Raw genomic sequence first — 288,358 nt, forward strand, 5'->3', positions numbered from 1 at the left:
CTGTTAATAGTTATTCTAGATCAGTGCTGTCCAATAAAAATAAAATACAAGCCAAAAAATACAAACCACAAATGTAATTTAAAATATTCTGGTAGCCATATTAAAACAATGAAAAGAAACAGGCTTAAATTAATTTTAATATATTATTTAACGCCATATGTCCAAAAATACTGTTTCAATTTTTGGTGTGTGTGTTAAGTCTTCAAAATCCAGTGTGTATTTTACACCTGTACACCTCAATTTGGACTAGTCACATTTCAAGTGCATATGTGGCTAGTTAGTGCCTGTTCTTCTGACAACAGTGTTACAGCCTGTTGTTCAAGTGCTCTGTGGACCAGGAGCTTGTTAGAAATTCAAATCCTTGGAATCAGAATCTGCATCTTAACAAGTACTCCAGGTAATTTGTATGGACATTAAATTTGAGGAGGGAGTATACAAATTCTTTTTCCAGTGAAACTTTGTTTTGGCTATTTTTATAACTTTCTCTTTTCTTTTTTCGTTTTGGGCCACACCGTGTGGCATGAGGGATCTAGTTCCCCGAGCAGGGACCCATGCCCCTTGCAATGGAAGTGCGGCGTCTTCACTGCTGGACTGCCAGGGAAGTCCCCCACGTTTCTAATTTGTATAAATTTTTCATGTGTCATGCTTCCTGGGTTTCCCACTCCCCGTTTTTAAAATAACTCGTTTTTTATTCTAGTTATAAAAGCATAACCTGTTTATATAGAAAAATTAGAAATTAATTTTTCTATAAAATAAAATTTTTCTATAAAAAAAAATCACTTGTCATCCCACCAACCAGAGATAACGTCTATTGACATTTTGGGTGTTTATCCTGCCAGTCTATAAAATGTTGTTTATTTCTTAATTATATAATACACAAATAAATTCTTATCATTAAAACAATAACATGTAAAATGAGGTGCCCTCAACTACTTCCCCAAATGCAGTCCCCGCCTGATCCATTTACCAGGTGAAGGACATTTGGGTTGTTTCCAGTTTTTGGCAATTATAAAGTTGCTATAAACACTGGCTTTCAGGTTTTTGGGTAAATATGTGGGAATGAGATTGCAATTAGAAAACTTTTTTAAAGGCTGCATTGTACTTCAGAATTTGAAGGTATATGAATATATATTCACTTATTCATTCAATTAATGAATATTGAATACTTATGCTGTATTAGGCAATGAGGATATAGCGAACGTAGTGTTGGTCAGCATTGGTCCCAACCCTCATAGAATTTGTTTTTAATCAAATCCCTATTAATAGACATTTAAATTATTTCCAATTCCCCTATCATAAACAATGAGTTTTAAAATTTCAATTCAGTCATCTGCTGTCTACCCAAAATTTTCCTTGGAGTTTTCAAGGGAAAAAATGAGCAACTAGGCAGTTAGTCTTGGTTGAGGGAGTCACCCGACTCTAACCACAGCACTGGTTAGAGGTGGGTGGGAGGTGGGAGGGTAGAATCTAACCTCAGGTAGCTGTTGCAGATTAATTCTAGGTTAATGTGGAGAACCTGGGATCATCCTTCATCCTCCTAGGCCAGTGGTTTTCAAACCTTAGTGAATACCAGGATCACCTGGAGGGCTTGTTAAAACACAGATTCCTGGACCCCACTTTTGATTCAGTAAGTCTGAGATGGCTCATTAATTTGCATTTTTAACAAGTTCCCAGGAACATATTTTGAGACTGCCCTAGGCTATTTCTGGGAGTTTCTGAGCCTGATATCTTAAATTTGGACTCTCCATCAGTGGTTAGGAATTCAGAGATCTAGAAGTAGCTATCTTTGAAGTTACTGGAGAAGTTACTAATGCAGACGAAACGTCTGTGGGCCTAGAGGCTCCTTTGTAGGATCACCTGACAACTCCAGTTCCTTGAATTTTCTTTTCCTCTTGACTGCTATCTTCACGCAGATTTTCCCGCGTTACGCTGGTTGGCAGGGGAGCCTGTCCTCTGGCACTCTCAGCACCGTCAGTAGGCAGGGAGGCACTCCAGCGGAAGGGTTCTTCCGGAGCAGTGCCTTAATATCAAGCTCCAGAGTTTCCTAATCTGGGTTAGGGATGACTGGGTTTCTAGCTGCAGGAGCCTAGTGATAATGGCAAGGCATTTACCTGAGACTTCAGAAGGGCTGGGATGAGACATGCTTACCCTGGATTTGGGGGGATCTTGAGGATATGAGCTAGCTCTTGGAGCTGCAGGGCCCAGGTCCCCCAGGCAGAGGAACCACAGTTCTAAGAGTTGCTGGTAAGTGTAAAGCTAACTCAGAGAAGGCTTTTTGGTTTTCTTCCCTTAGCTGGTTTGGTGGGCAAGTTCAAATGAGGGATATGTGGGTTCATTCCCCTCATAGTGGTTTGAACCCAGTTTGAATCCAGCCACTCACTAACTCCACTGCTAACTAGTTCTTGGAAATTTTCCTCATCTGTAAAATGAGGACAGCACCCCCATCCCTCAGAGTTACTATGAGGACTAATACAGTAACATATGTAAAGCACCTTGTTAGCTCAGTACTCGACACACAGCAGGACCCTCTTTATCTTCTGGGAGCGTGGGTCGGAGTGAAGCTGTGGCACATCATGCTGTGGGACCTTCAGCGGACTCATCACAAAGGATGTTTGATTTTCTTTGTATATAAGGGTACTGGCATTACTACCTCTGGAAAATGAGGCTAGCTAGCATTGGGGGCCTGCTGTCAAGTCACTCACAAGCATACACGTTCCCTACAGAGGAGGTAAGACTGGAGCCTATAACAGCTGCCAGGATAAGAGCCTGAAAGAGTAGGAATGTAAGGTCAATTAGGAAGAATGAGCATATAGGTTAGCATGACAAAAGTGTGCTTTCATTTGTCATTCCCAGATACTCTAAAAGGTTAATACTACTTGTAAGTTCACTATATACATTATTCCAACAACCTGACTTATTTGCAGTATAGTAACTATGTTTATATTCCAATTTTACGTTTTACTAGTCAGGAATCTTTTCCTGTTGTCTTGGGCATATCTCAGCCAGTGAAAATAATTTCCCCCTGTGTCAGAAACTTACTCAAAGAAGAAAATAACCAGAAGCCTGCTTTTAAAAAAGTCTGTAAAATGAAAACTTTGGATACAACAGAGTATTTGTGAAGGTGTTTTTTTTTTAATAAAAAGTCCTTTAAAAAAAAAAAAGGATACAAACAAACTCCACTGTCAGAGGAAATAGTAAATCATTTCAGAATGGAATGTACAGAGTGCACTCCCATCCCCACACTCCTACTGTCCTCTCTGAGTTCCTGCTACTTTTGTTGAAGACGCATCATGGATGTGAATCTTCATTAGTCTTCTGACTCTGCTCCCGTAATCTCCCATACTTAGTGGAAGGGAAGATGGGTGGTGCTGTTCCCTAGGACTTCAAATGCTTCAAAGGAAGCATTTTCTCACTGAAATGTTAAAAATGGTGTTTGGGTTCCCTTAACTGTGAATTAGATAAATTACTGAGAGCTAGCCCGAAAAGCTAATAGCCATTTCAAGATTGTTTCTATGAGAAACACATTTGTAGGTCCAAAAATTGGCTAACGACCAACAAACATTTGAAATACAATCTGTTATAGATTGGGAAATGACTGAGTATTTGTAAAAATTTGATTTATACAACTTCTTTCAAGTGTGCAGTAAGCCACAAGCATTTCTTGAGTCCCTGAACATGCTGCATTAACAAATGTAGTGTAGTACCGGTACTAACATATCACTTAAAGTTCAGACATAACTTGGGGGTTTGTCATACTATTTGCTCTACTTTTGTGTATGTTTGACATTTTTCGTAATAAAAATAACATTTATTTGAAATTCTTTCAAATAAAAATACTGCATTTCATTAAAAAAAAACCTTTCAAACATAAATTTCAAAAATCCTCAGGGGATCAACCTAGGGCAAAACTGGGAGGCAATATAAGAACACCTAATAAGACGTAAAAACTTGAATTTTGAATTGCATCCATAATATAGATACAGCAAATCAGCTATCAAAATGTTGAAAACATTTGAAATAATGGACCGATTTTAAAGCCTCCAAAATCTCCTATCAATGTTGTTTATAATTACGAATCTTTCAAATGCCTAAGTAAAAAAAACAAAACATTGCAATTGATGTAAAAAAGGAAAATGAAATTCATCTTTCAGTATATTTATCTCTTTAAGATTTAGCTTGATAAAAGTCTACTAGACTTCCTAAAATATAATTTTATTAAATTCAGAGTTAAAACATTTACTCTTTAGATATTTACAGCCAACTAATAAATTTCCTATAACATCTTTAGTATCTTTTATAAACAAAATATTTTAAAAACCTACAATGTCATGATGTAAAAGAGAGCAATAATTATAATAAACAAAATAATAAATGAAATATGATATGCCTTCTGCTATGTACCTATGAGTTATACCGAATAATCATTACAACAGATGTCCTTAGAGAACAAAGGAGAATGAGAAAGTATAAAGGTAGAGGAAGGCATGGAAGATATTTTCTGTTATCATCTACTGTGTGGTCTTTCACTGCACTATTTTTTAAACAAAAAAAGGTTTCCGCCAGGGCAAGCCCCGCTTCAAATGTCCCCTTACCCTCCTGACTAGAGAATAATGTGTTTGTGTAGTATATGATTTCATCAGACAAGGCTGTGAACACATGTGATTTATTCAATGATCCTATTCCGCTTCCTTTTAAAGATAAAGAATGCATTTAAGTCGACTGTGTATGAGACTGTGGTCATTCCTTAGAAGGCTCCATTCAAACAGAGAATAACATTACCCTATTTTAAAACATTAAGAGTGTAGCCATTTCTTTGGTCTTCATTTTCTTTCCAGGCAATATGAATTAATACTTTCATTTATTTTAAAAGAGAAAAATATAAAACACAAGTAATTACTTTGAAATTGTTTTAATTTTCTTTGTATAAGCAAAACAGCCCCGTAAAACATTCACTCTTCAAAAATCTTTATATACAAACAACAGTGTAGGATGGAAGAAACAACTAAAAACAACACAGCCACCCACACAACAGCTCCTAATGGTAGGCCCCGTCAGGGTGCAGCTCTCATGAAAACAAGCTGCTCACGTTCCCAGAACCACAATCCCCAGGAAGGAATCTTGTCCTCTTTAACTTGCTGGGTGGTAGAGCCCAGAGGAATCACTCAAACTATGAAAATCCCAAAGCATGTTCACCTAGGGGGAAATGAGGAGACAGATATGACTTGAGCATGATAATTATTTTCTTGTAGTAACAGTAAAGAAAACCTTAAGTGGTAAAGGCTGCATGAGTTCCAACTTCAACAGGTAGCTAATTGTGTATGTATTTTCCAGACACAGCATTTGTTAGCTAAGGCAGAACACACAATGTATACTTGCCACTGTCTTTCAAATAATATTCTCTAAAGTATTCACATTTATTGATTATAGATACATGTAAGTGGTATTTAAAATAATAAAACATAGTAAACACCAGACATACTGTTCTAGGTACTTCATATAGTTTATTTCACTTAATCCTCACAGTAACTCTATGAGGTAAGAACCATTATCATTCATGTTTTACCAAAAAAAAAAATGTAAGTCATACAGAAATTTAATTATTTGACCAAGATCACATAGCTATAATGCAAAACTAGGTACCTTGTCTCCAGAGCTCTTGCTTTAAATTTAGCTCCAGTTCTGTCTCATGAAATTGGATTTTTAACCCCACTATCACAGAACTATTCTTCCAAGACTGTAAATTCTGTTTCTTCTCTGTGAACTTCCACCTCTTCCAATGAAAATGAATAATTGTTCATCTTCTGCCTCCCAATTCACCTTCTGGTTTCACCTGCTTCCGTGTACAATCTGGACCCCTAGTCATTTCAACTATGCCCCAAACTCCTCCCCAGGCGTCTCCTACGCAGTCAGACCAGGGTGGTGGCCTGCACTGGCTGTCTCTGTTCCTACCACTGCTTCCCAGCAGTCAAGCATTACTGCTGATCCAAGAAAAAGTCATGCTGCCTGTTGGTAAGTGGGCCTCACTACTGATCAGCAGTCCTTTCACTGACACTGCACAGCATCCATAGCAGCTGTTCCAAACTTCTCCCAGGATTAAATCCCCAAATGCACCCGTCTAGCCCTTTGTAGATTATCTTACCATGGCTTTATTTAAAATTCATCCAAAGTAGGGTTGTCAAAATACAGGTTGCCTGGTGATATTTGAATTTCAAATAAATAAGGAAACATATTTTAGGATAAATGTGTCCCAAGTACTGCATTATAGAAATATTTAAATGGTATTTAAACTAATAAAAATAGCAAACTGTGTACCGAGAGCCTACCAAATATTGCATAGAACATACTTAATACTCAGAAGTTATTCATTGTTTACCTGAAGTTAAAATTTTACTGGGCATCCTGTATTTTAATTTGTTAAATCTAATTCAACCGAATTCCCCTCTTTCCATTCCCAGAAGTACCCTTCCTTTTTTCAAAGGTTAATTCTCTGACCTATGGTATTGATCTTTCCTCCTTACTTCACTTTCTTCTTTATCCTACATATCCCTTCCTTTCTACTTTCAAGCATGCTCTGGTCATTCCTACCATGGTATTAATGGTCCCAATTCTCCACCCCTGTGTGAACTCATGCCCTTTGCCATGTCACTTTGCAGTTTCTCTAAAAGGTGAATTCTATCTCCCGCCCCCTTGAATCTGGGCTTGGTCACACAACCTGCTCTGTCCAATATGAGGCAGAAGTGCCAGTGTGCCAGTTTGGAGTCTAGGCCTCAAGAAGCCTTGTACGTTTCTGCTTGCCCTCTTAAAGCTCTTCTTCCAGATAAGAAAAAAACAAAAACATCTGAAAAAAACAAAAACACTAATTCGAAAAGATACATGTACCCCAATGTTCACAGCAGCATTATTTACAATTGCCAAGATATGGGAGCAACCTAAGTGTCCATCAACAAATGAATGGATAAAGAAGATGTGGTATATACATCCAATGGAATACTACTCAGCCATAAAAAAGAATGAAATTTTGCCATTTGCAGCAACATGGATGGACTTTAGCATTATGCCAAATGAAACGTCAGAGAAAGACAGATACTGTATATCTCTTATATGTGGAATCTAAAAAATACAACAAACTAGTGAACATAGTTTTAAAAAAAAAGCAGGCTGACAGATATAGAGAACAAACTAGTGGTTACCAGTGGGGAGAGGGAAGGGGGAGGGACAATATAGGGGTTGGGGATTAAGAGGTACAAACTATTATGTATAAAATAAGCTACAAGAATATACTGTACAACACAGGGAAAATAGCCAATACTGTATAATAACTATAAATGGAGTATAGCCTTTAAAAAATGTGAATCACTATAATGTTCACATGTAACTTACATATAATATTGTACACCAACTAACTTCAATTAAAAAAATGCTGCAATGAAAAAAAAACCAAAACCAAAACCAAACTCTTCTTCCGTCTCCATGAGAAAGGCATGCTCAGGGCAAGCCAAAGAGTCCCAGGAGGATGACAGATCTGTGAAACAGAACCCAGCCTAGAGGAAAGCCCACATTAGGCTTTCAGATATATGAGCAAGCCCAGCTGAGATCAGCCAACCTTCAGACACTTGAGCTATAATAATAATTACTGTCTTAAGCCATTGTGTTTGAGTGTTTGTTATGCAGTAAAAACTGAGACATCTACCCCAACTTTCTTTCTTGCACTCCCAACCTACTGCAAAAAAGTATCCTTTGTTTTTTTTTTTTGCCTTTGTTCTCTCACCACTTATTTTCATTATCTGTACCAATTCTCTCTTAATTGACACCAAAAACCTCTTAATGGTCAGTCCTATCGCTTGGCTCTCTCATCCACCTTGGCCTCTGTATAGCACCTGACACTGTAGATCACCTGACACCTCTGTTAAATTTCCCCCTCCTTGACTGTACAGCACTAGTCTCAATTTCTTTGATTATTTCATCTACTTCAGGGGCTTATCTTCTCTCTTCCACTCTTCTGGGAGGTTATTCATTCCCCCTAACAGCAACTGTCATTCATTTGACTCACACATCTTTATCTCCACCCCCCAATCTCTCTTCTAAGCTCTAGTTCAATTGGTTCTCAAACTATAGTGTGCATTAGAATCACCCAGAGGGCTTACTGATATTCAGATTGCTAGGGCCCCACTCCTCAAGTTTCATATTCAGTTAGTCTGGGGCGAGGCCTGAGAACTTACATTTCCAACAAGTTCTCAGGTAATGCTCATGCATCACTTTGAGAACCACTATTCTAGTTTCATATTTCTAACAGTCTCCACCTGGTTATCCACAGGTGCCTCAAAAATCACATACAGTGTCAATTAGAGGTTTTTTATTGTAAGCCCTAGGAACCAACTTGGGCTAACTAAAGCAAAACAAGAATTTATCAGGGAGTTCACAGAATCAATGTGAAGGCTGGTAAACCATGTTCCAAATAAGAAAGGAACAAGAAGAGAGACTGCTTGACAGTAGGAGCCTTACCTCTAAGTCTGCAGAAGTGAACAAGTGTTTCTTGTGTTCTTGAGTCCCTCTGTTCAAGATCAATTCTAAATGAGAGTCCTTTACCCACCCCCGAGCTGTACCAGGGCAGTGACAGAAAGGACTGTGGTGGAAGTAACCACCAAGGACTCCTCCTCTTTCATACTTAGTTCAGACCCGCATAATCAAGCAGGTGGATTACTACAACAACCTCTTAACTGGTTTTCTTGCCCCTAATCTAACCTCCAGTTCATTCTCCTCATCATCTTCAGTTCTCTCTTTAAAACGTGTCATTTTCTTCTTTGCCTTGTATGGTGTCGTGTTCCTGTCTTATCTTGTTTTATGTAATAAATTGCTTTTCTTTATGTGCAAGTGGTTGGGATACTTTTGCCTTAGCAGACTGATAAAACGGAAAAGTAATTTTAGAAGGTAGAGAATACATCCTATTATAAAATGAGGATCCATCTAATTAGCCTAGTAACCAGGAAACGATCAGAAGTGGTCCCAAAGTTTTGCATAGAGACCCCTCTAGGAGCCTTTAAGAGATCAGTATCTCGCTAGACTAAAAACTTCCTCCTCAAAAGGACCCAGTCCCCATTGTATCACCAGCACCAGCTCATCACAGGCACTTAAGAGATCGTCTCCAGGCCCTCCTTACTTTAGATTACTGTCTGTGTTAGCCTCCTGATTCCCTGGTCTGCAGTCTCTGCCTGCCTATCTCCTCACTACCAAATCCTTCCTGTACAGCACTGCTAAATCAAGCCAGTCATCATTTCCTGCTCAAAACTTTCTGACTCCCCAAAACATGCTTGCCAACTCTGAACTCCTCAGTATTCAAACCCTTCCATAATCTGGTTCCAACCAACTTTTCTAGGCTTTCTTCCACTCCTTACATATACTGTCAACCAGTCTAGACGAATAACATTTCTTTAACTTAACCTTTTCTGCTCTTGTTGGTTTGGTTCCACTTTTTGGAATGTGTTTGTTGCACGTGTCTACCCTACCCTACCTCCAAAGTCTTGTTAAACACCTGTCAGTGTTCCTAATCTTTTTTTTTTTTTTATAATTTTTTTTTAATAGCTACATTATTTATTTATTTATTTATTTATTTATTTTTAGCTGTGTTGGGTCTTCGTTTCGTGCGAGGGCTTTCTCTAGTTGCGGCAAGCGGGGGCCACTCTTCATCGTGGTGCAGGGACCACTCTTCATCGCGGTGCACGGGCCTCTCACTATCGCGGCCCCTCCCGTTGCGGGGCACAGGCTCCAGACGCGCAGGCTCAGCAGTTGTGGATCACGGGCCCAGTTGCTCCGCGGCATGTGGGATCTTCCCAGACCAGGGCTCGAACCCGTGTCCCCTGCATTAGCAGGCAGATTCTCAACCACTGCGCCACCAGGGAAGCCCCCTAATCTTTTTTAATCCATGAATCACACCCCAGGTTCTTTTGGTCATGTCTTCTTGTACCCCATACCCCTTAGTTCCAGGTTAAGGATTTTCTATTTGAAGCTATTTAAAATTAATGTCTTGTTTGTATAAATACTTCATAACAGTTGAACATATACTATCTTAAACTATCATTATATACTTGTATTATTTGTTTTACCAGATTTTAAGAGCATTAAGGAGCTTTCTACTACTAACTAATTTTCTGTATTTCCCAGAAACTACTCTAGTGCCTTACACATAGTAGTGATGAGTATAATCTGTTGAACAAATGAAAAAATGGATGTTTATAATATAGGGCTAGTGTTTGAAGTAGATCCCCTTTAGATAGCAGCCAGTGGCTGTGCCGGGAATTCCTGAACTGCTGGAATCAGGGGGTATAAATCTTGGTAGCTTGGAACTAGAAGGTGAGTCTAAACCAAAGATGATCAGGTTGTAGTCAGATGCCAGGAGGCCAGACACATGCATCAAGTAAAAAGATCCTAAGGTCAAACCTGAGATGAAGTGTAGAGCAGAGGGTATGGAATCAGGCAAAGACACAGTAGAAGCAACAACAGTTTAAAACAGGTTGATGGGGATCTGGGATAGTGGACTTCATGGCACTTACCAAATCAAAATGAGTGGTTTGTTGGTAAAATGGAGTTGCCTAAGAATCAGAAGTTGGGCTGGCAGCTATTTATCATTTCTAGCAAAGAAACACATACATGGAAATAAATTTATAATAGCAAACATAGGAAAATATAAACAGGCCTGCTTTGAGGGGTAGATTTAATTTGAGCTCCATTTTCTTGCTTCTGCCCTGTCATCTTAATTTATTTCACACCTTTGCACAAGTTCACATCCAAGTTCTAATGTATTTTTTGATTCCTTTATATTATGGATAAAGAAAAACATATTTTAAGAGATATAGTATCATAGTACTCAATACCAAATAGAAAAATTCAGAAAAAAATTTTTGCTATATTTTTTAGACTTTCAATCTACCAATCAGTAAAGCTACAATAAGAAAACTATACCTAATAACCACTGATTTTCCTACGTTGACTGTTCATAGACTGGAAAATTCCAAGAATATTTCACAAAGGTTTTTAAAAAAAATTTTAATGCAAAACAAAAAAAATCCTAATTATAAGAAATGCGTATTTTATTATTGAGGGCTCTGAAGAATTTAATTCCTACAACCTACCTTGCCCTATAAACCATTTGTTTTGTTTGCCTGTCAATCTGTGAGGTTGGGTTGAGGAGCAAAAATGCACAGTGTTTCCTTGTACTAATTAGCATCAAGCATTGTGGCAAAAACTAATGTCCACATGAAAAGCACAGCAAAATTCACTTTAAATCCTACTGTAAATATGCAAAAGTCCTCTGCATGAAGTCCTCTACAAAAGTCCTCTGCATTTATTTTTATTGTAAAATAAATTTTATTTTGAATTAAATGTTGAATAAATTATACTTTTAAAACCTATATTATTCTTCCTGATATTACTGAGAGAATGATAAACTCCCATATTAATTTCTTTAAAAATTAATATTTGGCAAGCAACATAGAAGAGTAGGAAGATCACTTACCAAGGAGCTACATTACCTGGGTCCCACTTACACTTGGGGTCTTAGGCGAGTTATTTATTCTAAGTCTCAATTTCCTCATCATAAAATCTAAAGACTTGAATTAGTTCGGTGGTTCTTGCAAGGAAGATGCATTGGAACTGCCTGTGGACATTTCTGACTTGGTAGATGTGAGAAGGGAGGGCCTGGGTAACTGTGACTTTATAATATTTCATAAGGGATTCTGATGCATATTACTGGCTAAGAACCAATGGTCTAAATAATTTCTTGGGTCCTTTGCGATTCTGAAACTCTACTTTTTACATCCAATCAATGGACTTTTAACAGCTCCTAACTTTCATCATTATTCTCTTCTTAATGAATAAGTGTATTTTAGGAAATAGAGAAGCTGTAATTATTATAATAATAATTTATTCTAAATTATGAATAATAGCTTACAGTTACTGAGTGCTTACCAGTTCTAAGGTATTAACTCATTTAAAATATGTAATTTAATCTTCACAATCACACCGTGAGGTAGGAACTAGTATTATCATCTGTATATTACAGATGGGAGAACTGAGGTACAGAAAGTAATTTGCCCAAAATCACAGAGCAGGTAACTAGGGAAATTGGGCCGTAGAGCCTGCACTCTTAACCAGTATGCTACGCTGCCATTCAATAAATGAACTATGCGTACAAACATACCCATCCCTGCTCCCCATACACATAGCACTGCTTTCCCTGCTACTTCTGGGGGAAAAAAAGTGTGGGTTTTTAGAAATTTGTGGGATCAGAAATGATGGAAAGGGGAAGCTGGGGAAGGCAAGAATGAAATGACTTAAGTGAGCTGAGCCTAAGACCCCTGTCCTGAGCGACAACAACTAGAGACCACTTGGATTCACAAAGGCCTCTAAAAAAGGTAATTACGTGTAGGAATGATTTCCCTTCCATTATCATTTCATTCCATAATGTCTAAGACATGTTCTTTTTGACTGATCAAATATTAATTTTAAAAAAATTAGAAATTTACCTTATTGGATGGACTAGACCCAAAACCATAAAGTAAAACAGGAAAGTAAGTACAAAAGCCAAGTTAGAGTGTCAGAGAGAGGGTAATAATTGAAATGATCCAGCCTAATACTAATTTTGGGTATACAAAGAATTTATAACACTATACCTTGGCTTATGAAGTATGAGGTTCAGATGGTAGAGACTAATACATTATAAGGATAACCTTCTCTTCCCAACAGTATAGATAAAGAATAATCTAGCCGAGGTTGGTGGTCCTGAATTTACAGTGTTAAATGCCAATCTGCACAGCAGTTATTTTTTCTGTCTGGGTGCACTCAGCAATCTGGGAGCAGACACCCAGTTAGAGCTGTTGTTTTGTCAGGTAAGTGATATCAGGGTAACAGGGCAAAGGAGATGTGGTTCCTGGCAAGAGAGTGGTAATTTAAAATAGAACGCAGCAGGAGATGAAAGAAGTGAAGGCAGGAGAAGGCTGATAGGGAGAAAGAAGAGAAGTCTATGGACTGGAGGTCCCAAGTCAGAGAAACCTGAGAAGGGTGAGAGGCTGCAGTGGAGTGAGGAAGAGGACTGGAAATGAGATGTCAGGGAACTGAGAATGGCTGTACTGGGAGTAACTGAGTGACAGAGCTAGGATGAAAGTTCTGGCCAGACAAAGTCAAGTCTGCATTTATGAGGTTAGAGGTGAAACAGATTGGGTGTATGACAAATCCAGGATGTGGCAATACAAGCGAGTGGCTGAAGATCACATCAAGGAACTTTGAGGCTGGTGCTGGGTGAGCTGTCTCCTTGAGTGATGAATTCACTCAGGATGACGGGAGGAATGCAGGTAAAGAGGAAGACGTAAGCCACGTGTCACAGTCATTAGTAAATTAAGTCTTCAAAGGCTCTGGATATGCTTAGTACAGGGGACTGTGTATTCTAAAAAGGTATCCTTCCCCCTTATCTATGAGTTTTCTTAAAACTAATCTTTGCTCTACTTTTTAGATTTGGCAAGAACCTCTGCTTCACATTTTCATCTTAAGGAGAGGTCTTCTCTGCTAAAGTCGAATGGAAAATGAAATTACCTGCTAATTCAGGCAAGAAAAACCTCAGCTCCCTACTCTCAAAAATTTCTGAAAATAAATGTTTTAAAAACAAATTACAACTCAATTGCCCTAGTTCTGGTTTGAAAACATCTGGTGAGACCACTGGGTACAGTTTCCCACTACCCTTTTTTTTTTTTTTTCTTCTTTAGGTATAAAAACACACATACAAAGGTTTCTTATAATCTTGAAAGAACAGGGTGGCATGCTATTTACTGACAGGCTGACCTTTACACAAAGAACCCCAACCTTCAACAAGCTAAAATTACTGTTACTGATGCCTTCAGAATATTGTCTTCTTCAGAAAGCATCATGTTTTGTCCAAGTCATACAGAAGTGGCTATATTATGGATACCATTTGGTCACCAAATGGTGCAAGGCAGAGGGCAGGGGAAAATTATTTCTGCAGTATCAACTGTAAGTCTGATACTGTGCAAGGAAAAATAGGAAATGCCAAATATGATTCCTAATGTCAAGAAACTTACAATTTACTTGTCAGTTACATAATACTTTAGCCCAGAGCTATGTCTTACATTTTTTTGAATCACCCACAGCATCTAACACAGGACTTTATAGATATCAACAAGAAGTTAATAAAAAGTTAAAACAGCAATACAAAATGTTTAGAATTAAGTAATAAAATACATGTTTAATATAAATGACCAAGAGAAAACAGTTGACCTTGTGTCATTGCAATCTATGAAAAATCTTGCTCCTATTCTAATTTTATATTTTTAGTTTGAACATGTACTGACACAGGAAGGTCCCTATTCCTACTCATTGAAATCTTCAGGGAAGAAAAGAGCCAGGTCAGCTTTCCTTAGAGGAAGGAATTGGAGGTCAGGCTTATACTGCACTAGGGAATCAAAAGTAACTGAGTCCTTACCCGCAACCTTTCTCAGATAGTCAAGGAAACTAGCCTTGAGCAATAGCTCTTTTAAGCATGCAAAACTGTAGGTCAACCTGTTACTGAAACCCTTTCCCTCTTGGGTGCTTTGATTTTACATTATACTGTTATCCTTCCATTCACTTATCAAAAAATTATTGAGCACCTACTATATACCAGTGATGTGTTCCTACTATTTCTGATTCCTTCACTACCTCTTCATTTTCTACCCTACCATTCACACTTTGTCGGTCCTCAGGTCTATTCTTTTATATCTATCTATCTAGTCCTTCAGAACGTGTACCAGTTCTCAGAGGTTCCCAGCCTTTAGGCTGGTATCTCCCAACTTACATATCCAACACACAAGATGGAAGGTCTTTTCTTTTTATACAAACTATTCACCTTTTATTTATTTTTAAATTTTTATTGTAGTATAGTTGCTTTACAATGTTGTGTTAGTTTCTACTGCACAGCAAAGTGAATCAGCTGTACATATACATATATCCCCTCTTTTCTGGATTTCCTTCCCATTTAGGTCACAAGATGGAAGGTCTTAAATGTCCTGCTACTGCTACACCTCACTGATCATTCCTTCTGAGTCTTTCCTGCTGGCATCTCTTCCTCTAGGGAAGTACTAGGTTCTGAAATTTTTTCAACACTCTTAGTTTGCCTTTTCACTCTGTACTCTATCCTTACACAATTTCATCTCCCTCTCCGTATCAATCGCCAAGTTTAAGAATGAATTTATTTCTATTCTCGCTCTTTCCATGCTTTAGATCTTCATCAAGCCTGTTGCCCTTACTTTTATCCGGGTAACTCCTCTTCCTCTTTAAATATTAGCTTAAAGTCATATTCTTCAAGAAAGTCTTTATTCTTCTCTCTAGACTAAGTTGGACAGCTCTGCCATGTGACTTTATGTCACCCTGTCCTTTTCTTTGGAAGTATCTGTCATCTCAAATGATCTGTTTAATGGCTGTCTTGTCCACTAGACCAGGGGTCAGTAAACAATAGTCCATGGATCAAACCCAGTCCCCCCGCCTGTTTTTTAAATAACGTTTTATTGGAACCCAGACACGCTTTCCTGTATGTATTGTTGATGACTGCTTTTGTGTTTCAATGGCAAAGTTGAGTAGTTGTGAGAGAGACCATATGGCCTGATAAGCCTAAAATTTATCTGTCCCTTCACAGGAAATGTTTGCCAAACCCTGCACTAGACTATTAGCATGAAGGCTGAAATCATGCCTGTCATTCTCACTTCTATATTCCCAGCACCTAGCATAGTACCTGGTACATAAGTATTTTTGGACTAATTGTATTTCAGCCTCAAGCTTTAACCCATCTTGTCAGTGATATGAATGAGATCACGTTAACTGGCCTGTGTTTATAACAGCATTATAATCACTGCTTATTCAGATAATGATTGCAGTATTCTAGCCCAAGGCAGGTAGAGAAATTAATCAAATAAAACACAAATGAATGGATTATTGCAACCACAGGTAAGTGCTCTGGAAAAAAAGAAACATAGTACAATTAGAGTGTGTAACAGAGAACCATAATCAAATATATAGCTTGGAAAGGCTTCCCTGAGGAAGTGACCTTTGACCTGAAATTTATTTATTTATTTATTTTAAAAAGATCTTTTTAAAAAATATTAATTAATTAATTAATTAATTATTTTATTTTTGGCTGCATCGGGCCTTTGTGGCATGCGGGATCTTTCTGCTGCGGCACACAGGCTTCTCTCTAGTTGTGGCACCCGGGCTCCAGAGAGCGTGGGCTCTGTAGTTTGCAGCACACAGGCTCTCTAGTTGAGGTGCGTGGGTTCAGTAGTTGTGGTGCATGGGCTTAGTTTCCCTGAGGCATGTAGGATCATAGTTCCCCAACCAGGGATCAAACCCACGTTCCCTGCATTGGAAGGCGGATTCTTTACCACTGGACCACCAGGAAAGTCCCAACCTGAAATTTAAAGAATGAACTAACTGTGCAAAAAGAGGTGGAGAGAGGAAGAGCAAACCAGGCAGAAAGAATATCACATACGATTCTCTCTTCTTTGGAGAGAAAGAACATGGCATGTACTGGAAACTGATATTCTTGTCAAATAATGAACAATAAAGTAAGTTCCTTCAAAGTTAAGAGTAGGATCCAAAATGGAGCTAATCGATGGGATATTTATAACAGTGTAAAATTTGAAACATTCTGTTATCGGCCAACAGTAGGAAAATGGAAAACTGTTGTATGTCCACGGCACAGCATATTATGTATCCATTAGAATAATTTATAGAAAAATTCTAATTTGCATGAGAAATGTTTCTGCTACAATGTAAAGTGAAAAATACCAGGGGATTACTTCCACTGTGTAATATATTTATAGAAAAATTTTCTAGGAAAAAAAGGACTAAAATGTTAATCATGACTGCCTTTGGGTGGGATTGAGTGTCCTATATTTTCTTTATGGTTTTCCATAATTTCTTTCCTATGTATTTCAAACCTTTAAGATTGGAAAAATACATTTTATTGAGAAAATAAGGAAATATAAGTGTTGGTCTGTGACCTACACATCTGACAGTAAATAGTCTTTCCTGGTCCCTGGAATGGGGATGTAAAATTAGGATCAAAACCCAGGAGAGTTCACTGTCAATAACAAAAATTATTAGTGGATGTTTTCCTGGAATGTGATTTAGGCTGTGAATATGTAAGTGCAGTGGGGACTCTGGGGCCAGGGAAAACCAGCCTGAGATATGCTGCTCTACAGACACACTGCTTCTGAGATTTTGAATCTTGATTATTTAAACTGAGAACTTAATCTAATCTTCCTCCATGGGTGTTTGGTTTCTTCCTGCCTCGTCATGATCCATCAGAAATGCCCCAATATCAGTTCTGGACATGTAATTTAAATGAGGGTCCTGGAAAGCTCAATCATCAATTCTAATATTACTTTATTCTGAAAGCTTCTTTTTTGTTTCTCAAACATCATCTTTAATTTATAGACTCAATGGTCTCTCCCTTAAAACTATTACTGCTAATTTATGGAAGTGGAAGAGTTGAGAGTTGTTTTTTCAAAGTTTTGCTTCTCCCTGTAACTGAGTAGATTAATTGGTTAAAAAGATAAGAACAGAGGGAAATTCAGCTCTCACCACAATGATTAATTTGACTTTCCTTTAGTTTCTTTTAAAAAGAGACATAAAACCCCATTCTTTTAGTCAAAAAATATTTTATCATTCAGGCAGTACATATTTATGTGTCTACCTTATACCCAGACAGCTGCTATGAATAAATTGGGGGAAACCTGCATGAAGTCTTTTGAGAGTGAGGAGAGCTGATGGCAATTGCCTCCAGAGTTTGCCATACTTAATTAGGTCTTCCAAATCCCTTCTGGGAGGAAATGAGTTTCTTTACCATCATGGTTTCATAGAGGCCAGACACTGTATGAAGGATTGGGTAAAAATTTCCCTTAGAAAAGATCAACTACCATTTATATGCATGTGACACCTAAAACCCACTGATCCCCTTTAAACTTTCATCCCAAATGTTTGTTTCATGACCAAGGTAGGTGGTATTATTTTTCTGACAATGGAAAAAAGGTCACCATAATTCTGCTCTCCCAGGTATGAGAATTTTGAAATCTTTTTAACTCAACTCTGTATTTTGCTCTGCTTGAGAATCCATAGCAAAAACTGCACATGACCTTTCCAGGATCTGCAATGATCATGGTTCCTAGCTGCAGACAGTGGAGTCCACTACAGGAGTTCAGTAGAGAGAAGTAACTCCTCTTTGGGGGGCACTTAGAAATGTATGAGGGCATTTTTATCACAGTGGCATGTAGTGCCCAGGGGCCAGGGATGTTAAATATCCTGCACAATAAAGGATTGTTTCATCCAAAATATCAGGAGAAGCCCCCTTGAGAAACACTGAGCTCAGGGTCAACTTCATGGGCATGCAAACTGTGCAGTCATACAGGGCCCACTGCTTGCTTTAATGCTCTGCAGTTACCATTCTGAAAATCTTAATACTTTTATGTTTGAATGTCTGTTTTATAAAAGAAGTGGTACAATGGATCATACCTGCAAGCAGAGGAGGCAATCTGTTTGTCTTCTTGCTTACTACCCAGTTTGCATACAGTCTGCATAATGCCTCACAAGCACAGGATGCTGGTGAACCTAAGCGTACAGGAACTCAGGGAGTTACAAAGTGACTACAAGGCAAACATGTTATATCTATGACTGATTTAGTGGAGGCGCTGACAGTTCCAAGAGGCTATGCTTTCCATTTCAACCAGAACTTGCTTCAGCTGCAGAAAGAAGGTAATGGCATCCTAAGAAATACAAGTGACCAAAGAACTCTATCGTAGCCTTACTTGTGTGTGTTACTTCCCTGTATGACCACTTACACTGAAAATGATGACACAGAAGGAAGGGGAAAGGCAGGGCAACCCACAGTTCCTTTCTGTTCAGTCCTTCCTTACTCAGGTTGGTAGGATGTGTGCATATCAAGAAGGGAAAGAAAAACAGCTGAGTTAGTTTTGTGCTGCATTTACACTGTTCTGATAAGCACAAAATACATCCTCGTGGCATGTACAAGCTACGAAATATGAATTGGGTCATTTTGGTGATTCCATATATGAGTTAAATGTTCTTATATTTGCATTTATAAATGGCACTGCACAATATAAAGACAAATGGTAAAATTCATTCTAATAATTGAAATTCTAATTTTTCTTAGAATGACATTAAAAAGCAAATTAAAAAACAGCATGACAAGTTGAGGGAGAGATGACGGAAGAAAGAAAAAGCTTTGTATTTTAGTACATATAATGGCACTTTTTTCCTGCTTTTTGAACAGGGGCCTTTCATTTTTCATTTTGCTCTGGGCTCAACAAATTGTGTAGCTGACTGTGACTGAGCTAGTTTAAGCAGAAAGGGATTAAAGGATAGTATTTAGCTCATAGATCTCTGAGAGGACCAGAGAACCAGGCTTGGATAATACACGGCTAGAAACAACATCCAGGAAAAACCAAACCAGGAAGAACACTTCATCCCACATCACATCCGCTATTCTAGCAGAAAGCCATCCTAGCACCACTTGCCAGTCAGCACCTATGGCTCTCAAAATGGATGCCAGAACTCCTCCCCAGCTACCCGGAAGAACCATACCTCCACCACGGTGTCTGCCAGAAAATCCCATCTCCCTGAGTGCAACTGAGGCAGATCTATGTCTTGAATGGGTGCATCTGATTGCTGGAAACTAGGTTACATGTAGTGAAACGCTGAAGCCAACATATAATTGTTAGCATCTTCTCCAACTAACTCCCCATTCAGTGAAGTCCCTTTGGTAGCTTGGGAGTATTCACACCATGAAAATGGGTCAATGCTACAAATCAGGGTCTTTCCCCTCCTCCAGCCATTGTTAATGATTTACCAGCACACCACGCATCCATTCCAGTACTCTAGTATTTTTTAATTTTCTAGCTTCTAAAGTACAGAAAAGCAAGCTAGAAGGGGGGTTGGATAAATGTTGAATAAGCCATCTTATAATATCTGCCAAAAAATTATGGTATCCATTGCCTTCTGTTCTAGATTATAAATTGCTAACAGACTTTGAACAGTATTGGTACAGAACGCTGAGCAGGCTTTTACTAAAGGCATGACATGGTGAGTACAGGTTAGTGAACTAGAAGGGATGATAAAATGTCACTTGATATGACTGAAATATATTTCTATGATGCTGGACTATTAACTCTCTCAGGGCAGGAACCATGTCTGTTTTGTTTCTCGCTGTATCTCAAATCACCTGGCAAATAGTCACTCAACATTAACAGCAATAACAAAAAGAGATGCTTTAAGTTTGTTAAGTATAGAGTTCAATTTTGGCATTTCTCATATTGTATGTAGATAACAGTTCCAAATGATTTTACTGTTTTCAAATGAGTTAAATTTCTGGATGTCAAAGTTTATTATGATACTTTCACATACATTATCTCATTTGATTAAGCCTTACAATATCCCTGAAAAGTTAAAACAGGAATTACTATCCATTTCATAGATGAGAAAAGAACCCCCCCAAAATACAGTTACCTTTCCAAACTCATTTACCTAGTAACTGATGGTTTAATTTTTCATTCTCTGACTCAAAACTCCAGAGCTCTTTCTTACCTCAGGAGAATATAATTATAAAACACATTTGATAATGATTAATTAGGGGAGTATTGTCAGGTTTTCAGTTTGAGCATTAACTTAAATTTGATTACATGCAATGGACACAATATCCTAATTTCATGCTGCAAATGTTTTTCTTCAAGAGTGAACATTCTTTCCTTGGAGTTCTAGAAGGATTTGAATGATGGTTGCAACTGCCTTTTTTTAGAGTAAATGAGTTGATTCAAGAGGTAGGAGGAAAGAAACCCTTTTCTAGAAATAGCTAATCTGTGAATCTCATACTTTTACGTTTTTCTAGTTAGGAATAATATAATTTAAATATTATGGATGTACTTGATTATAATATAGTACAGGGATTCTCGATTTTATATTACTTAAGAATCATGACAGAGGTGGGTGGTCCAGGCCCCATCCCCAAAAAATGTAATTTAGTAAGTGCCAAAATATTAAATTTTAAAGAACACACTAGTGCCATGAAATACTGTGAGAATCACTGGTACTGTGCATCTGATATTCAGCTTGTACAAAATATTTTACCAGAAAACGCATTTAGTATGGTAGTCCTATTTTTAAGTCACTTCTATAGCTTTCTAAAACTAAAATCAACTTAGATTTTGCCTCTTAAAATATTAGGTAAGGTCCTGTATATTAGTAGAAATCTTGCCACCTATGTTTACAATCATGCTCTCAGGTTGAAAACTGCAGGCTAATTTGCTGTGGTAATCAGTCTCGAATCCCTAAGAACATAAACTCTTATTAGCATTGCATGTTATGGGATTTATAGACAGCTGACCAGTGATCTGTCCCTCTAGGCCTTTTGATTTTCCTACTTTAAGAACCACAATGGTTCCAAATGAGGATCTCTCACACCACTTAAAATATACGGCAACCTACTAACCATTAAAATAACACCTGTATAATACACGTGTGAAAGAATGATCTCTAATTTGAGTAGACTGAAAATGACTGTCAAAAGTCCTAATTCTGTGGCATATTTCAAACTTGAAACCACGGTTTCTGCCTTCTACTGCTTCAATCTTTTTGCTGGGAAAAAACCCTAATGGATTTTCAAGTGAAACTCGTTGCACGGATGAGGAAACTGAGGCCCTAAGAAACCAAATTATTTGTCCAAGGTCATGCCCAATATTAGTGACCAAGTGAGACAAAAACCCAACGGTTCCAATATAATGGCCAAGCCAGCTGCATCTGTTACTACCCTTTTTTTGCTCTCCGTTTCACAACTGCACCCCTATTCCCCCCTCCCCCACCCCCGCTTTTGGATAAAGTTGTTTTGTCTAACGGTCTTTCCCCACCCCCTTTTGCTTTTATGCCTTAGGATAGTAAACCCTTACACAAACTGTTAATGAATAACACTTTAAGTCCACATCTGACGTGGTGACTTTCTTGGGCCTTTTTCTTCGGCCGAAAATTTCGCCGAAAGGCTCTTAATCCTACGTTCCGCAGGGAAGGGAGGGGAGGAAGGGGAGGAGGGAGGTCACTGGGAACTGACAAGTCCTTACATGTCCAGGAGCGCGGCCGGGACACAGCCTGTGGGCCCTAGGAGGAAACCAAGGAAGGACATACTAGGGCGAGAGGGGAGGAAAGGGGCAGGAGAAAGACACCGCGGTGGGAAATCCCTGTGCACTGCATCTGCCAAGCCCTGGCAAACCTAAGCAGAGCTGAGACTGAATAAAACTCATTAAGCAGCCGGGCGCACACACTGCGCAACAGCCGCGGAAGAGGGGGCGCGCCGGCTCGCGCCGCATGTAGGGGAACAAACGGCGGGGCGGCTCTTTTATAGGCCGAAGCCCGCGCTCGCGCGCCCCCGCCCCTCGCACCGCCCCTGGGCCACGCGCGAGGCCGCAGCGTTACCTGAGAAGGGCCGGCTGCGTCCGCCGCCCGCCCTCCCGCGAGGCTGCGGCGGCACGAGAGCTGCGCCTCGCCTCCCTGCGGGCGGGTTTTCTTACCTTGTAAAAAGCCGTTTCCGCGGCTGCCCCCGCCTTCTCTGCAGGATGTGAAATGGCGGTCGGCGAGGCGAGCGCGATCACCGGGGCTCCGGCCAATCCTGCCTAGCCACCAAAACAGCCCTGAACACTGGCGCCCCCCTCCCGCCAGGCCCTCCGAGCCCATCCATGACATCGGCGCTCCGCCGCCCCCTCCCTCCGCTGCCCCTCACCCAGGTGGCCGTGCCCACCGGCCGAGTCATCGATCCCCCGCGCCCGGCGCTGGCCGAGCTTTCCGGCAGCCTCCGCCCTCGCTGCGTGCCCGGGGGCGGGGGAGAAAACACCTACTCGGCCCCCGCCTGGATGTCCCGCTGGGGCGCCCGCCCGGTTCCCTCCCTTTCCCGCCGCTTCCCCTCCCCCAGCTACTCACAGCCCTCTCTTCGCCGCACACACAACCCCCCTTCTTCCCTCCCCCAGTGGTTGCGTCCGTGACATCATCATCATGGCAACAAGAGCTGCAGCCTGGGACGGAGGAGCCCGTGTGATTCCCGGCGGCGGCGGCGGCAGTGGCGGCAGCAGCAGTAGCAGCACCAGCACCGACGAAAGCGCGAGAGCTTCTCTCCTGTCGCCCCTCGCCGGGTGCTCCTGAGGAGGCGGCGGCAGCAGTGCCCACACCGCCCCGCCCGCCGCCGCTGCTCGCCGTGTCTGAGTGTGAGGGGAGGGGGCCGAGCCGCGGAGAGGAGGGGGCGCCGCCGCCACCGCGGCTGTGGGGCCGCCGCTGCGGAAGGAGCCGCCGCTGCTGCTGCCGCTGCCAGGTCTCTAGTGAAGAGGAGGTAGTGGCGGCGGCGGCGAACATGTTTTCAGTGAGGATAGTGACTGCCGACTACTACATGGCCAGCCCGCTGCAGGGGCTGGATATCTGCCAATCCCCCCTCACCCAGGTCCCTGTCAAGAAGGTGCCGGTGGTGCGAGTCTTCGGAGCGACCCCGGCAGGTAAGCGGGCGCAGGCGGAAGCGGCGGACGCCCGGGCAGCCCTCCCCGCCGCGCACTCGCGCGCACGCTGCCGGCCCTCTCCGCAGATCGCTGCCGCGTCTTCCCTCCCCTTGGCCCTCCTCGCTTTTCCTCCCGAGCCTGAGCCTGACGAGAGGCGCAAAAATGGGGGTCCGCGCGAGCGTTGCGCGCCGCCCCCCGCATCCCACCCCAGGCGGGGAGGCGGCGGGCGCCGAGTGTTTACACTGCGTGCGGCGGTCGGGAGCCGGGTCCGCACTCGGGGTCGCGGGCGGGCGGAGCGGGCACTGCTCTCGCCCCGGAGGACGGGTCAGGTGGCCGCGCCATGTCCTCCGTGAATGGGTGCGCGGGGCCCCGCTCTGAGGTCGGTCGCTGGTGGGACCGCGGACACCCTCTGCGTCTCCCAAGTTCCCCTTGCTGGAAATGGCTTTCTGAGGAGTGGGGAAGTGTCAGCTCTGTTGTCAGTCGCTCCTCGTCGCCTCTTCTCACTAGCGCTCTCCTCTGCCCCTTCTGGAGATGCTGTGGGCTGAAGAGTGGCGCCTGGGGCCAGATAATCTTTCTTGTTGAAGTGACCATGTGGTTCTGCTGTGAGTGCAGGTCGTAACTCCTTAGAGTTTAAAGTAAAGCCTCAGAGTCTGGGGCACAGGGCTGCGTCCCCAGGTGCATTGCTTTCAGGGAAATGTGTATCCACGGAAGTAGGAAATGCGTGTTTATGTTGCCCAACGTATAACATCCCACTTAATAGCGTGAAGTTCATAGGAACCACAGCTAAGCCCAGCAACGCAAACATTAAAAAAAAATGCCCCTGTGCTGGGGTGTAGCATTGCATTTTAAATACACGTACATTTAAGATAAAAACTATTTTGAAGAACCAGTGGGGTGGGGAGACAGAAGCTACGTTCTCAAAAGCTCTTGGAGATTTATGATAATGTAAGTAGGATAGTGGCCAAATTTACAAGGTTTTTAAATTGTTTTGCTTTTCTACATGCTTTGAACTGCCTACGTGAAATAATGGAGCTGCCTCCTAGAAAGAGATGCTCTTACCTCTAGCTATGTACTGCCCTTTGGGATTTTAGATAGCGTTTCCCACTTGATGCTCCTTGCCCTAATCACCATTCATCTTATTACTGCAGTCAGTTTTCCTGTGGGCTATCAAGATAATAGCACTTTCCCAAACACAAGCACTCATTCTAAGCAGTTATCTTTTTTTTTTTTAAAGCAGTTATCTTTTAATGTGAATTCTCTTTGTTAAAAATTTCAGTGTTGTTAGTGAGATTTGATAGAATGCTTCTTTTTAAAATAGTGAAAAAGATTTTGATGATATGGACTTTTTAAGATGGGACATTTGGGTGCTGTTAACAATTTGTTGAAAGTGTAACACCTGAAACTTTGGAGGCAATAAAGAGTTCTGAAGGATAGATTTTCTGCCCTTTTAAATATAGTGGTGCTGTCTTTGTTTCTAATTGGAATTTCAGTGTAATATACTGGTTTTTTTTTTTTTTTTTTCACTTCAGGTGCAGAGAAGGAATAAGATAGGGATGTTGATATAGCTCTGTTCAGCCAGATTGTGAAATTATAAAGGGACATGCTAATAGGATATACTGTGGCATTGCTGTGTATTACAGTTTGTATGGTTTGGGTTACTTTTCTACACATAGTTTTTTTTTTCTCTGCACAAGTCATGAAATATGTATCCCTGAGTGATTTGCAAGCTCTGTTTTATAGGGAAATTTTGTTTGTGGAAAAAAAGTGAATTTCAGAGTGAGCTAGGAGGAATTTTATTATGTGAAAAAATATTCTTTAAAAAATAAAGAGTATGGTGTACTTTTGTGTTTCTCAATATTAAAAAAATAGACATGTGAACTAGTCTATAAAAAGAAATACGTGTTTCTTCCTCTTGGACATCTTACAATAGATTACCAGCATCTCCCCCTCCCACCCCTTAAAAAAAAACTGGATTAAAAAATCACTTTGAAATGTATAATGTAAATCAATATAAAAGTTAGACTTTTTTGTACATACATTGAAAGATATAAAACCTGATACAGAGAAACCCAAACTACAAGTTGTTAAGGATAATTGAATTGAGTTTGCTATAAATATAGTTCACAAACATAAAAATTTTTGTGTTTCCCAAAAGGTGAAAAATTTTGACATCACTGGCACACGTTTAGAGTTTACAGCTTTCAGAATCAAGCCAGCATTTTTAGCATGTCAGAAACTCCCAGTAAAATTAATATTAATTGAATATAAACAAAAACTGTACAATTATCTGCTTCTGAATTCTCTCCCCAAAGAAAAGTAGTCCAGTCCACCTAGTAAAATAAATTTTGAAAATAATTAATATAAAAAAGAAGTCAATTTGGCTTAGTAAAAGTCTGAATGCTAGAATTTTTAATGAAGACAGATTTATTGTTTGAAAGCACAAACTATCTACTAATTAGTAAAATTAATGAAAAATTGTAACACATGATAAATCTATGTTAGAGTGTTATAAACTTGTCTTTCATACATAGGAAATTTTGGAAGTCCTCAATTCTTTACCTTGGTTTGGAGAAAATATGTTTTTAAACTGAATTTGCTTTTCAAATGAAGTTGTGAAAAATAGCAGCAGAAGAAATTTTCTCCCAAATAAAGTGACCATTTCAGATTTATATTATAAATTTTGAACCGATTGGTTTATTACATTTTTACTAGTTCAGTTTTCCTATTATTGCATGAAAAGTATTTTTCTGCTTTAGAAAACAGTCCAGTTGACTTCTGATTGTCCTGTGTTTTGAGGGCATATTTGAGTAATTTAAGAAATAAATTGTCTTAGGCTTAAAAGCTCTCATATCTTAAGTTGGTGAAATTTGAAAAGGTATTTTAAAAAGTTGTACATTCAAATTTGAATGATAAACCCTGACTGACTGATTTAATCCCTTGGTGGTTGAGGATATTGGTTCCTGAGAGAATCAATTAAATTTTCTATATATAAGTGATGGAATTATTTTTGAAAAACCAAAAACCTCTTCTGCTTTTCTTTCACTCATTTAAAAATGTCTTGAATATTGTTTTGACATACAATGCATTGAGCAATATAACAATTTTTTGGTAACTTGTTTTAGTGGTGGGAAGCAAGGTTATAAATAACTAAAGTACAGGACAGCGTTTTTTCACTTAGATTTGAATATGGGTATGAGTGCTCTGGGAATTCACTTCAAATAAAATCCTAAGGCTTTATTGTAAGGATCTGACTCAGGTGGATCTGGGAAGCTGCCCAGTTAGCACATACTAACTCTTGCTTATTAGTTGCCTGATGTAACTCATTTCATGTTGAGCTTAGACAGCTTTCTCAGTTTTCTCAGCATCAATTTAAACAGAATTATCCTTTCAAAAAGCTTCCCTGCTGAGATGCAGAGTAGGAGTAAATAGAAGAGTGTGAGTGAGATGTTCACAAAGCAAGTAATTAAACAAAGTAGGATAAACAGACTATAGAGGGAGCTGCTTGACTTTAAGATTACTGTAAGGAACTCTGCCATCTCCCCCCCTCTAAGTCTTTCTCCAGCTAGTGAAAATTTTAGTAGATTGTTCTAGATGCTATGAAATCAGGTTATTCAACATAAGAAATTGATAATTGTGAAATGCTATATAAAGTTATGTAGTTGCAAAATAACCTCACTTTTTTGGTATTTTGGTGGATTATTAAATAAATTTGAGATGAGTACAATTTTGAAAGCTAAAGCATTTATCAACAACTCAGATTATGAATAATTTCTCTAATAAAAGTCTTGTTCATAGGCTTTTTTTTTTTTTTTTTGCTAAACCATTTAAAAATATTTTAACATCACATAATGCCTATTTGATATAAATATTAGAAAGATTTTTCAGGAGCACTACTGAGATTTAGTGATTTACCACAAACAAAATTAGTCACTTTATTTAGTAGGTATTTGAAGCTTGAGTTGCAAATTTTATTAGTCTTCTGTATTGTGTTTGACTTAAAATAACCATCAGTTAATCAGAAGCTTATTAAGCAGGAGTCCTCTTAAATCTGTGGACACAGTGGAATCTTGTAATATGTGATTCAGTTCATTCAGTGAACACTTAATGAGAACCTGCTGCATATATATTGAGCTATTTTTTAAGTGCCGTCGTTATGAACAACTTTTACCCTCCAGAAGCTCACAATGTAGGAGGGATGATAGACATGTAAACATAAGTCAAACATAGTTTAATTGGAATATAAAAGAAATGTGTAAGACAAAGTGAGGACTCAAAGGAGGACATGTTCAGTGACCACCTAGCAGACAAAAAGGGGAGTCAGGGAAGGCTTCATGAAGGAAGTATGGATTAAGTCATTTTAAAGCAATTTCAAAAGAATATAAAAATTCTGATAGAGGAACAGATACAAGGTAATTCACAAATGGAGAGAAAACTGCTCTTGGCTGGGCAGCTTGGCAATGCATGTCAGAATCCTTGAAATGTTGTTTTTTGACCCAATAATTCCAGTTTTAGGGATTTTAATCTATGAATGTAAATCTTTTGGCAAAATCTGATTATCTTTTGAATCCATCTACTTCTTTCATTATCCATCACCACCCTAGTCTAAACTACTAGCATTTTTGGATGCATTTACAACAAATAGCCTGCTAATCTTGGCCTACCCCAATCTTTTCTGTTCCCTTCTAATCTGTTTTCTACACTGTAATCAGAGGGATCTTTTCAAAATGCAAACCTGATTATATCACCATACTACTTGGTATGCTTCAGTAGCTTTCCATTGCATTTAGGATAAGGACAAAGCTACATGTCTTATGTGGTGGCATCTACATGTCTTACAAGGTCTTGCACAGTCTGGTCCCTACCTCTCTATCCAGTCATGGCTTGAGCCATGTCCTTCTTGCCTTGCTCTTTATGTTCCAGCCATATTGACCTTATTTCAGTCCCTTATTCTTGCCGTGCTCCTCCCTCAATGAGGCCTTTGTACCTGCTGTTCCCTCTGCCTAGAATGTTTTTCCTTTTCCTTCACCTAAACTCCAATTTGTCATTCCTCAGGGAAGCCTTCCATAGACTCTCAAAGCTCCATAAACTCTCCTTCATAACACTTGTTATAGTTGTAATTTTTATATACATTGGAGATTAATGTTTGTCTTTCCCAGTAACCTCCATAAATGCTGGTAATGCGTTCATTTTTGCTCACCATTATACAGCCAATGCTGACCACAGTGCTTGAAACTCAAGCATTTGTTGCAAGAATTAATCAATAGATGATAGGCATAACAGGGAACAACCCCAAATGTTCAACAACTGAGAAATGGTTACATAAATTGGACATATTCATTTAGTAGAATTTATGTCATTAAAGTCATGTTTTCACGATTATAATATAAATATAATATAAAATAATATGGGAAAATGCTATCAGTATATTACATGAAAAAATCAGTTTGCAAAATAGTCATTTATGCAGGAAAAATGCACCAGAATATAAAGGTTGGTTATCTCTGGGAGGTGTATTTTGTATTTTTCAGATTTTCTTCAGAGAACATATATTGATTTTATAATTTGGAAAAAAAAACTATACAAGATTAAGGAAAAGCTATCAGAAATATGGGAAAAAGACTTGAGGTTGATATTGGGCTCCCAGATAAGTATCAACTAAAATGCATGATTGCATGATGATAGTGTTAAACTTGATTATATAAATTCAGTTTAGGAACTGCAAAATGATTCTTATATTAAAGGAAGCCAGTAATTTCTAGTTTTATTATACTCATTTATATGTAAACTGATTTTAATTTTAAAATGTTTTGCAGAGTAGGATGGCTTTGGCACATGACAGCAATGAAACAGAGCAGAGGTAGAAACAGAGCAGAAATTGACTCTAATATATGTAAGAACTTAGTGTATGATAATGGATGCTACCTTTCCTATCAGTAGTGAAAAGAATTCTTTAATAAAGTGTTGGCTTCCAGATAAGTCAGAAGATTGAAATGTGAAAACAAACAAAAAACGTAGGATAATTATTTTAATTTAATCTAGGAATGATGAAGGTCTTTCAAAGTATGAAACAACTGAAGCCAGATTGCTGAATTTTACACTGTAAAAATAAAATTCTGTATAACGACAAAAATCATAAAGTTAAAAGAGAAGTAGACTAGTAAAAATTATTTGTACACTTTTCACAAAGGACTAATTTCCTCTTAATATACAAAGAGCTCCTAGAAAACAATCCAGTAGAAAAAGTGAGCAAAGAGAATTCATATGAAAAGATGCGCAATTTTATTATAATGAAGATGTAAATTAAAGCTACAGCATACCATTTATCACGTATCTAATTAGGAAAGATTGATACATAGTATAACTTGGGGAGGGTGAGAGGAAGGGGAAATGGGCATTCTCATATATTGCTGGTGGGAGTATAAAATGTTCACTTTCTATGGAAAGCAATTTGGGAATCATTTTCAGAATTTAAAAGTGCATGTATATTTTAGTGGTGTTTTTTTTTTTTGGCCGTGTCGTGCAGCTTGTGGGAACTTACCCTACTAAGGATTGAACCCGGGCCCCTGGCAGTGGAAGCGCAGAGTCCTAACCACTGGATCGCCAGGGAATTCCCTTTTTTTTTTTTAGTTCTTTTTTTCCTTTTTCACGTATATTTTGATCTAGCAACTTCATTCAAGGATTTTATCCTCTGAAAGATTTTATATATGTGTCAAATGAGCATATAAGAATATTTGTGGCAGCATTGTTTGTCATTGCAAAAGGTTGGAAACAACCTAAACATAAACCAGTAGGGGAGTAGTTAAGTATTATTATGGCATATCTATTCAGTGGAATACTAGGCAGTCTTTAAAATAATGAGGCAACACTATGTGTACTGCTGTGGTGCCATGTCTGATATATTAAGAGGAAAAAAAGCAAGATGCAAGACTCCATGTGTCGTATGCTGCCATTTGTGTGGCTTAAAAAATATATATGTATGTATAAAATGTATAAATATAAATAAATATATGTAAATAAAAAAATATATTTATAAGTAAGTATATATATTGTACACATATATCTGGAAGGATACATGAGAGTTTTGTAACAGTGGTTGTTGCCTCCAGTGAGGGTAACTGGTGGCCTAGAGGACAAAAGTGGGAGTCTAATTTTTTTTATAGTGTACTGTTTGGTAACTTTGGGATGTTTTTTGCCATGTGCATGTGATACCTGTTCTAGGTTAATTTTTTTAGGTTATGTTGTGCTTGCAAGAATTGGTAAGGAAGAACAAAAATAAAAGGGCGTAGTAGTCCTAAATAGTTGTCAAATGATTACTGCAGTACTGTTTAATTTGAGGTCTTCTAATTCAGAGCTTCCAGTTGATGTTATGTGGCTCTGGGCCCTAGTGGAGTGGGGTCTGAAGGTAGGGTGTGGGGTTCCTGTAAGCAGAGAGCATGATGAGCATAACTAGCAGTTATTGCTGTGTTTGATATTTTAAGTACATTAAAGAAGGTGCTTTACTACTTGGAATCTACTTCAGCCAGCCAGAGTATGCAGCTGCCTCTTGTCAAGAAAGGATCGTGGAGCTGTTATTGGAGTTTGCATTCTGGGTGCTTGAGGAGCATGTCATCCAGTGCAAGGTGCAGCCACTGATGATGAGAGGACTGGGTAGCAGAGATGTTGCCCTGGGGGACCTAGCTCTACACCTGAATTTCGCCTGTATTGGATCCTCTTAGCTGTTTGATGTGCCATTTAGCTTACTGCAAGGTGACTGCCTAATAGTGCGTGTATGTTCTGCAAAAATAAATCATCATTGTTATTTTGAAATATTGTTCCTGATGTGAAAAAGGTTGGATTTGAAATTCATTCATATTGTTACAAATTTTATTTAAATTAAAATTTTTCTTCCATAATTATATAAAGAAAATGTGATAAATTTTTTTCGGCAAGCACCATGTCAATGCCTCCAAATGCCCTCTTGTTGGCCAGTGTGCTGAACAAATATTATTTACAGTGTGAAAGGGGTTGGAAAACACTGTTCTGGTGAAATTCTCTCATTTTATTTAAAGAAAACTGATATCTAGATAGATAAGCTCAGGGATTTGTCCACTTTACAGTTGGTTGGTGTGGGGCTGGGTCTGAAAACTGGGGATCTTGACTCGGCCCTTACTGCCTGCCTCACACTGGCTCCCCAGACCTGAGGGAAAATTGGAAAGGCATTGGTTATAATTGAAAGACTAACATACCGACGTTTAGAGGAAAAAAAATGCACGTACGCAATTTAGAAATCTTTGAGGGCCTGCGGTGTCCGATAGTGCTTAGACTCTTCCTGTAGACTAGGTTATAGTAGGATTTGTTTTGTGATGACTGTAGCTATCTTCTTTTAAAGAATAACATAAAGGTTAGACTATAACAAGAGGAATTTAGGACAGATATAAACAAAAATTGATACTAGAATTGTAGGTATATAGTTTTCCAAAGAAAAGGGGAATGAATCAGGAGACCTTTCAAGTTCCTCTGGTGCTGTAATTAAACTTTTTCTGGTCTTGCTTTTGATTGGATTAGAATTTGTTCAATTAAAAATGAGTGAAAAATGATTGGGGTTTAAGTAGGTTGGGGTTAAATAGGCTTCAAAGAATGTTGCCATTAGCCTTAGATATTTCAGAGAAATACTTAGAAACTTATTAAGGTATGGGATATGGGATGGTATATCTCACTTTGGTACCTGGCTGCCATTTTAACACCACAGTGATGCTAAATAAGAGAGGAAATAAATAATGGGAGTTAAGGTACAGTAAACTTTGGGTAAAATTGTGTTAACTTATAGTTTCCAGATAAGATACAGATAAGGCAGGAGTAGGTGTCTTAGGCAATTTAAAGAAAAACACTTCACTGTCTAGACATAAAGTAGATGCATTTTGAGACCAGAACAAATTATAAGTAAAACCCTCTTAATGACAGCTATGTAACCTTTTGGTGTGTGGTTGGGTGGGGTTTTTTTGTTTGTTTTTGGTTTTTATTTATTTTTTTGTCATTTCTTTTAAGTTTTCCAGATGATCTTCTGTGTTTCTTCCAGTTCTCTGTAGATTTTTAAGTATTTCACTTTTTTAAGTGAAAAATATTTTGTTGCTTAATTAGTATTGGCAAACTGGACTGTTTTCTGCAGCAGAAATTGAATATATGCCTAGGAAAGTAAATTTGGAGAAAAAAGGGCAGTAATTGTCTTCAGAAAACTTAGGGGTTTTTTTTTGTCCAATTCTGTTTTCTTTTTAGATGATAGCTGTGGGAAGTACTAAGATTTTGAGGTCAATTTCCTTGGGGACAGTTATTTAATTTTCTTTGGATTAAGAGAGCATTTACTATATATATGATTCAAAGAATAAAAGAAAGCATGTTACCTCAAAAATGCTTGTGTAGTATATAACAGTTTAACAAGAGTTTTCTATTTTTCTTCCATTTATTACAACTACCAAGGTCGTATAACAGGGATTAAAAGAAATATCTTATTTTGCATACATATTTATACTTCAAAGTAATTTATACATTAAATTAGGTTTTGTTTGAGATGGTGAAATGAAAGACTTTGTAAGTAAGAATACATGTTGATATGTGAAAAAATGTGAAGTTAAAACATGTTGGCATACTCCTAGTTTCTCAGAACAAGAAAATGACTAATCTAAATTTCATTTCAGAATAAAAACCAAGACAAGCCACATAAAAGCAACCTAAAAATTAAACTGTCATCATATTATTTGTTTTAAAACTATGGAATAATATATCTGAGGAAGATTTCTCTCAAAATTGTTTTTCTCAATTTCAAGTAAGTAATTTATTTTGGTTAATATATTGGGGATGAGGGGAGGTGGGGGTGAACCTTGGCATTGAAGTTGATAAATCTACTCATCCTTAAAGTAACAACTCAAATATTAACCACTTTAAAGCCTTCTGTGACTCCTTTGCCCATTCCCAAAAGATTATCTCTTTGGTCTTCCACAGTCCTAGCCTCTTTTCACATGGCTGATAAAGGACTGACTACACTGAGTGTTGTGTTTGTCTGTAGGAATAGTCATATGGCACTACCCTCGTGTGCCTCCTGCCCCTCACCCCTACCCCAGGACCCTCCACACTGCCTCTGCTGCTAAGAAACCCTGGATAAGTTATTTTATTTCTGTGAGCCTTAATTTCCTCCTCTGTAAAGTGAGTTTTAATAATTTCTACCTCACTGGATTATTATGATTAAACATGGTAAGCAGCAAATATCTGGCATATATAGTAACATAACTGTTACTTTCTTTCTAACCCTTCTAACTCCAGAATCTGCCACATTACTGCATATATACCAAGCACTCTTTAAAATGTTTGAGTTGAATTGAAATGAAAAATGGAATTTTTGTAGCATTTATTCATTCCTCAGAATAGGACAAACTAAAATACCTGTACATTGTGGTGTAAGGCTCTTTACAGTAGGTCACTGACTCATATGTCTAAAGTCTAGGTAATTACTGGTTTAAAACACTTTTAAAAAATTGGCTATTTTTTATAAGTACCCTACCCAGGCCTGATTTTTCTTTTTAAACTGTTGATGTGTGTGTGTATGTGTGCCTATACATATACATATATATACATATATGTGTGTGTGTGTGTATATATATAGAGAGAGAGAGAGAGAGAGAGAGACAAAACTATCCAAGCCTGATCTTGCCTTGAAAAAGGGCAGTGTTAAGCCATTGATCAAGGAGTAACTACAGTTTTCCAATACTGCCATTTAGGTTAAGTGTATTTCTTGTGAAAGAGCCTTATTTTCCAAAGCCATTAGTAGTGCCTTCTTTTTTTTAAATGATGGTAGAATGAGTTGGAAGTGTGTGTGCACCAGAGATCATAGTAGAGGTGACAGTGGGAACTATCGCTCTCTTCTTTTTTTGCCTTTTGTGAATTAGTAACACACACACAAAAATTGAAGCCTTTGGTTTTTAAACCCATTTAGTATTGTGCAATGTGGACCAAATGAATTCATTATTGCCTAGAGTTTCAATTTTCTTCACCATATTTTTTCTACATATATTCCCAGGTTTTGTTTTTTTTTTTTTTTTTTTTTTTTTTTTTTTTTTTTAAATTTTTTTTTTTTTAATATTAATTAATTTATTTTATTTATTTTGGTTGTGTTGGGTCTTAATTTCTGTGCGAGGGCTTTCTCTAGTTGTGGCAATCGGGGGCCACTCTTCATCGCGGTGCGCGGGCCTGTCACTATCGCGGCCTCTCTTGTTGCGGAGCACAGGCTCCAGACACGCAGGCTCAGCAATTGTGGCTCACGGGCCCAGTTGCTCCGCGGCATGTGGGATCTTCCCAGACCGGGGCACGAACCCGTGTCCTCCGCATTGGCAGGCAGACTCCCAACCACTGCGCCACCAGGGAAGCCCCCAGGTTTTGTTTTGTTTTGTTTTTTAATAGCATTGTCTTCTGGATTTTTCACGAAGTTATTAGAAAGATTTTCAAATTAATTTTGATGAATCACACTTTGGTTGATGTTGCTTAGTGATTATAAAATAGAAGCCAAGTTAGTCAAAAGACTTTAAGGTTACATCATTTTACTAACAGAGGTTATAGACCATTTATTGAGCCCTTACTGTGTGCCTTATTCTAAGTGTTTAATTTTCACAACTCTATAAAATAGTTACTACTATCCCCATTTTACAGTTGAGGAAATAAGGCATGAAGAGGTTAATTAACTTTTGCCTGAAGTTATTCAGCATATGTTTACCTCATAGCATGTGAGAATTAAAATGAGGGAACATGTATTAGGCCATTACCTGCCTAAACAGAAGAAGCAGAGAAGCAAAATCTGAGATGTATGTCTCCTAACACGTCCAGAATCTGATAATAGCCATTATTGAGACATGACAGTGACCATGAATGTATTCTTATTCATTAATTTTTTTTTGTAATAAATATACCCTGCTACTCTGTACTGACCCTTTTTTTCCTGAGCAATATTAATGTCTCCTCTCAAATTCATGTTCCCATTTGAACTGGATTATTTTGTTTTTATGTGTATGTGCTTATAAGGTGATGGTAGGGCTTTACTATAATATCAATCTTATATAAAATATTTTTATAAGTTAATTAAATAGTATATGGATATATTCTCATTGTGAAATTTTAAAAAGCAGAAACAGGTAAAACAAAAATTTTCCTTGGCCACTAATCCTATTCACCTCCCCACTGGTATCAATTTTTGTATAACAAACCTGCCCCAAAACTTAGTGTATAAAACAATAGCCATTTGTTAGCCCATGATTCTGGCATGGGCTCAGTTCAGCACTTCTGCTCCTGCTTCTGGCTGGGCTTGCTTATGCGGCTGCAATCAGCTGAGAGGTTGTCTGGAAGCCAATTGGCCTAGAATGGCTTCACTCCTATGTCTGGATATTGGTGCTGGGGTGGTGGAGAGCCATGTGTCTCCAGCAGGCTAGCCTTCATGTGGAGGCAGTAGTAGGATTTGTAGGAGCAGCAAGTGAAGGCAAGCCCATATATTTTGTCTTTTCTGATGGACCAAAGCAAATCACATGGCCAAGCCCAGAGTCTGTGTGGGAGGAATTTCCTAAAAGTGTGTGACTCATTAGGGAGCCATTACTGCAACGATCTGCTATACCTCTGTTGCTGGCCGACTCATTTTTCAGGAAACATTTGTCAGTGTACAGTGCCCTGCTCTTGAAAAAGTATAGTGTTTAAGCAATTTATTTACCATTTCAGATAAATTTAGTTAATTTCTTGTTCTCAGTTGTTTTATTCCATTCTCATCATCCTTTAGCATCATTCCTGGTCCCATTCACCCAGCAAATTTAATTGATCACCCACTAAGTGCACAAAAGGCCATCATGAGATGAGGAGCAGATGGAGCAATACTACTGTGTTCATCATCAAAGTTTCTTAAACTTGTCCACCTGTCTGCTTCATTATATGAACAATATTCTATAAAAGCAGACAATTACCAACAGATTTTTTTAAATGACCAACAGCTCACACCAGCCTGAATATATCTTATGTACTACATTTTTTAAATGTCTTACAAGGATTTCTTCCAGTAAGAAGAACTATAACACAGAGGTTGTTTCAATCTGTACTCCCACCAGCAGTAATGAGACTTGTTCCAGATTTTCACCAAGGTTATGATCTCAAATGTTTTGATCTTTACCAATCTAATAGATAAAAATTATGGATCTCAGTGTAGTTTTAATTTGCATTCTTTTATTATGAGTGAGATTGGATGTCCTTCCAGATACTTGAGAGCCATTTGTATTTCTTTTTCAGGATACTACTCGTTTATCTTTTACCCACTTTTCTGTTGTGAGTCTTGGTCTTTTGCTTACTGATTCCAAGGAGCTCTTCATATATTAGGAAAATTGGTCTCTATCTGTGAATTGAGTTACAAATATTTTTTCTAGTTTGTTTATTCTTATGGTAAATACATTTTATTTAAATAATTTTTTTTCATTTTATAACGAAGTTTGTATCTTAAATGACGCTTTTAGAACACATTTAGTTGAGGTTAGGTTTAAGTATTAGCTTTGAGAATGGAAGAACACTTATTTAGAGAACTTACCTTTCAAAACCCTGACTTAAAATGAAAAGTTTCAAAAGGATCCTATCTTTGATATACTTTTTTCTCTTCTAAGTTTGGTGCTATCATGAGACCACTCTTTTTGACAGACCAGTCCAAGAAGTAGGATCATCCTTTGGAGGGTAATTTTTAGATGATTGACTGTAGAACATAGGTGGAAAATACATTTGTGTTACTTAGAATAATATTGCTTTGAGTCTTGTCTAGTTCAGTGTGCATTGTGTGTATGTGTTTGTGTGTGTGTGTGTAATGTGTACAGTATATACACATATATATAGTGGTAGTGTTTCAAGCAATGCTCTCGTATAACCCTTTATCTCTTTAGCCAGCCTTTACGTAATCAACCATATAGCTAGATTAGTGTGGCTACATTTGGCTATTGTTTTTCCAGTGGGCCACAAAGAAGAAAGACAAGCAGACTGTGACCTTTTTTGAGAAAGCAATAATGCTACCCGAAACCCAAATAATATCCTACATTTTTAATAAGATTGTAACGAGGTAGGAAGAGGATAGCAGAGGCATCTATGATATATGCAGCATCTGACATTATGAAATACTTTGACTTCTTCCCTTGAGTTCTATATAAAAGTGGATTAGAAAACTGCAAGGCTAAAGAGATTAGCATGTTTTAAGTCATTTAATGTAGTTCTCAAAAGTTTTTAAAGTTGGCAAACCCTTTCTTCATAATAATTTTACCCAGCAGCATCAAAAAAAGCAAAACCAAACAGGAATCCTTAAGTGATTTATAGTGAGGAATAGTAGAAAACCCTTTTTTGCCATGCTTTACATGGTTTTTAATTTTTCAAAGTTGTCAGGGTATTGTTTAGGGTCTGTTATATCATCACTATCTTTATAAATGTTTCATTGACAATTAAATTTTTCTATTTATTTGATACCAAATTGTTGACATACTATTATTTCCTTGATTGATTCTTTTAAAAAAATTCTAATATTTCTGAGGTTGTAATACATCTCACAATGTGTACATTTAACACAGTAATTTTTTCTCCTAAAAAGCTAGTATTCAACTGATGGTACATCTTATAATGATGACTTCCTGAAGGAAATGTGACATTTCATAATTTGTTTTCTTTTTTTTTTTTTTTCCATCATTTGTTTTCATTCTCTACTTATTTTTAATCTAATCTGTCATGGAATGAGACTTTCCCACTTTATTTTGTTCTTCATTTTTGCTTTGCATCTCTAATTGTTTTAACTTTTGTATATTTTGATGTTGTGTTATTGGCATATAAAGCTTTATAACTGATAGGTCTTTTATAGCAGTACTTTTCAAACTAATTGTGGTGAAGAATCAATTTTTTCTGATACCTCTTTAAAATACATTAAAAATGAATTACTAGGGACTTCCCTGGTGGTGCAGTGGTTAAGAATCTGCCTGCCAGTGCAGGGGACACGGGTTTGATCCCTGGTCCCGGAGGATCCCACATGCTGCGGGGCAGCTAAGCCCGTGCACCACAACTACTGAGCCTGTGCTTTAGAGCCCGCAAGCCACAACTGCTGAGCCCACGTGCCACAACTACTGAAGCCCGCATGCCTAGAGCCTGTGCTCTGCAACAAGAGAAGCCACCACATTGAGAAGCCCACACACCGCAACGAAGAGTAGCCCCCGCTCGCCGCAACTAGAGAAAGCCCGCGTGCAGCAATGAAGACCCAACAGAGCCAAAAATAAATAATAAATAAATTTTAAAAAAATCCACCTCTTTAAAAAAAAAAGTGAATTACTAGAAAAATGAAATGAGAAAGAAAACCCAACAAGCTCCCTTTTTGTATTATTATATTATTAAACAGATATAGAATTCCTGTCAAATTGCTGTAAGAGTTTCTAGTTTGATACTTGTCTTGTTGCAAACCTATAACAAACAACTCCTTCATAGACTGCATTTGAGTAGCACTGTAGATATCTTTTTTTAATCAGTCTAAAGAGACCTTTTAATTTTCTTGAATCCTGTTTCTTGTTCCACATCAAAATTATTAACTATTTCCTTTTAGTTTGACTATTTCCATGTTGTATAATTGCCTGTCACTATTTTTAATTCTTAAGTCATTTCATTTTTTTAACCCCATCTGAGGATCTTTCCAGTAGAGGTTTTAAACTATAAAAATTTGCTATAATTGATGTATTTGATTTTTACTCCTATAATTTTATACTTTTTAATAATTCTGTTTTACTCTTTGCTTTCTGTTTTTTGCAGCATAAACTCTTTTATGTGCTTTGTTAAAAAGCATGATACAGTAATCACTTTTAAAAGCATATATACAGAAATGTAGTTTTTTTTTTTTTAATGCATTATAAATTTATTTATTTGTTTTGGCTGTGTTGGGTCTTCGTTTCTGTGCGAGGGTTTTCTCTAGTTGCAGTGAGTGGGGGCCACTCTTCATCGCGGTGCGCGGGCCTCTCACTGTCGTGACCTCTCTTGTTGTGGAGCACAAGCTCCAGATGTGCAGGCTCAGTAGTTGTGGCTCACGGGCCTAGTTGCTCCGCAGCATGTGGGATCTTCCCAGACCAGGGCTCGAACCCGTGTCCCCTGCATTAGCAGGCAGACTCTCAACCACTGCGCCACCAGGGAAGCCCAGAAATGTAGTTTTAATGATAAAATTCGGGAACAAATAAAAAATATTTTCTTTTATGTGATACAAGGAATTTAGCTTATTTTAATTTTTATACTCTCAGCTTCTGAGTCTTTAACTTACAAATGTTGAGTGTTTTAAACAGTATATCTTCTCTTTAAAAAAATTTTTAGCTTATGTGTTAAATTTCAGTAGAACAGTTTAGACTTACCTCTATGTATTAATTTTGTATGGAGCACCACCACTCATCTATTTATACCACACCGTTTATACCCATTCTTGAGTTCCAGGTTTAATTTTTTTTTTTTTTTTGGTTGCCTCAAATACATTTCCAGGTACTATTTTTCAGGAGATATCCAGGTGGTTTACTTTTCTGAACCCTTGAATATCTGAAAATGGCTTTTTTTGTGTGTACATGTTAATGAGAGCATGGCTCAAAATGGTATTCTTGTGTCCCAGGCTTTTCCTTTAAAATTCTCTAAACATTATTCTGGTGTCTTTGAATTTTGACTGAGATAAGAAAGTCCTTTTGATGTAGAGATGCTGGTGTTTTTTTATTTTGGGATAGTTCTTCCATTATGCCTTTGATTACTGCTTTCATTCCATTTGTTATGCTGTTTTTGTTTTTAAATTAATGAAATACCTGTTATTTGTGGATTGGTTCACATTTCTTTTCTATACCTGTCTTCCCTCTTATTTTTAACTTTGTCCTTTCACATTCTTGGTGATCCTTTTTGTTTTCATCTTCTTACATTACTGATCTATTTTCCTGTAACACAGATTCTATTCTTTCTTACCTCCAGTATGGATTTTAATTTTGTTGTTTATATTTCTTTCCTTTTCCTTATCTCTTAGCATTCCATTTATATCTTAGTCTATGTATGTCTATTGTGTTTTTATTCCTTCCTTTTTTAACTTATCATCTTTCCTTATAAAAGATGTTTCACAGAAACTGTATTTTCTTGTATCTTATCGAGAACACAGCAGATACTGTCTACATTTCTTCTGTTTCCTAATGTAAATTATCACAGATTCTTTTCTTTGGCATCTTAAGAAGGTGTGCTGAATGTTTGTATAGGTCCCAAGTTTATCCTTCTATGAACAAGAGGCTATTTATCCACTCCTGGTGTTTGCAAGTAGGCAGAGTATGGAAAGTCCAATTGATTATCTTCATTTTTGCTTATAAACTGATAGAATTGCCTTCCCAGATATACAGAGCTAATAATTGAGCACAGCCCACTTAGATGAAAACATTCATTTAGTATGCCCCTACTGGATTGAGGTTTAAGAGTTTTCCCCCGTTCTGACTGCACAGTCTCTGTCATGTGGGAGCAAACTTATACCCAGATAACCTGAGGATCTTTCTTTCTGTCTGTTTTTCTGTCTTCTCTTTCTGTCTGTCTGTCTTTCTATCTTTCTTTTCTCCAGAGCATTACATGAAAGTCTCCAGGTTGTAAAGGCCCTTAGGACTTCTGGTGGTTTTTATCAGTGAGGGAAGCTCATTTAACATCCAGAATGGAGAGATCTATGCTCCATCAGTTTTGTTGATACTAGGAGTTGTGTTTTTAGAATAGATGAAGAAAGAGAGGTATTGAGTGAGAAAATATAACCTTGGTATTGAGTGAGAAAATACAATCTTACATATTTTAGAAAGATTTTAGTAGGGAACTGGTTTCTGTTGGAGCAGATTATATCTCCAAGGTAGAGAATAGTGCTGTATATCTTAAATATTTTAGTGAAAAATTGGAAGAGTTATTTTGTATTTCACTGATCCTAAGATGTTTATCCTCCCCTGCCGCCATTTTTACATCTCAGTAATTGGGATGGGTCTTACAATCAGTGATGCACCATATTTAATTGGAAGCATATTCTTTCTTAGTAGTACAAAAAATGATGTCTTATAATCATTGGCATTTTACATTCAGTGAAATATATAAATAGATGTTTAGCTTAGTGCCATTCTAAATTTAATCTCCTCACTTCTTGTGGGTAAAAAATTAATAGCTTTTTTCCCCCTGACTATTTTGGTCTTGGGTTAACTCTCTAGCTTTATTCACCTGGAAACCTGATAGAGATAGAATGTCAGTTGTGTAACCAAGCACCATTGCTTTTGGTAATAATGAATCATGATTAGTAAAGTACATGTGGACTGGGAGGACTGTGAATAAACTGTAGAGACCAGTGTGAGGCAACAGCTTTGGGCTTTCCTGGGTGTGATAACTCTTATAGTTGAGTGAGTCTATTGTGAGACTGGGAATCTATGTCTTTAGGACTGGAATTGGTGGTTACTATTTGGTACTTCCAAGCTAGGGTAGTTACTGCACTGGTCCTTGTGATTGCGTTCTCTTTTACCTGACCTGCCACCTGGGGGCCAAAGAGAATACTCCCTGAATTGCTGTGAAGACTCCTACTGAAGAATAACTACCTGACACTGCCTTGCTGGCATGTTGTTTCATGTTTTATATCTTGCTAAGTATAACCAGTATCTAGTGTGGCCTCTTTGGGTCATGTACGTCTCAGTGTCTACTAACAACAGTGGTGGTGTTCTTGTGTTTGGTGATTTTATTTAACATTTTTTTTTGTTTTCAGTATTTGCTGAGTGAAGCTGTATTTATTACTTATTCTTAGTAAGAATTTTAAATTATAAATATATAATATGAGAATATCTGTAATATGTATAGGGTAAGGGATATAAAAAACATCTATTTACTACCCAGAATAAACATTACAAATATCTTTGAAGTCTCTGATTGCCTCTTCCTCTCTTATCTAATTTTGGTTAATCGTTTCCTTGTTTTTCTTTATAGTTTTACCTCGTTTGTAAATATCCCTAAACAATATATTATTTGGTTTTATCTCTTTAGAGTTATTTATGTGTGTCTGTTCTTCTGTGATTTCCCCCTGCCCCAGCCCAACATTATGTTTTAGGGAATCACCTATGTTGAATTATATAGCTGTAGTTCATTCCTTTTTACTGCTGTATAGTATTGTGTTATATGAGTATATCACAATTTTATTTATTCATTCTCCTATCTGTGAACATCTGAGTTGTTTCCTGGTCTTTTTTTTTTTTTTAATCCCCAATTACTAACAATGCTGTTATGAAAACTGTTGTACGTGTCTTCTAGAGCATGTGTATAAGAATTTATCATGGCTGTACTAGGGGTGGAATTGCTGTGGTATGATGTGTACATCTCTATTTTATTGGGTAATGCCAAATTGTTTTCCAGAGTGGTTCTATCAAATTATATGCCCACCAGCAGTGTATGAGAGTTTTTGATGTTCCCCATCTTCACCAACACTTAGATTTGTCAAACTTAAGTTTTAAATGAATTCTTATAGGCGTAAATGATCTCCCTCATTGTGAGTTTGTATATTTTCTCTCACTAGTAAGGTTGAATTTTTCCGTATGTTTATCATCTGCTTATCCTATCAAATATTGAGAGGAATGTTAAAGTCTCCAACTTGTGGATTTGCTGGTTTCTCTTTCAGTTTTATCAGTTTTTGCTTCAAGTATTTTGAAGCTTTAGTTGGGTTCTTACATATTTAGGATTATTATATCTTCTTGGTGACATGGCTTCTTAATCCCTGGTAATATTCCTTATTCTGAAAGTCTTCCTTGTCCGTTAATAATATAGCCACTCCAGCTTTCTTTTAATTAGCTTTTAACATGGTATATCATGTCAAGACTTGTGAAGGGTCTGAGAGTTTTACATTCTTGCAAGCTAACAAGTTAACTTGCCACAAATTTCATAGATTAGACAGTAGATTCCTGACTTTCCAATTTATTGACTACTAATAAGGAGGAATTGCAGTTGGGAGATAGTTGCAAGTCAAGTACTGAGAAGTAGATTCAAAGACAACTACCACAGTACAGACCCATGGAGAATTGTCTCCTAACATACCTTTTCCCATCCTTTTACTTTCAACCTACTTCTGGTTTTATATTTAAAATGGGTTTTTTGTAGATAGTATATAGTTGGGCTTATTTGTTTACCTAGTCTGACAGTCTCTGTCTTTTAATTGATGTGTTTAGGTTTTTTACATTTAATGTAATTAATAATATGGTTGGACTAAACTCTATCACTGTGCCAGCTGTTTTCTTTTTTTTTTTAATTCTTATTAGTCATCCATTTTATACACATCAGTGTATACATGTCAATCCCAATGTCCCAAATCATCACACCATCACCCACACCCCCCGCCACTTTCCCCCCTTGGTGTCCATACGTTTGTTCTCTATATCTGTGTCTCAAGTTTCTGCCCTGCAAACCGGTTCATCTGTACCATTTTTCTAGGTTCCACGTATATGCGTTAATATATGATATTTGTTTTTCTCTTTCTGACTTACTTCACTCTGTATGACAGTCTCTAGATCCATCCACGTCTCTACAAATGACCCAATTTTGTTCCTTTTTATGGCGGAGTAATATTCCATTGTATATATGTACAACATCTTCTTTATCCATTCGTCTGTCAGTGGGCATTTAGGTTGCTTCCATGACCTGGCTATTGTAAATAGTGCTGCAATGAACACTGGGTGCATGTGTCTTTTTGAACTGTGGTTTTCTCTGGGTATATGCCCAGTAGTGGGATTGCTGGGTCATATGGTAATTCTATTTTTAGTTTTTTAAGGAACCTCCATACTGTTCTCCATAGTGGCTGTATCAATTTACATTCCTACCAACAATGCAAGAGGGTTCCCTTTTCTCCACACCCTCTCCAGCATTTGTTGTTTGTGGATTTTCTGATGATGCCCATTCTAACTGGTGTGAGGTGATACCTCATTGTAGTTTTCATTTGCATTTCTCTAATAATTCGTGACGTTGAGCAGTGTTTCATGTGCTTCTTGGCCATCTGTATGTCTTCTTTAGAGAAATGTCTATATAGGTCTTCTGCCCATTTTTGGATTGGGTTGTTTTTTTTTTTTAATATTGAGCTGAATGAGCTGTTTATATATTTTGGAGATTAATCCTTTGTCCGTTGATTCGTTTGCAAATATGTTCTCCTATTCTGAGGGTTGTCTTTTCATCTTGTTTATGGTTTCCTTTGCTGTGCAAAAGCTTTTCAGTTTCATTAGATCCCATTTGTTTATTTTTGTTTTTATTTCCATTATTGTAGGAGGTGGATCAAAAAAGATCTTGCTGTGATTTATGTCAAAGAGTGTTCTTCCTATGTTTTCCTCTAAGAGTTTTATAGTGTCTGGTCTTACATTTAGGTCTCGAATCCATTTTGAATTTATTTTTGTGTATGGTGTTAGGGAGTGTTCTAATTTCATTCTTTTACACGTAGCTGTCCAGTTTTCCCAGCATCACTTATTGAAGAGACTGTCTTTTCTCCATTGTGTATCCTTGCCTCCTTTACCATGGATTAGTTGACCATAGGTGCGTGGGTTTGTCTCTGGGCTTTCTATCTTGTTCCATTGATCTATATTTCTGTTTTTGTGCCAGTACCATATTGTCTTGATTACTGTAGCTTTGTAATAGTCTGAAGTCAGGGAATCTGATTCCTCCAGCTCCAGTTTTTCCCTCAAGACTGCTTTGGCTATTCAGGGTCTTTTGTGTCTCCATACAAATTTTAAGATTTTTTGTTCTAGTTCTGTAAAAAATGCCATTGGTTATTTGATAGGGATTGCATTGAATCTGTATATTGCTTTGGGTAGTATAGTCATTTTCACAATATTGATTCTTCCAATCCAAGGGCATGGTATATATCTCCATCTGTTGGTATCATCTTTAATTTCTTTCATCATTGTCTTATAGTTTTCTGCATACAGGTCTTTTGTCTCCCTAGGTAGGTTTATTCCTAGGTATTTTATTCTTTTTGTTGCAGTGGTAAATGGGAGTGTTTCTTTAATTTCTCTTTCAGATTTTTCATCATTAGTGTATAGGAACGCAATAGATTTCTGTGCATTAATTTTGTACCCTGCAACTTTACCAAATTCATTGATTAGCTCCAGTAGTTTTCTTCTGGCATCTTTAGGATTCTCTATGTATAGTATCATGTCATCTGCAAACAGTGACACTTTTATTTCTTCTTTTCCAGTTTGTATTCCTTTTATTTCTTTTTCCTCTCTGATTGCCGTGGCTAGGACTTCCAAAACTATGTTGAATAATAGTGGTGAGAGTGGACATCCTTGTCTTGTTCCTGATCTTAGAGGAAATGCTTTCAGTTTTTCACCATTGAGAATGATGTTTGCTGTGGGTTTGTCATATATGGCCTTTATTATGTTGAGGTAGGTTCCCTCTGTGCCCACTTTCTGGAGCGTTTTTATCATAAATGGGTGTTGAATTTTGTCAAAAGCTTTTTCTGCATCTATTGAGATGATCATATGGTTTTTATTCTTCAATTTGTTAATATGGTGTATCACATTGATTGATTTGCGTATATTGAAGAATCCTTGCATCCCTGGGATAAATCCCACTTGATTATGGTGTATGATCCTTTTAATGTGTTGTTGGATTCTGTTTGCTAGTATTTTGTTGAGGATTTTTGCATCTATATTCATCAGTGATATTGGGCTGTAATTTTTTTTTGTAGTATCTTTATCTGGTTTTGGTATCAGGGTGATGGTGGCCTCATAGAATGTGTTTGGGAGTGTTCCTTCCTCTGCAATTTTTTGGAAGAGTTTGAGAAGGATGGGTGTTAGCTCTTCTCTAAATGTTTGATAGAATTGGTAGAATTCACCTGTGAAGCCATCTGGTCCTGGACTTTTGTTTGTTGGAAGATTTTTAATCACAGTTTCAATTCATTACTTGTGATTGGTCTGTTCATATTTTCTGTTTCTTCCTGTTTCAGTCTTGGAAGGTTATACATTTCTAAGAATTTGTCCATTTCTTCCAGGTTGTCCACTTTATTGGCATAGAGTTGCTTGTAGTAGTCTCTTAGGATGCTTTGTATTTCTGCAGTGTCTGTTGTAACTTCTCCTTTTTCATCTCTAATTTTATTGATTTGAGTCCTCTCCCTCTATTTCTTGATGAGTCTGGCTAATGGTTTATCAATTTTGTTTATCTTCTCAAAGAACCAGCTTTTAGTTTTATTGATCTTTGCTGTTGTTTTCTTTGTTTCTATTTCATTTATTTCTGCCCTGATCTTTATGATTTCTTTCCTTCTGCTAACTTTGGGTTTTTTTTGTTCTTTCTCTAGTTCCTTTAGGTGTAAGGTTAGATTGTTTATTTGAGATGTTTCTTGTTTCTTGAGGTAGGCTTGTATTGCTATAAACTTCCCTTTTACAACTGCTTTTGCTGCATCCCATAGGTTTTGGATTGTCGTGTTTTCATTGTCATCTGTCTCTAGGTATTTTTTGATTTCCTCTTTGATTTCTTCAGTGATCTCTTGGTTATTCAGTAACGTATTGTTTAGCCTCCATGTGTTTTGTGTTTTTTACATTTTTTTCCCTGTAATTGATTTCTAACCTCATAGCATTGTGGTCAGAAAAGATGCTTGATATGATTTCAGTTTTTTAAAATTTACTGAGGCTTGATTTGTGACCCAAGATGTGATCTGTCCTGGAGAATGTTCTGTGCGCACTTGAGAAGAAAGTGTAATCTGCTGTTTTTGGATGGAATGTCCCATAAATATCAATTAAATCTATTTGGTCTATTGTGTCATTTAAAGCTTGTGTTTCCTTATTAATTTTCTGTTTAGATGATCTGTCCTTTGGTTTAAGTGAGGTGTTAAGGTCCCCCACTATTACTGTGTTACTGTCGATTTCCTCTTTTATAGCTGTTGGCAGTTGCCTTATGTATGAGATGCTCCTATGTTGGGTGCATATATATTTATAATTGTTATATGTTCTTCTTGGATTGATCCCTTGATCATTATGTAGTGTCCTTCCTTGTCTCTTGTAACATTCTTCATTTTAAAGTCTATTTTATCTGATATGAGTATAGCTACTCCAGCTTTCTTTTGATTTCCATTTGCATGGAATATCTTTTTCCATCCCCTCACTTTCAGTCTGTATGTGTCCCTAGGTCTGAAGTGGGTCTCTTGTAGACAGCAGATATATGGGTCTTGTTTTTGTATCCATTCAGCGAGCCTGTGTCTTTTGGTTGGAGCATTTAATCCATTCACGTTTAAGGTAATTATCGATACGTATGTTCCTGTGACCATTTTCTTAATTGTTTTGTTTTTGTTTTTGTAGGTCCTTTTTTTCTCTTGTTTTCCACTTAGAGAAGTTCCTTTAGCATTTGTTGTAGAGCTGGTTTGGTGGTGCTGAATTCTCTTAGCTTTTGCTTGTGTATAAAGCGTTTGATTTCTCCATGGAATCTGAATGAGATCCTTGCTGGGTAGAGTAATCTTGGTTGTAGGTTCTTCCCTTTCATCATTTCAAATATGTCATGCCACTCCCTTCTGGCTTGTAGAGTTTCTGCTGAGAAATCAGCTGTTAACCTTATGGGAGTTCCCTTGTTGTTATTTGTTGTTTTTCCCTTGCTGCTTTCAGTAATTTTTCTTTGTTTTTAATTTTTGCCAGTTTGATTACTGTGTGTCTCGGTGTGTTTCTCCTCGGGTTTATCTTGTATGGGACTCTCTGCACTTCCTGGACTTGGGTGGCTATTCCCTTTCCTATGTTAGGGAAGTTTTTGACTATAATCTCTTCAGATATTTTCTCGGGTCCTTTCTCTCTCTCTTCTCCTTCTGGGACCCCTATAATGCAAATGTTGTTGTGTTTCATGTTGTCCCAGAGGTCTCTTAGGTTGTCTTCATTTCTTTTCATTCCTTTTTTCTGTTCCACAGCAGTGAATTCCACCATTGTGTCTTCCAGGTCACTTATCTGTTCTTCTGCCTCAGTTATTCTGCTACTGATTCATTCTAGTGTAGTTTTTATTTCAGTTATTGTATTGTTCGTCACTGTTTGTTTGTTCTTTAATTCTTCTAGGTCCTTGTTAAACATTTCTTGCATCTTTTTGATCCTTGCTTCCACTCTTTTTCCAAGGTCCTGCATCATCTTCGCTATCATTATTTTGAATTCTTTTTCTGGAAGGTTGCCTATCTCCACTTCATTTAGCTGTTTTTCTGGGTTTTTTTCTTGTTCCTTCATCTGGTACATAGACTTCTGCCTTTTCATCTTGTCTGTCTTTCTGTGAATGTGGTTTTTGTTCCACAGGCTGCAGGGTTGTAGTTCTTCTTGCTTCTCGTGCTAGCTGTTTTCTGTTATTCTATCTGTTCTTTGCTTTTTTCCTCTTTTGGATTACCTGGATATTTTTTATTATTCCCTTTCTCTCTACTATCTGCTCATTTATTTATATCTCTTTTTGAAATTAATTAAGTGGTAGTCTTAGGGTTTGTAATATATATTTGTAACTAATCAAGTCTTCCATTATATACTAGTACCTAATTCCATATATACTATAACAACTTTATAGCTGTTTCCTCCAAATTCTTCCTGCTCATCCTTTGTGCATTTGTTGTCATGCATTTCACTTTTATATGTGCTATTAGCACACAATAGATTACTTCTATTTTTGCTTTAGACAGTCATCTTTTAGAGAAATTACAAATAAGATGTAAATGAGGTTTTATATTTACTTTCATTTATGTCATTTCTAGTGCTGTTGATTTCTTTATGGATCCAAGTTTCTGTCTGCTATCATATTCCATCTGCCTGAAGAACTTCCTTTATTATTTATTGTAGGACAAGTCTGGCGGTAATGAATTACTCAGTTTTTTTATTTTCTGAAAGACTTTATTTTTCCTTCATTTTTATAGAATACTTTTGCTGAGTATAGAATTTTAGATTGCCATTTTCTTTTCTTTTATCACTTAAATGATGTCACTCTAGGGAATTCCCTGGCATTCAAGTGGATAGGACTTGGCACTTTCACTGCCAGGGCCTGGGTTCGATCCCCGGTCGGGGAATTAAAATCCCCGCAAGCCTCATGGTGCAGCAAAAAACAACATAAAAAGATGTCACTCTGTTGTCTGGCTTGTGTGGTTTTGCTGTAATTCTTTGATTCTCTGTATAATAAATGTCTTCTTTTTTCTTTTTCTTGGTCTGTCTTTAAGATTTTCTCTGTCTTTGGATATGGTGTGTCTTTACCTTTGAACATGATGTGTCTTGTTTTGTTTGGTGTTCTCTGAACTTCTTGGTTCTGTGGTTTTCTATCTTTTATTTAATTTGGAAGAATCTCAGCCATTATCTTTTTTGTTTTTTTTTTTTTTGACCTGTTCTCTGTCTCCTTTTTGTGTGTGATTTCAATTATATGTACGTTAGATCATAAGATACTGTCTCATAGCTCTTGTGTGATTTGTTCTGGGTTTTTTCTGTTTTTTTCCCACTCTGCCCTGCCCCCCCCCCCCCAGTATGGTGAGATTTATCTTTAGGGAGATTTTCTTGATGATAATAGTTGTTGTTGATATTCCTTAAGTATTGTTATGTCAGAATGTGAAGTTACACTATAGAGGCATATACTTTTTGTCATGTCCTGAGATCTTTCACATTATTAGTAAAATATAAATTTGTAATAATTTTTGTTCCAACTAAAACCAGTCTGATTAGATTTGTGTACTATGAGATATGGCCCAGAATTGTTGTTATTGTGAAGATAGAATATAATGTAATAATTCCAGTAACTTATGAAGTAAGGTATGTTTTAGTTTTATATGCTGAAACATATTCTTATTTTTCTATGTTAATCACTTGAAATTCGTTGGATTTTCATTCTGAATTATGAAACAACTGAAAGTTGTTATTATAACTTTACATATTTAATTTGGAATAAGAAAATAATATTACATATTACCAAGTAGCTAGACCCAGATATGTTTATTTTACTCTCCTAGGACTGTATAGAATTACATAGACATTAGTTACAGTGTAAGTAAGAATTTAGCATTATTTTGTTTTGTTTTTTTTTAACCTGTTATTTGAGAAAGTGTTTTGGAGGTATAAATGGGATACCTTTTAAAGGAGAGATTTTTCAAGATCATTAAAAATTAATAAAACAATTAGTATAAATAAAACAAATTTAAAGCTTGGAAATTTCAAAGAGTAAAAAAAAGTTTTTTTGAGTAGATCAAGATGCTTTGAATTATCAAAAGTAATAAATGAGACTTATCTAGTTTCTTTTTATATTATAAGGTAGATGAATAAAAAGGAATACTATCTTAGAAGAAAGGAAGAGATGCTTCTAATTTTTTCCTTTACATCCACTGAGGTGTGTCAGACTTACAAAAAGAAAAAAAAAAAAAAGGAGTCTTTGGATATGTCTGTTTCAAGTGTCTAAAAGTTTAATCATAAAAAAACCTTACATTTGAAATCTGGAGCTTAAGAGTGTGGAATGGGTATTAGTATCTTTACAAAAGTTGTTTGAGGGGAATGAACTAGTTCATTGTAAGCATTTTTGTGTGGTCTCAGCTTTACCTAATAAAATATCTTGTCATTGATGAATTTTACTTTTTCACAGAGAGGAAAAGTGGTTTTTTTGACCCATGTCCCAGTAGCTGGCAGATTTTGAAATGAGGATATCTCTAAGTTGATACTGGAGAATAGTCACATAAAAGGACAAGGAGCCAAATGCAGGAAGAATTTTCTTTTTTGGCCGAAAAACCCAGTATATACAGATTCTTTTAAAAAATTGAAGTAAACTTGATCATGGGCAGTTTCTTGTTTAGTATGTTAAATTCCCACTATAGCCGCACCATAGACTCAATAACAGAGGGTTAGGCTTTTGCTGACAACTGTGATATTTTCTGGCTCTCTTTTTGCAGTTGTAGAACTGGAACACGGAATTGTTTTTCCTCTGAAAAAAAGGAATACTCTGAATTACTTAAATGCAATTGGAAACCTGATCCTACGCATATTGATATATGTACACACACAGAAAAGAAAAGTGAAACGTGTATGGTGATTTTTTTTTAATCCTAATACGTTTTTTTTCCCATAATTATTCTTTGATACATTATAGGGCTTTGGTAAATATTTATTGAAGAAAAGAAGAATTCTTTGCATATTATCTTAAACAGGTGACAAACCCTTACATGTATTATAGATTATGGACTTTCAAATCCATTCTCTGTCCATTTCTATTGTTACTTCTTTAATTGAGGTCTCATTATTTTTGCTTGGACCATCATAATAGCCTCTCACCTTGCCTTTAACTTCACCTTTATTTATTTATTTATTTTAATTTTTTGGCTGCATTGGGTCTGTGTTGCTGTGTGTGGGCTTTCTCTAGTTGCGGTGAGCAGGGGCTTCTCTTCATTGAGGTTCGCGGGCTTCTCATTGCAGTGGCTTCTCTTGTTGCAGAGCACGGGCTCTAGGTGCGTGGGCTTCAGTGGTTGCGGCACACAGGCCCTAGAGTGCATGGGCTCCAGTAGTTAGTTGCAGCATGCCGGCTCAGTAGTTGTGGCTCACGGACTCTAGAGCGCAGGCTCAGTAGTTGTGGTGCACGGGCTTAGTTGCTCCGCAGCATGTGGGATCTTCCTGGACCAGGGATCCAACCTGTGTCCCCTGCATTGGCAGGTGGATTCTTAACCACTGTGCCACCAGGGAAGTCCCCTAACTTCACCTTTTTTCACATCTAGCCCTTATAAGGTCACTAACGTGATCTTTTTTAAACCCAGATACCATCCAAATGTTGACATTGACAATGATACAGGAAAATAGGCGAAAAACAGCTAATAACCTAAATGTTTAAAAGTAAGGGATAATTACACCTATATGGTACCTATGGTCTGCTATGCAGTCATCAAAAATCTTACTAAGAAAGAATAGAAGGGAGAAATGTCCACTTGCATGACTAAGTGAAGAAAATAGGCTTCTTCAGAGTAGTTTGTACAGTATGATCCTTCTGTTTAAAAATGTATATAATGTAGGGACTTTCCTGGCAGTCAAGTGATTAAGACTTTGCCTTCCAATGCAGGGGGTGTGGGTTCAATCCTGGGTCAGGGAGCTAAGATTCCACGTGCCTCATGGCCAAAAAACCAAAACATGAAACAGAAGCGATATTGTAACAAATTCAATAAAGTCTTAAAAAATGTATATACTGTAAACACAGAGAAAAACAAATACACCAGAGTATGAACTGTTTATCTCCAGGTGGTAGAATTGAGTAATGTTTTTCTTTTTTGTGTTTTTTTCTATGTTTTGAATAAAAGCACTTTATAGTTAGGGAGAAAATTAATAAACCCAAACATATAAGCTATTCACATTATTCTGCTGTTTGAAGCCATCACTAGCTTCCCATATTCTACAGAGGTATTTCCCCAAAAGTAGTCCATGGATATAACTGCTTTAGAATCACCTGGTGTACTTATTAAAAGTAAATTTCTGGAGTCCACCCCAGGCATATGAAATAAAAACCTTTGGGGTTATCCTAGGAATGTGTACTAGCAAGAGCCACCTCTGATCGTTACATATTCTGAAGTTGTCAAATTGGCCTGCAGTATTCAGTAAAACTCTGGATGACATAAAACTTCTCCATGATCTGACACCTGAGTGCCTTTGCAGCCTCATCTTCCTCCCCAAGCACTTTGCTCTTCAGTTTGAACTGCTGGCCCTTGCTCAGATGCATATTTCATGGCTCTGCATTTGCTTTTACCTTAAGGAAAGCACGAACTCTGGCTGTTCTGGGTGTGGAGTACCTGGCATAATTTTGTCCCTCATAGAATGTTTGATGACTGGAATGACCATGTCCATTCAGTGAATTCTTCATATTTCAAAACTGTCCTGAGATATCACCTCTATTGTGAAGCTCTCCTGACTTCAGTCAACTCAGAGTTGATTGCTCCTTTGTGCTGTCATTGTACTTGTATCTCTGTTAGAGCAGTTATCATATTGACTTGTCTGGCTTCCCTATTTAGAGTGTAAGTTTCATGAGGGTACAGCAGTATGCTGCCAGTCTTTGTGTCCTTAGTGCTTGTTGCCTAGACATGCAGTAAAAATTAGTAGAAAAAACTCATAGTGGAAGGACAAATATTGTATGATTCCACTTATATGGGGTATCTAGAATAGTCAAATTCATAGAGAAAGAAAGTAGATGAGTGGTTACCAGGGGCTGGGGGAAAATGGGAAATGGGAATTTGTTGTTTAATGGGTGCAGAGTTTCAGTTTGGGTTGATGGAAAGAAATATTCTAGAGATGGATGGTGGTAATGGTTACACAACAGTGTGAATGTACTTCATACCATTGAATTGTATACTCAGAAAGGATTAAGATGGTAAATTTTGTATATGTTGTGGCACCAAAAACAAAAAAAAAACAAAACCACCTCATGAAGGTAAAGGCCTTGACCTATTACTCAACTTTCTTCTCTGCTGTTCCTAATGTTGTTTAGTTTTGTTGTTAATTGTTTTCTTTTGACGTGGTAGTACTTGATTATAAAGATGTTTGAAATTGATGTACAGAGAAGGCCCATAGGAAAATCTATAACAAATCAACATAATTTATAAAGTAAAGGGGAGAAACATAGTATCTACCTTTAAAAAGTCACATATTTAAAGAAAATATTATTATGATATTACAAATAGTAATTAAAATTGAAGTGGCTGTCACCTGCTACTAACCAGTGTATATTGGTGAAACAGAAGCAGTATTGCATTGTGGAATTTCAGACTTGGTAAGGTCAAAGGATCTTTTTTCCTCTACTTGGAATTGTTTTCCTGCTCAAGTCCAGGATGATTGTCAAGTGACACATTGAGTACCTTGGCAGTATCCTAAGTGGTTTTTATAGAGGATCTCATTTGAGCCCCTTGTAGCTCCATGAAGTAGAGACAATTCTATGCTCCTGTAAGAAAAGCATATGTGCTGTTAAATACTATTGACCTGGAACCATTGCAAACCCAGTTGTATGCGTGTGTGCATGCATATGTGTACATTCCTTCCAATACAGTGGTTCTCTCAGACTCAGTTTGCAAAATTATTTCTTTGGGAGCAGTTCAAAAGGTAGATTTGGGGACTTTTCACCTAGAATGTCTGATGGAGAAGGTCTGAGATGCTTCTGATTTAGGTAGCCCTTAGAACATTATATAAGAAATACTGTTTTGATGAAACATGACATTTTGGACTGGTCAGGGTCTCTTTTAGTAGCAAATTATTCTCATTATTGGAATGGTTAAAATGTAATAAGAAAGGCATATTATTATTTCTCCTTATGACTATATCATTCCTATCAACTCCCTGTTCTTGTCAATGATCTTTACATCTCTACTTTTCTTACCTTTTGCCATTGTCTGTCAGGTGTTGATAAATCCTGGTGAGTGACAGGCATGATGAAGGGAAGATATGTTCATTTCTCTGTTCTTTTTCTTTAATCAGTTTTATTGAGGTATAATTTACATACAACAAAATTGACCAATTTTAAGTATACAGTTAGGTAAGTTTCGACAAATGTGTGTGGTCATGTAACAGCCATCACCAGAATCATGATATTTAGGACATTTCTATCACCCTAAAAAGTTCCCTTCTGCTCCTTCAGTCAAACCCCCCTCCCCACCTCCAGCAACCACTGGTCTAATTACTATAGTTTTGCCTTTTCTAGAGTTTCGTATAAATGCAGTCATACAGTATGTAGCCATTTGTGTCTTCATCCACATTGTTCCATGTATCAGTAGTGTGTTCCTTTATATTGCTGGGTCATATTCCATTATATGGATATACCATTCACTGGGAGCTGGACATGTGGAGGTTGTTTCCAGGTTGGTCTATTATGAATAAAGATGCTGTGAACACTCATGTACAAGTCTTTGTATGAATATATATTTTCATTTCTCTTATAAATACTTAGAAGTGGGATTGCTGGGTCATAAGTTTACTGCATAAGAAACCACCAAACTCTTTTCCAAAGTAGCTGTATCGTTTTGCATTACCTCCAGCAGTGTTTGGGAGGTCCATTTTCTCCATACTCTCATCAACATTTGGTTCCAGTTTAGTCTTTTTAAAATTGAGTTCTTTCTAGTGGGAGTATAATGATATCTCAGTGTCATTTCAGTTTTCATTTCTAAGGACTAAGGGTACTGAACATCTTTTAATGTGCTTATTTGCCCTTGACATATCTTCTTTGATGAAGTATCTATTCAAATCCTTTGCCCATTAAAAATATTGTTTTCCTTCTGCTCTGGTCCCCCTGCCCCATTATTCCATTACTTGGCCCTGCTCCCCTTTTCTCTGTGTCCTTTGGAGAATGGTTTCTTACACTTAGAACTTCCCAGACTCCCAGCTCAGGCCCAAGGCATTTCCGTACTCTTCATGTAGAGTTGTGAATCTATATTATTTTATATGGGAACTCTTCATGATTCTATCTCCTTTCTGAAGTTCTCCTGTAACCCATGTGGGATAAATTTAATGAACAAATCACTTTTCTGGCTCTTTCTCTTGTGAGATGACTAGGATGTTTAATACCTCATTCCACTCTTGAGTACTCTTTTAAGATTTACAGAACCAATACTATCCTTTCCCCCTTTTTATACTTAGTCATTCCACTCAGGAGGTGGTATCTTAGGTTTCTTGGGTGTATTGCTTCCACATAACACAGACTGGTTGGTTGTCTTTCCCAGCCAAAACAGCATAAGCAACAGATTGAGCAGAAGCAGATATGAGAACCCAGCATTCTCTTAGTAAGCCAGACATTAGAGAGATTTACAAAAATGTAAAGCAATTTGTCTTTGCACTAATTTTTTTCTTTTGGAAAACAAAATGAAATGTTACTCGTGTTAATGTGTAATAGGTTTATTATTTTTAATGGATGAAAATGTCAATACTTTATGTATTTCTCAATTTTAATATGGTTTCTAATATGGTTAGTATTGGTATAACCCACATAAACAAAATTCTGTGGGGTCCTCCATAACTTTCAAGAGTGAAAAGCAGTCCTGAGACCAAAAGTTTTCAGAACTGCAATAGCTAGGGTTTATTGAGGACTTATTACATGTTTTTACTTATTTAATTCTTAAAACAGTACTATTACCTAGGTATTATTATCTCCAGTTTACTAATGAGGAAATTGAGGCAGAGGGGGATTAAGTAACCTCTCCTAGTTCATATAGTTAGTAAGTAGAGAAGCTGGGATTCAAACTCAGTTGGTCCTTTTCAAAATTTTAACCTCTTGCATTCTTCTTCCCAGTATACAGTTAATCACTAGTTCCTATTATTTCTTCATTTAAAATATTTTCATTTCTCTCTTTTCCTGTTGTCACATTCTAGTCCGGGTCCTTATTGCTTCATTCTTAGAGGCAACAACTTCTATTTGTGCTCCTTCTCTGTTATTGTCAAATTAATTGTCCAGATGTACAGATTTTCTCATTTTTCCCCTCCTATCCATAATCTATAATAGCTTGCTCTTGTGTACTACTTTAAGTCTATATTTTCCTATCTTTTTTTTTTTTTTTTTGTAGTTGTGTATAGCACTTATCCTCCACTTTGGGGACTCAAATTCCATGTATATGAGTCTGTGTAAAGTAGTCACATAGGTTACTGATGTTCATTTTTTTTTTTCAGACTTATTTCTTTGTGCTTTATTTTGGACAGTTTCTATTGCTGTGCCTTCACGTTTATTAATTTTTAATTCTGGCATTTATAATGTGCTATTAATTCATCCATTGTATTTTTCATCTCAAACATTTATTTTTCATCTTTGATGAGATGAAAATTTTGATTTGTGTTCTTTTTATATTGTCCATGTCTCTGCTTAACATGTTTAAGCATTCTTCTACTTTCCTTAACATATGGATTACAGTTATAATAACTGTCTTGATATCTTTGCTAATTAATATCTGTCATTTCTTGGCCTATTTCTATTGCTGCTTTTTCTTCTCATTATAGGTCATATTTTCCTGTTTCTTTTCATGCCTGATACTTTTTTATTCGATGCCAGACATTATGAATTTTACCTTGTTGTGTTCTGGATATTTTTGTATTTCTAGAAATATTCTTGAGTTTTATTCTGGGACACTGTTGAGTGATTTGGAAGTAGTTTGACACTTTCAGTGCTTATTTGTATGCTTGGTTAGGTGGGACCAGAGCAAAATTTATCTAGGGCTCATTTTGCTCCACTACTGAGGCAATAACTTATGATTATTCCACCTGATGTCCTGTGAGGTATGAGATTTATTCCCTTTCTGAATGAAACACAGATTATTCCTGCCACTGTCTGAGCCCCTGAAATTGTTGCCTCCGCTCCTTTTAGTTCTTTTCCTGCTTGGGGTAGATTCCTCACAAGAATGTGGTGATATTGCTCTAGAAAGACTTGAGGGGGACCCTCTGCAGATCAACCCCACTCTCTCTCTGCAACTTTCTCCTCTCTGATACTCTACCAGACAAATCCTAGCAATTTCCTCAACTGAGGGATATTGCTGGGCTCCACCTAGGTTCCTTCTCCCTCTGCTGCCTGGAAACTCTTAAGCAGGGAGCTATTGGAAGGAGCTCACTTTGTTTCCCTTCTCTCAGACTTACTCTCATGTACTAGCCTTTGTCCAGTGTCTGAAAACCATTGTTTCATATATTTTTCTGTTTTTTTCATTGTTTCAGGTAGGAGGGTAAATCTGTTCCCTATTACTCCATCTAGACTTGGAAGTCCTGTCTATTCATTTGTTATAAATGCAACTCAAGTATTAGCGCTCCTCCAAAATGTTGCATAATCCGTTTTTTAGTCAGGAATCATTTAGTTGCAAAGAACAGAAGCCCTTTCAAAGAAGCTCTAACAAAAAGATTTATTATAATACGGAGAAATCTTTCAGATCTTCATTGCATGGTCTTTTTTTCCATTCTCTTCTTTGCACACCAGTTTCCTCGGCAGAGTTCTTTCCATTTACCTTTGACTCTCCTTTGCCAGGGTATTAACTCTGGCTTTAACTTAATATGACCTTTCAGCTCTAGTCCTTATACTATGTAATCAGATTACCTATTTATGAGAATAGCCCTTAGGAGCCAGAAAATTAATATTAATCTTGGATTAGCAGGGTTCAGTAGTGACATGACCATGATTAATATTAAATAAAAGTAAAATTTTTTAATTAATAAGCATTTTAAAACAAGTATCTTGCATGAGAAATATCAACCTGTAAATACCAACTGGGAAGTTAAAGTCTCAAATAATACTCAATAAACACAATGTTTGTACCAAGGTAGCTCAGACATTTTGCTGATTTTTTTTGTTTTTTTTAATAAATTGATTGATTGACTTATTTTTGCCTGCGTTGGGTGTTCGTTGCTTCGCATGGGCTTTCTCCAGTTGTGGCGAGCGGGTGCTACTCTTCGTTGTGATGTGCGGGCTTCTCACTGCGGTGGCTTCTCTTGTTGCAGAGCACGGGCTCTAGGCGTTTGGGCTTCAGTAGTTGTGGCACATGGGCTCAGTAGTTGTGGCGCGCAGGCTCTAGAGTGCAGGCTCAGTAGCTGTGGCACACGGGCTTAGTTGCTCCGCGCCCTGTGGGATCTTCCTGGACCAGGGCTCGAACCCATGTCCCCTGCTTTGGCAGGTGGATTCTCAACCACTACACCACCAGGGAAGCCCTGCTGATGTTTTTTGATTAATAAATACCATGGTTCTTCAGAAAACATTCACCGAGCATATATTATATACCAGACACTGTCCAAGGCACTAGTGATTCAAACAAGTTTATACTCTAGAAAAGGGGTTGGCAAACTACAGCCCTGAGATCCAAATCCAGCCCCACCACCTATTTTTATAAGTAAAGTTTTATTGGATCACAGCCCCTCTCATTCATTTTTGTGTTATCTGTGGCCGTTTTCATGCTTCAATAGGATCTGAGTAGTTGCAACAGAGACTATGACCCACAAAGCCTAAAATTTTACTATTTGTCCTGTTATGGAAGTTGCCGACCCTTGGCATAGGGTGATTATATACATTTTTTTAAATATAAAAAGTTTGACTTCTTTTTGCAGTGTTAGGACCTTCTTTAATCAGGTCTTAGACTTTGACCAAAATGAATATTTATAAAGAGGTTAAATTTCTTTCCTAAAGTCCTGACATTAGATTAGAAGTTCTCGGTTTCATTAATTAAGACCATAGGATTGTTTTGTCTCTTAGTTAATTTCTGGTTGGATTTGAGATATCTCACATGAGGGCATCTGGGTTTACTGGTGATTCAGAACACATGTGGTGTGGTATTTGGCAAGAGGCTAAAGGCCAAGTGTTGCAACCACCCACATAACAGTCTTTTGCAAACCATCAAATGCTTTCTGTAATTTTAGAAATAAAACCAGATTTTTTTCCCCTGCAGTATGTTAAAACAAAAAAGTAATATGCTTTGAGATGGTAAGTATAGTTGAAAATTAACTTGTTTTCAAATGTAAAAATTAAACACAGAACCTCAGGAAATACCATCTATGTCTAAATGTGCTTGTGAGTTTAGTATGTAGTTCCTTTCTGTTCACAGTATCATTAGTTAAGGTAAAGAAGTCTTATACAGATTTGCATGAAGTTATTCACCCTTCAAGTCTCTGCTACTATGAAAAGAATAGATGTTATTCATTTTTAAAAATTTTTATTTATTTATTTTTATTTTTATTTTGGCTGTGTTGGGTCTTTGTTTCTGTACGAGGGCCCTCTCCAGCTGCGGCAAGCGGGGGCCACCCCCCATCGCGGTGCGCAGGCTCCCCACCATCGCGGTCCCCCCCCTCCGTTGCGGAGCACAGGCTCCAGACGCGCAGGCTCAGTAGTTGTGGCTCACGGGCCTAGTTGCTCCGCGGCATGTGGGATCTTCCCAGACCAGGGCTCGAACCCGTGTCCCCCGCACTAGCAGGCAGATTCCCAACCACTGCGCCACCAGGGAAGCCTGATGTTATTCATTTTTAATATGTGCTTATCTCTTTTAAATGCGATAGCCACTAATCTCAGTATCAGATGCTAGATTCTCCTCCTGCTCCACAGGAGAGTCCCGCTGTAGAGAATCTAAGAAAGAAAAAGTAAAGAGTCCCTGTGATTGGGGGAGTTTTTATAACTAAGATAACCATACATCCCAGTTTCCTTGGGATGTTCCTAATTAACCCTAACGTAGTTATTAATAGTGCCCCCCTTTATTGTCAAAAATCCTAGTTTGGGTGACATTATATGGTTATCCTCTTGATCTATAATCACGTTGACCACTGAGCAGCTGAACCTGCTTTAAGCTTTAGCATTTAACCAGCCTCAGCATTTATTCTGATCCTAATTCTCACAGGAGAGTTGGTAGATTGATGGCTGCAAGACAATACAGTTGTTAAAGTGAAACTTAACTCATACATAGGCTCATCTGATAGCAAGAACCTAGATTTTGTGGGTTTCTACAGCTCAAAATCCTTTGAATCCCCTTTGAATCACTGCTAACAGTGAACTTTTTTTGTAGTGTCTTAAGGACTTTCTCAGTCTCTCTCCAATCTTCTTTTCTAGGCTTTTCTTTTCCTATTTTTCTTTCCCTTTCCCATGAACCCATATTTCAGCCCCACTCATATAGTTGGATTTTCCTGAATATATTCTATGCCTTTTCTAATTTTCATACCTTTCTTATATTGTTCCTTTTAATTTTTTCCTGCTCTACGTTTTCCAGTCTCCTCCTATCTATGTCTGTTAAATTCCTACCCATCTTTTAAAGTGCAACGCAGACATTACTTCCACAAAGCCTTTTTTGCCACACCCCCATTCTAATTAAATTCTCTTTTCTCTAGGTTCCCTAAGCACTTTGTTTCTATCTCTGTTATGTCTTACCATGTAACTTGGTGCCCCAACTCTGTCCCTAGCTCTTTAAAGGCAAGAGACTGTATTTAATTCATTTTAAAATCTACAATGCATATACAAAGCCTTTTAGATACTAGGTGTTCAGAAAAAATGTATGGTCAATTGTTTGTGTATTCCTCTAATTTCTTTAGAACAGCTAGGCTAGAAAATATTTTAAAAAAATTTTTTAGTAGATTTATGCCTAAATTTATTAATAAATACATTAAATGTAAATGAGGTAAATACTCCAGTGAAGACACAGAGATTGCTAGCATGTATACAACAAAACAAAATCCATATATATACTCCTTACATGATACAAAGTTTAAATATAAAGCACAGGTAAAAATATGGAAAAAATGTATCATGCAACACTAACCAAAAGAAAGCTTACTATTCCAATATAAGACAAAGTAAATTTTAAGGCAATAGCATTACTAGAGATAAAGAGATATTTTAAGAGATACAGGAAATATTTTAAAAAGAGATTTTCTTTGTGAGCTTTGTAAGGGTAACTTTAATATGCCAATTTCTAAATTTATTTAATACCTTTAATTATTGTTTCTTTGTTCTACTTGCATTCTTTTTTTTTAATTGGAGTATAGTTGATTTACAATGTTGTGTTAATTTCTGCTGTACAGCAAAGTGATTCATATATATATATACACATACATTTTTTATATTCTTTTCCGTTATGGTTTATCACAGGATATTAAATATAGTTCCCTGTGCTATACAGTAGGACCTTGTTGTTTATCCATTCTATATATATTAGTTTGCATCTGCTAACCCCAAACTCCCACTCCATCCCTTCCCCACCCCCCTCCCCCTTGGCAACCACAAGTCTGTTCTCTATGTCTGCGAGTCTGTTTCTGTTTCGTAGATAAGTTCATTTGTGTCATATTTTAGATTCCATGTATTAGTGATATCATATGGTATTTGTCTTTTTCTGACTTTCTTCACTTAATGTGATAATCTCTAGGTCCATCCATGTTGCTGCAAATGGCATTACTTCATTCTTTTTTTATGGCCAACTAGTATTCCATTGTATGTGTGTGTGTTTGTGTGTGTGACACACACAATATCTCCTATCCATTCAACTGTTGATGGACATTTATGTTGTTTCTATGTCTTGGCTTTTGTGAATAGTGCTGCTGTGAACATAGGGGTGTGTGTATCTTTTTGAATTATAGTTTAGTCTGGATATATGCCCAGGAGTGGGATTGCTGGATCATATGGCAACTCTATTTTTTAGTTTCTTGAGGAACCTCCCTACTGTTTTCCATAGTGGCTGCACCAACTTACATTCCCACCAACCATGTAGGAGGGTTCTTTTTCTCCAGCATTTGTTATTTGTAGGCTTTTTAATGATGGCCATTCTGACTGGTGTGAGGTTGTATCTCATTGTAGTTTTTTTTTTTTTTTTTTAAAGTTAATTTATTTATTTTTATATTTATTTTTGGCTGTGTTGGGTCTTCGTTTCTGTGCGAGGGCTTTCTCTAGTTGTGGCAAGCGGGGGCCACTCTTCATTGCGGTGCGCGGGCCTCTCACTGTCGCAGCCTCTCTTGTTGCGGAGCACAGGCTCCAGACGCGCAGGCTCAGTAGTTGTGGCTCACGGGCCTAGTTGCTCCGTGGCATGTGGGATCTTCCCAGACCAGGGCTTGAACCCGTGCCCCCTGCATTGGCAGGCAGATTCTCAACCACTGCGCCACCAGGGAAGCCCTCATTGTAGTTTTGATTTGCATTTCTCTAATAATTAGCGATGTTGAGCATCTTTTCATGTGCCTGTTGGCCATCTGTGTGTCTTTGGAGAAATGTCTATTTAGGTCTTCTGCCCGTTTTTTGATTGGGTTATTTTTTGGTTGTTGAGTTGTGTGAGCTGTTTGTATATTTTGGAAATTTAAGCCCTTGTCCGTTGCATTGTTTGCATATATTTTCTCCCATTCCATAGGTTGTCTTTTTGTTTATGGTTTCCTTTGCTGTACAAAAGCTTGTAAGTTCGATTAGATCCCATTTGGTTTTTTTGCTTTTATTTCTGTTGCCTTGAGAGACTGACCTAAGAAAACATTGCGACAGTTACATCAGAGAATGTTTTGCTTATGTTCTCTTCTAGGAGTTTTATGATGTCTTGTCTTATATTTAAGTCTTTAAGCCATTTTGAGTTTATTTTTGTGTATGGTGTGAGGGTGTGTTCTAGCTTCATTGGTTTACATGCGGCTGTCCAACTCTCCCAGCACCACTTGCTGAAGAAACTGTCTTTTTCCCATTGTATATTCTTGCCTCCTTTGATGAAGATTAATTGACAGTAGTGTGTGTCTATTTCTGGGCTCTCTATCCTGTTCCATTGATCCATATGTCTGTTTTTGTGCCATAACTGTTAATAATCAAGCCATCATTTGTCCTTGATCTAGTGAATGTCAGTTGGGAAGTTTTGTTATAGAATTCTAATCAGTACTCTGATCGTATCTTAAACTTTTCATTTTCTTCACTCAGATTAATAATTAGCTTTTTATCTCGCATAACTTATGAACTGAGGATTGTGGCTTATAAGTGAAATAGGATAAGTCAGTTGATCTCATCTACCTCATTTGTGTTATAGACTCCGTTCTTGGGTCATCATGTATGTGATAGATAAATTAAGTCTAAAGTTAATCTTTTCTCATGTTAGGAGAATTAGGATTATAACACCACTGACTTGTTGGAGCATTTCAAATTAATATAGTATCTTCAGCTGCTCAGCACTTAAAGGTACACTTTATATTTCACCATGTTCTTGTGAGGTGGATGTTGGTTTGAAATACGTGAGAGCTTTGGAAACCTATTAGGGGGAACCTTACAGTGGGGTTTACATCAGATATAATGGACCAATAGATTCTTTCATAGACTTTAAGGAAGAGACATCAAATTCTTCCAGTTACTTCCACTTCTGGAAATTCATCTAGATTGGGCCAAGAGGCAGGTTATGTATGTTTGGGGCAGTGGGGGAGGTGGTGGGACAGTCCAACCAAATTGCAATCTCAGTCTCAGTGTTTGGCCCTTCAGTCTGCGGTGATGACTTAGGGTCACCTTGAATTGTGTCACCATAGACCTTCATCAAGAGGGGAAAGTAGTAGCATTTGATAGTGCAGAAAAATTCTCATCCTTAAATCAGAATAACAAAGTTAATTGTGGTCTGAGAAGGAGCTTAAAGATTATGGGTTGAAGAACTGTCTTTTATGATATGTTTTATTTATTTATTTATTTAAATGAGCATTTTTTTGTTTTGTTTTCTAGAGGTTGGATTTTTATTTTAATTTTTATGTACCTTATTTTATTTTTGGCTGTGTCGGGTCTTAGTTGCGGCATGCTAGATCTTCATTGCAGCATGTGGGATCTTTAGTTGAGGCGCACGGACTCTTCATTGCAGCGCGTGGGCTTCTCTCTAGTTGCAGCGTGCGGGCTCTCTAGTTGAGGTGCGCGGACTCCAGAGCGTGTGGGCTCTGCAGTTTGTGGCACTGGGCTCTCTATTTGAGGTGCGCGGGCTCAGTAGTTGTGACGCGCGGGTTTAATTGCCCTGCAGCATGTGGAATCTTAGTTCCCTGACCAGAGATTGAACCCACGTCCCCTGCATTGGAAGGCGGATTCTTAACCACTGGACCACCAGGGAAGTCCCTATGATATGTTTTAAAGAGAGACAGATTGGTACATTTTCTAAATAGGAGATTAGAAATGGATGATTTGACAGATTTGAGAAGAGACTCGGAAGGCTAAAAATTGTCTAGGAATGCTAGAATTAGGAGAGTACTCCTCTTGGCAATTGATAAAATTAAATAGGAGAAATTGGTGAACATATAAATTATTTTCATTTAGGACAGAATATAGGTTAATAATATAGGAGATATTATTTGACAAACGCCAGATAAATTTGCAGTCAGCATTGGCAGAAGTAAAGATTAGGATGGAGTATGGATTATGGAAGAAACATCAATGTTGTTAACTGTGAATAGGTACTTCCTTTTAATCACTAATTTCATTTGATAAAAAATATGTCCCTGGAGTTTTTGTTTTTATTTTTTTTAACTTGTTTGAAGTGGTGCCTTGGTAAAGTGAAAAGAACACTAGACTAAGAATCAGGAGCTTAGAGTTCTTCGGGTTCTGAGGTCCTTGAACTTCTTCTCAGTCAGTTAAATGTGTGACTTTAGGCACTCTGAATCTCTTGTTTCATATATTAAATGGGTAAACAAACTGAGATATACCCATACAAGGAGTTACTATGGAGCAATTAAAAGGAATGAACTACTGATACATGTGATGTCATGGGTGAACATCAAAATCACTGTGCTGGACAAGAGAAGTCAGGCACAAAAGGGATATGTACAGTGTGATTTCATTTTTATGAAGTGCTGGACAAAACTGTTGTGAAAAATCAGAACAGTGATTGCCTCAGAGGAGGTAGGGATTGACTGAAAAGCAGCACAAGGGAATTTTGGGGGTGATGAAAATGGGAAATGTTCCATAACTTGATGAAGATACACATATTTGTCAAAATTAATCAAGGCACAGTGCCTGTGCATTTCACCAAATGGAAATGTTATGACTCGTCCCCCATTCCTCCCAGAAAAGAACACTAAACAAATACTGAATTCTAGTTAGTAGATATGCCTTTCTCAGTGGAAGTGGCTAGTAATTCTAAAACTACTTTTTATGTTTTCTAAGTTTATGCAGACAAGTAAACATATTTAGGAAAATGGTAGCCAGGTTTCACACTGTTGGACAAGAGAGAAACATGGAAATGGGAACAACTATAATGTCTCTGGGGTATTAGGTTGGAATTGGAGGTACCAGTATGAACTCAGTTTTTACTATATAGAGAGAAAGATAGATAAGTAGGTTGGTAGATTGGGTGGGAGAGAAACAGAGAGAGAGAGAAAGAAATGAGGGAAGGAAGAAAGAGAAATCAATATAGCGGTGTGTATATGTATATAAATATATAAATTTCCTAGCTCTGTTTGCTTAGAGGTTCTGGAATTATTGACACCCCCATAGCAATAGCAATGAACACACTTTACATCCAGATCTTGATTTCTAAATAACGTTCTCACTAAATGTACCTTTGAGAGAGAGCTGATTGCATGGCTGGGGCAGAGAATGTGCAAGATGAGCCTGGAACATCTTATTGTTCCAGAAGATAAGAATGTGTTCAGGTAGTGATGGGAACATATCAAAAGGACACAAGAATTCTGGTTTCCACTCAGACATGAAAAAATTAGAAGTTGTCACTCTTGTCCTCACAAGAACAAAGTTGAACGATCTAAAAATCAATAACTCTGCTTAGATCCATAAGAGAATTGAGGTCACACAGCAAACCAATATCCTGGAAACTAGAGAGACAAATACAGAGAATCACAGCTTACCAGGAGCAGAAGCTGATGGAGCCAGGAACTGGTAGGAAAACTTAAACTGTAACTGATGAACTTCCAGAAGGTGAGTGTGGATTAGCTTGAGAGTTAAAAATTCCTGGGTGCTCAGTTTTAGGGAAGGGGTCCCACACTTCTATGAGTTTTTCTTCTACGAGCTCTACCAGGTTCTCACAGCAAAGATTGGGGGGGAAATCCCTTTATGCTTCCAGCAGAGGGAGTGGAATAGTAACCATTTTGAAATATGCTCAGAGCATTCTGTTCTCCCCCTGCCCAAAGGGAGAAACTACCAGAGCCTAACCAACTTGGGGAAAGGGAAATACCCAGCTCCAGCTCTCTCTAGCCTTGTTGCCTCATCTAAGAGGGGAGAAAAGGCCGAGAGGCACTTGCGAAGGCCACAGCCAGGAACACAGGGCCACTGAAAGACTCAGACCTAACCATAAGATTACAGAACATTTTTCCTTCCCCTTATATCTTACCACCACGTCAACGGGGCTCCTGTATAGTAACAGAGGATTACAGATGGAAAAACTACAAGGCTTGCACTTTATTTAAGGAGTTTCTTGGGAAACTCAAAGACAACAGGAGAGACAAAGATAAGGACATTAGAGGAAATTTTAGCCTCTGATACCTGTAGCTACAGTAAATACAGGCTAACTCCTAGTCAAATATGGCAGGGATTTTAGAATTGTCAGACTGGGAATTTAAAATTAAACTGATTAATATACTAAGAGCTCTAATTGGAAAAGTGGATAACACAAAAACAGATTGGTAATGCAAGCAGAGAGATGGAAACTCTAAGAAAGCATCAAAGGGAAATACTAGAAATCAAAAGCACTGTAATAGAAATGAAGAATGCCTTTGATGGACTCATCAGAAGGAAAATGGAGGAAGGAACAAAAGAAATATTTGAAGTAATGGGCTGAGAATTTTCCAGAATTAATGACAGACACCAAACCACCAATCTAGGAAGCTCAGAAGACACCAAATATGATAAATACCAAATTTACACTTAGGCATATCATTTTCAAATTGTGAAGAATTACACTGGACTTCTTCACAAACCATGCAAGCAAGAAGAGAGTAGAGTAAAATGTTTAGAAAGGAAGAGCATTAGAGAAGACCACGTGAAGGTAAAATAAGACCTTTGTTTTCTTATTCTTAATTGACATAATAGATAACTGTTCAAAATAATAATAGAAGCAACGTATTGAGTAATTATAGGTTTTGGAGAAGTGAAATGAATGATAGCAATGTTATAAGGGAAAAGAGGGAAGAATCTGGAATACTATTATTAAAAACTTGGAATACTGTTATAAAGTACTTGTACTACCTGTGAAGTGCAGTCCATATAGTGTTATTTGACAGTGGATGTAGATTAGATTTAAATGTATGCTGCAAACTCTAAAGCAACCACAAAATTCAGTTTTTCCTTTTAATACTTTGAAGATGTCACTCCACTGACTCTGGTTTGCATTGTTTTAGATAGGTTTGGCAATATGTTTCTGCCCCAAATTTTGGACTCCCGATTTTCATGATTTATAACTCTGCTTAATTTAAACTCTGCCCCCATGTGACCAGTTGTATGCTTAGTAGCACTGACTGGCCATATCAGTTCGGTACTCTTAAATAACTAAACATAGTCCTAAGAAAACTTCCCTTTAATTCATATAAAAAAGTTGTAGGGTATTCGGGGGAGGAGGGGTTGAGGAGCGGGAGAAGGCTTTGCTGCTTCTGCCTTTTGAGAGAGCAAGTATTAAATACAGTGTAGTGCCAGAAAACTACTAGAGCTAATCAATGAATTTGGTAAAGTAGCAGGGTACAAAATTAATGCACAGAAATCTCTTGCATTCCTATACGCTAATGATGAAAAATCTGAAAGAGAAATTAAGGAAACACTCCCATTTACCATTGCAACAAAAAGAATAAAATACCCAGGAATAAGCCTACCTAAGGAGACAAAAGACCTGTATGCAGAAAACTATAAGACACTGATGAAAGAAATTAAAGATGATACCAACAGATGGAGAGATATACCATGTTCTTGGATTGGAAGAATCAACATTGTGAAAATGACTCTACTACCCAAAGCAATCTACAGATTCAATGCAATCCCTATCAAACTACCACTGGCATTCTTCACAGAACTAGAACAAAATATTTCACAATTTGTATGGAAACACAAAAGACCCCAAATAGCCAAAGCAATCTTGAGAAAGAAAAACGGAGCTGGAGGAATCAGGCTCCCGGACTTCAGACTATACTACAAAGCTACAGTAATCAAGACAGTATGGTACTGGCACAAAAACAGAAATATAGATCAATGGAACAAGATAGAAAGCGCAGAGATAAACCCACGCACATATGGTCACCTTATGTTTGATAAAGGAGGCAAGAATATACAATGGAGAAAAGACAGCCTCTTCAATAGTGGTGCTGGGAAAACTGGACAGCTACATGTAAAAGAATGGAATTAGAACACTCCCTAACACCATACACAAAAATAAACTCAAAATGGATTAAAGACCTAAATGTAAGACCAGACACTATAAAACTCTTAGAGGAAAACATAGGCAGAACACTCTATGACATAACTCACAGCAAGATCCTTTTTGACCCACCTCCTAGAGAAATGGAAATAAAAACAAAAATAAACAAATGAGACCTAATGAAACTTAAAAGCTTTTGCACAGCAAAGGAAACCATAAACAAGACGAAAAGACAGCCCTCAGAATGGGAGAAAATATTTACAAATGAAGCAACTGGCAAAGGATTAATCTGCAAAATTTACAAGCAGCTCATGCAGCTCAATATCAAAAAAACAAACAACCCAATCCAAAAATGGGTAGAAGACCTAAATAGACATTTCTCCAAAGAAGATATACAGATTGCCAACAAACACATGAAAGAGTGCTCAACATCATTAATCATTAGAGAAATGCAAATGAAAACTACAATGAGGTATCACCTCACACCAGTGAGAATGGCCACCATCAAAAAATCTACAAACAGTAAATGCTGGAGAGGGTGTGGAGAAAAGGGAACCCTCTTGCACTGTTGGTGGGAATGTAAATTGATACAGCCACTATGGAGAACAGTATGGAGGTTCCTTTAAAAACTAAAAATAGAACTACTATATGACCCAGCAATCCCACTACTGGGCATATACCCTGAGAAAACCATAATTCAAAAAGAGTCATGTACCACAATGTTCACTGCATCTCTATTTACAATATCCAGGACATGGAAGCAACCTAAGTGTCCATCGACAGATGAATGGATAAAGAAGATGTGGCACATATATACAGTGGGATATTACTCAGCCATAAAACGAAACGAAATTGAGTTATTTGTAATGAGGTGGATGGACCTAGAGTCTGTCATACAGAGTGAAGTAAGTCAGAAAGAGAAAAACAAATACCATATGCTAACACATATATATGGAATCTTAAAAAAAAATGGTTCTGAAGAACCTAGGGGCAGGACAGGAATAAAGACACGGACTTAGAGAATGGACTAGAGGATATGGAGAGGGGGAGGGGTAAGCTGGGATGAAGTGAGAGAGTGGCATGGACATACATACACTACCAAATGTAAAATAGATAGCTAGTGGGAAGCAGCCGCATAGCACCAGGAGATCAGCTCGGTGCTTTATGACCACCTAGAGGGGTGGGATAGAGAGGGTGGGAGGGAGACGCAAGAGGGAGGATATGGGGATATATGTATATGTATAGCTGATTCACTTTGTTATAAAGCAGAAACTAACACACCATTGTAAAACAATTATACTCCAATAAAGATGAAAAAGAAAAAAAAATACAGTGTAGTAGTTCAGTTTTGTTGTCATTTAGTTTTTATTGTCTGAAAAAAAAACTTTCTTACATTGACAGCTCTTTCTTGATCCTTAATTTCTTTATCTGTTTTGGTAATGATCAGTTTAAGTGGAACATCTCTCTATAATTTGACAAAATATCTTAATGTGATTCAGGATTCAGTACTATACTTAGTGCATCATTATATGGAGATAAAGATGTATAAGTGGTTTTAGTGGCTAATGTTTGTATTTCTTATTTTATTCATAATTTATTTCTGTGATACAAATCCACTAATTCATTTTAATGAATGCATTGACTCTAATGGTATATTAAAAATTAAGTCTTCTCATTAGAGACCTCTAAAGAAAACAATGAGTATGGATAGGTTAAAAAATATACGTAACACAATATTGTAAATCAACTATACTTCAATTATATATATAATTATATATATATAAACTTTATTCAGATGTAGTTCACATACCATACAGTTTACCTGTTTAAAGTGTACAATTCAATGTTTTTGAGTATATTCACAGAGTTGTGTAACCATCACCACAGTTTTAGAACATTTCTGTCACTCTAAAAAGAAACACCATATCCAGTAGCAGTCACTACTCACTCCACCCAGCACCATCAGTCCTTAAAATCTCTAATAACCTTTCTGTTCCTGTAAGTTTGTGTATTTTAGACATTTCATGTAAACGGAATCATACAGTGTGTGATTTTTTGTGTGTCTGGCTTCTTTAACTTAGTATAAGGTTTTTAAGGTTCATCCATGTTGTAGCATTTATCAGTTCATTCGTTTTTATAGCTGAATAAATATTCCATTGTATGGATGCCACACTATATTTATCCATTCATCAATTGATGAACATTTGGGTTATTACTACCTTTTGGCTGTTACGAATAATGCTGCTATGAGCATTTATGTGCAGGTTTTTGTGTGGATGTATATTTTCATTTATCTTGGGCATATATATAGGAGTGGAATTGCTGGTCATATGATAACTCTTTGTTTAACCTTTTGAAGAACTGCCAGTCCACTTTCCAAACCAACCACAGCATTTAACATTTCCACCAGCAGTGTATGAGGTTTCCAATTTCTCCATAACACTTTTTATAGTCTGACTTTTTGATTATAGCCATCCTAGTGGGTGTAAAGTCATATTTAATTGTGGTTTTGATTTGCATTTCACTGATGGCTACTGATGTTGAGCATCTTTTATGTACTTATTGGCCATTTTTATGTTTTCTTGTAGAAATATCAATTCAGATCCTTTGCCCATTTAAAAACTGGGTTATTTGTCTTTTTTCTTGTTAAGTTGTAAGAGTGTTTATTCTAGTTACAAGTCCCTTATAAAATATGATTTCCAAATACTTTCTTTTATTTCTTAAGTTGTCTTTTTACTTTCTTTTAGATGGGTAAACTTTTAAGGTCCTTGATTGTTTAGCTACCATAAAGTATGGTTGAGCAACTTACTAGATTTGCATAATTTAATTATTTGTAACATTTTATTGATGTGCCTTTGAAAGAAAATTCAGGCATTTATATACAAATTTGACTGAATGGTTTAAGTTTATTTTGATTAGCTATTAATATTGCTTTAAATCATATGAGTTGAATTTTCAAATTGTAATCAGATTATTAGTTTTACTGCAAGACCTTGGATTACTTAACCTTTTAGTCAAAATACCACAAAGATTAATATGTGTGACCATTCTGGCTAAAACGTCGGAAACTAAAACAACATTTGTTTTACAAGTCAGAATTTTATTTTTAGCAAAGGTTAATAAGCACTAGTTTTTTTAATGAAATTTAGTCTGAAGGGTACACATTTTCTTGGAGATTCTAGCTTGAAACCACTGTTAGCAGTTTAATTTTTTAAGGCTAAAAGTTTGATGGTATACCATGGTGTGTGAAATAGTATCCAAACTGAGGCTCACAATCACAGTGAAAGTAAAGGTAATTACTCATTTCCTTTCTATAATAATAATTGCAAACTAAATTACATATGAACTTTGGGCAAGTCATTTCATCAGTTTTTTGACATGTTAATCATAAAAGAATTTGTATGTTATATTTTGCTGTTGGTTATTTTACTGCTGTTTAATATGGAAAGGTCGTCCTTAATTTAGTCCCTTCTAGTCCCTTGCAAATAGGGGGAGATAGGAGGACATTATGAATATCTTCATTAGCATTTGAAAAGCAGTATTTATAAGGAGAAAAAATAAAAGCAGTCAAATTTTCTACTAGACTCAATTTTTGAAAGCCCTATTAGGAGTTACCCAGTATGAAAAAAATCCTGTTGTTTCAGTTTTCTAACCATAAATTCTCAATTCTCTGACATCAACTTTGGAGGTTCTACAGTTCAATTCAGTTGTGACACTAACTACCTGAAGTTTGTGCAGACCCCACAAGGTAAGGGATCAGCCCCATAAGATTGTCCCCATTGTCCCCAGCCACAAATGGGGTCCCCGGGGCCACCTGCACTTCTGTTCATCCAACTACAGTTTAGTTGGATGAACTAATCCCACAACCCCTCCCTCAGCTCCCTGTCAGGTTCAATAAATTGCTATAACTTACAGAATTCAGAAAAGTGCTATACTTAATACAGTTTATTTAAAAAGATACAAATGAGCAGCCTGATGAAGAGATACATAGGGCAAGTTTCAGAAGGCTCCTGAGCGCAGATGCCTCTGTCTCCATGGAGCTGAGATGGCATCACTAATCAGGAAACTCCCCAAAGCCTCATTGTTCAAGTTTTTACTGAAGTTTCCTTACAGAGGCATGATTGATTAAGTCATTGACCATTGGTGATTGAACCTGAAGATGAGATGGGGGGAATGGTGTTGAAAGCTGCAACCCTCTGATGATATGGTTGATTCCTGGGTAACCAGCCCCCATTCTGAAGCTATCTAAAGACCCCACCAAGAGTCACTTTATTAGCGTAAACTCAGGTATGGTCAAAAGGGGTTCGTTATGAATAACAAAAGATACTCCTGTCACTCAGGAAATACCAGCGGTTATAGGAGCTCTGTATCAGGAATAAGACACAAAGATCAAATATATACATATTTTTAAAATTATACCACACATGCTTATCTAACATATATCAAACACCTGCTATATTTCAGGCTCTCTGCTAGACATTAAGAATAGGAAGAATAAGAAGACATGATGTGTGTGTTGAAGGAACTCACACTGTAGGTGTGAAGACAGAGACAGTGAAGTTGTATATTACAGGGGGTTAGGGTCTGAAGCTAAAGGTGTAAGATTAAAACCTCATAGGGAGAATTTCTCCAACAGTCTTTTAAATTGCATGAAATCTATCACACTACCTTTCAATGAGTCCAACAGCTTAGTTTTCCTCAGTTTTGACAGTAATCATGGTCTCCTCAGTTGAGCTCTAGTTAAGATAGTTGGTCTGCAATCAGGGCCATGTTTTATGAACACTATTAACTGTATCTTTTAAACAATAGGATCATACTTAGTTGCCTCTCTCAATAAGAGCTGCTTCCACTGTTAGAGGCACGTAGGAACTGAGAGACTATCTAAGGAACAGCAGATTTATATATCTCATAGTGCTGGAGGATAAATTTATTGACTGGACATACTGGTACCATTTAATTGTGTTCTCATATTATTCATTTGGTCTCCTTCTCTGTGTCTCTTCCCATCTCCCTCGATCCCTTCCTACCCAGTAAATAAGACACTTACATCATGTGATTCCACTGTGTATAAGCATATGTATAACATAATAAGTGTCATAATAGATTTATACAGGTGCTCTGAGGACATAAATGAGAAAACAAGTTTTAAACTTACTTTTGTAGGTAAAGGAAGATGTTCATAGTTGAATTAGCAAGTGAGCTCGTGCTTCAAGAATGAGATGCAGTTAGTGTTTTCCGTCCAAATACTAATTATACACTTTATTTTCTTCAAAAAATTCTCTTTAAAAAGGTACTCTTTATGTCAGTCTCTTTCCTATTTTCTCAGTGATTCTTCTGGTTATAGAGTATGTTAATTAATTCAAGGGAATGTACTGAGCACATCTGAGACATGGCTGAGGCAAAGGAGTCTAATCTCCAGAGTTTCTTTGGCTTGTGGTACTTCTGTAACTTCTTCTTATTTTGCATAGTACCCCAAATTGTACTGGTGAATGTAAAAGTGAGAAAACTGGTCTTCCCCAATGAGTAGAGAACTGCAGGTCGAGATATTATGTGTCCTTTGGCCACCTACACAGTTATGTTATAGTTTAACATCTGCTATTTTGCTCTTTGTTTTCTCTGTGTATAAGAGCAGGAAGCTTTTTTGTTGCTCTGCTCCTCCATTACAACCTTATTTTATGCTGAATAGATATTTTCTAGTATACTATTTTAATTCTGTTATTGTTGCTTGTGTATATATGTGTTTGTGTATATTTAAGTTATTTTCCTTGTGGTGCCATGGCGATTACAGTTGACATCTTAATTTAAAACAGTCTAGTTTGGATTAATCTCAATTTAATTTTAATATACAAAAACTTTGCTCCAGTGTAACACTATTTATACACATTACATCTTTATACATTATAAGCCCATCAGCACAATTTTATAATAATTATTTTATGCACCTGTCCTTTAAATGAGTTAGGAGAAGAAAAGAGTTACAAATATACATTTTTATTATCTTTTGTGTTTACTTATATAGCTACCTTTATTCCTGATCTTTATTGCTTAGTGTGGATTTAAGTTACTGTCTGTTCCTTTCGTTTCAGCCTGAAATGAAATACCCTTTAGTATTTCTTGTAGGGCAGGTCTGCTAGTGATGAATTCTCTCAGTTTTCATTTATCTAGGAATGTCTTAATTTCTTTTTTCCCCACCTCACCTAGCTCTCCTTCACTTTTGAAGGGTACTTTTGCTAGATATAGAATTCTTGGATGACAGTCTTTTTCTTTCATCCTTTGACCATGTCATCCTACTGCCCACTGGTCTCCATGGTTTCTAATGAGAAGTCAGCTATTTATTAATCTTCTTGAGGAAACTTTGTATCTGAGAATTGTTTTGTTTTGTTTTTGCTGCTTTCATGATTCTCTTTCTGTCTTTTGACAGTTTGGCTATGAAACATCTAGATGTGGATCTCTTCAACTTTGTCCTACTTGGCGTTTATTGAACTTTTTAGGTATACATACTAATGTTTTCCATCAAATTTGGGAAGTTTTTTGTCATAATTTTTTCAAATATTCTTTCCACTCCTTTCTCTCTCTCCTCTCCTTCAGAAACTCACATTGTGTATATGTTGGTATACTTGATGGAGAACCACAGATCTCTGAGGCTCTGTTCATTTTTCTTTACTCTTTTTGTTCCTCAGATTGGGGAGAATCTCAGCTGACCTGTCTGAAGTTCACTGGTTCTTCTGCCAGTTCAAATGTGCTGTTTACCCCCTCTAGTAAATTTTTCATTTCTGTTATTGCTCTTTTCAACTTGAAAATGTCTGTTTGAGTCTTCTTATTATTGTTTTAATTGCACTGGGTGGAAATACCCTTTTCATATTTAAATGCCAGCTTTCTATTTGATTCATTTTTATAATTTCTGTTTCTTCATTTATATTCTCCATTAGGTAAAACATGACTCTCAAACTCCTTTAATTCTTTAGACATAATTTGCTTTATTTCTTTGAAATATTTATAATAGCTGGTTTAAGGTTTTGTCTAGTAAGACCAACATCTGGGCTTCTTCAGAGACAGTTTCTGTTGACTTTTTTTCCTATGTATGGGCCATACTTCCCTATTTCTTTGTATGTCATAATTTTTTTGTTGGAAACTAGACATTTTAAATATAATAAAACTGTCACAGTTTAAATAATGTGACAGTTAAGAAAATCATATTTCTTCCTACTCCCAGGATTTGTTTTGCTCTGTTATTGGTGTTGCTGTTTGTTTCTTTAGTGATTTTCCTGAGCTAATTCTGTTCAGTCTTTGTTCTTTGAAGTCTGCTCAGCTAGCTCAGTGGTCAGTTACTGATTAGCCAGAGATTTCTTTAAATGACTTGAACCAATAGGTCTCTATTCAGCTTTTGCTGAGGGGCTTTGTTTGTGTGCATGTGTTGGAGCAGAGCTTGAAGGTCAACCAGAAGTGAAAGATTAGGGCCTTCTCAGGTCTTCCTGCACATTCACACAGCTCCTCACATGTGCATAGCCTTCTAAATTCCCAGGACTATTGCAGAGATTTTCAAAGCCCCTTATGGACATTTCATTCCTCAATTTTTTCTTTTAAATATTTTGGTCAGCCTCTTATTAGCTGCAACTAGTAAAAATCACTCAGGCAACTGCAGTGTTAAACAGTTGTTGTTGACTGTTTTCAACAAATATGCTGCAGATAGGACTATACACATAGAATGAGCTCTTGAGTCTTATCAAACAAAGACAAGCCCTGAGAATGGCGTATTTTAGCAAGCTGCCAGGCACGTCAAATAGTAACAGTTTTCTGAGGCTTTGGGAGAACTTCAAATCTATTCTGGTCTCTCCAGTATCTGCTTGGCTTTGGGGTTTTGCAGCTACCATATTGGCAAGATTTTGGTTTTCAAGGCTGATCTGGAGCTGGGGATGAGAGATTGAATTCGGTCAAATTAAGACACTAGAAAGCTTGCTCTTCTTGCTAAGAGTCAACTGGTTTTCTTGAATAAACATTCCTTAGATTGTCACAAGCCTTTAATTTAATGTCACAAGCTAAAAAAAAGTTGATTTTGACAGTGTTTTGCAGTATTCTTTAAAAATTTTTTTTCTTGAAGTATAGTTGATGTACAATATTATATGTTACAGGTGTACAATAATGGTTAATAATGGTTTAAAATTTTCAAATATTATACTCCATTTATAGTTATTATAAAATATTGGCTATATTCCCTGTGTTGTAAAATATATCCTTGTAGCTTATTTTATACATAATAGTTTGTATCTCTTAATCCTCTACCCCTATATTGCCCCTCCTCCCTTCCCTCTCCCTACTGGTAACTACTGGTTTGTTCTCTACATCTGTGAGTCTTTCTTTTTTGTCGTATTCACTAGTTTGTTGTATTTTTTTAGATTCCACATATAAGTGATAATCATAAAATATTTGTCTTTCTCTGTCTGATTTATTTCACTTAGCATAATAACCCTCCAAGTCCATCCCTGTTGTTGCAAATGGCAAAATTTCATTCTTTTTTATGGCTGAGTAGTATTCCGTGTGTGTGTGTGTGTGTGTGTGTGTGTGTGTGTGTGTGTGCATATTGCACAGCTTCTTTATCCATTCATCTGTTGATGAACACTTAGGATGCTTCTGTATCTTGGCAATTATAAATAATGCTGCTCTGAACATTGGGGTGCATATATCTTTTTGAATCAGTGTTTTCATTTTCTTTGGATATATACCCAGGAGTGGAATTGCTGGGTCATATGGTAGTTCTGTTTTCAGTTTTTTTGAGAAACTTCCATACTGTTTTCCACAGTGGCTGCACCAATTTACATTTCCACTGACAGTGTATGAGGGTTTCCTTTTCTCCACATCCTTACCAACATTTGTTATTTGTGTTCTTTTTATGATAGCCATTCTGACAGGTGTGAATGATTAACAGTGTTGAGCTAAAAGATGCAGTGTTGAGCATCTTTTCATGTGCCTGTTGGCCATCTGCATTTCCTCTTTGGAAAAATGTTTAGGTCTACTGCCCATTTTTAAATTGGGTTGTGTTTTTGATGTTGAGTTGTATGAGCTGTTTATATATTTTGGACATTAACCCCTTATCCGTCATATCATTTGCAAATATTTTCTCCCGTTGAGTAGGTTGTCTTTTCCTTTGACAGTATTTGCCAGTATTCTTGTTGCTTTTATGGAGGAGCAGGTTTTTCAAGGTCCTTCCTCTGCCATTCTGGAAGTGCCTCTTCCCATTCTTGTATATTTTTATCAGCATTCTGCTTCCAGTCTCTGATCCAGCCTCTCATTGCTTGCCTTTCTCTTATACATTTCTACTGGACCTTTGGAACTCTGGTTCCACGGCTAACATACTTATATTCTCAATTATTCACTGACTATTACCTCCCTTTCTTGCCAGGCAGCCCTTTCAGGGGCTGATTCTCTCACATCCCACATAAATCAAAATCCTCTATTCCTCCCTTAAATAGTAATATTCCTCAAGTTTCTGGCTTACAACCCTTCTCTTGTCTATTTTCCCTGAACATTCTTACCCAGTTGTTGCTCATACTCTCAAATCTGTCTTCTTCTCTAGCCTAGATCTCTGTCTTAAGCTCCTCATCTGTATCTAATTTTGCTTAACATAAATCTTCATTTGGAATTTCTACAGACATGTAAAATTCCTCAAAGTTCAAAACAGAAATCAGCCTATTCTTCTTTCTCAGTTTTCTTAGAATGACATTCCCATTTATCTAGTTGCCTAAACCAAAAATATGGGTCATTTTTTATTATTTCTCCTTTACCCTACCTTCAAATTACAGTAAGTTACCTTTCAGTTCTGTGCCCTAAATCTTTCGGTTTAGGTTTTCTTTATCTCTACTGATATCTCCTGCCTGAATTATTCCAACAGCCTCCAAAACAGATCTTCCCATTATAGTTCTGTCCCCAGCTCCTCCACAGTGTGTCCACAAGGGAACTTTATAAAATGCAAATCCAAATAGGTCACAGAGTCCATGCAGACACACACACACACACACACACACACACACACACACTTTGCCCTTCTCTCCATTGCATTCCTTGCTCCATCCTAATTGCCTTTTTCCTATTTCCAGACCATGTCATGTTCTTGTTTGCTTTCAGGTATCTATACATACTGCAGTATTCTTTCTCACTTTGCTTTTTTATTGCTTCCTCAGGGAAGCCTTCTTATATTCTCACAAACTGAGTTAGATACTTCTGGATATAGAATTACCATACTGTAATGGCCTATTTACTCATCTTTATCTCCAAGTAGAATGTCAAGTCCATGAGATCCAGGGCTGTGATTATGAGCAGCCTGTGGCCTAGCGCCGAACATTGGGCTTCCACAAATTATTTGATGAATAGAGAATTTATGCCTACATGTATGAACGACAGAACCAACCATGTTCAGCACTGAGAATACAAAGATATATTAGGCAAACGTATAAATAAAATAGGCCTTTGAAACATCTGGTGTTTGAGGGATATAGCTGTTAGTAATGTAGGATTAGTAACTTAAAGCCAATGATTCTAAATAAAGTCCTGTATACCTTAGTTGAAGAAATAAAATGGCATGAATATATGAGACTCCAAAGCGTTATTTATAAATGAAAGGAGAAAATGAAGAGAAACTATTCAACAGGAAGTTATATACATATGCCCTTTATAAAGTTAGTGTTTATACTTAGTTTTTGTTTTATTTTGTTTTTAATTTCTGGGTCATTGAGAAGTAGGTGACTTCTTCCTTCCTGCCTTTCTTTTACACAAATTGTATAATATTTAGAAAATATGTATAAGCAACAACAACAAAAATGAAATCACCCATTATCTGATTTAATGTATTATATATAGTTTCATAACTGAATTAAATCTGAACATCACCAGAAATAGATATGTCATAAACATCTCTTTATGCTAGGAAATATACATCAATACCACCTATTGCTAAGGTTAGCAGACTTTTCTTTATAGGGCCACATAGTACAGTTTTGAAGCTTTGAGGGGCTAGAAGGTCTCTGTCACAGCTATTCAACTCTTCCTGTAGCAAAAGCAGCCATAGACCATTCCAAATGGGTGTATTCCAATAAAACTTTATTTACAAAAGCAAGTGGCAAGCAGGATTTGGTGTGAGAGCCATAGATCTGTTCTGTGATACAGATGCGCCATAATTAGTCTTGGGGAAGTTTATTATCTTCAATTTTTTACTATTATTAGTTATACTCTCTTAGCATTTTAATATCTAAATCTCTATGTACATTCTTAATTTTTTCCTTAGCATAAATTCTGAAAAAATGTAATTTCTAGGGCTAAGAGTACATCTTTAAGACTTTTCTTTTTTAAACGAGAATAGGTGATATAACACTTGCTTTCAAACTGTGACTATGAGGAGTTTTGCTTGATTAGTTTTGTGGGTTTTGTGGGGATGGAAAAAGAAAGACTGGAGGGAAACATTGAGTTAACGATAGTAATATAAAACTTAAAAAGAGATGTTCCATGAAGAAGAAAATATGAAAAATTTCATAAGTACAGATTTTCCTGTTCATATAACCAAGTGTTTTTGTTTGTTTGTTTGTTTGTTTGATAGCTCTGTAGAGTTTTGTTTAAAATCTTGTGTAGATTGAGATTTGGGAGATGGGGTTTGCAAATTACAAAATGAGCATTTCTTTTTCAGTCTCCTAAGATACTCTTAGGTCAGCATAATTTTGATTGTGATTACCAATCAGCTTGTTTTTTTAAAAAAAGAAAGAAAAAAGAAGACGCCATTAAATTTTCCTGTTCTGGTTGACAAGGAAGTCTAATCAGTTAGATCAGGGATTGGCAAATTACTATCCATGGACAAAATCCCTCCTGTTGCCTGTTTTTGTAAGTGAAATTTTATTGGAACACAGCCATGCCCGTTCACTTAAGTACTGTCTATGATTGCTTTTAGACTACAACAACAGAGTTAAGTAGTTGTCAGAGACAGTATAGTCCAGAAAGCCTAAAGTATTTACTATCTGCCACTTTACAGAAGAAAATTTGCAGACCCTAGAATTAGAGGAATGGCACATGTTAGTCTTTCTATTTATTGAAAATGGATCCACAAAAGCAAAAGTAATTTTGCTACAGATAAACTAACAAGGTTTTAGAAGCACAATTAATTCAGAGCCCAAATCTGGGCTCTTAAAATGTAGAAGAACATGTGAGAAAACAATATAAGAAATGTTGGAATACAGAGGACTTAATGTGTAGTGTAATTCTAAGTTATGTGAAAGATTAGATTTAGAGCACCCAAGTACTGGCTGTTACAGAGGCACCTACCTTAGTTATAAAAGCCCTCTTACACACAGTTGGAAAATAGCCAGTTCCACAAAGTTTTGCTATAGTGTCTTTAAAAGCGAGCAAGTTATACTGTGACAAGTTCCGTGGCACTTTTCGTGAAACAACCTTGTTGCAGTTGCTGAATGAGACGACATCAGTCAAATTGGAAAATTCACACTCTTAAAAATTTTTTGAAACCTGTGTACATAGGCTTATTCCCCCAATGACAGTCTTTATCCCTACTGGATTTGTTGCCTTAATTCAGTTTCACATGACAATAACAGGGGGCATTCAGAAAGTAGGGATATTTTCTTTCTTTGGATCCACGTTACCTGGAAATAGCTAATATCCAGGATCCCAAATCATTTAGTAAGGTTTCGAAACAGCATAGCTTTTATTAATTTTATAAAAAGTTTCTTAAAAGAATCCTGTGTGTGGAACTCTTTGGAGTATAGTAGAAAAGCCTCTAGGCTGAAGTCAAGCGTTCCTCTTCACTAGGCCGCTAAATAGATGTTGAAAAAACCTGAATCCGTAACCAGCTACCTGGACTTCTTTTATGAGAGAGAAGCCACTAATTTAATGCTTACAAGCACTGATTTTAGGGTGTTTTCTCACAGCCGAAAATAATCGTAAGTGAGGGGGGTCAGGGTAGACTAGTTTATTTCTGAGGGACTTTACATCTGTATGGCTCCACATATTTGTGTGGGATAGAGCTGATGGAGGGGAAAAAATAAAAGTGGTCTGTATCTTGTCCAGATAAAGCAATGCTCTGACAGAACCACAAATTTTATAACGATAAAAGACATACTGTTGCCAAAAAGAAATTGACTCTCGTTCATTTTTACACATTTCTCTTTCTTTGTTTAACTTTTGAGTTTCCTTTTTTTATCTTGTTTCTCATAATTTCTGTGACACTTATTCTGTATTAGAGCTGTTATGGTTCTGCCAAGAATTCCTTAGGCTGTGGTTGTTCTTCAGGAGATTGTTCTTGAGGAAGGGTGATGAGTAAAGCACTGAGCTATCCCAGCTGCTGGAGAACTAGATGGAGGTGCATCTGTCTTGATTTAGTGACTACAGCTTTGCATGGGACGTCAGCTCATTCAGGGTAGGAAAGTGCAATAAGCTGGAGATCCTTAATGTCCTTCTGTAACCCTGATGGTGGTGCCTTAGTTGTATCAGAGTCCCTCTGTTTTCATAGATTTGTTTTTTCAGATATTCTAGGCTTTCACACCATTCCTTCTCCTTAAGCAACTATTCTGTTTTGCTGGTGGTTCGTTCATTCGTTTAATAAATATCTGTTAAACACATATTAATGTGTCTTGTGCTGGATCCTGGGGATATTACTATCATTCAAACACAACACCGGCTCCCAAGAATTTGCAGTCAAATGGGAGAGTCAGATAAGGAAACAGGTGTTTACAGTACAAAATAAGAACTGAGGAATTAAGGATTAAGGAAGCCAATATTTACTTTCTTAAAAACATTGAACCAGAATGGTTAAATGGAAAGAGCATTGGTTTTAGATTTTGTTGATCTGCTTTTAAATCCTGATTCAATTACTTAATAGGTATGTGACTTTGGGAAAGTTAACCTTTGTGATACTTGCAAAGTTGTTCTAAGTTTTAGAAATAAATATATATAAAGCACTTAATCCAGTGCCTGCTGAATAAATGATGTCTGCTTTTTTTTTTTCTAAATCATACACTGCAAATTATTGTTCCAAAGCCTATAAATAGAAAGATCATTTCTCTGGCCCCTACTTCATAGGAGATGTGAAAAGAGGATATTGTAAAATTTTTATGAACTTTGTGAACATCCTGCCTATAAAGAAACTATCAAAAATCAAATTTTATAATTATTTCTTATAAAGTTTACCCAGATTTCCATTACTAAGATATGGACTGTAAAATTCATATCTTAAGAACTTACAATATTGCTTGTGAAATATGCTAGTAATTTTGTAATCACCGGTCTTATATTTTATTTGTCAACTTAAAAAGGGGATACTTTTCTGTCTCCTCACCTCCCTCACCCTGTAGTTTAGCATGCCAGTTACTTTTAACCAAATAGTGGTTTATATCTAGAAGTGTAATGGTTATAACCTTTTTTCATGAGATGTTTAAAAAGCATTCAAATAGATCATCAATAAATTGATAAAATAGCAATATATTTTCTTAAGACTCACTCATCATTACAATTTGAATTTTTTCTATTTGAAGAATTGAAAGCTGCAATATTTAGGAAATAGTATCATGCCGTATTTAGAAATAGAATAGTTAAAGAATTTGCTTTTAACTGAAAATATTTTTTTCATTCCTTTGAAATTAAGTAACATAAAATTAGAAACTGAAATTGGTCTGACAGCAACACAATTTGTAATTCTTCAAAAACGTCAAAGTTGGTAGCTCAAATCAGAATACTGTACTCGGGAGGGCATAGATCTTATTCCATTATGTGACCTTTCCAGTTTTGCTATACTTTATGTAATAACTATTCCAGATTTATTTGTTAATTCTGTTATAGCTGTACCTTAAAAATAAGACAAGGTGATGTTATTTACTATAAAAAGTGTAAATACAAGTATCAACAGAACATAGAACTATTTTCTATGTATTTTATATAAATCACCCTAAATTATAAATAGGAAATAGTGATCAAACAAATACTTTTCTACCAAAAGAAAAAGCCAGTGGAACAGAGTGGGATGAGGTGGGAGAGAAGCCCTAGGATTGTGTTGGCAGGGCAGTAGTAAGTGACAGCATGAGAAAAATGCATGTGTTCTTCCATCACTGCTGTTCTCCTCTCTGTTTGAATTAGACAAATGGCATGTGCCCAAGGGGAACGAGGGACAATGTTCAGAGGAAAGGAACCACTTTTATACAGCCCTGCCAGATTCATGAGAATAATGATGCATCTGCTTTTTGTTGCTGCTGTTGTTACTTAACCTTGTCATGGATACATTACTGTTTCTGTAGCACTTCTTTTATGGGTTCTTACTCATATTACTTTCTCTATCATTGGCTATACGGGATTGTCTGTTGGCAAATCAGCACCATTTACCCCTTCTACACCTTGCCTGATGTAATGGCTTCCTGGAAAGTGTGCATGCTGGTTTTTTTCCCTCTTTGTATCTCCCCTGTCCCACTCCATCAAATGTGCAATTTAAATATCCAGAAGTCCATTACAGACAATTGATTTGTAGGGGTTTTCTTTTGATTTGTTTTTGTCTGTTTTGATTTTTTTTCCCTAATAACAAAATTTCATTTTTACCCTTCCCAACCCACGCCCCCCCCCATAGCAAAACTCCACACACTGGAATGCCAAGACAGACACGTTGATTGATTTATTTAGTAAACTTTCAGTGAACTTTTGTAAGCTTCATAACACTGAGTTAAGTGGTATTATAGGGCAAGGGTCCCCAACCCCTGGGCTGTGGACCGGTTACCAGTCAGTGGCCTGTTAGGAACCCGGCCGCATAGCAGGAGGTGAGTGGCAGGCGAGCAAGCAAAGCTTAATCTGCTGCTCCCCATCGCTCAAATTACTGCCTGAACCATCCCCCCCGCCCCATTCCGTGGAAAAATTGTCTTCCTTGAAACTGGTCCCTCATGCCAAAAAGATTGGGGACCGCTGTTATAAGGCAGTTCAGTGAAGTACATAAAAGTAGTTAGATTGTGAGGGTGAAATATTCAAACGTATTTTCACCAAAACTACTATTTAAATCAAACTATAATGCTTATATTTATAAAATGCTTCTAAATGTTCTGTTGTAAAATATAGTCAATACAGGTGGCTTTAACTATGGGTTAGTTTCTTCAACCCTTCCCTCAGATAAGCTGTGTTGTCATTAGACCATTTAAATGACTTGTATTCTGAGCTTTGTAATGTTAAGGTTTTAAAATGCATCTCAAGTCTAAACTTTACAATGTGTTACATTTTAGGTCAGAAGACGTGTCTTCATCTACATGGCGTCTTTCCTTACCTCTATGTGCCATATGATGGCTATGGACAGCAGCCAGAAAGCTATCTTTCTCAGATGGCATTCAGTATCGACAGAGCACTTAATGTGGCTTTAGGCAATCCATCTTCCACTGCTCAGCACGTGTTCAAAGTGTCATTAGTATCAGGAATGTGAGTATATGATAACATCTTTTAAAATTTCTATTTATCTGTATTTATATTACTGTTCTAGTTAAAAGAAAACATATCCAATTCAAATATACTCTGTTCATTTTTCTTTTATTTCTAATCTGATGGAACCAGGGTGAATTTCTTACTGTAACTTTTTAAAGTCACTTTTTATTGCAATGAAAGATTGATGGTTAACAGTAATTTTTGTTTTAACTTTTTCCATTTCTCTGCTTCCTAGAACTGTAGAAAGTCATGTAATTTATTCATCAAGTATTTATTGAGCACCTTGTATATTGGTGAACAAAACAAAGATCCCTGCCCCCATGGAGGTTACATTCTAGTAATGGAAAACAGAAAATAACCAATAGATAGAACATGAAATAAATTTATTTATTACATGATAATTAATACTATAGAACAAAATATGTAGAACAGGTAAGAAGGATCAGTAGTATGGGGTGGGGAAGTAAACTGGTGGCAGTTTTATATAGGGTAATCAGGGAAGGTGTCATTGACATGGTAAATGACATTTGAGCAAAGACTTGAAGGTGAGGGAGTGGGAACAAAATGGAGGCCAGGTGTCTGGAGTGGAGGGAAAGGAGAGTGGGCAAAATGAGGTTAGAGAGATATGAGAGAATGGAGATCATGTTGGCCAGTGGATCGCCAAAACCACTTTTACCTGGTTTGACAGCCATGAGAATGCACCTCTCAGATCTCCAAATACAAAGAACATAATTGAACAGTGGTTCCAGCTACTGCACTAAAATCCATCTATCATTCTGTGTAAACTGAAGCTGCTTTCCATAGGCTACTCCCAGCCAGCGGCTAAGCAGAGCAAGGCTACTAAGGCAGGCCTGTTTCTGGGAGACACTTGGGAACTCTGGGGCAGCCTTTCTGAACTTTCACTAGAATCACACTGCAATAAAAGACACTTCCACTCATCTTCCCTATGTCCCTCTCTCCTTCACTTAGATCAGACCTGTATCTAAGTCTTGTGGCTGTCCCACCCTCTCCTGAGTTCATCCTCATATTCTCTCACATGTGTTTCCACTAACAAATTTCTTACACATTTTGACATCTACTTCTTGGAGGACTCAGACTAACACACTTGAGAACTTAGTCAAAATACATTCTTTGGTCTCACCCCACATCTAATGAAGCAGATACTCTGGTGGTGGGACCCAGAAATTTGTGAGCCTTTCTGCTGATTCTGATGCATACTCAAGTTTGAGAAACCACCGCAGTAGGCTATTCTAAGGACTTTGGCTTTTACTGAGCTATTGCATGATTTTGAGCAGCCAGGATCTAACATATACTTGAAAGGGTTCCTTTAGCAACTGTGGGAAGAATAGATCATAGGGGCATAAGAGTTGAAACATTAATCTGGGTGAGAAAATATGGTGGCTTGAACTAGGGTAGTAGCAGGGGACTAGTGAGAAGTGGTCAGCTTCTAGATCTATTCTGAGGGTTGAGTCCCCAAGATTTGCTGTCTGATTGGATGAGGTTTGTGAGAGGAGTCAGGGATGACTACAAAATTTTGAGTCTGTGCAGATAGAGCAGGCTGGCAGGAAAGATTTAGAGCTCGTACTGGAACATATGAGTTGAATACATCTGTATGAAATCCATCGTAAATCTGTCTACTTCTTCCACCTTAATCCAAGTTTTCTCCTGGACCACCACAGTATCCTTTTAATTGAATTTCCTTCTTCTGTTCTCATCTCACTCCAGAGCTGCAGAAGTACCTGTCTTGTAATGTAAACTGGACCCTTTTAAAATCATTTAAAATCCTTGAGTGGCTTCATACTGTTTATAGAATAAAATTTAAGCTTCTGACCACAGCCTATGAGATCTGACCCCTGCCTGCCTCTGTAACTTTGCTCACTGTGTTCCATCCAGAAACACTGGTCTTCTTTCAGTTCCTCTGATGTGCTGAGCTCTTTCCCACCTTTGTACCTGCAGTTTCCTTTCCTTGAGTGCTCTACCCCTCTCCAGTCCTTCAAATCCTTCACCTCTCCAGAGAAGTTTTCTCTGACTTCCCTCCTTAAAATAGGTTGTTATTATTATTATTCTGTATCTTAGCCCATTCTTTGTTTCCTTTAGTACTTTACTATAGTTTGCAGTTATTTTAATTTTTTGTTTATTAGTTCTTATGTGTTTCTCCCACTAGCATGTAAGTTCCATGAGAAAAAAGACCATGTTTGTCTGTGCATCATTATATCCCTTGCACCTTGTATGGTGTTGGGCACTTAGTAGACAAGGCTCAATAACTATTTGTTTGAATAAATGAATGAGGTAAAGTTCACACCCATCCTATGATAGCAACAGTTAGGTTAAAGATAATTATCAGCTTTATATTCTAATTTTTTTATGTTTAATGATTCCTCAGAACTTTCCTATGTATATTATCATTTCAAAGTTGAATCTCCAAACAGCCTAGTGGAATGAATAATGAGTCACCAGTCTTTCTATATTTTTGGTGGGCATTTGTTAAAAGCATAGCCATACTTTTAAGTTAGTTGAGTTACAAATCTGGAGACCTGGAAGCAAAAGATGAGCTGTTCAGTCTAATTTATGGCTGCCATTCTCTTTTTTTCTCCCATTCTCATGTTTTCTATGTTTTTTTCTTATATAGGTCCCCTTTTCCCTTACCATGCATTGTAACTTCTATGATTCCTTTACTCCTTCAGTATTGCCTACTTCTTTAAGTAGGCAAGTTGCATCTAGCTATCAAATTAAAACTTGAACAAATTTAATTCCAGTCTTCCTAGACTGTATACTATACTGAAGCTGGGTTAAGAGAGAGGACCATGATCTTAGGCTCATTTCAGGGGTTCCTTGCCACTTAGCTATCATGATTCTAGAAAATATTCTATGAAAAGATTCTTAATCCATCTAAATTAATTAAATGAGGTTTTTTTTTTCACTATCTGTGCTCATTTTTATTCTCATTGTTATATTAAAAAACTAACTCCAATTATGAGATATAATTTTTTAAATATAAAAATATCTACTCTTGAACTCTGCTGCATTCTACTTTCTTTCTCCCAGAGAGTCTCCCTGTGGAGAAATTCTTTTGGCAAAATCAACTAAAGTCAACAGCAGAAAGTAAGGATTGCAGGTTAAATTATACAGAGACTTTCTTGGCCAGAAGAAGCAGAAAACTGAATTTATAGAATTTCCAGGCTATATTTTGGGGCAATAGATACAAAAGCAGAATCCTAGATTTACAAAGAATTGTAGGGATTTGATAGTCTTGTATTCAGTTTTTGAAATTTATAAGATTCTAATTGTAAAAACCTAAAGATTTTTAGCAAAAACAAAGCAAAGATAATGTGGACCACACCAGTGCAGATTTAATTCTCTTTTTTTTCCATTTATCTGGCTAAAGGTATAACTCCTATCTTTAGACAGAGAGCTATATTTATGTATATGAAAAATACCAAAGCAGGAGGAATAAAGAATTGAATTTTGCTGGTGAGAGAGAATGAGATCAGTCATATAATGTGTGTTTCACCCCTTCCTTCATGGCAACAAAAATGGGGTGAACAGCATCAAACTAGACAGGAAAGGGTAAGTGTTATTTTAAAACTAGAAAAAAAAAGGGTAAAGGGTAGGGGATAGGGAGTGATGGTCAGAGTAGGCCTTTCTGAGGAGGTGAGTTTAAGCAGAGACCTGAATGAAGACTGAAAGTAAGCCATACAAAGGTGCAGGGCAGAACTTTCTAGGCAGAGGAAATGGCAGATTACTTGAGAGTGGATCAAGTTAGAAGGTGCTGAAATGTTTAGAATGGCTGGAGGAAAAAGGAAGCGGGGGTGTGAGATAAGATTGGAGTGAGCGGTAAGGATGAGACAAAGAACGTTTTAGACCTTTTTATTTATTTATTTATTTTTGGCTGTGTTGGGTCTTCGTTTCTGTGCGAGGGCTTTCTCTAGTTGTGGCAAGCGAGGGCCACTCTTCATCGCGGTGCGCGGGCCTCTCACTATCGCGGCCTTTCTTGTTGCGGAGCACAGGCTCCAGACGCGCAGGCTCAGTAGTTGTGGCTCACAGGCCTAGTTGCTCGGCGGCATGTGGGATCTTCCCAGACCAGGGCTCGAACCCGTGTCCCCTGCATTGGCAGGCAGATTCTCAACCACTGCGCCACCAGGGAAGCCCCCCCCCCCTCCTTTTTTTTTTTTTAATAGAAATTGCTTTACAGCAATCATACAGATGGTTCTGACCTAAAGGCTTGAAATAGCTTATATAAAAAAAAAGTTGTTTAAATATACCTCAAATAATGACTCTGTTGCCAGCTTACTCCTGTATTTAAGGTCTACTACACTGTCAGACATGACAGAGAGAAATGGTGTCCTAATGAGGGTAAGTTCTATCTAGTGCCCATCATAAGGGGAAAATATTTTTTTAATGAAAAGAAATTGAGTTTATCCACCTAAAGATTTAACCAGCCACTATTTACAGACAAACTCTAGGCAAATACTTTTTATTTTGTCTATAAATTCAGACCTATTTATATATTGTTTCTAATTATATCATCTTTGAAAATGGTAGTCTGTATATCAGAGTTTCAGATCCTCCTGAAATGATATAACATGATAGCCCAACTTATTCCTTCTTGCATTGAGGACTTGTTTCTCTCCCTATCACATAGATTTTTGCTTCTCCCTTTCCCCCCTCTAGCTGATACCCTGAGAAGAACCGAGCCTCAACATAAATAGGGTCCTTAGTAAAGCCGTCGTCTTTTCAATCTCTTAAGTTCCTGTCTACATAGTTTTCACAGGTTTCCTTTGATTTGAGTGTGTGTTTTATATACACATATGCATATGTACATATGTATAACAGGTAAATTGTCTCTGCTTAGTGAACTTGTAAAATTAATAACAGAGACAAATAAAAGTGATACAAATTCTGTCAATTAAAGGACTTTGTTGATGAACAGCTTTAGTTTTTGACAGAAAAAGTGGGAAATGGGAAAAGGTATCAGAAAGGTCTCTGTTCTTCTCATACATGGTCTGAGTAAAGAGTCACTTTTTAATAGAGCCATGATGATTGAAATTAAGGTATAAATAGTTTGCTGCTCCTTTTTGTCCCTAGTTTTTTTTAAGTGGTATTTTTAAACTTTTTTAAAAGAAGTAACAAGAGTTTATCATGTCATATGTTAACCTTGTGGTAGGTTTAATTGAAAAGTCTTGGAGGTTCTTTTGTTTTGTGGGGGGGGGGTTGGTAATATTCAATGTAAGTAAGACTGAATTAGGCCAGCTGAGTCCATTTAGGGCAATAAGTTGCATTATTTCATCTCTGATGAAAATAAATTGAAATATCTTTTTCTTTTATTTCAGGCCTTTTTATGGTTATCATGAGAAGGAAAGACACTTTATGAAGATCTATCTTTACAACCCTGCAATGGTGAAAAGGTACAAAGATAAATGAAATAAAAAATGAATAACTATCACTTAAGTATTTTAATAATAAAAAGAAAAATCTAGAAGAAAGGCCTGTATAGTTTGTAGCATTATTAAAGAAAGAGACCATAATATGTACATACATGTGTAAAGAGAGAGAGTCATGGCTTGGACTCTAGGAAGGATATTTTAAGGGTAAGGGACCTTGTTTTACACCCAACTGCTTCTTTTCTGTTTTAGATTTAGAGAGTTTGTAGAAGTATATAAAGAGAGATGGTTGGCTGCCTTGTATAATAATCCTACTGCCCTGCTAGCCAGACCAAATGTTCAATACCAAGAGAAATTCATTCTTCAGTTTCAAAGCAAGGAGAAATATGTGAGAGTGAGGCCAGAGTGGGAGAGCTTTCTACTGTGAACTTAACCACTTTTCAGTACTTAAAAGATTTTTCTGATGAGATAGGTGATGTTATTAACATTTTTTTCCATATTGTTTAATGAAATGTATCACCATTTAGAAGATTTATATAACTTAGTGGATCTATATTTTCCAAACGACCAGTGCATGACGTTAGAAAATTATGCATGGGTAAAAATACTCCCAAGTGTTAGGTAGACCAATAGATTTTAATATAACAGAGTACAAAAAGTTCATTGATATGGTTTCAAATTCCACATTATTGCTGACCTTTAAGAAACTACCACTCCATTGCATTTCCGTGTAGTAGAAACAAAGATCAACGTTTACCTGAAAAGACTATTCAGTTACTCTTCCTTTTTCCAATTATTTATCTGTGTAAGGCTGGATTTTCTTCATATGCTTCAACCAAACAATATATCAGAACAGACTGGGCTGAAGCAGATGTGTGAATCCAACTGTCTTCTATTAAAACAGAGGTTTGCAAAGATGTAAAACAATTCCTCTTTTCACTAAATTGTTTTTGTTTTGGAAAACATAGGATTTTGTAATATATAAAACACTGTTATTTATGTTAACATATAATGGGTTTATTGTTGTTATTTTAAAATTAGTAAATAAGTTTCTTAAAATTTTCTGTTTTAACTTGATTTGGTAAGTGTCAATGGATATAAGCCACATAAACAAAAGCTCTTTGATGCTGTCAATAATTTTTAAGAATGAAAAGGGGTCCTGGGGCCAAAAGTTTGAGAACCATAAAAATAAAGCTCTCTTAATTTTCTGTCACAGATTCTTAAAATCTGTTCACAGCCATTCTGTCCTTCTCACTGCCTATTACAGTGGAAGAGATTTACCCCCTTACCTCTAAAGCTCATATTCCACCCTCTTTGACCTTTTCTTCCATCTATCAGTTATCCCCATCTCCCTTTCCACACCATTTAAATATTAATAAGACTCTGTTAATTTTACACATACACACATTCATACTCAAAGACATTCATACTTACAGCTATTCTCCCAGAAGATTTTTTTTTTTTTTGCCTGTGTTGGGTCTTTGTTGCTGCGCATGGGCTTTTCTCTAGTTGTAGCGAGCGGGGGCTACTCTTCCTTGCAGTGCACGGGCTTCTCATTGTGGTGGCTTCTCTTGTTGCAGAGCACGAGCTCTAGGTGCGCAGGCTTCAGTAGTTGTGGCGTGCAGGCTCAGTAGTTGTGGCACATGGGCTTAGTTGCTCCGCAGCATGTGGGATCTTCCCAGACCAGGGATCGAACCCGTGTCCCCTGCATTGGCAGACGGATTCTCAACCACTGCGCCACCAGGGAAGTCCCTTCCCGGAAGAATTTATCTATATTTTGTGTGTTCAGTATCTTACCTCCCATTCACTCTTTAACTTACTCCAATATAGGCTCTACTTCAACCATTTCACTCAAATTACCTTCATTAGTGACCTCAGTGTTGTTAAACCCAATTAACACCTCTTTGTCCTTACCTTTTGACTGCTTGTCAGTGCTTAGGTACCTTAAAATAAAGCTGCTTTGATGTAAACCTTTTCTGGTTTTCCTCATACCTTTCTGGTCATTCATGTTTACAACACTTTGTCGATTCCTCTTTTAACATTGTGGTTGTTTCTTGGACTTTTGTCTTAGGCATTGATTTTTTTCTCTCTATATGTGCCCTTCACTTTACAGTCTTATATACTCCCATTTTTTAAAATGTTTATGCATTTGGCTTCCAAATGTATATCAGCAGCTTGAATTTTCCTCCAGAGCTCCTGACCAGTATATCAAACCATCTACTGGATAAATAGAATAGCACTATAGTTAAGAGTGAGGGGTCAAGTCAGAGAAAATTTGGGTTGAATTTTAGCTCTTCCACTTTTTATTTGTGTGATTTTGGACAACATTTTGATCTAAGACCCAGTTTCTCTGTTTATAAAATGGAGATAGTAGTACCATAGGTAGTAAGAATTACTTGAGATTAAGCATTTAGAGCACCTAATACAGTGTCCAGTACATAGTGCCCCAAAATATGTTTGCTTCCTCTACTCTGTTAATAAAATTATCCTTATCCTCATCTTTATTATCATTTATTTCTAATATTTTTATAGAAATCTCCCTGAATGCTCCAGTATACCTAAACTCCAGTATGTCTAAAACTGAGTTTGTCTTTATTTCCTCTCCAAATAAAATCCCCAAACAAACCTGTTTTCTTCCAGTAATGTAGCACCACCAACTAGCTGCTTAACCAAGATATCTAGGCATTATCCTCAACTCATATTGTCTCACCCTCCATATCTAGTTAGTCATCAAGGCCTGACCATTTTATTTCTTATATGTCTCCTGAATCAACACATTTCCATGATCCTTGTTAAAGCCACCATCATCTTATTTTTTCCACAGTAATCTCTCACTCTCTGTCTCTAGTGTTCTGCATTCTCTAGCTAACCTGGTCATTTCATTTTCCTGCTCTTCACTTCACAGGCACATTCCACCACCTTTTCAGATGTCTTTAATAGGCTCTGCATGATATGACTTCTCATTACCTCTCTACCCTTCCCCCACCACCACCATAGCCTCTGTCTCTAAGCCTCACTCAGTGGTTTCAGTTCTTGAATAAACCACATTTTCTTGTGACCCTTTACATGTGCAATTTTATTCGCATGAAATACTCTTCTCCTCTCTGAGAAAAAGTATTTCCAGTTCATTGTTTAGTCTCCTGCTTTAGAGACTTCTCTTCAAGAAGGCTTTGCAGAAGCTAGTCTGGTTAATATCCCTTCTAGATGTTTCATATACTTCCCCTGCATAGCACTTGCACTATTTATAATTGCCTATTGTTTGTATTCCCCATCATGAAGGAAAAATAGCTCAGAGAATAAAAATATCAAAAGTGGTAACATCTCTGTGTGGTTGATTGAGTCATATGTCCTTTTTTAGAATTTTTGTATAACCTTTTCAATTTTTTTTCTGAACTTTTTTAAAAAGCTCATATTTAAAAAATCCTTTTGACATTTTAGGTTTTTCAGTATAGTTAGCATTAAATTAGTTTTAGAAGTCAAAATATTCTTCATTCAAGGCATTTTTTGTCATTTTCTTTCAGAGCATGCAGCTTACTTTAAAACTTGATTTTAAACTTTCAATTTCCAACAAAATACAAATTTCCAGTATAATTGAAATCAAAATTTTGTGTGCTAGTATAATGTGTTTTATTCTCTATATTTGTATAATCACCATTTCACTTAACATTTTAGGAAACATAATTTTATGATATAACTTTTTTTTTCTAATTTAGGATATGTGAACTTTTGCAAAGTGGAGCCATAATGAATAAATTTTATCAGCCTCATGAAGCGCATATTCCCTACCTCCTACAGCTCTTCATTGACTACAATCTGTATGGAATGAATTTAATAAATCTGGCTGCTGTCAAGTTCCGAAAAGCAAGGAGGAAAAGTAAGGTTAATTTTGCAAGTTCAAATTAAAGCTTTGAACAAGTATTATGTAATTTATGATTTATAAAATAATATATATTTAGAAAATAAATGCTGAGTGGATAAAGAATAAAAAGAAATATGCAAAAATGTCTTAGAGTGTATCAGGAAAAGAATCTCAAAGTAAATTTTTTTGGTAATAGCTTTATTGAGATATAATTCACATGCCTTACAATTCACTCATTTAAAATGGACACCTCTGTGGTTTTTAATATATTCACAGAGCTGTGCATCCATCACCACAATCAAATTTAGAACATTTTCAACACCTCTAAAGGAAATCCTATAGTCTTTATCAATCACCCCCAATCCTCCCATGCCTCCACCCCTTAGCAACCATGAATCTTCTTTCTGTCTCTCTGTTTGCCCATTCTGCACATCTCATATAAATGGAATCATATGTTTGTTTGTTTTCACTTAGCCTAATGTTTTCATGGTTCATCCATGTTGTGGCATGTATCAGTATTTCATTCCTTTTTATGGCCAGGTAATATTCTGCTATGAATATGCTACATCGTTTATTGATTCATCAATTGACGGATGTTTGGGTTTCCTCCTTTTGGCTCTTATGAACAGTGCTGCTGTGAACATTCATGTACAAGTATTCGTGTAGCCGTATGTTTTCATTTCTCTTGGGCATATACCTAGGAATAGAATTTCTGGTTAAAATGCTGTAACATCTTTTGCATTTTATTGTTGGATTCCTTCTCCTCTACTTAAAACAAAGTGAAACCAACATTTTTCCTCCAACCCTGCTGTCCTTTCTGTTATAATTATTTTCTTCTCTTTCACTGACAAACTTTTAAAACCAAAAGTTAGCCTTTTTTTCTCTTGTTGTTTACCAGCTATTCTTTTTTGGTTTAACTCCTTGGGTTTCTTCTACCATACCCAAACTGTGCTCTGAAAAGTAACCAGGGAGGACTTTTTCCCCCTGAATGGTGGGTTAGGTTATTGGGATCCACCCTCCTACTAAAACCAATTTAAGAACTAGGTAAGATTTTTTTTTTTTTAATCTTAATCTATCGCAGAGACTATAAACAATAAAGAAGTACTGGCCGAAAGAGGAGATAGAGTGCTGAAAACAGCCTTTGCCCTGAGGGGTTTGCTAATCCTGGCTGCCTCCATTGAGACAGCCTTACTAGGTGAGGGAGCCAGAAACAACAACTCAGGGCCTGCTGGACAGGTTGGAACCCTCCAGAGTAAGGTAGGGTTTCAAAGAGATAGACCCAAACTAGGAAGTGGAACAACTTTGAGGCATTTCAGCCCAGTTTGAATCTCCTGGGACTAAAAGAGATTCCCAAATCTAGAACTTCATCTTAGGTGGTGGAATCATTGGGTATCCATATGCCAGAAAATAAAAATAAGAGACCAGACAGATACTTCATACCTTGTATAAAAATTAACTCAAAATGGATCAGAGACTTAAATGTAAAATATAAATCTATCAGACTTCTAGAAGAAAACAATGAGAAAATCTCCTGACAAGTTGATTTCGTCAAAGTTAAAAACTTTTTCTCTGTAAAAAATAATATTAAGAGAATAAAAAGATAAGTCACAGACTGGGAGAGAATATTTTCAAATTACATAGCTGATAAAGTACTTATATCTTGAATATATAAAGAATTCCTAAAACTCGATAATAGGAAAGCAAACAACCCCATTAAAAATGGTCAAAAGACCTGAACAGACACTTCAACAAAGAAGAAGATATAAGGATGGCAAACAGGAATAGATGATTCTCAACAGTATATATCATTAGGGAAATGCATTTTATTTTATTTATTTATTTATTTATTTATTAAGAGCTCCTGAATTATTTATTTATTTATTTATTTATTTGACCGTGTTGGGTCTTCGTTTCTGTGCGAGGGCTTTCTCTAGTTGCGGCGAGCAGGGACCACTCTTCATCGCGGTGCGCGGGCCTCTCACTATCACGGCCTCTCTTGTTGCGGAGCACAGGCTCCAGACGCGCAGGCTCAGTAGTTGTGGCTCATGGGCCTAGTCGCTCCGCGGCATGTGGGATCTTCCCAGACCAGGGCTCGAACCCGTGTCCCCTGCATTAGCAGGCAGATTCTCAACCATTGCGCCACCAGGGAAGCCCGGGAAATGCATTTTAAAACCACAAAGAGCAACCATTACACGCCTATTAGAATGGTTAAAATCCAAAAAAAACTAGGCATAAACAAATGCTGGTAAGGATGGGAACAGCATCAACTCTCATTCATTGCTTGTGGGAAGGCAAAATGGTGTAGTCACTTTGGAAGACAGTTTGGCAGTTTCTTGTAATGTTAAATATAGACTTACCATATGACCCAGCAGTTACACTCCTGTATGTTTACCAAGTGATTTAAAACTCATGTCCACCTAAAAACCTGTATGCAAATGTATATAGCAACTTTATTTCATAATTGCTAAAAATCTAAAGTAACCAAGATGTCCACTCAATGGGGCAATGGATAAACTGTTAATATACCAATACAGTGGAATGTTATTTATCAGTAAAACACATCAAGCTCTTGATTCATACAACATCGATGAATCTTTAATGCATTTTACTAAGTGAAAGAAGCCAGACCCAGAGGACTACAAGTTGTTTGATTTTATTCATACAACATTCTGGTAAAGGCAAAACTGTAGAAATGTAAAACATATTAATGGTTGCCAGGAGTTGGAGAAGAGGAGAATGTTGACTACAAAGCCAATATATAGGGGAAATTTTAGGATGAAGGAATTATTCTGTATGTTACTGGCATGGTGGTATGATTCTGTGCATTCTTGAAACCCATGAAATTGTACCTTAACCAAGTATTGGTGGTTAACATCTCCAGTGATGGCATGTGGATATCGTGTCCCCTCTCATACGATATGATGAGGCTGCTTCACATCTGTGGTATTCTTCATGGAAACCCATAATAACAATCTAATCATGAGGAAAACATCAACGAACCCAGATTGGAGGACGTCCTATAGGTGAACTGACCAGTACTGATGACTGTCAAGGTCATGAAAAACAAGGAAAGACTGAGAAATAGACCAGAGGAGACTAGGGAGACATGATAACTAACTACAATGTGGTACCCTACATTGGATCCTGAAACAGAAAATGGAGAGTAGTGGATAAACTGCTGAAATTCAAATAAAGTGTATAGTGTAGCTAATACGAAGGTATCTGTGTCAGTTTTTTTGTTTTGACAGATGTGCTATAATGTAAAATGTTAACAATGGGAGGCGTGTGGTAAGCAGATTCAGAAACTGTACCATCCTTGTAACTTTCCTGTATTTAAAATTATTCCAAAATAAAAAGGTTATTGGGGGAAAAAAGAATAACAGTTTGGTTATCAGTGTCAAATATAGCTGGGAGTTCAAGAAGAATTGACGAATGGAAAAGGTTCTAGAGAATGTACGGGAGGTATTTATAGGAAAAGGAGGTCAGTTTTACAAAAGTTTGTTTCCAGTAGGTGAAAAAGCATGAGAAAAGTTTGAATTAGCAAATATATGTAAGCCATTTATTTTAGTTATAAAAGTTAGATGAGTATTGGAAGGGATTTTTTTTCAAAATATGGAAAACTTTTACAATTTGAAGGCAGAAATAAATGAAATTTCGTTGGGGGAAATTAAAAGCAGGGAAATTTCAAGTATGGTGAAATAAAATGTTTATTTTAGGTTTTTGTTTTGTAAAAAAAAATAGATAAAAGATTATAATGAAATCATGAAAAGAATAGGTGAATTTTTTTTGTATTTTGTCACGTAATATCAGACTCATAATTAAATGGACAGTAAACTTCTTATTGTAAATATGTTACATATATATGCACAACTTAACATTTTAATCTTGTAAGACAAGTTAATTTAGTACATAATGTAGTCTTTTGAAAGTAAATTCAAAAGTGAAAAATATTTAGAAATTTTAATATTACATATGCATATACCATTTTGTCTTATTATTCAGTTATATACTCAGTTGCCAAATGAAACGGAGATGTTGCTAATTACTGTTGTTAAGGTGAAGTATATAGAAGTAATTAAATAGAGTAAATATCTTTAGCATCACAGAGGGATTTTTTTACAGTTCTCCATAGTGGCTTTATATTACATTTTTAACATCCAGAGTTGAAAAGAATTATATATGTATTTATAAAAGAAAATAATACATAAAGTAGAGGTAAAGTGTGAATTCTTATACTGTGATAGATAACTTTGAATTAGTAAACTTGTATAGATTTTTCACTCATATAAATTTCTTAGAAAATAATATTTGTGTTTTAATTTACAACTTGCAAAGTAATTTCATATAAATGCCCTAGCCACATAACAGCAAAGCCTTCAAAAACTTCTGAAGGTATATAGAATCAGTTACATGGTTTGTTATGTGTTTTGTTAAAATAGCAAAGATGGTAAGTCTAATTAATTACATAATTTTGTGATCAAGCTAACCAAATAAGAAAAAGTATCAAATTTAGTGGAGAGGATTGCAAATTTAATATCTTTCTTAATGTTAGGATTCCTTCTTTGCCACTCACTCAAGCTTTCTTTATCTGAAAATTTAAATTCCCCATAAGAGGTCACAAAAAAATTGCTAAAATTTAGAGACTACTTCCAAAGCATGGCCCCAGGACTCAGTTTCTGCAGCTGGGACAACTAAGCAAATGCATAGTTCCCTCCAACTGCTCGTCAAATTGTATTTGCATTTGCCCCAGGTTTCCACTCACTGTTACTGCCATTACTTTCGAAATGCATTGTGTATTTTCTTTTTATTCAGGGATTAGCATTAAAGTATGTTTTGAGTTTTATCTGGAATCTGATTTCCACTAGAATTTTAGTTGAGGCTCATATAGAATACCCTAGGAATTTAAAGTCTACAAAAATTCTTAGTTCTTTATTTTTAAAATGAGATTTGAAGCATACCTATCACAATAGCGCATTTAAATGTATCATACTTTTATTCTAGTATGAAGGTATTGTGGCCATTTCTCTTTCATATCCATATATTGCAAATACTTTTCCCCATCTCAGTTTGGAATTGTTATTCTCCGCTGTGCATATGCATTCTGGTATGTTTATGAATTTTTAGGATACAATTTTAGGAACTGGTCATATGGGTTTTGTATACTAATATACTTAAAGGGTAATTATATGTAAGTTAAAAGTGGAACTTACCCCTTTTACCTTTTTATTCCTAGGTGATCCATTACGTGCGAGTGGATCTTGCAAGAATCAGCTACCAGGAAGAAATTCTCTTACTGGTACTTTATTTCGGTGGGAAGAAGACGAAATACCAAGGTTAGTTTATGTTGTAAAGGAAAGGAAAAGTTATTTACATATATCCTACTCTATTCAGAAATCAGTGGTTAGCATAATTTAATTTTAACCTTTATTATAATTGTTTTTTATCTATAAGTTTATCAAAAAAGCAAATCTCAACATTAGTGTATTACATGGATCATAGATTTCAAGAACAGACCGTGAAAATAGCATGAAAATATACCTAGTTATTACCTAATTAATAAAAGAAATCTGGATGTGTTTATACTTCTCTCCAACATCCATCTTCTTTGTACATTCTAAATTGACATCCTATAACTTGTCAAGTAAAAATCGCATAATAAAATAACAATTTAAAACCTAAATGGCGGGACTTCCCTGGTGGCGTAGTGGTTAAGAATCCATCTGCCAGTGCAGGGGACACGGGTTCGATCCGTGGTCTGGGAAGATCCCACATGCCGCGTAGCAACTAAGCCCCTGTGCCACAACTACTGAGCCTGTGCTCTAGAGCCCGTGAGCCACGACTTCTGAGCCCACGTACCTAGAGCCTGTGCTCTGCAAGAAGAGAAGACACCGCAGTGAGAAGCCCACACACCGCAGTGAAGAGTAGCCTCCACTCGCTGCAAATAGAGAAAGCCCACGCATAGCAAAAGAGACCCAACACAGCCAAAAAAACCCTAAATGGCGAATATTTTTAATAAAAATAACCCCCAATTATTTCCAAATATTAAATATTTGTGGGGAAAAAAGTGGGTTGACATAGTGTATATGAATAATACAACTTATAATTTCTTTTGACTTTTATTATTTATTAGACTTTCTTAGAGACGGTAACATATTCCAAATGTTTAGATTTCCCTACCATAAAGCAGATATATAATCAGTACCTATCTAAATTATCAGTAATAGCTTAATCTACATAGAACTCATAGGATTTCTGTTTTATGCCACAAAGTTGTTGCCCAAGCTTTCTTGATCCTTTTATTGATCATTTGGATATTGATAGGGTGGTATGGTTTCCTCTTTTCACTACACATATGTCACCTGATACTTTTTTTTAAATTTTATTTATTTATGTATGTATGTATGTATTTATTTATTTATGGCTGTGTTGGGTCTTTGTTTCTGTGCGAGGGCTTTCTCCAGTTGCGGCAAGCGGGGGCCACTCTTCATCGCGGCGCGCGGGCCTCTCACTATCGCGGCCTCTCTTCTTGCGGAGCACAGGCTCCAGACACGCAGGCTCAGCAATTGTGGCTCACGGGCCTAGTCGCTCCGCGGCATGTGGGATCTTCCCAGACCAGGGCTCGAACCCGTGTTCCCTGCATTGGCAGGCAGATTCTCAACCACTGCGCCACCAGGGAAGCCCTCCTGATACGTTTTTAAGCAGATATTTTTTATGTAAAGTGCAAAGTAGAAAAAGTGTTTAGTTAAATGACTTTATTTTTTATTTCAAAGTAAGAAAGTGTGAATTTATTAATCAGTTGAAGATAAACTGTCAAAATATTTGTTCAGAGCTTAATTTATATAGTTTAAGATCTTAATATGTTCTTCACAGAATTTCCATATTATAGAATTACTTGGGCTTTTTAAGACCTAAAATTAAGAGAGAATCTCATTAAATAATGATTGAAATACATTGTTTCATGACTGGAATATTATACCAGAATGAGACTTCAAAGACTTCAAATGGACAGTGACTTGCTTTACCTCTGGATTCAGTCAACATGTATCAGGACTTTTTGGTAAAAGTTGTATATGTACACATACACATGTACTTCTAGGTTCCTTCTCAGATACAGCAGAATTGTTTTTATAATTGTGTTGAAGTGGTATCAACTTTAGAGAGAGCATTATTTACCACATCAAATTCAATTTCTAATCAGTCCAGAGCAAAGTGACTGACAAACTATTTACTGTCTCATTTTTATGCCTGTGATACAGTTCCTCTATGTCTCTAAAATTGGAGCAAATCAGCTTAACCCAAGGATTTTACCTACTCACTAGATCCCGTGGTTTTCAAAGTTCTACACTGAGTAACTTGTTTTTTGCATGATCAATTCAAGTTCAGGTTTATTTTTATTTGAAGCCTTTTTGAACAAACATCTTTCTGGTTAGGTCATAAGACTATAGTAAAGCTTCACTGCTTATGACTTAGTTTGGAGAAGCTCTCTGTATTATAATGAAAAGTTTGAATCATTACTTTTAAGAGCAAAGGTATGAAAAGGCAAACTAGTGAAACTAGACAAGGTATTCAGAATTAGAATTTATAATAAATGTAGGCTAGCTATATATTTTTGTCCCAAGTTTTTAGGATTCTTATATTAAATATGAAAATCCATAATTTCATCAAATACAGATAACATAATGTCAAACATTTTTGCCAAATCAGTGCTCTTAAATTTTATTAGTCTCATTTTTATCCCCAGTACTAGCACCTTCCTCTGGGTACCTTTTTTTGTTTGGTTTTTTTTTTTAACCCAAAAGTATTTTATATCCCTTCACAAATATTATTTCAAGGGCCATAACAAATAGAGAGCAACAAACTCATAATAAGAGTGCTGAGTTAGCAGCTGTACTAACCTTACCTGCTAGCTTGTTGTAAATTACCACATATCCTGGACCTTCAGGGTCATTTGCCAGAGTGTTGAATTCACAGAAGTTGAGTCTACTGCAGTAATATCAACCTGGCTGTCCATCAGAATGATCTGAAGAGATTTTTTAAATTGTAGATGTCTGAGCTCCACCCTCAGTGATTGTAATTACTGACTGTAATTGTCTGTTGTGTTAAGCTATGAACAGAATGTTCAGAGAGGCATGGTTGTCTAAATACCATTGTATTGCTTATCTACCTTTCATGACTAAAGTGAATGGTCTACATGTATTTGCTGACTCAATTTTTTTACTCACTTTTTCTGTTTACTGGAAACAAATTTTTAATTCTGAAAACTACTTCCTTTCCCTAGGAACTCCTCCTATACTGAATGTCTGAAGTAGGCAAGAAATAGTTGTAAATTCCTACTATGAGATTGCATTTTTTAATGTTATTGTTTCCCTCCTTTGTCACAAATGTTCTACTCCTGGAAAATTCACCCTTGAAATGTATAATACAACGCTTCCAAAAGTGTGAAACTTTTTAGTATAAAGGAGAAAACTGTTGGCCAAAAACTATTTTATCTGGTACTTTAATTCATGGCATAACTGATGTTGGTAAATTATATGGGTAAAGAAGACACGCTATATTGAGAATTACTTTTTCTGAAAGTTAAAGGGATGGATATATTGTGATAGGTTGACTAATATGTCCCTTCTCTATCAATGGTAAAAAGATATATGTGTGTGTTGTGTCTATGCATATATATAAATAGTAAAAGTTCTGTGGTTTAACAAATTAATCTCTAATATTCCATCAAAATTTCTATTCAAACACCCATTCCTTAGGTATAGACAATGGAAAATGAGGTTTTATTAATGTTTCTCATAAAACATTTTAAAATGTTTCAAATATTAATGAAATCTTCTATCACCCACTTTCTAGTAAAAGTTCTCTCCTTTTCATTTGGTGTCCCTATTGGTAGGAGATCTGAATTTTGGAATGGATAAACTGGGATCCATACTAGTTGTCCTATGTTTATTCTGTCAAGCAGGGACATGTATATGGTGTCATCTTAAATCTTTCATGTGGCTCTGATGAAAAACAAAAATGCTTTTGAGTCAAAGAGCATTAGTGGGAAATAGTTCTCTGTAGTTCTCATAAAAAGTAATGACCTCATGGTGTCACCTCTTTTCCTAGCTGTGATCCCACTATTGGACTCATGTGGTTTCTCAATTCTATAGTTATGGAAAATTTTTAAACATTCCCCAGCTCAGCAGTAGTTGAGGGCAGGGAGAACAGTATCATTTGCCCACTTTTCAGTATGTTCACCTCCCCTCATCTCTTGTTATATATATATTCCCTCCTCATTTTTAAAAACCATCTATGATTGCGGAGATAGATGCCTCTGGGCAAATAATTGCATATGTGTATGGTTTTTGATGCATCCCCTCTGTTGTCCCTCTGTTATTTTATCCCATCCTGCCCTGGATGTGACCCACATGCTGAAACATTGTACATTCCTTTTCTATAAAATATAATGAACCAAAATATGTAAAATAGACTCCAAAAGTATCTCAATGGAGTTGTGAATTTTGTGTTTCTCTTCCTGTTTTTCATTTCTTTGTATATACACACAAAGTATCAATTATGTCATGAATAATTGTGAATTAATATAGGGTCACTGGCTTTCCTGGTTACCACGTAAACATGAAAAATTTTTAAGTAATAAAAATCTTAAGAAAATTTTCTCTTACATAATTATTGTCTTTTGATACTTCTTTAATACAGCTCTTTAATACTGGAAGGTGTTGAACCACAGAGTACTTGTGAATTAGAAGTGGATGCTGTAGCTGCTGATATCTTAAATCGGTTGGACATTGAAGGTATATACACAGTTATTCTTAATATATGTTTTTATTTTTAAAAATCCGTGACCAAAGGATGGAAAAAGTAGGGAAGAAAACATTACTAGGGTAGTGAAATTATTTAAAGAAGGAGGATGTAAAATGTTATGAAGATTTTTTTCTGTACCTCTGATGGAATAGTCATTATTTTTTCATTTATGCTTTCATTCATATGAGTTTGTTTGCATAGACATGAACCTAAAGTAAGTGTGACACTAAATAAATTAGCCATTATAAAAGAATTTACTATGCTCTGCCTTTTAATTTTTTTATTTTCAGGTTATATACCAGGGAGGAGACTTTCAGGTCTGTTGGCTATCATCAAATGTTTGAATCTTATTCACTTGCTGTGTTTTTGGGAACTAGTAGGAAAACTAAAAAAGGAGTAATATAGTAAATATAGGTTGGGATAATTTGTCTGTTTTATTACACAAAGTAGGTAATTGTTTTTCTTAAAAGACAGAATTTTTTTTTAAGTATGGATTTTTTTAAGCAAGTATTTTTCACTTTGACCCTTGTAGTATTGAAGTATTATTATGATTACAGCTCAAATTGGTGGAAACCCTGGTCTACAGGCCATATGGGAAGATGAAAAGCAACGGCGAAGAAACAAAAATGAAACTTCTCAAATTAGTCAACCCGAATCACAAGGTATAAATGATTTTCTTTTAACTGGATATTTTAATGGAAAAGTTTAAGCCATTGAATTTTTACCTTGACATTAGATTTTGCTTTTCAAACTACCTTTAAATTTTCTATATATATTTTCCCTATTCTCATTGCTCTGAACCATAATTCTGTACCTCCAAAGTGTCACTCATTGTCTCTGTTCGTATGAGAAATTGACATCTTCATTGGCCTTGGTTTTCACTGATAGTACCTTTTTCTCCTTTTTCATTCTGTGGTATGTTTTAACCTCTTGTATTTCCAAATGAGCTATAGAATACTTACAGAAGAGCATGAATCCCAACTTAGAAATACTTCGTTTAGTTCATTACGCTTTGAAAATGTCACCCATGAAATTCTGCCCCCATGTTATTTTCTGGGTATGTCATATAAATTCTGACTTTGATTACCTTGTGTATCTCTGAAGAAAATACTCTAAAAATAGTAAATAGTAAAAAAAATTTTATTTTTTACTAAACCCTGCTATATTCAAAAAGAATTTGAAGGGGCTTAAGTAATGCCATGGATACAACAAAAATTTTTAAATAAAGATAAAAGAATAGAAGACATAATTCAAAAGGCAAATGTATCTGAAATACAGTAGTAAGCCTGTACTGAAGTCCAATTAAAATTTATATTATAATCTCTTGGACACTAAAAATCCTTTGATAAGTTTTGAATGCCTTTAATGCCTTTTAAAATAGAAATATTTTATAAAGGGAAAATTTCTAGGTTCAGGTTGTATGATACATTTATAGGTAGAAAGTAATGTTTTTCTCTTTTAGATTTAAGTTATAGAACTTAATCTTAGACTGACTTTAAGTGCTTAATTTCATAGCTTCAGTAACAACCATTTCTCTTTTGTTTGATTTATAATAGGACTACTTTTAGGTGGTGTTATATGTGTCAAGGATAGGAAATTGCTACCATTTTAAAAGCTCTTCTAGGAAAAAGGAAAATATTTCATCCATTTGCTATCTACATTTTTTAATGCACTTTTAAAATTCAAAGATCGCAGGTTTGTGCCAGCAACAGAAAGTGAAAAAAATTTTCAGAAGAGACTCCAGGAAATTCTCAAACAGAATGATTTCTCTGTGTAAGTGGTTATTTATTATAGATCTCAGAACTAATTTTATTGCTTTGATATATAGTTTGTTATAAAGGATATTTTTTAATTAAGCAGAACATTATCAGGATCTGTGGACTACAGCGATGGATCCCAGGAGTTCTCTGCTGAATTAACATTGCACTCTGAGGTTCTGTCTCCTGAAATTCCTCACTGTACACCGGCTAATATGGTAGAAGTCCACAAAGACACAGAGTTGAGCAAAGGTGAGGTTTTCTTTCAAGTGTACAGAAAATACCATAACAGACATCCTGTGTATCTAGCACTGAGATATTAGTATTTGGTTGAGTTAGCTAAATTTTTTTTTTCCTAAGAAGTAAACATCATTGATGTAGCAGAAACCTCTCTCCCATTCTTTTACCTTTTCTTCATCTCTAGAGGTAAGCACTAGTTTGAAGTTGGTACAAACTGTTACCATATATGATTTTATATTTTCTTATATATGTATGTCCAAAACATATACTATTATTTTAGGTTTTAGATTTTACATAAATGGTGTCCTACTTGGCGCAGATTAAGCAACTTGCTTTTTTCATTCAGCATTATGTTTTTTAACAACTTAATTGGGGTATAATTTATGTAACATAAAATTCACTCATTTTAGTGTATAATTCAGTGATTTATAGTAAGTTTACAGAGTTGTACTAACATCTCCATAATTCAATTTTAGAATAGTTCCTTCTCAAAAGATTCTTTTTGTCCATTTGCAGTCATACCTCCAACCCCAAGTAACCACTCATCTACTTTCTTGTCTCTTAAGATTTGCCTTTTCTGGATATGTCATGTAAATGAAATCATACAAAATGTGATCTTTTGTGCCTTGCTTCTTTCACTTAGCATAATGTTTTCAGGCTCATCCATATTGGAGTATCTCTATCAGTATTTCATTCCATTTTATTGCCTAGTAGTATTGCATTCTACTGATATATTTTATTGACTAATTCATTAGTTGATGAAAATTTGAGTTGTTTTCACTTTTTGGCCCTTAAGAATAATGCTGCTCTGAACATTTATGTCTTTGTATGGGTATATATTTTCATTTTTCTTGAGTAGATACCAAGGAAGAGAATTGCTGGATCATTTGATAAATTTGTGTTTAATTTTTAATAAATTGCCAAACTGTTTTCCAAAGTGACTGCACTGTTTTACATTCCCACCAGCAGTATATGAGGGTTTCAGAAACCCCACGTTCTCACTAACACTTGTTATTATCTGTCTTTTTTTATATAGCCATCCTAGTATGTGTGAAATGGCATCTCATTATGGTTTAATCATCATATCCCTCATGAATAATGATGTTGAGTATCTTTTGTGTCAGCAATAATAACTTTGAAATCTATCCTTGTTCTTACATGTTTCTAGGTCATTCATTTTAGCTGCTGATTAGCATTCTTTTGTAAGACTAAACAAGTGTTTCTGTTCTCTACAACTATCAGATGGTTTTCACTTTTGCACTGTTGTTAACAGTGTTACGTCTGTCACCTTGTGGCCATGTGCAAGAGTTTCTCTACAGAAGACATACAGAAGTGTAATTTGCCAGGTCTTAGGGTGTATGTATTATACTCTACCTAGATAGCATCTATTCTAACAGGGTTTTTGTAATACAGTTAGCTTACACATGATTGGTAAATAAGAGAATAATGAAAGTTTTACTTAGAAGTCATGTTGTTTCGCATAAAATTTTTCTAGGCATGGGGAGCCAGAATAGGAGGAGTAGAATTGCAGCCTTCAGAAGGAAAGGAAAAGCCCTCTTTTCAGTGCTGCATTGGCAGCAGGGGCTCTTTTGACTGTATTAAACAACAGCTAGAAATGAGCACCTACACCCACCCAGGGCTTCCTCCTTCCCTAGAGTTGCATCCTAGCATTGTGCCCTCGGTGACTCATGGCAGGTTTCACCCTCTCCTCAGTACTTTAATGGCAGCCTTCTGGCTCAGAGCTCTACTTCCATTTGCTTTGTCTTAGCATCTGCCAGCCCCATCCTAATCAAAATGTACCCAGAATTTCCATGCTATTATTTTCTGTGCATTTTTAATATCTGCTATGACAGCCTCCAGCCACACTGAGCTGCCTGCCTGACTGAGCAGTTTATTTCCTCGGGTACCAATTATTGATTTTGTTAGTGTTCTCATTACAGAGTTGCATAAGTTTTGTCTTAGCCTTTTATTTTCCTTATAAGCTCAATTTTAGTGCTTAATTTTTCAGATTTTGAGGTATGTTAACAATAAAACTATCACATTTGGTAGTAAAGCCAGTATTTCAAAGTTGCTCTATAGAATGTACCTAAGTTTATATTCCCACGATGTGTTAGAGCTTATACTTCCCTACATCCTCAACAATATTTCATAGTGTAAGATGTAAAAATTTTTTGCCATTCTCATTCTTTGAAATCTAAATCTCCTTAGTTTAATCTGCATTTCCTGATTACTAATAAGTTTGAGCATTTGGATCTCTTTATCTGAGAATTGCTTATTCATGTTTTTTGCTCATTTTCTATTGGATCTGTACTCTTTTTCTTACTAATTTGTAGGAATTCCTCATATTTTCTGGATATCAAGCCTTTCTCAGTTATATTTATTATAGAGATATTTTCTCCTCATGTAGAATTACACTTTAAAGTCTCCACAAAATTTTTGTTAGCTTTTTTTTTTTCAATTTTCTTCCCTTTTTTTTAAAAGTGTTTTACGTGTCTTCAATTTTAACCTTAAATTTAACAATTTTTTTCCTTTACTGTTTGGTTTTTGAACCTGGTTTACAATTCCTTCCCTATCCAGATGTAATGAAAGTTTTCATCCTTAAGGTTTATGTGTGCTTACAGATTGGATTTTCACATATAGGTCTTCAATTCATCTGACATTTTACTTGTGTATATAGTAAGGATCTTATTGTTATTTATTTTTCTAGATATAAAGAGCTAGTGGTTCCAACATATTTATTGAAAAGTTTTTTTTCCACTGAATTTCCCAACCTCGGTTTTGTTCTCCCATGTTAATATCATACTGTTGTAATTACTGTTGCTTTGTAAGTAATGATATATATCAGGAGCAGATCTGCCCTATTTAGCTTCAGAATTATCTTATTTACTCTTTTTTTTTAATACATCTTTATTGGAGTCTAATTGCTTTACCATGTTGTGTTAGTTTCTGCTGTACAACAAAGTGAATCAGTTATATGTATACAAACATCCCCATAACCCCTCCCTCTTAAGCCTCCCTCCCACCCTCCCTATCCCACCCTCCCTATCCCACCCTCCCTATCCCACCCCTCTAGGTCGTCACAAAGCACCAAGATGATCTCCCTGTGCTATGCAGCAGCTTCCCGCTAGCCATCTACAAAATTGTCGTATTTACTCTTGATCTTTAAAAAAAGTTTTCCCATGTTAATTTTAAGATCAGATTGTTTTGTTTCTGGGAAGAACCCTGTTGAGATTTTATTGGAAATTTATTGAATTTATAGACCAATTTAGAAACATTTTAAGTCTTTCTATATACCAAATTAGCTCATTTATGCACATGATATATTTCTCTTTATTTGGTCTTCTTTCATGTCTTTCAATAAAGTTCTGCAATTTTTCTGGTAAAATTATTTTATATCTTTTATTAGATATACTCCAGGTGCCTTATAAATGTTGCAGTTTTAAGTTTATCTTTCAAAAATTAACATCATCTGGTATTAGGAACTTCACTGACCTTGTGTGTCAGTCTTATATCCAGCAACTTTTACTAGTGCTTAGTGCTAATAGTTTGTCTTTTTGATTGGATTTTCTGTGGATAGAGTCATCGTCAGAAAATAATAATTGTATTACTTCCCTTCCCATCCTTATACTTTTTCTTTTTTAATGTTTTAATGCAGTGCTTAAGAACTTAACAGTAATATTAAGTAGATATGAAAAAAACATTTTTCTTCGCTTTAAAGTGAATGCTTTTATATTTCATCATTAAGTATGAAATTTACTACAGGATATTGGTAGATAAACTTTAATCAGTTTATTATCTCTTCTATTTCTTGCTTGTTAAGAAGTTTGGGTTTTTTTAAATCATGAATGGATATTAAATTTTACCAAATGTGTTTTTTTTTTTATTCTAATGTTTTTTTTTTTTAATTTTTTATTTACTTATTTATTTTTGGCTGTGTTGGGTCTTTATTTCTGTGCGAGGGCTTTCTCCAGTTGCGGCAAGCGGGGGCCACTCTTCATCGCGGTGCACGGGCCTCTCACTATCGCGGCCTCTCTTGTTGCGGAGCACAGGCTCCAGACGCGCAGGCTCAGTAGTTGTGGCTCACGGGCCCATTTGCTCCGCGGCATGTGGGATCTTCCCAGACCAGGGCTCGAACCCATGTCCCCTGCATTGGCAGGCAGATTCCCAACCACTGCGCCACCAGGGAAGCCCTCCACTTGTATTTCTAACATTGTTTATGCCTTCTCTCTATTTTGTTGTGATCATTCTTGCCAGTCTTGTCTATTTTGTTATTAGTTTGAGAACCAGCTTTTGTTTTCACTGATCTCTTTATTTTGTTGTTTTGGGATGACCTGTTTTCTGTGGTTTTTTTTGTTTGTTCTTTCATTTTGACTAAACACTATTAGGCTAGCTATGTGTGTTAAAATATTTCTAGGATGTGTTAAAAATATTTCTTCCTGAAGCTTTTAACTCTCTTTTAAAAACTGTTGAAAAACACTTAGTTTTAAGTCTGAATATCAGAGGCAGAAAAATAGAACTGTTTCCAATTAGCTTTCTTATAACTGCTTGCCATATTTTGCTATATAGTCTTTTTTTTAAGATTATTGGTTTTTTTTTTTTAATTAATTAATTTATTTTTAGCTGCATTGGGTCTTTGTTGCTGCACGCAGGCTTTCTCTAGTTGTGTTGAGCGGGGGCTACTCTTCGTTGCGGTGCGCGGGTTTCTCATTGCCGTGGCTTCTCTTATTGTGGAGCACGGGCTCTAGGTGCGCGGGCTTCAGTAGTTGTGGCACATGGGCTCAGTAGTTGTGGCCTGTGGGCTCTAGAGCACAGCTCAGTAGTTGTGGTGCATGGGCTTAGTTGCTCCACGGCATGTGGCATCTTCCCAGACCAGGGCTCAAACCCATGTCCTCTGCATTGGCAGGCAGATTCTTCACCACTGTGCCACCAGGGAAGTCCTATATAGTCTTTTTTTCCCCTACTATTATGTGCTTTTTATTCTCCCTCTCCCTTTGATTAGATTATGAGATTCATTTTATCTTCTAAAAATTATTTAATCCCTCTGTACATTAGACCTTCTATAAAAATCACATGGCAAAAGACTTACATTTTAAAATCATGAATTAAAAGACATTGAGAAATATAAAGTTAATGTAAAATGAATTATTTGAAATTTTTAAACTATAGAGAATTTTATTATTCAAATTGGACAACTTGTCTTTTCTGTTCATTTTATAAATTTTATTTTATTTTTTGTAAGTGGTGAAATTTTTATATTTTAAAAAAAATTTTTTGAAGTATCGTTGATTCACTGTTGTGTACAATAATTTCTGCTGTACAGCAAAGTGACTCCGTTATACATATATGTATATATTCTTTTTCATATTCTTTTCCATTATGGTTTATTACAGGATATTGAATATAGTTCCCTGTGCCATATAGTTGGACCTTGTTGTTTATCTATCCTATATATAATAGTTTGCATTTGCTAATCCCAAACTCTCAATCCTTCCCCTCTTCACTCCCCTCCCCTTTGGCAACCACAAGTCTCTGTGAGTCTGTTTCTGTTTCGTAGAGAAGTTCGTTTGTGTCATATTTTAGATTCCACATAGAAATGATAACATATGGTATTTGTCTTTCTCTTTCTGACTTACTTTGCTCAGTATGATAATCTCTACGTCCATCCATGTTGCTGAAAATGGCCTTATTTCATTCTTTCTAATGGCTGAGTAATATTCCATTGTATAAATATACCACATCTTCTTTATCCATTCATCTATCAGTGGACATTTAGGTTGTTTCCATGTCTTGTCTGTTGTGAATAGTGCTTCTATGAACATAGGGGTGCATGTATCTTTTTGAATTATAGTTTTGTCTGGGTATATGCCCAAGAATGGCATTGCTGGATCATAGGGCAACTCTGTTTTTAGTTTTTTGAGGACCTTCATACTGTTTTCTATAGTGGCTGTACCAATTTACATTCCCACCAACAGTGTAGGAGGGTTCCCTTTTCTATGCACCCTCTCCAGCATTTGTTATTTGTAGTCTTTTTAATGATGGCCATTCTCACTGGTGTGAGGTTATACCTCATTGTAGTTTTGATTTGCATTTCTCTAATAATTAGCAATGATGAGCATCTTTCATGTGCCTAATGGCCATCTATATGTAGTCTTTGGAGAAATGTCTGTTTAGGTCTTCTGCCCATTTTTCAATTGGGATGTTTGCTTTTTTGTTATTGAATTGTAGGAGCTGTTTGTATATTTTGGAAATTAAGCCCTTGTCAGTCACATGATTTGCAAATATTTTCTCCCATTCTGTGGGTTTGTTTACAGTTTCCTTTGCTGTGCAAAAGCTTATACATTTGATTAGGACCCATTTGTTTATTTTTGTTTTTATTTCTGTTGCCTTGGGAGGCTGTCCTAAGAAAACACTGGTACAGTTTATGTCAGAGAATGTTTTACCTATGTTCTCTTCTAGGAGTTTTATGATGTCTTGTCTTATATTTAAGTCTTTAGGCCATTTTGAGTTTATTTTTGTGCATGGTATGAGGGTGTGTTCTAGTTTCATTGATTTACATGCAGCTGTCCAACTTTCCCAACACCACTTGCTGAAGAGACTTTTTTCCCCATTGTATATTCTTGCCTCCTTTGTTGAAGAGTAATTGTCAGTACATGTGTGGGTTTATTTCTGGGCTCTCTATTCTGTTCCATTGATCTATATGTCTGTTTTTGTGCCAATACTATGCTGTTTTGATTACTGTAATTTTGTAGTATTGTCAGAAGTCTGGAAGGGTTATGCCTCCTGCTTTGTTCTTTTTCCTCAGGATTGTTTAGACAATTCTGGGTCTCTTATGATTCCATATAAATTTTAGGAATATTTATTCTAGTTCTGTGAAAAATGTCATGGGTATTTTGATGGGTATTGCCTTAAATCTGTATATTGCTTTGGGTAGTATAGCCATTTTAACAATATTAATTTTTCCAATCCAGGAGCATGGGATATCTTTACATTTCTTTGAGTCATCTTCAGTTTCCTTTATTAATGTTTTGTATCAATAGTTCTCAGCATATAAGTCTTTTACCTCCTTGGTGAGGTTTATTCCTAAGTATTTTAATTTTTTTTGATGTGATTTTAAAGGGGATTGTTTGTTTACATTCCCTTTCTGGTATTTCATTTAGTGTAAAGAAATGCAGCCAATTTCTATATGTTAATCTTGTATCCTGCTACCTTGTATTCATTTATCAGTTCTAGTAGTTTTTGTGTGGAGTCTTTAGGGTTTTCTATATATACTATCATGTCATCTGCATATAATGACAGTTTTACCTCTTCCCTACCAATTTGAATACCTTTTATTTCTTTTTCTTGTATGATTGCTGTTGCTAGGGCTTCCAATACTATGTTGAAGAGAAATGTTGAGAGTGGGCATCCTTGTCTTGTTCCAGATTTTAGCAGGAAGGCTTTCAGCTTTTCATCATTGAGTATTATATTGGCTGTGGGTTTGTCATAAATAGCTTGTGTTATGTTGAGGTATGTTCCCTCTATACTCACTTTTGTAAGGGTTTTTATCATGAATGGATGTTGAATTTTATCAGATACTTTTTCTGCATCTATTGAGATGATTATGTGGTTTTTGTCTTTTCTTTTGTTGATGTGGTGTATCACATTGATTGATTTGCACATGTTGAACCATCCTTTTGACCCTGGGATGAATCCAACTTGGTCATGGTGTATGATCTTTTTTACATGTTGTTGGATGCAGTTTGCTAATATTTTATTGAGAATTTTTGCATCTATATTTATCAAAGATATTGGCCTGTAATTTTCTTTTTTGGGTAGTGTCTTTGTCTAGTTTTGGTATCAGGGTGATGGTGGCTTCATAGAATGTCTTTGGGAGTATTCCTTCCTCTTCAGTCTTTTGGAAGAGTTTGAGAAGGATCGGTATAAGTTCTTCTTTGTGCGTTTGGTAGAATTCACCTGTGAAACATCTGATTCTGGACTTTTGTTTGCAGGGAGTTTTTTTTTATTACAGATTCTGTTTCACTTCTAGTGATCAGATGATCTGTTCTAGTTATCTATTTCTTCTTGTTTCAGTTTTGGAGGGCTGTATGTTCCTAGAAAGTTGTCCATTTCTTCTAGGTTGTGTAATTGTTCATAGTATTGTCTTATGGTTTTTTGTATTTCTGCAGTATCAGTTGTGATTTCTCCTCTTTGATTTCTTATTTTGTTTATTTGGGTCTTCTCTCTTTTTTCTTGGTAAGCCTGGCCAGAGGTTTGTCAATTTTGTTTACGCTTTCGAAGAATCAGCTCTTGGTTTTATTGATTTTTTTCTATTTTTTTAAATCTCTATTTTATTTATTTCCTCTCTGATCTTTATTATCTCCTTCCTTCTGCTGACTTTAGGTTTTGTTTGTTCTTCTTTTTCTAATTCTTCTAGGTGATGTGTTAGATTGTTTATTTGAGCTTTTTCTTTTTTCTTAAAGAAGGCCTGCATCACTATGAACTTCCCTCTAAGAACTCGTTTTACAAATTTTAATGTACATTGATTTTTATCAGAGTAATATAACTGTCTGTACATACCAGGTAGGATTTAGAGGCTAAAGAGATTGTAAATATTTAGTGATTCACAGTTTCAGGGTTTTTTTTGTTTGTTTTTGTTTTTGTTTTTATTTTTTTATTTTTCACACACACACACTGTATTTTATTTTTACAAGAGATAAATAGACTGACACCAAGCATTGTACATGGATGACCACAACAAAAGCAACAATGATTGCAATTACCAAACATGAAACACACTCATACTATGTCATAATATTGACATTCAGTCCAGTAATCCTCCACTGTAACAGCTCCTTTACTTTGCAGTGAAAATTGATTTGTATATTCTTTGCCTCTGAGTCCTTGTGGGATTTTTTTTTTTTAATTCAGACAGAAAGTCACAAAAATTATACTCATCCTCATCAGTTCACTCAGTCCCATGTAATTAATTTTTTTTTTCATCTTGATCTTTTGTTAGCACTTTTATGAGTTCATCAGTTTTTCATTAGAGTTCTGAAAATGCTTATTCATTCAGTTCAGCAGTACAGTCAGTTACTAGAAACCTGTACTTGTCAGGGTCTTTTCCATGAATTTCTTGAAGATGAAAGCCTTTTATAGGAACATATTTGCAAAAGCATCAGAGTACACCCAGAACTGTCTGTAAATGACAAAAGACTTAAAAATGACCACTGCTAAAGATTTGATGAAAGTTCATAATAATGCAGTTGACAAGAAAATTAGTTATTTCTGAGATATACATTTTAAAGTAATAACTAGGATTATTACTTATAACATTATACCAGAACATATAAGATTTTTAGAAATTTCATGTAATGTCTGAAACATTTATATTAACATATTTCCATACATATTTCCATACAAATATAAGATTTTTAGAAATTTCATGTAATGTCTGAAACATTTAACATATTTCCATACTAATAACCCAATGAAAGTTTAGTATTAGTTGTTTTGTTTGTTTTTTTATACTGCAGGTTCTTATTAGGCATCAATTTTATACACATCAGTGTATACATGTCAATCCCAGTCACCCAATTCAGCACACCACCATCCCCACCCCACCGCAGCTTTCCCCCCTTGGTGTCCATATGTCCATTCTCTACATCTGTGTCTCAACTTCTGCCCTGCGAACCGGCTCATCTGTACCATTTTTCTAGGTTCCACATACATGCATTAATATACGATATTTGTTTTTCTCTTTCTGACTTACTTCACTCTGTATGACAGTCTCTAGATCCATCCACGTCTCAACAAATGACTCAATTTCGTTCCTTTTTATGGCTGAGTAATATTCCATTGTATATATGTACCACAACTTCTTTATCCATTCGTCTGTTGATGGGCATTTAGGTTGCTTCCATGACCTGGCTATTGTAAATAGTGCTGCAATGAACATTCGGGTGCATGTGTCTTTTTGAATTACGGTTTTCTCTGGGTATATGCCCAGTAGTGGGATTGCTGGGTCATATGGTAATTCTATTTTTAGTTTTTTAAGGAACCTCCATATTGTTCTCCATAGTGGCTGTATCAATTTACATTCCCACCAACAGTGCAAGAGGGTTCCCTTTTCTCCACACCCTCTCCAGCATTTTTTGTTTGTATATTTTCTGATGATGCCCATTCTAACAGGAGTGAGGTGATACCTCATTGTAGTTTTGATTTGCATTTCTCTAATAATTAGTGATGTTGAGCAGCTTTTCATGTGCTTCGTGGCCGTCTGTATGTCTTCTTTGGAGAAATGTCTATTTAGGTCTTCTGCCCATTTTTGGATTGGGGTGTTTGTTTCTTTAATATTGAGCTGAATGAGCTGTTTATATATTTTGGAGATTAATCCTTTGTCCGTTGATTCGTTTGCAAATATTTTCTCCCATTCTGAGGGTTGTCTTTTTGTCTTGTTTATGGTTTCCTTTGCTGTGCAAAAGCTTTGAAGTTTCATTAGGTCCCATTTGTTTATTTTCGTTTTTATTTCCATTACTCTAGGAGGTGGATCAAAAAAGATCTTGCTGTGATTTATGTCATAGAGTGTTCTTCCTATGTTTTCCTCTAAGAGTTTTATAGTGTCCAGTCTTATATTTAGGTCTCTAATCCATTTTGAGTTTATTTTTGTGTATGGTGTTAGGGAGTATTCTAATTTCATTCTTTTACATGTAGCTGTCCAGTTTTCCCAGCACCACTTATTGAAGAGACTGTCTTTTCTCCATTGTATATCTTTGCCTCCTTTGTCATAGATTAGTTGACCATAGGTGCGTGGGTTAATCTCTGGGCTTTCTATCTTGTTCCATTGATCTATGTTTCTGTTTTTGTGCCAGTACCATATTGTCTTGATTACTGTAGCTTTGTAGTATAGTCTGAAGTCAGGGAGTCTGATTCCTCCAGGTCCATTTTTTTGCCTCAAGACTGCTTTGGCTATTCGGGGTCTTTTGTGTCTCCATACAAATTTTAAGATGATTTGTTCTAGCTCCGTAAAAAATGCCATTGGTAATTTGATAGGGATTGCATTGAATCTGTAGATTGCTTTGGGTAGTATACTCATTTTCACAATGTTGATTCTTCCAATCCAAGAACATGGTATATATCTCCATCTGTTGGTATCATCTTTAATTTCTTTCATCAGTGTCTTATAGTTTTCTGCATACAGGTCTTTTGTCTCCCTAGGTAGGTTTATTCCTAGGTATTTTATTCTTTTTGTTGCAATGGTAAATGGGAGTGTTTCCACAATTTCTCTTTCAGATTTTTCATCATTAGGGTTTTTTGTTTATGTTTTTTTAATTACTCTGTGTGACTGGTTAGATATTCCTGTGGCTTTCATTAAGTTTTATTATGTTTTTATTTAACATACGTCAGTAACACTTCAAAATTTTAAATAGGTTTACATTGTAATGTTTCCTAATTTACACAAATTCTAAACAGTAAGTTTCAGATTTAGGTCATTTACTTTAATGTTTTTGTATTCTTTGTCCTCTTAAGGTCATATTAGACACAAAGTGGAGGAAGCTGTTATTAATGAAGAAGCAATTTTGAACCTCATGGAAAACAGTCAGACTTTTCAGCCTTTGACCCAAAGACTGAGTGAGTCACCAGCTTTCTGTAAGTAACAATTGTGCCATAAATTTTCAGTGTCTTATATCAACAAAAGTGCGTATGTCAGGCAGTATTTTTTTCTTTGATTTGAAGAGGTTAATATTGCATGTTTGATAAATTCTTGCTCAGTATAAAAATGAAATCTTGAATTATAAGATGTAGTAGCTTCCTTTTTGTTTTCTGCACAGCTTTTTCTGAAAAATAGTTGTGAAAGAAAATAATTCTTTTTTTTTTTAACTTGACTTTGTTTGGAAGAGAACCATATTGCTTTAAGGGGAAATATGCTTATTTTGAATTAAAATTCTCCAAAGTTAAGAACATTAATAAAATACCATAATTGATTCTTTCTTGGTAAGTATCAGGAACTTCCCTGGACAATTCCTTTCGAGCTGTTAATTTTTGACTAGCATGTAGAACATGACAGTTATTTCTGAGTATCTTTGCATCTCCATAAATGCATTTTCATTAATATGATAAACCATTTGCTAGATATCATTTCAATAATTTAGTCTAAATTACTGACATTTTTCAGAAATTTATTTAAATTTTCTTTGCAAAAAGTGAGATATCATTGAACTTCATGCCTCTTGCTTTGCCTGGTATAGTGATTTTATGTTTCTTGCTCACTTTCTGTTTTTCCATTCTTACTGTATCAAATGAGGTATAGCATCAAATGTTATCCTACCTCTCTACAGTGTCCTCTCTCTGTTATTTGCATTTTCATTTGAGTGGAAGATTAATTGAATGACTAGGGACAGTACCAAAATTATTGTACACAGTCATATTTCAAGAACATTTTCTATGGAGGTAGGTAGCTTTTTTCTTTTTTAAATGAATGACATGACATACGTAGAAAGAAATGATCCAAAGACCACATTTAAAAATTAATTTGAAGTTTATAATCTAAAATGTTTTATTTCTCTGAGTAAATAAATATGTATATACCTAAATTATATTTTAGTTATAAAAAAACAGAGAAATTGAAAAAGAGGAGAGACATATCCTTATTTCATTATATTAGGCAAATATAATGTATCACCAGCTGATATAATTCCACCTTGCATAAGGTTACAAAGAATGCAGTCTCAGTGTTAGAGATCTGAGAGTCAAATATCTGTACATTATTTGCCAATATTAACCATTTTTAAAGTATGAGGCAGGAAAAATTAACTGCAATTCTAGGTTTAAGAAATGGATTTTTGCCAAAATGGCTCTTATAAGCAAATATCTTCAGTTTTGCCTTACAGTTGGTAGCCTTACAGTTGGTAGCATGATTGAACCAGTTTCTTTAATGTCAACAAAGAAAACCTGGAACTTAATAGTTTAGTAAATGGGGAATCTATGATCTCATTTTACAGAGAAAAAGGTTGTGTACTAGATTAGAACAAACCTCCATCTTTATGATCTTTTTAAAAAAAATAATAGCTTTTATTGGGATATAATTCACATATTGTAAAACTCACCTTCTAACATGTACAGTTCAGTGGTTTTTAGCATTTCAGGTATTTATGCAACCATTTCCACTATCTAATTCCAGGACATTTTTATCACCCTAAAAAGAAACCCAATACCCATTTGTAGTCACTTCCCATTTTTCCCTCCTCTCAGCCTCTGGCAACCTCTAATCTATTTTCTCTTTTGCTGGATTTACTTATTTTGGGCATTTCATATAAACAGAATCATATAACCTTTTGTTTCTGTATTTCACTTAGCATAATGTTTTCAAGATTCATTCATGTTGAGGTATATATCAGTATTGCATTCCTTTTTACTATTGAATATTGTTGCATCATGTGGATATATACCATATTTCATTTTTCCATCTTTCTGTTGATGGATATTTGTGTTGATTCCACTTTTTTGGCCATTGGGGTAATGCTGCTATGATTATTCATGTATAGGTTTTCGTGTGGACATATGTTTTCACTTCTCTTGGATACATACCTAGGAATGGAATTACTGCCTTATCTGGTAACTCTGTGTTTAACATTTTGAGGAACTGCCAAACTTTTTTTCCCCAAAACAACTGCACCATTGTACAATTCGACCAGCAGTGTATGAGGGCTCCAATTTCTTCACATCCTTGTCAACACTTGTTATTATCTGTCTTTGATGTTAGCAACCCTACTGCATATGATGGTGATATTTCAGTGGTGGTCTTCAAGGTTTTTAAGTAATGTTATTAATCACTTTTAAAGCTCTCTCGTGTTTTTCAACTACAGGTTTTGACTGTCCTGTGAGCTAAATACAGCTTAAGAGAGGGATAAGTTGTTCACATTATCATTTTTAAGGCACTTTCTTAGCATTAATTCATATATTTATTATATATTTTATACTTAGTTTGATCAGTTGTGATTATATTTGGTTTAGTGCTCCTCAACCTTGCTTGTGCAGTAAGAGATTGGGCAGCTTGTTAACATGCAAATTCCTGAGCCCTACCTCAGAAATTCTAATTCAGTAGGTGTGAGATGGTGTCCGGGAATTTTCTTTTTAAGGACACAAAATCATTTCTAATGCAGGTGGTCCAAAGATTACACTTTAATGGAAGAACTGCATCAATACATAAATCTTTGTACCAGCTGTATCCTTTCAGCATGTGCCAGCATCTGTGATTCTTGTTGTTGTTTTATATATAATTGATCTGAATTATTGAATTATTCAGAAAATTTAAGTTGTTTGTTGGTGATGCTTCACTTGTTTTATAGTGGACAGTAGTCCTGATGAGGCTCTGGTACATCTTCTTGCTGGTTTGGAAAATGACGGATATCAGGGGGGAAGAAATAGGATGCCATCATCATGTCGTTCCTTTGGAAACAGTAAAAATCCTCAAAATAGTGATGATGAAGAAAATGAACCACAGATTGAAAAAGAAGAAATGGAGCTTAGTTTAGTAATGTCTCAGAGATGGGACAGCAATATTGAAGAACATTGTGCCAAAAAGAGGTAACTTTTTAGTTATTTCAGTTGCTTTAATAACTTCCTTTGGTCATTATCATTGATCTTTAATCAGAAATTATTTCTTACTATTATTCATAATAAAAAATACCTAATAAACTAAATTGACTTCTTTGAAATCTCTTTTAAATAGTGTGTAAACTTTATATTCCAAGCAAAATAAAATTTTGGTACATTTAAAAAGATTAAACCTAACTTTATTTTTTTCCATTATTAACAAGATATAATTGATATACACCACTGTATGAATTTTCGATGTACAGCGTAAAGGTTTGATTTACAATATATTATGAAGTGATTACCACAACAGATTTAGTTAACATCCATCATCTCATATAATTACAATAAAAAGAAATGGGGGAAATTTTTTGTCTCCTTGTAATGAGAACTTTCATATATATCATACATACAGCATATATGTACATATGTATTATACAGCAGTGGTAACTATCGTCACCGTGTTGTACATTATATCCCTAGTACTTATTTGTCTTATAACAAAGTTTGTGTCTTTTGACTACCTTGCTCCAATTTGTGCTCTCCTCATAAACCTAACTTAGAAATCATCTGTCTGTATATACAGTAGTAATATGTGGGTCATAAATGGGGCAAAATAGAAGTGCCTCCTTATCTCAGAACTTGAGGAAAAAAGAATGCCCTTTGAGAGTTAAACTCTTATGGGTTGGAGCAACAAATATAGAGTCAGCTTGAAGACAAGGAATGGCTTCTATGTCTGATTAGATCGAAGGAGTTAAATATTAATGAATGAATGAATGTCAGAAGCAGTCACTGATATTCTGTTCCATTTCTCAAAGAAAATGAGTAAGATGGCAGTGTGGTTTTCTTTTTGTTCTTTTTTTTTCCCTTCTTTTTACATTTTAAACTTTTTTTTAAAGTATAGTTAATTTACAATGTTGTGTTAGTTTCAGGTGTATAGCAAAGTGATTTGGTTTTTTATATATATATTCTTTTTCAGATTCTTTTCCATTATAGATTATTACAAGATATTGAATATAGTTCCCTGTGCTATACAGTAGGCCCTTATTGTTTATCTATTTTACATAAAGTAGTATGTATATGTTAATCCCAAATTCCTAATTTATCTCCCCTCCCCCCCCCCACTGTCCCCTTTGGTAACCATAAGTTTGTTTTCTGTGTCTGTGAGTCTTTCTGCTTTGTAAATAAATTCATTCGTATCATATTTTTAAAAATATTTATTTATTTATTTTGGCTGTGCTGGGTCTTAGTTGCGGCACACAGGATCTTTGTTGTGGCATGCAGGATCTTTAGTTGCGGCATGCAGGGTCTTAGTTGTGGCATGCAGACTTCTTAGTTACGGCATGCGGGATCTAGCTCCCTGACCAGGGATCAAACCCGGGCCCCCTGCATTTGGAGTGTGGTGTCTTACCCACTGGACCCCCAGGGAAGTCCCCATTTGTATCATATTTTAGATTCCACATATAAGTGATATTATATGATATTTGTCTTTCTCTGTCTGACTTAGTTCCCTTAATATGATAAGCTCTTGGTCCATCCATGCTGCTGCAAATGGCATTATTTCATTCTTTTTTATGGCTGAGTAATATTCATATATATATATATATATATATATATATATACACGTGTGTGTGTATATATATATCCATATATATATATATATATATCCCACATCTTCTTTCTCGATTCATCTGTCGATTGACATTTAGGTGGCTTCCATGTCTTGGCTATTCCGAATAGTGCTGCTGTGAACATCGGGGTGCATGTATCTTTTTGAAGTAGAGTTTTCTCCAGATATATGTCCAGGAGTGGGATTGCAGAATCATATGGTAGCTCTATTTTTAGCATTTTAAACCACCTCCATACTGTTCTCCATAGTGGCTGCACCAATCTGCATTCCCACCAACAGTGTAGGAGGGTTCCTTTTTCTCCACACCCTCTTCAGCATTTGTTATTTGTAGACTTTTTAATGATGGAAGTTCTGACTGCTGTGAAGTGATACCTCATTGTAGTTTCAATTTGGATTTCTCTAACAATTAGTGATATTGAGCATCTTTTCATCTGCCTGTTGGCCATCTGTATGTCTTCTTTGGAGAAATGTCTGTTTAGGTCTTCTGCCAGTTGTTTGATTGGATTGTTTGTTTTTTTAAAATTTCTTTTAAAGTGTTTATTCCTTTTATTTTATTTTAAATTTATTTATTTATGGCTGCGTTGGGTCTTCGTTGCTGCCTGTGGGCTTTCTGTAGTTGCGGTGAGTGAGGGCTACTGTTTGTTGTGGTGCGTAGGCTTCTCATTGCGGTGGCTTTTCTTGTTGCAGAGCATGGGCTCTAGGCGCGCAGGCTTCAGTAGTTGTGGCTCGCGGGCTCTTGAGTGCAGGCTCAGTAGTTGTGGCTCGCGGGCTCTAGAGTGCAGGCTCAGTAGCTGTGACGTGGGCTTAGTTGCTCCATGGCATGTGGGATATTCCTGGACCAGGGCTCAAACCTGTGTCCCCTGCATTGGCCGGCGGATTCTTAACCCACTGCACCACCAGGGAAGCCTTGTTTTTTTTTTTTTATATTAAGCTGCATGAGCTGTTTGTATATTTTGGAAATTAAGCCCTTGGTCACATCATTTGCAAATATTTTCTCCCATTCCATAGGTTGTCTTTTCATTTTGTTTGTGTTTTCCTTTGCTGTGCAAAAGCTTTTAAGTTTAGTTAGGTCCCATTTGTTTATTTTTGATTTTATTTCCATTAATCTAGGAGATGGATCCAAAAAAATGTTGCTGCAATTTATGTCAAAGACTGTGCTGTCTATGTTTTCCTCTAGGAGTTTTATAGTATCCAGTCTCACATTCAGGTCTTTGATCCATTTTGAGTTTATTTTTGTAAATGGTGTAGAGAATGTCCTAATTTCATTCTTTTGCATGTAGCTGTCCAGTTTTCCCAGCACCACTTGTTGAAGAGACTGTCTTTTCTCTGTTGTATATTCTTGCCTCCTGTGTTGTAGATTAATTGACCTTAAGTGCATGAGTTTATTTCTGGACTTTCTGTCCAGTTCCATTGATCTGTGTGTGTGTTTTTGTGCCAGTACCATACTGTTTTGATTACTGTAGTTTTGTAGTATACTCTGAAGTCAGGGAGCCTGATTCCTCCAGCTCTGTTCTTCCTTCTCAAGATTGTTTGGTTATTTGGGGTCCTTTGTGTTTCCATACAAATTTTAAAATTTTTTGTTCCAGTTCTGTGAAAAATGTTATTGGTAATTTGGTAGGGATTGTATTGAATCTGTAGATTGCTTTGGGTAGTATGGTCATTTTTAACAACATGGATTCTGTCAATCCAAGAACACAGTGTATTTTTCCAGCTGTTTGTGTCATCTTCAATTTCTTCATCAGCATCATAGTTTTTGGAGTACAGGTCTTTTGCCTTCTTAGGTAGGTTTATTCCTAGGTATTTTATTCTTTTTGCTGTGATGGTAAATGGAGTTGTTTCTTTAATTTCTCTTTCTGATCTTTTTTTTTTAAATATAAATTTCTTTATTTTATTTATTTATTTTTGGGTCTTTTTTGCTGTGAGTGGGCTTTCTCTAGTTGTGGCAAGTGGGGGCTACTCTTTGTTGCATTGTGCAGGCTTCTCATTGCGGTGGCTTCTCTTGTTATGCAGACTCTAGGCATGCAGGCTTCAGTAGTTGTGGCTCACGGGCTCTAGAGCACAGGCTCAGTAGTTGTGGTGCATGGGCTTAGTTGCTCCGCAGCATGTGGGATCTTCCCAGACCAGGGATCAAACCCGTGTCCCCTGCATTGGCAGGCGGATTCTTAACCACTGCGCCACCAGGGAAGTCCTCTCTTTCTGATCTTTCATTGTAAGCGTATAGAAATGCAACAGATTTCTGGTATTAATTTTGTATCCTGCAACTTTACCAAATTCATTGTTGAGCTCTAGTAGTTTTTTGGTGGCGTCTTTTGGATTTTCTATGTATAGCATCGTGTCATCTGCAAACAGTGACAGTTTTACTTCTTTCCAATTTGAATCCCTTTTATTTTTTTTTCTCTGATTGCTGTGGCTGGGACTTCCAAAACTATGTTGAATACAAGTGGCAAGAGTGAGTATCCTTGTCTTATTCCTGATCTTAGAGGAAATGCTTTCAGCTTTTAACCATTTAGTGTGATGTTAGGTGTGGGTTTGTGATATATGGCCTTTATTTTGTTGAGATGTGTTCCCTCTATGCCAACTTTCTGGAGAGTTTTTATCATAAATGGATGTTGAATTTTATCAAAAGCTTTTTCTGCATCTATTGAGATGATCATATGATTTTTATTCTTCAGTTGGTTGATGTGTTGTATTACATTGATTGATTTGCATGTATTGAAAATTCCTTGCATCCCTGGGGTAAATCCCACTTGATCATGGTGTATGGTATTTAATGTATTGTTGGAGTCAGCTTGCAACTATTTTATTGAGGATTTTTGCACCTATGTTCATCAGTAATATTGGCCTGTAATTTTCTTTTTATGTGATATCTTTGTCTGGTTTTTGTATCAGGGTGATGGTGGCCTCATAGAACAAGTGTGAAAGCATTCCTTCCTCTGCAGTTTTTTGGAGTAGTTTCAGAAGGGTAGGTGTTAACTCTTCTTTAAATGTTAGGTAGAATTCACCAGTGAAGCCATCTGGTCCTGGACTTTTGTTTCTTGGGAGTTTTTAAATTACTGACTCAATTTCAATACTGGTAATTGGTCTGCTCATATTTTCTATTTCCATTTCTTTTTTTTTTCTTTTTTAATATTTATTTATTTATTTTGCTGCGTCAGGTCTTAGTTGCGGCATGCGGGATCTAGTTCCATGACCAGGGATTGAACCTGGGCCCCCTGCATTGGGAGCGTGGAGTCCCAGCCACTGGACCACCAGGGAAGTCCTTCCATTTCTTTTAAGTTGTCCATTTTATTGGCGTGTAGTTCCTTGTAGTAGTCTCTTATGATCCTTTGTATTTCTGTGGTGTCAGTTGTACCTTCTCCTTTTTCATTTCTGATTTTATTGATTTGGGCCCTGTCCCTTTTTCTCTTGATGAATCTGGCTAAAGGTTTATCAATTTTGTTTATCTTTTCAGAGAACCAGCTTCTTAGTTTCATTGATCTTTTGTATTTTTTTTTTTAGTCTCTATTTCCTTTATTTCTGCTCTGATCTTTATGATTTCTTTCCCTCTACTAACTTTGGGTTTTGTTTGTTCTTCTTTCTCTAGTTACTTTAGGTGTAAGATTAGGTTGTTTATTCGAGATTTTTCTTGTTTCCTGGGGTAAGCTTGTATCGTTATTGTTATAAACTTCCCTCTTAGAACTGCTTTTGCTGCATCCCATATGTTTTGGATCGTAGTATTTTCATTTGACTCTAGATATTTTTAGATTTCCTCTTTGACTTATTCAGTGATTCATTAGTTGTTTAGTAACATATTGTTTAGCCTCTGTATGTTTGTGGTTTTTGCAGTTTTTTTCTTGTAGTTGATTTCTAGCCTCATAGTGTTGTGGTTGGGAAAGATGCTTGATATGATTTCAGTTTTCTCAGATTTACTGAGGCTTACTTTGTGGCCCAGTATGTGATATATCCTTGAAAATGTTCTCTGTGCACTTGAGAAGAATGTGTATTCTGTTGCTTTTGGATGGAGTGCCCTATATATATCAATTTAGTCCATCTGGTCTAATATGTCATTTAAGGCCTGTGTTTCCTTACTGGTTTTCTGTCTGGATGATCTGTCCATTGATGAAAGTGGGGTGTTAAAGTCCCCCACTATTATTCTGTTACTGTCAATTTCTCCTTTTATGCCTGTTAACATTTTGAGGTGCTCTTATGTTGGGTGCATATATATTTGCAATTGTTGTATCTTCTTGGATTGATCCTTTGATCATTATGTAGTGTCCTTCTTTTTTTTTTTTTTTTTTTAATTTTTATTTATTTATTTATTTATTTATGGCGGTGCTGGGTCTTCGTTTCTGTGCGAGGGCCCCCTCCAGTTGCGGCAAGCGGGGGCCACCCTTCATCGCGGTGCGCGGGCCTCTCACCATTGCGGCCTCTCCTGTTGGGGAGCACAGGCTCCAGACGTGCAGGCTCAGCAACCGTGGCTCACGGGCCCAGCCGCTCCGCGGCACGTGGGATCCTCCCAGACCAGGGCTCGAACCCGTGTCCCCTGCATTGGCAGGCAGACTCCCAACCACTGCACCACCAGGGAAGCCCCTGTAGTGTCCTTCTTTGTCTCTTATAACATCTTTATTTTAAAGTCTATTTTGTCTGATGTAAGTCTTGCGACTCTGGCTTTCTTTTGATTTCCATTTGTGTGGAATACCTTTTTCCATACCCTCACTTTCAGTCTGTATGTGTCTCTGGATCTGAAGTGAGTCTCTTGTAGGCATCATATATACAGGTCCCGTTTTTGTATCCATTCAGTCAGTCTGTGTCTTTTGGTTAGAGCATTTAGTCTGTTTTCATTTAAGGTATTCATTGATATATGTTCTTATTGCCATTTTGTTAATTGTTTTGGATTTGTTTTTGTAGGTCTTTTTTTCCTCTTTCTTTTGTTCTCCTGTGATTTGATGACTGTCTTTAGTGTTACGTTTGGATTCCTTTTTCTTTTTTGTGTATATATTATAGATTTTTTGTTTTGGGGTTACCATGAGGTTTTTGTATAGCAGTCTATATACATACGTGCTTATTTTGAGTTGCTGAGCTCTTAATTTCAAATGCATTTTAGATACACTCTATTTGTACTCTCCTCCTGTCGTGATTACTATTTTTGATATTATATTTTACATATAATTGCTTTATGTATACCTTAACTGCTTATTGTGGATACAGATGATTTTACTGCTTTTGTCTTTTAAACTCCCTACTAGCTTTGTGTATGGATGATTTCCTACCTTTATTGTATGTTTGCCTTTACCAGTGAGCTTTTCCATTTTGTCATTTTCTTTTTTCCAGTTGTGGCCTTTTCTGCCTAGAGAAGTTCCTTTAGCATTTGTTGTAAAGCTGGTTTGGTGGTGCTGAGTTCTTCTGGCTTTTGCTTGTCTATAAAGCTTTTGATTTCTCCATCAAATCAAGGAACTTTGCTGGGTAGAGTATTCTTGGGTGTAGGTTTTTCTCTTTCATCATGTTTAAGTATATTGTGCCACTCCATCTGGCCTGCAGAGTTTCTGCTGAAAAATCAGCTGATAGCCTTATGGGAGTACCCTTGTATGTTATTTGTTGCTTTTCCCTTGTTGTTTTTAATATTCTCTCTTTATCTTTAATTTTTGTCAATTTGATTTCTGTGTATCTCAGTGTGTTCCTCCTTAGGTTAATCCTCTATGGGACTGTCTTTGCTTCCTGGACTTGGGTGACTTTCCCAAGTTAGGGAAGTTTTCAGCTATTATCTCTTCAAATATTTTCTCATGCTCTTGCTCTCTGTCTTCTCCTTCTGGACCCCTGTAATGCAGAAGTTAGCACTCTTGATGTTGTCCTAGAGGTCTCTTAAACTGTCCTCATGTCTTTTTTTTTTCTTCTTTTTTCTTTTTTCTGTTCAGCAGCAGTGATTTCCAGTACTTTGTCTTCCAGTTCAGTGATCCATTTTTCTTCCTCATTTAGTCCACTGTTGATTCCTTCTTTTGTTTTTTTCTTTTCATTTATTATATTCTTCAGTTCTGTTTGATTGTTCTTTATATTTTCTAATTCTTTTTTAAAAACTTCTGATTTCTCATTATCTGCATCCATTTTTCTCCTGAGTTCTTTGATCATCTTTACAATCATTACTCTGAACTCTTCCTCAGGTAGATTGCCTATCTTCACATCACTTAGTTCTTCTTCTGGGGTTTTATCTTTTTCCTTCATGTGAAACATATTCCTCTGTCTTCTCATTTTGTCTAAATTGCTGTTTGTAGTTTTATGTATGTGGTAGGTTAGTTATGTTTCTCGACCTTGGAGAAGTGGCCCATTGTAGGAGATGTTGTATGCGTCCCAGCAGTGCACTCCCCTCTCATCACTCAAGGGCCCAAGTCCAGGTGGTCCCAGGGTAGCGTCTAGTCTGCATTTGCGGACTTGGTCTTGCTTGAAGTGTTCTTGCTTCTGGTGTCTGCCCCCTGGTGTGTGAGGCTGGTCTAGAGGCTTGTACAGGCTTCCTGTTGGGAAGGGCCAGTGCCTGCCCACTGGTGGTTGGAGCTGGATCTTGACCCTCTGGTGGGCAGGGCTGTGTTTAGCAGCTCGTCTAGAGGTGGCTGTGGGCTCAGGAAGTCCTTATGCAGCCTGTCTGCTGATGGATGGGGCTATGTCCCCACCCAGTTTGTTGTTCGGCCTGAGGCGTCCCAGCACTGGAACCTAAAGGCTATTGGGTGGGCCTAGGTCTTGGTGCCAAGATGTCAACCTCCAGGAGAGTTCACACAGATGAATGCTCCCCGATATGTCTGCCACCAGTGCCTGTGTCCCCAGGGTGAGCCACAGCCACCCCCTGCTTCCCCAGGAGACCCTCCCAGACCAGCAGGTAGGTCTGGCCCAGGCTCCTATCAAATTACTGTTTTTGCTCTTGGTCCCAGTGTGTGTGAGATTTTGTGTGCACTGTTTAAGACTGAAGTCTCTATTTCCCCCAATCCTGCGGAGTTTCTGCAATCAAGCCCTGCTGGCCTTCAAAACCAAATGCTCTGGTGGCTCCTGTTTCCAATTGCAGACCTCTGGGCTGGGGGAGCTGACATGGTGCTCAAACCTCTCACTCTAATATAATTATTCTCCAGTTTGTGGGTCCCCCACCCAAGGGGTATGGAATTTGATTATACTGCAAGTCTGCCACTCATACCCAACTCACTGTGGTTCCTTCTTTATGTCTTTAGTTGTAGAAGATCTTTTCTGGTGGCTTCCTGTCTTTTTCATCAATGATTGTTCTGCAGTTAGTTGTGATTTTGGTATGCTCGTGAGAGGAGGTGAGCTTAGTGTCCTTCTACTCTGCCATCTTGGCCACTCTCCTTGGCAGTGTGTTTTTCTAAATCAGTTTCTTGTGAGGTTGATTGGTTTGAGTCTGCCCCTGAGCTGTATGCTCTGTGTGTGGAAAAAGCTGGGCCTCTGAGCTTAAAACACTGAGTGTGCCTCTACTTCAAACTTGTGTAGGCAGTACTAAAACTTCTAAAGTCTGTTTTTGAAAGATGAATGAGATTAACCTATATATCATATTTACACACATATATATTACATATATACATATATAGTATTATAAATATATATGTAATGTAGCTCTAGTTTCTCAACATTATCTAATATAAAAAAATAAAATTTCTGATACCATCTCCTGTTATCTGAGTATATATCAGAACCCTCTCTTCTATATTTTCACAGTACGCTCCTACAAAGAATTCCATTTTTATTCTGCGAGTAGGAAATTCCAAACCTGTGAAATAATTATTTCATACTTCCTTCCTAGTTTCACATACTCGGTTCCCTTTGCTGTCACAGTGTTAAATCGGTCAAAGACTCAGCTCCTTGACCTTTGAAGACCTAATTTTACCTGAGCCAGACAGAATCAATGTTCTATTTCCTGATAGATTTGACCCTCAACAGTGTCATAAAAGTGCCTTTTGCTGATATTTCCTAATCTGTTAAAAAAAAGGGGGGGTGAAAGACATACAATTTCTTGTAGCTATTCTATAAATTTTTTTGTCAATTTTTTTCTGTATAAACTTTATAAATCTTTTAATGAAATATCCTGTTCAGAAATGCCTCAACCACATCAACATCTTTTGGAGCGTAAGCAATCCTAAATGATAATAGGCAGTGGTATAAAATGGCTTTGTTCTTGTGTCTCTGGTTCTTATTTCTGTAATGACACCACTTTGCCTTCAACTTCTGGAAGTTTGTAACTTCAGTGTCATATTTAATTTGCTCTCCTTTACACCTCTATTTGTTGTTAAGCCTATCTAGTTTAAGCCTTCATTATTATTTATCTGGAATACTATGAAATCACTTTTTAACTGGTCTGCTTGCTTCTAGTTCTGCTCCCCTATAATAGGGGTGATAACTTACGATTATTAAATAAACACTTTGTGGGCACTTAGAGAAGCAGAGACTATCAAGACCTTTCATGAGTGCAAGTCGTGCTCTACTGCCTTTATATCCATTTTAAATATGGTTACTTAGAGAAATGTAATAATCATATTGAGTCTTAATTTCAGCCAGATATTAAACAAAGTCTTACATAGCATCCTTGTGGATAAGGAGTATACATGGTAATAGTGACTGATTAGGTGGGTTCACAGAGCACTTGCATGATTTTGCATTCAAAAACCACTTAAATGCTGCTGTGTGCCAAGTTTCATGCTAGATTGAATTCAGATTGTCAGAAACATTGGAGATTGGTAATTCATTGAATGACAAAATATAGATTCAAAAATATCTTGAAACTAAAAAGATGATGCCTAATAAAGTGTAGAGTCATAGGTTTTATGTTCAATCAGTCAGCTTCACAAATATAGACTAGATAGACCTACGATTCATTCTGGGCTTAACAATTTCTGTGGGAAGGTCATAAATTTTACTTTATTAAGAGCACAATAAATCTGTAGTGTTGTATGGTTGCCAAAATAGTGAATTTAATTATTGTCTACCAGCTGTACCTGGGGTAACATTTATTATTCTGACAGATTTTGGATTTTATTAGTAAAATAATTATAGTATTTATCTGATGTATTTAAATCTTGCTGTAATAAATAGGATTGCTTCTTTGATATTTTAGCTAAATTTGTTGACTGATATTTTTATTTGATCATGTGGCATTTCATGATGCATTTTCCTTACTTCCATTTGTTTTTCTTTTTCTTCATCTTTCATTGTTTTATTTTGATATTGTCCATTTGATTTTTACCTTCAACCTATTATTAGCATTTCTTCTACGGTTTCTTAGATTATACCTGGTTTAGCTATTTATACTTTCATGCCCATATTAAGTAGATACACATTCAAATATGTAACATTCTTATAAAATCACCATCTCCTTGTTCCCAGTGGTGCCAACATGTTTAAAATAATAGACCTGGTTTATCCCATGATTAATTAATGCTTGTGTGTTCATTGACTGGACCAATTCTGTGAAAACCACCCCCAGGTTAACCTTGAAAAAACAATCCTGAACATTTTATAAATGTATGTTAAAGAGAGATTGAATAATAGAAGTATATTGTCTAGAAAAGGAGTCATTTAATTCTATTGATACTTGTACATTTAATATTATATTCCTCCTGAGTACCATATTTTAAGAATACTGAAAAAGGAAAGGAAAGGGAAAGAAGAGGAAGAAAGCTAGAAGGATTTGTTAACGCTGTCACTTTTAAAGAACAGTAGAAAGAATAGATAATGTTTGGTCTAATTAAAGAGGAATTATGGAACAAATGATAATGCCTTCAAATGTTTTAAAGGTTATCATGTGGAACGTGGCACAGACCTGCTACATATGGCTACACAGGACAAAGGCAGGAATGAAAGATTTTTGTGTAATATAGGAAGAAAATTACTAACAATTAGAGCCATTAATAACAGAAAAGATTACCCTGTGAGACAGCAAGCCCTTTATACTGAGAATATAAAAGTGGAGATTGTAGGGTCTGTTAAAGATAAGATTTTCGCATTGGGTAGAAAGCTAGACTAGGTGACCTCTAATAACTCTTTCATCTCTTAAGAGTGATTTTAGGACAAATTGTGATTTGGGGAAGGCTTAATGGAAAAACTGTTCCATGTATAATAAAGCAATATTTTCAAATTTTCAGGACAAGTGAAAGAAAAAATTAAGGTATTGATAGAAAGTAAGTTTGCCCATCCAGATAGAAGGGAAAGTATCAAGCTAGGATCTAGTGAAAAATTTAAATCAATATGAGATGAAACTTAAGGAGAGTATCCATCTGGGTTTCACAGTCCATCTGCATTCCTCAGCAACCCTACTTTATAGCCACTGCTGGGATTGACTCAACACCTGTACTGCTTCCTTTCCTGTTTCTGATCCCTTTTATTTCCTCTTTCAGCCCGGACCTGAATACCCACTTGCCTACCTTTTTGTTTATTTTTTCCAATTAATAATGTAGTGATTGTGTATTTATGGAGACTTCTTAAAATATGCTAGGATGCCACCTTTTTAGAAATTACCAGGTTCTCACCCAAGCTGTTATGTGTATATCTAATGATAAGCCGAGGGGGAGAATATAAGGAAGAACATAATTAGATATGGTAATCCAGGATATTGTGGACCTATGAATACAGGAATGATGGTGTCTTCTAGCTCACATGAAATGGATTATAAAGTCTATTTACAATAACTTTTGGTAGGGCATGATACCAAAGCAAAGTAAATCTGCTTTTCTTTTTAAAGTTATAATTTTCAGATCCTGTTTATTCAGTTTTACTATTATAGGATCAAATTAGGCAAATTGAGTCGGACGTGCTTTTTTCTAATGCTCATACTCACTGGTGAATCTTAATATTCTCTAGATCACTGTGCAGAAATACCCATAGAAGCTCAACAGAAGAAGATGATTCATCTTCAGAAGAAGAAATGGAATGGAGTAATAACAGTTTGCTTCTAGCCAATCTTTCTATACCTCAGTTAGATGGAACTGCAGATGAAAATAGTGGTAAGTAAAGTACTCTACTTTGAGTATTTCATTATTTAGGGGCAGAAAATATATTTGATTTTGAAAAATATAATCACACTGTCTGCATAGTTGGCTAAGTGAGGGCTATGACAATACTGTTAGATTTTGTCCTTCTGCAGGATGATTTCTTTTGAGAGAATGTAGATATATGATTTTTTCTCATTTCTAAGAGTATAGCATTTATTAATCACTGATTTAGAGCTTTATAAACTTTAATCAGTTTATCATCATAACATTTAAGTAGCATAGGAAACTATAAGAAATATGCTCAGCTTATTTGAAGTGATAATGCAAAGACATGTTATTTTATGGAAAATTTTGAAGGTGACAGTATTTTTCCCCTTATTCTCCCAAAAGGCATGAATATTGATATCATCTATTTCTGATCAAAGAAATATGTGTTTAAAATAATGACTACTAATCAAATGTAACTGACTCTTGATTATTTAGATTGTGGTGTTATCCTAATGATAGGAATGATCTTTTTGTTGGGATAACTGTTTTAAACATACGAATTTAATTTCATATAATTTCTTTCATGGTGATAGTATCATGGTATGGGAAAATATTTTAAAAATTAAGAGTGGAAGTGAAGTAAATTCTTTTTTCCCCCATTTCAGACAATCCACTGAACAATGAAAATTCTAGAACCCACTCTTCTGTGATTGCAACAAGCAAGCTATCAGTAAAACCTTCCATCTTTCACAAAGATGCTGCTACATTAGAACCCCCATCTTCCGCTAAGATTACCTTTCAGTGTAAACACACAAGTGCCCTTTCTTCCCATGTTTTGAACAAGGAAGATTTAATTGAAGACCTTTCACAGCCAAACAACCTAGAGAAAAGTCTAGATCATTCAGTTGCTTCTTTTACAAATGAAAGCACTTACTCTGTGAAATACCCTGGGTCTTTAAGCAGTACTGTCCATTCAGAAAACTCTCATAAAGAGAGTAGTAAGACAGATGTCCTCCCAGTATCTTCCTGTGAAAGTAGTATTTTTGATTATGAAGAAGATATTCCATCTGTTACAAGACAAGTACCAAGTAGAAAGTACACAAACATTAGAAAAATTGATAAGGATGCCCCTTTTATACATATGAACCGTCACACTAACGAAAATACATTGGGCAAAAATTCTTTCAACTTTTCTGACTTAAATCATTCAAAAAGTAAATTATCCTCTGAAGGAAATGAAAAAGGAAACAGCACAGCTCTGAATAGTTTATTCCCTTCATCATTAACTGAAAATTGTGAATTGCTATCATGCTCAGGGGAGAATAGAACTATGGTGCATTCTCTTGATAGCATTGCTGATGAAAGTGGACTAAATAAACTTAAAATTAGATATGAAGAATTTCAAGAACATAAAACAGAAAAACCAAGCCTCAGCCAGCAAGCAGCACATTATATGTTTTTTCCCAGTGTTGTTCTTTCTAATTGTCTCAGCAGGCCACAAAAACTCTCTCCTGTCACATATAAACTACATCCTGGCAGTAAACAGTCCCGGTTAAAAATGAATAAAAAGAAGCTTGTAGGTCATCGAGAGAATTCTGCCGGAACTACTGAGACTGGATCCTCAAAAGATAATTGTATACAAAATAATCCTTGTAATAGTAATTCTGAGAAGGATAACATATTGGCCAGTGATTTAATTAAGGCCACCCGTGGAGCTTTTGAAAATAAAACATCTACAGACAGTTTTGTAGACTGTCACTTTGGAGAAGGAGCCTTAGAAACTGAGCAGTCCTTTGGATTGTATGGCAATAAATACACACTTAGAGCCAAACGCAAGGTAAATTATGAGAATGAAGATAGTGAGTCAAGTTTTATAACACACAACTCAAAAATTAGCCTACCTCATCCCATGGAAATTGGTGAAAGTTTAGATGGAACTCTCAAATCTCGAAAACGCAGAAAAATGTCTAAAAAGCTGCCCCCTGTCATCATAAAGTATATTATCATTAATAGATTTAGAGGGAGGAAAAATATGCTTGTAAAGCTAGGAAAAATAGACTCTAAAGAAAAACAAGTAATATTAACAGAGGAAAAAATGGAACTGTATAAAAAGCTTGCACCTTTGAAGGATTTTTGGCCAAAAGTTCCTGACTCCCCTGCAACCAAATATCCTATTTATCCACTAACACCAAAGAAAAGCCACAGAAGAAAATCAAAACATAAGTCTGCTAAGAAAAAAACTGGTAAGCAACAAAGGACAAATAGTGAAAATATTAAAAGAACTTTGTCTTTCAGGAAAAAACGGTCACATGTTATTCTTTCTCCTCCCTCACCATCTTATAATGCTGAAACCGAAGACTGTGACTTAAATTATAGTGATGTTATGTCTAAACTAGGTTTTCTTTCTGAGAGAAGCACAAGTCCCATAAACTCTTCTCCGCCTCGCTGCTGGTCTCCCACAGATCCAAGAGCTGAAGAAATTATGGCTGCTGCCAATAAAGAAGCAATGCTTTTTAAGGGTCCTAATGCACATAATAGCAAGACTGTTAATTCCCGTATAGGAAAAAATAGTCGAGCAAGAACGCAGGTTAAGAAATCAAAAACAAAGCTTGTTAATCCCTCTGTAGTTACTAAGAAAAGGAACAAACGAAATCAGACAAATAAACTAGTAGATGATGGAAAAAAGAAACCAAGAGCAAAACAGAAACAAAAAGCAAATGAGAAAACTACACCAAGAAAGCACATAACACTAAAAGATGAAAAACTAAAATCTCAAGCTGGTGCTGAAGTTAAGTTTGCGCTGAAACATCAGAATGTGTCTGAGACCTCAAATAGTTCTGGAGGCTCTCAACTACTTTTTAAACAGAAAGATGTGTCACTAATGGGCTCTGCTATAGATCATCCCCTTTCTGCTCCTCTCCCCACTGGAATTCATGCACAACAGAATTTATCTGGCTGCTTTTCTTCTTTCCTAGAAAGCAAGAAGCCTGTAGATTTGCAAGCATTCCCCAGTCCACAGGATGATTTGCATTCATCAGTTGTTTGTAGTTCTTTGGGACCTGGAATCTCAAAAATTAATGTTCAGCGGTCTCATAATCAAAATGCTATGTTTACTCTAAAAGAATCAACTTTGATTCAAAAAAATATATTTGACCTTTCAAACCATTTGTCTCAGGTAGCACAGAATACACAGATGTCTTCTGGTATCATGTCTCCAAAGATAGAAGAGAATGCAAATGTACAAAAAAACTATTTGTCGTCTCTTGGAAAGTTAAATGAATATCGTAATTCCGTAGAATCAAAGCCAGACCAGACGTATGCCCCTAATTTTTTGCATTGCAAAGACAGTCAGCAGCAGATTGTGTGCATGGCAGAACAGTCAAAGCACAGTGAAATTTGTTCTCCAGGAAAAGCAGCTTCAGAGGAAAGTCAGATGCCTAATAATTGCTTTGTAACTTCCTTGAGAAGCCCAATCAAACAAATAACATGGGAGCAAAAACAAAGGGGCTTTATTTTAGATATGTCAAATTTTAAACCTGAAAGGGTAAAGCAAAGGTCATTGTCAGAAGCAATTTCACAAACCAAAGCACTTTCTCAGTGTAGAAATCGAAATGTGTCAACACCTTCAACATTTGGTGAAGGACAGTCTGGACTGGCAGTTCTAAAAGAATTGTTACAGAAAAGACAGCAGAAAGCACAGAATGCAAATAGTATGCAAGACCCATTACCTAATAAACAGCAGCCAAACAAAACTATCTCTCGTTCCCTTGAGCATAACAAATCAATTAAACGAACACGATCAGTAACATCTCCAAGAAAACCTCGAACTCCCAGAAGTACAAAACCTAAAGAAAAAATTCCCAAACTTCTTAAAGTAGACTCTCTAAATTTACCAACCTCTGGCCAGTTGGATAACTCCCTATCGGATGATAGTCCCATCTTTTTTTCAGATCCAGGATTTGAAAGTTGTTATTCACTTGAAGATAGCTTGTCTCCTGAACATAATTATAATTTTGATATTAATACAATAGGTCAGACTGGATTTTGTAGCTTTTATTCTGGAAGTCAGTTTGTCCCAGCTGATCAGAATTTGCCTCAAAAGTTCCTAAGTGATGCAGTTCAGGATCTTTTCCCAGGACAAACTGTAGAAAAAACTGAATTTTTAAGTCATGATAACCAGAAGTGTGATGAAGACAAACATCATGCCTCAGATTCAACCTCATGGATTAGATCTGGTACTCTAAGTCCTGAATTATTTGAGAAATCATCCATAGATAGCAATGAGAATCATCGCCACAATCAATGGAAAAATACCTTTCATCCTCTAACAACTCGGCCTAATTCAATAATGGAGTCTTTCTGTGTCCAGCAGTCAGAGGACTGTCTAAATGAAAAATCTAGATTGAATAGGAGTTCAGTAAGCAAAGAAGTGTTTCTTAGCCTCTCACAGCCAGGCAAGTCAGACTGGATTCAAAGTCATACCAGAAAAGAAATGGGACAGTCTCTTGATGCAGTCAATACCTCTTTTACTACAATACTATCCTCCCCTGACGGTGAACTTGTAGATGCAGCCTCTGAAGATTTAGAATTGTATGTTTCAAGAAACAATGATATGTTGACACCAACTCCTGATAGTTCACCAAGGTCTACCAGCTCTCCCTCACAATCTAAAAATGGCAGTTTCACCCCTCGAACTGCTCACATTCTGAAACCACTTATGTCCCCACCAAGTAGGGAAGAAATTATGGCAACTTTGTTGGATCATGACCTTTCAGAAACTATTTATCAGGAACCATTTTGCAGTAATCCTTCTGATGTACCAGAAAAGCCCAGGTAATCAGAATTATTTTTTCCCCTTGGGTCACTCTGAATAATTATAATGTATGTAACAACATTTGGTACCTGACTACTACTTTTTTGGCTGTGATACTGTATTTGTAAGTATATCATTGTGAAAACAATTTATAATTATGGACATATTAAGAAAATCCACAAACTAGCTGGACGGTTGCACCTAGAGAAATTTATTTAAGTTGATCAGTGTTGGTCTTGGATCTACTATTATTTTGCACTGCGTCAACATTAAGGATTAGAGGCTCACTGTGACATGATGCCAAATTAAGGATGTCATAATACTTAATACATAATACTTATAAGAGTATTATAATTATCATTTTAAAGATAGTATTTATTTCTAAAATGGTAAACTTTCATAATTTTAAAAACTTCATTTTTTAAGTGTTTGAAAATAAGCATACATATGTTTTAAATACTCTTATGATATATCTCTAAATGAAGATTATTTTAAGTTGTTTCTATTACATACCACTCTCTTTTCATGTTGCCAACATCTTCAATCATATTGTTACTATTGTTAGTTTGTATAGTTATTAGGGGTGCAATATGGATTTTGGTTCCCCTTATCTCTTCTTTCTTTCAAGAATCTTTTCAGAGAAGTGGTAAACAGAGAGACAGATGCGCGTGCGCGCGCGCGCGCACACACACACACACACACACACACGGCCAATAGCAAAATCTGAAGGAATCACAGCACTGGCCTATTTGTAAACCAGTAGTTAAGTAGGTATCCTGTCCTGCCTGCTTCATCAAGATAGAACATATCTGATAAGAGTTAAGTTGGGGAACATGGCTTAATCCAGGAAGTTTAAGTGATGGCTTTTGGTCCTGCCCCTGTGTCTTTCATCCCTTTTCCTAATCAGTTGCAGAGAGAGGCAGTTCATTTCACACATCCAGTCAGAAGCAGAGAAGAATGGCTAGGACTGCTGAGGCAGACCCTGCTTAGTCTAAATGATGGAAAGAGATATGAAGTGCCAACTAAGGCAAGAGGCCACCCTGCATGTATGCACTGACCTTGAGCACCACAATGCTCCTGACCCTAGTGAAAGAGACAGTGAGTGCTGGGCTTTTTACCCGAAGATTAGCAATAATTTCTGCAGGAGTCCATTTAAGAAAGGGGTGAGAAAAAGTCATCAGAAATATAGAGTTGAAGAAGTTCCCTCCTCTAAGGACTTGAAGTGAAGGGCAGAAAATCCCTCCCCCTACCTTACCCCCGCACTTCCTAAAACACAGTTTTGCTGTTCTGTTTTGCCCAGTACCCACATGTGGCCTTTTAACATGAATGGAACTCTTTCTTTTTATTTCACTGCCAGAATATATGAATGTATAATCCTTAGACATTAGTTTCCATTATTTTGGAGGCTTTGACTTTACCAGTAGTGATTATGGTATATTTTTTCATTGATCTATATTTTCTTCCTCAGCCTTACACATCTTTTTAATTCCCAGTTAATTAATCATGTGCTAGTCATTTACTCTGTGTTGCTGTTAGTTGTTGTCCAACTTTGACACTTGTTCTGCGGCTGAAATAAAAGGATGATAGTCATGATATTTGAAAAACAAATTTTTTTTAATTAAAAACTGTGTATTCACTGTAGAAAATTTAGGAAGTATAAAAGAAGTAAAAATTGCACCATTTCTCTACCTAGTAACAACCACTATTAATATTTTAATGTGTTTTCTTACTTTTTTAAAGTATAGCTTTTATTTTGTTTTATGAAATGTTCTTACTGTAGTCACAATATTGCATTGAAATTGATTCACTTACCATTATAATGTAAACATTTTCTAAATTTGAGTCTGTTGAAGCATCATTTTAATGGCTGCATAATATTCTATCATGTGATTATTACTGGACAGAAAGGTTGTTCTCTGTTTTGCTACTATACATAATTATGTGATTAGTATCTTCTTCATAAAGCATTTCTTCTATTTTGGAATTTTTACTTACAGCTCTCGAAGTAGGATTACTGAAAAATTTCAGGCTCTTCATATATATTAATTACAACATGAGCTGTAGCAATTAGCATGCTGCTGACAGTATTCAAGAAAGCTGAACTTACCACACCTCAGCAGTTTTTGCTATTTTTTACTTCATTATGATCTCTGTATTATTAATATTAGAGTTGGGTATAGTCACATGACATGTGTACTCACTTCCTTCAATAGCAGTAATCCTTCTAATTTTTCATAAAGCTGCAAGGTGGGTGTTGGGAAGGTATTAGATCCTGATTATGGAGTTAAATAGTAGGGGCCAAAATCTTTCCATGTAAAGGGGAAAAGGAAATGTGGTAACTCTGGTGCTGCTCCTTCAGCTTCAATCAGAAAACAAGAATTCAGTTCATTGAGTTTTATCTAGAGAATGACCAGGTCATTTGAGAAATCATGCCCTATGAGAAGTAACTGAAGAAACTAAGAACTATCTTCATATCCATGAAAGAGATACCATGAAGAAGAAAAAGAGTTATTTTATGTCGCTGCAGAAGGCAGAAATAGTACCAATGGATATGTTGGAGAAGGAGAGAGGTTTAGCTTAATATTTATAATAACTGTTGGAAACTAAACCAGGTTACCTTTTAATTAGTGATTCCTCACATACACATACATTAGTAGCACTTAAATTGTGTGGGCTCTGCCAACTCCTAAGTTCTTATGTTAGTATTAAACCTTGTCATGTAAAAGGAAGAAAGAATTATGGTAGTTTACCTCAACTGTATGTAATTTTTTGTAATATTTAAGGGAATTTGGTAGGGTACGAAGATTTGTTTGAACTGACTGGCTTTGCTGAACTACTATGTACAGAGAGTAGAGAATGTAGAAAGAGGCTATAGATAAAATCCAGGGATATAGTCTCAGATGATAAACTCTTCCATTGTTTTTATCCTTATGTGGTGACAGTGGAAAATTATTTAAGATCAGAGGAAGGGAATCTGATGAGTTTGTACTATCTCCTTGAAGAAAAGAAGACTTCATTGGACACTTCAGACAAAAAAAATACCTTCTTTCCCTGGTATTGATGATACCTTCTGAAGGAAGTTAATTTAGTAGTCATATACCTGTGAGGAAAAGCATATTGAGACTAAAGATAGAGTGTACCTGCCTGCATAAAATGTGTGTGTTGGAGGGGGTGGGTAGGGTGTGGAAAAGGAAGAAAGAGGTGGGCATTTTTAAGACTACAAAAGGAACTTTTAAAAATTTCTAGGTTAAGGAGCTAAATATTTTGGTAATTGCTCTTTGAGGCAAAACAGTCGTTCTAAATTATGTTGTTTATAGGGAGATCGGTGGACGGCTTCTCATGGTAGAAACACGACTTCCAAATGATCTGGCTGAGTTTGAGGGAGACTTTTCCTTGGAAGGACTTCGTCTATGGAAAACAGCATTCTCAGCAATGACTCAAAATCCAAGATCTGGGTCACCCCCTCACAATGGCCAAGCAATGGTCAATAAAGGGTCAAGTAATAGCCATAAAATGGTTGAAGATAAAAAAATTGTGATTATGCCTTGCAAATGTGCCCCAAGTCGACAACTGGTTCAAGCATGGCTTCAAGCCAAAGAAGAATACGAACGTTCCAAGAAACTGTCTAAAACGGAGCCAACTGGAGTTGTAAAATCTGATGAGAACTTCAGCTCCTCAGTTAATCCAGATGACAAACCTGTAGTGCCTCCAAAAATGGATACAACTGCACACATACTCCCCACTACAGCACATACCAAGGAAGATGTTGATAATTCTCAGATTGCTTTACAAGCACCAACCACAGAATGCAGTCGAACTGCAAGTGAAAGTCACACGCTGCCACCAGTTGCTTCTGCAGATGATGCTGAGAAAGAAGAGGATGATGATGATGACTATTGTGTTGGTTATAGCTCCCCTGATTCTCCAGTGATTCCCCCTTGGCAAGAAGCAACATCACCAGATTCCAAAACATTAAATGGAGGTGACAGACCCTCATCACTAGTAGAGGACCTACATTCTCTGACTATTGAGAACTTCTTAAAGCCTGTAAAAGATGGTATACAGAAAAGCCCCTGCAGTGAGCCTCAGGAACCTCTAGTGATATCCCCAATTAATGTTAGGAAAAGAACTGGGATATGTGGATCACTTTGCCTTCATAGTACACCAATCATACAGAGAAAACTTGTGGAAAGGCTTCCTGAGGCAACTGGCCTTAGCCCTTTGTCAACAGGTAAGTTTACAAGTAACAAAGCCTCCGTAAAGCTTTTCAAATATTAGAAATGAAAGCAGCATTAGACTATGTAATGAAAATCAGAGCTTTTTAAATGAAATTTTAGCTCAGCTAATGAGATTATTATTTTATCATGTCTTGGAAAGACATCACATGGAGACTTTTTTATCTTTCTGCTGTGAAATATACTTAACATCTACTTCCATCCTATCTTCTTGCCTTCTCGGTAAAATATAAGAGCCCTTTCAGAAACCTTACCTTCTTCTCAACTTGATTTTTCCCATTGGCTTTGATATATACCCAAATCTCTCCCACCCTTTGAAACAGAAAAAAAACCAAACACCTGCCTTGACCTTACATCTTCTGGCTTCTGCTCTTTTTTCTCTGCTTCTCTCCTTTAAAGCCAAATTTCTTAAAAGATTTGTCCAATTTGACAACTCTATGTCTTTACCTTCTACTCATTTCTCAACCCACTCCAAACTGGATTGTGCCCCCATCATCCCACCAGTATGGCTCTTGTAAAGATTCTTTATAACCTTTATGTAGCTAAAGCTAATGGATGTTTTTCAGTCTCCCTATCACATACCCTCTAAGCAGCCATTGTCCTGCTGACCACACCTTCCTTCTTTGAGCTTCTCCCCTTAGCTTTTCCCCTACTCCTCTGTTTCTTCCTACTTGCTTTCCTTTGAAGCTTATCTCACATTCTCAGTTATTATCTGAATGTTGGAGTTTATTAAGGCTTAGCCTTAAGCTTTCTCTCTCTATGTTCTCTCCCTCAATGACCTAATTCCCGCCCACAGGATTACTATAGATAACACAAATTTAAATTTCCAGTTCAGAACTCTCTTTTAAGCTCCAGAACACTATATCCAGCTGCCTTTGGCATTTCTACTTGAATGCTCAAAGCCACCACAAGGTCAGTATTTTTTAAACTTAATTTATGATCTCACTGCATTCATTCACCACCAACCACATGGCACACTTTATGCACACACATGCCTGCACATTGAAAACCATTGGTCCTCTTTCATTTTTCCTTATTTCAATGAATAGTACCACGATTTCTCTGTCACTGAGTTACACAGGTCAGAAACAAGGGATTTATTTATAATACTCACCTGATTGCCTCACTGCCTATCCTGTGGTTTCCACACTTCTTTGTTTCCTAAATTACCCAGATCTCTCTACCTCTGTCTCTGCCACTACCAAGCCCTCATCTCTCACCTGGGCTTCTACCCTAGCCTTCTTATTCACCCTTACCAATCTCCAGTTTTTTTTTGCTCAGTAATCAGGGAAAATCCACGCTCTGTTCCTAGTTAATTCCTACTCTTTCTTCTGATTTTAGCTCAAAAAAGCCTTCCTGATCTCCCCGGCTAAAAATTCCCAATTATATTCCCCTTTGTTGTACTTACCCCAGTTATAATTTTATTTTTCTGTGTGTATTGATATTTGATGAACGTCTGATTTTCTCTCTAGACCCCACAAAGGTAGATACTGTCTTTTCCTCGTCATCATAAATACTTGATAAATCAGTGAATAAATGGATTAAGTGATTCCCTAGGATCATAACTTAGGTATAAAGATCAATAATTAAAATCTAAATGTTTTTATTTAATAATACAAATTTTAAAAGTTAGTGTGGGGAACACAGGTTTGAATTAGTTTCATTTTTAAATTATGAGGTCTTTGTGAGGAATTTATAGGACAATACTCATGAATGGTACCTAAGAGTTTGGAACAACAACAACAAAAAAACAACAAAAAAACCCCACAGAAGCAGGCAACTTTGATATGCATGTTAAATATAAAATTTCTTTCTACAGAACCAAAAACCCAGAAATTGAGTCATAAGAAAGGAAGTAACACTGACGCTTTTAGAAGAGTACTCTTAACACAAGCAAAGGTAACTATGCTAAACATATTTAAAAATCAGTGGATAAGATCCATTCTTATTCTTAGATTTCAGTTAGATAATTGATAACTTTGTGTCTCAATTTTTTAATAATTTTATTATATTTTTGCATCATTTTATTTACATATCTTTGAGACAACAAGAAATTGCCTAATTTTTTTAAAGTTTTTTTTGTTGTTGGGATCTAAAAGATTCTTATATGTAAATACAAATATTACAGAGAAAGTGAATATGATAGCCAAAATGTGGATTATGAGGATACAAATACATTAACTGATTACTGGCAAAATCAGAACAATCCAATGACAGCAGAGCTCAAGTAAGTGATTTTTGATCCCACCAAAAATATATCCTTTTTCTGGGTTTATTACTTTTTTCTCAAATATAACATTATTGATTTTTCAGTCCATTTTACTAAGTAGCAAAGGAAAGCAACATTATTTACTACTGAAACTCTGAAAAATCATAAATGCCTTTATTCAAATACTAAAAATTGTGGTAATACTTAACCTAGAAATATATGGTTATGTGAAAAAAGTATACATTAGACATGTATCCTTAGAAATATATGATAGTGATCACTTCTATATTGGTCACTTCTCATAAATATCATTAACTACATAAAATATATTTTAGTATTTTTATTTTGAGATTACAAATGCTTTTTAAAACTTTCATTTTTAAATCAGTATTATTGAATTACAAGTCATATATATTAAAAACAAGTACGAGTGTATTGTGAACATAAATCAACACTTTGGGGAAAATCGTTAATGGATGTGGAAATCAGAAAAAAATATTTTTTTAAAAAATAGATTCTGTTCTTTCTAACCCCTTGAAAATTATTTATGCTTTAGTTTATCTTTCAGATACATGTTGTATTAGGGTAAAATAAAAACCCACAATTTCAAATCTTCTTTAAACTTTAGCCAATCTAGTTGCAAATACATTGCTTGCTTGCTTGCTTGCTTGCTTGCTTGTCATACTTCCAAGAAAGGTCAAGATAAACGTCCATGGGGTAAAATGTCAACTCTCTACAAGACTATTATTTTCAGTATTTGGGGTTTGTAAACTCAAAAATCAATTTATGGTTGGCTTACAGATTATATCAGATATTTCTACATATATACAGGTTCTAGTATCTTGAATTACTAGCCTGAAAAAAAATGCTAATAAAATACTTAAGTTCCTTCTTGAATCTAAAGAGATGATACTAGTTTATCGTATATTACTAAGTACATAAAGTATGTTGTCTAAGCAGAAATAAGTAATCAAAAGAAAGGAAATAATTGCTCATTTATCTTTTTCTGGCTCTGTGTTTTTTTTAATAGAATCAATGTGCAGCAGTAAATACTCCAAAGAAAGACACTTCCCAGATTGATGGACCATCTTTAAACAATACTTATGGTTTCAAAGTCAGCATACAAAACTTACAGGAGGCAAAAGCTTTACATGAGGTAAAACGGTAACAGTAAGGACACATGCACTTTAACTCTTACGTTTTATTCTATGGTACAAGTACAGAAATTTTTTACTGATGGAGGAATACATTGAATTCTATACCTGTTAATCTTTATTTTGTTCTTATTATCCTTTCTATTTTGTATATTTATATAAAACAGAGAAACGTTAAAACTAGTCATCAGTTATTGAGACTGCTTTGTGGTTTCACAATTTTCACAAAACTTATACCTGAAATTTAAAAAGAAGCTAAAATTACGAAAGGTTTTTTAGCTATTGGAAACTCTGTATGTTACTCTGGGATTATATTATATCCTATCCCAAATGTGGTGTCTACTTGTATTTTCTATTTGGTTGGCTCAGTGGATTAGTGCTTGCTACAGTTCATTTGTTCACATAATCTTTATAACCCAGTTACTTTCACAGCACAGACTGTATGCAAAGACTAGGAAGCTGTCTTGAAAAAATGTACATTCTCACTGGAGAATATGTATGAATGGTTCACTGTAAATTTATCTGTATTAAAGAAAACACAACAGTAACATTTGACTGGCAATGAGGTGAAAATTAGAATATATTTTCATTGTTTATACCTGAGCTGTCAGTACGGTAGCCACTAGCTATGTGGCTATTGAGAATTTTTAATTTGGCTTATACATCTAGGAATGGAATTTTAAATTTCGTTTAATTTTAACTAATTGTTTCCATTAAAAATTTTGCAACCTCATTGAGATGTGCTATAAATGTAAAATGCACACTGCTTTCAAAGACTTAATAGGAAAATAGAATATAAAATACCTTATCAGTAATTTTTTATATTGATTACATGTTGTAAGGGTAGTTTTTGATGTATTGGATTAAATGAAAATATTTTAAAATTGACCTATTTTTACCTTTTTTTAATATGACAGCTAGAAAATTTTAAATTATGTATGTGACTTTCATGATATTTCTTTTGGTTAGTGCTGGTTTATACAGTCGTTTTATGTTTTTGCCCTTATAGCAGAGAATTTGATTCTTTTGTTGGTTTTTTGGTCTCAAGTCAGTTCTGTCTTCTAAGAATTGGATGAGTAGACTAAGAGGAAAATTTAAATATTGTCCTCATTTTTACCCTAAATTTGAACTAAGAATTGTACTTTTGAGAATTAGATTGGAACATAGTCTTAACTCCCTCATTGTTTATTTGTACATTTTTTCATTGAACAGCATTCATTTAGTTCCTGTTTTATACCTGGCCTTGTACTCTCCCCTGAAGCCCAGATAAATTAAGTAACAAACTCAGGAATATTTATCTTATCAAGTACACACCCGAAATTCAAAATTTAAAATACTTTGTTAAAAAATATTTATTAAAGCAAATTTGATAGAGCTTAACAAAAAGACTTGTTACAGTTGATTTTTCTGTTATTATTTGAAAAACATATTTTTCTTCTAATACTGTTATTTTATTCTATGTAACCCTGTTTCAGAATCCTGGGCCTTCTTGAACTTAAAATCACTTTGGGGGTCCGGCAGGTTGCTCATAGCTTCCCATCACATGCTTCCTTCATCTCAAGGCACACTCCAAATAGCCACCTGGTGGTCAAATAGGGAATGAACGAAACAAATATCTACTATATTCTATTCCGTTTTCTACAAAGTTGTGCTCACAGCATTTTTTCCTGTTTCCCGTTACCCTGGGCTAATCTCTCTCTCTCTTCTGCATGTAAATACTCAATTCAGAAGAGAAAATTTGCAATCGTTGCCCTTTCTTTTTTTAACATCTTTATTGGAGTATAATTGCTTTACAATGTTTAGTTTCTGCTGTATAACAAAGTGAATCAGCTATAGGCATACGTATATCCCCATATCCCCTCCCTCTTGCGTCTCCCTCCCACCCTCCTTATCCCACCCCTCTATGTGGTCACAAAGCATGAGCTGATCTCCCTATGCTATGCAACTGCTTCCCACTAGCTATCTATTTTACATTTGGTAGTGTATATGTGTCTTTGTTACTCTCTCACTTTGCCCCAGCTTACCCTTCCCCCTCCCCGTGTCCTGAAGTCCATTCTGTACGTCTGTGTCTTTATTCCTGTCCTGCCCCTAGGTTCTTCAGAACCTTTTTTTTTTTTTTTAGATTCCATATATATATGTTAGCATACGGTATTTGTTTTTCTCTTTCTGACTTGCTTCACTCTGTATGACAGACTCTAGGTCCATCCACCTCATTACAGATAACTCAGTTTTGTTTCTTTTTATGGCTGAGTAATATTCCATGGTATATATGTGCTACATCTTCTTTATCCATTCATCTGTCGATGGACACATAGGTTGCTTCCATGTCCTGGCTATTGTAAATACTGCTGCAGTGAACATTGTGGTACATGACTCTTTTTGAATTATGGTTTTCTTAGCGTATATGCTCAATAGTGGGATTGCTGGGTCATATGGTAGTTCTATTTTTAGTTTTTTTTTTTTTATTAATTTAATTTATTTTTGGCTGTGTTGGGTCTTCGTTTCTGTGCAAGGGCTTTCTCTAGTTGTGGCAAGCAGGGGCCACTCTTCATTGCAGTGCGCGGGCCTCTTACTATCACAGCCTCTCTTGTTGCGGAGCACAGGCTCCAGACGCGCAGGCTCAGTAGGTGTGGCTCACGGGCCTAGTCGCTCCGCGGCATGTGGGATCTTCCCAGACCAGGGCTCGAACCCACGTCCCCTGCATTGGCAGGCAGGCAGACTCTCAACCACTGCGCCACCAGGGAAGCCCCTAGTTTTAGTTTTTTAAGGAACCTCCATACTGTTCTCCATAGTGGCTGTATCAATTTACATTCCCACCAACAGTGCAAGAGGGTTCCCTTTTCTCCACACCCTCTCCAGCATTTATTGTTTGTAGATTTTTTGATGATGGCCATTCTGACCTGTGTGTGGTGATACCTCATTGTAGTTTTGATTTGCATTTCTCTAATGATTAATGATGTTGAGCATTCTTTCATGTGTTTGTTGGCAATCTGTATATCTTCTTTGGAGAAATGTCTGTTTAGGTCTTCTGCCCATTTTTGGATTGGGTTGTTTGTTTCTTTGATATTGAGCTGCATAAGCTGCTTGTATGCTTTGGAGATTAATCCTTTGTCCGTTGCTTCATTTGCAAATATTTTCTCCCATTCTGAGCATTGTCTTTTTGTCTTTTATGGTTTCCTTTGCTATGCAAAAGCTTTTAGTTTCATTAGGTCCCATTTGTTTATTTTTATTTCCATTTCTCTACAAGGTGGGTCAAAAAGGATCTTGCTGTGATTTATGTCATAGAGTGTTCTGCCTGTGTTCTCCTCTAAGAGTTTTATAGTGTCTGGCCTTACATTTAGGTCTTTAATCCATTTTGAGTTTATTTTTGTGTATGGTGTTATTAGGAAGTGTTCTAATTTCATTCTTTTACATGTAGCTGTCCAGTTTTCCCAGCAGCACTTACTGAAGAGGCTGTCTTTTCTCCATTGTATATCCTTGCCTCCTTTGTCATAGATGAGTTGACCATAGGTGCATGGGTTTATCTCTGGGCTTGCTATCCTGTTCCATTAATATATATTTCTGTTTTTGTGCCAGTACCATACTGTCTTGATTACTGTAGCTTTGTAGTATAGTCTGAAGTCCAGGAGCCTGATTCCTCCAGCTCCGTTTTTCTTTCTCAAGATTGCTTTGGCTATTTGGGGTCTTTTGTGTTTCCATGCAAATTGTGCAATTTTGGGGTCTAATTCTGTGAAAAATACCATTGGTAGTTTGATAGGGATTGCACTGAATCTATAGATTGCTTTGGGTAGTATAGTCATTTTCACAATATTGATTCTTCCAATCCAAGAACACAGTATATCTCTCCATCTGTTTGTATCATCTTTAATTTCTTTCATCAGTGTCTTATAGTTTTCTGCATACAGGTCTTTTTTCTCCCTAGGTAGGTTTATTCCTAGGTATTTTGTTCTTTTTGTTGCAGTGGTAAATGGGAGTGTTTCCTTAATTTCTCTTTCAGATTTTTCATCATTAGTGTATAGGAATGCAAGAGATTTCTGTGCATTAATTTTGTATCCTGCTCTTCTACCAAATTCATTGATTAGCTCTAGTAGTTTTCTGGTAGCATCTTTGGGATTCTCTATGTATAGTATCATGTCATCTGCAAACAGTGACAGTTTTACTTCTTCTTTTCTGATTTGGATTCCTTTTATTTCTTTTTCTTCTCTGACTGCCGTGGCTAAAACTTCCAAAACTATGTTGAATAATAGTCATGAGAGTGAGCAACCTTGTCTTGTTCCTGATCTTAGAGGAAATGGTTTCAGTTTTTCAGCATTGAGAACGATGTTGGCTGTGGGTTTGTCATATATGGCCTTTATTATGTTGTGGTAGGTTCCCTCTATGCCTACTTTCTGGAGAGTTTTTATCATAAATGGGTGTTGAATTTTGTCAACCTAGGGACACATACAGACTGAAAGTGAGGGGACGGAAAAAGATATTCCAGCTTTTTCTGCATCTGTTGAGATGATCATATGGTTTTTCTCCTTCAATTTGTTAATATGGTGTATCACATTGATTGCATACATTGAAGAATCCTTCATTCCTGGGATAAACCCCATTGATCATGGTGTATGATCCTTTTAATGTGTTGTTGGATTCTGCTCGCTAGTATTTTGTTGAGGATTTTTGCATCTATGTTCATCAGAGATATTGGCCTGTAGTTTTCTTTTTCTGTGACATCTTTGTCTGATTTTGGTATCAGGGTGATGGTGGCCTCATAGAATGAGTCTGGGAGTGTTCCTCCCTTTGCTATATTTTGGAAGAGTTTGAGAAGGATGGGTGTTAGCTCTTCTCTAAATGTTTGATAGAATTCGCCTGTGAAGCCATCTGGTCCTGGGCTTTTGTTTGTTGGGAGATTTTTAATCACAGTTTCAATTTCAGTGCTTGTCATTTGTCTGTTTATATTTTCTATTTCTTCCCGGTTCAGTCTCGGCAGGTTGTGCTTTTCTAAGAATTTGTCCATTTCTTCCAGGTTGTCCGTTTTATTGGCATATACATAGTTGCTTGTAGAAGTCTCTCATGATCCTTTGTATTTCTGCAGTGTAATTTGTTACTTCTCCTTTTTCATTTCTAATTCTATTGATTTGAGTCTTCTCCCTTTTTTTCTGGATGAGTCTGGCTAATGGTTTATCAACTTTATCTTCTCAAAGAACCAGCTTTTAGTTTTATTGATCTTTGCTATTGTTTCCTTCATTTCTTTTTCATTTATTTCTTATTTCTGATCTGATCTTTATGATTTCTTTCCTTCTGCTAACTTTGGGGGTTTTTTGTTCTTCTTTCTCTAATTGCTCTAGGTGTAAGTTTAGATTGTTTATTTGAGATTTTTCTTGTTTCTTGAGGTAGGATTGTATTGCTATAAACTTCCCTCTTAGAACTGCTTTTGCTTCATCCCATAGGTTTTGGGTCATGTGCTTTCATTGTCATTTGTTTCTAGGTGTTTTTTGATTTCCTCTTTGATTTCTTCCGTGATCACTTGGTTACTTAGTAGTGTATTGTTTAGCCTCCATGTGTTTGTATTTTTTTACAGTTTTTTTCCTGTAATTGATATCTAGTTTCATAGCGTTGTGGTCGGAAAAGATACTTGATACAATTTCAATTTTCTTAAATTTACCTAGGCTTGATTTGTGACCCAAGATATGGTCTATCCTGGAGAATGTTCCATGAGCACTTGAGAAGAAAGTGTATTCTCTTGTTTTTGGATGGAATGCCCTATAAATATCAATTAAGTCCATCTTAATGTGTCATTTAAAGCTTGTGTTTCCTTATTTATTTTCATTTTGGATGATCTGTCCATTGGTGAAAGTGGGGTGTTAAAGTCCCCTACTATTACTATGTTACTGTCGATTTCCCCTTTTATGGCTGTTAGCATTTGCCTTATGTCCTGAGGTGCTCCTATGTTGGGTGCATAAATATTTACAATTGTTATATCTTCTTCTTGGATTGATCCCTTGATCATTATGTAGTATCCTTCTTTTTCTCTTGTAATAGTCTTTATTTTAAAGTCTATTTTGTCTGATATGAGAATTGCTACTCCAGCTTTCTTTTGATTTCCATTTGCGTGGAATATCTTTTTCCGTCCCCTCACTTTCAGTCTGTATGTGTCCCTAGGTCTGAAGTGGGTCTCTTGTAGACAGCATATGTACAGGTCTTGTTTCTGTATCTATTCAGCCAGTCTATATCTTTTGATTGTAGCATTTAATTCATTTACATTTAAGGTGATTATTGATATGTATGTTCCTATTACCATTTTCTTAATTGTTTTGGGTTTGTTTTTTGTAGGTCTTTTCCTTTTCTTGTGTTTCCTGCCTAGTGAAGTTCCTTTAGCATTTGTTGTAAAGCTGGTTTGGTGGTGAATTCTCTTAACTTTTGCTTTATCTTTGAAGGTTTTAATTTCTCCATCAAATCTGAATGAGATCCTTGCTGGGTAGAGTAATCTTGGTTGTAGGTTCTTCCCTTTCATCACTTTAAATATGTCCTGCCAGTCCCTTCTGGCTTGCAGTGTTTTTGTTGAAAAATCAGCTGTTAACCTTATGGGGAGTCCCTTGTATGTTATTTGTTGCTTTTCCCTTGCTGCTTTTAATATTTTTTCTTTGTATTTAATTTTTGATAGTTTGATTAATATGTGTCTTGGCATGTTTCTCTTTGGGTTTATCCTGTATGGTACTCTCTGTGCTCCCTGGACTTGACTATTTCCTTTCCCATGTTAGGGAAGTTTTTGACTATAATCTCTTCAAATATTTTCTCAGTCTCTTTCTTTTTCTCTTCTTTTTCTGGGACCCCTATAATTCGAATGTTGGTGCTTTTAATGTTGTCCCAGAGGTCTCTGAGATTGTCCTCAATTCTTTTCATCCTTTTTTCTTTATTCTGCTCTGTGGTAGTTATTTCCACTACTTTATCTTCCAGGTCATTTATCCATTCTTCTGCCTCAGTTATTCTGCTGTTGATTCCTTCTAGAGTATTTTTAATTTCAGTAATTGTGTTGTTCATTACTCTTTGTTTGCTCTTTAGTTCTTCTAGATCCTTGTTAAATGTTTCTTGTATTTCCTCTATTCTGTTTCCAAGATTTTGGATCATCTTTACTATCATTACTCTGAAGTCTTTTTCAGGTAGGTTGCCTATTTCCTCTTCATTTATTTGGTCTTGTGGGTTTTACCTTGCTCCTTTGTCTGTAACGTATTGTTTTGTAGTTTCTTTTTTTTTTTTTTTGATGGGTTGTGCTGTATTTCTGTCTCACTGGTTATTTGACCTGAGACGTCCAGCACTGGAGTTTGCAGGCAGTTAGATAGAGCTGGGTTTTGGTGCTGAGATGAGGACCTCTGGGAGGCCTCACTCCGATTGATATTCCCTGGGGTCTGAGGTCCTCTGTTAGTCCAGCAGTTTGGACTTGGAGTGTCCACCACAGGAACTCGGGCCCGACTTCTGGCCTGGGAACCAAGATCCTGCAAGCTTCGTGGCACGGTTAAAAAAAAAAAGAGAGAAAAAGGAGCAGTACAATATCAAAGAATAAAAATATAAAATTAGAAAGATAAAAAATATATTAGGAAAAATAAAACTATAATTGAAACAACTGCAACAAGGTAAAACCACAAGAGAAAAAAGAAAGGGTGGGGGGGACAAGCCAAAAGGAGAGAACAATAACAAAGTATAAAGAATAAAATAAAATTAGAAAAATAAAGATTTATTAGGAAAAAATAAAAATATAAAAGAATCAACAACATTGAATCAACAAAGCAAACAGAACCCCAGTCTAAAGAGGAAAAAAGAAGAAAGGAAAAAAAAAAAAGCCTTGGCTATGGGGGTGGAGTTTAAGTGGGGGGTGGAACTTAGGCAGGGGCGGGGTTTAGGGTGGGGCATGACCTAGGCGGGTGGTGGGGGGGTGATGTTCAAGCGTGGGACGGGGCCTCTCCTTAGGACCTGCGCGGAAGGAGAGAGGCAGCAGGTGGAAAGGAGGGCCTCTGGAGTGTGGGGTTCTGGAGTTTGGAGGTGGGGCCCTGAGTGAGGCTGTGTGGGTGGGGTTTAGGTCCAGCTCATTGGAGGGGGTCTCGGAGTGTAGAGGTAGGGCCCTGGGTGGGGGTGTAGGGGCGGGGCTTGGGTTCTGCGGGGCAGGAGGGAGGCTCCGAGGGCACAGGATTAGGCCCGGGAGCCCAACAGCCTTCCCGGTGCCTAAGTGGACAGGGAAAGCACTGGCCCTGTTCCCTTCCATTCCCTCGCACCCCTCCTGCACCGTATCCCCCAGGGTCTCCCCTGTCGCCGCTGGACCCCTAACCGTGGGTGGGTCCCACTGGGTGTAGGAACTCCTCCCCTCCCCCAGCAGCCCCTCAGGGGTGCCGGTCCCAGAGGTCCAGCCTTTTACTTTTGCTCCCCCTTTCCTCCCTCCCATTCCTTCAGGACCCACGTGGCTGGAGGGCACCTAGGTGGGCAGAGGATCAGGCCCGGGATCTCAGCAGGTTCCTGGGGGTCCATGTGGGCAGGGGAAGCCTGGCCATGCTCCCTTTTGATCCTCTGCCCTCCCAATGGCCCCCCAATTTCCCCCTTCAGTCATGGGATCCCTTCCCCTCCCACAGCCGCCCCTCAGGGGTGGCAGTCCCAGGCCACCTCCACTTCTCCTCCCCCTTCACTCCCCCCATGCCCCACATCCTACCCAGTCGCTGGGGGTTCCTCCCATCCCCTTAGGTGTCTATGGTCCCCCACTGGTGTCTGGTAGGTGCCCTAGTTTTGAGGAGATGTGAATCCACGTTCTCCTATTATGCCATCTTGACTCTGCCCCTCTTGTCCCTTTCTTACCCACCTCTTTACTGATAACACTCAGTAAATCTCTCTCTCCATCTCTTCATTCCATATGTTGGCTTAAGAAAAAAATGCCCGTAAGAACACTAATGCATTTTATGTCGAGGAATAAAAAGGCAAAATTTGAGTGTGCAATTTGGCCTGGTATATAAATAAGTCAACCTCCAAGACTCTTTTTGACCTGAAATTGTCTTTAGTCTTCTCCATAGTCTTTCCATGTGCTCATTGTTTTCTAATTAAAGTGGGTTTTTTTTTTGTTTTGTTTGGGTTTGGAGAGAGGTTTTCCATTTCACATTTTTGTACATGCTTATTGTTTAAAAGAATAAATCCTGAAGAGTATATATTTAAAGGTAAAAGTTCTTTTCATTAGCTCCCCATTTTACTTGGTTTGATTTTTTTTTTAATATTACTTGTTTTTAAAAAAAATAGAAACAGCAATATATATTTCTTAAGGAAAGTGGTGGATTTTTTGGAAATTTGTTTTATTATTCTATATGCCTTATACATGCATAATTAATGTTCTTATATTTTAAAAAGTACTTAATAACAAATTTACTAATGAATGCATGCACTATTACATACACGTACATGGTAAATAATTTCACATCATGACAAAAAGATTACCACAATGTTCATTGCAGCTCTATTTACAATAGCCAGGACACGGAAGCAACCTGTGTGTCTATCAACAGATGAATGGATAAAGAAGATGTGGCACATATATACAATGTAATATTACTCAGCCATAAAAAGAAACAAAATTGAGTTATTTGTAGTGAGGTGGATGGACCTAGAGTCTGTCATACAGAGTGAAGTAAGTCAGAAAGAGAAAAACAAATACTGTATGCTAACATATATATGGAATCTAAAAAAAAAAAAGGAAAAATTGTTCTGAAGAACCTAGGGGCAGGACAGGAATAAAGACGCAGACGTAGAGAATGGACTTGAGGACACGGGGAGGGGGAAGGGTAAGCCGGGACAAAGTGAGAGAGTGGCATGGACATATATACACTACCAATTGTAAAATAGATAGCTAGTGGGAAGCAGCCGCATAGCACAGGGAGATCAGCTCGGTGCTTTGTGACCACCTAGAGGGGTGGGATAGGGAGGGTGGGAGGGAGACACAAGAGGGAGGAGATATGGTGATATATGTATATGTATAGCTGATTCACTTTGTTATAAAGCAGAAACTAACACACCATTGTAAAGCAATTATACTCCAATACAGATGTTAAAAAAAGAAAAAAGAAAAAAAGATTTCCATTGAAAAGTAAGCTTCTCTCCCACCTGACTAAGCAGTCCACTTCCCCAAAGGCAATAAACAGTTTTATGTTTTTTGTCTCTTTTCAGACATTTTCTATGCATGTACTTAACATTTTTTACATACATGGAAGCATACTATACTCATTCCATTTATCAATGTATTATGGTGGCCTTTCCATTTTAGGACATGTAGATCTGGCTCATTCTTTTGAAAATTTTAAAGGCTACAGAGTTTTCCATTCTGTAGTTTTTATGGAAGCCACATAATTTATGTAACCAGTTCCCAACTGATAGACATTTAGGTTTTTAGTCTTTTTAACTTACAAAAAACTGAAAATATTATCATCTTTAGTGAACATCTTTGTGCATAAATATTGGCTACATATATGAATATATCTACAGGCTTATTCTCAAGAGTAGAAATGCTAGATCAAAGGATATGTCTTTTTTTTTTAATTGAAGTATAGTTGATTTACAACATTATATAGTTTTAGGTGTACAACATAGTGATTCAATATTTTTATAGATGATAATCCATTTAAAGTTATTATAAAATAATGGCTGTATTTCCCTGTACTGTACAAAATATCCTTGTTGCTTATTTATTTTATACATAGTGTTTTTTATCTCTTAATCCCCTGCCCCTATCTTGACCTTCTCCGCTTCTCTCTTCCCACTGGTAACCCCTAATTTGTTCTGTCCTTTTAAAATTTTGGTAGATATTTCTAAGTTGTCCTCCAAAGATATCTACCAAATTCTACTCCCATCACTAAGGAGAGCCTTGCATTTACATTTCTTCAACAGATGGCATGCAAGATAAATACAAAATATAAATTCTTTATTAAATTTATATGATCTGAGTAATTACCAGTAGTCTACTAATTTTTCATTGCCAGGTATATGTATATTACTGGTACAGTGATGGCTATAATTCTAGCTGTAATCATTAATCATCCAACATATATCTTGTTTTTCTTACCCAGAGTTTATTCTTACTCTGTCTTAGAAAGAGAACAAAGGATTACAGTTAAGAAGAATTTTTATTAACATAGGAAAATAAGTGTAAAAAGCAAAATATTATATTTTTTGCATTATATGTCAAAGAGAAAATGTGCATGGGCAAAAATCTGGCTATTGTGTAGTTGACACCATACAATTCTTACGATTTTTTTTTTCAGGAAAAACTAATTAAAAATCTGCCTATTATGTACAAAAGTCTAAATTTAAGTAGCCCTCAGAGGATTAATAGGTAGGAGTTTCAAACTAAAAAATATATGTCTTTTCAGTTTAAACTATAGGTAAAACTGTAATTTAACTGGGTAGAAAGTAAAAGCAACAGACTTTGGTTTGAATGTACAACCACCTGGACTAGTCATTCTCTTTCTCAAACAGAAATTGCGAAAATTGAGAGGCACTGCATGTACTCTAGACAGATAGTTTTAAGTATGTGTTGTTATTAAGAAATTACAGCGTAAGCAGATTTTCTAAAAGAAAAACGTGAATTGATTTAACCTAATCTTAGAAGTAAAAATCTAGTTTTAATTTGTGGAGTGTTAAATTGTGAATGTGTCTTTTATAACCATTTTTTTCTGTAATTTTACACATGTATTTCCTTAGAGTCTTAGTGAAACAGACTTCTTTCGGCATGTCTCAAAAAAAATGTTTAAAAGCGTGATTTTTATTTCCTTTTATAGATACAAAATCTTACTCTAATCAGTGTGGAATTACATGCTCGAACTAGACGAGACTTAGAACCAGATCCTGAATTTGACCCAATCTGTGCTCTGTTCTACTGCATCTCATCTGACACTCCACTACTGGATACAGACAAAACAGAACTCACAGGTGTAATAGTGATTGATAAAAACAAGACAATCTCTAGCCAAGGTATTGTTCATTTTTATTAATTTTATACCTACCTAAACTAGGATGAACCTTTTAATGGGGCAGTTTCTGTGCTCAAGATCTAAACCAAGCAAGCATAAGGAACTCCTCTCTAAAATGTTTGCTGAGGTGGGAGTAGAAGTGTTGTCTATAGCTTTGTCCTAAATTCATTATTCTTGAATTATTGTTAGAAGTCAGAAACTATACAATATAAAGAGCTTAATAAAATTTCCAATTAGCATATCTAATTTGATCTAAATATTATCATATAAAATACTAATTGTTAATACTGAAGTCAAATGATTGTGTATCTCTAGGTTGGGTGGACAGTCTTCCTTATATATGCATGCTGGTATTTTGCTGCTAATACAGAGTTTCTCTTTACTTTAAGAAGTTAAGTTACTACTGTAAGTTAATGGTTTATAAAAGACTTAAGATATATTCTAATTTTGTTGATATCTCTTCCTAAATACATACACTTTTGGTTCAGAGGTTCTTCATATAGGATACCACATAAGGCACTTTATAAAATACCAAGTGTTCCTCTGCAATTTTAAATAGTAATTTGTGAATTCAGTCAATTGAGGAGGAAGTCTTAACCTATAACAAAACTGTACAGGAATTTGCAGTTTAATCGGTGATGTGCTTGAGCTGGCTTGTACCAGTTCACAAGCCAATTGCTAAATTTTCATGAATTATTTGAACTAGTTGATGTCACATTGGTAGTTTCAAATTAGCCATGGTGGGTTTTCACATCTTGGATATAGGCAAGCAGTACAAATCAGGGTTTTTTTTTTGTTTTTTTTTTTTTTTTTCTTGGAGAGGTGCTTATAAGCATTCTCCAGCATACCACTGAGTAAAATATTCTCCACTAAGCAAGCCTCTTCCTGTAGGAAGAAACAAAGTAATAATATTTCTTTTTGGGTGACACGTTATCTGGGGAATTTTGTGAATGTAGACTTTTCTGGAAAATAATTGAAAATATGAAGTTTGAATTTTCAGTTACATGTTGTACTAGAAAACCTTTAAGAAAATGTTCAAGAAACTGAGCTAATTATGTATTTACTTTGGGGAATGCTATCTCATTTTAAAGTATTTTAGTTGCATAGTCTTACTCAAAAGTAAGGGATAATATTACTTAAACAATTATATATAATAAATATTTTGTTTATTCTTAGATATCAGATATCAGACCCCATTACTTATTAGATCTGGAGTTACAGGACTAGAAGTTACCTATGCTGCTGATGAGAAGGCACTTTTTCAAGAAATTGCACATATAATAAAGAGGTATTGTTTTGTATTTTCTGATTTTTTTTTCCAGTCTTTGTTCAGAGTCCTTTTGTGCTACTGTTGATTAATATAGGTGAAAGTTAAAAATAGGAAGTGATGGGCTTCCCTGGTGGTGTGGTGGTTAGGAATCTGCCTGCCAGTGCAGGGGACACGGGTTCAAGCCCTGGTCTGGGAAGATCCCACATAATGCCGTGGAGCAACTAAGCCCGTGCTCCACAACTACTGAGCCTGCACTCTAGAACCTGCGAGCCACAACTACTAAAGCCCGTGTGCTACAACTACTGAAGCCCACGCACCTAGAGCCTGTGCTCTGCAACGAGAAGCCACCTCAAGGAGAAGCCCACGCACTGCGACGAAGAGTAGCCCCCACTCCCCGCAACTAGAGAAAGCCCACATGCAGCAACAAAGACCCAACTCAGCCAAAAATAAATAAATAAAAAAGAAAAAAAAATTTTTTTAATTTTTAAAAATAGGAAGTGAATCCCTTCCTATGGCCCTTGAAAGAAAAGTTAGCCCGGAAAGGATTTTGCCCTCACCTCCAACCACCATCACCATTTCCAGCAGATTAGGGATAAGAAAAAGAGTATTCTAGTCTCAGGATTTGGGGCCAGTGAAAGAGAAATATTAGCTTAGTCTCTAGCTTTCCCAGTTGGATCTTAGCATTTTTCTATGGTGATGAAATAATGGGGAACTGTACTAAAGTTAAATTGTATTATTCATTAAATAGTCTTCTACCTTGGGAGCCAGCCACCATTTCAGTACCTTTTTTCTTTTTCTTTGTTTTTTTAAAGAAAATGTTTTCTGAGTTTTAAACAAATCAGTATTTCCAAAAAACTTTGGAATGTAATTTGTTCATAAATTTAGGACTATCTGGTACATACTCTTTTGTGCACATAGTTTCTTAAAAATCTCTTTTGACCATTTGATAGTTGGCTTTGATGCTTGATAGTAGAATCTTGTCAAAATTTATGAAAAAGATATTTTAACCAAAAAAATTTTAATTTAAAAATTAAACAATTAAGTGGATCTCTTTTGCATTTTCTCAAGAGTATAACTCTTAGCAGCCATTGCCCATTGCTAGATTTAGGTTTTTAAATGCCTAAAGCAGGCTGGAAAATACTCTTTGGATCCTGATGTATGGATAAAAGCTGTCCTTGAGCGTGTTGTTACACTCAAGCCTTTCTGTTCTGTTTTTGTAGTCGAACTTTTTCCTATAAAACTGAGACGATATCCTGCATTAAAGATCAAGGTGATGTTTTACTGACTCAACATCTGATTGCATCCCAGATGGGTTAACATAAACCATTTTGAAAATTAGAAAAGCAGAAAACGTTTTCAGTGAAACAGAATTAGATTAAGTGTCAAAGCATAAAAAAAATGATATGCTGCTACCCACCACTCTAGGGAGGAAAAAAGAGGAATGTATTTTTACTATTTATAGCACTGGTGACTGGATGGGTTCCCATCCATTTGAGTCTTGCCATTGTCAGTCCTATCTTTTATCTTCTCTTAGAGATGTCAACATGTCAGGTACTTTCAGTGCCCCCACTGCAAGCAACTTAGCAAAAGGAACATGTAAGAGTTTTAGGCAGATGCCATTCTATGGACCAGCACATATCCAGTAATGTCCCTGGGCTTTGTATGCTTGTCTTCTCCTTGTTAGGTTTATTCCCAGCAATAGGATTACCTGCGAAAATTGAGAATCTTGTCAATCATTTGCAAGTGTAGGAACTTTCTTAAATGTCCATAACATAACTTACACTAGTTGTTAAGAAAAATGCAGTAAACAAAATAAAGCTAACTTCTGGTTCTTACTCAAAAGATCATATGGCTATTAGAAAAAGAAGAAAAATGCTTAAATATCAACATTTCAATTCTGTAATGTCCTTTATATATTAGTCCAAACAACTCCCTAAAAGATTATTTCCTTCTTACACCTCATTTGTTGAGTACCTACTCTACACAGGTTTTGCTAAGAGCGTAGGCTTGGGAGTCAGCCAGCTCTGTCTTTTTGTCTTGAGCAAGTTACTTATCTTTTTAAACTTTGGTTTCCTCATCTGTAAAAGGGGTAATAGATATGAGAATTAAGTGAGATAAAGCACATAAAACTCTTAGCCTGGTCAGTACTTAAATGTTAACTCTGTGTGTAAGATACAGTTCTTAAGTGCTGAATATAAGATTGAATAAGATATAGATGCATATTCTCAAAGAGTTTTATTGTCCTTATTTTTCTATTAATATTTACCTGCTCAGGTGGCAAACACATAAAATAGTGTAAAGCGATATTACACAAGTAAAACCAAATCCATTATCTTCTTGTCACAAACATTTTTCTCTTTCTGTATTTCCTTGAACTATTAATTTCACATTTCCCCAGACTCCCTAACTTAAATAATTTAAGTTTTGAGTCCTTCCTTTTTTTCTTCTCTAATCCATGCATTACATCTTATCCATTTAACCTCAGAATTATCTTTCAAGATCATTCCTTCTCCCCTCCCCATGCCCATTGCCACTCCCCTAGTTAGAGCCCCCTCACCTCTCATCTGTACAGATGTTATTGGGTTATCTAAAATATTAATTGTAAAGCAGCTTTTTTCTGCCTAAGCAAATAAAATTATTTTCATATTTGCTGCTTTTTCTGATGCTTTATCAGAAGCACAGTTTTGTTCTTCACTACTAATCCTATCTACCCAACCTTGTTCTTTCTATAACTTTTAGAAACCTGGTAGAGTGAATAAAATTTACAGAAATTGCAGAACAAGTCACCAAGATTTTGTTATTGTCACTGAATGTTTTCACAGAAGAAATATGGAATCCTTGGGACTTTGAACTTGAAAAAGATGTTTTATCAGCTTTGAGAGTCTTGTAAAAACTAAACAGCCTCTAGGTCAAAAAATAAATATACATAATCTGAAAAATAATGAAATGACAGTTTTTCTAAAAACAAAATCTATTTAATAAATCCATTAAGAGAAGCATTAAGGGTGGCTTTTTGTTTTTTCAGCGGTCATCTCTGAGCAGTAGTAGTTTATAAAATAGGTACTTGTTAATTGAGAAAAAAATACTTTCAAAACATTATCAGAAAATAAGTGTACTTAATCACTCTATTAGTCATTTACCACAACAGAGCAAGTAGCTGATTGGAATAATAATTCTTAATAAGTAGATGTTTTATGAATCAAAAAAATTCAGATGAAGAAGGTGGAAGAACTATGTAAGAGTTATAACATAAGGGCTCTGTAATCATCTGGCATCTTCTTCATGTTGTACCCATGTTTAGAAATGTATGTGATAGGTACTCCAGCAATCTTCCAAAGTCTTCTCTTAAGATCAAGGTTAACTGTGACCAAATTGTAATGCCTGTTCTAAATATTCTTAGTATTAATGCAGTCAGCTGCATGGGTTCTTTCGTGTGTGTATGGGAATCCTTCAAATCTCCTTTCCCTGACGATCCTTAGAGTCACTTAACACTTCTGCCCCAGTTTCTCACATTTAGACATTACATAGTTAGTTTTATAGGGAGATGCACTTGTCATGCAGATCATCTTTGACTGCTCTGAGAAGAGTTTAACTTGAATGGAAGAGTTGATGAAGTTGCTATCAACAAAGATGTGTTGAGATATTGGATGTTATTTTAGAAGACTAATGAGCAGGAGGGGTGTTGGGGGACTTCTCTTTTCTTGAAGCCCTAGGACTTTTCTGGACTTCCTTTTTAAGAATTAATCTACCCTTTTAACCTCTGATCTCTGAGACTGAGCCTTTGCCTCATTGTTGCACATTGCCTTACTTTCTTTGGCTTCTCCCTGCTCTCTCGTGTTATAATCCTGCTCTTTGTTCCAAAATTACCAGCCACGTGGCACTTTCTACCAAGAAAACACTTTTATAGGTCGGTGAAAAGATCCATTTGGCTGTTCTATTAAATTAATCAGTTTTATTAAATTAAGTGGTTTTCTCAGAAATTTCAGTCCTTTTTATATAGAGGAAAGCACATGGATATATGTTATCTTTTTCTCCTGACAAGTTTGAAGGCTACTTTGTAAGTCTGTAGTATAACAATGGATCACAAGCAGATCACCAGATATTGAAATTTACGTTAGGGAATGTATTTTATAGGGCCTTTAAGGAATAGGAAAAATGAAAAGAATATTATTGCAGAAGTTTGAGCCTAGTTCTTTTGACATTAGCCACTTAAGTAAGGAGACATTTTTGTGACATTCTTATTTTTGTTATCTAAGTAAAAACTAATGTCATTCAATACCCATTTAAAGAAATTAGCGATGGAAGTATGATAAAATATTAGCAAACCAGTTCTAAAAATAGATCTGGTCTGCCCATGATCCATTGTTACACCACAGACTTGCAGAGTAGCCATATATTGCTTACATTAGTAAATTGGGGTAATCTATAACTGCAGACATTGGATGAAACTTAAAGTGTTAAGTGATGTAATCTGGACAGGCTGCACATCCCATAATTCAGAGTGACTTTATAAGCAGTTATGTAAAACCCAACTTTATAAATTTTTGTGATCTTTTCACTCTGCTTTTTTGGCTTTTATGAATAATGGTACAATAATCAGAGTAACTTGGAACTTCTAATTTGATAGCATTACAGTAGTTTTCACTCTCAAAAGTTTTTGTTCTCCACTTAAGACTGTAATCAGTTCTTCTCTTGCCCACACAATTTTCCCATTGAAGTAAATCTTCATGCTTATTTTCCTTTGTACTATAATCAAACATTTTTTTATGGTGGTCACTGTGGAAGTCCTCAGAAGAAGCACAAAACAGCTCCTTCTAAGGTGGATGCAGATTGTCAGTTCAGTTCTACCAGTGCAACTGTGTGACCCCAGTAAGCATATTTTTCACCTAGTTTCTGATGTTTAGCTTCCCCACATTAATCTCACCCCTATTAATATTTAATTCTTCCATTAAACTGAGTCACCTTCCTCTTAAGTTTAGAGGACAAACTTATCATTACGGAGGCCTTACTTTATGTGAGGACCAAGTCTTTACTAAGAGGGAAAAGGAAGAAATTTTCATTTTCTTTCTCAGCATTACAACTGTTTAAGGACAGTAGAGGGTAGAGGGGTAGAGAAGTGACAACAAACAGGGATCATTTTCAAAATACAGTATCCACACGTGCCTTCATACTTCACCCCACCCCTACCCACATTATATCTCAATTATTCCCTCACTTATACACTTTACTGGTAATGCCTGCCTCCCACGCCAATTTTTAGCAGCCTCTTTAGCAGCCTCTTTGCCAAGTCATATCAAGTAAATACGTAATCTAAGTAAAAACTACTTTTGCTTTACAAAGTAGCTTTGAACTAAGAACTCTAACCACCCCATCCCTTCCTCTGAAGAAATTCTATAGGTACCACCATATCACCTGAGAAACATTATAAAATATAGATTTTTAATTTTGTCATTTATATCATGAAGAAGTAGTTCTTCTGGTTAAAGGTTCAAATGTGTGGTCCTTGTTTAATTTTTTCATTCCTTCTTTAGGTATGATCCTGATATTCTGCTAGGATATGAGATTCAGATGCATTCCTGGGGTTACCTCTTACAGAGGGCTGCTGCACTGAGTGTTGACTTATGCCAGATGATCTCTCGGGTGCCAGGTAGGAAGCACTATGAATGTTTTATTGTTAACTACAGGGCAAATTACAAATAAAGACAAGATTATTATTTTAGCCTGATTTTTAATACTAAATTGTGTAAGTTCTAGATATATCATAACTCCATTATAAACTTTAATCATACATATATCCCATTTTTATCCAGCATTTTAACATAAATATTTTTCTGCATTATGAGATAGTCTTTATAATCATTATGAAGCACGTAACATTTCTTTGACTTGATATACCATAATTTTATTTTATTTGTCTGGTTCTATGTTTTATCCATTTGGTGAGGAAGGAGGAGATGGTAGAGGAACACTAACTGTTTTTTTATTTGGGTGTCAGGCTAAAAAATTACATGAATTTTGAAGGCTGTTCCCCAAAAGTGTGATTCTAATTGAAGAGAGGGGCAGTAATAATATTCATATCAAAATTAGTTTTTCAAGCATTTTTTAAATTATGTTTTGTTTATAGTTACTGAATTTTTAATAACTTTGTTTTAAAGGCCCCCCCGCCCAAGTCGGACTAGGACAAAGTAGCATATACTTTGGGAGGCGTAAAGATCAAATACAAAATTAGTAAAACCAATCAAGATACCTCCTGAAAGGGGTTATGAAGTCAATAAAATATCTAAAGTGTTGGTAAATGTAAAGGGAAAAGTTGAAGCTAGAAGATTCAAGGACAGTAAATATTTTGAGTTTTGCAGAAGTTTAGAAAAAATGGCAGAGCTGCTTTTAGTTTTTCATTGCATTAATTGTTTGTAGCTTCTCTGTCCCTTGAGTGATAGGAATAGTGATATATCTCAAATTTTTCAACATTTCATTGGGGATAGGTTTCTGAACCATTCAGGATAGGTAGCATGAGTGTTCAGTGCACTTATTAATTAATTAATTGTAATGAGTAAGGTATATGACTTCAGAATAATGAATGAAAGCTCCTGTCCTTTTAGATCACTGCTGAAACCCTTTTTATGAGGCAACATGGTGCAGTAGAAAGGGCATGCTTAGGGAGGTATAGTAAAGAGCACCAATGGTAAAGAGCACACATTCTGGAGAAAGACCACCTGGGTTCAAATCCTGGCCAGCAGGATTCAGACATCCAACAGGATAGGTTTCTTAACTTATCGATACCTCAATTTGTTCATCTGTAAAATAGGGACGTAATAGAACTTATCTCATAGGGCTATTATAAAATACTTAGAACAGTGCCTGAGAACATAGTAAACATTACGTGTTTGTTAAATGAAAAAGTGAAAGAAAAAAAAAACACTTTTTTTAACTTTCTTTTTTAATTGATTTACAATATTGTGTTAGTTTCACACAGTATACAACAGGGAATTATATCCATTATCTTGTAATAACCTATAATGGAATATAATCTGCAAAAATACTGAATCACTGTGCTGTACACTTGAAAAAAATCTTTTAAACATTATGTTTTTAAAATAAAGAAGAGCAGTAGGTTTGTGTACATGGTCTTTGGAATCAGGTAACCCAGGTTTAGAATACTGGTTTTGTTACTATATGGCCTGGGGCAAGATAAAACATTTCCGAGTAGAATGTACTATAGTGCAAAATAAAAATTATACTAACATAATAAAGTGGCTGTATTAAAATAAAATAAATAATGTTAGTAAAGTTCTTAGAACATAATAGACATTCAAATATGGTAAATATATTTATTATTCTAGAGCCTCTATCAACCACATTCATGTATACCCAGTGTTATATAGGAGAAATAAATTTTAATTTCTAATTCTAGATAAAATCATCACTTAGAAACTAGACTCAGAACTCTGTTCTCTGTAAGAGGAACTCTTCATCTAGTTTTCCATACGTAGTTAATAGAATTTCACCCTGAATATGAACATCATTAATTAATGTCAACAAATTTTCAGAGAATTGTTTAGGTTAAAAATTCTACCATTTTTTTCCCCAAGAAATGACCAGTTTAATAACAAATATTTTTCATCCAAACACCAAAGAAATGATGTGGTGTTAGGTATTCATAAAAATAGCACCAGGGCTTCCCTGGTGGCGCAGTGGTTAAGAATCCTCCTGCCAATGCAGGGGACACGGGTTCGAGCCCTGGTCTGGGAAGATCCCACATGCCGCGGAGCAACTAAGCCCGTGCACCACAACTACTGAGCCTGCGCTTTAGAGCCCGTGAGCCACAACTACTGAGCCCACGTGCCTAGAGCCCGTGCTCTGCAACAAAAGAAGCCACTGCAGTGAGAAGCCCGTGCACTGCAACAAAGAGTAGCCCCCGCTCACCACAACTAGAGAAGGACTGTGCGCAGCAACGAAGACCCAACACAGCCAAAAATAAATAAATAAATTTATTTAAAAAACAAATAGCACCAGTAATTATCATATTTAAAGAGAAAAGCATTTATTTTTAAAAAAACGTGTGTGTATATATGTGTTTTATTGTTAAAAAATATATACAGTTTTCAGATATATTTATTTCACAAAATTCTTTTATAACTTAAAGAGGAAAGAAAAACTTTTATTAGTCAATGATTATTCTCTTAAGTCTAATACAAAATAAACTGTGAATTACATTTAATCTTTAATCTTCATCTTGAATTTTTATTATTCTCATTTTCTTTTGCATGGTTTGCTTGGAAATTTGGTGTCTGTGAGTCCTGATGCAACCTATATTCATTTCTATAGATGACAAAGTTGAGAATAGATTTGCAGCCGAAAGAGATGAGTATGGGTCGGATACAATGAGTGAGATAAATATCGTTGGCCGAATTACACTAAATCTTTGGAGAATCATGAGAAATGAGGTAAGGTACTTTATCTGAAATTTGGTTTGGAAATAAGAGATCAGATCAATATATAGTGATTTTAATCATTATAGAATATTAGTATAGCTTCCTATATAGCTTATGCTTATTTGTGAATTATTTTTATTAGAGTTTCAAAAAATAAATACTACTTTCTAAAATGCAAAGCTATAGAAGTATTTAACTTTGTTATTGATGATTTTTTTCCCCCTGTTTCTGTCTAAGCACAAATAGCAGTGGCTATAAAAGTCTACAGCTATCATAAAATGTTATCTTGTATGTATGGAATGTTGTATAATTTCATCATTTTTTGCTCTTAAATCATTTTTACACTCAAGGCCAGATAAACTCAGCTTGACCTTTTTGATTTATTACAGTAAGAAAAATTTAGTCTAGATATAGGAAAGAACTTTTTGAACTAAGGATATTTAAAACCTGGGTCAATTGGAAACACATTACTTGGAAATAGTTAATAGCAGCATCCAGTTGAGTCTCTGGGGGCCCAAGTAAGGATTTTTGGTAGTATGAAACTATCTTATTAATATGCAATCACTCAGAGAAATAATTCTGTCACCAGAAATGTTAAGAAAAAAGATACCTAAAATAAATTGCTCTATTCTCAGATTTTGGACTTGTAATATCAGATAAAATGTTTAAATTTAAGAGAGAACTCTATTCTTCAACTACTTCCCTTTGAAAATACTTTCTCTTTCTATTATACGCTCATTCGCTGTGATCTTTTCTGGCTCTTCTAGATTTATATAAAAATTTGAGTTTCCAAGCATGCCCTCTGCAATTCTTTTGGGACCAATCACAGAGTAATTCTTCCAGATAAGAAAATATGCTCTTTATATAAAATTTAGGTATTCCCATTTTTATTTTTATTTTCTCTCTGCACCATGAGCTTAAAGTTATACTCACATTTTATCTAATTTGAAAATGTACCATATATGTATCTGCTTGAGGATAATTTTATCCTGTTGTTTCTTCTTAAAATATTGTCAGCACAAGAATCCTCCAGTGACTTCAAAAATACAGTTGACCCTCAAACAACATGGGTTTGAACTACACAGATCCACTTATTGGTGGATTTTTTTTTTTCTCTGATAAATACATACTACAGTACTACATGATCCACGGGTTGGTTGAATCTGCAGTGCAGATTTGCAGATACGAAGAGCTAACTGTAAAGTTATACACAGATTTTCAACTGCATGGGGGTTGGTGCCCTAACCCCTGTGTTGTTCAAGGGTCCACTGTAATTCCTAGTATGTATTTCAAACTTCAGTTTCCGGTATTGCCTGAATGAACACATAAATTAAGTATATAAACAGAAAATTAAATTATTGAGTCTTACTTAGTTTTAGGGGTCTTTTCATTCCTGAAGATCCAAAGGGCAACTATAGCAATTATCAACTGTTAGCTTAAAAATCACAAATTAGAGAGTAAATATTTTTTCAGAGTTTAGGGCTTTCTTTAGTCCTTACTGAAAATTCAGGGTCAAAGGCTTTCTCTAATTCTAGGCTAAATGTATACCATCTCTGATCTTTATTTGTATCTGTGCGGAACAACTGTGAAAAAGTTATGAGTAGGGTAATTTACACCACCACCACCTCTACTTCCTAGATGCGCCAAATTAGATTATCACTTTTTTCCTAACCCTAAATACTTCTGGCAATTTGGAAATTTCCGTGAAATCCTGAATGAACTTGTGGGAAGTACTGTCTTGTATCTCTAGTTGTTATAGAATTTTAAGGGTTATGACTTTGGCCCTAAGAGTTTCTTCATATTAGAGGCCCTCAAACTATTTTTTCTGGATTTAAACAGTTCCAGAAGCTCCTTTTTTATCTTTATTTCTTTTATCTGTATCTCCCTCATGACACTTAGCTGTTTCTAGCTCTGTTATTGTTTTCTTAAATATTTATAGTTTGTTTTTAATGTCCCTTATTAAAAATAATTTATATTCACTATAAAAAAATGCAGAAGAGTATGTAAAATGAAAGTGAAATCCAACATCTCCACAACAGTTGCACTCCCCAGATACAATTTACAGTTGAATGGATACCTTTTTTTTTAATGCTACTTTGGATTTTTAAATTTTTTTTAATTTGTTTTTTAATATACTAGTTTTCACTCTCCTGCTTAACATAGAATTACTGCTGTTCCCTCCAGACTTTGAATCCTCAGTAACAAACGAAGTGCCTCTGAAATAGTGCTCATGATATACTTGACTGCTTGAATGAAAGAATAAATGACTCTTCCCCAGCGGATTATATTTAGAGGCCTTCTGGATATCAACTTAATCCAGGCCTTTCAAGAATTTGCAAACTAGGTTGGAAATAGATCTGATTCAATTCAACAAATATTACGGAATGCCATCGCTAGTGCACAGATTTGGGCCTCGGTTTAGATCAAATTAAGATTAAGGGTATAGCTGGTTCCTCCATTTTAGCAGGCAGATTATCTGGGTGCAGATGTTGTTAGATGGGTAGATGTGAGGATGAGAATCTGTGGAAGTTCTCTTCTGGTTGCTTCAGTTTTCTCAGTGAAATAGGAACCACTGTTCTCAGCTGGGGAGGGGCTCTTTGGGTTTGAGGAGAGAAGAGTTATTTAGGAGAATTTGAGAGTGATTAAGAAAATATAGAAGCTAGGCATTGACAGCCCATTTGAGATTTGCATCAGTAAATTAAAGAGATACCTGCCAGCTGTGTTCAAATTCACAGATATAAGTGCAGAGTATCAGAGGGTTAGATTTGAGCACAGCTCACAAGCAAAGGGTTATGGCTTTACTAAAATTTAATTAATTAAAAGGACAAGAGGGGGCAGAGAACTGAATGTTAGTGCAAAGTTGGGATTATAATGACTGACTGTGGAATTTGAGCTAGGTTAGGAGCAAAGAGGTCAGGGCATCTCACGGGGAGTAACCCGGAAGGAGACGGCGGTCAGAGGATGGGTTACATGAGATTATGGAGGGTACAATTACCGGTAATCACAGGTCTTGGAGTATGATCGTCGGAGTGGCTAAGGTGATATGGAGGCAGTGATGTGAATTACCTCTGAGACTTGTCTTCTGGTAGCAGTGTGGAAGGGGGCAAGACCAGAGGTAGGAAACCAGTGAGAACATTATTGTAGTAGCTCAAATGAAAGTTGACAGTGATACAGCGATTCACAAAACAATTTAGAGAGTAAATCCACAAGAATTGGATGTACAAAAAGATGAAGAGGAGGAGGTGTCAAGAATGATTATCAGTGTTCTGGCATAGATGATTTAAGATCATGTTTAGGTGGGAAAATGAAGATTAAGGATATAGAGCATGAGGTATCAGTCAGATATCCAGGTGAAAGATACTCAACAGACATTTCAATAGGAAAGTCTCAAATATGGGGTAGAGTCTGGATTAAAGGTACAGCCTTGAAAATCACATGAGAGTGTGGATGAGCTCACCAAGAAGTGAATGGAGAGAGCGATCAGGATTGAGCCAAGCACAATTTTGTGAATGAAAACATTTTGAGGAGCCGACAGAGGAATCAGATGCTACGAAGGAGTTGTCAGATAAGATAGTGAAGAACACTCCCACCAGTCACTAGGAAGATCAGATGCTTCCACACAAGCATGTAGGCCTCCATCTCAGTTTGGAACATTGGAATCTGGTTCTAATATTCCCTGTTACAGCGTCAGTCTGTCAATAAGCATCTGTTAGGTAAAATAATATGCTCCCTTGTATTCATATATTGTCTTATCATTTATAAGGCACTTTTATAGACTTGTCATTTTTAACTTCTGATACTCACAAACTTGCAGGATAAGTAAGACAAGAAAGTAGTGAGGTATTATTCCAGATGAGAAAACTGACATTCACAGAAGTGACTTGCCTAAAAGCTTCATAGCTAGTATGGGGTTAAGAATCAGGATTGTGGGCATGCGCTCTGTCTTATTTTGTATATTTTATTTTAAGTATATATAAGGTAAAACATGTGTAAAATAAAATATATAAAATAAGCTGAGAACAGAGAGCATGTTTAAAATGAGTATGTGTCTGTGTATGTATGTATATACACACATATCCCATATATATTATATGGCTTTGATAGGGCATCTATCACTGACCCCATAGGCATGTAAGAGCCAAATGAGACATAAATGATATATATACATTTAGAGGAAAGACTGTTGAGTCTTGGTGCAGAGTGAGGAGGGAGTGGGAAGGAGGTACAGAGATGTTCTTGCTGTCAAAGAACACTCTAGAAAAGGAGATAGACTTGTCACCAATAATTGGTGTGTTTTAGGGTGCAGAGTAAGCAGCTGAAACAAAAAATACCACACGGCAATGAAAAAGAATGAAATATTGCCACGTTGAACAATAGATGAATCTCAAACGTAATGCTGACCAAAAGAAACCAGATAAATAATAGTACATATTAAATATTTCCATTTATATGAAGTTTAAAAATAGCAAGACTAATCTATAACTTTGGTGAGTATTGAGTGGGAAAGGGCACAAGGGAGCCTTCCAGTGTCCTAAAAATTTCTTCATATGCATGGTGGTTACATGGATGTATACATAAAAATTCATGAGTTGTTCACTTTAAATTTGTGTATTCTTCTATAGAAAGTTTATGTCAACCAAAATTTTTAATTGAAGACTCTGGGGAAGTGAGGAACAACTGCGGGAATAAGGCGATAGAGGATAATAGGGCACAGGTGCTTCCTTATGGTCTCCTTCCACTTTCCTCTTTATTTTCTCAGTTCCCTTGCACTAATTCTCTGATCGCCTCTCCCCATTCTGAATAATTTGTTTCTGAAGGGACTAACCATTGGGTACTGCACATTGACTCTGTGAATAGAAAAGTGTAACCATAGCTCTATCAGCTGATTCCTTTATCAGTAAAATAAATGGCCAAGGACTGTAACACTTTCTTCCTCTATCAGTTCTGACTTTGATCTACATAGTACATTTTTCCAACGTTTAACTTACTCAGATTGCCTTCTAAAACAAGTAACAAACTCCTAATTCATTGTTTTAGATTCACTGTCAACTTATGGAGTAAATCACTCTAAAGATTGGAACATTCTAAAGGTGGATCATCTTAATTTTAGAGTTCATGTTTCCTTCCTTTAATTTTACTCACAGCTGGGATTATAGGTGACCATTTTTACGCTTCTGTGACACTAAGAAGACCCAAAGTAGAGTGGGTGCTATAAGGTTATAATATTTTAGTCTTAATCCAATTTATGACATAGTTCTATTTGAAATAAACTCAACTCAGAACATAGGTCTGCCATCTGCCTCAGATATTGGGGACCAATTTCTAAAATTTAAGTTTAGTTTGAGATCACAGAATCCCCCCTTATAGGTCAACCTACATGGCAAACTTCCAAGTTTTCCCATAATGAGAGAGCTGCAGGACAACATGGTGATCTTTTCTGTAGAGATTTTTTGATTGTTTTAATGATGATATATACTCTAGCAGAAGTTTAGGTTTGGTCTAAAGTGCTATACTCTTTATTAGGTAATCATGTAACTACCTGAGACCAGATATTTGGTTCCATTCTCTATGAAACTAAATAGAAAAAAATTTTAAACTAAATTAAAATATTCATTAGCATGTAGAAGAGTCACTTAAATATGGGAATTTTATAATAAAATGAGTTATTTATTTTTGAGAGAAGTACTCCAGGGCAATACTGATTTTTGTAAAAGAAATGGTAATTTACTTCCATTTACCCCCATAATGGGTTAGTACCTGCTTTATACTGGTGACTTTAGAATAGATATGCTCATTCCAAAGTTTAAAAGTCTGTGTGTGTGTGTGTGTGTGTGTGTGTGTGTGTGTGTGTGTCTGTCTGTCTGTCTGTCTGTCTGTCTGTCTGTCTAAGTGTAAGTACATACACATACTCCGAAGTATGCCACATTCTGATGCTGTCGTTCTGGAGATTGATAGAAATTGTAGATAAAGAAGACCAGTTTTTTTTGGGTCACTGCACTGAGATGAGCTTAACAGTCAATCCCTGTTTTGTACTTGCTGGATTGTAGAGTGGAAAAGAATATATTTTAAAATTGTAATATACAAATGTGAAGTGCTGTTTGAACTATTCCTCAGAACCTTGAGCTGACCTAAGAATGGTGACTGCTGGTTCCTTAATTTCCATTTTACACTGAAATACCTGCCATTGTTTAGATTGCTTGTGTCTTGTAGGTATTTCTGAGAGATCATCTAGCTAGAGGTATGTTTTATGAATTTGGACCCTTTTTCAGTATTCTTCTCCCAGTAACACAGCTTTCACCTACATATTTTGAAGATGGGAAACATTTCTGTCATTTCTTTTTAATCTTTTGCTTTCGGAATGAAATTGACTCTATAATGTCCATATATTGGGTCTTAGTACTGATGTAATTCTTGGGAGCAGGATGAATGCCTGCCTTTAACTAGATAACTCATCCTCGAATCTGTGGGAGCCTGTTAATCAGCATGTCATCCAGGATCAAAAAGTAAGTATGGAAAGAACAAAAAATTAACTTGCTTGACAATGCTTCTGTTTGTCAGTATTTGTATTGGCATAGAGTATAAACAGAAGTGATAAGAACTGGGATCTCTAAAGTAAGTATTATATGACCAAGTTGAATCTCTTCAGGTCTGATTACTTTTCTAATTAAATATTAATTTATTACAAACATTTCTGTCCAGTAGGCTATATGTATAGTTTTAAATTAATTATGATTCAGTTGTAACACAAATCATTTTTACAAGTAGCTTTCATATCTACTATGAAAAGTTAGAAATAATATTTAGGATTTTTTAGAACCAAATTTGCATGTAAGTATGAGCATTATTATAATGGAGTTTTCCCTTTTTTTCCCTAGGTGGCTCTAACTAACTACACCTTTGAAAATGTGAGCTTTCATGTTCTTCATCAGCGTTTTCCCCTCTTTACTTTTCGAGTCTTATCAGATTGGTTTGATAACAAGACAGATCTATACAGGTAATGTTTTATAACTCTGAAGAGGATAATATCTCTTTTTAAAAATCAGTATTATTGGAGTATAATTTATATACAATAAAATGCACACATTTAAAGTATATTGTGCAATGACTTTGAAAAATGTATACACCCTGTAATCACTACCCCAATCAAGATAAAGAACATTTCTAACACCCAGAAAATTCCCTTATATAGCTTTGTAGTTAATCTACCTATTCCTTAACCACCCAGGTAAGTATGAATTGAATTTCTATTACTATAGATTAGTTTTGTCAGTTTTTAGAACTTTGTATTATTAGAATTATTTACAGTCTACCGCTTTGTGTCTGCTTTCAAGAAACTCAGCATGTTTTCTGAGATGCAACCATGTTGTTGCATGAACCAGAGTTTGTTCCTATTTTTATTACTAAATAATATTCAATTGTATGAGTATACTACAATTTATCCAGTCACCTGTTGATGGACAGTTGAGTTGTTTCTGGTTTGAAGCTATTATGAATTTGTAGCATGTGTCAATACTTCATTTCCTTTTATTGCCAAATAATATTCCATTGTGTGGGTATATACCACATTTTATTTATTTACTCATGAGTTGATGGACACTTGGGTTACTTCCACATTTTGGCTACTCTGAAAAATGCTGTTAGGAACACTTGTATACAAGTTTTGGTGTAGATGAATATTTTTATACCTCTTGGATATATACTTACGAGTGGAATTGGTCAATTATATCGTAACTCTATTTTTAACAATTTGAGGAATTGTCAGTCAGTTTCCAATGCAACTGCACTATTTTACATTCCCACCAGCAGTGTATAAGGGTTATAATTTCTCTGCATCCTCACTAACACTTGTAAGGAGTGTTTTTAATTATAGGGTGATGTTTTTTTTTTTTTCTTTTCATGTTCATTTTCTAGTTTTTCTGTACGGATTAGTCGTGTCATAGGAACAGGTTTTTAAACTTTTTATTGAACTATATTATGTGACTATATTGTTTTAAAACCCACATAATTAAAGGTTGCAATATATTTGAATCTTAATATTCCTTAAATGAATAAATTTTATTCTTTATCATATACCTTTGGATAATTTTTACATTTTATTAACAAAATATTAAATCAAAACTTCCTTTCATAGCTTTGGTGAAGGTTTTTGTTGTTGTTTGCTTATTTTTCTTAACAAAAAAAGTAGGGTAAAGAGGTTTTCATGGCTTAAATCAACAGAATATTTGTATTTTCACAGGAAATACTGATCTGACATATATATTTACCCCACGTATGGTCTCATTAAAATTATTTTCCTGATTTTTCTAAATCTTCACCAAATTACTCTGTTGCTTTCCATAAGACACCAGTGCATACTTTTTTTTAGACTGGTATTAGCAATGATAACCCAAAGCCTCCATGTTTTTTAAAAGCCTATAGATAGCATAATTATAATTGGATAATTATTGCATCATTAGCAGTGGCATCTAAGAGACAATGTTAATTTTTTATAATAAAAATAGAGTAAAATCAAGCAAAATGTTGAAAATAATTATCCTTAGTCTTATCACAAGCATTATTTTAAACTTTACATATTTGCACTAGGTTTTATGCCCTTGAAGTATCTGAAATTTTCTAATGTTTAACTAATTAACCTACTTTGCTAAAGGCTCGATCATGACTCCCTCCGTAAATAACCTCACTTTTAATAGGTAGTTTTTGACATAATGAAAACAGTACTAGTTTCAAGTATACAAATTTTTCCCAAACGTTCATAGCATGGATTCTCTTTTAACAGATGGAAAATGGTTGATCATTACATTAGCCGTGTCCGTGGAAATCTCCAAATGTTAGAACAGCTGGACCTGATTGGGAAAACCAGTGAAATGGCTAGACTTTTTGGCATTCAGTTTTTACATGTACTGACAAGGGGTTCACAGGTAGGAAATCAATTTTCTTGCACACTTGAAAGTTCTATGTGAATGATACACGTACTTTTGAGATGTTTGAGGTGATTTGATTTTTTTTTTTTTTTTTTAACTTTCTTTCTGGTACCAACTAATACATACATGTAGCTAGTTAATCAAATCTTGTAATTTCATTTTCTGGAAAAGCTTTAATTTACTTAACAGCTCCGCTTTTTATTTTTTCTCCACACCAACTTTTTGGCCACTGCTGAGTTTTGTTTGCATGATAATAAGAAAATAAATGGCTATGCCCTTGAGGATGGTGTTATGTTCCTGAATACCGTCAGTGTGATTAGGGATGACTTGAAAGGCCACTCAGAACTGGGGATGTGGCAAAGAAAGTCTACCTCTCTTTTGTTTTACATTCCTACTTTTGGCTGTTCCAACTCCCAGCAGATAACTTTAATATAAAAAAAAGAAGAAGGAGGATTTGGGAATCAACGTAAGTGGGCTGTATCACTTTTTTTTAAAGTTAAAGAAAAATGGGAGCTTGGAAGCCATTTAACTCATCTCTTTCTAACTAGTTTCCCAAGGATATAATGAAAGATTTTTGTTTAAATGCCTTGCTGAAAATGGTTTCATGCTTTTATTCCACAAATGTTTATTTGAATACTTGTAGTGTGTTAAATAAACACTGTGCTAGCCATCCGGGATACTACATTAAATCGCTTAGTTTCCTTAACCTCATAAAATCTTTTATTTTAATTATTTTATGTCTATAACATTCCCCCAATGTACCAATTCAGTAAATATAGCAAAACTAGAGCGCTAATAACTACTCTGGCATTACCTGTTGCTGTATTTAGTTTTATTGCTATTATTAAATAGCTTATAAAGCTATTTATTTTACTTATTTATACTCCCACAAGTTTTAAAAACTATTTGAGCTGGCTTATAATAAAAGGCAAAGATACTTTAAAACCATATGAGAATACTTCAGTGAACCCATGCTGGTTCTTGTGAGTGCTTTCTTTTTCTAAACTATAAACCATCTGCTTTATAGCAGTTATTATAAACTATCAGTAATTGCTTGATTAATTTTTGTGAGGGACCAGTATTAACCTGACTACCTTTCAATTCTGGAATCCTGTGTTCCTTCTTGGGAAATTGAGATAACATTTATCCATCTCAAGTGTCCTGACCCCCATTCTCTAATTTTCCCAAATAAATTTGTCAAAGATTATTGGCCAACTTTTTTAATGAAATTGTCAAATTGTACAACTGTCTTTTCTACATCTGTTTATTATGATATTGCTATCTTTAAATATTAAAAGAAATCTAATTGTGCCTGTCTTTTCAAAAATAACTTATTGTGTAAGTTATTTGACATATTTTGCAGTTTTTATAAAAGTTATGGGAATAGGAAAAGGACTTACAAAGGGTTCCCTTCTGATACCTGAAAGCCGATTAAATAACCAACGTTATGTAACTGTGTTGTAAGAAGTCTTACAGCCGTATTTTGAAGAGCAAAACATCCCCCAAATGATTTTCACATATTCAAAAGACCAATATATTTGTATTTAAGTTTCTTCTTCCCTCCCTACTTCTACCTCTCTGCCTGCAGTACCGTGTGGAATCAATGATGTTGCGTATTGCTAAACCAATGAACTATATTCCTGTGACACCTAGTGTACAGCAGAGATCCCAGATGAGAGCTCCACAGTGTGTTCCTCTAATTATGGAGCCTGAATCTCGTTTCTATAGCAACTCTGTTCTCGTTCTGGATTTCCAGTCACTGTATCCTTCTATTGTGATTGCATACAACTACTGTTTCTCCACCTGCCTTGGCCATGTGGAAAACTTGGGGAAGTAAGTTTTTTTTCATATTTACAATTACTTTGTTGTACTTTGTATTTCTTACTAAAATTAGACTTTCTTTGAGTGCCTCTCTGCACATGAGACTGCCCTTACGAGCAAGGTGAATGGGCTGTAGCGCATCTAGTCTGCTGTTTGTAGTTACCTTACTAATAATTAACATGGATCACCGTATGACTGATTGAGCGTCATGGATGATTAACTCACATGAAGAAGATTGTGAATACGATCAGCCTTGCGATTTATCTGTTCCATCTTCGTGTATATCTATGGTCTTTTTTAAATGAGTTATATTTAATTTGTTGGTATAAATCACTTTTCAGTGGAACAGTTTGAGGATTATGATCTTATAACTTCAGCTATGACCTCCTCTTGACTTTTCTTAGAAATAGTTTGTTTTCTAAAAAAAAAGTTAAATTGCCAAATGTTAGATTTTATTTTTTCCTGTCAACCAAATTTTTTCTCATAAGAAATACAGTCTTCCTTTATAATGATTTCTGTGTAATTAAAACCAAGTGTTATAGTTTTAGTCTGAAGTATATTCACTCCTTATAGAAAGCTTTTATGGAAATTGTATTGGTAATTGTCTTTTTAGTAAGAACAGGAATTTGGAAAAGTTAGTTGCAGTCTTTTTACTTAAGGCTTAAATTTTTCTTTAGGGAACTTAGTGTAAGGTAGTCATATGTTGAGCTGAAATTTGGTATTTTAGTATAGATTTTTCCCATGTACTTTAGGATAGTGCTGTTTAAGAAATGTTTCTAATATTTGAAGAACTGCTTTTTGGTAACTAAACAAATAAACATATTACTAAGTATGTTAGTTCATGTTTAGATGTTTAAAAATGAGTTTCCAATAGAATTAGAAAGATTCCTAAAATTGCCTAGAATCTCTGTTCTGTGATTTGAGAAAGTATTTGCTTAATTTTTTTTTTTTCTTAACAGGTATGATGAGTTCAAATTTGGCTGTACCTCTCTAAGAGTACCTCCAGATTTACTTTACCAAATTAGGCATGATATCACAGTGTCCCCCAATGGAATAGCTTTTGTCAAGGTAATACTCTCTTATAAATGAAAGGTATCAACTGTGGCTTAACCTTTGGAGAGCTAATCGTTTAGATGTTGTTGGCATATAATACCAAAAAAAAAAAGTTTGCTTCAATATCTTATCTCAGAAAGTCAAAGATATAGGGACTCTTCTAAGAAATTTTTTTAATCATTTTTTTTAAAAAAATAGTAATCTTGTTTTGCATGAATTTAGGTTTAAAATCTTTTAATTATTAGATTTTAGTTTTTAATGAACTACTGCAAGAAATAAATGTGCCTATATACCTTCTGCCCTCTATTAGAATCTGGCAGGCTTAAGTAGCTATTTGATGATCACAACAATGTTAACTTATAAAGATTAAAATTGCCTTAAGGTGTATACTTTACTAATTGTTTTATATATTTTAAATTAAATTAAGACTGTCTTAGAAATAATGATATTCTAATGTATTTATTGATTGTATTTTTTAAGAAGATACCCAAACTAATAACAGAGTCCCTTTTTTCTCTCCCTTGTCTCCCCTCAAAAGAAGCTAAAAAAGCCTCATAAATGAATAAAGACAAATAGGAAGAGATCTAGGAGAAGATTATATTGCCTCTCATATGCCAACTTCATTCCTTTCTTTTCTATTTCCTTAGCAGTGAGTCTGTACTAGAATTGTGGGATGGTAGGGTGGTTGGTGATGGTAGCATGAACCCCACTAGCCCTCAAATTCATTCTGGTGTACTTAGCAAAAGTATCATCGTTCTCTACTAGTAAGAGGATGCTGTGTTTAAAGAGTACTATAAAATTAGCCATTTAGATATGAGGAAAATTTTTACCAAGTGAGTTCATGATATATTCCATTTTGGAAAATACTACTTTTAACATAATAACATATATTATGTCTTAATATAAACATTATGGCTGCTTCAGAAGGTACACAGAATGAATTAGAGGTTACAATATGTTTTCATTGTCACATATCTAGCAGCTTATTATTTTATCTCCCTTTAACAGCATTTTAAGAACTTGCATCTACATTTTGACCCAATGTGTAAAGCTTAATGAAAACTAGATTTTTTAATATTCAGGAGTGTGATTATCCTATTCCTGAGATTTTAATTGTTCAGTCCAACATGCATTACCTTGCACGTGTCTGTGAATCATCTTCAGAGTTAATACTGTTTTGTGGTTTTCATTCCTAGTGGAGTTCTCATAAATTCTCCCTAGTCTTGATTAATACAAATGATTTTTTTTTCTTTTTTTGGCATCAACAAATTTTATCACCTCACTATTCATCCCCTCTTCCAGATTGCTAATAAATATAGGCCGGAGGGGATGGCTTAGTGGTCTAAGCATCAGATTTGAAATACCTAGAGTCCCTGGAACTGCAGGTTTGAATGTCAGCAGAGTCAACCCAGCTCTTCATTCTTCCAAGGTAGATAAATGGAGTTCCATGCAGATTACTGTGTGGGGTCATTAGGATGAGATCTTTAAAAACTGAGGTTTGTTATGAGTGATACAAATCCCGTGTGTCTTTCTGAAAGAGTGGGGGTTTGGATCAAAGTTTTGACAAAATTTCCCTCTGAACTCATTATATGGTCTCTTATGTACTAGTTGGCATCCTCCTCCCTGGAGGTCTTTGAACTCACATAGTAGTGCTACATTAGATTTATAAACATTACAGGAACCTTTTAGGAGAAAAGTCCTCTTCAAAAGAAAGAAAATGTGATGATTTTATATTGATGGCCACTGGTCCTGTGGCCACGCTATTTTTCATATGTTTCAATTCATGACAGTTGGCCATTGTTATACTTTGTGCTTCCTTCTTAATTGTCTAAATCTATAATGTTTAAGGGATTTAAACATTCTTTTTTTCCTTTATGATAGCCTTCAGTAAGAAAGGGTGTGCTACCAAGAATGCTCGAAGAGATTCTGAAGACTAGACTGATGGTGAAGCAGTCGATGAAGGCTTACAAGCAAGACAGAGCCCTTTCACGAATGCTCGATGCACGTCAGCTAGGACTTAAGCTGATAGCAAATGTCACATTTGGCTACACAGCTGCTAATTTTTCTGGGAGAATGCCATGCATTGAGGTAAGTGATACAAGTCTATAGTTTTTTTTCAAAAGAGACTAAAGCAGCATTAAATGAATGCCTATTCATTAAACCATTTTGTTTTGAAACTTTAGACAAAAGGGTTTCATTTCCATAACATAGGATCAGTTTTTCTCAAACCAGGACTTATATATTGATATATACATATTCTTAGGAATTTGTGCGTTTTCTCTATGAGAACTCTTTGTGTTTTGTTCAATGATAATTTTAGAAATTAGCATACACATATTTCTGCATAATGTGGATGACCATATTGTAACCAATTACTGACAAGAGATTTCAGTGCCGCCTTTACAGCATTGTTTACAGTAACACTGGTACTAAATAATTCCTTTTAATGTATAGATAGAGGTCTGATGATAGTTCAGTTGTCTTCTCCAAATGTCAGAATAAAAACAATCATTCCATATTTACTAGTGTACCAGTAGATTATAAAGCAGAACCTTTCTTTTGCAGTGGTAGTTGTAATTAAAAGACACTTTTCATTAAACAAGACTAATTTCTTGTTATTTACTAAATTAGGGTGTTAATTTGACATGAATACAGTCAGTATAGTATGACAGAGTAATACAATAATTTACTAATGGTTGAGAAAGGAACAGAGTAGGCTTGTTTGCTTGATGATCTTTTCATGCCAAATGAAGGCTAGAGCATTGTGGTATACCATATTTGCAGTAGTTCAATAAGGGAAAAGCATTGGAAGAATCAAGTTCCCACAGAGCTCACAGTAGGCAAAGTAAACTCCAAAAACCTGTGAAAGGGACTTCCGGTTTCATGTCCAACATGTAAGAAACTGAAAGTCTCTACTCTGTCCTCACACCAAGTAAGCTGAACAGACAGAAAAATCAACAACTCTTCTTAGATCTGTCAGAGAGGTGAAGTCACAGGGTAAACTGCTGCCCCCAAAACTGAAGAGACCAACAAGTGTATACAGAGAGTCACAACTTACCAGAGCAGAAATCAAGAGCACAAATCTCTGTGAGAACCAGTGCCATGGTAGGGAAAACCGAACTATAACTGATGAATCGCTGGAGGCTCAGGGTGGACAAATCTGAGCGATAAAAACTCCAAAGGACCCAGTCATCAGGGTCCCCACACTTTTATGAATTTTACCTCTAGGAGCTCAACCAGGTTCTAACAGTGAATATGAGAAAAATTCCCTTGTGCTTCTGGCACAGAGAGAGGAAAAGAACCATTTTGAAATACACCAGAGCATTCTGTTTTTAACAAAGTCTGCCCTCAGGAGAAACTATTTAACCAGAGCTTAACCTGCTGGAGTTTTATCAGAGCCTAACTGACCTGGAGAAAGGGAAATACCCAACTCCAACTGCTCTAGCCTTCTACATGGAAGAAAAATACTGCAGCCCACTCTAGTCCCACCAAAGTGTCCCACCAGAGTGGGGTGAAAAACTGAAAATCACATGTGAAGTATACAGTCCAGAGGCACAGGTTCACTGAAAGACTGAGACCTACTCGTAGGACTAAGGAGCCTTTCCTCTCCCCCAACACCTTACCACCACATTACTAAAGGCCTATTTATAGCAGTTCCTTTTACCCAATACATCATGTCTGGCTATCACGAAAAATATTACAAGACTTACTAAAAGCCAAAAAACACAGTTTGAAGAGACAGAGAAAGCATCAGAACCAGACTCAGATAAGGCAGGGATGTTGGAATTAGACTGCAAATCTAAAACTATGATTAGGATGCTAAGAGCTCCCTCCAATAGCTAAAGTAGACAGCATGCAAGAACAGATGGGCAATGTAAGCAGAGAGGTGGAAATTCTAAGAAAGAACCAAAAAGAAGTGCTGGAAATCAAAAATCCTGTAACAGAAATGAAAAATGCCTCTGACTACTACACTGAACATGGCTGAGAAAAGAATCTCGGAGCTTGAGGAAATCTTAGCAGAAACTGCTAAAACTGAAAAACAAAGAGAAAAAAAGACTGAAAAAAAGAGATATCCTAAAACTGTGGGACAGCTACAGAAGGTGTAACATACATGTAATGGGAATTCCAGAAGGAGAAGAGAGAAAGGAACAAAAGAAATACTGAAACAATAATGACTGAGAATTTCCCCAAATTAATGTCAGACACCAAACCACAGATCCAGGAAGTTCAGAGAACACCAAACAGAATAAATGCCCCAAAAACTAAACCTAGGGACATCATTTTCATACTGCAGAAAATCAACACTAAATTAAAAATCCTGAAAGAAGCCAGAGGGAAAAAACACCTTGCTTATAGAGAAGCAAAGATAAGAATTATATCCAACTTTTCCTCAGAAACCATGCAAGCAAGAAGAAAATGGAGTAAACTATTTAAAGTGTTAAGAGATGAAACCCTTCAACTAGAAATCTCTACCCTACAAAATTATCATTCAAAAGTGAAGGAGAAATTAAGATTTTTCTCAGACAAGTAAAAATTGAGGGAATCTGTTGGCAGTAGACCTGCCTTGCAAGAAATGCTAAAAGAAACTCTTCAGTGAGAAGGAAAATGATAATAGGTCAGAAACCTAGATCAATACAAAAGAATGGAAGAGCATCAGAGAAGGAATAAGTAAAGGTAAAATAAACACTTTTATTTTTCTTATTCTTAATCTAACAATTAACAATTTATTCAAAATAATAATAGCAACAATGTATTTGATTATGTATGTTTATATACATGTATGTGTAAGTAAAATGAATAACAAATGGTACAAGGAATGGGAGGAAGGGATTAGGATTATTTTATTATAAAGTACCCACACTACCTGTGAAGTGGTATAGTGGTTTTGAAAGTGGTATATTTTAAGTAAATATAAATATTGCAAAATTTGGGGCAACCACTATAAAAAGTTTAAAAAAAATACAACTAATGTGTAAGAAGGAGAGAAAACGGAATCATATAAAATAGTCAAAACCACAAAAGGCAGTAAAAGAGTGGAAAATAAAAATAGGAACAAAAACAAAGGCAACACATAGAAAATAAAATCAGGAAGGACACGGTTGAACAACATAATCAACCGGATATAATGGACATTTATAGACTATTTCATCCAACAACAGCTGAATACGTATTCTCAAGCTCACCTGGAACATGCACCAAGGATAGACCACATTCTGGGCCATAAAGCACTTTAACAACTTTAAAAGAATAAATCATACAATGTCTGCTTTCAGATCACAATGGAATTAAACTAGAAATCAATAACAGAAAGATAGCAGGAAAATCCCCCAAATACTTAGAGATTAAGCAGCATATTTCTAAATAACGCATGGGTCAAAGAAAAAAAATCTCAAGAGAAATTTTTAAATATTTTGAACTAAATGAAAATGAAAACACAGCTTATCACAATTTGTGGAAGTCAGCAAAAACAGGAAATTTATAGATTGAATGCATATATTAGTGGGAAAAAGACCTAAAAGCAATCATCAACTAAGCTTTTACCTTAGGAAACCAGAAAAAGAACAAATTAAATCCAAAGCAAGCAGAAGAAAAGAAATAATAAAAACTACAGCAGAAATCAGTGAAATTGATTTTCTCAATTGATTTCATGTTTTCAGAGAACCCCAAAGCTAGTCTTTTGAAAAGACCAATAAAATCAGTAAACCTCTAGCCAGCCTAACTAAGAAAAAAAAAAAGAAAAGAGTACACAAATTGCAAATATCAGAAACAAAAGAGGGGACATCACTTCAGTTTCCATGGACATTAAAAGGATAATAAAAGAATATTATGCACACAAATTTGATAACCTAGATGGAGTGAACCAATTACTTGAAAGACATAATCTGCCAAAACTTGTACAAGAAGAAATAAGCAATCTGAGTAGGCCTATATCTATTAAAGAAATTGAATCATTAATTAATAGCCTTCTAAAACAGAAAGCACCACACCCAGATGGGTTCACTGCTAAATTCTACCAAACATTTATGGACGAATTATACCATCTCTCTACAGTCTCTTTCAGAAGATGCAAGCAGAAGGAGTACTTTCTAACTCATTCTAATTACCCTAATACCAAAACCAGACAAAGACATTGTAAGAAAACTACAGATCAATATCTCTCACGAACATAGATGTAAAAATCCTCAATGAATATTCGCAAATCAAATCCAAAAATGTCTAAAAACAGTTGTACACCACAACCAAGTGAGATTTATTCCAAGTATGCAAGGTTGGTTCAACATTGAAAAATCAGCTGAGAGCCATCACATCACATTCAGGTTAAGTAAGAAAAATCACATGATCATGTTAACATGCAGAAAAGGCACTTAACAAAACCCAATACCCATTCATGATACAAACTCACAGGAGACTAGGAATAGAGGAGAACTTTGTCAGTTTGATGGAGAATATCCACCAAAAAACCTGCAGCTCATATTATACTTAACCATGAGAAACTTAAAGCTTTCTCACTAAGGTCAAGAACAAGACAAGGATGTCCCAACTCATCACTGTTTTTCACCATCATACTAGAAGTCCTAGCTAATGCAATAAAACAGGCAAAAGGAAATAAAAGGTATGCAGATTGGGAGACTTCCCTGGCGGTCCAGTGGTTAAGACTCCACACTTCCAATGTAGGGGGTGCAGGTTCGATCCTTGGTTGGGGCACTATGATCCCACATGCCATGCCATGCGGCCAATACAATAAAAAATAAACCTTTCAAAAAAAAAAAAAGGTATGCACATTGGAAAGGAAGGTAAAACTGTCTTTGTTTCCAGATGACATAATCCTCTATGTAGAAAATCCCCAAAAAATGATGCACAAAAAAACCCTCCTGGAACTAATAAGCGATCATGTAGCAGGGTTGCAGGATACAAGGTTAATACACAGTGTATACCAGCAATGAACAAGTGGAATTCGAAATTTAAAACACAATACCATTTGTATTAGCACCCCCCAAAATGAAATACTTTGGTGTAAACCTAACAAAATATGTACCAGATCTATATGAGGAAAATCCCAAAACTCTGATGAAAGAAATCAAAGAACTAAATAAATGGGAAGATATTCCACGTTCATGGTTAAGAAGACTCAGTATTGTCAAGATGTTAGTTCATCCCAAATTGACATAGAGAGTCAATGCAATCACAGTCAAAATCCCAGCAAGTTATTTTCTTGATATTGACAGACTGATTCTAAAGTTTACATGAAGGGGAATTCCCTGGTGTCCTAGTGGTTAGGATTTTGGGCTTTCACTGCCATAGCCTGGGTTCAATCCCTGGTTGGGGAACTGAGATCCCACAAGCCACTCGGCCAAAAAAAAAAAGTTTACATGAAGAGGTAAAAGACTCAGAATAGCCAACATAGCATTAAAGAAGAATAAAGTCAGAGGACTGACTTACTATAAAGCTACAGTAGTCAAGGCAGTGTAGTATTGGCAAAAGAATAGACAAGTAGATAGATCAATGGAACAGAATAGAGATTCCAAAAATAGACCCACATAAATATAGTCAACTGATCTTTAACAGAGGAGCAAAGACAATACAGTAGAGCAAAGACAGTGTTTTCAACAAATGGCTCTGGAATAACTGGACATCCACATGCAAAAAAAAATGAATCTAGATACTAACCTTACACCCTTCACAAAAATTAACTCAAATTGTATCACAGACCTAAATATATAATGCAAAACTATAAAACTCCTAGAATAACATGAAAAAAATCTAGATAACCTTGGATTTGGTGATGTAACACCTTGGCTTTTTAGATGTAACACCACCAAAGGCATGATCCATGAAAGAAAGAATGATGAGCTGGACTTCATTAAAATTAAAATTTTCTGCTCTACAAAAGGCACTGTCAAAAGAACAAAAAGAGGGCTTCCCTGGTGGCGCAGTGGTTAAGAATCCATCTGCCCATGCAGGGGACACGGGTTCGAGCCCTGGTCCGGGAAGATCCCACATGCCGTGGAGCAGCTAAGCCCGTGTGCCACAACTACTGAGCCTGAGCTCTAGAGCCCACGAGCCACAACTACTGAGCCCGTGCACCTACAGCCTGTGCTCCACAACAAGAGAAGCCACTGCAATGAGAAGCCCGCACACTGAAACGAAGAGTAGCCTCTGTTCGCTGCAACTAACGAAAGCCCAGCAATCACTCTCCTTGTTATTTACCCAAAGGAGTTGAAAATGTATGTTCACACAAAAACCTGCACACAGATTATCATTATAGCAGCTTTATTCATAATTGCCAACATTTGGAAGCAACCAAGATGTCCTTCCATAAGTGAATGGGTAAGTAAACTGTGGTACATTCAGATAGTAGACTAGTATCGAGCACTAAAAAGAAATGAGCTGTCAAGCCACGAAAGACATGGAGGAAGCCTAAATGCATATTACTAAATGAAAGAAGCCCATCTGAAAAGGCTGCATACTGTGTGATTCCAACTATATGACATTCTAGAAAAGTCAAAACTATGGAAACAATAAAAAGATTAGTCATTGTTAGAGTAGAGGGGAGGGGGAAAGATGAATAGTCAGAACACAGAGGATTTTTAGGGCATTGAAACTACGGTTGACTCTTGAACAACACAGGTTTGAAATGCCTGGGTCCATTTATATTTGGCTCTTTTTCAATAAATACTGTATTATAAGATGTTTATATCTAGTTTCAAGTTTGTATATTTTTAGGTAACATTAAAAAATACTTTGTCAGTCCTAGGGATTCATATTATTACTCACATTAGAAAAACACTCATCTAAATGACCTGATAGAAAAAGTGGAAATTATTTTATTAATAATGTAGAACCAGAATAGCAAATCTTTTCTTAGGCCATTTCCACATTCCACTAATATTTTTCCTACCTCTCAATTTAAAATTTGTTTATTAATGTATTTTGTAGCAAAATAATACAGAAATTAACATTTCTTTTTAAACTATATAAATATTCGGGGGGGTGGGATAAATTAGGACTTTGGGATTAATTTATACACACTACTATATGTAAAATAGGTAAACTACAAAGATCTACTGTATACAACAGGGAACTATATTCAATATCTCGTAATAACCAATAATGGAAAAGACTGAAAAAGAATATAGATATATAATTGAATCACTTTGCTGTATACTTGAAATTAATACAACATTGTAAATTAACTGTACTTCAATTTAAAATATATATATATATGTATGTGTATATATTGTGTGTGTGTGTGTGTGTGTGTGTGTGTATATATATATATATCCTAACCTTAGAATAAGTAGAATTTGGGGGTTTTGATCTGGCAGTAGAAGTTGAGGAGTGGAGTTCTGCCAGGAAGTACGCTACTACCTAACATGTTGAAAACCGACTGCCAAGCAACATCTGCCTCCTTGACCCTGGACTTTTCAGATATCCTGAGGTTAATGACTGCAAGCTTGCATTTGGCCCTTCTTTACATGCCAACATCACAATTTAATAATGTTAACTTATTTATGAAGTCATTAGTGGATAAAGCTGTCAACATCACAGAAAGGGTCTCTCATGAACATGTCAAAAGTTAGCTCCAGTGGAGTCAAAATGGAAGCTACTGTCTTTAAAGGCAAATAGACTACTGACTATGGCCGTGTGCTTTCCTTCAATGAACACACAATCAAATATATTTGACAGGGGTTCCCTGGTGGCACAGTGGTTGAGAATCTGCCTGCCAATGCAGGGGACACGGGTTCAAGCCCTGGTCTGGGAAGATCCCACATGCCGTGGAGCAACTAGGCCCGTGAGCCACAACTACTGAGCCTGCACGTCTGGAGCTTGTGCTCCGCAACAAGAGAGGCCGCGATAGTGAGAGGCCCGCGCACCGCGATGAAGAGTGGCCCCCGCTTGCCGCAACTAGAGAAAGCCCTTGCACAGAAACGAAGACCCAACACAGCCAAAACTAAATAAATAAATAAATAAATAAAAATAAAGGAATTCCTTTAAAAAAAAATTTGACAGTACCACCAAGATCACATAAAATATGCTAGATCTAGACTATCAAAGAGAAAGACAAGACTTTGTAAGCAAGAATTCCTATAAGAATGCAGAGAATGAGTAATGTAGCTAATAGTTGTAGGTTAACGTTTCTGTCTCAGCTCAACACTGTCACTGATGTGTTTATTTCATAAATTAAAAATTTTATGTCTTCACATTTTTCTCCTAAACTATTTACTATTCGTGATAAAGCTGTATATACACATACATGTATATCTGACAACTTTTTCAACTGGCTGTTCATTGTCTCTTTTTCTTTTTTTGTGAGATGTAATTGACATAACACATTATATTAGTTTCAAGTATACAACATAATGATTCAATATTTGTATATATTGCAAAATGATCAATATCATTTAGACCACAATAAGTCCAGTTAACATCCCTCACCACACATAGTTACAATTTTTTTCTTGTGATGAGAGCTTTTAAGATCTACTCTCTGAGCAACTTTAAAATATACAATATTATTATTAACTATAGTCACCATGCTGTACCTTACATCTCTAAGACTTATTATTGTATAACTGGAAGTTGGTACCCTTGACCACCTTCACCCATTTCTGCCCCCCCCCGCCACCTCCTGCTTCTGGCAACCACCAGTCTCTTCTCTGTATCTATGAGTTCAGTGGGGTTTGGGGGTTTTTTTTGTTTTAGATTCCACGTATAAGTGAGATCATAAAGTATTTGTCTTTCTCTGTCTTATTTCACTAAGCATAATACCCTCAGCGGCCATCCATGTTGTTGCAAACGGCAAGATTACCTTCTTTTGTATGGCTAAGTAATATTTCATTGTATATAAACCCCATTTTCTTTATCCATTCATCCATCAGTGGACACTTAGCTTGTTTCCATGTCTTGGCTATTATAAATAATGCTGCAGTGAACACGGGGATACAAATTATCTTTTCCAGTTAGTGTTTTTGTTTCCTTCAGATAAATACCCAGAAGTGGAATTGCTGGATCATATGTTGTTCTACTTTTAATTTTTTGAGGAACCTCCATACTGTTCTCCATAGTGGCTGCACCAATTTACATTCCCACCAACAGTGCAGGAGAGTTCCCTTCTCTCCACATCCTCACCAACATTGTTTTCAGAGAATTTTTACTTTAAGTATTTTTCTTATTATGACTTTTCAGGATCCCAACCATTGCCTAAATTGTGAAATCAATTAATTTCCTCTTTTTAAATCCAGTCTCTTGGCCCTGTAATGTTTTTCAAATTAGGAACTATGACACAGTCGCAGAATCAGTTTTAATGTAATTGCCACTCCTTTCTTCTCTCCCACTGCTCCCCCCCCCCTCCCCCGTGCCCCTCCCTCTCATGCCTCTAAGTCCTTCACACTGCGTGGACTTCAGGGCCAGCTGCAAAAAAGAGTTCTGATTCTTCCAGATATAGCTTAAATGGGTCAGACTAGACAGCAGGAGGCAGACATTTGGGACCAGTATATGTGTGTATTTGTATGTGTGTATCTCAAAAGCATACTGGACTCTAACACTATGGCTCACCCATTTAGCTATTTGCTGCCACGTATTTTTATCTTGTGTGAAAGTGGCAAAAGATGACAGATTGAATATTTTATTCAAACTTGAATTTCAATTAGGTGACATGATTTTTTTTTAATGTATTAGGCTATAGTTCATATTCTCAAGGTTTTCTAATGCACTAAAGGTCTCAACAGGATTCATGATCTTAATTTAAAACCCAAATTAAGTTTCTGCTATCAGTTTTTTATTTATTCCTTTGTTCATACACTTAATATTTCCTGTGTAACAACTTTAAACAGGCTTTTAAAATAAATGTTATTCAATCCTGCATTTAGTTCAGATAATTCAGACTTTACAGTAAAAGGGGAAAGATCATTATAAATACTGTTTGCGTCTTAATACAAAAGAAAATGTGCATAATTCTTATTTTAAAACTTTAAAAAGTAATGTTCCATTTATGCTGAATGGCAGTTTCCCCAACCCTTAGCTTTAATGAGTTTGATAAATGAAGCAGCAGTGCTATACTAGTCTCCTTAAGTTCTTTAACTATGAAATATAATTAGCCTGCTTCTCATATTTGTCAAGATCCACCATCTTCTTGTTTTGTCAACTCATGCCATGATCATTGTTAAAACTCACCAGTCACCAATGAAAGAACTTAGACATGTATCTGCCTACTTGATTTAAACTGAACCCTTGTAATATATTTTCTATCATACAATTATGCATTTTTCCTTGTATCAATATTTAATATCATCTAAAAAATATGTATAACCAATCACTGAGATATAGGTTCAGCATAAGCTTTACTGATACTGAAAGAAATTATAACACTCCAACAGAAAAATTTTGAAAGACCCACATGCACATACATAGTGTAATTTCCTGCCTAGTTGGTTATAAAGGCATTTTAGAAAGTCCTTGAGTAAATAAGGCTTATTCTTCTAGGATCAAATGTAGCTATGTGTATAGTGCAGTCCATTGTACTCACTGATACACTCACAGGCAAGTCTGTATATTGATTGGTTTCTTTTAAATTATTCATTCATCTCATTTTCTTCTTGAGTACTTGTAGACAGAATGATGGCACTGGTGACTTTTTTTTTAATGTTCTTTTCTCCTTGTTTCATTTTTAGAAATATTTAATAATTAAAGTTAAGTATTATATATTAAAGTCTATTGTCTTATACTAAACTACATTAAGAAATTATTTTCAATGTGTTTGTACCAACAGGTTGGTGATAGTATTGTTCACAAAGCCAGAGAAACCTTGGAACGAGCTATTAAACTGGTGAATGATACCAAGAAGTGGGGTGCTAGGGTTGTATACGGTGATACTGACAGGTAATGAACTTTCTGTTTTGTAGTTGTCTTTTTGCATCTCCTCAGATACTCATTTCAGTGTTTGAAATGGCTTAAGGGTAATCCTTCCTAAAAATAGAGTTCTACCTAAGTTCTTTTCAGTCCTTATGATCTTGTGATTGGAGTTAACACAGGTCCTGATTTACCAGATATGATCTTAAGAGACAGAAAATGTGTATGACCTGAGCCACAGAGTGCGAAAATTCCCAAGGCATCCCTCCAGGTAGCCAAGTAGATAGGGATCTGTAAAAACTGTATACACAGCAGTCTAATCTGTTTAAAGAAACAGCTTTTGATGTGAAGAATCCCTCAGATAGCTGCAGCTCTCTGAATTTAAATATATATCTTAAAATAATCAAACTGTTTTTGAAAGACAGTTGCCAAAGATGTGAGTGGTTAACTTTTCACTGGGCCCCAAAATCTGTTGACCTTCTTCTATAAACAGTGCAGATTCTAGATACATTTTCCATTTGATTCCAGAGGCTCACAGACTTCATGAAGCCATCGTCCTGAAGCCCATTCTATCCAAAGGATAGACTTGCCTTTAAATCCTGAATAACCTCAGCCTGCTTGCTTGCTTTGATATTTTTCAGGGCCCAGTTATTTATGTAACATCTTATTTATAAGACTTATTAAAATTTTTCTAGAATATAGGTATTATGCAAATTTCTTAGAGTCTGAAATTTTTTTCATATTGAAGGCTTAGAGTCACAGTATGATCATTCTAAGAGCACTTGCCTCAGGAGCTCTGATCACTTTACAGTGCAGTGGAGCAAGCAGAGATAATGCTTCTAATCACTGAAAATAGCTTCTAGGTAATCTTTAAACAGCATTTAATCTTCTCCGGTTTTTTAATGCACATACAATCAGCATAATCATATTAATGCTGAATGAGACCTTTCCTCCTATAGCAGCTTCATTATCAGCAGGTGGGGATAGTTCCAAGTTATCCAGGCCCCAGTTATCCATAGTCTCTACTGTTCCCCATCAAAAGCCACTCCTCACTTTGACTTTGGGTATTTCACTGCTCTGTAAAACCACTTCTGCTGAATAGTCTAGCCAAATAAAAATTACTGGAACATAGTTTTTCACCTTGTTAGCAGAGCTCCTCACAAAATATTTAGGGAAGAGGAGAAAGTTAAACTTTAAATTGTTGAGTTTAATTCAGGGTTTAAACACGTCAGTAGTTGACAACACGCACCCAGAAGCAGAAGTTGGCATGATTCTGACTGTAAGATTTTTAGGAATTCAAACAAACCAAAAAACACAGACTTAGAATGTCAGAGCTGGAAGAGGACTTTTAGGTCAGGAGTTTTCATGACCTAAAAGGGTTGGGAGAAAACCCTAGGGGGCACATTCTCAGATGCTACTTAAGAGCAGATTCCCCTGGAATAAGAAATTTGTCTAAGATTGCCCAACTAGTTAGCAGTGGAGCCATTAATTGGTATCTCTCTACATAAGACATCACAGGTTTTTATTATTCTAATCAAAAAAGTGTAGGGACTTCCCTGGCAGTCCAGTGGTTAAGACTCTGCACTCCCAATGCATGGGGCACAGGTTTGATCCCTGGTTGGGGAGCTATGATCCCATGTGCCACACAGCACAGGATAGATAGATAGATAGGAAGGAAGGAAGGAAGGAAGGGAGAGAGAGAGAGGGAGAGAAGGAGAAAGGGAGGGAGAGAGAGAGAGAGAAAAGAAGGAAAAGAAAGAAAGAAATTGTATTTGCAGATGTGCAGTATCTTTTTTTTTTTTTGGCCGCACTTCCCCACTTGTGGGATTTTAGTTCCCCGGCCAGGGATCAAACCCGGACCCTGAGCGGTGAGAGCGCTGAGTCCTAACCACTGGACTGCCAGGGAATTCCCTGCAGTATCATTAGAGCTTTTGATTACCATTCACCATCTGATTCATTCAACAAATGTTTACTGAAATACACTGTATGAGGGCGGTTCACTCTAGGGCATGCATTCTCAATGGTAATAATACTGCCCAGCAGTGTACAAGTTGGTCCCCAAGGAGCAAAGAAGTACAGTGGGTTTTGGCCCTACAGAGCTCAACCCTACCCAACAACATTTTAATCCTTAGTAATTATTTTCTCTTGTTAAATTTACTTTTACCTTTTTTGGGCGGGAGGACAATAATGATAACATACTGAGAAGCACTGCTCTAGGGATAATAAATGTATCCTTGGTGGAGGGAAAGAGTTCTTAACCAAGAGTGAGATCTGGGTTCTCTTTCTAGCTGTGCTCCTAGCTGATTGCATGGCCATCAAAAAGTCGCTTAGCCTCCCTGAGGCTACCGTCAGAATGAAGGAAATCTGATACATGATGAAGAATGACCATTGCCTCCCTCCAGTTTCAGGACTGCTGACTTTATGAATCTTGGAGTCTAGCTAAGGGAGATTGGTTAACAAAGCATCAAAATTACTCTGTTAGAAGGGTGTTTCTCTCTCTAGAGCAGTTATGCATTATTGTCCATTTAGACAGTATAAATGTAAACACCCTGAATTTCTTTATATTGTAGTGGTCCAAACAATTATTCTATATAATAGTGGTTATCAATAATATTTATCCCACCCTAGTGGGATAGACCTACTTCCATCAGTTATTGAAGCTCTCTGTAGTAGTGATTCTCAGGCAGGGTAGGGAAGGACGTTTGACAACACACATACTGCCGAGGCAGCAGAAGGGTGGTGGGGAACTAGAACAAAAATCTCTTGGGAAGTTCATCTGAGTATAATTGAGAAAAGCCTCCTAGGTGATTCTAATATCCCCACTTAACTCCCCACCCCATGTGAAATGAAAATCACTGCTTTAAATGTGAACTTGGATCTATCAACCCAAAGATAAACATTATTTAACTACATTAAAAGCACCAGTAACAGACAAATAGAAACTTTTTTTTTTTTTGGCTGTGCCACACAGCTTGCAGGATCTTAGTTCCCCGACCAGTGAAAGTATGGAGTCCTAACCAACTGGACCATGAGGGAATTCCCTAGAAACTTATTTTAAAACTGTCTTTCTCTTTGTAGGCTGGTCACCTACATTCTGTTAAGTGACCCAAAACTTCCATTAATCCTGGTCAGCTCTCTTGAAGCTTAGCTCCAACTAAAACTAGCCAAAACAGCACAGATGAACTCAAGTAAAACCCCTAACACTACTAGGTAAAATCTCAAATATATACCCTATAATAACTTTTAAGATGTAAAGTATGTGTACCTTTAATTTTTTATCAACTTTATCAAGGTATAATTTTTAACAAAAAAGTGCATAGTTCAATATACAAAATGTATAGACCCATGTAATCAGCTGCCACCCCAGTCAAGATATAGAATATTTCTATCACTGTAGAAAGTTCTGCCATGCTCCTTTGCAGTCAGTCCCTCACTTTCATCCCCTACCCCCAGGCAACCACTTACCTGATGTCTATTACCATAGCTTAGTTTCTCTGTTCTAGAGCTTTATAGAAATGTGTGTAGAAACACTTCAATTCATTATTGCATCTGAACATTTTAAGCATAATCTTTTTTTTTTTAAGTTTGGCATATACATCTAAAGTTAAACATACCCTTAGCATGACTCAACAATCCTACTCCTTGATATTTACCTAAAAGAAATGAAAACTTAGGTCTACACAAAGACTTGATGCACCTCTTCACTGCAGTTTTATTCTTGATAGTCCAAAACTGCATACAGTCCAAATGTTCATCAACAGATGAATGGATGAACAAATGTAGCATATCCATACAATGGAATACTATTCAGCAATAAAAAGGAACCAGTTACTGCTACTTTAGCAACATGGGTGTATCTCAAAAATATGCTGAGTGAAAGAAGCCAGACATGAGTATGTACTGTATATTATATAAAATTCTTGAAAAACAAAACTAATCTATAGTAATTGAAAGCTGGTCATGTGTTGCTGGGAGTGGAGTGGAGAATTATTGCAAAGGAGTACAAGGGAACTTTATGGGGTCATGAAAATGTCCCTATATCTTGATTCCGGTGGTAGTTACACAAATATATTAATTTTCTAGGGCTGTCACAGATTTGGTAGCTTAAGCACAGAAATTTATTTTCTCACAGTTCTGGAGGTTTGAAGTCCAAGATCAAGGTGTTAGCCAGTAGCTGTGGTTTCTCCTGAAGCCTCTCTCCTTGGCCTGCAGGTAGCCACCTCCTCACTTTGTCCTCACATGATCTTTCCTCTGTTCATGTGCATTCTTGGTGTTTCTTTGTGTAATTTCCTCTTATAAAAACACCAGATTAGGCTCACCCTAACCACCTAAATTAGAGCGCCATTTTAACTTAATCATCTCTTTAAAGGCCCTATCTCCAAATACAGTCACATTCACAGTGGGGGTTAAGGTTTCAACGTATGAATTTAAGGGGCACAGTTCAGCCCCTAGCAAGCCTATACGTTTGTCAACATTCATGGAACTGTACACTTAGAATGAGAATGTATTCATTTTATTATATGCAAATTATATCTCAATGAAGTTGATTTTTTAAATAATCTTTCAAAAGGAAATGTTGTAATAATCTGTTTTTTTTTTTTAAAGGCTATACTGGTATAATGAGCATCAGATGGGCCTAGAAAGAAACTATTATAAAAAGCTTTAGGTGGTTCAGAATATAGCCTAGCTTAAAAGTATAATTAGCTATCTAAGGCCTATTTGTTGTGCCTTATGTTAAAATTAATTCAGATTGATAAATTTTTATTTTCAAGGCCTTAAGTAATATTAAATAAATACTCCTTAAGCTTTTCAGATCAAACTCTAACACAAGTACTATCTGCAATATTGGCAGAGAAAGAGCTTTTCAAAAAAAACCATCCAAATGAGATTGAAAGTCCAATATAAAAGCATTTTAAGAAATAATAAGATTGGTTTATGTGGCTCCAAGAATCTTAAAGTCCATGTTTCAAGAAAGTATTCATTTCTACTATTTAATGTCTTTCCACTAAAGTTATAAATGAAGATCAGCTTTATAATCTCTCTTCCTTAAGTATATTTATTTGCCATTACTTCTCTTGGTCTCAGATTGTGGTATATACTGAAATGTAAAGTGCTATTACAGAGTTAGCTGGATTATATTAGGAAAAAATGTCCAATACTTTTATCAGTTATTTTTTAGTATTTTTCATATTAGAATTTTTTTAATCCGTATTAGAAATCCTTCCCTCTTGACCTGCGTATACTGATGGTGGGATTGTATGTCAGAAATATCTTTCTGGACTTCAGTTTCACATTATCTTTCAAAAAATATTTTTAGTATATACCACTTATCTAGAAATTCCTCTTCTAGGAATTTATTCTAAGGACATAGCTTGCCAAGTTATTATTATATATTAAATATTAGAAAAAAAATTTAATGACTTAGATTTCCAGTGGTAGGGGTTTGGTTAAATTATACTACATCCATACATTGAAATACAGTACAACTGTTAAAATAATGTAAAAGAACTAAGTCACATGGGAAAATGTTCACAATATACCATTAAATGAAAGGAGAAAGTTATCAAACTGTGTAATCTGTGATCCCAAATGAGAAAAGATTTACAGATGTACACAAAAGGCTTCTAGTGTCTTTTTTCTGAATGGTGAGATTATAAATGGCTGTTTTCTTTGTGCCTTTTTGTGTTTTCTAACTGTTCTTCTATGAACATATTTTTACAAAATATACATGTGTTCTTTTCTAAGTTGGGTGGTTCTGGAAGGAAATTCCCTCCCATATCACAAGTAAATTTTCCATTTCTTTATAGTCATCATCTTTTATTTTGTGACTGACATAATTGTGTGTCATGGAAAACTGTAAATGTATAGGAATGACCCAGGACCTTCTTGGCAGCTGTGATAGCTGTTCTGTGTGTAGCTAAACTAGAAACATTAGATGTCTTGAAGATCTGTAACAAGATATACTGTGAGCACACAGGAAAGTGTGACAAAACAAGAAAACTCAGGTAGGGAGCAACTTAATAAGGAAGAATAAGGGGGAAAAAAAAGGTTTTCCTTGGTTTTAGAGTATTATCCAGGAAAGTTACTATGGATGAGATTTTTTTTTTGTTACAATGCCTTTCTCATTACCCTACTTTATTTTTAATCCTCTTAGTATGTTTGTGCTACTGAAAGGAGCCACTAAGGAGCAGTCTTTTAAGATTGGTCAGGAAATTGCTGAAGCTGTAACTGCTACCAATCCTAAACCAGTGAAACTGAAGTTTGAAAAGGTAAGAGAAATGTAATACTACTAACCACATATAAAATTCACATACCTTCTGTAGATTTCTGACTTTTTCAATACATTTTCAGATTTTGTAATGGTATATGGGTCTGTGAAAGTGTTAAATTTAGAGTATTTTTCCCTTATTTTTGTATAATTTTCTCAATTTTTTTTGTAATGTCTTATATAAAGAAATGAAAAGACTATTCCAGTTAACTATTGCTGTGTAACCCCAAACTTAATGGTGTAAAACAAGCACCATTTTATTGAGCTTACAGATTTTTATGGGTCAGGAATTCATGAAGGGTGCAGCTGGGATGGCATGTCTCTGCTCCACAATGTCTAGGTCCTTAGCTGACAGCTAAGGACTGAAATCACCTGAAGCTTGCTCACTCTCATGTCTGGGGGTTGATGCTGGCTGCCATTTGGGACACGAGGTGGGGCTGTGAGCTGGAACACCTACACTTGGCCTTTCCCTGGGGCTACTTGTTCTTCCTCACAGCATGATAGCTGAGTTCTAGGAATGAACATCCCAAAGAGAACCAGATGAAAGCTCTTTTGCTTTTTATGACCTAGTCTCAAAATCATATAGCATCATAGCCTGTCTAGATTTGAGAGGGAACACAGGTCCCCTTCTCTTAATGGGAAGAATGTCAGAGTCACATTGTGAGAAGGCTATGTGGGATGGAAGATATTATTTCTTTGGAGAATGCAGTCTGCCACAGGACCTTCGACTGTTTTCACTTTACTTTGGATATGAAATATGCATTTAGTTCTTTCTATATAAAAGATACTGAGCTAGGAGAGGTGTGGAATGCAAAGAAGCATGAGACACAGTCCTGCTCTCTAAGAGCCAATAATCTAAAAGGAAAGATTAGAAATGTATGTAAATGATCTTTCATTGTAAACTTAGGAAGCAGTCTCTCTAAGCACTGTAAGAGTACAAAGAAAAGGAGGTATTGTGTCCTCCTAGGCTGGATGGGGAGACTCCATGTAGGAGGTATACATTGCATTCTGTCTCAGAAAATGGTTAGAATTTCAGTAGGCAGCCACGGTGCTGCAGTCATTCTGCACAGAAGAAAATGGTATATAGAAGGATATGGAGTTGGAAACGCACAACATGGGAATACAGAGTAGCAGGAGAGAAGTCTGGAAAAATAAAGTTAAGATCAGATTATAGAGTGTCTTGAATGCCAAGCTAAAGTGTTTAAACTTTATTCAGGAAAGTTTATCAAACAAAAGCATGACAGAGCTTTTTGGGGAGGACTGGCCTCGCAGTGGTGCGGAGATGGATTGGAAAGAGGAGAATCTCAAGACAGGATGCCTCTTGCAACCTGTATATCCTGATGTAGTGAGATAAACTAGCGAAAATAAACAATTCAAGAGAAAATGGAAAGAAGGATAGGCAGGAGTTAAAAGTGGTTGATTTAGGAGAGCAGGTGTGGAAAAGATAAAAGAGGGAGAAGAGAATCAAAGATGACTCCCAAATGTTTATCATGCACCTACTCTGAAGCAAGAATTGTGCTAGAAGAGATTCAGAGAGGACTTGGATACGGTATCTGCCCTGAAGAGTGAGCATTCTAATTGCAGGGAGAGAGGGAAGAAAAATTAGAAGACAGAGCGATGATGAGTGCTATTCTAGAAGTATGTGTGTGATGCTGTGCACACTCAACCTATCTGGCAAAGTGAAGAGCATGGTGTCCTTAGAAAATAACACCAGACGTGAAAATTTCCCTGAGATAGATCACAGGCCTAAACATAAAAGCAAAAACTGCAAAACTTCTCAAAGAAAACAGACATTTGTTAAGAATTGTGATGCATATGTTCATGAATATCAGTCTGTAGTTTTTTTGTTTTTTTTTTCTTGTATTGTCTTTTTCTGGTTTGGGGACAGGAAAAAAAAAATCTGACCTCAGAAAATGAGTTGGAAGTGTTTCCTGTTCTACTTTCTGAAAGAAAAAGTGTGTAAAATTGGTACAATTTTTTCTTAAATGATTGGTAAAATTCATCAGTGAAGCAGTCTAGTCCTGAAATTTTATGGGGGGAAGGGATTTTCAATTACAAATTAAATATCTTTAATATATATTATTCAGGTTTTCTTCTCATGTCAGTTTTAAAACTTGTGATTGTCAAGGAGTTTGTCCATTTCTCCTAAGTTGTCAAATTTATTGGCATGAACTATTTATACTTCCTTATTGTGATTTTGATATCTGTAAAATCTTTAGTAACATCCCTCCTTTCACTTTTGATAATTTGTTTTTCCATTTTTTCCCCCCTGGATCATTCTAGCTAGTGGTTTATCCATTTATAGAACTTTCTGAAGAACCGTATCATTAATTTCCACTCTTTATTATCCCCTTCCTTACACTTACTTTGGGTTTAGTTTGCTTCTCTTTTCCTGTCTTCTTAATTTAGAAACTTGAATCATTGATTTTAAACAAAAAATTTTAATATAAGCGTTTAACGATAACAAATTTCTCTCAAAACACTACTTTAGCTTCAAATTTTGATATCTTGTGCTTTTATTATTATTCGTTTACTTCAGTGATAATGACCTGTAGGTTATTTAGAAGTGTGTTAAGTTCCAAATTTTTAAGGATATTCCAGACATCTTTTTGTTATTAATTTTAATTCCATTGTGGTCAAAGAACATAGTCTATATAATTTCAATGCTTTTAAGCTTGTTAAAGTTCAGTGTTTGGTCTAGCATATGGTCTCTTAGTGAATGTTCCCATGTGACCTTGAAAATCCCTGTGTATTCTGGTTATTGGGTGGAATGTTCTATAATGTCACTTAGGTTAACTGACAGTGTTGTTGAAGCCAACAACAATCTTACTCATTTTCTGTCAATTTCTAGAAGAGAGGTGCTAAAGTCTCCAAGTATAATCATAGATTTGCCTGTTTCCTCCTTTTAGTTCTGCCAGTTTCTATTTCATGCATTTTGAAGTTTTCTTATTAGGTGCATATACATTTATGGTTATGTATCTTCTTGACAAATTGATACTTTTATCTTTGATAATATTCCTTGTCTGGATATCTACTTTTTCTGATATTAATATAGCCACAACAGCTTTGTTTTGGTTAGTATTAACAAGTGTATCTTTTTTCTAACCTTTCTATGTCCTTATATTTAAAGTGGATTTCTAGTAGAAAGCGTATTGTTGTATCTTTTTGATGGGATCTAATCTGATCATTTCTGCCTTTTACAAGTTACATTTTTTACACCAATTTTTACACTTTATACACCATTTTTACACTTTTTACACCACTTACGTTTAGTGTGATTACTGATACAGCTTTGGGGCAGAGGAAAGGACCAATTTGGTAACATAAAAAGGGGTGGGGACACACACCCATTCATCCAGGAATTCCAATTCAAGGTGTTTATCCTGCGGATTTATCCATGCAAGGTTGTTCACTGGAACACTATTTGTAACTCCAAAAGATTGGAAACATCCTAAATAACCCATAGTAGGTAACTGGTTACAAAAATTATTATATCCTCATAAAGTGGACTGCTATGTAGCTACAAAACAAAATGAGCTTTCTGTGCAGGATGGAATGCTCTCCAAGATAAGTTATTAAATGAAATAAGCAAAGTGCAGAGTGATGTGGAAGGTAAGCTACTCTTATGTATATAAGTACATGTACTTAGATAGAATATTTCTGGAAGAATATACAGGAAATCAATCACCGGATGCCTCTGTGGAGGGGAAGGTAGACTTTTCATTGTATATTCTCTTATAACTTTTTAATTTGTACCATATGTAGGTGTTACTTAAAGTCATTTTTTAAATTGTTTAAAAAGATATGATTGATGACTTTGAGAGAGCAGTATCAGCTGAGGAAGGAGCAAAATTGATAGTGCAAGTAAAGGAGTGAGTGAGGAAGTAGAACAACTCACTTTGTGTGCTTTTACCTGCAAGTGTTGTCTCATTTTGTATCATGAATTCGTTGGGCCCTAAGCCACATTTAGAATTTTTTATAATTGACATCTGGTTAAAGAGAGAAAAAGGCATATAAAAATAAGATATTCATGGTTGGGAAAAAATGGTTATTGATAGACATTTTATTAATTTCATCACAGGTATATTTGCCCTGTGTCTTACAAACAAAAAAGAGGTATGTGGGTTACATGTATGAAACACTGGATCAAAAGGACCCAGTATTTGATGCAAAAGGAATAGAAACAGTCAGAAGAGATTCCTGCCCTGCTGTTTCTAAGGTAAGTTTTATCTATCTTGTTGTCATCTTTAAGAAATAAGTGTCTAGGAGTTCCCTGCTGGCACAGTGGTTAAGAATCCACCTGCCAACGCAGGGGACACGATTCGATCCGTGGTCCGGGAAGATCCCACATGCCGCAGAGCAACTTACGCCCGTGCGCCACAACTACTGAGCCTGCGTTCTAGAGCCTGAGAGCCACAGCTACTGAGCCCACATGCTGCAACTACTGAAGCCCATGTGCCCTAGAGCCCATGCGCCACAACTACTGAGCCTGCACGCTCTAGGACCCCGCGTGCCGCAACTCCCAAACCCGCATGCTGCAACTGCTGAAGCCCGCACACCTAGAGCCCGTGCTCCGCAACAAGAGAAGCCACCGCAATGAGAAGCCTGCACACAACAAAGAGCAGCCCCCGTTCGCCGCAACTAGAGAAAAGCACACGTGCAGCAACGAAGACCCCACGCAGCCAAAAAAATAATAATAATTTTAAAAAAGAAATAAGTGGCTAAAGAATCCAGTACAAATCCTTAAGCACATATCTAGGTGGAGGAACTATATAGCCTATATGACTATGTATAACTATAAGAGGAACTGTATGATTTTTTGAGAATTTCATTTCTAATGAAAACAACTTATTTAAGTCCTTAGTTTCTGATTTCTCCCACACCTTACCTTTTATCACAATTGCTAAAAACCAACACTTGAACTTGATAAAAATTTCCTGCCTAATCACCTAGAGATGATATGACATGTTATCATATGGCAACACCCAAAAGCTATGGAGCAGGATAAAGAGAAACTGAACAGAGAAATTTCATAAGTAATATAATCCATCCTAGATTAACTTAAATTCTGTTTACTTGGGTTACCAAATACAAGTTAGGGAGATTTCTGAACAATGGTAATATAAATTACCTAAATTTCTCAACCATAGTATCTTATATTTATTTTTTCTTTATTCAGGCCCAGATTCCTTCTATAACAAACCAAAAATAAATGGTATAAATGGAATAGCACTGTATACACTGAGTTTTACAAGAGCATTAAAAGCATAATAGATTGACTGATAGCAGCCTATTATGTCATATATAATATTATGTAAATTTGAGATATTTTTTAATACTAGTTTCTGGAAAAGATATCCAGTGCATTCTTCCTCTGAGGGAAGAACGGTGCCTTGGCTAAGTTAGCAACTTCTTGTGTAAATATGTATGGATTCCAGTACTCAGAATAAGATACAGAGCTTTCACCTGGAACTAATTTAAATTCATTCCACTGCATAAATCTCCTGCATGTCAGTCATTTTCTAGTAGAAATACTCCAGCCCAGAAAATTCTATCACAGTTAGTATATATTTACTGACACTATAAAAAGGCAAAAAGACTGACTTTATTTCACTGCTTGGTGATGTTTAAACTTCTCCCTGTCCACCTGAATCCAGCCCTTTCTGTAATAGGGTAAATAAAAAATAATACATGAAATGATGTCTGGCTTTTTGTGCCTGGAGTGCTCTTGGCTATTTAGGACAACTTAAATGTTTCATGTGGCTCATCACACACAGCAAATGTTTCATCTGCATGTCATTCCGATATGATTTTCCTCAAACTACATAATATTCTATTTTTAGAAATCACAAGTTAAATAAAGTCTCCAAAATATTTTCCAGTTTCAATAATTTTTATTATCCAGTCATTGTAAATAGCAGATTGTTCAGACAGATCAGCAAGTTTCAGTAATTACGTAACTGAAAGTATAACAGTAATGATGAAATATATTGGGGGATATTTTATCCTTATGAGCATATCCATTTTTTTTTAAAGATACTTGAGCGTTCTCTGAAGCTGCTATTTGAAACAAGAGATATAAGTTTAATTAAACAGTATGTTCAACGACAATGTATGAAGCTTCTGGAAGGAAAGGCCAGCATACAAGATTTTATCTTTGCAAAGGAATACAGAGGAAGTGCCTCTTACAAACCTGGCGCATGTGTGCCAGCCCTGGAACTTACAAGGTAATGATGCGCACAACAGCACAACCCCCAATACCTAGTAAGTGTTGTCCTGGGATTCGGAATGGTTTGGAGTAGATGAAAAGACACCCAGTCCGCAGGCACAGATACACAATTGTCTATTCCCCTGCCCACGTGAAGTCTCGCTAAAGTGAGTGGGTGACCCCCATACGTTGCAAGTTCTAAAGAAGAAGAAAGAGCTCCTCTTCTGGCCTTCCCTGCAGAAACTAAATTCAGTGAAATTGTAATCTGTTACAGAGCTAGAATTGATTGTTTTTCCCATATCAGAATCACTAGGTAGTCCCTTAATTTTGATCTACAAAAGCACTGAGATGGTATCGTTCTAGAATCAGATCATCTCTCTAATCAGCTAAATTTTATCTTCCATTATTAGATTTACAATAGTTAATTCTTACTCTTAGGGGATAGAAAACAGTTTAAGGTAGCTGATATCTGCCAACTCATATCGTTCTCCATGTAACAGTAATTTACAAAGTAAGTTTTATTAAACTCTTACAGCATATCCACTTGGTGCCAACTAAGTCAAGTGTATATAGTTGTCGAAAAAGTTACTTGAAGGTTCCCCTTGTCGATTTCTCATGGTTTCATTATTGTTTAATTCTCATTTAATTTTCTGGAAAGATGCCTTCCATGACAGTCTTTGAGTGACTGTTTTATCTGGATTTAAATAGGAAAATGCTTACTTATGATCGGCGCTCTGAGCCTCGAGTTGGGGAACGAGTGCCATATGTCATCATTTATGGGACCCCCGGAGTACCACTCATCCAGCTGGTAAGGCGCCCAGTGGAAGTCCTGCAGGACCCGACTCTGAGACTGAATGCCACTTACTATATCACCAAGCAAATCCTTCCACCCCTGGCAAGAATCTTCTCACTTATTGGTATTGATGTCTTCAACTGGTATCATGAATTACCAAGGGTAAGCCTACTAAATAGTACCTGTGCTATGACTCTAGAGAGAGAATTCACTTAAAATTTTCAGTAGAACTAAAGATTTTATTTACATGCTATCAGAGCAAAGCAAATGCTTTATTATCCTATGCCAACAAAGGTGCTACATTTTTCTGGTTTGGTTTTCTACAAACACCTTCCCAGCTTCTGTCAGATTGGCCAAATTATAGAAGATTAAAATAAATCCAACAACTACTTCAATGGTAAACACGTAACTATAAAATAACTCAAAGCAGCTAATAAAAATTAAAGGAGAGCAGAAAATCCCTTCAAAATGGGTGTTTAAGAAATGTATAGGATGTTGGGGCTTCCCTGGTGGTGCAGTGGTTGAGAATCTGCCTGCCAATGCAGGGGACACGGGTTCGAGCCCTGGTCTGGGAAGATCCCACATGCCGCGGAGCAACTAGGCCCGTGAGCCACAACTACTGAGCCTGCGCGTCTGGAGCCTGTGCTCTGCAACAAGAGAGGCCGCGATAGAGGCCCGCGCACTGCGATGAAGAGTGGCCCCCACTTGCCGCAACTAGAGAAAGCCCTCGCACAGAAACGAAGACCCAACACAGCCATAAATAAATAATTTAAAAAAAAAAAAAAGAAAGAAATGTATAGGATATAGTAGCTAGACATAGTCCTGCAGAAACCAGACTAAGGAAATAATGTTAAAATAGCATTTTACTAAAGTAAAACATGCAATGTGGAATCTTACCAAAGGGAGTTTTGCTTGTACTCTTTTTTTCTTAGTTTACCCATTAGAAGCCTGAAGGAACGATTTGTGGTTCTGTAATAATCTGGGATACCTTACTCTAGGAGAGTAGCAGTTGTTATCTGATGTTTAGAATTAGATCTGCTGTCATTTGCTCAGACTATGAAAGGCTGAGCGTATTCAGGAAAACTGATAAAAGTTGATACTTAAATTATTTTTACTTTCTCAGTAAGCACTTAGGGCCTCACGGAAAAGAATAAGCTGGGAAGCTGAGGTTGAAGCTGTGCTTCAGAGAATCTGTGCTGGCCAACATCTGTAATGCTGTGTCCTGGCTCTACGCCACAAAGCTATTACTATTTTTCATTTCATCACCAGCAAGAATGTTAAAACAATGGCATTTATAAAAGGCTGACCTAATAACTTTTATGCAGAGTGACTTATAAGACAGCAAGGGAGTACACCAAGGGTACGATTGTAAGATGATAATGTTATTTCAGTGTGAAAAACAGTATCAGAAGACATCTCTGAAACCAGTATTACTTCAAATGAGGAATGCTTAGGTAACATGTATCTAATTTCATTTGAAATGTTCCAGGTTTACTTTTGCTTGAATTTTGCACCTTACTGCCTAACAAGTTATTTTTAACCTTCCACTTACCTTGCTTCCATGGCCCAAATTGTGCAGCCTTAAACAGTATCTACTCTCAACCTGAATTTCTTCCTTTGTCCTCTGTGATCTCCATTGCCCCATATGATCTCATACATCTACATATCTCAACCAAAAAACTGAGTGACAGGGATTTCCCTGGTGGTGCAGTGGTTGAGAATCCGCCTGCCAATGCACAGGACACAGGACACGGGTTTGATCCCTGGTCCGGGAAGATCCCACACGCCACGGAGCAACTAAGCCCATGCACCACAACTACTGAAGCCTGAGCACCTAGAGCCCATGCTCCACAACAAGAGAAGCCACCGCAGTAAGAAGCCCACGCACTGCAACGAAGAGTAGCCCCCGCTCGCCGCAACTAGAGAAAGCCCGTGCACAGCAACAAAGACCCAACGCAGCCAAAAATAAATAAATTTTTTAAAAAACAAAAAACTGAGTGACAGGAGACTATTTTTCTTTTTTATTGAAGTATAATTGACATACAATCTGGTATTAGTTTCAAGTGTACGACATAGTGGTTTGACGTTTATATACATTATGAGATGATCACCATGATAAAGTCTAGTTATCTGTTACCATTTAAATTTATTATAATATTATTAACTATATTTCCTATTCTGTATATTATATCCCAGTGACTTACTTATTTTATAACTGGAAGTTTGTGCCTCTTGAGACTATTTTTTTCCCAAAAAACAAAAACAAAACAATATTATCTGATGATATTAAGGTGTAAAGGAAGGACTTTGTTCGTTTCTGTAGCCCCATTGCCTAGAACAGTGCCTGACATATAGTAGCTATTCAGTATTTGTTGAACAAATGAAATAATGCCTTAGTAAACCTGTAATTAGCATGAGAATAGCCACTCTGCTATGAAGCTGGCTCAGACTTATTTCTGAATTGATGTTTTTCTGAACTGTTGTTTTTATAGATCCAGAAAGCCACCAGCTCCTCTCGAAGTGAACCTGAAGGGCGGAAAGGCACTATCTCACAGTATTTTACTACCTTACACTGTCCTGTGTGTGATGACCTGACTCAGCACGGCATCTGTAGTAACTGTCGCAGCCAACCTCAGCATGTTGCAGTCATCCTCAACCAAGAAATTCGAGAGTTGGAACGTCAGCAGGAACAACTTGTAAAGGTACAACCTTGTTCAAAAGACCCAGAATCCCAAGCAATCTGATTCTTCAGGGAAATGTAGTCAACTCTTGAGGGAGGTGTAGTGTAAGGTGTGAAACTGGTGTGAAAGTGGAATAAGGATTCTAAGTTAATAAACTTCCTAAAATCCTAAAAATATCATAATTGAACTAAACTATTAAAAATGGCTAAATTTGTTTTATAATTTAGTTTTAGTTTTTATAGAATAGTGTATTATGTTCATTAGAACCATAGAACTACAATGTCCAGCCACCCAATTTCTTTTATAATAGTATTTCTAAAAAAGAAAGAAAGTACTAATTGCTTTGTCTACCACATCTACTTACCATTCTCATAAAAATCTGGTTTTCCTAGAGAATTGCTAGTAAACTTGGAAGGTTTGCAATTCTGAGAGTCAAGATAGAAAATTAACAGTTAACATGATTGAATCTTCCTGTCTGCCAGAGGCTGGCTGTTCTAGGCCCTCTTACAGAAGAGTAAACTGACACAGAGAGATTAAGTAATTTGCCCCATGTTCCACTGGTAATAAGCAGCTGAGGTGGGATACAGACATAAAATGTAGAGATAATTTTTCAAATGTGGAATTCCAGCAGAAATAAACAATAGGAATCTCTTGAAATAAGTTAGAAAATTAAATCTAAAGAAAAAATATTATAGCACATTTTTTTTAAGTAGTATATTTCTTAAAGGACTGATTATATCTTCTTATACCATCATGTTTCAAGTTACAATTTTAGCTTTCAGGCGAGAGAATAACAATTTTGCGGTGGAGTTTGTTTTGTTTTGTCTTTAGAAGAGCAATATATAAGGTTATTGGAGTGTTTTAAAACCAACCACATAATTGAGAGGCAGTGTGATATAGTAGAAAATGAATCAAGCTGATAATAAGAACATCAGGATTCCAGTCTGGACTTCATAGTATTGGCCATGTCCTCTGGCCCCCGTTTTCTCAGAATGTGGGTTGATGCTCTTTCCTAGGTCCTATCTAGCTCTATCATTGTGAATTCTCCTAAACGATCACTCCTGGCAGCTCGTCTGCTCACATGCCTAATGTAATCCAACCACCAGTATGTAAAGGCCAGGTTCTACACCATGCCCCTCAAGGTAAAAAGGCTTTTGAACCAAGTCAGAGTATCCACAACCTCCTAGGAGGACAACCTAGCTGCCACACAGTTGAAAAGGGAGAGAAGCCATCTCTTGGGAGACTAGGCTCTTAGAATAGAAGGATGATTAAGGACTGGTAAAGTATACACTGTTTCCTCTGCACCATTCTAGCTGCTATTCTGCACTGGCAGAAAACTCTTAAGTTGTATAGTGTATAGCCAGTCATCCAGAATGCATTAAACAGATTTCATTAAGGACAGTAAGATCTCAAAGTATGATTATATTGATGCAACCACAGAAGCCTAGCTTACTGAAATGATAAAGTGACTTTTCCCTCTCCTAAATAGTTGTTAAGCACGCTCACTTTTCTCCTTCCCTTCTGTTACCATCCTAGTCCAGTGCACTGACCACATAATTCCTTTTGTATTACCATCCGAGTCCATCCTAGTCCTGTTACCATTATCTCTCCCCAGACTCCTGCAACAGCCTCCTACCCTGACCCCCCGCCATCCTGTCCATTCTCAACACTAGCTCGAGCTTCCCCACCGAAGAGAAAGTGAGCCCAGTGAGGGCAGAGGCCCTGCCCTTCCCTTGCTGAGTTGGCTGTGCCTAGCACGGAGTCCAGCCCATGGTGGGTCGTACATGTATTAAATGAAGAAACAGCTTCTTGCTGAATGCACAGTTAAAGCAGCAGTAAGTCTCTGGAGTGATGGCCAACCAATTTTCAGCCACTCTGTCCCAGTTTTTGTACCACTTTGTACTAGTGGTTCTGGTTAGTACAACCACTAGTCACTGGGTGACCCCAGCTTCTGTTTTTTAGGTTACTACCCCAATGGCAGCAACCAGCCCTCATAGAAAATTCCCTAGTTGGCGTCTAGTACAAGGTGCAAACATGGGCAGGACCTCCAGAGCTCCACTGACATCAGAGGCTGTAAGTGGCCTCCTCCCTGGACCTTACTGTCTTCTGCCCCCAGCAACATGCACTACGCTAGTTGGTGCCATCAATTTAACCAGAACCTTCCTTCAATATTAGGTCTTCTTATAAAAATGCAGTTTTAAAAGTAACGCTGTTTAAAATAAGGATGGTTCATCATCTTTAAAGAGATATTTTAACTTTAGGATTGTTTTTTTCCTAAGAGAATTAAAATGTGTGTCTCCTGTGCACTAAATAATCTGTAGCAATTTTCATAAAGCAGAAATTACAGGAGATAAAATGAGAAATTGTCAGAAACATTAGTAATAGATTTGATACACCTCTCTCAGCCCAAGACCAGTCAAGTGATCAGAAATCAGTACAATTATTAAAGATCTAAACAACATTATAAGATAGACCTTTTGATTATATATCAAAGTCTGTAACCCAGCATTAGAAACTATACCTTCTTTTCAAGTGTTCATGGAATGTTAAAAAATTGAACATATTTTAGTCTATAAAGAAAACCTTAATAAACTTCAGAAAGTTGAAATATTACAAACATTTTATCAATACAATTCTATAAAGCTAGTAGTTAATTATAAACTCAGAAAACAAAATGATCCTTCTACTTGGAAATTTTAACACTCCCTGTTAAACAAACAACACATATAAGATTCTAGACAACCATAGCAGATCTCAAAGAAAAGTTCATCAACTTAAACACTTTTAATAATAAACATTAAAAAATGAACTTAAGCATCTGACTGAAAATTTTTTAAAAAACAAGAAAATAAGCCAAAGGATAGCAAAAAGAAAGAATCAATAAATATTAAAGCAGTTTTTGTTTTTGTTTTATGTTTGCTAAAATGTAAGTTTCCAGGTTGTGGTGTTTAAAGTTTTAAACGTAAGCTGCTCGGGGTTTAAATCACCAGTAAAGGATCTTGAAACTAAACATTGCGTTAAATTGAGTGAGGCAAGTAATTCCATCCTGGTTTATTTATCAGGCAAGCACAGCGAGTGCATAAATATTTATCAGTTTGTCCTGGCACCTGAACGTAGCTGCAGTACATAGAGCTGCAGTGCAGACATTCCATATTTGGGAGTAGGTTTGAGTCTCTTGGCAGAGATCTAACTGGTGAAAGTCTTCAGAGGAGAACAGCACACTTACTCTTCAAGAGAGCACGCTGAAGTACAGGGCTCTCAGTAGTTTGCTTGTGGCAGTATCATAATACTGGATACGGTAACCAGTGTGCTCAGAAAAACTGGCCTTTCAATTGACTGGAAGATACTGGCGCAAAGAACAAAGATTTTTTGCCCTGTGAGACCTCTAAAACAGAAGCTCTTAGATACAGATCAGAGAATTAAGTAGAGCAGATCTGATTTTATGGTAGCTGCTATTTGCTATCCCTTTTTTTAATCACTTGGATACACTATTCACATAAAAAATCAGCATATATTTTCTTGACCCTTGGGGCCCTCACTAGTAGCCTTTAATGTTTTTCATGTTGTATCAGTTTTTTAAACTGTATGTATAACTTGAGACTTTATATATTAAAATCTGATCACTGGGTAAGACATTATTATGATTTATTATTTTCCTTTAGATCAGATCTCATTATACATCAGAATCACCTGAGAGCCCTAAAATGTACAGATTCTTAGGCTTTTATGCCCAGAGATCCTGATTCATTGGTCTGGGATGGGGCTGAGGCATTAGTCTATTTTTAGGTTCATGTATATAGCCAGCGTTGAAACTACTAGTCTAGACTACTACTTTCAAATTCACATGCTTTGATTTTTTTTTTTTCCATACTAGCATTTTCTCTTCTGAAATAAGAAAGTGGGTAACTTTTTTATGATTGGCATACAAAACATTTAATATGAGTAACTTGAAAAAATAGTGTACATAGCACATTTAAGAGACAGTCTTTGAACAGTAATTGGGTAGCCTATTATGTGGATGTTAATATAATAGGATTCTACCATAAATGAAATTTGATCTCTGGGATGAAATGAATCCTTAGGGAATTTTGTGCTCTGTGGTTTGTGAAATAATATCCTTTAGAAATGTCTCAACTTAGGGTTGGCTATGCTTCAAAGAGATGAAAATTAATGAAACTTTCTGTAATATGTGCCATATGTCTGCCTGTAATCTGTGGTGGGTCACAAAGGAGGGATTATAAAAGTTTGTTGTTTATACATCTAGATAGAAACTTTCCTATCATTTGATGTACTCCTCTTGTACTTTCAGATATGCAAGAACTGTACAGGTTGCCTTGATCGACATATCCCGTGTGTTTCTCTGAACTGCCCAGTACTTTACAAACTCTCCCGAGTAAATAGAGAATTATCCAAGGCACCATATCTCCGGCAATTACTAGACCAGTTTTAAATTGTCAATATCACAGAATTCCAGGTGCTATTTTTTTCAGTGTTTACCACTAAACTGTTGTGCATGGTGCTTTTTCAACTTTCATCAAGTCAAGTCAAGTATGTTCATTGTCTGTCTGTTATCTGAAGACTATGAAGACTTTTATGCTGAGTTAAAAATTGTACTTGTTGATCTCTGAATAGCTCACTTCTTACAGTGTACAAACCCCTCATCCTTTCCCCTTTTCAACATTGTTTTATAATGCAGGTGTCGAATTTGCTACGGTATGCGTAACATCTTGTAAATCCATTTGAGTAGATTATGTTTACTTCCCTGTGGAAGGAGCACTGAAAACCTTTAAAAAACATTCGTGTTTTCCTTGAACTGTCTGTATCAAGACGTGTTATCCATTCACTTTATAATTTTGACTGCGAAATATTTTGTAAATACACTTTTTTACTTTTCAAACTAAGTAAAATAATGTGCAATGAATTTTATACAAATGATTTTCAAGTTGTTTGGTATATATTTCCTCTAGGTTTTGCTTGACTCAGAGTAGAGTTGTTATTTTGATCAAACTGTGCAAACAATAGTACCATGTGTAGCATTTTGAAACATTATTTTCTAAAACCGCTGTCTTGCTTTAGCTATTAATGGGGCATTGTGAGGAACTGTGCAAAGACTTTTTTGTTACAAACCTGTGGGCCTGTTGCAATACTTTAAAAATAAAAAATTTTATTCCATTTTTGCTTGTTTTGTATAGACATTTCTATTGCTTCTAAATATGCTTAAAATATTTTCTTTCCTTATGTACTGTACAGTTAATCTTATTTGCCATCATCTTGAACACAAAATGTGTATTTAGAATATTTGTATAACTGTATAAAATAAAAAAGGAATTATGTGGTCAGTGCATTGTTTTCTAAACTGGAAATCATTGTTTTAAAAGTTAATAATGGAAACCATATTAAAATTGAATAAACTACGAAATACAGCAGTGTGGTTTTATCTTGCTATAAATAGAATGATCTTCATCTATTTTATAAGCCTACATTAGTTACATCCTCCCTACCTTCTCTGAATTTTAATGAGGTAAATTTAACTCGTTATATACTAATTGATGTTGCAATTCCCTAACCAAAACTTTAAGATTTTTTTTTTTTAAATGGGAGCAAAAGTAGTCTAGGAAATGTTTAGCTCTCATGCATGTTCATATTCATTTAGATAGATAGTAATTAATTTTGAAGCCAAGACTTTCCAACAGGAAAGCAAAAATTTTATTAGTACTTTTTTAAAACTTAATGCCAGGACTTCCCTGGTGGCACAGTGGTTAAGAATCTGCCTGCCAAAGCAGGAGACACAGGTTCGAGCCCTGGTCCAGGAAGATCCCAGAAGATCCCACATGCTGCGGAGCAACTAAGCCTGCGTGCCACAACTACTGAAGCCCGTGCACCTAAAGCCTGTGCTCTCCGCAACAAGAGAAGCCACCGCAATGAGAAGCCTGCTCACTGCAACTAGAGAAAGCCCGCACACAGCAACAAAGACCCAACACAGCCAAAAATAAATATTTATATTTTAAAAAATCTTAATGCCAATATTTTCAATAGAAAAAAATTAATTTTAAGATAGAAAGCTCATCTGGTTATGCACCAGAAGTAGGTCTAGGTACTGCCGAATTCAGTACTTCCAAATATTGGGATTTGTTTTCTGAAAATTATATGGTAAATATGTAGTCAAAGAGATATATAATTCATGTCTGCACATATTTCTCCTAAGCCCTGTGGAGACATCATAAATCGCCACTTCTGTGGATCTTTTTTTGTTTGGGAGTCTAGAGCTAGTCCTTAGAATTAGGATTTTCTTACCTTTGCATGGGTGGCCATTGATGAACTTATCTATTACTTTCCCTTTTCTAAGTTCTGTGTTATCAGGACTTCCACTTATATCTTTCTCATCAGTATAGCTAGACACTATTCTCAACAGAATAATCATTCTTAACCTCTTTATAATTGGACATAGCCAAACTAGCAAATGGTTATTCAATACTAGTGCCCAAAACAAGCTCAAAACTAGTTTTAAGCACTTAGCATATCTCTGGTTCCCTTTTGTGCAGGGAAATGCCTCCCTTCTAACCCTGTCCTCAGAGTCTGTAGCCTAACTGCCTTTTAATGAGATGCATCTGCTGTTTCAGTAACTGTCACCAGTGAGGGTGCTGAAACATGGACCTATTTTACCAAAAAATATTTTATAAGAAGCTTCCAGTATACTTTCATAATTATTTCCCCTCCCTTTTAGAACAGCTATTAATAAAGTTTTGTGTTTCACCCAGACCAGAAAAAAAAAAAGTTCATTTTCTGAGTAATGCTAAAGAAATAATCTCATTAAACATTCCCTTAAGGTTGTTAAAACATCATTTTCTCTCATTCTGACCACTTCCCACCAACGTGCTTCCCTAGGTGTGAAGTATTAACAAAAACTACTTACAACTCTAGCTCCCCTCTTCACTCCCACAGAGGTCCCAGTCAACAGTGGGAAAGAGGCAGATGCTGAGCCATGTAATACTAATTCTACGTGAACTTCAATTTTCTAATAGTGTCTGTGAAGAAGGCCAAAACGTTGGGGAAAAACATTAAAATGTGAACAGAAGAGCAGTTATAAAGAATTCTTAGAGGAGGTAGTCCTGTGAGGGCTGGAGAGTTTGTAGACTGTATTCAGCCCTGCCAACTGTCACATGACATGACCTCACTAGTCTCAGAAGAAGCACGTTCCCTGCCATCAAGAATGCTGCCCTTCCAGAGCTGTATTTTATACTAGCAGAGTCTTGCTGCTGAATAATCTTCACCTTTCCATCTACTCTCCGTTGTTTTCATAATAGCTGAAGCACAGGGGGCTTCCCTGGTGGCGCAGTGGTTAAGAATCTGCCTGCCAATGCAGGGGACACGGGTTCGAGCCCTGGTCTGGGAAGATCCCACATGCCGCGGAGCAACTGAGCCCGTGCACCACAACTACTGAGCCTGCGCTCTAGAGCCCGCGAGCCACAGCTTCTGAAGCCCACGCGCCTAGAGCCCGTGCTCCGCAACAAGAGAAGCCACCGCAATGAGAAGCCCACACACCGCAAGGAAGAGTAGCCCCTGCTCGCTGCAACTAGAGAAAGCCCGCCCGCAGCAACAAAGACCCAACACAGCCAAAAAAAATAAATAAAAATAAATTTATTTTTAAAAAAATAGCTGAGCACATGGATATTCCTTAAACACCTATCAAATAAGATTTAAATTGATTTCTCAGCTTCAGAATGGTATTTCTTAAAATACACATTTGATTTTATAAAGTAAAAATAAACCTGGCTATAAATGAAATTACTAGCACTCTGCCAAGAAAAGGGGGAAGAGAAGGGAAGGCAGCAGTGCACAAGCAGCTATTTTCAGGCTGGATATGTCCTGATCTCTCTCAGTGAGACCTGCACCTCTTGGGAGGACAGTCTGCCAATTGCACTCTACTCATTGTCACCCCCCTAAATACCCATCTCTCCCCTGATGTGAGGAGACATGTTACCTTTAAACATTTTTGGTTTTATACAAGTGAACGAATTCTGATACCATTAATGCTCTGGAGTTCAGCTTAATAAGTAGCTCTATATAGGAAAATAGTCATGAATTCTTTCTAGCATTTGGGATCTGAGGAGGAAGTCATAAGATACAGCACTAAACCCACAGCATCTGTCTCATTTCCTCACCCTCATAACTCTGTTTTGTCACTTTGGCCAGCTCCAAGAGTGGCTTACAAAGAAAAATATCTTGTAGAGGAACTTTCAGATTTGTAAAATCAGGTTTCCGTATACATGTGGGGAGAAAATGCGACCAGGGAGACAAATCAAAATACCATCTTACTGCCTGGGAGTCTTTTACTGACTTACTTCTTGTTGGAAGGAAGGACAGGGAGGTTGGGGGTAAATAATAATAGGTTAAGAGTAAGGAAACCCTGTGCCCTGGGGTTTCATATGATCGTTCATGGTAATGCAGCCCTTTGGAAAAGCAACTAATTTGGTCACAGATACTAAGAAGTTTAAAAATAGTCATATTCTTTGAAAACTGAGGATAATGCCACCTGCCCTAATAGAGGCTTTATGAATGGGAATGTGGCGAATGCAAAATAGTTACACAAATGTAAAGTATTAGTCATTCAATAAATATTTAATGAGCATTTAAGATATGCCCCGCATTTTGCTCATCCAGAGAAACCAAGGTAATCCCCCGTCCTCATGTATATCACAGTCTATTAGTAAAGACAGATAATTGACATTGGTTTCAAGATGATATAGATTTTTTGCCTCTTCCTCCTCCATCATATAAACCCAAAAATAAAAAAGAGAATGCCAGAATTGATCACTGTTAGAGAACTCCAGGAAGGCTTAGCAATGTAAGACCCCAGCTGGGAACTGAATATTTAAAAGGAGCGGTTAGTCTAGTAGGCCAGCACTAGCCCCAGGACCAGGCTTCACCCACTAGTGGGCAGGCACCAGCCCTGCCTGGGGTCTCCTGGACCCTGACTCTGCTGACCCCTGAGCCAGCACTAGCCCTGGGGCCCCCTGGGGTTCCACAGCCAGCCACCTCATGACCCAACCCTGGCAACTAGCAGGCAGTAGCCTCTGCACAAGACAGGGCCTGGCAACCAACTGGACCAGGGGCCAACCAAGCCTACTAGACTGCCCACACCAGTCAGCCTGCCACAACAGAAGGAGCCACGCAGCCAACGGAGGAGGCATCCCTAGAGCATACAGATCTGGTGATGAGAGGGGAGTGCACTGCTGGGATACACAGGACATCTCCTGCAAAAGGCCGCTTCTCCAAGGTCAGGAAATGTAACCAACCTACCAGATACATAGAAATTTAAGTTAGGGAAAATGAGGTGATAGAGGAACATATTTCAAACGAGGGAACAAGATAAACTCCAGAAGAAGAACTAAGTGAAGTGGATATAGGCAGTCTATCCAAGAAAGAATTCACGGTAATAATCATAAAGATGATCAAAGAACTTGGGAGAATGGATGCACAGAGCAAGAAGTTAGAAGTTTACAACAAAGAGTTAGAAAATATAAAGAACTACCTACCAGAGATGAAGAATACAATAACTACAATGAAAAACACTAGCAGGAATCCACAGTAGATTAAATGACACAGAGGAATGAATCAGCTAGCTGACAGAGTAGTGGAAATCACTGATGCTGAACAGAAAAAAGAAAAAATAATTAAAAGAAATGAGAACAGTTTAAGAGACCTCTGGGACAACATTAAGTGGCACTAATATTCACATTATAGGGAGATTCCAGAGGGAAAACAGAGAGAGAAAGAAGCTGAGAAAAAATTTGAAGACACAACAGCCGAAAACTTGCCTAACCTGGGAAAGGAAAAAGACATTCAAGTCCAGGAAGCACAGAGAGTCGCAGACAGGATTAACTCAAAGAGGACCACACCAAGACACACTGTAATTAAAAATGGCAAAAATTAAAGATAAAGAGAGAATATTAAAAGCAGAAAGGGAAAAGCAGGAAGTTAATACCAGGAACTCCCATAACGCTATCAGCTGGCTTTTCAGCAAAAACTCTGCAGGCCAGAAGGGAGTGGCATGATATATTTAAAGTGATGAAAGGGAAAAGCCTACAACCAAGAATACCCAGCAAGGCTCTTGTTCAGATTTGATGGATACATCAAAAGTTTTATAGACAAGCAAAAGCTAAAAGAGTTCAGCACCACCACACCAGCACTACAAGAAATATTAAAGGAACTTCTCTAAGCAAAAAGAAATGACCACAACTAAAAACTTGGAACTTATGAAAGGAAAAGCCTCATCAGTAAAGCCAAATATACAGTAAAGGTAGTAAATCATCGACATACAAAGCTACTAGAAAGGTTAAATTACAAAAGTAAAATCATATATATCCACAATGAGCAGTTAAGGGATACACAAAATAATCAGATGTAAAATAATGACATCAAAAACAGTAACTGTGAGAGTACAAATGCATGGTTGTTAAAATGCATTTCAAATTAAGAGATCAGCAACTTAAAACAATCATACACATATACATACTCTCTCTCTCTCTCACACACACACACACACACACACACACACACACACACACACCCCTACCTCATGGTAACCACAAACAAAAAAATCTATAAAAGATACACAAAACAGAGAAAGGAATCAAAACCTAACACTAGGCCTCCCATGGGGACCTGGCCTGAGGAGCAGGGGCAGGAGCTTCGAGACTAGGGCGGCCTGAAAGAGAGAGAAAACAACCAATGGAATAGGAAGCATCTTAAAATTAGATGCAAGAGTTACTGAGCTCTGACCACCACAGCAACAGTCAGCTCTACCCACCACCAGAGCCTCCCATCAAGCCTCTTAGATAGCTTCAACCACCAGAGGGCAGACAGAAGAAGCAAGAAAAACTACAATCCTGCAGCCTGTGGAACAAAAACCACATTCACAGAAAGACAGCCAAGATGAAAAGGCACAGGGCTATATACCAGATGAAGGAACAAGATAAAACCCCAGAAAAACAACTAAATGAAGTGGAGATAGGCAACCTTCCAGAAAAAGAATTCAGAATAATGATAGTGAAGATGATCCAGGACCTCGGAATAAGAATTGAGGGAAAGATCGAAAAGATGCAAGAAACGTTTAACAAAGACCTAGAAGAATTAAAGAACAAACAAACAGAGATGAACAATACAATAACTGAAATGAAAACTACACTAGAAGGAATCCATAGCAGAATAACTGAGGCAGAAGAACGGATAAGTGACCTGGAAAACACAATGGTGGAATACACTGCTGCGGAACAGACTAAAGAAAAAAGAATGAAAAGAAATGAAGACAGCCTAAGAGACCTCTGGGACAACATTAAACGCAACAACATGCACATTACAGGGGTCCCAGAAGGAGAAGAGAGAGAGAAAGGACCAGAGAAAATATTTGAAGAGGTTATAGTCGAAAACTTCCCTAACATGGGAAAGGAAATAGCCACCCAAGTCCAGGAAGCGCAGAGAGTCCCATACAGGATAAACCCAAGGAGAAACACGCCGAGACACACAGTAATCAAATGGGCAAAAATTAAAGACAAAGAAAAATTATTGAAAGCAACAAGGGAAAAATGACAAATAACATACAAGGGAACTCCCAGAAGGTTAACAGCTGATTTCTCAGCAGAAACTCTACAAGCCAGAAGGGAGTGGCATGATATACTTAAAGTGATGAAAGGGAAGAACCGACAACCAAGATTACTCTACCCGGCAAGGATCTCATTTAGATTTGATGGAGAAATCAAAAGCTTTACAGACAAGCAAAAGCTAAGAGAATTCAGCACCACCAAACCAGCTCTACAACAAATGCTAAAGGAACTTCTCTAAGTGGGAAACACAAGAGAAGAAAAGGACCTACAAAAACAAACCCAAAACAATTAAGAAAATGGTCATAGGAACATACATATCAATAATTACCTTAAATGTGAATGGATTAAATGCTCCAACCAAAAGACACAGGCTGGCTGAATGGATACAAAAACAAGACCCATATATATGCTGCCTACAAGAGACCCACTTCAGACCTAGGGACACATACAGACTGAAAGTGAGGGGATGGAAAAAGATATTCCATGCAAATGAAAATCAAAAGAAAGCTGGAGTAGCTATACTCATATCACATAAAATAGACTTTAATATAAAGAATGTTACAAGAGACAAGGAAGGACACTACATAATGTTGAAGGGATCAATCCAAGAAGAAGATATAACAATTATAAATATATATATGCACCCAACATAGGAGCACCTCAATACATAAGGCAACTGCTAATAGCTATAAAAGAGGAAATCGACAGTAACACAATAATAGTGGGGGACGTTAACACCTCACTTACACCAATGGACAGATCATCCAAAATGAAAATAAATAAGGAAACACAAGCTTTAAATGACACAATAGATCAGATAGATTTAATTGATATTTATAGGACATTCCATCCAAAAACAGCAGATTACACTTTCTTCTCAAGTGCGCACGGAACATTCTCCAGGACAGATCACATCTTGGGTCACAAATCAAGCCTCAGTAAATTTAAGAAAATTGAAATCATATCAAGCATCTTTTCTGACCACAACACTATGAGATAAGAAATGAATTACAGGGGAAAAATTGTGAAAAGCACAAACACATGGAGGCTAAACAATACGCTACTAAATAACCAAGAGATCACTGAAGAAATCAAAGAGGAAATCAAAAAATACCTAGAGACAAATGACAATGAAAACACAATGATCCAAAACCTATGGGATGCAGCAAAAGCAGTCCTGAGAGGGAAGTTTATAGGTATACAACCCTACCTAAAGAAACAAGAAAAATCTCAAGTAAACAATCTAACCTTACACCTAAAGGAACTAGAGAAAGAAGAACAAACAAAACCCAAAGTTAGCAGAAGGAAAGAAATCATAAAGATCAGAGCAGAAATAAATGAAATAGAAACAAAGAAAACAATAGCAAAGGTCAATAAAACTAAAAGCTGGTTCTTTGAAAAGATAAACAAAATTGATAAGCCATTAGCCAGACTCATCAAGAAAAAGAGGGAGAGGACTCAAATCAATAAAATTAGAAATGAAAAAGGAGAAGTTACAACAGACACCGCAGAAATACACAGCATCCTAAGAGACCACTACAAGCAACTCTATGCCAGTAAAATGGACAACCTGGAAGAAATGGACAAATTCTTTGAAAGGTATAACCTTCCAAGACTGAACCAGGAAGAAACAGAAAATATGAACAGACCAATCACAAGTAATGAAATTGAAACTGTAATTAAAAATCTTCCAACAGGGCTTCCCTGGTGGCGCAGTGGTTGAGAGTCTGCCTGCCAATGCAGGGGACACAGGTTCGAGCCCTGGTCTGGGAAGATCCCACATGCTGCGGAGCAACTGGGCCCGTGAGCCACAATTACTGAGCCTGCGCCTCTGGAGCCTGTGCTCCGCAACAAGAGAGGCCGCGATAGTGAGAGGCCCGCGCACCGCGATGAAGAGTGGCCCCCGCTTGCCACAACTAGAGAAAGCCCTCGCACAGAAACGAAGACCCAACACAGCCATAAATAAATAAATTTTAAAAAAAAATCTTCCAGAAAACAAAAGTCCAGGACCAGATGGCTTCACAGGTGAATTCTATCAAACATTTAGAGAAGAGCTAACACCCATCCTTCTCAAACCCTTCCAAAGAATTGCAGAGGAAGGAACACTCCCAAACTCATTCTATGAGGCCACCAGCACCCTGATACCAAAACCAGACAAAGATACTACAAAAAAAGAAAATTACAGACCAATATCACTGATGAATATAGACGCAAAAATCATCAACAAAACACTAGCAAACAGAATCCAACAACACATTAAATGGATCATACACCATAATCAAGTGGGATTTATCCCAGGGATGCAAGGATTCTTCAATATACGCAAATCAATCGATGTGATACACCATATTAACAAATTGAAGAATAAAAACCATATGATCATCTCAATAGATGCAGAAAAAGCTTTTGACAAAATTCCACACCCATTTATGATAAAAACTCTCCAGAAAGTGGGCATAGAGGGAACCTACCTCAACATAATAAAGGCCATATACGACAAACCCACAGCAAACATCATTCTCAATGGTGAAAAACTGAAAGCATTTCCTCTAAGATCAGGAGTGAGACAAGGATGTCCACTCTCACCACTACTATTCAACATAGTTTTGGAAGTCCTAGCCACGGCAATCAGAGAAGAAAAAGAAAGAAAAGGAATACAAATTGGAAAAGAAGAAGTAAAACTGTCACTGTTTGCAGATGACAGGATACTATATACATAGAGAATCCTAAAAATGCCACCAGAAAACTACTAGAGCTAATCAATGAATTTGGTAAAGTTGCAGGATACAAAATTAATGCACAGAAATCTCTTGCATGCCTATAAATTAATGATGAAAAATCTGAAAGAGAAGTTATGGAAACACTCCCATTTACCATTGCAACAAAAAGAATAAAATACCTAGGAATAAACCTACCTAGGGAGACAAAAGACCTGTATGCAGAAAACTATAAGACACTGATGAAAGAAATTAAAGATGATACCAACAGATGGAGAGATATACCATGTTCTTGGATTGGAAGAATCAATATTGTGAAAATGACTATACTACCCAAAGGAATCTACAGATTCAATGCAATACATATCAAATTACCAATGGCATTTTTTACGGAACTAGAACAAATCATCTTAAAATCTGTATGGAGACACAAAAGACCCCGAATAGCCAAAGCAGTCTTGAGGGGAAAAAACGGAGCTGGAGGAATCAGACTCCCTGACTTCAGACTATACTACAAAGCTACAGTAATCAAGACAATATGGTACTGGCACAAAAACAGAAACACAGATCAATGGAACAAGATAGAAAGCCCAGAGATAAACCCACACACCTATAGTCAACTAATCTATGACAAAGGAGGCAAGGATATACAATGGAAAAAAGACAGTCTCTTCAATAAGTGGTGCTGGGAAAACTGGACAGCTACATGTAAAAGAATGAAATTAGAACCCTCCCTAACACCATACACAAAAATAAACTCAAAATGGATTCGAGACCTAAATGTAAGACGGGACACTATAAAACTCCTGGAGGAAAACATAGGAAGAACACTCTTTGACATAAATCACAGCAAGATCTTTTTTGATCCACCTCCTAGAGTAATGGAAATAAAAACAAAAATAAACAAATGGGATCTAATGAAACTTCAAAGCTTTTGCACAGCAAAGGAAACCATAAACAAGACGAAAAGACAACCCTCAGAATGGGAGAAAATATTTGCAAACGAATCAACGGACAAAGGATTAATCTCCAAAATATATAAACAGCTCATTCAGCTCAATATTAAAGAAACAAACAACCCAATCCAAAAATGGGCAGAAGACCTAAATAGACGTTTCTCTAAAGAAGACATACAGATGGTCAAGAAGCACATGAAAAGATGCTCAACATCACTAATTATTAGAGAAATGCAAATCAAAACTACAGTGAGTTATCACCTCACACCAGTTAGAATGGGCATCATCAGAAAATCTACAAACAACAAATGCTGGAGAGGGTGTGGACAAAAGGGAACCCTCTTGCACTGTTGGTGGGAATGTAAATTGACACAGCCACTATGGAGAACAATATGGAGGTTCCTTAAAAAACTAAAAATAGAATTACCATATGATCCAGCAATCCCACTACTGGGCATATACCCAGAGAAAACCATAATTCAAAAAGACACATGCACCCCAATGTTCATTGCAGCACTATTTACAATGGCCAGGTCATGGAAGCAACCTAAATGCCCATCGACAGACGAATGGATAAAGAAGATGTGGTACATATATACAATGGAATATTATTCAGCCATAAAAAGGAACGAAATTGAGTCATTTGTTGAGACGTGGATGGATCTAGAGACTATCATACAGAGTGAAGTAAGTCAGGAAGAGAAAAACAAATATCGTATATTAACGCATGTATGTGGAACCTAGAAAAATGGTAGATGAACCGGTTTGCAGGGCAGAAGTTGAGACACAGATGTAGAGAACAAACGTATGGACACCAAGGCGGGAAACCGCGGTGGGGTGGGGATGGTGGTGTGCTGAATTGGGCGATTAGGATTGACATGTATACACGGATGTGTATAAAATTGATGACTGATTAAAAAAAAAATGCAAAAAAAAAAAACCCTAACACTAAAGATAGTCATCAAATCACAAGAGAACAAAAGAAAAAAGAAAAATAAAGACCTACAAAACAACCCCAAAACAATGAACAAAATAGCCATAAGAACATACATAATCAATAATCATCATAAATGTAAATCGACTAAATGCCCCAATCAAAAGACACAGAGTGGCTAAATGGATACAAAAACAAGACCTGTATATGCTGCCTACAAAAGATTCACTTCATATCTTAAAGACACAGAAAAGCTGTAAGTGAGGGGACAGAAAAAGGTGTTCTATGCAAATGGAAATCAAAAAAAGCCTGAATAGCAATATCTATATCAGAAAAAATAGACTTTAAAAGAAAGACTTCTACAAGAGACAAAGGACTTTACATGTGATCAAGGGATCAATTCAAGAAGACACAACAATTGTAAATATATATACACCCACGACTTCCCTGGTGGCGCAGTAGTTAAGAATCCGCCTGCCAATGCAGGCAACACAGGTTCGAGCCCTGGTCCAGGAAGATCCCACATGCTGCAGAGCAACTAAGCCCATGGGCCACAACTAGTAAGCCTGCACTCTAGAGCCTGTGAGCCAGAACTAGTGAAGGGTGCGTGCCCTACAGCCCATGCGCCGCTACTACTGAGCCCACGCACCGCAACTACTGAAGCCCGTGTGCCTAGAGACCGCACACCGCAACAAGAGAAGCCACCACAATGAGAAGCCCATGCACCACAACGAAGAGGAGCCCCCGCTCGCTGCAACTAGAGAAAAGCCCGCATGGAACAACAAAGACCCAACACAGCCAAAAGATAAATAAATAAATTTATTAAAAATAATATATATATATATGCACCCAACATAGGAGCACTTAAATACATAAAGCAAATATTAATGGACAGAAAGGGAGAAATTGACAGTAACACAATAGTAGTAGGGGACTTTAATACCCCTCTTACATCAATGAACAGATCATCCAGACAAAAAATCACTAAGGAAACATTGGCCTCAAATGACGTATTATATCAGGCACACTTAGCAGATACAGATAGAAGATTCCATCCAAAAGCAGCAGACTACACATTCTTTTCAAATGCACATGGAACATTCTCCGGGATAGATCACATGCTAGGCCACAGAACAAACCTTACTAAATTTGAGAAAACTGAAATCATACCGAGAATTTTTTGTGACCACAACACTATGAGACTAAAAAAACAACTACAAGAGGAAAACTACAAAAAAACCACAAATAGGCAGAGGCTAAACAATATGCTACTAAACAACTAATGAATCACTGAAGAAATCAAACAGGAAATAGAAAAATACCTGGAGACAAATGAAAACAAAAACAAAATGATCCAAAATCTACGGGACACAGCAAAAGCAGTTCAAAAAGAGCAGTTTACAGCAATACAAGCTTACCTCAGGAAACGAGAAAAATCTCAAATAAACAACCTAAACTTACACCTAAGGGAACTAGAAAAAGAAGAATAAATACCCAAAATTGATAGAAGAAAAGAAAGCATAAAGATCAGAGCAGAAATAAATGAAATAGAGACTAAAAAACAATAGAAAAAAATCAATGAAACTAAAAGCTGAAAGTAAGGACCTACTGTATAGCATAGGGAACTCTGCTCAATATTCTGTAATAACCTAAATGGGAGAAGAACTTGAAAAAGAATGGATACATGTATATGTATAACTGAAACACTTTGCTGTACACCTGAAACTAACACAGCATTGTTATCAACTATACTCCAACACAAAATAAAAATTTTTTAAAAAGAAAGGAATGAAATACAGACTAAAAAAAAAAATTGAAAAAAAAATAAATGAAACTAAGAGCTGGTTCTTTGAAAAGGCAAACAAAATTAATAAACCTTTAGCCACACTCATCAAGAAAAAAAAGAGAGAGGGCCCAAATCAATAAAATCAGAAATGAAAAAGGAGAAGTTACAATGGACACCACAGAACGACAAAGGATCGTTAAGAGACTACTACAAACAACTATATGCCCAAAAAATGGGGAACCTACAATAAATGGACAAATTCCTAGAAACATACCATCTCCCAACAGTGAACCACCAGGAAGAAACAGAAAATATTGAACAAATTACCAGTAACAAAACTGAATCAGTAATTTAACAAAAAAAAGAAAAACCCTACAAACAAAAGTTCAGGACCAGATGGCTTCACTGGTGAATTCTACCAAACATGTAGAGAAGAGTTAATACCTACCCTTCTCACACTATTCCAAAAAATTTCAGAGGAAGGGGTGCTTTCGAACTCATTCTATGAGGCCAGCATCACCCTGATACCAAAACCAGACAAAGATATCACACAAAAAGAAAATTACAGGCTAACGTCGTTGATAAAAAAAAAATGCAAAAATCCTCAACAAAATCTGAGCAAACTGAATTCAACAATACATTAAAATGATTATACACCACGACAAGTGGGATTTATCCCAGGGATGCAAGGATTTTTCAATATCTGCAAATCAATCAGTGTGATAAACCATTATCAACAAAATGAAGGATAAAAACCATATGAGCGGGACTTCCCTGGCAGTCCAGTGGTTAAAACTTCACCTTCCAATGCAGGGGGTGTGGGTTTGACCCCTGGTTGGGTAGCTAAGATCCCACATGCCTCATGGCCAAAAAACCAAAACATAAAAAAAAAACCAATATTGTAGAAGCAATATTGTAACAAAATAAAGAAGCAATACTGTAACAAATTCAATAAAGACTTTAAAAATGTCCACATCAAAAACAAAAAAATTTTTTTTAAAAACCCAAAAACCCATATGATCATCTCAACAGATGCAGAAAAAGCTTTTGACAAAATTCAACACCCACTTATGATTAAAAAAAAAAAAAACCCTCCAGAAAGAGGGCATAGAGGGAGCATACCTCAACATAATAAAGGCCAGATATGACAAATCTACAGCCAGCATCATATTCAGTGGGAAAAACTTGAAAGCATTTCCTCTAAGATCAGAAACAAGACAAGGATGCCCAGTCTTGCCACTTTTATTCAACATAGTTTGGGAAGTCCTAACCACAGCAGAGAAGAGAAAGAAATAAAAGGAATCCAAATTGGAAAAGAAGAAGTAAAACTGTCACTGTGTGCAGATGACACAATACTATACATAGAAAATCCTAAAGACACTACCAGAAAACTACTAGAGCTCATCAATGAATCTGGTAAAGTTGCAGTATACAAAATTAATACACAGAAATCTGTTGCATTTCTATACACTAACAATGAAAGATCAGAAACAGAAATTCAAGAAACAAGCCCATTTACCATCACAGCAAAAAGAATAAGACACCTAGGAATAAACCTACTTAAGGAGGCAAAAGACCTGTACTCCAAAAACTGTAAGATGCTGATGAAAGAAATTGAAGATGACATAAACAGATGGAAAGATATACCATGTTCTTGGACTGGAAGAATCAATAGTGTCAAAAAGACTATACTTCCCAAGGCAATCTACAGATTCAATGCAATCCCTATCAAATTACCAATGGCATTTTTCAAAGAACTAGAACAAAAAAAATTTTTATTTGTATGGAGATACAAAAGGCCCCAAATAGCCAAAGCAATCCTGAGAAAGAAAAAAAGAGCTGGAGATATCAGGCTCCCTGACTTCAGACTATACTACAAAGCTATAGTCATCAAAACAGTATGGTACTGGCACAAAAACAGAAATTGATCAACGGAACAGGGTAGAAAGCCCAGAAATAAACCCACGCACCTATGGTCAATTAATCTATGACAAAGTAGGCAAGACTATACAATGGAGGAAAGACAGACTCATCAATAAATGGTGCTGGGAAAACTGGACAGCTACATGTAAAAAAATGATATTAGAACACTCTTTAACACTATACACAAAAATAAACTCAAAACGGATTAAAGACCTAAATGAAAGACCGGATACTATAAAACTCTTAGAGGAAAACATAGGCAGAACACTCTCTGACATAAATCGCAGCAATATCTTTTTTGATCTGTCTCTCAGAGTAATGGAAATAAAAACAAATGGGACCTAATAACTCAAAAGCTTTTGCACAGCAAAAGAAACCATAAACAAAATCAAAAGACAACACACACGGGCTTCCCTGGTGGCACAGTGGTTGAGAATCTGCCTGCCAATGCAGGGGACACAGGTTCGAGCCCTGGTCTGGGAGGATCCCACATGCCGCGGAGCAACTAAGCCTGTGAGCCACAACTACTGAGCCTGCGCGTCTGGAGCCTGTGCTCCGCAACGAGAGGCTGCGACAGTGAGAGGCCCGCGCACTGCGATGAAGAGTGGCCCCCCGCTTGCCGCAACTAGAGAAAGCCCTCGCACAGAGACGAAGACCCAACAGAGCCAGAAAGAAATCAATCAATCAATCAATCAATTTAAAAAAAAAAAAAAGACAACACACAAAATGGGAGAAAATATTTGCAAGCAATGCAACCAACAAGGGATTAATCTCCAAAATTTACAAAGAGCTCATGTGGCTTAATATCATAAAAACAAACAATCCAATCAAAAAATGGGCAGAAGACCTAAATAGACATTTCTCCAAAGAAGACATACAGATGACCAAGCGGCACATGAAAAGATGTTCAACGTCACTAATTATAAAAATGAAAATCAAAACTACAATGAGATATCACCTCACACTGTTCAGAATGGCCATCATCAAAAAAATCTATAAACAATAAATGCTGGAGAGGGTGTGGAGAAAAGGGTACCCTCCTATGCTGTTGGTGGGAATGTAAATTGGTACAGCATTGTGGAGAACAGTATGGAGGTTCCTTAAAAAACTAAAAATAGAACTACCATATGATCCTGCAATCCCACTACTGGGCATATACCCTGAGAAAACCACAATTCAAAAGGAAACGTGTACCCAATGTTCATTGCAGTACTATTTACAATAACCAGGACACAGAAACAACCTAAACATCCATCGACAGATGAATGGGTAAAGAAGATGTGGTACATATATACAATGGAATATTACTCAGCCATAAAAGGGAATGAAATTGGATCATTTGTAGACGTGGATGGACCTAAAGTCTGTCATACAGAGTGAAGTAAGCCAGAAAGAGAAAAACAAATATCGTATATTAACGCATATATGTGAAATCTAGAAAAATGGTACAGATGAACCTATCTGCAGGGCAGGAATAGAGACGCAGACATAGAGAATGGACATGTGGACACAGTGGGGGAAGGGGAGGGTGGGACGAATTGGGAGACTAGGATTGACATATTTACACTACCATGCATAAAACAGATAGCTAGTGGGAACATGCTATAAAGCATAGGAAGCTCTGCTCGGTGCTCTGTGACGACCAAGAAGGGTGGGATGGGGGGCTGGTGTATATCGGTATACATATAGCTGATTCACTTCATTGTATGGCAGCAACCAACAAAACATTGTAAAGCAATTATATGCCAATAAAAAAGGAATTATACTCCAATTAAAAAAAAAAACTACAATGAGATATCACCTCACACTGGTCAGAATGGCCATCATCAAAAAATCTACAAACAAAAAATGCTGGAGAGGGTATGGAGAAAAGAGAACTCTCCTATACTGTTGGTGGGGATGTAAACTGGTACAGCCACTATGGAGAACAGTATGGAGGTTCCTTAAAAAACTGAAAATAGAGCTACCATATGATTCTGCAATCCCACTCCTAGGCATATATCCAGAGAAAAACATGGTCTGAAAGGATACATGCACCCCAGGGTTCATTGCAGCACTGTTTACAATAGCCAAGACAAGGAAACAACCTAAACGTCCATCGACAGAGGAATGGATAAAGATGATGTGGTACATATATATAATGGAATATTACTCAGCCATTAAAAAGAATGAAATAATGCCATTTGCAGCACCATGGATGGACCTAGAGATTGTCATACTGAGTGAAGTAAGTCAGACAGAGGAAGACAAATATCATGTGATATCACTTATATAAGGAATCTAAAAAACAATAATACAAATGATCTTACTTACAAAACAGAAACAGACTCACAGACTTAGAGAATGAACTTACGGTTACCAGGGAGGAAGGGTAGGGGGTGGGATAGTTAGGGAGCTTGGGATTGATATGTACACACTGCTATATTTAAAATGGATAACCATAAAGGAGGCAAGAATATACAGTGGAGAGAAGACATCCTCTTCAATAAGTGGTGCTGGGAAAACTCGACAGGTACATGTGAAAGTATGAAATTAGAACACTCCCTAACACCATACACAAAAATAAACTCAAAATGGATTAAAGACCTAAATGTAAGGCCAGACACTAACAAACTCTTAGAGGAAAACATAGGCAGAACACTCTGTGACATAAATCACAGCAAGATCCTTTTTGACCCACCTCCTAGAGAAATGGAAATAAAAACAAAAATAAACAAATGGGACCTAATGAAACTGAAAAGCTTTTGCACAGCAAAGGAAACCATAAACAAGACCAAAAGACAACCCTCAGAATGGGAGAAAATATTTGCAAATGAAGCAACTGACAAAGGATTAATCTCCAAAATTTACAAGCAGCTCATGCAGCTCAATATCAAAAAAACAAACAACCCAATCCAAAAATGGGCAGAAGACCTAAATAGACATTTCTCCAAAGAAGATATACAGATTGCCAACAAACACATGAAAGAATGCTCAACATCATTAATCATTAGAGAAATGCAAATCAAAACTACAATGAGATATCACCTCACACCGGTCAGAATGGCCATCATCAAAAAATCTACAAACAATAAATGCTGGAGAGGGTGTGGAGAAAAGGGAACCCTCTTGCACTGTTGATGGGAATGTAAATTGATACAGCCACTATGGAGAACAGTATGGAGGTTCCTTAAAAAACTAAAAATAGAACTACCATACGACCCAGTAATCCCACTACTGGGCATATACCCTGAGAAAACCATAATTCAAAAAGAGTCATGTACCAAAATGTTCACTGCAACTCTATTTACAATAGCCAGGACATGGAAGCAACCTAAGTGTCCATCAACAGATGAATGGATAAAGAAGATGTGGCACATATATACAATGGAATATTACTCAGTCATAAAAGGAAACGAAATTGAGTTATTTGTAGTGAGGTGGATGGACCTAGAGTCTGTCATACAGAGTGAAGCAAGTCAGAAAGAGAAAAACAAATACCATATGCTAACACATATATATGAAATCTAAGAAAAAAAAAAAACACAGACCTACTAGAGAATGGACTTGAGGATATGGGGAGGGGGGAAGGGTAAGCCGTGACAAAGTGAGAGAGTGGCATGGACATATATACACTACCAAACGTAAAATAGATAGCTAGTGGGAAGCAGCCGCATAGCACAGGGAGATCAGCTCGGTGCCTTGTGACCACCTAGAGGGGTGGGATAGGGAGGGTGGGAGGGAGGGAGACACAAGAGGGAAGAGATATGGGAACATATGTATATGTATAACTGATTTAGTTTGTTATAAAGCAGAAACTAACACACCATTGTAAAGCAATTATACTCCAATAAAGATGTTAAAAAATAAAATAAAATAAAATAAAATAAAATGGATAACCAACAAGGATCTACTGTATAGCACAGGGAACTCTGCTCAATATTATGTAACAACCTAAATGAGAAAAGAATTTGGAAAAGAATAGACACATGTATATATATAACTGAATCACTTTCGTGTATACCTGAAACTAACACAATATTGTTAATCAACTATACTCCAACATAAAATAAAAAGTTAAAAAAAAATATGACCATCTCAACAGATGCAAAAAAAGCTGCTGACAAAATTCAACACCCATTTATGATAAGAATTCTCCAGAAAGTGGGCATAGAGGAAACCTACCTCAACATAATAAAGGCCAGATATGATAAACCTACAGCCAGCATCACACGCTGTGGGGAAAAGCTGAAAGCATTTCCTCTAAGATCAGGAACAAGACAAGGATATCCACTCCCGCCACTTTTATTTAACATAGTTTTGGAAGTCCTGACCACAGCAATCAGAGAAGAAAAAGAAATAAAAGGCATCTAAATCAGAAAGGAAGAAGTAAAACTGCACTGTGTGTAGGTTACATGATACTATACATAGAAAATCCTAAAGATGCTACCAGAAAACTACTAGAGCTCATCAATAAATTCAGTGAAGTTTCAGGATACAAAAATCAATATACAGAAAAACTGCTGTGTTTCTAGACACTAAAAACAAACAGAAAGTGAAATTAAGACAACAGTCCTTTTTATAATTTACAATTGCATCAAAAAGAATAAATAAATAAATAATAAATTTAACCAAGGAGGTAAAAACCCTATACAGTGAAAACTGTAAGACACTGATAAAAGAAATTGAAAACACAAACAAATGGAAAGATATTCCATGCTCATGGATTGAAAGAATTAATATCGTTAGAATGTCCATACCACTCAAAGAAATCTACAGATTCAATGCAGTCCTCATCAAAATTCCAATGGTATTTTTCTCAAAAATAGAATAAACAATTTTAAAATTTGTATGGAAGCACAAAAACCCCAGGTAGTCAAAGCCATTTTGAGAAAGAAGAACAAAGCTGGAGGCATCATGCACCCTGGTTTCAAACTATATTATGGAGCTACAGTAATCAAAACAGTATGGTATTGGGGGAAGTGAAGATACATAGATCAATGAAACCTATAGAGAGCCCAGAAATAAACCCACACATATATGATCAGTTAATTTACAACAGAGGAGTCAAGAGGATACAATGGGGAAAGGACAGTCTCTTCAATAAATGGTGTTGGGAAAACTGGATAGCTACCTGCAAAAGAATGAAACTGGACCACTATTTTACACCATACACAAAAATTAACTCAAAATGGATTAAAGACTTGAATGTAAAACCTTAAACCATAAAAATCCTAGAAGAAAACAGGCAGTAAGCATCCTGACATCTGTCTTGGCTATGATTTTCTGGATTTGACACCAAAAGCAAAGGCAACAAAAGCAAAAATAAACAAATGGGACAATATCAAAAAGTTTCTGCACAGCAAAGGAAACCATCAACAAAACAAAATGGCAACCTACCAAATGGGAGAAAATATTTAATATCCAAAATATATAAAGAACTCACATAAATAAATAGGAAAAAAAAGGCACTCTGATCTAAAAACAGGGAGGGGATCAGAATAGACATTTTTCCAGAGAAGACATACAGATGGCCTACAGTTATTTGAAAAGGTGCTCAGCATCATTAATCATCAGGGAAATGCAAATCAAAATCAAAGAGACATCACCTCACATCTGTTAGAATGGCTATTATCAAAAAGGTATGAAATAACAAGTATAAGCAAAGATGTAGAGAAAACGGAACACTTGTGCACTGTTGATGGAATTGTAAATTGGTGCAGCCACTATGGTGAACAGTATGGAGTGTCTTCAAATAGAATACAACTATCATATGATCCAGCAATTTCACTTCTGGGTATTTTTCAAAGAAAATTAAATCACTTTCTTGAAAAGATATATTCATGTCTATGTTCATTGCAGCATTATATACAACAACCAAGACATGGAAACAACCTAAGTGTCTATCAACAGATGAATGGATAAAGAAAATGTGATATGTATGTACATGTATGTGTGTGTGTGTGTATATGGTGGAATATCAATCATAAAAAAGAAGAAAATCCTGCCATTTGCAACTACATGAATGGACCTTACAGTATTATGCTAAGTGAACTAACTCAGAGAAAGACAAATACTGTATAATATCACTTTTATGTGGAATCTAAAAAAAAAAAAAAGCTGAGCTCATAGATACATAGAACAGATTGGTGATTGCCAGAGGTGGGGGATGAGGAGTAGGCAAAATGGGCGATGGGGGTCAAAAGGTAAAAACTTCCAGTTATAAAATAAATAAGTCCTGGTGATATAAAATACAGCATGGTGACTGTAGTTAACAGTAGTGTACTGAGCACAACAAAGGAAACCATAAACAAAATGAAAAGACAACTCACTGAATGGGAGAAAATATTTGCAAACAAAGGGACCAACAAAGGATTAATCTCCAAAATATACAATGCAGTTCTACGTCAAAAGAAAACAACCCAATCAAAAAATGCGCAGAAGATCTAAACAGACATTTCTCCAAAGACAACATACAGATGGCCAAAAAGCACATGAAAAGATGCTCAATATCACCAGTTATCAGAAAAATGAAAATTAAAACTACATTGAGGTATCACTTCACACCAGTCAGGACGGCCATCATCAAAAACCTACAAACAATAAATGCTGGAGAGGGTGTGGAGAAAAGGGAACCCTCCTATACTGCTGGTGGGAATGTAAATTGGTAAAACCACTATGAAGAACAGTATGGACATTCCTTAAAAACTAAAAACAGAACTACCGTATGACTGAGCAATCCCACTCCTGGGCATATATCCAGAGGAAATTCTAATCCGAAAAGATAAAAGTACTCCAATGTTCGTAGCAGCACTATTTACAATAGCCAGGTCATGGAAGCAACCTAAATGTCCATCAACAGAGGAATGGATGCAGAAGATGTGGTACTTATATACAATGGACTATTGCTCAGCCATAAAAAAGAAAGAAATAATGCCACTCTCAGGCCTAATCAAGTTCATGGAAGATGAAATGGGCATGCAACAATAAACCAAGCCCCTGCTTCTTCATGAAAAGCGTTGGGGACCCTTGGACATTGCGGTCAGTTATGCTTGAAATCCTATCATATCTGGTCCAATGCCAAGGCTTCTAGAGGTTTTTATTTATGAGGAGCCAGAAAAGGCCAAGCTTTGCCCACAGTCCCTGGCATGAGGCAAAGGTACAAGAGGATCCCTGCACAGAGTGAAGTGCATAGCTGTAAACTAGGTCACTGAAAGCAGAGATCGTAATAGCCAAATAAGGACACCGGAATGTCACTTATAACTGCTCCCATAAGACAAGGGAGAATGTGATCATTTAGTTTCTCTCAGCTTAAACATCCCACTTTAAAAAACATCCTTTCCCAAGACTCCAGTAAAGTATGAAGTGGGTGGGGAAGTTGCTGTATACCTGAATCATGATCCAAGTTAGAAGTATTTAACCAAATTATCACCATAGTTGTTTTAAACAAGTTAAAAAATAGGCAGTTTTTCAGCTGCTGGGTGCTGTACAGAAGGGAAGCAAGGAGAGGCATACCAGTTTCTGCCTGATGTGCAATTTAAAAAATCTCCTTTCCATTCTGTAACACAGACATATCTGTAATCCTCTTAATCAGGGAAGTATCATTCAAGTAAAATAGTAACTAAAATATGCAGCTAGTAATAGCTTCTTTGGTGGACTTTTAAGTTTAACAATTAGGTCATAAACTTCTTAAGAGGAACTGAAGGACCAAAAGTGCTAGATGTCATCAAAGATATTAGACGTCATTTCTAAAATATCCATGTGAAGTGAAAATAAAATACTGTTCACATTTTAGGGACCAATACACTCTCACATACATTTTGGAGCACTCACAAGCCAAAATCTAGAAATATTCTTGACTAATTTCTGGAGAGATGCCAAACTCACTTTTAAACATCCATGAAATGAAATAAGACACAAATCTTACCTTAAAGCAGTATTAGTATTTACTTATATCAATATTTTACTCAAACAAGCTTTTACATCGTACAAAGCCACGTAAACAGTGAGCAGGCTTAAATCTGGATGTAGTAAATCTACAAGATCATCACCCCTACTCCATTAAGCCCCCCAAATCAAAACTGACTAGCAGGACTTCCCTTGTGGCGCAGTGGTTAAGAATCTGCCTGCCAATGCAGGGGACACAGATTCGAGCCCTGGTCTGGGAAGATCCCACATGCCGCAGAGCAACTAAGCCCACGCGCCACAACTACTGAGCCTGCGCTCTAGAGCCCACGAGCCACAACTACTGAAGCCTGCGCGCCTAGAGCTCGTGCTCCGCAACAAGAGAAGCCACTGCAATGAGAAGCCCACGCACTGCAATGAAGAGTAGCCCCCGCTCGTTGCAACTACAGAAAGCCCGCGCGCAGCAACAAAGACCCAACGTGGCCAAAAATAAATAAATATATTAAAAAAAAAAAAAAAAAAAACTGACTAGCAAAAACCTGTCTAGAAGGGCAACCTCCAAAAGGTCTGGGTTCGGTTTTGTTTTGGGCAGAATTTCAAACAATATTGGTTACTCCCTTTAACTGACCAAGCAGCAGCGGAGGTAACAGGAAATAGGAGAGTTCTTCTTCTCCATTTTTCCTTCAGAGAAAGCACACAGAATTTCAAGCATCCATAAAAGAAGCATGACGTAACCAAGCTGTAAATGAGCCTTTAAAAACCATTGTAACTAGCAGAAGTTCCAGTTCTTTGCATTGATAAAAGCAGTGGTTCTCAATCTCTACTGCACATTACATTACCGGGGGTACCTTCAAAAACGTCAACACTCAGGCTCCACTTCAGAGCAATTAAATTCTTATTTAAGTGAAAATGCTGGCATCAGTAGTTTTTGAACACTCCTAGGTGATTCTAACAGCAGTTACGTTTAAAAACCACTGGAGCAAAGACTCATCACTAGACCAGGGGACAAGAATACATGCCGCAATCACGTTTTTCCCCTCAGGCCGTTTTTCCTCCTAGAGCTTATGGGTTCTGGAGGGTGTAGCAGCAAAATGTCACTTTGCCCTGCTTCTCTATGACTAAGCTCTTCTCATATCACAGTCAGGGACCACCCCCCTCAACCCCTGCCTCCGGGCCGCTGAGATAAACCCAAGGTAACAGGGTCATCTAACTGGTTCTGATCTCAAAAACAATAAAGCCACGAACATCTCCTGTAAGCCTGACTCCCTAACAAAGCAATTCTATCCCTGGTTTTTGCTGCGCTGATATCTGAAGACTTGTAGTGACCTTTGTGAATAAGATAATCATGTGGGAGAGTTACTGCTTTTCCATTATGAACAGACTAATGCAAACTTGGAAACCTTGATAGGTATTGCTTTTTTCCTTTAAATACTTGTGTTTCTGTTTAGCAAGCCAGTCCTTCTCTCGCTCTCTTGCAGGTAAACTTTTCCTTTCCTAAACGCTTCCGTCTCTGAGTTTATTCAACAAGGGTAAAGGCCCAAAGAGTATGTGGACCCAGAACTGGGTATCTCCTCCTAAGGGCAAAAAGTTCTCTGCAAGTGATTAAGTGAAAGAGCTGAGGAATGAGAACCTGCTCAGTTAACCCACAGGTGTTCGGAGGTGTGACCCAAGATCCAATTCAACCATAAATGCCTCCTTTGGCTGCTCTGAACAAATGCCGGGGCTGGTGTCAGACTCCTCTGCTGCAGCCTTCTTCTGCAGGTTTTCACTATATTTAACCTCAACTGCACTGTGCTAAAGAATTTTTATGAAACTCTAAATCAAGAATCACTCCAAAGATTACATGTAAAAATACTGGAAATGAACAGACACAAACATGCACCAAGGAAACAAGAGCTTGGTTACTTTACTGACTTTTCTGGAACTGGGTAAAACCTATTACAATAGGCTTTACTGACTCTTCAGCTAACAGAAAGACTGTCATAGCATATCTTAGTTGAAATAGTAAGTATAAGTTTGATGAAGGCAAGACTCTCATCTGGCTTGTCCTCTGCTATATTCCCAGGGCTGATTACTGAGCATGGTAAATGCTCAGTAGATTATCTGTTAAATGACTGAAATGTTTAGACTTGGAAATCTTTCTGGTTCACAGAGATTAGAGCTTTAATAATACCTCTTGGGCTTCCCTGGTGGCGCAGTGGTTGAGAATCTGCCTGCCAATGCAGGGGACACGGGTTCGAGCCCTGGTCTGGGAAGATCCCACATGCCGCAGAGCAGCTAGGCCCGTGAGCCACAATTACTGAGCCTGCGCGTCTGGAGCCTGTGCTCCGCAACAAGAGAAGCCGTGATAGTGAGAGGCCTGCGCATCGCGATGAAGAGTGGCCCCCGCTTGCCGCAACTGGAGAAAGCCCTCGCACAGAAACGAAGACCCAGCACAGCCATAAATAAATAAATAAATAAAAATAAATAATTTAAAAAAAAAGTGAATGGGAAAATTCCTCTTATAAAAAAAAAATAAAAAAAAATAATACCTCTTGACAACTGGAAATCCTCTTGTATCTCACTCAAGTACAAATGCTACCTTATTAAGAGAGAGCTTTTTTCCTTGATTGAAATCAAACAGTTCACTACTAACCTTGCCTAATAAGCTCTTCAAAAAAGATCTGCCTTTCGGTGTGACTTTGTTTTTCCAATTTTTGATTCAAAACATGAACAAGACCATCATACCCAGGGCCTAACAATTTGAATTCCATTCGAGCATCTGGTAGCAAATATCCATTAAGCCCAGCACTACCCCAGGTACAGAGCAGACAGGGGAACTTCCTTTTTGGTTGTCACAGCTCCTGACTCAGAGCAGCGGGGGGAGGAATGTCGAGATGGCCACTCTCTGGATGGGGGCAACAGGCACTGATCCAAGGGGGGCCCATTAACAGGCTGATCAGCAACTCCTGAGGCCAGGCTCTGCCCAGTAAGGGCAATGGCAGCTACTCAAGTCATTCAGACAGGTTCCTTCTGGAATTTGGACTAGAGATATACAGAGGATGGGCCAAAGGAAGGAGGAACAGGGAGAAGTTCCACAGAGAGGCAGAGCTGCTTTGAGAAACAAGCAGAGAGCAAGCAGCCTGGCCGCAGCCCTGGACCCACCCCAGCCCATGGTTCCCTGACCACACCACCATCTGGTTCCAAGGTGGCCAGAGGGGTCTCTGTGTTTATAAACAAAGGAGAACATGACACAAGACCAGCCATTTAGGAGAAAACTGGGATCAAAACTCCAAAACACATGATAATGATACTTGGTACTCCAAGGACAGGAGAGGAAGGTCATTAATACTTAGTCTACAGTGCCTAGCATAAAGTAAGCTCTCAATCATTTGCTCAGTGACTGAACAAAGATTGGAAGCAGAGATAACAAAACTTTGAGATAGATACCTGACATATGAGTTCATTTATTCAGTATGTGGGTGATACTAAGCTGATTATAATGGGCCAAAAGTCTGCCTAGAGTTTGAACCAATGCTAATGAAAGTGTTTCTCCTCTTCCTATAACTGGTCTCTTCTGGAAGACGTGCATTAGGATAATATCTAAGCAGAATAATAAAAATAAAGCACCCCCCAAAATTAAAAATAGAATCATCATATGATTCAACAATTTCACTTGTGGGGATATACCTAAAAGAATTAAAAGCAGAGACTCGAGGACCTACTGCATAGCACAGGGAACAGTATTCAAAATTTTGTAATAACCTATAAGGAAAAAGAATCTAAAAAAGAACATATATATATATATATATATATATATACACACACACACACACACACACATATGAATAACTGTGCTGTGCACCTGAAACACACTTTAAATCAACTATACTTCAATTTAAAAAAACTTTTTAGAAAAGTAGACACTCGAAAAGATATTTGTACATCAACGTTCATAGCAGCATTAATCACAACTGCCAAAAGATGGAAGCAAAGCAAGTATCCATCAACAGATAAATGGATAAACAATATATGCATACAATGGAATATTATTTATTCTTACAAAGGAAATTCTGACACATGCTACAACACAAATGAATCCTGAAGACGTTATGTTAAGTAAAATAAGCTGGTCATGAAAGGACAAATACTGTTTGAATCCACTTATATGAGGTACTTAAGAGCAGTCAAATTTACAGAGACCGAAAATAGAATGATGGTTGTCAGGGGCTGAAAGGAGGGTGGAATGGGGAGTTATTGTTCAATGGATTGAGAGTTTCAGTTTTGCAAGATGACAAATGTTCTGCAGATGATGGCAGTGATTGTAGCACAATAATGAGAATGTATTTAATGCCACTGAACTTACAAATGGTTAAAATGATAAATTTTATGTTATGTATATTTTATCACGACTAAAAAGAATTATTTTTTTTTTAAAAAAAGAAAGGACCGGGCTTCCCTGGTGGCGAAGTGGTTGAGAATCTGCCTGCCAATGCAGGGGACACGGGTTCGAGCCCTGGTCTGGGAAGATCCCACATGCCGCGGAGCAACTAAGCCCGTGAGCCACAACTACTGAGCCTGTGCGTCTGGAGCCTGTGCTCCGCAACAAGAGAGGCTGTGACAGTGAGAGGCCGGCACACCGCGATGAAGAGTGGCCCCCGCTCACCGCAACTGGAGAAAGCCTTCACACAGAAAAGAAGACCCAACACAGCCAAAAATAAATAAATTAATTAATTAATTAATTAATTAATTAAAAAAAATAAAAATTAAATTAAAAAAAAGAAAGGACCTTATTAATCTCAACAAATTGTTGAGAAGCTAGAAAACCCAACCTCTTAAGCTATTCATGTCATCTTACAACTTCAAAACATTTCTCCAGGCCATCCATTAACTAACATAACCAAATGCATCAAAGGTGAGCTGCAATAATTTAGAGGCCAGAAACTAAGGCATTCTGCAATTAAAAATATAAGTCCAGGGACTTCCCTGGTGGTGCAGGGGTTAAGAATCCACCTGCCAATGCAGGGGACACGGGTTCGATCCCTGGTCCGGGAAGATCCCAAATGCCGCGGAGCAGCTAAGCCCGTGCATCACAACTACTGAGCCTGTGCTTTAGAGCCTGCGAGCCACAACTACTGAGCCCGTGAGCCACAATTACTGAAGCCCACATGCCTACAGCCCATGCTCTGCAACAAGAGAAGCCACCGCAATGAGAAGCCCGCACACTGCAACGAAGAGCGGCCCCCACTCACTGCAACAGAGAAAGCCCGCGTGCAGCAACAAAGACCCAACGAAGCCAAAAATAGATAAATTAAAATGTATATATACATAAGTCAAAAGGAAGACATGAAACAATATGCAAGAATTAATAGCCACAGGGCAAGAACCTATGGGATCCTCTCTAAAAGAATTAAAAGAAATAAATAGGGCAGAAATAGAGGACAAGAAAAGACATAATTACGATAACCACAGAAAAATGTTGGAAAATAATTCTCTTTGTAAAAATTCAGTGCTATACAATTTTAAATCATTAAATATGAAACTATTTAAATCTAAATAAAAATCCAACTCAAGTTCAACCCAGCTCAAATACCAACTGGCCAAAGTGCATTAAAGGAAAGAGCTTAAATACTCCTCTGACTTGGTTTGCTTCTTTTATACACAAGGAAAACCAAAACCTTCTCTTTTAGATCACCAGGTCTTTCTTAAATGCCACAATTTATACTACGCCATTTGACAAGGTATCTATCACAAACTTTGTGACCCCACATAGTAGTTAATTAATCTCTAGTACAACAGGAAATAAAGACTTCCTGGAAATATCTGTGTGATTACTTGTTTGATACCTTGCTTCTCCAACTGGACCTGTGCTATCCAATATGGCAGCCACCAACCCAAGTAGATACTGGACAGTACTGCATTAGAGGTAAGTTCCCTGAAGGCAGGAAACTTCTGACCTTTTCACCAGTGCACACTTAGCACCTCCCACAGAAAATGCCAAATAGGAGGCATTCAATAAACATGTGAAGTAAACATTCAACAGCTAATGTGGTAAATGGAGAGGACTGAAGAGAACTCAGAATAGTGTGTGTAAGAGGAGGGGGTTCATGGGGACTGCAGACTCCCAGTGATTTAGGGTCAGATTTAGAACAGCTAAAACAGGAGGAGGAACCAAGATGGCGGAGTAGAAGGACGTGCTCTCACTCCCTCTTGTGAGAACACCAGAACCACAACTAGCTGCTGGACAATCATCGACAGGAAGACACTGGAACTCACCGAAAAAGATACCCCACATCGAAAGACAAAGGAGAAGCCACAATGAGACAGTAGGAGGGGCACAATCACAGCAAAATCAAAACCCATAACTGGTGGGTGGGTGACTCACAGACTGGCGAACACTTATACCACAGAAGTCCACCCACTGGAGTGAAGGTTCTGAGCCCCACGTCAGGCTTCCCAACCTGGGGATCTGGCTACGGGAGGAGGAATTCCTAGAGAATCAGACTTTGAAGCCTAGTGGGAATTGATTGCTGGACTTCGACAGGACTGGGGGAAAGAGACACTCCACTCTTGGAGGGCACACACAAAGTAGTGTGCACATTGGGACCCAGAGGAAAGGGCAGTGACCCTGGGAGAGACTGAACCAGACCTACCTGTTAGTGTTGGAGGGTCTCCTGCAGAGGCGGGGGCTGGCTCTGTTTCACCGTGGGGACAAGGAGACTGGCAGCAGAAGTTCTGGGAAGTACTCCTTGGCATGAGCCCTCCCAGAGTCTGTCATTAGCCCCACCAAAGAGCCCAGGTAGTCTCCAGTGTTGGGTTGCCTCAGGCCAAACAACCAACAGGGAGGGAACCCAGCCCCACCCATCAACAGTCAAGTGGATTAAAGTTTTACTGAGCTCTGCCCACCAGAGCAACAGTCAGCTCTACCCACCACCAGTCCCTCCCATCAAGCCTCTTAGATAGCCTCATCCACCAGAGGGCAGAGAGCAGAAGCAAGAACTACAATCCTGCAGCCTGCGGAACAAAAACCACATTCACAGAAAGACAGCCAAGATGAAAAGGCAGAGGGCTATATACCAGATGAAGGAACAACATAAAACCCCAGAAAAACAACTAAATGAAATGGAGATAGGCAACCTTCCAGAAAAAGAATTCAGAATAATGATAGTGAAGATGATCCAGGACCTCGGAAAAAGAATGGAGGCAAAGATCAAGAACATGCAAGCAATGTTTAACAAAGACCTAGAAGAATTAAAGAACAAACAAACAGAGATGAACAATACAATAACTGAAATGAAAACTACACTAGAAGGAATCAATAGCAGAATAACTGAGGCAGAAGAACGGATAAGTGACCTGGAAAACACAATGGTGGAATTTACTGCTGTGGAAGAGACTAAAGAAAAAAGAATGAAAAGAAATGAAGACAGCCTAAGACCTATGGAACAACATTAAATGCAACAACATTCGCATTATAGGGGTCCCAGAAGGAGAAGAGAGAGAGAAGGAACCAGAGAAAATATCTGAAGAGATTACAGTTGAAAACTTCCCTCACATGGGAAAGGAAATAGCCACCCAAGTCCAGGAAGCGCAGAGAGTCCCATACAGGATAAACCCAAGGAGAAACATGCCGAGACACATAGTAATCAAATTGGCAAAAATTAAAGACAAAAGAAAAATTACTGAAAGCAACAAGGTAAAAACGACAAATAATATACCAGGGAACTCCCAGAAGGTTAACAGCTGATTTCTCAGCAGAAACTCTACAAGCCAGAAGGGAGGGGCATGATACACTTAAAGTGATGAAAGGGAGGAACCTATAACCAAGATTACTCTACCTGGCAAGGATCTCATTCAGATTCAATGGAGAAATCAAAAGCTTTACAGACAAGCAAAAGCTAAGAGAATTCAGCACCACCAAACCAGCTCTACAACAAATGCTAAAGGAACTTCTCTAAGTGGGAAACACAAAGAAGAAAAGGACCTACAAAAACAAACCCAAAACAATTAAGAAAATGGTCATAGGAACATACATATCAATACTTACCTTAAACGTGAATGGATTAAATGCTCCAACCAAAAGACACAGGCTTGCTGAATGGATACAAAAACAAAACCCATATATATGCTGCCTACAAGAGACCCACTTCAGACCTAGGGACACATACAGACTGAAAGTGAGGGGATGGAAAAAGATATTCCATGCAAATGGAAATCAAAAGAAAGCTGGAGGAGCTATACTCATATCAGATAAAACAGACTTTAAAATAAAGAATGTTACAAGAGACAAGGAAGGACACTACATAATGATGAAGGGATCAATCCAAGAAGAAGATATACAATTATAAATATATATGCACCCAACATAAGAGCACCTCAATACATAAGGCAACTGCTAACAACTATAAAAGAGGAAATTGACAGTAACACAATAATAGTGGGGGACTTTTACACCTCACTTACACCAATGGACAGATCATCCAAAATGAAAATAAATAAGGAAACAGAAGCTTTAAATGACACAATAGACCAGATAGATTTAATTGATATTTATAGGACATTCCATCCAAAAACAGCAGATTACACTTTCTTTTCAAGTGCACACGGAACATTCTCCAGGATAGATTACATCTTGGGTCACAAATCAAGCCTCAGTAAATTTAAGAAAATTGAAATCATATCAAGCACCTTTTCTGACCACAACACTATGAGATTAGAAATGCATTAAAGGGAAAAAAATGTAAAAACACAAACACATGGAGGCTAAACAATACGTTACTAAATAACCAAGATATCACTAAAGAAATCAAAGAGTAAATCAAAAAATACCTAGACAAAAATGACAATGAAAACACGACAATCCAAAACCTATGGGATGCAGCAAAAGCAGTCCTGAGAGGGAAGTTTATAGGTATACAACCCTACCTAAAGAACAAGAAAAATCTCAAGTAAACAATCTAACCTTACACCTAAAGGAACTAGAGAAAGAAGAACAAACAAAACCCAAAGTTAGCAGAAGGAAAGAAATCATAAAGATCAGAGCAGAAATAAATGAAATAGAAACAAAGAAAACAATAGCAAAGGTCAATAAAACTAAAAGCTGGTTCTTTGAGAAGATAAACAAAATTGATAAACCATTAGCCAGACTCATCAAGAAAAAGAGGGAGAGGACTCAAAGCAATAAAATTAGAAATGAAAAAGGAGAAGTTACAACAGACACCGCAGAAATACAAAGCATCCTAAGAGACTACTACAAGCAACTCTATGCCAGTAAAATGGAAAACCTGGAAGAAATGGACAAATTCTTTGAAAGGTATAACCTTCCAAGACTGAACCAGGAAGAAACAGAAAATATGAACAGACCAATCACAAGTAATGAAATTGAAACTGTAATTAAAAATCTTCCAGCAAACAAAAGTCCAGGACCAGATGGCTTCACAGGTGAATTCTATCAAACATTTAGAGAAGAGCTAACACCCATCCTTCTCAAACTCTTCCAAAAAACTGCAGATGAAGGAACACTCCCAAACTCATTCTATGAGGCCACCATCACCCTGATACCAAAACCAGACAAAGATACCACAAAACAAGAAAATTACAGACCAATATCACTGATGAATACAGATGCAAAAATCATCAACAAAATACTAGCTAACAGAATCCAACAACACATTAAAAGGATCATACACCACAATCAAGTGGGATTTATCCCAGGGATGCAAGGATTCTTCAATATATGCAAATCAATCAATGTGATACATCATATTAACAAACTGAAGAATAAAAACCATATGATCATCTCAATAGATGCAGGAAAAGCTTTTGACAAAATTCAACACCCATTTATGATAAAAACTCTCCAGAAAGTGGGCATAGAGGGAACCTACCTCAACATAATAAAGGCCATATACGACAAACCCACAGCAAACATCATTCTCAATGGTGAAAAAACTGAAAGCATTTCCTCTAAGATCAGGAACAAGACAAGGATGTCCACTCTCACCACTATTATTCAACATAGTTTTGGAAGTCCTAGCCATGGCAATCAGAGAAGAAAAAGAAATAAAAGGAATACAAATTGGAAAAGAAGAAGTAAAACAGTCACTGTTTGCAGATAACATGATACTATACATAGAGAATCCTAAAAATGCCACCAGAAAACTACTAGAGCTAATCAATTAATTTGGTAAAGTTGCAGGATACAAAATTAATGCACAGAAATCTCTTGCATTCCTATACACTAATGATGAAAAATCTGAAAGAGAAATTATGGAAACACTCCCATTTACCATTGCAACAAAAAGAATAAAATACCTAGGAATAAACCTACCTAGGGAGACAAAAGACCTATATGCAGAAAACTATAAGACACTGATGAAAGAAATTAAAGATGATACCAACAGATGGAGAGACATACCATGCTCCTGGATTGGAAGAATCAATATTGTGAAAATGACTATACTACCCAAAGCAATCTACAGATTCAATGCAGTCCCTATCAAATTACCGATGGCATTTTTTACAGAACTAGAACAAATCATCTTAAAATTTGTATGGAGACACAAAAGACCCCGAATACCCAAAGCAGTCTTGAGGGAAAAAAACGGAGCTGGAGGAATCAGACTCCCTGACTTCAGACTATACTACAAAGCTACAGTAATCAAGACAATATGGTACTGGCACAAAAACAGAAACATAGATCAATGGAACGAGATAGAAAACCCAGAGATAAACCCACACACCTATGGTCAATTAATCTATGGTAAAGGAGGCAAGGATATACAATGGAAAAAAGACAGTCTCTTCAATAAGTGGTGCTGGGAAAACTGGACAGCTACATGTAAAAGAATGAAATTAGAACCCTCCCTAACACCATACACAAAAATAAACTCAAAATGGATTCAAAACCTAAATGTAAGACCGAACACTATAAAACTCTTAGAGGAAAACATAGGAAGAACACTCTTTGACATAAATCACAGCAAGATCTTTTTTGATCCACCTCCTAGAGTAATGGAAATAAAAACAAAAATAAACAAATGGGACCTAATGAAACTTCAAAGCTTTTGCACAGCAAATGAAACCATAAACAAGACGAAAAGACAACCCTCAGAATGGGAGAAAATATTTGCAAACGAATCAACGGACAAAGGATTAATCTCCAAAATATATAAACAGCTCATGTAGCTCAATATTAAAGAAACAAACAACCCAATCCAAAAATGGGCAGAAGACCTAAATAGACATTTCTCTAAAGAAGACATACAGATGGCCAAGAAGCACATGAAAAGCTGCTCAACATCACTAATTATTAGAGAAATGCAAATCAAAACTACAATGAGGTATCACCTCACACCAGTTACAATGGGCGTCATCAGAAAATCTACAAACAACAAATGCTGGAGAGGGTGTGGAGAAAAGGGAACCCTCGTGCACTGTTGGTGGGAATGTAAATTGACACAGCCACTATGGAGAACAGTATGGAGGTTCCTTAAAAAACTAAAACTAGAATTACCATATGATCCAGCAATCCCACTACTGGGCATATACCCAGAGAAAACCATAATTCAAAAAGACACATGCACCCCAATGTTCATTGCAGCACTATTTACAACGGCCAGGTCATGGAAGCAACCTAAATGCCCATTGACAGACAAATGGATAAAGAAGTTGTGGTACATATATACAATGGAATATTACTCAGCCATAAAAAGGAACGAAATTGAGTCATTTGTTGAGACGTGGATGGATCTAGAGACTGTCATACAGAGTGAAGTAAGTCAGGAAGAGAAAAACAAATATCATATATTAACTCATGTATGTGGAATCTAGAAAAATGGTACAGATGAACCTGTTTGCAGGGCAGAAGTTGAGACACAGATGTAGAGAACAAACGTACGGACACCAAGGAGGGAAAACCACGGTGGGGTGGGGATGGTGGTGTGCTGAATTGGGCGATTGGGATTGACATGTATACACTGATGTGTATAAAATTGATGACTAATAAGAACCTGCAGTATAAAACAAACAAACAAACAAAACAACTAATACTAGTTGGGTCTTTGGGTTATTTGTATGGAAATATGTTAATATAAATGTTTCAGACATCACATGAAATTTCTAAAAATCTTATATGTTCTGGTATATGTTATAAGTCATAATTCTTGTTATTACTTTAAAATGTATATCTCAGAAATAACTAAATTTCCTTGTCAATTGCATTATTATGAACTTTCATCAGATCTTTAACCGTGGTCATTTTTAAGTCTTTTGTCATTTACAGAGAGTTCTAGGTGTACTCTGATGCTTTTGCAAAAATGTTCCTATAAAAGGGTATCATCTTCAAGGAATTCATGGAAAAGACTCTGACAAGTACAGGTTTCTTTTAACTGACTATACTGCTGAACTGAATGAATTAATAAGCATTTTCAGAATTCTAACGGAAAACTGATGAATTCATAAAAGTGCTAACAAAAGATCAAGATGAAAAAAATATTGATTACATGGGACTGAGTGAACTGATGAGGATGATTATAATTTTTGTGACTTTCTGTTTGAATTAAAAAAAAAAATCCCACAAGGACTCAGAGGCAAAAAATATACAAATCAATTTTCAATGCAAAGTAAAGGAGCTGTTACAGTAGAGGATTACTGGACTGAATGTCAATATTATGACATAGTATGAGTGTGTTTCGTGTTTGGCAATTGCAATCTTTGTTGCTTTTGTTGTGGTCATCCATTTAAAAAAAAAAAAAGAAAAGAAAAGCTAAAACAAAACAAATGAAATTCCCAAAAGTAGCAAAGAACTTGACATTCCCAAAAAGTGGACCTTGCTACCCAAAGTGTGGTCAATCCAAGGGTCAAGAGCACCTAGGAGCTTGTTAGAAATGTAGAATCTCAGTCCTACCCCAGTCCAACTGAATTCGAATCTGTATTTTAACAAGCAATTCTAATGCACATTAAAGTATGAGAAGCACTAGGGTAGTTCTCTACCCTTCCACATTGAGCAAGTAACCCTCTCTCAGCAAATTTGAAAAAAACACTACATACAACTGTATGTAAATCTACAGTAATCTTCATAAAAATTAAATAAAAAAAAAACATTTCTGGGACTTCCCTGGTGGTCCAATGGGAAAGACTCTGCGCTCCCAATGAAGGTGGCCAGGTTCAATCCCTAGTCGGGGAACTAGATCCCACACGCATGCTGCAACTAAAGATCTGCACGCTGCAACAAAGGATCCACGTTGCCACAACTAGGAGCCGGCGCAGCCAAAATAAATAAATAAAACTTTTTTTTAAAAAAAAGAACATTTCTAACAAACTTTTGAATCATACAGGAAGCTTTTTCTGTATCCCTTCCCTATCACCTCTACCTCCACAGCAATCCCCATAGTATAAGGAAACATCAATATCTGTGGGTTCACCATATACAACACACCACAAACATTACATCACTATGAACAAAACAAGGGCACTTAACAAACACAAATACAGGGCATCCCAGAAGAATATATCTACTTCCACTAAGAATTTTAAGCTCTATTTTAGTAAAACTTTTTAAGCGGCAGGATTTGAAAATGGTACATTGCTATGGTTTAAAACAAAAGTTCTGGTTATGGGAAAGCTATCCTGACTATTCAGTAAATCTACCTGAAACAAAATCATTTGTACATGTAATCTGGGTGTCACACAATTTTTCAGGAATGTGTTGCTACACTGTTTTTGTTTTTAATAAACTACAATTCTTCAACTAAAAACCAGTCCACCAAATGTAGTATCAGTTTAATCTGGACACAAAATTCAAGTTGTTTCTGATACCTTATCTGGTAGAAGGAAACTTTTTTTTTTACCCCTTTACCCTGACTTAGGAAATAAGTTGAGTAGAATGTAAGAACTTTCTAGATGTTTAGGATTATGATACTTATATTTGTCCCTATATTTTTAGGGTACTTCCCTAATCTTCTATCATGACTTTCTTTATAACTTCATTACCCTGTATATAATAAAAACTGATTTTTAAAAAGATTTTTCAGGCTTCCCTGGTGGTGTGCAGTGGTTGAGAGTATGCCTGCCAAGCAGGGGACACGAGTTCGAGCCCCTGGTCTGGGAGGATCCCACATGCCGCGGAGCAAACTGGGCCCGTGAGCCACAACTACTGAGCCTGCACGTCTGGAGCTTGTGGCTCCGCCACAGGAGACTGGCCCGCAGCAGTGAGAGGCCCACGCACCGCGATGAGGAGGTCCCCACTTGCCGCAACTAGAGGAAGCCCTCGCATAGAAACGAAGACCCAACACAGCCAAAATAAATAAATAAATAAATTTTTAAAAAGATTTTTCTTTAAAAAATAATAGTATTGAAAAATGCTCTCAAAGTGTTCTTGGACTTTACTATGAAAATCCAATTAAACTGAAACTAACCTATTTCCCTCCTATTATGCTTGCATTTGAACGGGTTTTAAACAGCACAGTGGAAAGGACACAAATAAATCTCAAGAAAAAAAAGCCTAACTCCGAGTTAGGTTTATTGGCCTGGTCTATGGGGCACTTTCCATCCCCTCACTAGTACGTTCAGTGGGCTGCATCTATAATCACTTTCAATGACTGCTGAAGGTCTTTCTTGCCCCCAGCTTAAACTTTCTAGCTCTCTTGAGTTTTGCAGGTACCTGAGTATAGAAGACACACTCCAGGGTGACCCCCAATAATCAGATTACATCTCTATACTAGCTTCTCCCTTGAGTTTGGGCAGATCTGCGACTCCTTCTAGCCAACCGAATATGGCAAAGGTGACAGGATGTCACTCCTGTGATTACACATATATATAAAAGACACCAGCTTAGCCGGCTCTGGTAAGAGATTCTCCCACTGGCTTTGAAGAAACAAGCTGCCATACTTCTGAGAGGATCTAAGAGAGGGCCACACAGCAAGGATCTGTGGGAGGTTCTAACAATCGAGAATGGTGCCTGCTGACAGCCAGCAAAAAACGGAGACCTCAGTCCACCACAGCAAGGAACTGAATACTGTCAAAAACCACACGGCCCTGGAAGGGAAGCCCAAGCTCCACAAAGAAGCACAACTCTTCCAACAGCCTGACTGCAGCCCTGTGAAACCGTGAGCAGAGAACCCAGTGACACCGTGCCCAAACTCCTGACTCAAGGAAACTATAAGGTTACAGAAACAAACTCTGCTGTTTTAAGCTGTTAAATTTGTGGTAATTTGTTACTCAGCAATAGAAAATTTCGGTATTGGTTACCTGTGTATCAGCAGACACTTACTTAACTAAGAACTGATTATTAGGATGAATGCTAATTCCTGAATTGTACTCTTATCCTTCCAATATGGAAATACATTATCAAACTTTAACAATGCCTATAATCTCATCTGGCCATTCACATTTTGGTTTGTGGAATTCTAATGCATTTTTCATGGATTTCCAAATTTTCTGCCATGTTCTTATTACCTTCTTTCCCTGAGTTGCCTTTTTACCCTTCAAATGTAGATGCTGCAGGTAGAATCCCTATTCTAGCAAGCCGTGCAGATGCCAAATAGTTGCTACTGCCTAAATTCCAACAACCTGAGAAAAAGCAGTAAATGGAGCAGAGATAATCTCCAAGTTCTAGCTAAGACAAAAATACAGTATAGGGGCTTCCCTGGTGGTGCAGTGGTTGAGAATCTGCCTGCTAATGCAAGGGACACGGGTTCGAGCCCTGGTCTGGGAAGATCCCACATGCCGCGGAGCAACTAGGCCCGTGAGCCACAACTACTGAGCCTGCGCGTCTGGAGCCTGTGCTCCGCAACAAGAGAGGCCGCGATAGTGAGAGGCCCGCGCACCGCGATGAACAGTGGCCCCCGCTTGCCGCAACTGGAGAAAGCCCTCGCACAGAAACGAAGACCCAACACAGCCAAAAATAAAAAATAAATAAAAATAAATAAATAAATAAAAGATTACTTAAAAAAAAAAATACGGTATAAAAAGAGCAAGAAGAATAGGCTTTTCACTGCTAATTTCTTCACCAGCCCTCTCCAAAACTGTCAGATTGTTAATATGAACCAATAATGGACAGTGGCCAAGAAAGGTAGTTTTCCACTTAAGAAAAAACAAAGGCAAATTTATAGAAATTAGATAAAAAGTAGACATACTGCAACCAAGTAGAAATTAGGTATTATTCAGCATAAAATGTGCTAAAAAGAAGTGAATAAAATCTGTCATCAATGCCAGTCATTTATCAAAGGATAGCCCATTTGCCATACTCATGATCCCTGACTCTCAGGCTCCCAAGCCACTTTTTAATCATTACTTTGGTTTCCCAGGTATTTCAAACTCAGCAAAGAGGAAGCCCAGACGGCTTCAAGTATTGTATCCAGAGTATTGTATCCACTTGTATCCAGAGGATACAAGTGGAGGGGGATACAAGTGGAGGGGGATACAAGTGGAGGGGGATACAAGCATTCCAATCATTGGAAAAGACTGTGTCTCATTGTAAATTAAACTAGCAACCTAATTTACAGCGCAGTACAACATGATTACCAACCAGACTCAATGAGGGGCAATTCCTGGAACAGCAAGGCTCATTCCCAGACGGTGTCACTGAGCTAGGCAAAGGACCTCAAGAGACCCTGTCCACAGCCCTACTACTAACATAGTAACCCTGAAACAGCTTTAAAAATCGGAACAAGGCATCTCCAAATCCTGTTTGAACATAATTAGAGAAAATAAGCATATAAAAATAACTTCTCTTTTTAAAATGTCTGTAAAAATAGTATAATCTCCATAATTGAATGAATTACTATAGTCACTGAAACTAAGACACTGACTGTAAAATGCAACACTACTTTATAGAAGTATATGGGAAAAAACTGTCAATTAAGTTTTGCCACAATGTTAAATGATCATTGATTTCAACACATATTCTGATTTCAGAGATGTTAAAAATGTGAAAAAGGTGCATCTCAGAATCGATGAAATACGGTACTAAAAATGTATTCTTCAGACAATTATTCAAATAAAGTATTAAACACTGAGTCTTAAATTGACACTATTCATAGTCAGTAGCACATTCTTAAAGCTATCAATTTTTTTCACTTCTCATTTGAAATGAAGAATGGGGTGGCACTTATATTCATTTCTAGCAGCTATCTTGCACAAACTTTAAAAATTATGGATTCCCAGTTTGAAAGTCATCGCATTTTCATTAGAGAATCACAGATCGGAGATGAGATAAACGAGACCTACATAAGTTAAATGACTGAGTACAGGGCCAGAAGACTAGTAAGCAGCAGTGGAGGCCTGAAGCCAGGTCTGTGCCTGTTCTGTGTTCTCTTCATAGAAATCAGAAATCATATGAGTAATTAGCATTTTCTGGTCCAACACTACAGACAGAGTGAAACAATTAATAAAAATCTCTGTCCATTTTCAAAGATGCTCTTTTATGAAATGATTCTCCTCAACTTCCCTGGCAGAATACTGACGACGGATAACTTGTTCAGCTAACCAATTCAACTACTAAACAGTTTCATTCTATCTGAATGGCACCCAACTTCTCAAAAACAAATGCCTTCTCTGCACACTCTGAGGCCATAAAATAGTGCCTAATCAGCCACATGCCACCAAACGCGAGCCTCACAACAGGATCCAGCTGTATGAGATCATTGGTTCTTTATGAAAGGCTCTGGGAATGACAAAACATTTCAAAACCTTTTAGCATTTGCTATACTCGGACCTAGAAATTTTGACCCCCAAAGCTTGTTGAAATCTGTTATGCTTTGCTCTGACTGGCCTCTTTAGAACTGGTGATTATTCAGGGAAGTCAGTAAATAATCCCTCTTCTCTAGGCCTTAGTCCCTTTTGTCCTGGTTTCTTGCAAGGTGATTCACAGGGGACTTGCCCATATTAACTGGAGAGGACTCAAACATTAACGCATTTGAGTGGGATTGGTTGGAGACGTCAGCTGTGGGCTCCATCAGAATATATCTAGATGTCTCTATTACAGAATTCCTCATTGTATCATTCATTTCGATCACTTCAAAGTCCATTTCATTCCATTTTTCTGCATCTTCTTCTTCATTCTCTTCCTCATAGTCATTTAGCCCAGAGCTAGAGAGCAAAGCTTTCTGGTCCTAGCTTTTACTGTGTTCTTTTTGCTGACGACTGATAGGCAAGGTGGCTAATTTATACAGCACAGGAAATAAAACAGCAGTGGCTACTGATGACCCCAAACAGGTGTACAAAACTACAGGCAAATCAGGGTATTTTCCTTGAAGAATTCCAATTACTGCAGGAATAGCCATTTCTCCCAGGGCAGCACCGACTACAAAAAATGCTGCAGCTTTCCCATGGATGGTCGTGTACTGCTCAATCCAAGACACACCACTGGGAAATGTGGTTGCCATTGAGGCACCATACACTGAAGTTGCTATCCAGAGACAAACTCGGCTCTTGTCGAAAAGCACCAGAAATAAAGATGAACCCAGGCTGCCAATGTTGCTCAACACAATCATGGTTCCAGGTTGTAAACATGTAGCAAAAAAGATTGCCATACCCCTGCAGGCTGCAAAGGTCCCCCAGAAGATGGAGTTCAACCCAGCCGCTTCACTTTCTTTCATGCCAGCATGGCTGGTTGCAAAGGAGAAAACGTAAGAGCCATATGTTACCTCGGCTCCAACATAAAAAAAGAAGAACAGAAAAAGGAGACAAAGAAGGGCATTGTGATATTTAGCTCTTCGAAACCTCTGAGCAGATGCTTTTGCTTTTTCCTGCCTTGAGCTTTTCTTTACAAACAGAGCGAAAAAAAAGAGAGAAACTACAAAAATATAAGCACCGATAACAGCATAAGCCCACAGTAAATTCGTATCGTCAGGTATTCCAAGTAGAGATTCTGAGTCAGCTTCAGATGACTGGTTGAAGGCAGAATGGTTAAAGTCAGCCTCTGTGTGGTTTTCAGCAGACACCATCCTGCCCAATGCCAATTTAGCCAGCAGGGGAGCCAAAAAGGCACCCAATGCAAAACTGAAGTGTAAGGCCTGCATATGGGGGGCTCCTTTGTCCCCCCAAATAGCCAAGATTAGGACGTTACCACCTACCAATGAAAGATGGGGAGAATGATTTAATCATAGTAACTTAGTAAAAAAAAAAGTTCAAAATAGATGAGTCTATTTTACATGGCACAAGGATTATAATATTCTAAGTTATCAACTGTTGCAACTAAGTCAATTCTATGATTAAGAAACTCTAACTCACCAATACCACCAGCGACCTCTAAGCACTGAACATCACACACTCACAAATGGGATTCTACAAGCTAATAAACCACTATTTCCTAGAGCCAAGTACATTAGCCCAAGGCTTTTTATAATACAGTTCTAATACCAGGGATAGGAGGGGTGGGGGTAGGGAAGGATATTTATATAGTTATTTATTTTTAAACATTTTAAATATATATTATCATCAGATAGTGGCCAAATTACCAAATTTTTCTGTACCTGCAATAGGTAGCCACTTGAAGAAAATTATTTATGTATATGGCAGATGCAAAACACATGTTCAGGAACCTGAACATTACAAGATTCTGCTGTGCCCATTGCAGGAAACAAGGAACACGGACACCTTTTAACACCCTCAGTTACACTGTCTATGTATATACGTGGTGAAAGGCAAGAAGTCTCAAGTCTTGTGTTTTCTCTCTTTCTTTTTAATATATTTGCAGATAAACATACAATTCCATACAATTCCATCCTGTAATTTCACAACCAAATTAAGCCCAAAGTAAAAAAATATTTCCCCAACCTATCAAATAACAGGGGAGCAAGGAAGAGGGGGAGACCGTTGGTTTTAGGGGTGAACAAATGTCACATATGTTATTTAGTAGGTTTTAAAAGATATGAAGATACATGGAGAGGATCTCCTGCAGGAGGGCAGGATCTTCTGAGAGAATAGGAAAAGAAGAGAAATAATACACAGCACAGGTTTCTCTTAGTTCAAAAGGCAGAGTGCATTTTAAATTGGGAGAGCTGCTTCTATGTTTCCTCGGCCAAACAGTGGTTCCAAACTTGGTTTGTTCTATTAACCCATCAATTCCTGCCATATTACAATGATAAAGTTCTATCCCGAAATGAAAACCTGCTCACCTGCACTGTAATTACCCACCTGGGGGGCCCCCCCTGTAAATCAACAGTCTCTCAAAGAACAAAATTCTCTGAATTCACTCTGTGGTTGGCTGCTCAAAAAAGGGCACCCTACTTGGCAAGAAGAGTAGTTGCCGGAAAGGTGGTTCTGACCTGGAGACCCCATGACCAACTCAGTAGGTCAGTGTCATTTTAGGGGACACTGCAAGTGACAATTTAATATCATATGCTCTACTTTTTCTAGTAGAAAGTCCCTACTCCCAGAGTTGACAATGAAGGGCTCACTGACCTGTATCCAGAATGCCAATTGAAACACCAAAGATGGACGTGACGACAATCAGTAACACCGCAGTCTTACAAAATGGAACAAGATAAAGACCAATTGTGGTAGCGAACATTGACGCCCCTGAGAAGAAAAGTAAAAGTCAGCTATAAAAAACACTATTTATGGGAAAGGGTTATGGATCAAGTCAACATCAATAGAAACTCCCAAAAATGTAAAACAGGTCAAATTAAAATTGAGTAATAATGAGTAGATGAGAGGTTCAGCTTCTACTAACAGTTATTTCATTTAAAAGCTTTTATCATCTTTATGGACTATAAAATATAAGTTATTCTAATATAAATACATTTCTAGTACTGCTAATAATCAAACCATACATTATACCACAAGGCAAAGTTTTATAGCAAAACACAGCTCAAAAATTATTCATTTAAATGTTTCATATTTAACAACCTAAAGAGATGTTTAGATATGAGGTAAAAAATTAAAAAGACAAAAATTAAATGCAATTACTATAGTAGTTCATAGTAGAAATGTATTAAACAAATTTGGGGAATAGGGAGGGAAATATAAGAAGTATATTCTTCCGACACACTATGGAAATCAGAGAGATTATTTACTCATTCATCAACAATGGTAAATTATCTCCTTACGTCCAAACCAGTTTTATCACATTAATCTACATTTTCTTTAAACATGTCAATTTATCCAAAAAAGAGTAAGTTAAAGCTTTGCCATCTATTTTGAGAGTGAGGTAGAGAGGCCTGGGGTAATCATTAACATGGGGCAGCTGGGACAAAAATTGAGCCTTCATCATTTCACCCACCATCCCCTCCCACCTCATTCTCAGTTCAGGGTCTAATCTGGGGAGGTTCAAGGAGTTTATTCTATCTATGGCCCCAGGAGATCTGCCCCAAACCCTGACAATCAGAGCTCTTTGGACAACTAGTATGTTATCCAGCGGTGGTGCCTAAACTACAATGAAGGTCGGGAAGGCTAAGGATCGCTAACACACTCTAGGGCTAATCTAAATTTCCAGAGGGGTTTAGACCGGATTCCCAGTAACTGCCAAGATGAAAGCAGGCACCAGGGAAACCTGACTTCCACTGAGGATACCTAAACACTACCCTTAAGTTGTCAACCATTCTGCAAGCCAGTATGCTTCATATTTAAAAACAAACTGTAAATTCCTCGAAAGTCACAAAGAAGCGAAAATTGTTGTTTACTTACCCAAAAGAAGAAAATGATTCATATTGTCAAAAAGAACTCCACCAATCACAGAGCCACCCAAATATCCAAAGGCACGGCCCACAAAAATCAGAGAAAGACTGCTGATATTGCGGTTCACATTTGTTGCCAAATCTTGAAACGTGGGTCCCAGTATAGCGACACTCATTCCCTAAAATTTAAAAAGACAGAAGTTTTCATTTACAATCATTAAAATACTGTCTATCTAGGTGGTAGCTTTTTTTCAGTATTAAAAAGGGAGGAGGGGATTTCAATGTAATGTAGGAGGTTAAGCCCCACAGTTAAGACAAATTCATAATGAAAATACTAGTACTAGTAGAGCTACAGACTCCTATTTCTGGTGTGTCAAGTCCTAGTGTTTTTCTAGTTTTGACAACTCTCGATTTTTACAAAATTCTTTAATTCTTTTGGCTCTTTGCTGCAATTCTGTTTCCTTTTTGAACAATACCAGAAAAAAACTACAGTATTTGTATTAACAGTAAAATGTGACATTAAAAAATTTGTGAAATCGTTTTGAATAGTCTGAAATATACTGCACGCACAAATAACACCAGAATTTTGATGTTGAAAATTTAAGTTAGCAAACCATCAAAATATTATCCCCATTTTTTGATGTTGTTAAAACAGCAATATTTCTGGATGTACATGGGGTCCTTCCTCTGAATTACACATATAAAACATGCAAGAGATAAACAATTTGAATGTTTCTAAATCTACATTTTTCTTCAAAGAAAACCAAAGCCTCAGGAGTACCATCTGTAAGGCTTTCTTAGAGAATATTACATACGCGTGTATGCAATGACTTTAAAAATAAAATTTTACTCAGAGACATGTAACTTTAGCAAAAGTTAGGGGCTGCAGTTGGCTTTCACAGGAAATTCGTTGGACAGACAAAAAATGTTTCAAATCGGTCTACATTTCAAGAATAAGTGATTCTAATTGCACGAATTTGCTCTAAACGCTTGGGTGTAGCCCCTCTCCAGGCCTGAGCAGTCCCCAGCTACGGGCAGGTTTGGGCACAGGCGCAGATTAAGTGCCTAGTACAGGAAGGGAAGGCTGCGCCCCAGCTGTAACCAAATTAGTTCCCACCTGCAAAGCACTTAAAAGGACCTGGCACATCATCTGCAATGAGTTTTCTTCAAATACAAATACTCTAAGAATCAAGCGTGGCTCAAAGGAAGAGACACTAAGTGGTCAGAAGTGACTCTGCTCAGAGGACTTACTCTCCCAATTCCCCAGGATCCCAATATTTAAGACAAGTGACCACAGGGCGGCCAAAGGGGTTGGCAAAAGGCCAAACTAGCCTTGCAGTTTGTTCTTAGAAAAACATTGAAGGACCTGAAATTTTGTTTTACATAAGATTGTAGGCAGAATAAGAAACATTATTCCTGGCTCAACCACTTAACCAGCTGTGTGGTACAAAGAAGTCACTTTCCCTCTCTGGGTCTATTTCCCCACCTGCAAAAATAAGGGGTGAATTTGGTCAGATGAGGAAGAGGAAAACCCAGTAGAGCAACTTTGTGCAATAATTGGGGGGTTGGTTGAACGCAGGAGGCGGGGGGGGGGTGCGGGGGCGGCTATAGACCTGGCAACCCCTCTTGCATCCCCCCGACCCCACGGAGGAGAGGTAGAAAGGTTTGCTGGAGCTGGAAAATATTTTACGAAAATCGGTTTCACACTTGACAATAACCCTCTAAGATTATAATTGTGCCCATTTTTCAGATTATGAAACTGAGGCTCCGGCAGATTAAGGAGCCCAAGGACACCCAGTCTGCAAGCGGCGGAAACGAGACAGGAGCTCGGAAGGCCGCGTTCTCTGCAGGACTTCTGCTCACGACTCGGCCTGAGAGGGTTCCAGCCCCGGCTCTCACCAGCCCCAGGAAGGCGGCACACAGGAGGACGGTGATGAACCAGCGCAGCATGCTTCCAGTCCGGCCGCTCCGCCGGGAGCCCGCCACCGCCTCCGGCTCATTCTCCTCTGGGGCCTCGGCCGGGAACAGCCGCTGCCCGGCAGCCAGGGCCCCGGCCCCACAGGGTTCCAGTTCCAGCTCCAGCTTGGAGGCTCGCGAGCAGCGGGCTTGCTGCCGTCCGGCTTCTCAGCGGAGCCTCGAGAACTCCGAGCCCTGCCCCGGCCCCGCTCCTCCAGAGCCGGCGGTCTCAGCTGGCGCCACCTCCCCGGGGGAGGCCCTAGTCCGGGCCGAGGAGTAGAACTTCGGAACGCGCCGGGTGTCGCCGGCAGCGGACGCGCGCCCTCGCACACGCAGGGCGCCTGCCCGGGTCACGTGACGGAAATGTGGCCTCTAGCCAACCGCGGCCTTACCTCAAACCGGAAGTTTATAGGGTTGCCCAGGAGACTGGACGCCGCGCTCGGGCCTCAGCATCCCACTTAGCTGAGTGCACAGAGGCCCTGCGGGCGGGCGCCGCGCGGCGGAGCGAGCTGAAGCCGCATCCTGGGACCCGACGAATCAGGAGGGAAGATGCAGCCAAGCCGTCAGAAGGAAGTGCTGGCCAAGAAATACAAGGTATGGCTTCGCTCCCTCTCCCCGGGTCTCCTGGGGAGTAAAGGGAACCCCAAGGTCTGTCCCTTATACAACTTTCTAAAATTCCTGCCCTAGTTCCTTTAAGGTCTGTCGTCTATTGATCTGCCGTTCATCTGTTACTCCACAGCATTTGTTGAACCACATATGTAAGCTTTCACGTGTATGATCTCAATTGATCCTCATAACAACACTCTAAATCCGTGTTATCCTGATTTTAAGATAGGAGGATTGAGTCATAGAAAGTAGCAACTTGCCCAAAGTCAGTCAGCGAATCAATGGACACAATAGCTCAAGAAATCTGGAGCCAAAACTTCGGTTTCAAGCACACTCTCACCCCCAGTCCCTTCAAATAATTCCATTGTTGTAAGGAAGTGGAGCAGGGCTTTGATTTGCAGAATGCCTGAATAAGGTTATGCCAGTGGGGGCTTCCCTGGTGGCGCGGTGGTTAGGAATCCATCTGCCAGTGCAGGGGACACGGGTTCGAGCACTGGGCCGGGAAGATCCCACATGCTGCGGAGCAACTAAGCCCGTGTGCCACAACTACTGAGCCTGTGCTCTACAGCCCGTGAGCCACAACTACCGAGCCCATGTGCTGCAACTACTGAAGCCGGCGCGCCTAGAGCCCGTGCTCCACAACAAGAGAAGCCACTGGGATGAGAAGCCCGTGCACCGCAAGGAAGAGTAGCCCCTGCTCGCCGCAACTAGAGAAAGCCCGCACGCAGCAACAAAGACCCAACAAAGTTATGCCAGTGGATGAAGGAAAGGCCTTGTTTTGTGTATCCTACTCTAGCTTTTTGTTTCCTTTTGCTCTTTGACCAAAGAGACCACAGCCTCAAAATGTGTAAATATTTTTCTTTCTCGTTTATCTGAAATGTTCTTTTCCACCTGATTACTCTCCAGCTCACCCACTTAGGCTCCCAGATTATACACACCTGAGTCTCATCATCATTTCCCTTGCAACCCATCTCTCCAGCCCCATCCATTTGGTCATTAATCACTTCCCAGTTTACCCCAGAAAGTACAGGTGTTATGATTTAAGAGAACCTGTTTTAGTTTTTCAGAGTCAGGGAATGTCTCTGAGAAAAGTGTAATGTGATTGAAACAAAAGGCATATACATATGTTAAAGAGAATAGAATATGATATGGGAGAAGTAAGTTAGGTCCAAATTGTTAAGGGCAAATAATTCTTCTGCCTCCATCTCTTTCTCCTCTCCTTCTGGGACTCTGATGACTTGTATGTTAGACCTTTTGATATTATTGCAGAGATCCTTGATGCTCATATGTTCTCTTTTTTTTTCTAGTTGTTTTTTCCCCCCTCTGCTCTTCAGTTTAGATAATTTCTGTTGATGTCTCTATCTTCAAGTGCACTGCCTCTTTCCTCATCTCCATTCTGCTGTATCCACTGAATTTGTTTATTTCAGTTATTGTACTTTTCAGTTCAAAATTTCCACCTGGTTCTTTTTCATCGTTTCTTTTTCTCTGCTGAAGATGCCTTTCTTTACATTTATCTTTACCTCCTGGAGCATGTAATAGCTGCTTTAAATTCTAGGAAAATGCCAACATCTGTGTTATCTCAGGGTTTGTGTTTGTTGCTTGTCATTTCCCTTGGGATTTGGTCACATTTTTCCTGTTTCTTTGTATGACAGGTAATTTTCTATTGTATCCTGGACATTGTGACAGTTACATTACGCAGACTCTGGGTCCTGTTAAAATCCTCCTCTGGAGAATGTTTGTTTAAGCAGGCAATCAACCTGATTGAGTTCAGGCTGCAAGTTTCATATCGCCTTCTGTGGATGATGGTTCCAATCTCAGTTCAGTTATCAAAGCCTGTGCTGTGCTGCTGTGGGCCAGTCCTGAACATGCACCACTCGGGCGTTCATCTGAGACTTGGGCAATGGTTTAATGCTCAAATCAGTTGTCAAAGCCGTTGCTGTGCTGCTTCGGGTGTCTGTCACACACAGGGGCAAACCCAAGGTGCTTGCGTGGTTCATACACAAAATTTTAGTGATCACCTTCTCTAGCTCTCCCCTACCCACCTCTCCACTCACTTTCCAACCCAGAGCGTCTCCATTTCTCAGTTCCTTGAACAAGGAAGATGGGGTTTCTATCAGAGTTTTAGTTACCCAGGCCAGGCAACTCATTGCCTTGAAGGGTTTTTTTCTAAGTTTTGATTCCCCTCCTTTGTTGACTCTTCAGTGTCCTCAGGTACTTGCTCTTTGTATTTCATCATGAGTTGTTAGTTGTCATCAGTGGGAGAGGGGCTGGAGTAGGCTTATGATGACCGAACCAGAACTATCCCTACCTATCTTTGAAGAGTCAGCTGAGGTGTTACTTCCTCTAGGAAGCCTCTTCTGACCCTCCTCTCAGTCTCGGGACTGTTTTAGTTTCCCTCCTTTGTGCATAATTCTAATAGGCCACCAGCTACTCCGTATAGAATTTTCCTATTTATGTGTCAGCTTCCCTTTTATACCAAGAGTGCCTGAAGGAAGGTACTGTGTCTTATTTATCCTCGAGCATAGTGCCTGGCACACAGTTTGTCTTCAGTAAATGTTTGTTGAATGTAGTAGACTTTTTCTGAAAAACCTAACCGAAAATCTGAATTCCTATGTAGCTATTGCTACTCCTAAATGTTCTCACACATTCTAGCTTGTGTTATAGTTATTTCAACACTTCTCTTTAGTTCCCTAGGAGATTGTAAGCTCAATGAGATGGAAACTATGGATCTCATGTCTCTATCTCCCCTGTGGCATTGTATTATATACTTAAGATATTACATAATTGAATTGAGGTTCAGTTAACTAATTTTAAAGTTAAATGTTTTAATTCACCCTGATTAAACATCAAAAAATTTTTTTCTCTAGATGGAAAGATCTACTTTCTGATTCTCCCCACTTCACTCCTGAAAGCAGCAGGATACTTTTTCCGCTTGCCTCCAGAGGTCACTCACCACCTTTTTTTTAAAAAGGGGTGATTAAGATAGGGCATTGCTTCATGCAGCTTTCTCTTTAGACCATTTTTGAGAATAAATCTTTTTGTGTGAGACAATTCAAGAGAAATAAAAATGTTGATGGGCCATTCTTTAAATAAATATAGTTTTATTGATTCCCTTGAAAAAATGGATATTTTACAATATATATGACAATTTATCTTTGAAGAAAATATCTGGGTCTTAGTGGCTAATATGGTACTACCTTGGCATATTTGTGAAATGGCAACAGGGAGGCAGGTTTTTCAGCTTTCAACTTAAAATTTTACTTTGGACGAGAATGAGAAGTTAGATGGATTATGTTTAGGGACTGCATATCACTGTTAGGACCTATTTAATCTTTATTCTCTGGAGGGACCATCCTTTTTACTTATCAATAAATGTCTCATTAGTGCTTAAAGTGAAAAACTAGGTGTCATCATAACTATTTCTATCAGTATACTAAACGATCATTCTTTAACCTCATGACTAAAAGCCCAGTCTATTAAAACCAACTCTTACAAAGATTTAATTTCAGTAAGATAACTTTCATGTTTGTGCTATGTATTCTGAAAAGTGAGAAATAATATTGAAAGTATCTAACATTGGTGTCTGTTTGATGGAATTAACTTTTTATCTTATTAAAAATAAAAATTACTGGTTTTTCATTAAATTTCCTTTTAAAAATATAAACTTAAAATTTCCTTTAACTGGATTCATTGTAACATTTAGGGCTGCAGGACTCTTTGAATCTACCATCATAATGGTCTCCTAGGCTGTACTGGTCAGATAAAATCTTTGCTGTACTGTACCATTATTAGCCAAAATCAATATATCAAGAGAATAAAAACAAAGCAACCAAAAGTGAGAGCATGGCTACTGTAGACTGCACAGAAAAATAGAATAACATTTCTTAAGGTACTAAGGGCTTCAGAAGCAATTAGGTTCATCTGCATCAAAAAAGAAAGCCACTTTAGGGCTTTAGGTACTTTGTAAGGGCTATGATCTCCATCTGTACAAAGAAGAGGCCACTTATCCAGAGCTGTACACTGCTCTGCCCTGGAACAAAGGAAAAACTGGAAATTACAGATGGCTTTTAGCATTCTTGTTTAATCACTGCCATCTGATACCACACTTGATACTACCTGCTTGGAAAAAGTCCAAAACCTTTGCAGAAATCCCCACAATGACAAGGACTGTTTTGTTGCTGAACTAGGAACAAATGCCAGTAACAGTATTTCTTTTTAAGTTTCAAGCAAACTATATAAAATCCCACCTGTTCATTTATTTAGTCATTAAATAGCTATTAAACACCTAGCATGTGCCAGGCATTGTTCTAACAATGGCATTGTTCTAAGGCTCTGTGAGTGACGTTTGAACAGAACCCTAACTGAAATGAGGGAACTGAAGTGCAGGAAGAGCAGTCCAGAGAGAACAACAGGTGCAAGGATCCATTAACAGGAGTGAGCTTGTTGTGTTGGAGAAATAAGAAAGGCTGAGATCAAGCAGTGTTCCTGACCGTGTATGCCTTGTGTTAAGGACTTTCTGGATATGTTAGAAGAATACACTAGAGGGGGGCAGGTTGGAGAGTAGCGAGAACAGAGATCTAATTAGGAGGTTATTTGATTAGGTCAGATTTGTGTAGGTGGTGAGAGCGGTCAGATTTGGGAACTATATTGAAGATAAAAATAATAGTATTTGCCAATGAACTGGGTGTATGAGAGAAGGAATATAAAAAATGACTTCAGGGACTTCCCTGGCGGTCCAGTGGTTAGGACTCCCCGCTTCCACCGCAGGGGGCACAGGTTCGATCCCTGGTCGGGGAACTAAGATCCCACATGCCACGCGGTGTGGCCAAAAAATTAAAAAAAAAAAAAAAAGTCTTCAAGGATTTTGACCTATGTCAAAGAAACCCAGAGCTGGACGGTAGTTAAGGCTATAAAAACAGATTTTACTCAGGAACTATTATAATAAAGGAAAAGAGACCTCAGTGTAGAACTGGGCTCAATTCCGAATACAACAAGGAAAAGTGGGGATTTATAGCCAAGGATCCTGGTTGAGGGCGGGGGGAAAGATCAGTGGATAGAAAATTATTAAGAGGGAACAGAGTAAGGGGGGTTCTGGCTAAACTAGCCTAGCAGGAGTCTTGCTGAGGGCAGGCCAGGCTGATCCGGCATCACCAGGGGGATGGTGGGGATGAGCAACCCAATCAGATATCAGACTGCTCAGCTATCTAGGGGGCGGGGCTCTGGCTAAGCCGCTGTAGCAGGATTCTTGCTGAAGCTGGGTGATGCAAATGGTAGTCCACAAGTTGAGGCCCTGTTGGGAAAAGGATTCAGGAGAGACTGTTGTCTAAGCAACTGGTAAACAGTGCTCCTATTTATTCAGGTGGAAAAGATTGTGGAAGGAGCATGAGCGCTGCTGGGAAATGGAAGAAAATCAAGAATTCAGGTTGAATGTGTTAAGATTATGATATTTATTAGATAATTAAATGAAGGCATCAAGTGGGCAGCTGGATATTCAGTTCAGTGGAAGGATCAGAACAGTAGATATAAACTGGGTGTTATCAGCGTGTAGATGGTATTTAATACTGTGTAACGGGGTGAGATCACCTAAATTGTGAGTATAGACAGAAGAGGTCCAGGGAGTAAGCCCTGAGGGCATCCCACATGTAAAGGTAGGAAAGATGAGGAATATCCTGCAAAAGAGACTAAAATAAGAAGGAAATCAAGAATGTGTGGTTTTAGAGGCCAAGTAAACAAAATTCAAGAAGGCGTGTGATCAACTGTAATCGGTGGAGAATACACTGGATTTATAGAATCACACACATGTTCTTAAATAATTATGTAACTTTCCTCAGCCTCACTTTCCAAGTAGGTAAATCTGGAAAACCAAACTGAGGACTCTATCTCTTGAATTTAGGAAACTATTACAGGTTTTTGAGTAGTAAAGAGTATCAAGATGAAAGCAGAGGATTAAGAACATTAGCAGGCAGTATTGGCCAGTTGAATTGGAGCGGGAAAAAACTAGAGAATGGGAAATGATTTTAGTAGTTTTATTACGTAGTTCAGCAAAGAGATAATTGTCTTTGTGCCACAGTGGTCTGGTGAGAATGGAAGGGTGGGTAGGAGTCAATAATTCCCATGACCTTTCTTGTTGTGTGTCTTTTTCTTCTGTATGTACATGTTCCATGGCAGTACCAGAATTTCTATATAAGAGGGCATAAGATTGCAAGTTGGTTGAATGTGGGGAGAATTAGGGACTGTATGCAAGATAAGTCATTGTTACTTCGATTGTAGCTTTATTTAGAGTGGCTGAGCGTAAGGAACTATGGAGGTTTTGAGTAGCCCAAACCACTCCCCTATCCACCCATAAGCCACCCCTGAATAAGGCTCAAACGATGTGAAGAATATGGCCAAAAGAACTTAGAATCTAGCTTTCATTCAGGCCAACTTCAAAGAGAGAAATATGTACAGCGGAAAATGTTCACCCAACCCAGCTCTTTATGAGGAGGCTGGGCAAGGGTCAGCTCAGTTGTCCATTAGCTTGAGACAGAAATGATTCTTATCTCTTTTCTCAGTGGTGGCTAGACCATTTGGAGAGTTCAGTGAAGGGGAGCTGAAGTAGTCAAAATCCATGAGAATGGGTCAGACTGAGTCATTAAGCAAAGGGGGCCTGGTGAAGAATAGGAGCTTGAAATAATGAGCTAAAATAGGGGGTTGAGAAGCCACAAGAATGAGGAGTTAAGGCAAGGACATGGACCTAGCATGCCAAAATGGCGTGTTCATCAAGCCAAACTTATATCTGGTTTATGTAATGTCAGTTACCACAAATAGTTTATTATATTACTATGTTTCTTGACAATTAGAGAACATTAACTGTATAATCAAAAGAATTACTCAATAATGGTTTATTGGATCTCCCTGATTAGGTTTTCAAATGATTCCTGGCTTCTTTGATGATAATTTCATAAAGAAGTAAAAGTAATGTGCTGTGGACTAAATTGTGTTTCTCCCAAAGTTCATATGTTGATGCCCTAACCCCCAGTGTGATAGTATTTGGAGGTAGACCCTTTAGGAGGTGATTAGGTTTAGATGAGGTCACGAGGTGATTAGGTTTAGATGAGGTGGAGCCCGCACGATGGGATTAGTGTTCTTTTAAGAAGAGGAATAGACACCAGAGCACACTCGCTCTCTTTCTGCCATGTGAGGTCACAGAGGGAGGAAGGCAAGCATCTGAGAGCCAGGAAGAGAGCCCTCACCAGGGAACTGAATCAGTCAGAACTCTGATCTTACTTCCCAGCCTCCAGGACTGTGAAAAGTAAATTCCTGTTGTTTAAGCCAACCCATTCTAAGGCATTTTGTTATGGCAGCCTGAGCCAACTAGGATAGAATCCTTCACAGTATTGTTTTGTGTTTTTAATGCAGGCATGCATTAAACTCTTCATGATAATAGCTGAGTTAATCTTTAAAACTGCATATTTTCTCTTATACGCAACTATTTTAAACGTAGACTGTGATTATTAAACCTAAAAGAGCCCTGTTTGTTTAGTAGTATCTATTAACCTGTTAAAATTGTATTAATGCTGCCATTTAGAGATGGTGAAAAGAGACAGAGAATGATGAATAAGTGAGATAGATCAGCTACTCAGGCTAGACCCCAAGGTCAAGTCTCTTCAGAGCTCAACTTTCCAAGGTTAGGAGCTCAATTATTAGTTCATCTAGAACTGATCAGCTCCCAGAAAACTGACTGATACGAGCAGACCACAAGATGATAATGTATAAACAGAGTGCTCTGCTCTGTATCTAGTATTCCCTAGATCTAGGCACTCCTCCCCAGTGAGCAGGACCAGTCTGGAAGTCAAATGATAGATTAAACAAGGGTCAACAAACTAAAGCCCACGGGCCATAGCTGGATACATTCTGTTTTTGTAAATAAAGTTTTATTAGAACATAGCCACGCATATTCGTTTACACATTATCTATGGCTAATTTTGCACTACAGGGACAGAGTTGAGTAGTTGTGACAGAGACCTCATGGACCACAAAGTCTGAAGTATTTACCGCCCGGCCCTTTACAGAAAACGTTTCATGACCACTATATTAGAAGGTTCTCTATTAAAGCAAAAAATTAAGCAGAAGGAATTATATATGTCCTTAAAACTGTAGAACCAGATAAACTGTCCTTTCCCACTGTCAGGTTAATTTGGGGGCTATATTAGCAAAATCAGAACCCTAGAAGTGCTGGGCATATACTGACAAATGCTTACCATCTAATGTTCTTTTTAAAAATATCCTTGACTTCTGAATTACAGTCTTCCCATCAGTTTATCTCTCATTGTTATGATTTCTAAATTTCTGTCTTTCATTTTAGGGAGATGACCTAGCCTGTGCTAAGATTTAGATAGCACCTACTTTTATTATCAGCAGTATCTTTATAAATCATTACTTTAGTATGTTATTTTCTCAGAAGATTTCCACAGATAGCTACCTCTGTCCATTTAAAGTTGGTTCTTATTAGTTTCAAAATGTGAATTTCCCCCTTCCATTTTCGGGGTGACATTTTCTGACTTTGTCCACAAATTCTTAGAGTGTGTTGCATCTGTAGCTGTTAGATCAAGGGTGACCCACAACATGCACTGACCATCTCAGTTTCTCAATATTGAATCATAGAAGGAAGTTTTTTCCTGCTGGTCAGAAAGGTTCAAATGAGCAATTATTGGTAGCTTTTAGCGTCCTGTCAACTGGTTATCGATTGATTGCCTCTTAGCACCATATTCACCCTTAAGTACCTGCTCTGCAATAATGGATTGGACCATTAAGCATTTCTCTTTTACAGTGCGCACAGTGCTGAAATTCTCAGTAAAGGGCGCTGGAGGGACATTGTAGGAGGAAAGGGGCTTCTCCTTTGCTTTTTTGCTGCTATCATTTTCATTATTGCTGTCATCACTGTTAGAGTATCATCATTATTACTGTAGCAACTGTGAGATACAAGGTATAGCCATTTCTTTTTTTTTTTTTTTTTAATAAATTTATTTATTTATTTATTTTTGGCTGCATTGGGTCTTCGTTGCTGCGTGCGGGCTTTTCTCTAGTTGTGGCGAGCAGGGGCTACTCTTCGTTGCGTTGTGCAGGCTTCTCATTGCGGTGGCTTCTCTTGTGGAGCACGGGCTCTAGGCGCATGGGCTCTAGGCGCACGGGCTCTAGAGCGCAGGCTCAGTAGTTGTGGTGCTCGGGCTTAGTTGCTCTGCGGCATGTGGGATCTTCCTGGACTAGGGCTCAAACCCGTGTCCCCTGCATTGGCAGGCGGATTCTCAACCACTGCACCACCAGGGAAGCCCCAAGATATAGCCATATCTTGGCTACTGTAAATAATACTGGCATGAACATAGGGCTGCATATATCTTTTTGAATTAGTATTTCGTGTACCTGATGCTAATTTAAGTTGGCTGTAAACCAAACATAGCTGTTGTTTCATATGTTGCAAAGCAGTGACATTGAAAAAAATAAATTTTTTCTCAAGATTTTCTTTTATTTATTTATTTATTTATTTATTTTTAACCTTCCAAAGAAATGCCTTTATTTATTTACAGGGTTTAGGAAAGGAAAAAAGCTCTAGAAAAAGGAAGTTTCCAAAATAGGTCTTCAGCAAGGGTGGGTGCAGGCTGGAGTCTTGCTCTCGCTAGTGGTCACTTCCAGGTTGTGAGGACGGTCCTCCCGGAGTCTCTCTATCGGCCCCCTCTGGGCCCCAGCGACTGGCCCGGCCGACTTCTCAGCTCTCGGTCAGCCCCGTCGCCCTGTGCCAGCTCCTCTTCGTACAGAATTTCATAATAGCCAAGGACTTCCTCTGGGGGTGACTTGTTCCATTTACAGTCTGGAATTTCGCCGTTAGCGATGGCAATGTTGAGGGTGTCATTAATCAGGTTATACTTAAGGATTCAGTCGTTGGCAGGGCTGGAGGTGAGGGGTGGGGACGCGTTCACCTGGATCAGCCAGGGCTTCAGCTTGTCGTCGATGATGATGTCATAGCCGTAGCACTCAAAGCAGTGTTTGTCGTTGTTCATCACGGGCGCCACAGCCTTCAGGGACTGCACGACGATCCAGATTTTCTTTTAGTTTCAATTATTGTATCCATTCTTAGTATTTTTGGAAGTAAATTTTCTTAAATGATTTTTTCCTTGTGAATGTTACATATGCACATAATAAAGATTCACTATCATGAGAAATGCTTCCATCCATTTGTAATGAAACTCACTTGACTGCAAGTCATTACATGGCCAATTTCCCACTGTCTTTTTTTGCCATCTCAGTTCTTCTTGAAACAGCACCATTGCTCTATGAAATAGAAGAAACTATTTCAGTTTAATTTCTTTTCATCTTCATACTAATAACGTCTTACATGGGTGGCCAGATTACGTTTTCTCTAACATTGTACGGCTAACCAGATTTTGTTTGTTTTGTTTTTTGTTTTCTGTCCCAGTACTTTTGGGATCTTTAACACATACAGTTATTCTGCTCATGTTATATACAATAAAGGTGAGAAAAAATATTTTGAAGTTTTAAAAATATTTCTAAAAAGAGATAAAATTTATAAGTTCACATTCTCTTTTTCACAATTCCAAAATCCCCAAATCTCTGAAAACAGTGTTTTTCATAACTTTGGCATCAAAACTTAATTGGCAGCAAAATCTGACCCAAGCTGATATGAAGCTACTTATGATTTTTATTCACTTGGTGTGAATGTGATATTAATGTTTGATTACATACCCCATTGGGCGTATTAGGTAATAGACAATACATTGCTATATTACCTTCCCATAATTAAAAAAAAAATCTGGATTCTGAAACATATGTGCATCCAAGGCTGCCAGATAAGGGATTGTAGGCCTGTATTACCTTTTTAAAGGTGATTTTACTATTAAACATTTAGGGAAAAGCACATACGCACATACACATGTAGACACACCAATTAAGCTACCATTTCTTAGGGAGTATAAGACATTATGTACTTTCCATACCTTATATCTAATTCTCACCTGAAAAGTAGGTATTACTAGTCCCAGTTTACAAGTAAGGAAACTAAAACCAAAAAGGCTTAACTCTTTTGCCTAACCACTAACACAAGATATCAAGCAGTATTGTCATTTCTAAGGCTTTTTAAAATTTCAGGTTCTGTCTATAGATGATTTCAGATTCATGTAGAGTTGCTATATTCCTCCATTTAACAAATGTTTAAGTGTACAATACATTACTGTTAACTACAGGTACAATGTTGTATAGCAGATCTCTACAACTTACTCATTTTGCTTCACTGAAACTTTATGCCCATTGATTAGTAACTCCCCATTTCCCTCTCCTCTCAGCCTCTGGCAATCACCACTCCACTCTTTGATTCTATGAATTTGACTATTTTAGATACCTTATTTAAGTGTAATCACACAGTACTTGGCTTTCTGTGAGTGACTTATTTCACTTAGCATAATGTCCTCAAGGTTCATCCATGTCACCAAGTATTGGAGAATTTCCTTCTTTTTTAAGGCCGAATAGTATTCCATTGTATGTGTATACCACATTTTCTTTATGCATTCATCTATTGATGGAAATCTAGATTATTTACACATCTTGGCTATTGTGAATAGTGCTGCAATGAACATTGAGTGCTAATATCTCTTCAACATACTGATGTCAATTCTTTTGGATAAATACCCAGAAGTGGGATTGCTGGATGATACGGTAGTTCTATTTTTAATTTTTTGGAGGAACCTCTATTCTGTTTTCCACAGCAGCTGCACCGTTTTGCATTCCCACCAACAGTGTGCAAGGGTTCCAGTTTCTCCACATCCTCACCAACACTTGCTGTCTTTTTTTTTTTTTTTAATGATAGCCATCCTGACAGGTGGGAGGTGACATCTCATTGTGGTTTTGATTTGCATTTTCCTAATGACTTGTGAGTTGAGCATTTTTTCATATACATGTTGGCAATTTGTATGTCCTCTTTGGAGAAATGTTTATTCAAGTCCTTACACTATTTTTAAAGTGTGGTATTCATTTTTTTTCCACTACGGAGTTGTAGAAGTTTCTTATATAATTTGGAGATTAATCCCTTATCACATATATGGTTTGCAAATATTTTCTCCCATTCCATAGGTTACCTTTCCACTGCAATGATTGTTTCCTTTGCTGTGCGGAAGCTTTTTAGTTTGATGTAGTTGCACTTGTTTATTTTTGTTCTTGTTGCCTGTGCTTTTGGTGTCATATCCATGAAATCATTGCCAAGACCAATGTCATGAAGCTTACCACATTTTGCAACCATTTGTGCTATTATGAAAGAAACAATAAAACCATCTTTCTGGTTTAGGAAAAATTTGTTAAACATCCCAGTAAATAGTAAGACAGTTTTCAGACTTTTCAGAATGCTTTATCTCACAAGAATGCTACTATCGTTGCCAAGTTTTCACCATGTTTCCTTGTAAAGTGGTCACTCAATCTTGATGGTTTCATTGCTTCATTAGAGAAAAGCATGTTAACAAAATGGGCATATGGTAACCGTTCATTTTTGGGCAAAGATATAAAACCCAACTTGAAATATTCAACTGAATATTGATACTTTTTCTCTATAATTAATGAAATGACTAAATAAGTATATCCTTGTAGATCAAATTGCTGTGAATGCCACATTACAAATACAGACTTAAGCTGTATTAGATGAGTATCGACTACTCAAATACCATGAGTGGCATTCCCTTCATGATTTTCCAAAATGGAGACCCACTCATGGTAGAGTTCTAACTAAAACAAAATGCAGTCTTCCCTTGAGTTACATGATAGTTTATGTTTTTGGAAAATTTGGTGTTTATTGGAACTATGCAAAAAAATTTATGTTTAAATGTACAAGAGGTTTAGAGTCTAGGCTCAGATAATTAAAAGCCAGCTTTTTTTCACTCAGTGAATATTTAGCAGGACATTCAAAAGTTGGACAGTGTGTGGGACTATCCCACACATTGTAGGATGTCTAGCATCTCTGACCCCTGCCCACTAAATGCTAGTAGCAACTCCCGGTTACTATGACACCCTCACAGATTTCCAGAGTACCCTCTGGGTGCAATAAGACTTCAACTGAAAATTACTCATGTCAACTGTCTGCCTCAAAGCTTGGCAAATAGTATTCTCTGAAATGGCCAGGGGCAACAGAAGTTAGTGACATTTCTGTTGTATGCTATAAGGATTCTAGATAAAGGTATTCTTTTACAAGATGCTTCATAGTAAAAGTTCATATGTGATAAGAAATTCAGGGGTACTACCTTTGTTCGTAAGCTTCAAAGCTTTTAAAAATGTATAGGCATACAGTGATAAAGGATTGTCATTGCTAGGTGGCAGAGCTTCCCTTACCAATGAAAGTTGCTTGCTCTCTAGTATCTAAAGAGACTAGTCTTTGTCTAAAAACTGTGATAATGTCACCTGGGACAGATGCCTTGTAAGAAATGCCATTCTCCTTAAGGCCCATGACAACCATTACCATTCTCTATTGCCACTAGGCCCATAACAAAGATCAAATCTCAACATGATTCAGGGGGACAGGTACACACTGTGATCCAGGAGGACATAGCTTGCACACCAAAAGAATTGCAATACTTCATTAATATATATTAGCAGAAACCTGGTGAGTGTGTAGGAGTAGATGCTAAGGATGTTAGAGCAAGGAGAGCAGAATATAACATTAGATCCAGCTGAATTCATTGATATGGGTACACTTTACTGGATATTGTGAATTCAAAGGGTTAGATCATGCAGCTGGAGTTGGCTGTAACAGCTTACTTGGTTGACTAAAATTTGGAGTCAGTGGTGGTCTACAGTTAATGAGGTTGAGATGCTAGAGCTTTCTTGGCATGATGTAGCAGAGGGAATCCAGAGGTTGGCCTCAGTCTTTTTTCATAGCAAACTTCAATCGTCAAAGATTTTGAAGCAATGCCTACAAGATCTCAAAGGAAAGAAGGCATGAGCCAAACTCTCAGGTATACAGGCAAAAGACAAATAGTCTGAACATGAAAGAACACAGGGAATGTTATTTCCTTGACCCTATTGGAGAAATCTGTTAGAAGATTCAGCCAACCAAGAGATGAGTGGAAAAACAACTGCAAAGGGATTGGCAATGATTATTGACATGAACTGTACGACTAGGACAAATGTGGGGATTTTGGTGACAGAACAGAATATAAACGTTGTTAGCCCTGATAATGTAGAAATTATATCAAAAATTAGTTATATCATTAAATTAGTTATATCACTAATGAAAGGTGGGAAGCAAAGAGTGGAGAGGGGTAAAAGTATACTGATTTCTTCATCTTCAGTAACTAGGGGTCAAAGTTATCTCTTAATGCTAGTAATTCAAGTAGTAGAGTTATAAGTATTCTTTTGAACAATGCAGAGGTAAACACTAAGAGAGCTATTATCTACTAAAAAAAGGTGATGGAGAAAGGGTGGGGACAAGGAGGAAAAGGGTATTTATTAATTTTGTCTTTGTTCATAGTAGAAAATTATTAGACACTGTCAGATGAGGAGGGAGAAGATGGATTATTCAATGAGTAATGTCTAGTATCAAATCGGATAAACATTAAAGAAATAGATTCCTACTTCATATCATACCTCAAAATAAATCATAGAGTTTAGAGATTTAATGTAAAAATGAAGCCATAAAGATATTAGAAGGGATTTTAAGAATATAGTTACATAATAGGGTAGGCCTTTCTAAACATATAAGCAATGAGGGAGTCTATAAAAGTGAAAACTTTAATTTGAAAAAAAAAATCAATGTAAAAAGACAAACGGGAAATTTTTACCAACACTTTAATTAGAGTCTCACATAATATATGAAGAGTGCTCACAAACCAGTAAGAAAAAGATAAACCCCCCAACAGAAAAATAGAAAAAGGATAAGAATAGATAATACCCCAAAGAAGAAATGCCATGGCTGAGAAGTTTATGAACAAATATTTACACTAATTAGTCATAAAAAATGCAAGTGTGGACAAATATTGTATGATTCCACTATATGAAGCACCTAGCATGGTCAATTCATAGAGACAGAAAGTAGAATGGTGGTTGTCAGGGACTAAGGGGAGGGAGGAATGGGGAGTTAGTGTTTAATGGGTACAGAGTTTCAGTTTAGGATGATGGAAGCATTCAGGAGATGGATGGTAGTGATGGTTGCCCAGTAGTGTGAATGTACTTAATGCCACAATACACTTTAAAATGGTTCAAATGGTAAATTTTATGTTATGTAGATTTTACCACAGTTGAAAAAAAAACAAAAATGCAAATTTAACATGAGGTTTTTTATAACCTATAAAATTTTCAGTTTTTAGAATTTAAAAAATAATAATACCTAGTGTTAGAAAGGTGCAGAGAAAACATGTGGTAATACAGTTTGGTAAAACATAGTAAAAATAAAAAGTACTTGTCCTTCTACCTAGAAATCCCACTACTAGGAATCCAGCCTAAAGGAAATAAAGATGAGCATAAAAATTTAGCTATTAGATTGTTCATAGCAGTAGTGTTTATTATTGTGGAACGTGAAACTACTCCAGATATCCAATAATGGAGTTACATCAAATTAATAGTTCATCTATGTCATGGGATAATTGTGCACCCATCAAAAAAATGATGTAGAATTATATTAACCGATATATGTGGTAAACTTCTGTTATTATGCCTTCCCAGAATCCATTCACCCCTTTATCAGGCAACAGAACTCCAGTTTTCTTAGAAGGGACGACCCCTTCTCCTCTTATTCCATGAAGTGGGTTGACCACTAGCCAGCTTCAGGTGGCATGAGGCTGAGGCCTGGTTGAATCAGCGTATTCTATCTTCCAGCCTCAGTGATGGGTTCAGAGCTAGGCACCTGACCTATGTTAGACCAAGATGTTTCAATCCCAGGAATTTGTCCAAAATTGGAAAAGAGCAGCTCTTTTTTTCTGCTAGAGTTGATAAAAAGGATAGCTTAGAGTTGTTGGGAAGAGCTTGCCTGAATTAAGCCTACAGAAGAATAAGTAGAATCGAGACATGGCAAGGATACAGCTCCTATGACATCATTTGACCCTAGATCCTAGCAGTCTGATTTCAGACTGCACCTGAACTTTTCACCCTTTGGCTTAAGCCAGTTTAATTTTGTTTTTTATCACCTAATAACAACAACAAAAAGTCAGGGAGTTAAAAAAGCATGTTGCAAAATAGTATGCATATTTCCTCACTTTTACAAAACATTTTCATAGATAGAGTCTTAAGGGACATATTCTGTAATGATAAAGGCAATTATCTGTGGATGAGCAGATTGTGGGTGCTTTTTATTTTATTCTTGCTTAATGTCTCAAGACGAGCCTTTCTCTTTCTGTAAAATTAGAAGAAGGATTTCCGTGAGTGTCCCCTTCAGCTCTACTATGCTAGCATTATATTTTAGATTTAAAATATATACGGGGGCTTCTCTTTAGCCAAATATCTATCATCTGAGTCCCTGCGGTTACAAGGTTGACTATGGAGATAGACTCATTGCTACCGGGATGTCATTGCTCTTCCTCAGCGGATGGAGGGAGGGAACATATGTATGAACACACATACATCTACACACACCTACATATGTGTATGTATATACATATGTGTGTATGTATGTATATACACTAGAATTTTCTAATCCTACTCTATCACCATAGTGTTTATTCTAGCCTTCCACCTTTCCATATATGTACCTCCCTTCTCCAACAGTGGAAACCTGGTCCTTACTATCTTCAGTCTATTTACTTATCTGTTCAAGCCCCATATAAGAATCAAATCTCCCGACTCTGTGGGCCCTCTCCTCTGCCCTGGAGCAGCCATGTCAGCCAGGCTCTCCCCAGTCCCGATCTTCTAGAGAAGAGGTTCAGAAACTAAGCCATGATGTACTCCCAATATTTAGAGGTTATATGAGCAGGGCCCAGCAAAGCCAACTGAGAAGAAGTGACTAGAAATCAGAGATAAACCAGGTAGGTGTGTTATACTGGAACTCTGATTCAGAGATCAGGAACTGATTCACTGTAACACATGCTGCTGATCATTCAAATAAAATGAGGACTGAAAAATGACTATTTGATTTAGGGATGTGGAGGTCAGTGGTAACCTTGAGAAGGGCAATTTCAGTGGAGTGGTAGGGGCAAAATCCTGATGGAGCAGATTCAAAAGAGAATAGTAGGAGATAAAATTGGAGAGAGTGAATAGAAATTTTTTCAAGAACTTTCTGTTTTTGGTTTTGGTTTTTTTCATTTGTAAATGGATGGAAAGAAATGAGGCAATAGCTGCAAGGGGCTTGTGGATTTAAAAGAGGTCTTTTTATTTCCCCAAGATGAGACAAAGAATAGCATATATATATACATATGCTAATGGAAATGATCCTGTACAGAGGGAAAAATTGATGTTACAAGAGAGGGAATAGGTAGTTGAGGAAGGAAGCTGGAAGTGTTTAATTTGGGGGTGGGAGAGATGCAGGGGCAGCTAGTGAACAGAATATTCCAAGAGCTGATTGGAGTGCTGCAGACCCAGGGGTAAGGGTTAGGGAATGAAGTAAAGACTGAAGAGATCTGATACGTTGAGAGAGAATGGAGGGGATGGAGGAGTCAATGGGAAAATGATCTCAAAGCTGAAGAGCAGGCCGAGGGAAGTGAGGAAGAGGGAATGAAGTGATAAGCGATAAGCTGTGATAAGAGAGCAGGATGCTGGTATTTAAGATTTCAAAGATGAAGCAATTTCCAGAGAAGACAAGGTTCCAAGTGTCACCGTTAAGTCTGCGTAGAAATAAAGTTGTTCCACATGAATAATGAACAGTGAATCAAAAACTATCTGCTGGGTAACTGATGGATGTGTAGGAGTGACAAGGGAGGTTGGCAGGTGACCGAGACAAGGGCAGGTAAGGGTGGTAGGGCTGGGTGGGCTGAGCACGGGAGGCAGAGGGCCCGGTTATGCTGCAGACCATCACCTGTGGTAGCGAACGTCCTAGTTCTGGAAGGTCCAAGAAGACACTGGTGACTCCTGAGGATTTTGAAGAAGAACTCTTGTATTTAAGGATTTAGGTTCATCTGTAGGAGACTGTGAGAAGAGAACTTTAAACCCTGAAAGTCTGATACTATGATAATTCTTTGATTGAGTCATACCTCTAGAAACTTTGTTTTCTGTATACATTAGAATTCTATTTTTTTCCTATAAAAATTACTTCCTCAAGAGAGTAAATTTTAGAGACTGGTTCAAGATGGCAGAGTATAAGGTTGTGTGCTCACTCCCTCTTGCAAGAGCACCGGAATCACAACTAACTGCTGAACAGTCATCGACAGGAAGACACTGGAACTCACCAAAAAAGATACCCCACATCCAAAGACAAAGGAGAAGCTGCAATGAGACGGTAGGAGGGGCACATTCACAATAAAATCAAATCCCATAAGTGCTGGGTGGGTGACTCACAAACTGGAGAACACTTATACCATAGAAGTCCACCCACTTGAGTGAAGGTTCTGAGCCCCACGTCAGCCTTCCCAACCTGGGGGTCTGGCAACGGGAGGAGGAATTCCTAGAGAATCAGACTTTGAAGGCTAGCGGGATTTGATTGCAGGACTTCGACAGGACTGGGGGAAACAGAGACTCCACTCTTGGAGGGCACACACAAGTAGTGTGTGCATCGGGACCCAGGGGAAGGAGAAGTGACCCCATAGGAGACTGAACCAGACCTACCTGCTAGTGTTGGAGGGTCTCCTGCAGAAGCGAGGGGTGGCTGTGGCTCACTGCGGGGACAACGACACTGGCAGCAGAAGTTCTGGGAGGTGAGAAGTTCTTTGGCGTGAGCCCTCCCAGAGTCCACCATTAGCCCCACCAAAGGGCCTGTAGGCTCCAGTGCTGGGTCACCTCAGGCCAAACAACCAACAGGGGGGGAACCCAGCCCCACCCATCAGGAGACAAGCAGATTAAAGTTTTACTGAGCTCTGCCCACCAGAGCAACACCCAGCTCTACCCACCACCGGTCCCTCCCATCAGGAACCTTGCACAAGCCTCTTAGATAGCCTCATCCACCAGAGGGCAGACAGCAGAAACAAGAAGAACTACAGTTCTGCAGCCTGTGGAAGGAAAACCACATTCACAGAAAGATAGACAAGATGAAAAGGCAGAGGACTTTGTACCACATGAAGGAACAAGATAAAACCCCAGAAAAACAACTAAATGAAGTGGAGATAGAGAGGCAACCTTCCAAAAAAAGAATTCAGAATAATGATAGTGAAGATGATCCAGGACCTTGGAAAAAGAATGGAGGCAAAGATTGAGAAAATACAAGAAATGTTTAACAAACACCTAGAAGAATTAAAGAACAAACAGAGATGAACAATACAATAACTGAAATGAAAAATACACTAGAAGGAATCAATAGCAGAATAACTGAGGCAGAAGAACGGATAAGTGACCTGGAAGACACAATGGTGGAATTCACTGCCGCAGAACAGAATAAAGAAAAAAGAATGAAAATAAATGAAGACAACCTAAGAGATGTCTGGGACAACATTAAGTGCACCAACATTCACATTATAGGGGTCCCAGAAGGAGAAGAGAGAAAGGAAGGACCCGAGAAAATATTTGAAGAGATTACAGTCAAAAACTTCCCTAACATGGGAAAGGAAATAGCCACCCAAGTCCAGGAAGCTCAGAGAGTCCCAGGCAGGATAAACCCAAGGAGAAACATGCCGAGACACACAGTAATCAAACTGACAAAAATTAAAGACAAAGAAAAATTACTGAAAGCAACAGGGGAAAAAAGACAACATACAAGGGAACTCCCAGAAGGTTAACAGCTGATTTCTCAGCAGAAACTCTACAAGCCAGAAGGGAGTGGCACGATATATTTAAAGTGATGAAAGGGAAGAACCTACAACCAATATTACTCTACCCAGCAAGGATCTCATTCAGATTCGATGGAGAAATCAAAAGCTTTACAGACAAGCAAAAGCTAAGAGAATTCAGCACCACCAAACCAGCTCTACAACAAATGCTAAAGGAACTTCTCTAAGTGGGAAACACAAGAGAAGAAAAGGACCTACAAAAACAAACCCATAGGGCTTCCCTGGTGGCGCAGTGGTTGAGAATCTGCCTGCCAATGCAGGGGACATGGGTTCGAGCCCTGGGCTGGGAAGATCCCACATGCCGCGGAGCAACTAGGCCCGTGAGCCACAATTACTGAGCCTGCGCGTCTGGAGCCTGTGCTCCGCAACAAGAGAGGCCGCGATAATGAGAGGCCCGTGCACCGCGATGAAGAGTGACCCCCACTTGCCACAACTGGAGAAAGCCCTCGCACAGAAATGAAGACCCAACACAGCCATAAATAAAAAATAAATAAATAAAAATTTAAAAAACAAAAAACAAACAAAAAAAAACAAACCCATAACAATTAAGAAAATGGTAATAGGAACATACATATCGATAATTACCTTAAATGTGAATGGATTAAATGCTCCAATCAAAAGACACAGGCTGGCTGAATGGATACAAAAATAAGACCCATATATATGCTGTCTACAAGAGACCCTCTTCAGACCTAGGGACACATACAGACTGAAAGTGAGGGGATGGAAAAAGATATTCCATGCAAATGGAAATCAAAAGAAAGCTGGAGTAGCAATACTCATATCAGATAAAATCGACTTTAAAATAAAGAATGTTACAAGAGACAAGGAACGACACTACATAATGATCAAGGGATCAGTCCAAGAAGAAGATATAACAATTATAAATCATATGCACCTAACATAGGAGCACCTAATACATAAGGCAACTGCTAACAGCTATAAAAGAGGATGATTATAGATGCAAAAATCCTCAACAAAATACTAACAAACAGAATCCAACAACACATTAAAGGATCAATACACCATGATCAAGTGGGATTTATCCCAGGGATGCAAGGATTCTTCAATATACGCAAATCAATGTGATACACCGTATTAACAAACTGAAGAATAAAAACCATATGATCATCTCAGTAGATGCAGAGAAAGCTTTTGACAAAATTCAACACCCATTTATGATAAAATCTCTCCAGAAAGTGGCCATAGAGGGAACCTACCTCAACATAATAAAGGCCATATACGACAAACGCACAGCAAAAAATCATTCTCAATGGTGAAAAAACTGAAAGCCTTTCCTCTTAGATCAGGAACAAGACAAGGATGTCCACTCTCACCACTCTTATTCAAACATAGTTTTAAAGGAATTCATATTGGAGAAGAAGTAAAACTGTCACTGTTTGCAGATGATATATACTATACATAGAAAATCCTAAAAATGCCACCAGAAAACTACTAGAACTAAGCAGTGAATTTGGTAAAGTTGCAGGATACAAAATTAATGCACAGAAATCTCTTGCATTCCTATACATTAACAACAAAAGATCAGAAAGAGAAATTAAGAAACAATCCCATTCACCATTGCAACAAAAAGAATAAAATACCTAGGAATAAACCTACATAAGGAGGTAAAAGACCTATACTCAGTAAACTACAAGACACTGTTGAAAGAAATCAATGGTGACACAAACAGATGGAGAGATATACCATGTTCTTGGATTGGAAGAATCAATATTGTGAAAATGACTATACTACCCAAAGCAATCTACAGATTCAATGCAATCCCTGTCAAATTACCAGTGGCATTTTTTACAGAACTAGAACAAAAAATCTTAAAATTTTTATGGAGGCACAAAAGACCCCAAATAGCCAAAGCAGTCTTGAGGGAAAAAACTGGAGCTGGAGGAATCAGACTCCCTGACTTCAGACTATACTACAATAGCTACAAAGCTATTGTAAGCAAGACAATATGGTACTGGCACAGAAACAGAAACATAGATCAATGGAACAAGATAGAAAGCCCAGAGATAAACCCACGCACCTATGGTCAACTAATCTATGACAAAGGAGGCAAGAATATACAATGGAGAAAAGACAGTCTCTTCAATAAGTAGTGCTGGGTAAACTGGACAGCTACATGTAAAAGAATGAAATTAGAACACTCCCTGACACCATACACAAAAATAAACTCAAAATGGATTAAAGACCTAAATGTAAGACCGGACACTATAAAACTCTTGGAGGAAAACATAGGAAGAACACTCTTTGACATAAATCACAGCAAGATCTTTTTTTGATCCACTTCCTAGATAATGGAAATGAAAAATAAACAAATGGGAGCTAATGAAACTTAAAGGCTTTTGCACAGCAAAGGAAACCATAAACAAGACGAAAAGACAACCCTCAGAATGGGAGAAAATATTTGCAAACGAAGCAACTGACAAAGGATTAATCTCTAAAATATACAAGCAGCTCATGCAGCTCAATATCAAAAAAACAAACAACCCAATCCAAAAATGGGCAGAAGACCTAAATAGACATTTCTCCAAAGAAGATATACAGATTGGCAACAAACACATGAAAGGATGCTCAACATCACTAATCATTAGAGAAATGCAAATCAAAACTACAATGAGGTATCGCCTCACACCAGTTAGAATGGTCATCATCAGAAAATCTACAAACCACAAATGCTGGAGAGGGTGTGGAGAAAAGGGAACCCTCTTGCACTGTTGGTGGGAATGTAAATTGATACAGCCACTATGGAGAACAGTATGGAGGTTCCTTAAAAAACTAAAAATAGAATTACCATATGATCCAGCAATCCCACTACTGGGCATATACCCAGAGAAAACCGTAATTCAAAAAGACACATGCACCCCAGTGTTCATTGCAGCACTATTTACAATAGCCAGGTCATGGAAGCAACCTAAATGCCCATCGACACGACTGGATAAAGAAGTGGTACATATATACAATGGAATATTACTCAGGCACAAAAAGGAGCGAAATTGGGTCATTTGTAGAGACGTGGATGGATCTAGAGACTGTCATACAGAGTGAAGTAAGTGAGAAAGAGAAAAACAAATATCGCATATTAACGCATATATGTGGAACCTAGAAAAATGGTACAGATGAACCTGTTTTCAGGGCAGAAATAGAGACACAGATGTAGAGAACAAACGTATGGACACCAAGGGGGGAAAGTGGGGGTGGGTGTGGTGGGATGAATTGGGAGATTGGGATTGACATGTATACACTGATGTGTATAAAATGATTAATAAGAACCTGCTGTATAAAAAAATAAATAAAATAAAACTAAAAAATTTAAAAAAGAATTGCTCAACTATGGAATGAGTTTACTTTGCGAAGTAAACAATCTCCTATCATTTTAATTAAAAAAAAAAAAAGCAAGTGAATTTTATCCTGCTTAGGATCAGTAACAATTTGTCATATCCATTCTCTTCCATTTCCCTCAAAAGCCCTCCAATGGCCTGTACGTCTGGTACCTATTTACAGGCATATAAATAATTAATATATTCAATGCATATTGCAAATTTCATGTTTGATGTATAAAATCTATTTAGCACCATTAAACATCAATAGTGATTTGCTTTGTAGTTAGGTCTCATCAAATAATAAACATCTTCTGACTGCAGCCAGTTTTTCTCCAAGTGAGTAATCCACAATAGCAGGGGATTTTTAAAAAACTTCCAGCCTGGCTCTTGATCATCCCCTGAAATTTTCAGTGAGTAGGAGATCACTTAGTACCAGCTGAATTTAATAAGTTTAATCAGTGTAAGTTAAAGAAGCAATAATGTAAGTCAACTGCAAAAAAAAAAAAAAGTATCAAATAGAAATCGTTTTTGGGCTATCCGGTGCTTTTGGTTTATTTCTATCTGTGTTCTTTGCCCTAGAGAAATAACAATACCCAAACACACTTGAAATACATATAGGAAGCTTTAAAAGCACACAGCTTATTTCTCTTTTATTCAACACAGACTGTTTCCTTCACTTTAGTAATTTTTCCTTCCCCCCTCTCCCCAGGGAATTTCATAAATATAATCACAAAGCCTTATAGAAATTTGCTAAAATTTTTTTTATTGTATTTACTGAGAACATCACATTGTTCCACAGTAAAATGATCTTATCCTCCAAATGATTACAAAGCACTCTTCATTAAAAAGGTTTCGGTTATCTATATTAAATTGCACATTATAAAAAAAATCAGTTATAAATCATACTCTTTAAAAAGAAACATAAGGCAAGTACTAAAATACTGCACACTGATCAAACCCAGCATAATCATTTCACATAGTGATCTATATTTAAACAACTACTGTGCCAAAAATGGCATCCTGTGTAGGTAGGTAGAGAAGCAGACTCACACTGCAGAGTGCAGCGTGCACTTGGAATAACTTGGTTTTGATGTCTAAAATAAAACATGTTTTTCTAACTTTGAAAATATGCAAAATAATTTAAAAATTACTTTTCAGGTAAACATTAAAATAAAACAAGTTGACATAAAAAATATCATGTTATACTAGGAGATACTTAAAATATCCAAGCTCTCTCTCAGTAATACTGCAGGGTTCAGTTTGTCATAGCTATAACTTTCAGGCTAAAATAAACTGGTAGGAGAACAAAATGACAAAATGCAAATTTATCAAGCATTGGGCAATGCCTTTATAATCTTACATTTCTCAAACCACAATATTTTAACAATTACATGAGAAGTTATTACTAAAGGTATATTTCAACTCTAGTGTAAATTTTTTTTTTAATTTTTATTGGAGTATAGTTGATTTACAATGTTGTGTTAGTTTCTGCTGTACAGCAAAGTGAATCAGTTATACATATACATATATCCACTCTTTTTTTTTAGACTCTTTTCGCATATAGGTCATTACAGAGTATTGAGTAGAGTTCCCTGTGCTGTACAGTAGGTCTTTATTAGTTACCTATTTTATATATAGTAGTGTGATATGTCAATCCCAATCTCCCAATTTATCTTCCCCCTGTAACTTCAGATTAACAAGCCCCCATTCTCCCTTCCACATACAACTCATGTTAACAGTAGAATGGAATTATCATTAGTTAACAGAGAATCCAGTATACTCTAGTAGATTCTAAATGTCTGGTTTTCCTAATTAGGAAAATGATAGTGTGTATTATTTTCCTAATTTATATTTTTTAAATCTTCACAAAATAGAGTTAAGGCAAAGTCTATAAAGACAGCAAGGTTAAATAAAAACCTGTGGTCCCCACTTCCTGTGAATACTACTTACAGGTACATTAGGACTCAGAGACCCACATGGAATTTGGGGTAGAGTTTTAGGTGCATGTCACACAGTCAGCCATGACCATGATGCTGAGAGCCCTTGATAATCATAGGTCTGAGATTTGCTGACACTGACCCAGACACAGTCCTTTCTAATTTCTTTATGTTAAATCTGAAAGATGAACAGTGATACTTTCAGTGTCATTGTTTTTAAAAGGTAACTCATTGTCCAAGTTTTAAGATTGATGACTCCCAAAACTCTAATCTTAGCCTGAAAAATAGCTTAAAATATCTACTTAAACAAGCTCAATAGAAAGCTATTTTGTATATATATAGAGCTATATGTATAATAAAATATACATAACATTTTTTTCACATACCCTCCGAGTCACAGAATACTTTGAATAGCTAACTTTATGCTAGAAACATTGACCAGGGATTTTTCTTTAAAGGCATTACCTTGGGGGGCTGTGTTCATCATTGAGTTTTCATTTGGTGATCATTTTTTGACTTTCATACTGAACGCCTTCTGTGTTAACAAAAATTGCATACCTCTAAGTAGATTTTGAACTCAGTAATTGTTTTATAGGAGGTTTTTCTCCTCAGACATATCTACAAAATGCAACATGCATAATACTGCTAGATCTACACATTTCTTATTGACATATATATTTAAAAAGGAAAAAATAATTTTGCAAGGAACATGAAATTTAGCACCAGTCTTGATCTGATCTTTCTCTGGTAGGAAAAAAAGGCACCAAATACAGTCAGTTCATAGCCTCGGGTCAAAATACAGCACTCTTGATAACAAACCCTGGGTCCCTGAAATAATATTCCAATATAGGCTAAATTACGAAAGATATGTTGACCCATTACTGTCTAGCATTTTAGAACATACTATAGAAGATTACATTTGGTGAAGATAACAGTAGAAAAGGTTTATGTGTTTACACACTTATTTAACAAATTGACTCTTCTAATAACTGACAGATACTGAAAAGTATTATCTGATAAAGAATAAAAGTCATGTATCAGAGGCTCCAAAATAGTGTCACAGATCTAATTTGATTTCTAAATGTTTTATATTGATAGTGATATCACTTACATGCTTAGTGACATTCAACTCCAAAATACTCTTCTTACAGCACCCATATCGAAAGGCTAGAAACATCTTTAATTAGATTGGGAACTTGTGGGTTAACTCCTACACTATTGCCACACTCAACGGTAGCATTTTCAAAAACTCCAGCAGGACAAAAATTCATTGCCACTGTCCCTGTTCCACTAGGAAAGGGGTGCCTCTTACAAGAGTTGTTTAACACGTAAGCTGTAAGGTTAAGGCACAAGCATACAATCTCTTGTCAGTGATCATCCATCTTCCTGCCAAAGAAAACACAGATGAAAACAACCTCATCGTCAAGCTGCCAGTGTAATTTGAAAAGCCACTGGTGAAGCATATTAGTAAGTGTTCATTATTGTATATAGATTATAAATTTCTTCACTTTTTTCCTTTTTCAGATTATCCACAGGCCACAATAGTTAATATTCCATTTTTGTTCCTTTTAAATCCATTTATCAGAACAAAACACTTAAATTTTATCGATATTTCGACCCCCTTAACAACTTGTATTCCCTTGCCTTTTAATCCCAGAATCACCATTAACTCACTGACTAAGCAAGAATTAAGCTGGATTTTTAGTCAGACGCTGAAAGCTGAGGTAGGTGGACTGCCATGATCAAGTGAGTGTCATGATCAAGCACTTAGAAAGGTTTCATTTCATTCCCACTGTCTTTCCAACATACTAATAAAAGATTGAAATCTTGTTTCATAAATGAGGTAGCCTCCTATTTTATATCTGTCAAAAAAAAAAATAGTACCGTGGAGAATTTCCTTGAATGTATAGAGGCCAAGATGATTAATGTTTACTTTTAAAAAATTAATAATTTTTTTTTTTTGGCTGTGCCAGGCGGCATGCGCGATCTTAGTTTCCTGACCAGGGATCGAACCCATGCCCCCTGCATTAGGTGTGCGGAGTCTTAACCACTGGACCTCCAGGGAAGTCCCCCCAAATTAATAATTTTTAAAAGGACAAGCTAAATAGACTACTATGTCCCAAATATCAAGGCTTGGGTGATTGAAAGATGTGACAATGAATTGTTTCATGAGTCATAAGGAGTTATCTGATAAAATCCATATTTATCAGGAATTATGATTCTAAGTTATGTGCAGGTTTCATATTTAGCTATGGGCATTTGGCCCTTTATTCTTGAAAATTGTAGCCTATCACTTGTAGTGTATTTATAAAACAAAGCATTAGTCTCTGCCAACAAATAAAATGATAAAATATGGCTGCGGCTATCCCATTACAGCGAGCCTGGGAGCTGTGTGTGCCTGTTCTCCACCTTATTATTCTTTGCTCCTTCTTTGCCAGCTACAATGAAGTTTTCAGTTAGAAATTTCCCGCAGAGTTTTAAATACTTATATAAATTAGTCACATATTTTAAAACTACGGACTTAATTAGCTTATACTTTCCACTTGTATCTCTAGACTCTGGGATGTTACTCTTAATACCGTTCACCATGAAGTGAAACCCAGCCTAAGGGCAGGTTCATTAGGAAACTGCATCCCAGAGGGCCCACTACATTCCAAGGCATCCTCCAGGATGTGCT

At 37.0% G+C, this 288,358-nt stretch overlaps 2 protein-coding genes and 1 long non-coding RNA gene across 6 annotated transcripts; 1 reads left to right on the top strand and 2 right to left on the bottom strand.

The window, feature by feature from the left end:
- Positions 1–4,893: 4,893 nt before the first annotated feature.
- LOC118905059 lies at positions 4,894–6,700 on the bottom strand. The gene is made up of 2 exons (XR_005022141.1): positions 6,140–6,700; positions 4,894–5,193 (listed from the first exon to the last, which is right to left on the bottom strand). It is a non-coding gene; the product is annotated as an uncharacterized LOC118905059 (long non-coding RNA).
- A 16,405-nt stretch (positions 6,701–23,105) lies between these two features.
- On the top strand, positions 23,106–213,993 carry REV3L (REV3 like, DNA directed polymerase zeta catalytic subunit). Of its 4 annotated transcripts, none has more exons than XM_036871281.1 (32): positions 23,106–23,573; positions 85,527–85,716; positions 91,050–91,124; positions 94,814–94,974; positions 100,193–100,292; positions 104,656–104,750; positions 105,318–105,422; positions 106,449–106,533; positions 106,618–106,769; positions 118,263–118,382; positions 121,082–121,319; positions 133,777–133,919; positions 134,561–138,728; positions 142,026–142,939; positions 144,763–144,842; positions 146,183–146,308; positions 158,087–158,279; positions 159,455–159,566; positions 165,080–165,195; positions 167,874–167,992; positions 174,856–174,974; positions 176,757–176,898; positions 178,490–178,734; positions 179,682–179,790; positions 181,657–181,863; positions 192,545–192,654; positions 198,779–198,893; positions 202,974–203,111; positions 204,929–205,119; positions 205,809–206,055; positions 208,386–208,595; positions 212,884–213,993. In XM_036871281.1, exons 1-32 carry the CDS (start codon positions 23,435–23,437, stop codon positions 213,022–213,024), a joined length of 9,405 nt encoding a protein of 3,134 aa, XP_036727176.1. In that variant the 5' UTR covers positions 23,106–23,434; the 3' UTR covers positions 213,025–213,993. The 4 variants fall into 4 exon arrangements, with proteins under 4 accessions (XP_036727176.1, XP_036727177.1, XP_036727178.1 ...); XM_036871282.1 differs by having other exon boundaries at positions 106,621–106,769; XM_036871283.1 differs by lacking the exon at positions 23,106–23,573 and adding an exon at positions 33,258–33,372.
- A 40,187-nt stretch (positions 213,994–254,180) lies between these two features.
- On the bottom strand, positions 254,181–260,008 carry MFSD4B (major facilitator superfamily domain containing 4B). Its single transcript, XM_036871214.1, is given in 5 exon segments — positions 254,181–254,216; positions 254,218–255,428; positions 256,763–256,879; positions 257,987–258,155; positions 259,876–260,008. Coding segments are annotated over 5 exon segments (1,584 nt in total). The 5' UTR covers positions 259,927–260,008.
- Between the last annotated feature and the right edge of the window lie 28,350 nt (positions 260,009–288,358).

This window comes from Balaenoptera musculus, chromosome 12 (assembly GCF_009873245.2).
Source record: "Balaenoptera musculus isolate JJ_BM4_2016_0621 chromosome 12, mBalMus1.pri.v3, whole genome shotgun sequence".
NCBI lineage: Eukaryota > Metazoa > Chordata > Mammalia > Artiodactyla > Balaenopteridae > Balaenoptera > Balaenoptera musculus.

Excerpts from the sequence above, each read along its gene's own strand:
- REV3L (XM_036871281.1), top strand. The coding sequence starts at position 23,435 with ATGTTTTCAGTGAGGATAGTGACTGCCGACTACTACATGGCCAGCCCG. Across the intron at positions 178,735-179,681 it reads CATGTGGAAAACTTGGGGAA|GTATGATGAGTTCAAATTTG; the intron begins GTAAGTTTTTTT and ends TTTTCTTAACAG. Across the intron at positions 208,596-212,883 it reads AGCAGGAACAACTTGTAAAG|ATATGCAAGAACTGTACAGG; the intron begins GTACAACCTTGT and ends TTGTACTTTCAG.